The sequence below is a fragment of the Pongo pygmaeus genome, chromosome 4 (assembly GCF_028885625.2).
Source record: "Pongo pygmaeus isolate AG05252 chromosome 4, NHGRI_mPonPyg2-v2.0_pri, whole genome shotgun sequence".
Taxonomy (NCBI): domain Eukaryota; kingdom Metazoa; phylum Chordata; class Mammalia; order Primates; family Hominidae; genus Pongo; species Pongo pygmaeus.
Genome location: NC_072377.2, coordinates 124,812,849 through 125,101,206, shown reverse-complemented (window position 1 = coordinate 125,101,206; position 288,358 = coordinate 124,812,849). Strand labels below are relative to the sequence as shown.

Sequence of the window (288,358 nt, the reverse complement as noted above, 5' to 3'; positions counted from 1 at the left end):
TTTATTACCCAATCTGCTCCTGACATTAAATAAAACTCCAAAAATTAAATTCCAGCCCTCAAACCCCACAACAGGATTTAATTAACCTCACCTTCAAGGTGTACAATAATAGAAAAAAGTTGCAATTCCTTGCCTCCACTGTGAGACAAACCCCAGCCAAATCTCCAGCACACAAGAACTTCCAAACACCTGAACCACAGCAGCCAGGCATTCCTCCAGAACCTCCTCCTGCAGGAGCTTGCTACACATGCTGGAAATCTGGCCACTGGGCCAAGGAATGCCTGCAGCCCGGGATTCCTCCTAAGCTGCGTCCCATCTGTGTGGGACCCCACTGAAAATCGGACTGTTCAACTCACCTGGCAGCCACTCCCAGAGCCCCTGGAACTCTGGCCCAAGGCTCTCTAACTGACTCCTTTCCAGATCTTCTCGGCTTAGCAGCTGAAGGCTGACACTGCCCAATCACCTCAGAAGCCCCCTAGACCATCACAGATGCCGAGCTTCAGGTAATTCTCACAGAGGAAAGTAAGCCCGTCCCCTTCTTAATCAATATGGAGGCTACCCCCACATTACCTTCTTTTCAAGGACTTGTTTCCCTTGCCTCCATAACTGTTGTGGGTATTGATGGCCAGGCTTCTAAACCTCTTAAAACTCCCCAACTCTGGTGCCAACTTAGACAATACTCTTTTAAGCACTCCTTTTTAGTTATCCCCACCTGCCCAGTTCCCTTCTTAGGCTGAGACACTTTAACTAAATTATCTGCTTCCCTGACTATTCCTGGACTACAGCTATATCTCATTGCCGCCCTTCTTCCCAATCCAAAGCCTCCTTTGCTTCCTCCTCTTGTATCCCCCACCTTAACCCACAAGTATAAGATACCTCTACTCCCTCCTTGGCGACTGATCATGCACCCCTTACCATCTCATTAAAACCTAATCACCCTTATCCCACTCAATGCCAATATCCCATCCCGCAGCACGCTTTAAAAAGGTTAAAGCCTGTTATCACTTGCCTGCTACAGCATGGCCTTTTAAAGCCTATAAACTCTCCTTACCATTGCCCCATTTTACCTGTCCTAAAACCAGATAAGCCTTATAAGTTAGTTCAGGATCTGTGCCTTATCAACCAAATTGTTTGGCCTATCCACCCCTTGGTGCCAAACGCATATACTCTCCTATCCTCAATACCTGCCTCTGCAACCCATTATTCTGTTCTAGATCTCAAACATGCTTTCTTTACTATTCCTTTGCACCTTTAATCCCAGCCTCTCTTCGCTTTCACTTGGACTGACCCTGACACCAATCAAACTCAGCAAATTACCTAGGCTGTACTGCCGCAAAGCTTCACAGACAGCCCCCATTACTTCAATCAAGCCCAAATTTCTTCCTCATCTGTTACCTATCTCGGCATAATTCTCATAAAAACACACATGCTCTCCCTGCCAATCATGTCTGACTGATCTCTCAAACCTCAGCACCTTCTAAAAACAACAACTCCTTTCCTTCCTAGGCATGGTTAGCGTGGTCAGAATTCTTACAAAAGAGCCAGGACCACACCCTGTAGCCTTTCTGTGCAAACAACTTGACCTTACTGTTTTAGCCTAGCCCTCATGTCTGCGTGCAGCGGCGGCCACTGCTTTAATACTTTTAGAGGCCCTCAAAATCACAAACTATGCTCAACTCACTTTCTACAGTTCTCATAACTTCCAAAATCTATTTTCTTCCTCATATCTGATGCATACACTTTCTGCTTCCTGGCTCCTTCAGCTATACTCACTCTTTGTTGAGTCTCCCACAATTACTGTTGTTCTTGGCCCAGACTTCAATCCGGCCTCCCACATTATTCCTGATACCACACCTGACCCCCATGACTGTATCTCTCTGATCCACCTGACATTCACCCCATTTCCCAAAATTTCCTTCTTTCCTGTTCCTCACCCTGATCACGCTTGATTTATTGATAGTGGTTCCACCAGGCTTAATTGCCACACACCAGCAAAGGCAGCTTATGCTATAGTACAAACCACTAGCCCGCCTCTTAGAACCTCTCATTTCCTTTCCATCGTGGAAATCTATCCTCAAGGAAATAACTTCTCAGTGTTCCATCTGCTATTCTACTACTCCTCAGGGATTCTTCAGGCCCCCTCCCTTCCCTACACATCAAGCTCGAGGATTTGCCCCCACCCAGGACTGGCAAATTAGCTTTACTCAACATGTCCTGAGTCAGGAAACTAAAATACCTTAGTCTAAATAGACTGAATAAGTAAAGGCCTTTCCTACAGGGTCTGAGAAGGCCACCACAGTCATTTCTTCCCTTCTGTCAGACATAATTCCTCAGTTTAGCCTTCCTACCTCTATACAGTCTGATAACAGACCAGCCTTTATTAGTCAAATCAGCCAAGCAGTTTTTCAGGCTCTTAGTATTCAGTGAAACCTTTATATCCCTTACGGTCCTCCGTCTTCAGGAAAAGTAGAATGGACTAAAGGTCTTTTAAAAACACACCTCACCAAGCTCAGCCACCAACTTAAAAAGGACTGGACAATACTTTTACCACTTTCCCTTCTCAGAAGTCAGACCTGTCCTCAGAATGCTACAAGGTACAGCCCATTTAAGCTCCTGTATAGACGCTCCTTTTTATTAGGCCCCAGTCTCATTCGAGACACCAGACCAACTTAGACTGTGCCGCAAAAAAACTTGTCATCCCTACTATTTTCTGTCTAGTCATACTCCTATTCTCCATTCTCAACTACTCATACATGCCCTGCTCTTGTTTACACTGCCGGTTTACACTGTTTCTCCAAGCCATCACAGCCGATATCTCTTGGTGCTATCCCCAAACTGCCACTCTTAACTCTTGAAGTAAATAGATAATCTTTGCTGGCAGGACTATACTGAATCTCCTTAGGCACTCTCTAATCAGATGTCCTGGGTCCTCACAATTCTTAGACCTTCTATACCTGTTTTTCTCCTTCTCTTATTCCATTTAGTTTTTCCATTCATACAAAACTGTATCCAGGCCATCACCAATAATTCTACACAACAAATGTTTCTTCTAACAACCCCACAATATCACCCCTTACCACAAAATCTTCCTTCAGCTTAATCTCTCCCACTCTAGGTTCCCACGCTGCCCCTAACCCTGCTTGAAGTAGCCCTGAAAAACAGCGCCCATTCTCTCTCCATACCACCCCCCAAAATTTTTCCACCCCAACACTTCAACACTATTTTGTTTTATTTTTCTTATTAATATAAGAAGGCAGGAATGTCAGGCCTCCGAGCCCAAGCCATGCCATCGCATCCCCTGTGACTTGCACGTTTACGCCCAGGTGGCCTGAAGTAACTGAAGAATCACAAAAGAAGTAAAAAGCCCCTGCCCCGCCTTAACTGATGACATTCCACCACAAAAGAAGTGTAAATGGCCAGTCCTTGCCTTAAGTGATGACATTACCTTGTGAAAGTCCTTTTCCTGGCTCATCCTTGCTCAAAAATCACACCCACTGAGCACCTTGGGACCCCCCACTCCTGCCCGCCAGAGAACAAGCCCCCTTTGACTGTAATTTTCCTTTACCTACCCAAATCCTATAAAAACGGCCCCACCCTTATCTCCCTTCCCTGACTCTCTTTTCGGACTCAGCCCGCCTGCAGCCAGGTGAATTAAACAGCCATGTTGCTCACACAAAGCCTGTTTGGTGGTCTCTTCACACGGACGTGCATGAAAACCATCTTTTATATAAGCATCCTATTAAAGGATTGTTCTTGTTACATACTCACTCACAGAAACTGGTTTTTCAGTATCTTTCACTAATTTTTTTCTGTTAGAGAGGCCTCCCAAAATTATACCTGCCTCATTATTCCACTTGCTACTGCTTATCTCCATTTATTTAAATTTATATTTATGTTCCCTGAAGACATGAGTCATGTCTTATTAGTGTTTTTATTCTTTGTTAGTGCCTGAAGAGTGCTAAATGTAGTATGTAAATAATAGTTTTCTCTGCAGGAAATATTAATGTCATACAAAAATTCCAGGAAGCAGATCTCCTCTGCAAAATTAGTATTTGATCCAGCCAGTTCCTTTTCATTCATCTTGGTTTGTCTCAGTAGGTGTCCCTGTCTCTCTGCTCACTGCTATTTGCTAAATAGCTTCTTGCAGTATGGAGCTATCTGCTAAAAGCTATGATTACTGACACTGAGCACAAATCAGTCAGTCACTCTCTGATGAAGTCCAATCAAGTCGGTACACAAATGCACCTACCAAGATAATAGGCCAAATTTTGAACTCTGTGCTTAAGAAGAGAAATCTAAGATAAGCTGCGAACCTGTGAACTTTTAAAATGGTTTGGTTTTATATGTTCATAGGTTTTTACTAGTTTAAAAGGGCTTTGTAACACATGCAAAAATCATTCCCTCACTTTCAGCCATAATGATGATGTTATTAAAGTTATTAAATGAACAAAGTGGAAGGGGGTAGTCGTGTAAATATTAAAACTTGAAAAGTTAAAAGTGAATTTCAAATAATTAAGAAAAAAATGTGAAATAAAAATGTTAAATAAAAAATTTCTTTTTTTTTCATTAAGAATATCATATCTAGGTTGGAAACCCCAGATACTAGGCTGGCCAGGTTATTTTCATTTGTATACCCACCCTCCAACTTAATGAAATATTTAACTTTATTCAATAAAATCAAAGAGAAGATTAGCTTACAGCTATACCCACGAGCCCCCATGGATGTATTACTGATAGGAGCAATGCTTTACAAAAGACTGTCAAATAATTCCATATTCCATATTCTACTGATTAAATATATTATTTCCTATATGGACAGGCTTTTCATCTTTTTTTTCAGAAATGTCTTCTTCTCTTATGATTCTTTATACCAGTCTAATACCTAGTTCCTACACTTTTTACCCAAAAGGGCATTTTCTTAAGTTTTCTTTGTTTCATATATTTCCTGAATTGATCTCCAAAATTTGTCTTTTCTTTTTTTCTTTTTAAAGAACAAATTTCTCAACATCAGTATTGTGTTAGCATTCTAGGGACAAGTAATAGAATACTAAGAATTGTAAAATGCAAACAAAATAAATAACCTAGCATAAATGGATAAATTATTAGAAATACAACCTATCAAGACTGAATCATTTAGAAATTAAGAAATCTGAACAGAAATAAAACCAGTGAGGTGATTGAATCAGCAATCTAAAATATCCAAATAAACCAGCAAAACAAACAAAATAATCCCATACTAGATGGCTTTACTGAAGAATTCTACCAGAAACTGAAAACAGAATTAACACTAATCCTTTTCAAACTCTTCCAAAAAAAGAAAAGAAAAGAAAAGAAAAAACTAAGAAAGGGAGCAGTTCCAACAAGTTCTATGAGATTAGCATTATTCTGAAAAGCCAGGTAAAGCTATTACAAGAAAAGATGTGCAAAATACTGGCAAACTAAATTCAACAACACATTAAAAGGATTATACACTATGATCAAATAGTATCTATTCCTGGAATACAAGTATGGCTCACCATATAAAAATCAATCAAGGTAACACACCACATTAACAGAATAAAGGACAAAACTCACATAATTATCTCAATTGAAGCAAAAAAAATTGACAAAATTTGACACCCTTTCATAAAACAAAAACAAACAAACAAAAAAACACTCAACAAACTAGGAATAGGAGGAATCTACTTCAACCCAATAAAGCCATATATATAAAAGCCACAGCTAACACCATACTCAATGGTGAAAGACTGAAAGTTTCTTCCAATCAGTCAGGACTAAAGCAAGGATGTCCACTCTTACCACTTTTATTCAGCATAGTACTGGAAGTCTTAGCCAGAGCAGTTAGGCAAAGAAAAAAAAGTAAAAGGAATCCAAATTGTAAAGGAAGAAATAAAATCATTTATCTGCATAAATCATTTCTCTTCATAAATGACATGATCTTCTGTGTAGAACACTGTAAAGTTCTCTCTCACACACACACAAATACATTGTTAGAACTAATAACAGACTTTAGCAAAGTTATAGTATACAAAGTCAACACACAAAAATTAGTTGTTTCTCTTCACTGATAATAATCAACACCAAATGGAAATTAGGAAAGCAATACTATTTACAATAGAACAAAAAAAGGATAAAGTATGAATAAACTGAACTGAGACAAAAGACTTATGCACTAAAAACTATAAAACAGTGCTGAAGGAAATTAAAGAAGACACACATAAATGGAAAGACATCCAATGTTCATGAGATGATTGAAAGACTTAATATTGTTAAAATACATACTACTCAAAGTGATCTATACATTCAATGTAATCCATCAAAATCCCAATGACACTTTTTGCAGAAATAGAAAAAAATTCTAAAAATTCATATAAAATTTCCAGGGACCCCAAATAGTCAAAAACAAACAAACAAACAAACAAACAAACAAAAAACACCAAAACAAAAAAAAAAACCTTTACACTTTGGGAGGCCAAGGAGGGCGGGTCACTTGAGGTCAGGAGTTCGAGACCAGCGTGGCCAACATGGTGAAACTCTTTCTGTACTAAAGATACAAAAATTATCTGGGCATGGTGTTGCATGCCTGTAATTTCAGCTACTCGGGAGGCTGAGTCAGGAGAATCACTTGAACCCGGGAGACAGAGGTTTCAGTGAGCCGAGATTGCACCACTGCACTCCAACCTGGGTGACAGACTTTGTCTTATAAAAAAATTAAAAAGAAAAGAAAAGTTAGAGGTCTCATGCTTCCTTCTTTCTAAACATAGTACAAAATTTTAGTCGAGAAAACATTGTGGTACTGGTGTAAAGACAGGCATATATGCCAATGCAGTAGAATTGACAGCCCATAATTAAAACCTTGAGTGTGTGGTCAAATGATCTTTGACAAGGGTGTCAAGCCTATTCAATGAGGAAAGAATAGCCTCCTCAATAATTTGTCCTGAGAAAATTGAATATCCACATGCAAAAGAAAAAAAGTGGATCCTTACTTTCCATGGTGTACACAAATTAATTCACAATTGATTTAAAAAAATTTAAGGCCTAAAACTAGACAATTCCTAGAAGCAAACATAGGAGAAAAGCTTTATGACACTGTATTTGGCAATGATTTTTGAATAACACAAAAACACAGGCAATGAAGCAAAAATACACAAGTGGGACTATATCAAATTTAAAAGCTTCTGCATAGCAATAACAGTAAAAAAAATCAACCTACAGAATAGGAGGAAATTTTTGTAAATCATATGTCTGATAAGGGATATATAAAGAATATATAAAAATCCAGAATATATGAAGAACTATAACTCAACAATAACAACAACCACCAAAAAAAAAAAAAACAAAAAATATGAGTAAAAAACTGGGCAAAGGACTTGAATAGCAATTTCTCCAAAGACATGCAAATGGCCAACAAGCATGTGAAAAGATGCTCATGATCACTAATCATTAAAGAAAAGGAAATCAAAACCACATAAGCTCTCACTTATACCCACCAGGATGGCCACTATTTAAAAAATTCCAGAAAATAACAAATATGGGTAAGGATGTGAAGAAACTACACCACTTGTACACTGTTGATAGGATTGTAAAATAATGCAGCCACTGTTGATATATATATATATATATATATCTCCCCACTTTTGAATGTATATCCAAAAGTATTGAAAGCAGAATCTTGATGACATTTTTGCATACCCACAGCCTTTGCAGCATTACTCACAATAGCCAAGAGGTGGAAGCAACACACATGTCTGCCTACTGATCAATGGATAAGCAAACTCTGGTATATACATATAATGGGACAGCATTTTGCCTTTAAAAAAGAAGGAAATTCTTTCAAGTGGTACATCATGAATGAACTTTGAGGACCTCTTGCTAAGTGAAATAAGCCAATCACAAAAGACAAATATGTATGCTTCCATTTATGTGGTATTTAAGAAAGTTAAATTCATAGAAACAGAAAGTAGAATGGTGTTATCATAAGCTAGGGTGATGATGAAATGGGAACCTCGTATTCAATGGCCATAGTTTCAGCTTCCCAAAATGAAAAAGATTCTGGAGATCTGTTGCAAAACTGAAGTTTGAAAGAAAAATGTGTCTAAGTTTTATTCATTCATCCAACAAATACTTGTCAAGCTGAATGTAAACATTGTTTCACTTTTTATGTCCAACAAAGTATTCCTGATTTGTACAGATATTCAATATGCTATCTCAAACTAGTGAAAATCTCTGTAACATCGTTTTAAACTTGGGAAGATAAATATTTCATATTAATAGTAACAGGCACAAATACAAATAAAAGGACTACAGTTCTACTAGCAGAAATATGCTGGGTGCTGCAATATATACAACTTTGCCTTTTAATAAAGGAATAAAGTCAGAAAAAAATGTAAAAAGCAGTTTGTTTTCCAATCAGAGGACATCAACCAATGTTTACTAGGTACTGGTATAAGAATTTTCAAAAAAATCAAATCCCAGCCGGGTTAGCATTCTTACTATCTTTCATGTTTAGCAACAGCTGCTGCAAAATAAAAACTAAATAATATTTTTTGACTAAGTTCTAGATGTAATGACAATTATCAGGCTCAAGGGCTTTCCTTCCTAGTGAAAAGAACATATTATAAATGAGAAAAACTGTAACGAATAAACATGCACTTACACACACGCACACACATACACACACACAGAGGAGTGTGAAAAATGAGCCCCAGCCTCCTGCTCCCTCTTCCCTCCTCACTCCTGCTTTTGTTCTTCAGCTACTTGCCCTTATGTGGCTTTTCCCTGGGAAGCCCAAATGGTCACCAGTGCCAATACTCTGGCCAGGCAGGCCTATGCCAGGAGCCCTCCCGCTTCAGGCTCCAAGCAAGAGAGAAATGAACACATGTGCAATGAATCCCAGGGCCTACATCCCCTGTGTGCCACTCTTTTCAGTTGGAGATTATAGATGTAACACATTTAAAAATAAAGGCAAAAAAAAATCAGTCACACAGTTGTATTAATGAATAAGTTGATATTTTTTTCTGTCTACACAAATGTACACACATCACCGTAAGGGATAACACAGATTGAAATAAAATAAATGTAACTTTTAAGTATGTTTTAATGCATTGAAAGTATAGTAAAAACATTTTACTTGGTAAAGGTCTCCTTAATCTTTTTTGTTTGTTTGTTTTTTCAAACCAAGGGATACATTGTAAACACTCAAAATGAAAGAAAGAAAATAATTGATAAAAAATGACAAAAATTATTAGAAACTATTTTAATCAATTCATTAAAACTGTGGAAAGGCTAGGTAATCAGGCTGGATTCTAAAGGTTCTGTATTAATTACACTTTGAAAACTCTAGCTGCTTCCCAGTTGCATAACAACAGTGTTACCGAGAGAGTAGAGCATAGGTCTAATGCCGTTCATGATTATACAACTTCTTGAGCTACTGAATGAGTAATTTAAATAATTTTCAGCAATACAGGTAGAAATTTTGCACAAATAGGGATTTGGGGAGTTATACACTGGGAAATGGGGTCAAAAACCAAATATATATTTTATAATATTACAGTCTACCTTCTTTTTTAAAGCCAGATCCCTTACAGCAAAAGAATACACAATTTGAGATGTTAATGTGGGAGGATTTCTTGAGGCCAGGAGTTCAAGACCAGCCTGGGCACCATAGTAAGACCCCACCTCTTTAAAAAATTTTAAACTTAATGGGCATGATGGCACACTCCTGTAGGTCCAGCAACCCAGGAGGCTGAGTTGGGAGGATCACTTGAGCTTGAGCCCAGGAGTTCAAGCTGCAGTGAGCTATAATTGAGCCACTGCACTCCAGCCTGGGTGACAGAACGAGACTCTGTCTTGAAAAAAAAAGAAAAAAAAATGGATATACAACTCGAAAGATACCACCACATTACTAGAATACTAGAATACTTCAGTCATATTAATAAATAGTCCACTGCATCATCACATTGTATGTTGGGTGAGGCCACTCTGGTTTGCAGGCTTCCATTCCATTTTGTCAGGTTCCAACAGCCAAAGTTGTCTCAACAAACATATAGCTTTACCCTTTCAGGCATCTGGTATAATTGAGCGAAGAGACATGTCATCTCTTACTCTGAGCCTCTTTTGAGGTGTTTTTATAATATCTGATTTTCCCTAATTAAAACTCATCTATTCATTCCTTTTTCTTCCATTTATACCCACAATTTTCACCTTTGGAAGGGACATTAGAATCTGCCACTGCACTGGTCTAGATTGCAGACAGCAATACTAGTCTAACAGTACCTCCTCCTTGGTCCACTCCCTTTCATATGGGGTAAGGTTACATAGGTGCTGACCTAGTGGGCCATCTTTACTATCAGGCAGTATATATGCCTTCATTCTTAGCTCCAATTTTGCCAGATGGGATAAAGGCACAACCTATCCCCATCAGGCCCTTAGGAATTTTGGAATAAGGTTTAAAAACATAGTTACGGTTTCTGCTTAGGAATTATATATGCTTCCAACACTTGTAGTTGCTGCCTTGATCCTAGGATCACTGCATCAGGTATGGAAAAAAATCAAGTGACAGTGGGAAGAAAGAAAAAATAGTATAATCAATATATCAGGGTACTGCTCCCTTGGCAAGAATTATACAGCCACACCAGCATCCTTACCCACTCCCTCATCTTCAGATCAACCAAAAAAATGAAGGAAAAGTTCAGTGGGGACATTCCTTTACTCCTACTCATGTTAAGCATGAACATACTCATGAAGATGTGTAAGCCAGCCCTACATGTTTTAATTTTCTCCTCTTTTAGACAACTGATAAATTAATTGTTCATTATAATTCTTACCAAACTATTACTCTGAGGAGGATATCTCTATGTGCACTGCTGAACACTATGAGCTGTACAGTGTGTTTCTTGGTCTAAAGAAATGATGATTGGCCATCCAAATCTGTGCAATGTCTTCTGTTTTGGTTTCCCTATAGTACTCTGAGCACTTGCATCTCCTACTAGGAAAGCAAAGCCCAGTCCAGGGTCAGTGTCTATTCCCGTCAAGACCCATTTGTAGCCCCCTAGGGCTACCAGCACCAGTCTCTCTTGCCAGCTATGTTCAGGGCCTTTTCACCAGGGAATCTTCTACATAGCTATCACCAGTGTGTCTCTTTGGCTAGTAAACAGAGCACTTTTTATTGGCATTATTGATTATGAACCTGTTCATGTTAATTTGATGCAATATTCTAAATGAGTGAGCATTCAAACAGAATCAGTTCTATTTAGCGTATAAGGCACTGTCATTGCCAGCCTTGTCTTGCTGTGAAAATTAAGAGTGGATACAACACTTTATGCAATTGTATTTTAATGTTGTAGGGCACAAAAAAGAGTCCTACTAAAGAAGCAGATAAATGCCCCTTGCATTTTCTGTCTTTTCTGTCAGTGGTGCAAATCCAATGATGTGCTGGTAAATCTTAACAACCAGCTTTTCAGGGATGGAAACAAGCCTTCATCTGTAGTTTTTTTATGAGTTCCATGGTGTTAATATTTTCACCATGCCTGATTGCAATTACCAACATAATATCACTAAATGTGGACTTGAGAAAAGGTGTATACAATTGGTTTCTATGAGGTGGTACAAGCCAGATCCAGCACACCACTGTGACAACAGCAATCCCCAAGTTTTATTGGAATTGAAGCTCCCAATCATTATATGCAAGGCTTCTCCTACAGTTTAAAAGCATGTGAAGAACTATGAAGATTTCTAATTCCCATTCTTGTTCTCTCTATTCCAGAATTAAATATTTTAGTTTACTATAGATTTTTGAATACAAATACCTACTGCCCACATATACCTCTATTTTTTCCAGGGATATATTCTATCAGATTCATGCAAAGAACTTGTTAGATTCTGAGATCTGTTGACATATAAAGTATAACTTATACCTCAATTTTCTCACAAATGTTAAACCTAAATGCCACATTTTAAACATGTGATTAAAGGGCTCATATTTAAGACAATCCTGTTCTGGTATATAATTTATGCTTTAATCATACTCCTCAATATTCACAGATGACAAAACAACTAACTCTAATGTCCAAATGAACAGTTTTTAGACTAAGTAAAGATAAGTGAGTCCAGAGACAATAAAAACAGCAAAAGATTCTCAGCTGAGCATTGTGATAATTTAAACATAGATGATGTGGTAGTGCTAGAAAGATCATCTCAGGGTAAATAACAATTTTGTTTTCCATATGCATGAAGCATAATTTTGACTCTCTATTTGATCAATTCAATAGACATCTTATATTTCATACCTTCACTTATTCCTTTTAAACTCAACACGCTCATGGCTTCCAAACTATCCTATTACCTCAAGTTAGTTAATCAAACTATCTCAGTTTTCTTTTTTACACTGCTTACCATTGCTTCATCTCCTTGCTGGACTCCTTATCCAGCAATTGGGTCTCTGAAGAGCCAGTTATTCCTAAGAATCCATCTTTGGTCCACTGCTCCTCTTCATGAACCTTCACTGGTTAATTTTTATCAACTCTTATAAATTTGACCACTATGCAAATGACACCCAAATCTATGTATTCAGCTCAGAAATCTCCCCAATCATCATATTTATCTACCTAACTTTTAGTTGGACATCTATTTCTGGATCTTCCACAAGTTGTGCAATAACAGGAGGGACCTAAATTGATTGCACATCTTCACACTAAAATCCATGTGTGTCTGTTTTCCACCCTGGTTGTACCATGATTAACTCTTTTGCCTACCTTAAATGCCTGAGAATTCATCCTGTAGAGAACTGCTAAGATTATATATCTAAAGTATAAAAGCTTCATACCATTCTCCTACACCAAATACTCCATTGTCACTGCTATAAAGCTATTTTTCTATCTATCATATAGTAGTACAATGATTTCTAAAATGAAGCATACAGAAAAGCTCAAAAAGTAGTATTTAAATGCATAAAGAAAATAACATTTCTGGTTGACGTCTCATACTGGGATTAGGGGAGAGAAATGGGAGTTGTAGAATAAAGCCCTGTCTATATGGCTATCTCTCCATTTCCTTGGCATTTTTGAGGTACTGTGAGGAGCCTATCTGGATCCACATAGCAAAGATTGAAAGCCACTTGACCGCAGAAAAAGTTAACTTCTTGGCATGGCATGCAAAGCCCTCCATGATGCACAACTTTTCCCCACCTTAGCCTTCACAGCCCAGCAAGATCAAACCAATGGCAGTTTCCCCAGGAACCATGCTGTTTGTTATTCCCTGTCTTCAATCATGTTTTCACTTTGTGAGGAACTTTCTGAGACTCTCCGCTCAATATCATTTGGATATACTATCCAGTTTTAAGACTTACATGGGAGGATATTTCACTCATTCATTTATTTAGTCAAACATCCATGCGTAAACAAAATAAATAAAATTCTTGCTTTCATGGAGCTTATAATCCAGTGGAAGAGAAATAGACAATAAGCAAACAAATACTCAAACCCTAGTAAATGAAGGACTGCTCAATCATCATTTATTAGCGATATGTTGGCCTCATAATAGGCACCCAAAAATGTATTAGTGAGCATCTTTTAGTTGTCAATCACAAGGCTAGATGTTTTCATACAACTCTTCATTTTAACTCTCAAAATTATATTAAGAAATAAGCATTGTTCTGCCACTTTAGTAGATAAGAAGACATGGGCTCAGAGAGACACAAATTTACCTATGGCCACACAGCTGGAGAGCATGAATCTGAATACAAATCCAGAAATCTCCGATTTTAGAAACCATCCATGTTTATGATACTACTGGCTTTCTTTAGCTATAAAAAAAATATAGAGTCCTTCCTTAAGTCAATTCACATGTTCACATTTGTCCTGCCTAGATGGATTCTACTAAATTCTGTGAAGCTTAGAGGAAGTTTTACAATGTAACACTTTAGAATTCAAAGGATTTAATCATGAGCAGTGAATCTGCAAAAATATGCTATCAGAACCCCACTGGTTTCAGCAGAAGGAAGGAACAGTCTCCTGCAGCATCTGCTAGAATAAAATGGCTTAGGGAAGGTAGGGGAAAGCATAAATGATATACTGAACAAATGGTATTTAAGGCATTCTGTGCTATATAACCACCAAATTAAATCTTCATTTATTCACTTTGAAAATGCATATAGCCTTGCAGTAACATTCTCAAATAATAGATGCAGGCTTCAAACATAATCACCGACATATGATTCCAAAGTAATATGTGGCTGCTATAAGAATAAGCAGAGTAAACAATGCCAAAAATTAGGCACTTGAGTGCCTGGACTGCAGGTTACTCCTGCCCAGATGCAGAAAAGCACTCCATCCTGTTTGACAGACAGATAAAGCATTTCCCTGTAGAGTCTGAATAAATTCTCTTCTTGAAAATACCAACATAAATTCCCAAAAGAAAACAAAACTAGAAAGCTCAAGTTCATATTTGATTCCAAATCACCCCCTTACATTCATTGCTAAAATAAGGATACCATATGGGAATTTAGTATGATCTGGACAGGTATAATTGCCATCAATGGAGAAAATACCCTTAACATCACTTCATAATTATGTCATCAAAATTTAATAACTTTAAGAATTGTCTCCTTAATAGAAAACAGAGAAAAAATAATTTGTTGTCTTTGTGTCTCATGTTTAATATGAAACATCCTTCCAGGATCCTGTGTAAAAAAAAAAAGGTTATTTTTGAAAAAATAAACTTTTTACTGTTACTATATCAAACTATTGTAGTATGTCTTAATGCTTATAATTATTTGGGATTTTTTTGAGATCAGAAACTGTTGCTTCAGCAGTTTGATTTTGTTTTCTAAATTATAAAAACAAATTACAGTAAATACTATTTTAAAAATTAATCTCAGCTTCCACAGATACTTACAAGCTGTATCTTGAAATTTATTTTATGTATAATTTAATCAAACAATATACGTAATTGTATATAATAATTTTTTCATGTGATATTATATTACAAACACTGCCCCTATTTTCAATAGCTGCCTCATATATTGTTGAATAGATATTCTATAGATAACTTAATCTTATTTTTGAATATTTAGATTACATTCAGGGTTTCTTCTATTATTAACACATTTGTCTAATCTGTAAGAATGTTCAAGCATTTTATGTATTTAAAAGTTTTCTTAATGATTTAAAAAATGAACTTATAGGAAGCTCTACTAGTAAACTTCCTTATTTTCTGTATTTTCATATTTTAATATGAATATGTTAGATATTTAGATATCTAACATATCTATGTTAGAATATATCAAAATGTTAGATATTTAACATAAATATCTAAAGTCTTAATTTTATTTGTATACATTACACAGGCAACAATAAAGAGTTTCAAAACCACATTGTTAAATCCATTGCATATCTGCAAAGTAATTCTTCAAGACAAATATTATTCTCATTTCACAGATAAAGAAATTTTTCCAAGTGTTCAAACAATATTCTCCTGGCTTTCTAAAATGGGTGTCTGCTGGGTGATGTGGGTGAAAGGTTGAAAAGAAAAGAACAGCACAGGTTTGTGGGGAGGAGCCTGAATTCTGTCTTAGACACTTTGGGTTCACATTGCCTTCAGGATACCCAAAAGGAGTTATCTGAACATACAGATTAGGCAGGTGAACATACAGATTAGAAACTTGTAAGAGCAGATTCTTCGGAAGACACCAAGGAGACACCAAGGGAGTCCTCAGCTTGTAAGTGGACTTGAAGCCATAAAACCAGAAAGGATTATCCCAGAAAAGTACGCAACATGTAAGGCAAAGGGAGACAAGTACAGAATTTTGGAGCAGCAGATATACTTGGCATAAAGAAGAAATAAAACATGAGACACAAAAAAGAGAAAAAAGTAAAAGAAAATACCAGTGGGTGAAGTCTTAGAAATAAAGGAAGGAGAAAATTTCAGGACAGAAAGTTGATCATTCAGTGGATGATCAACTGGTGACTAACTGGATGCCATTGGCTTGAAAGAAAGCTTCAGTGATGTTCTGGGGCTGAAAGGGGATTTTGGTGGGTTGATGAGCAGCTGACCCATTTAATATGAATAACTAGTTTAGAAGACAAATGCAGAAAACAAGAAAAACATTTTGCTACTCTTTTCTAAACTATAGTAACAATGCTACTACATAGGCGGGTAGAAGAACAAGGCAGTTTGCCATGGAGATACTCAAACAGGCCTTCTAAGTATATACAGCCCTGAATTCAGCCCATTTCTATGAGAAGTTGACCCTGAATGTTTTCTCACCATCAAGAGTGGATATGTCAGTCAGAAGAGGCAATAGATATTACCTGTCAATTATCCTACATTCCAAATGAGTAAAACCAAAAGCAAGTACTCTTTGTTGTCTATTTTGTTCAAGGCATTATTAACTATCAAATCATATTAAACCATGAGCTATTAAACATACTAAACTAAGAAACATTAAAATTTGTAACAATCAAAATAGTAAGTTATGATGATGACAGCTGCCTTTTCCCATCTGCATGCCATTTCTGTTTGTCAGGAGCCAGAAGAGAACAGTTTGAATTTTGTTAATATATGATTCTTAAATACCTGTATTTTTAAAAAATCAAAATACTATGGGGTATTGAGGAAAGTTGTGCAGACATTACTGTCTCCATATTCCCTCCCTGGATGACCTTTAAACTGTCAGTCTTAATGTTTACCCCCAGCTGCACTGCCACAGAAGGCTTACAGAGGAAAAGGGCAATTGTGATTTCTTGACATCCACAGATAATTACTACTACTGTTTGAATCCAAAGGATATAATCTTTGCTCTGCCTTTCTTTTGTTTAGTAGAAAAGAACTATTTACATCCCAACTTTCCTTATATTTTCAATTTAAGGCATTATCAGCAACTACCAAAATCACATGCAGTCTATGGAATTCTCTTATTCACTATATTCAATACTGAACTGTGTAAAAAATACTTTTAATGGCATAAAATGAACAACCTTAGTGTCAAGTACAAGGCATGTGTTTAGCATAATAATCTCCCCTCTTTCCCAAGACCTTTCCAAAACATTGGCATGACTACATCACCCACAGCTCTGGAGTCTCAAAGAGGATGGATTAATAATATGCTGCAAGTGGAATCTATTAATTTCCTTCCTTAGATGGCAGGGGTTCTTCTGCCTTCTCACTACAGTATTCATTCACTCATTAATTCATTTAAGAAAAATTTATTGAAAATCAATTTTACCCAGTATTTTATTTTTTAGGACCCTAAGCACTCAGAAGAGTAAGATAATTTCTGCACTCAAGGCTATCACATTACAGTAGGGAAAGGTGTATAAACAGTTGAGAACTACAGGCTGAAAATTCCACAGTAAGAATATTTTTCCTCTGTCACTCAGGCTGGAATGCAATAGTATGATTATAGCTCACTTTAACTTAAAACTCCTGGGCTCAAGCAATCCTTCTGCCTCAGTTTCCCAAGCATCTAGGGTTAAAGGCACATGACACCATGCCTGACATATGTGTGTGTGTGTGTGTGTGTGTGTGTGTGTGTGTGTTTTATTTTTTGTGCGGAGATGGAGGTCTTACTATGTTGCCCAGCCTGGTCTCAAACTTCTGGCCTTAAGTGTTCCTCCTGCCTTGGACTCGCAAAGCACTAGGATTACAAACGTGAGCCACTACACCTGGCCTATTCAACTGAAGATGCACTGTGTGTCAGATTCTGGGTTAAGTCTTGAATATGGAAAAAAAAAAACATCAAATTTACAACTACAAGGAGTTCAGAGTCCTGAATATGAGACTTAAGTTAATCATATAGTCCTGATCTTGTCATGACACAACTCTTGTCTACTCCTAGTTCATCACTCTGCTTCAGCCCGCATAACTGGCCAAAAGGCCCAGTTGGCTCTCACTTCAGCACCTTTATACAATGCTGCCTTTGGTAGAAATACTCTTCCTCCAGATAGCACCATGTCTTGTTCTCTCATTTTATTCAGTTATCTTTTCAATTATCTTCTCTCTAATAATCTTTTTCAAGATAAAAGGATGACATGTTCACCTGCCATGTTTCAAATGTTTGTCTTCAAAATATTTATTGCTACTGAAATTATACTCTATATATATATATATTTTTTTTAATTTTCATGTCTCCCCCACCAGAATACAGATACCATGAAGGCTTGAACTCAGTTTATTAGTCATTAAAGCTTAGAAGAATGCCTGCTATGTGGTAGACTCTTCCTACATATTTGATGAAACAATAAATGAGTTACATGGAAATTTAATTATGCACTGAGATGTTGTGCTAGGAAAGTCCAGGATATTATAAGAGCATAATAGATGTGCGGGTAGGGGAGATATCTGAAAGGTCCCCTGAAGGAGTGACACTGTGACAGGGAAGTTTAGGTCTGAAGAATGTCGAAGAGTTAAACAGGCAAAACAACAAAATTATCATGATTCATGGAATCTATATGAAGATAAATGTAATGAGTGATTTAATCAGTCTCTGAAAATCATAATATAAAATAATGTAACAATAGTAGCTAATATTTATTGCGAATTCACAATGTTCCAGGCACTATTCTAAGTGTTTATCTGAATAAACACATTTAATTTTCTCAGCAACCCTTAGGAACAGACACAATCCTCATCCCCAGTTTACAGATGAGGAATCTAAAATAGAGAGAGGAGAAGCAACTTATTAATCATTATATGCACAGCAAGTGCTAGAGTTAGAATTTGAACGCTTGGTCTGTGGCTGCAGGTCCTGTATTCTTAATCACAATTCTGTGGGAAGACTAAATATAGTGAAAATAAGTCAATTCTTCCCAAATTAATTAATAAATTTCATGCAATTCCCAGTAGGGTTTTAGGAGAGTGTAAATTTGCAGGGAAGAGAACCTAAGAGTGTCTGAAGTTAATTTGCAATTAATAGCCAGTTGGAAAAGCTAATAAAAGTTTGAGAAAGCCATATGCTTAGGATGTCAACCCTGAAAAACATATTCAAAGACTCGAAGAAAATATTGCAAACAGAGGTCACCCACTTTTTAAGATTATGGGTAGTTTTGTGTTTTTTTAATGCCATAATTGTCTGTATTTCTTCATTTTCTTATTTGATAATCATAAAATTAAAAACCACTTCATATTAATGCAAAACCTTAAGAATAAAATAAAATTAATAGCCTGAAATAATTCCACTTTGGAAGATATTTTGAGTATTTACAAATAATAACATAATACCAAGAAAAAGTCCTAACTAAATAAATATGTAATGCATAGGGACAAAATAAATGAACAAGAAGTACGTGGCCTGGAATGTCAGGCAATTCAAAAGCACAGGAAATTTACTAGTCTGGAGTAATTGCAATAAATGCTTGAGTAATTTATAAACTGTGTGAAGTTCAGGCTTTATGAAAATCAACAGTCTTATTTCTGTCTGGCACAAATATTAATATAAATGACTTGTAATGTCAAATACAAGTACGAGCACATTTGCTTTACTGAATATATAAAATGTTATTTGACATCAGCACATTGCTTGTATGCTAATTATATGGTTAAAGTCATTAAATTTTTGTAATTATGCTTTTTTAAATTATTAATTTACTTAGGAAAACTATTTCTCATAGACAGCATAATAATTTTCTTTTTTCCGTGCTGAAATTACTGATAAGATGCATAGAAATGAATGTGGTTTTATGTTTTATAAAAGCACAATTGAAATTGCAATGAGGTTACCCAGAAAATAAACATATAAATTGAGTACCAAATACATACCAGGTATGAAGCATAATGCTAGCCACTATCATGTAATCAATTCTTCTTAGTCCTATGTAAAATCAACCATTTTATTAATAATTACAAATTACTTTAGATCACATATCCTTAGATATAATTCTATAAAATTTTTATAGAATGAACTACAATGATGGTATTGATGCAAAAGCAAATGTGACAATTCAAAATATGATTTATATAGAATATTAAATTGTATCCAATTTTTTACTTTGATATGACTGCACTAAACAATTTTAATATTTGTTAAAACATCAGTAAAACTTAGTAAAAGTTTATAGCTTATTATATATATAATTCTTAAAATATATGGAGAGTATAGACGTAAATATAGAGATACTTTAAGAATATACATATATATAATATATATATAATATGTTTGTCTGTATATCTACAGATCTGCAGAAAAAGAAAATTCCCACAACTCCAGGTGCTATTGCTACCCATAATTTACAGATAACAAAAGCTTAGAGAAAGAACGATTAAGTAACTTATTCAAGTTCTCACAGCATTACGTGGTAGAGACAACTATGATAATGAAACAGTCTGCTCTAGAGTTCATAATCTTCACCATCTTGATACACTGCTCAGGTTTGTGAAAATTTGAGCTTCCAAGGTAATTGAGATATCAGGACTGTTCATTAGTTCTTTTACCAGAATTTTAGTGATTTCATATTTTTTTACATTGGGATTTTCCATTGGCTTGAGATAGAAAAATACTAGAACCCTCGGATATTGTAAATGACTGAAAGATATAACATGTGTAAGAGCATTTTCTACAAAACCTGGACCTTACTATACATTCAATAAATGTGAACGACAGTTACTGTGGCTGTTGAGTCTATAAATCCTATAATTTATTACATTAAAGTTTAACATAATATATCTTGCCAGGAACTTACCCCATTTTTAGATTCCTGTATTGTTCTTAAAGAGAATGCTTAACCCTGAGATATACAGAATGATAGTATCAGAGTCTTTTCTTTTTCTCTCACAACCTAGGAAATCTTGGCTCTATAAGAATACTAACAGATGGAATACTATGCAGCCATAAAAGAGGATGAGTTCATATCCTTTGCAGGGACATGGATGAAGCCTGAAACCATCATTCTCAGCAAACTAACACAGGAACAGAAAACCAAACCACATTCTCTCACTCATAAGTGGGAGTCGAACAATGAGAACACATGGACACAGGGAGGGGAACATCACAAACCAGGGCCTGTTGTCAGGTAGGGGGCTAGGGTAAGGATAGCATTAGGAGAAATACCTAATGTAGATGACAGGTTAATGGGTGCGGCAAAGCACGTGTATACCTAGGAACAAACCTGCATGTTCTGCACATGTATCCCATATGTATCCAAGTATAATAATAATAAAAAAAGAATACTGTTAGTATTTTATAGATTTTATAACTTCCAATGGCGCTATCTGGTGCAAGCACCATTTTTTTTGTCTGAATTACTATAATAGCCACTTAACTGCTGTTCCATCTTGAACTCTTCCTCTTTATAGTATATTCTCAACATGGAAGCAAGAACAATAATTTTAAAATGTAAGTCAGTTCACATTAGTTTTCTTTATAAAACCCAGAAACTTTACAATGGCTTTGAAGGTCCCATATAACATGGCTTCCTTCCACTACTTGCTCACAACAATTGGGCACACCGACCTCCCTGTTCTTTCTCACTCAAGGATGTTGCCTCTTTAGGGATTCCACATTTCTTTTTCTCTCTGACTCCAAAGTTCATAATGCATATAATTGCATGGCTTAGTCTCTCATCTGCTGCCAAGTTCTAGCTTGAAAATACTATCTCCTCACTTAGGTCAAACATGATACCGCTATTTGAAATTGCAAATTATATGTCCCTTCTTCCTAACCTGTCATTCTAGATCATCTCACCTTGATCTATACATATTTTTCTATGGAATTTATCACCTTACAACATGCCCTATAATGTAATTATTTAATGTTTATTTTGTAATTGATTATGTTTCCCCCTAAGATAAGCTTCAACAAGAGCAGGAATCTCTGTTTTGTTCACTGATACATCTCTATGTTCTTAGAAAAATCTGTAGTAAATAATAGTCACTGAATAAAGTCTTATTTAATAAATGGATGAATGGATATGTGAATTCCATACATTTTATTCAACAACTATTTATGGAGCATACACTTACATGTGTAATTTGGACAAGAAATTATGATGTTTAAAAGTTTCCATATGATGATGGTCATCAATATAACCTTTTCCAGTAAATGGTGAGATGAATGATGAAATGATGGAATGAGATAATGTATTAACTACCATTGAAAGATTACCATAGTTCTCTGAGATATGAGAGAATCCTTTTTCATACTGACGAAATCTGAAGGATAGGGTATTTGAATATTCTATCTTTTTACCCCAAAAAGACACTTACAGTTCATTTAAGCAAAACTATGAAATGGGAAAAATATAAATCCATCATAAAACTGTTCAAGACACACTTTGAGAAAACATTTGCCTTAAATATAGAACACACATACAAATATAATAAAATTGTGCATAATGCAGAATTTTCTGCTATTTTGAATCAACTATTCAGGAAACATATTTATTTTCCAAATTTCAAGTTTTATAATCTCCTCATCAAAAAGTAGGAAAGAGAAACGAGAGTGGATTTCAACTATCCACCCAAAAATAATTATACTATAAATTGATAAAGCCGGAAAAAAATGGGCAGATATTGAGACCAGTTATGTGAATGTTAGAAGAATTCTGATGTGTCTTGGGGTGAGAACTAATATTCTCTGACATTTTGAGAATTAAAGCATGTGAGAGGGTTGGGAGGACTTCACTTTTTTATATGTAGAAGAAAGATGCATATATTTTCACTTGGAAAAGATGAAGAAGATGGTAATGGGTCAAAAGGAAATTTAATAAACCTTAATTTTGTTGGAAAAATGGCAGAAGAAAAATTCAAAAAGAAGAATGATGAAAATGAAAAAGGAAGGAAGAAAAGGTGAAATAAGTAGGGACATAAAGGTAGAGAACATGCTGAATCCTGAGTTTGGTGTGCCACATTCACAGAGACTGAGGTCCCATTTAGCAAGTCAGGAGAGAGGAGGCAAGACTATTATTCTTATGCCTATGAATAATTACTTCACTCTTGCCACCAGTTGACAAAATGAAATATCAATAAAATAATATAGACTATACAATAAATGTGTGCTCTACTTTGGGCCTATCTAAGTAACTGATAAAACCTTGCACTATGTGCAGGGGTTTATAGAAGGTTCTTTAATTTTGGGGCAGTATGTGCCATGACTTCTTCCAAATTAAGAACAAATTTGGTAAATATTTTATTTTAGATAAATGTTATACAATTTTCTGGGATTTCAAATCAATTAGATATAACATATGTCATTCTCGCCTAACATAAATTCATATGTGAGATCAAGATAAAATAATTTTTAAAAAATAAACTTAACTGAGTCTAAGATGTGCCAAAGACAAGGGTCATAATATCTGTGTCATTAATCTATTTTATTTGAACATTTCTACAAATAGAAAATTTAAACTAAAGTTTTTCTCTTAGAGCTGCCATGCTATTTTTCTAGTTTTACCTATAATTGGACATATGCATTTCATCAGACAATAGTCTTCTTTGGTTGTTATGCAATATGTCGCAAATCATAGTACTATTCAAAAATGGATTTAATGAGCATAAAAATCTTCCCATCAGCAACAAGTCCAGAATCTCATATCTATCTCTCTGTCCTTTTGCGATTATAACAGAAAAATTGAAAAAGACAACCTGTTTTCCGCTATTTATGTGACAGTATAATTGAAAATTACTTTGATGAAGTTAATTTATTGTGTAATACTTTAATGATGTTTAGTATACCAATACAAAACCTTAGAGTAAAATATTTTCTACAATTTATCTGACATTACACACAATCAAACCAAAAATGCCATCACATCTATCTGTAACACTATGATTATCTATCATTATTGTCATTATCACTCTGGTCAATCAAACTCACTAGGTCTGAAAAAATAAAGTCTAACAATATAATGAAGATTTATAGTTCATCTTACTTGTAAATATATATCCCAAGAAAAGTATATAACAATATTTTACTTGTAACTGAAGCAATAACAAAAATCTTTAAGATACCTTACACAATTTTGTCAAAACTTAATACACTGAAGAAAATTATGACATATTGCCCAAACTGCATTCATTTATAATCAGGTAGAAATAATATCTGTCCTCTAATCTTCTCCTCAGCTGTACTATCTCTGACTGCTCCCCTTAATCTAAAATTACATGCCCCTTCTTCAATGACAGCCCCAGTAGCTTTCCCTATACACTTCTATTAGTGGTATGCATTGTGGTAATCATTACAATCTTTTATTGTTTCATTAGTTCCCCATGCTACACTGTAAAATATTTTAGGGACAGAATCTAGTTTAATTGTTGAGGTAATACTTGCCTGCCTACCTAAAGCTGAATCCTCATAACTCATTGGTAGGAGAGTCCTGATTATATTCTAGATTCACCCCCATACACTATGTAATCCATGGATGAGTGATGGCTTTCCTGGACCAAGAGAAACCATGGATTGTAACTACGTATTGTAGTTCCCTTCTATTTGTAATGACTTTAGGTATAGGTTGTAGACACAATGTTGGCCAATGAGAATATAGGGGAAGCCTGCTGGGTGGCTTCTGAAAAATATTTAATAAGCCTTAAAAAACACACACAAGAAAGAATTGACTACTGCTCCTTTGGAGACTTTGGAGTCTGCATGAGATATCTATAACAAGGGCAATGACTTAGCAATTGTCAAGGGAGTTTGCCAGAGAAAATAAAGATTAAAAAAATAGGTTTCTTGCCTATATTATTTGCTCCTGAACCACCATTCCCAGAGTTGTGTGTCTTCTTGGTATGAAGGATAATTAATTTTGTCTATGTTTAAGCCAGTATATTGGTGTTTTCTGCCACATGAAGTCAGAGGTGTCCTATATGACATAGATTTTTTCCACTTAATTAAGTAGGACCACAGAAATGGTAAATGAATATTAAACTCTAGGTTACACTGCAGGATGTGAACATTAGATGGGAAAATTTTGTGGAAATATTATCTTATGCATTAGTGAGGCACATTATGGGATTTTTGAAACTCCTCCACTCTCAATATGAACTTCCAATAATGTTCTAACAAGTGTAGGGCATTATAAAGATGATGGGTTGAATCCACAAGGCATTTATCTTTTGTCTTATTAACAATAAATTTTTAGATTGAGGAGGGAAAAAAGCAGAATATTAAATTGCTGCTACTTTAAATTTTTAGTACTGAATGTAAGGCTCAGTTAAATGTATAAAGCAAACCTCACTAAGTATTTCTATTTAGATTCAGATATTAAAAGATACAACCTCAATAGTTGTTTATAAAGTTTTCGTTCTGACATTCAAATTTAATTAACAGTCTCTTCATGCTAGACTGTGTGGTTTATTTTCAAACACTGATTTATAAAGAGCACAGAGTCACAGACAGCCGCAGATGATGGAGGATATTACAGCAAATTCTTCACAAAGAAAATATAGCACAATGCTCAGATCAGGCCTTTTTCCTTTTAAGTCAAATGCCATCATCTTTCTAGATTATTACCAGGCAAGAAGAAAAGGACTGCATATGTGACAGACAGCATTGTCATTTTGTTTTCAGCCAGTGGATAAGCAGAAAATTGAAAATACACAGGTGTAAGAAGTAGCTTTGTGATTTCCATGCAAATATCTTCTGCATGAGATTATTAATCAAATCATCATTTTTATCAGGTTATTCAGGAGTTTCTTTAGAAGGTTTCAAAAATAAATAATCAAGGATAACTAGAAAAAATCAGAAACAATGACTAAATCAGAACTAAAATATATGCAACTATAAAATTTCCCTTCAGAATTATTTTTTTCCTCTGGCTAAAGACATATACAAGAATCTGCCACTAGTTAGAAATCCTTATTTTATTAATACATGAAAAGTGGAGGAGCTAGTAAATAGTTAAACCTTAAAGTGTTTGTACTTTTTCATCCATTAATCTATAACTGAAATGTATTCCAAATTGTTAGTGTAGAAAAACATTTTTTAGTAATATGTTCATCACAGCATTATAATAAAACAACTTAACATCAAAATACTTGTCAAACTATGGGTGACAAGGTCACAAAAAATTGTTAGATTGTAAATTCACTGAGTATATGGCCCACGTCCATCTTCCTCACCTGTATCAGCACATTGCCTGGTATAGACTAAATGCTAAGAAATAATGATTCATTCACTCACTCCTGCATTCTACTCATTCATTCAAGGACCATGATTTTTGTTTGTTTTGTTTTTTTGAGATGGAGTCTTGCTCTGTTGCCCAGGTTGGAGTGCAGTGATGCAATCTCAGCTCACTGCAATCTCCGCCTCCCAGACTTCAGCGATTCTCCTGCCTTAGCCTCCTGAGTAGCTGGGATTATAGGCGCCCGCCACCACACCCAGATTTTTGTATTTTTAGTAGAGATGGGGTTTCTCCATGTTGGCCAGGCTGGTCTCGAACTCCTGACCTCAGGTGATCTGCCGACTCGGCCTCCCAAAGTTCTGGGAATACAGGCATGAGCCACCATGCCCAGCCCCAAGGACCATGTGTTAAGCCTTGCATCCATTTCAGGAACTATGCCAGCCACTGGTGGTACCAGGCAGATTAAAACGCAATTTTGTCTTTAAAGGGCTAGGGCTGGTGATACAGTTGCTGAAACAGCTGGGGTAGGAAAGAAGAAAAGCATGTAAAAGGGTGATAAAGTGCTAATGCTCCTCAAATATTTGATGATGGTTTATGGAGTAGATAGTGGAAATATATGTATATTTCCTTGGCAAAATGAGAAGAGTTAAAAACAAAAGAGGTGGAATTCACTTGATTCAAAGAACAAGAGGAAATCAGGGCTGCTACCTGAGAAAATCAGTCACATAGGCAGGAAGACAGATCTCTGCTGGTCATAAAGTCAAGGAGGGTGGTGGATTTGGAAAAGGGTTTGACAAAGAAAGACCCCAATAAATACATGTTGAGTAACTGTAGCAAAGATGTGGGAGAAAATGATTTAGTGATGTACACTTCCTCATGTTGGAGAATTTCTGGAGATGCTTTTTTCTAGACTCTCCTGATTTGTTGTTGTTGTTGCTGCTGTTTAGATTTGTGATATGAATGCAGATGAGACATATTGGAGGCTGAAATAATCCTCGCCACTGCTAAAGCCTAAACCCTAGTTTGATGTTCAGAATTCCATAAAGGAGAGAGATTTTTTTTCTAATGCACAGCGAGCAAAAGGGGAGTGGCGCTTCAACGTCTACTCTATAGAGAGGCCTATGTGAGCAAAGCAGTAAGCCTTGATAAATGTCTCCCTGTATTCTTTCTATTTACTCTTCATCTGAGAAGATATTGGGAAGGAGAACAGCAACAAACTTCCAAATATAGTGTATCTCCTGAGATGTTCAAACAAAAAATAACAAAAGAAAAAATACCAAGCAGTTTAATTTATTTTGATTTTCATACATCCCACCACTGCTTTTACTTGCTTTATTTGTTTTAACATGATAATCAGACTATTATAGGGCAAAATAATTTGGTATTTGAATTACAAAATGAAATTCAGAAGTGAAATTGCAGATAGCATTGATAAGAAGTTTGTTAACACACAATAGTCCTCAATAGAGATCATAGTAATACATATGAAGAATTATCATTAAAAATATTTTCATTCAAGTTTGACTTTTGAATGCATCTGTGAAGCATTCAGTTATAGCTTACTTAATACCCAATTAAGCCATAAATACAATGTGTGTGTTTATATAGTTTTCATTGAGTAGTAAGGGCTACAAATGTGAAGCATTGAAATCATAAAAGCTTCCATGGACTTTTCCACAGTGCTTTGTGCCACTCATAATAAAGTCCAATAATTAATTTTAGACTCAGCATTCAGAGTTCAAAATTTATTTTTTTATACTGTCTGTAAATAAAGTTTTATTGAACACAGATCTAAGTGTAAAACAAAACTATGAACTCCTAACAGAGGAGGTGATAACAAAAGAGAAAATCTAGATGACCTTGGCTATAGCTATAACTTTTTTTTTTTTTTTTTAAAGTTCTCAGATACATGTGCAGAACATGCAGGTTTGTTACATAGATATACGTGTGCCGTGGTGGTTTGCTGCACCTATTGACCTGTCCTCTAAGTTCCCTCCCCTCACCCCCCACCACCAACAGGCCCTGGTGTGTGTTGTTCTCCTCCCTGTGTCCATGTGTTCTCATTTTTCAACTCCCACTTATGAGTGAGAACATGCAGTGTTTGGTTTTCTCTTCCTGTGTTAGTTTGCTGAGGATGATGGCTTCCAGCTCATCTATGTCCCTGCAAGGTACATGATCTTATTCCTTTTTGTGCTGCATAGTATTCCCTGGTGTATATGTGCCACATTTTCTTTATCCAGTCTATCATTGATGGGCATTTGAGTTGGTTCCATGTCTTTCCTATTGTAAATAGTGCTGCAGTAAACATATGTGGGCATGTGTCTTTATAGTAGAATGATTTATATTCCTTTGGGTATATACGCAGTAATGGAATTGCTGGATCAAATAGCATTTTCTGGTTCTAGATCCTTGAGGAATCACCATACTGTCTTCCACAATGGCTGAACTAATTAATATTCTCACCAACGGTGTAAAAGTGTCCCTATTTCTCCACAACCTCACCAGCATCTATTGTTCTTGACTTTTTAATAATCGCCATTCTGATTGGTGCAAGATGGTATCTCATTGTGGTTTTGATTTGCATTTCAGGGTTCAAAATTTAAACAGAGTTGTCACTTACGGGAGTCATACACAGGCAACCAATAAATTTCTATACCTCCCACTCCAAGTCAATTTTGGCAAAAGGTAATTTTGATCACAATACCTTCTTTCTCAGAATATTAAATTAGTTCAGATTATACATTTTATGTTATGTTCTTTTCTATTTGATTTTAATAAATATTTTAATAAATTGCTCAATATTAATTATCAGCTATAACAATCACACTTGCCATTTTGGCTATTTCTTTTAGTGAACTTAATATTGTGATTTAATATCATAAATATATCAAGCACAAAGAAGAAATTGTTTTCCTAAAAAAAAAAGACATTACATTACAGAATTTTTCCTTATAATTGTTTTCTGATTATAAAATATCAAGTATATAAATCTAGGAACACTAGGAATTTTCATGGGTCTCGAAAATGTATCAAAACTTTGAACAGGGAACAGTTTTCAAATATAAATCTGGATTTTGATACAGGAGAACCACTTGGAAAAAGATTGCTTATGAAAGTTAAAGTGCATTCACATGCTTTCATGGGACTCTAAATATATTCTTATTTATTAATTGTACTATTACATATTTAAATGCTCAAATTGTTATAGTAGTCATATACTATTAATCTTAACAATTATTAATCTTAAAATTATCATATAAAAAGATGTACTATGAAACAAACAGGAAAGGAGGGAAAACTACTGAGGAAAAGGCCCTGGTTCTAGCTCTGGGTCACTGTGGAACTATGGAAACTTGGGCAAGCTACTTACTGCCTTTTGGACTCAGATTCTTTGTCCACAATATGAATGGTTTAATCACACAAGTTTTAAAATCAAAACTTCACAAATTTTCTGATTTTCAATTTCTATTTCCCACATATAATATGGATTTTACTATTTTTTAAAATGGAGAACAATAAAGATCAAGAAAACAATGTTATCACTTTATATTTACTATTTCTTATTAAGAAAAAATAATTCTTCTGTGTACCTGAAAACATATCTGGATTAGTCAGGATGTTCTTTCCTAGCCCATGAAAGCAAAGTTAAGAGCCTTGAATATGCACAGATTATAGATATACTATGCTACATTTATGCATCTAGGTTACAAGAGTCTGAAAATAGATTTTACACGTAAGTGAAATTATGCAGTATTTTTATTTCTATGTCTGGTTTATTTTACTTAGAATTATGTCCTCCAAGTTCATCCATGTTGTCACAAATGGCAGTATTTTCTTCTTTTTTAAGGTTAAATAATATCTGTGCGTGTGTATGTGTGTGTTTTGTTGTGCCTCACAATTATTTAATCCATTCATCTGTCCATGAGCCCAGGTTGTTTTCACATTTTGGCTATTGTGAATAATGGTGCAATGAAGACAGGAGTGCAGGTATCTCTTCATGTTACTAATTTTATTTCCTTTGGTCATATACGTATATGCTAGGTCATATGGCTGTTCTATTTTTAACTTTTTTAGAAACCTCTATATTGTCTCCAATAATGGCTGTACCAATTTACATTCCTATCAACAGTGTGCAAAGGTTCCCTTTTCTCAACACTCTTGCCAACACTTATTATCAATTGACTTTTTGATAATAGCTAGTTAACAAGTATAAATGATAACTCATTGTGGTTTTGATTTATATTTCCCTAATTATTAGTGATGATTAGTGATGTTGAACACCTTTTCATATATCTGTTTGTCATTTGTATGTCTTCTTTGGAAAAATGTTAATTCAGATCCTTTTCCCATTTTAAAACTGGATTTTTTTTCTTTTACTATTGAATTGTGTTTGTTATATATTTTGAATATTAAACATATATTTATATACTCTTATCAGGTATATAGTTCACATATATTTTTCCCAATCTGTAGGGTTCCCTTTCATTTTGTTGATTATTTCCTTTGCTGTGCATAGTCTTACTTATATATGGAATCTAAAAAATAAAATGAAAGAAAGAAGAGAAAAAGCCAAATATGTAGAAACAGTACAACAGTGGGAAAGAAATGTATAGATGTAGGTCAAAGGGTACAAACTTGCATTTATGTAGAATAAATAAGTCTAGAGAGCTAATGTACAATAGGAAAACCATAGTTAATAGTATTACATTATTGCATATTGTGTATTGTATATTGAAAATTTGCTAAAGAGTAGATATTAAGTTCTCTTACCACGCACAAAGGAGGTAACTATAGAAGGTGATGGATATGTAAAATTGCTTACACGTAGTAAGCATTTCACTATGTATACATATACCAAAACATGTTGTATACCTCAAACTTATATGATAAAAAAAGTCTGAATTTAGACCAGCCATTAGTGATATGCAGAGCACTAACAACATACAGTCAGAAACTTGTCAATAAGAGGAAAAATATGACACACAGATGGTCAAATTAAGGCTAACATAATAACTTAGACACAGAATTTTCTGGGTGTGGAAATGGGAGAGGAAATTGCCTTTTCTCTCACTTCAAATGTCCATGGGAGGGGCTCCACAGAGTCACATTCCTGGCCTCTCTCTGTGAATCCCGTATCCCTCCCTGTAAAGAGAAGTGTATGTTATCTGATTGGTGAATTTGGAAGAAAAGAAGGTCATTCTTGGCTTAGCCCCCTCCCCTTTGCAGATCATAGACTATCTCACAGACTATCTCTTATGCACTACAAGGCTTGCCTCTATAATAAAAGCAGGACTTGGTACAGCACAGCTTCAAGCAGCTTCAGACCTGGTGGCCAAGTGGGTCCAATCCAAGAGAGATGTATCTATAGGACTATATGGCCCAGATCGCATATCTAAGTTTTATGAGTAATAAAGTGATATACTGATTAATATCCTTCTGCTGAACCTTTGGGTAAATCTCAAATAGTTCTTAACTTAATCAACATGGGGTAGTAGTATTAATTTGGCAAGCTAAAATCATGGCAAACAGCACATTAGATACCTCATATTGTTTTCATTCCTTTATTCAGTCTTCATCCAACCAATAGTTAATCACCAGAAAATGAAAGAGACAGACATGATTACTACTCTACACTGAGTCTATATTCTGGTGAGAGAAAACAGAAAAAATCAAGTAAAGTATAAGTTAAATAACTGTAGTTGTGTTAGGCACAATGATGGCTCTCCAAAGATGCCCACATTCTAATCCCCATATTCCATGAATATGCTGTTATATGGCAAAGGGGAATTAAAATTGCAGATGAAATAAAAGTTGCTAATCTACTAACCTTGAGATGGGAAAAAATTTTTCGCATTATCCAGTGAGACCAATATAACAAGAGAATTTTAAATGTTGAAGAGGAAGGCAGAAGACCCAGAGTCAGAGTGGTGCAATGTGAGAAACACTTAACCAGTCTTTTGCTGGCTTTGAAAATGGAGGAATGGACCACAGGCCAAGGAATGCAGGCTACCGTTAGAAGCTGATGGGGAAAAAAAAAGGAGTGGATTCTCCACAAAGGACCAGAGCCCTACCAACTCTTTGATTTTAGTCCAGTGAAACCCATTCTAGACTTCTGGGTATAAGAATTATAAGATAATACAAACTTCTCAAAGAGGCAGTATTAAACCCACTGAGGTTTATCCAAGGTATGATTCTTGCTAACTGAAAACTTTCCTCAATATCTCACCATGATGACTTGAAGTCTGATATTCGACTTTGGCAATTTTTAACAATCACTGTGGGACTGAATTTAAAAAAAAAATAATAGTACATTTGTGTCTTTTTAAGCCACTAATCTTGTCATACTTGTTACAGCAGCAATAGAAAACTAATACTGCAGCAGTAAGTTCTATAGAGACATCTGTAATACTAACAGACTAGAGTGTAACTTGCAGTGAGGTCAGTGAGCTACCATGCATGTGGTAGTTCAGATAAGCTGGCTAAAATTTTTAAAAAATATTTCTAATTTTAATCCTTTTAGAAGGTCTATAAACTTTCCTGCTGGTCACATGCCCCCATGATGAGTACGTTTTTTCCACTGGATACTTTGGGAAGAGTACCTAGAGCCTATGAGATTTTCAGTAACCAACAACAACTTTGAGATCCTCCCCTTTCCTCCCACTAAAATGATAATTTTTTTAAAAAGCCTTGTATGTACTGTGCACCAGCTAATTGTACCACTGGAACTATGATGCTAAACATCACTAATTATCAGAGAAATGCAAAGTCATCAGCGAAATTCACATGATAAAAATATATCATTTCATCCAAGTCAAAATGGCTTTTATCAAAAAGACAGAAAATAACAAATGCTGGCAAGGATATGGAAAAAGGGGAAAGCTCATACACTGTTGGTAGGAATGTAAATTAGTACAGCCACCATGAAAAATAGTATAGAGAAGCCTCAAAAAACTAAAAATAGAACTACCACATGATCTAGCAATCTCACTGGTGGTTATATATCCAAAAGATAGGAAATCAATATATTGAAGACATATCTACCCTCCTGTTTATTGCAGTTCACAATATCCAAGATATGGAATCAACCTAAGCGCCCATCATGGATAAATTGATAAAGAAAATGTGATATTTAAACACAATAGAATATTATTGAGCAATAAAAAGAATGAAATCCTGTCATTTACAGCAACATGAGTGAAACTGGAGATTATTATGTAAAGTGAAATAAATCACGCACAGAAAGACAACTATCCCGTGTTCTCACTCATATGTGAGCTGAAAAACACCTGATCCTGTGAAGGTAGAGAGTAAAATGGTGGTTACCAGAGGCTGGGAAGGGTAATAAAGAGCAGGGAGGAAGAGGGTTTGGTTAACAGGTACAAAAATATAGCTAGATAAAAAGAATAAGATCTAGTGTTTGGTAGCCTAAGAGGAGACTATAGTTAACAATAATTCAATGTATATTAGAATGGTCACAACATAAAGAAATGATAAATATTTGAGATGATGAGCATCACAATTACTTGATTTGATCATCTCATATTGTAAGCTTGTATCAAAATGTCACATGTACCCCATAAATATAAACAACTAATGTGTATCCATATAATCATTTTTAAAAAATAACAATGCAAAATAAAATTAAGAAGCTTAATTGAGGCCAGGTGTGGTGGCTCACACCTGTAATCCTAGCACTTTGGGAGGCCCAGGCAGGTGGATCACGAGGTCAGGAGATCGAGACCATCCTGGCTAACACGGTGAAACCCCGTGTCTACTAAAAATACAAAAAATTAGCCGAGCGTGGTGGCGGGCACCTGTAGTCCCAGCTACTCAGGAGGCTGAGGCAGGAAAACGGCATGAACCCAGGAGGTGGAGCTTGCAGTGAGCAGAGATTGTGCCACTGCACTCCAGCCTGGACCACAGAGCAAGACTGTCTCAAAAAAAAAAAAAAAAAAAAAATGTGCCAAAGAGTAAAGATAAATTCAGAGGATATTTTGAACAAACAATAAAGTTCTTTCCCGCAGAGACTTCCTGAAAGTTTTTGCATCATTTGTAGATGATCAATTAAGAATGGCCCAGGGATTCCACTATAACCAAGTGCTAATTTAAACTAAATGCATTTGATAATGCTCAGGAACCTCCTTTTACTCTGCTATTTCCACAAACTCTTAAAAAAATTTAAGTTGTGCATGTAAACTTAGTTTAATTCTGGTCTCCTTTGGTAGGATTGGGTTCTGAAACTGAAATGCTTAATCCACAAATAACTTTCTTTAATGTTTACAGAATTTGAAAATCGCTTTGTACACTTACTTCATAAAATTACAAGTGTCTCCTTTATACTTTCCCTTTTATTTCCTCAACATTAATAAAATTTTTAGCTTTTCCTGTCTGAGGTTTACTGGAACATTCACATATTCAAGTGAAGACGTTTTGAGAGAATTTCATGCAAGATATCCTAAGGAAATCATTTCCTGACAATTAAAATTCAACCAGGAGCTCATTACTGCTATTATAAAAAGAGGATAAAAGCAACTAATCACCACTCTATTGAAAAGTTGAGATAAATGACTGCTAGCCATAACTAGAACATTTGATTTAACTTTTAAAGTTTTTGATAAATTCATTACCACAAAGAGGAACTTTTTGTCTTTCATGTAACATAAGATAAAGAGCAAGGAGTAATGAACAACATTGACTACTTTATAGTAAATACATGACTGGGAATTCCCAAGGCAAATATACAACCCTGAAGACTACTAAATCTAGGAGATTGAACTGGGATGAGAATGGCGTTTTCGCTGTCATCAGAAATACTGACAAATTAGATGGTTATCATTTGTTACATTAAAAATCAAGACAAATTATTACAATGAAAATATTTATCTTTTCATGTACACTGATCCTGTACAGAGAAAATTATACTTTTTCATTCTTAGAAGCTAAAAACCAAACAGTAACTAATTGAGATGAAGACTTCTGTCTCACCAGGCCACTGGTTTATAGCCCACCACCTGGATCTGGCCCCAGGATGTTTTCCCAGCTGACAAGCCTCATTCTCACATGCAAGAGAATTGCCCCTTAAGAGCCCCTGGCAACTTTTTCATACGGTATTTCCCTTAAGGTTTTAATAAAAGAAATTATCTTTACTAACAATTGAAATAATTGTCTTTACTTGTTCTTTTCTTCTTCCCCTATCAAAAATAGTGTCTTAACTCTTGAGTAGTGCAGACCCAAATTTTCATTTAAGAGGGTAAATGGAAATTTCCTAGAGCTATGTCATAAATATCCTAGAGACTCATGTGCTGTCTGTAAGAAGCCGTTATTAAAAATACGGAACATAACAGTCAGGCAGATTATATGGCTCTTCCTGCCTTAAAATGTCATCTGTTTTTAAGTCGGTGAAATATTCCAGTTGTTGAAAGCCATAGAACATGTGGCTTACAATAGTTTTAAATGAACAGAACTTCTTTAGAGAGAAGTTTATTTTTCCAAAATTATCTAGAAGAGCTTTGGGACCCATTCTCTGACAATCCCTCCTATATGGGCCAGCATTCTCCTCCCATGGAGGACTTTTGTAAGCCTGAAGTCTATTGGTAAAATCACAAGCTTTGGAACATATCAGAATTATGGTCATGTCTCTACTCCATCATGTAATAGCTGGGAGACTAGAGCAAGCAAAAGTAACACCTCCAAGCCTCAGGCTCTTAGTAAGTAACTTTAATGGTAAGTAAGATGGCCTTCATAGTCCCCTAAGCCCTTCTAAATGTTAAATAAGACTGCAAGCCTCTGACATCCCTTTTCTTAGAGCATTTAGTTTAGAAACCCTTCAATTGTAGATTTCCCTTGCTCCTTTGAGATGTAAATTTTCTCCCAGCCTCTTTCCAGTTTTACAACCTAGGAAGATCTTCTCAATCTGGGAACCATTCCTTTGAAATGTAATCATAAAAAAAGATAGTGTCCCTATGTATAATGTCCCTATATCCCAGTGTCTATCAGAGGGTAAGAGCTTAACTTTGATAAGTGGTAATTAGCAAACATAGATGGCCTAACCACATTGACCAACCTCCTTCCCACAATAGCTTACAGCAGTGGCAAAAACGGCTTGCCTTTTGTCTCCACGAAGTTGAGTTCAATCTTTCTCCCTTATTGAACTAATCTTAACTTCTCTAGAAACCGTTTGAATAAAATCTTTCTTGTCTGTTTAACCTGTCCTATGCAATTTTTATTTGACAAGAGTTGTTATGAGAATTAAAGTAGCATATGTAAAATACCCAACATCGCATACAATGGTTGCTTAGTAAATGTTACTTTTTCTCAGACCCCTCTCTTTTGAACCACAGAATTCTTCTCTGAATGGAGATCCTTGAAAACCCAAAATGTCTCTTTTCAAAGATCAGGTATAGTGGTGTGATATGGCAGTTGAACAACTTAAAAAAATTCCTTGTGTGTTTGCTGTTTTGTTAAATGAAGAAACAGGCTGAAGGAACATATCAGTAAGAGCTATTTCTATCCACTGAACCAATAAGCAACCTGGCCAGAAAAAGCAAAAGGTCTTCAGCTCAAATATTAACATAAATTTCAAGTACAGAGTGAAAATATGTCCCCAAAGTCAAACTGCTAGTTTCTTCTTCAGGAACTGACAAAAATCAAGAGGTAAGTATATCTACATGTCATTACATTAGGAGGCCTGGTGATGACTTTCTTAGCAACTATCAAAGGTAAAATCGTGAAGTCCATTTTAATTTAAAGGTAATAGAGTTACACCAAAGAAACCCTTCTTTCAAGTAGCTCTCTGAGCACAAAAGAATAAAATTGTCATCTTCATTAATATGAAAATGGTCTTTTTCTCTTGTTATTATTTACTGGGATCATTTGAAAGGCCATTGGAAGACATTTTTGTACCCATTTAATTAGATTACATGTCTCCGAGCTTTGTTATATGACTGTTAAAGAACAATGATGAAAGATACAATGTGAATTTTTGAGTAAATATGTTTTTTCAAAGGGCTCTTTTCTGTTATGCAATAAGCAACCAGTGATATACCAAGCTCTTTGCTGTTAGAATACTTCATATTTTTTAGGCTCTCATGTGTTACAATTTTTTTTCTATCCACATCATCCTGTACCAGGCTCCAGTTCAAGTTTATTAACTGACAATACTGATTTCTACCGATAATTACTAGAGTCAGAGAAGAGCACTGTGAATTGTTTACACTTACTGCTATCATTCATATTAAATGGACATTCAAATATACATAGTGATCATAATGATTATAATGTTGTTGTTATTAACTTATATCCTGAATGTCAGAAAATGACTTTTACTGTCTTAGCTAAAGACCACAAAAACACAAGAATAAATAAAAATTTAAATTTTGTTAAAGCTAGTGTGGAAAATATAAGCTGATTATAAAGAAAAAACATAATGAACAGAAAACATCATTTGGATATTTGATATTGAAGAATATCATTTTCCTGAACACTGAAAATTGACTTGTATTTCCTTAGAATAAAAATTTAAAAGATGAACAGATAAACTTTTTTAAAAGCACATGTGGAAAATATGGATATATATGTTTACTATAATTGGTCAACGTGATATATAGAAAAACATTTGAGGGAGAACATGAAGAATAATGTTTCTGGCAATGTTGGGATATTTTATTGGATAGTTTAGCTTAACTGCACCATCAGAAAATCTGAATAAAAGCTATGAATGAATAATTTTCATATAATTAACATAACATTATATATACATAATCACTTTAGAATTACTAATACCTAAGCATATTACTGATACCTAAGCAATATGCTTTGAATGGAAACAATTAAAACTTTGCTCTTTTTAACAACTTATTGTTGAAATGTACGCTCCTTTTTTTTTACAATGGACATTGAGCCAGTGAATCACAGAAACTTTAAGTGTTAAAGTAATGCATGGAAGTCATATATTTCCCACTCTAAACTAATCTTAAATGGATCTCTAGCTCAGGAATTACTTTTTAATACTGCATTAAATTAAAAAAAGATTTTAATGCTCCACATAAACTTTTTGAAATGTAAATTTCTAAGTACATTCTTGTCTCTTACACATATGGTGAAAAAATGTGTAAATAGGCTTCATAAGTACTGACTATATGCTGTCTCAATTAGGATAAAATAACAGATGTGCCATTCTCTGTATTGTATTATTTAATTATTGTTAATTCTGCTGATATACTAGAATCACCTGGTTCATTTGAAGCCTACTGATGTCTGAGCGCACCGTAAAGAGATTCTGATTTAATTGGTCCAGGCTGGGGATCAGGGTGTGAAGCTTCCCAAGTGATTCTGATGTTTAGGGACGATTATGATTCATATTGGTATATAACGGAAAGCAAAGAAATAAGGCTCATGAGTTTTAAAATACTCTTGAGTACATTGGTGCTCTAGTTTCTATACCATAAAATGCTAAGAATTTTTAGAACATATATTCTTAGATTTGCTCATCTCTCCATCTGGAAAATAAAATCATGTTCTCTTTGGTGCAAATAGTACAAAACTTATATAGAAACCCTGCATTCTTTCAGGCTTGCAACACACCCTTAGGCCAGGAAAGGAGGGAAAAAAAGAAAATAGTCTCAAGCCAATGATGTCAGTTTCCCACACTCATAGGAACCAGGCCTCCCCTCCATCCATCCCTGCCCATTTCCAAGATTCCAGATTGGTTGGGAACTCAGCTTTCCATAGCACTATCTGCTCAGAATCTAGAAGTGTCTTTTGTCCTTCTCCACCACCAACAAAATGTTTGTTTCCCATACCCCTTTTTTAAAAAGCTGTTTTCTACAGAGTTTAGAAAGGAGCCTGCGTTCTCTTAAGAAAAAGCTTCTTTCTTCTGTTAACTTCTGTGTTTGAATTTTGACAATGGAAGACAAAGAAACAAAAGCCCCAAATTCTATTTGTCTACCTAAGTCCAGCTGTATCATCAGTATCTAAATCTTTATAGAAAAGCTCCCAAAATACCTAGAGACAGTACATACTGAGACATCCAATTTCATCTCTGTGTACAAAGAATTGGGGTATATTACATAATCGACAGCTATTTATGTGGGCCTTAAATTATAAGAAATCCAGAATAACTTTCCTCATTTCAGGGATTAGGAAATCTATGAGGACTAACCTTTAAAACTGCATGCCAAGTAAATGTCACACTTTTTAACTATCAATAAGAAAACTCTCACACAGAGAACCACAGACATAAAAATAGTATTTTCAAATCTCACTCCAATCTCTTCAAACATTGCAAGAAACAACACATTAAATAAAAGCAATAGACAAAGCCATGAGAATAGAAAAAGATAATCAATAAAGCACTTTACATCTGATTGTTCATTCTATGAATTCAGTAAACAAATACATATTGGGATGGCAGCTGTATCTTTACCAAAGTGATTTCATCAAACACAAAAGAAACAATGCTGTGTATTCAATGCACATGATAGCACTCCCCAGGAAATGAAACAACATGAGGCTTCAGTTCACTAGGCTTAGAAAATAAATTTGATGTATGTCAGGCCTCTGAGCCCAAGCCAAGCCATCATATCCCCTGTGACTTGCACATATATGCCCAGACGGACTGAAGTAACTGAAGAATCACAAAAGAAGTGAATATGCTTTGCCCCACCTTAAGTGATGACATTCCACCACAAAAGAAGGGTAAATGGCCGGTCCTTGCCTTAAGTGATGACATTACCTTGTGAAAGTCCTTTTCCTGGCTCATCCTGGCTCAAAAACACCCCCACTGAGCACCTTGGGACCCCCACTCCTGCCCGCCAGAGAACAAACCCCCTTTGACTGTAATTTTCCTTTACCTACCCAAATCCTATAAAAACGGCCCCACCCTTATCTCCCTTCGCTGACTCTCTTTTCGGACTCAGCCCGCCTGCACCCAGGTGAAATAAACAGCCATGTTGCTCACACAAAGCCTGTTTGGTGGTCTCTTCACACGGACACACATGAAATTTGGTGCCGTGACTCGGATCAGGGGACCTCCCTTGGGAGATCAATCCCCTGTCCTCCTGTTCTTTGCTCCATGAGAAAGATCCACCTACGACCTCAGGTCCTCAGACCGACCAGCCCAAGGAACATCTCACCAATTTTAAATCAGGTAAGCAGCCTCTTCTTACTCTCTTCTCCAACCTCTCTCACTGTCTCTCAACCACTTTCTCCTTTCCACTTTTCAATCTCTCCCTTCTCTTAATTTCAATTCCTTTCATTTTCTGGGAGAGACAAAGGAGTCACGTTTTATCTGTGGACCCAAAACTCTGGCGCCAGTCACGGACTGGGAAGGCAGCCTTCCCTTGGTGTTTTATCATTATGCAGACACATCTCCGATTATTCACCCACGTTTCAAAGGTGTCAGACCAGGCAGGGATGCCTGCCTTGGTCCTTCACCCTTAGCAGCAAGTCCCGCTTTTCTGGGGAAGAGGCAAGAACCCCAACCCCTTCTCTCCTTGTCTCTACCCCTTCTCTGCTTTTCTGGGTGAGGGGCAAGTACCCCTCAACCCCTTCTCCTTCACCCTTAGCGGCAAGTCCCGCATTTCTGGGAGAGGGGCAAGTACCCCTCAACCCCTTCTGCTTCACCCTTAGCAGCAAGTCCCGCTTTTCTGGGGAAGAGGCAAGTACCCCAACCCCTTCTCTCCTTGTCTCTACCCCTTCTCTGCTTTTCTGGGTGAGGGGCAAGTACCCCTCAACCCCTTCTCCTTCACCCTTAGCGGCAGGTCCCACTTTTCTAGAGGAGGGGCAAGTACCCCAACCTCGTATCTCTGCACCCAAATCCCTTATTTCCGCACCCCAACCTCTTATATCTCTGTGCCCCAATCCCTTATTTCCATGCCCCGACCTGTTATCTCTGCACCCCAACCCCTTATTTCCATGCCCCAACCCCTTATTTCCATGCCCCAACCCCTTATTTCTGCACCCCATCCCTTATTTCTGCACCCTGACCTCTTATCTCTGTGCCTCAACCCCTTTTCCCACTTTTCTGGAAGGTAAGAACCCCCGAACCCCTTCCCTCCATTTCTCTACTCTCTCTTTTCTCTAGGCTTACTTCCTTCACTATGGGCAACCTTCCACCCTCCATTCCTCCTTCTACTCCCTTGGCCTGTGTTCTCAAAAACTTAAAACCTCTTCAACTCACACCTGACCTCAAACCTAAATGCCTTATTTTCTTCTGCAATGCCGCTTGACCCCAATACAAACTCGACAGTAGTTCCAAATAGCCAGAAAACGGCACTTTGAATTTTTCCATCCTGCAAGATCTAAATAATTCTTGTTGTATAATAGGCAAATGGTCTGAGACACATCAGTCCCTTCCTAGTCTCTGTGCCCAGTGCAACTCATCCCAAATCTTCCTTCTTTCCCTCCCACCTGTCCCCTCAGTACCAACCCCGAGGGTCGCTGAGTCTTTCTAATCTTCCTTTTCTACAGACCCATCTGACCTCTCCCTTTCTCCCCAGGCTGCTCGTTGCCAGGCCAAGGTAGGTCCCAATTCTTCCTCAGCCTCTGCTCCTCCACCCTATAATCTTTTTATCACCTCCCCTCCTCACACCTGGTCCAGCTTACAGTTTCATTCCATGACTAGCCCTGCCCCTCCTGTCCAGAAATTTACTCTTAAAAAGGTGGCTGGAGCTAAAGGCATAGTCAAGTTTAATGCTCCTTTGTCTTTATCCCAAATCAGATAGTGTTTAGGCTCTTTTTCATCAAATATAAAAATCCAGCCCAGTTCATGACTTGTTTGGCAGCAACCCTGAGACACTTTACAGACCTAGACCCTAAAAGGTCAAAAGGCCGTCTTATTCTCAAAATACATTTTATTACCCAATCTGCTCCCAACATTAAATAAAACTCCAAAAATTAAATTCCAGCCCTCAAACCCCACAATAGGATTTAATTAACCTCACCTTCAAGGTGTACAATAATAGAAAAAAGTAGCAATTCCTTGCCTCCACCATGAGACAAACCCCAGCCACATCTCCAGCACACAAGAACTTCCAAATGCCTGAACCACAGTGGCCAGGCGTTCCTCCAGAACCTCCTCCCACAGGAGCTTGCTATACATGCCAGAAATCTGGCCACTGGGCCAAGGAATGCCTGCAGCCTGGGATTCCTCCTAAGCTGCGTCCCATCTGTGTGGGACCCCACTGAAAATTGGACTGTTCAACTCACCTGGCAGCCACTCCCAGAGTCCCTGGAACTCTAGCCCAAGGCTCTCTGACTGACTCCTTCCCAGATCTTCTTGGCTTAGCGGCTGAAGGCTGACACTGCCCAATCGCCTCAGAAGCCCCCTAGACCATCACAGACGCTGAGCTTCGGGTAACTCCCACAGAGGAAAGTAAGCCCGTCCCCTTCTTAATCAATACGGAGGCTACCCACTCCACATTACCTTCTTTTCAAGGACCTGTTTCCCTTGCCTCCGTAACTGTTGTGGGTATTGACGGCCAGGCTTCTAAACCTCTTAAAACTCCCCAACTCTGGTGCCAACTTAGACAATACTCTTTTAAGCACTCCTTTTTAGTTATCCCCACCTGCCCAGTTCCCTTCTTAGGCTGAGACACTTTAACTAAATTATCTGCTTCCCTGACTATTCCTGGACTACAGCTATATCTCATTGCCACCCTTCTTTCCAATCCAAAGCCTCCTTGGCATCCTCCTCTTGTATCCCCCCACCTTAACCCACAAGTATAAGATACCTCTACTCCCTCCTTGGTGACTGATCATGCACCCCTTACCATCTCATTAAAACCTAATCACCCTTACCCCACTCAACGCCAATATCCCATCCCACAGCACACTTTAAAAAGATTAAAGCCTGTTATCACTCGCCTGCTACAGCATGGCCTTTTAAAGCCTATAAACTCTCCTTACCATTCCCCCATTTTACCCGTCCTAAAACCAGACAAGCCTTACAAGTTAGTTCAGGATCTGCGCCTTATCAACCAAATTGTTTTGCCTATCCACCCCATGGTGCCAAACCCATATACTCTCCTATCCTCAATACCTGCCTCTGCAACCCATTATTCTGTTCTAGATCTCAAACATGCTTTCTTTACTATTCCTTTGCACCCTTAATCCCAGCCTCTCTTCGCTTTCACTTGGACTGATCCTGACACCAATCAAACTCAGCAAATTACCTAGGCTGTACTGCCGCAAAGCTTCACAGACAGCCCCCATTACTTCAATCAAGCCCAAATTTCTTCCTCATCTGTTACCTATCTCGGCATAATTCTCATAAAAACACACGTACTCTCCCTGCCAATCATGTCTGACTGATCTCTCAAACCCCAGCACCTTCTACAAAACAACAACTCCTTTCCTTCCTAGGCATGGTTAGCGCGGTCAGAATTCTTACAAAAGAGCCAGAACCACACCCTGTAGCCTTTCTGTGCAAACAACTTGACCTTACTGTTTTAGCCTAGCCCTCATGTCTGCGTGCAGCGGCGGCCACTGCTTTAATACTTTTAGAGGCCCTCAAAATCACAAACTATGCTCAACTCACTCTCTACAGTTCTCATAACTTCCAAAATCTATTTTCTTCCTCATATCTGATGCATACACTTTCTGCTTCCTGGCTCTTTCAGCTATACTCACTCTTTGTTGAGTCTCCCACAATTACTGTTGTTCTTGGCCCAGACTTCAATCCGCCCTCCCACATTATTCCTGATACCACACCTGACCCCCATGACTGTATCTCTCTGATCCACCTGACATTCACCCCATTTCCCAAAATTTCCTTCTTTCCTGTTCCTCACCCTGATCACGCTTGATTTATTGATGGCAGTTCCACCAGGCTTAATTGCCACACACCAGCAAAGGCAGCTTATGCTATAGTACAAGCCACTAGCCCGCCTCTTAGAACCTCTCATTTCCTTTCCATCGTGGAAATCTATCCTCAAGGAAATAACTTCTCAGTGTTCCATCTGCTATTCTACTACTCCTCAGGGATTCTTCAGGCCCCCTCCCTTCCCTACACATCAAGCTCGAGGATTTGCCCCCACCCAGGACTGGCAAATTAGCTTTACTCAACATGTCCTAAGTCAGGAAAGTAAAATACCTCTTAGTCTAAATAGACGTTTTCACTGAATAAGTAAAGGCCTTTCCTACAGGGTCTGAGAAGGCCACTACAGTCATTTCTTCCCTTCTGTCAGACATAATTCCTCAGTTTAGCCTTCCTACCTCTATACAGTCTGATAACAGACCAGCCTTTATTAGTCAAATCAGCCAAGCAGTTTTTCAGGCTCTTAGTATTCAGTGAAACCTTTATATCCCTTACGGTCCTCCATCTTCAGGAAAAGTAGAATGGACTGAAGGTCTTTTAAAAACACACCTCACCAAGCTCAGCCACCAACTTAAAAAGGACTGGACAATACTTTTACCACTTTCCCTTCTCAGAAGTCAGACCTGTCCTCAGAATGCTACAAGGTACAGCCCATTTAAGCTCCTGTATAGACGCTCCTTTTTATTAGGCCCCAGTCTCATTCGACACCAGACCAACTTAGACTGTGCCCCAAAAAACTTGTCATCCCTACTATTGTCTGTCTAGTCATACTCCTATTCACCATTCTCAACTTCTCATACATGACCTGCTCTTGTTTACACTGCCAGTTTAGACTGTTTCTCCAAGCCATCACAGCTGATATCTCCTGGTGCTATCCCCAAACCGCCACTCTAAACTCTTGAAGTAAATAAATAATCTTTGCTGGCAGGACTATGCTGAATCTCCTTAGTCACTCTCTAATCAGATGTCCTGGGTCCTCCCAATTCTTTGACCTTTTATACCTGTTTTCCTTCTTCTCTTATTCCATTCAATTTTTCAATTCATACAAAACTGTATCCAGGCCATCAACAATAATTCTACATGACAAATTTTCTTCTAACAACCCCACAATATCACCCCTTACCACAAAATCTTCCTTCAGCTTAATCTCTCCCACTCTAGGTTCCCACACCACCCCTAACCTCTCTCAAAGCGGCCCTGAGAAACATCGCCCATTCTCTCTCTCCATACCACCCCCCAAAAATTTTCACCGCCCCAACACTTCAACACTATTTTGTTTTATTTTTCTTATTAATATAAGAAGGCAGGAATGTCAGGCCTCTGCGCCCAAGCCAAGCCATCGCATCCCCTGTGACTTGCACATATATGCCCAGATGGCCTGAAGTAACTGAAGAATCACAAAAGAACTAAAAAGGCCCTGCCCCACCTTAACTGATGACATTCCACCACAAAAGAAGTGTAAATGGCCAGTCCTTGCCTTAAGTGATGACATTACCTTGTGAAAGTCCTTTTCCTGGCTCATCCTGGCTCAAAAAGCACCCCCACTGAGCACCTTGTGACCCCCACTCCTGCGGGCCAGAGAACAAACCCCCTTTGACTGTAATTTTCCTTTACCTACTCAAATCCTATAAAAATGGCCCCACCCTTATCTCCCTTCGCTGACTCTCTTTTTGGACTCAGCCCGCCTGCACCCAGGTGAAATAAACAGCCATGTTGCTCACACAAAGCCTGTTTGGTGGTCTCTTCACACGGACATGCATGAAAATGTAAATGCTGAACATAACCATACTAAAACTATTACAATTTTCTCACTGGGAAGAAAACTCATATAACTTTGTGTGTTTATTCCAGTAAGTGAACAAGTTTAGGATGGTTTAAGGAGAATGCCATCTGTACAATTCCAGTTGCAAATTGTATTTATCTCTTATATTTTTATCTTGGTGTCTGACACGGAGATCATTTGCCAGCAGGGAGTACTCATTCTTGTCCCATCTACATCACCATAGTGATTGGGTTGGAGTTTAGCATGAGATGGATCTTTAAATGTATTAAATTGAGTGACTGAATATAAACCTAACTAAAAGCCTCATCCTCAGAGGAACATTTATACAAGGGACCTGTCTCTCAGAAATCCCTCTTATCAGCTATATGCTTCCTGGGAGGAAAAAGCAAATTTTCTCCACATAAAGTCAGTCAAAGTAGAGAATGTCTTCAAATTTGTTTTCCTTTCAAACTTGTTTTAAAAAAGTAAACATAAATATTATAATCTAAGTGATAAAAGTGTAACTAAATATTCATACATTAATTTAAGGGCCTAACTTTTATTTTATTTTCTTGGTTCAGGTCAAATTTTAACTACAATATATTAATTGCTTATTTCTTTCATAAACTATTTATTTAAATAGACAAAACATTTATATGTATTTATCAAGTATAACATGTTTTCAAATATGTATACATTGTGGAATGGCTACATTGAGCTATTTAACATATGCATTATTTCACACACATAACATATTTTTCTGGTGACTGTATATTTCTTAATTTTATTTATTTTTCACTTCCTCTCCTTCTTTTTGTTGGTTACAGCATTTTACATCATTAGCTCAAATTTTCTTGCTTACCTCTTCTGAATCAAGATTCAGATACTAACACACCACTTTGTAGCAGTCCATCTTCTCTAGAGAATCACTTTGTTGGAAGAAATAGGAATGTATTTTATCTCAAATGAGGAAACTTACATTTCTGTGCATGCGTTTTCACAAGTTTATTCAGCCTACTAAGAGGTCAATAAAGTGAAGGAATTCAACTTAATCATTTTAAATTTCTTCAACTTGAATACACTATAGTTTCTTGTTAGTAAACGTAGGTATGGTAAGTGCTGCCTTTAATAATACTGCTAATTTAGGAAAAGATGCACACTACAAAAGCATGTTTATTTAATGACTAATTATTTTTTCTCTATATATTTTGTTTTGTTTGTGAATTTTTACCTGTGTTTTACTCATTATACCACTGTGGGTTTTTTCTTTTTGTTTTTTTAGATGGAGCCTCACTCTGTCACTCAGGCTGGAGTGCAGTGGCACGATCTCGGCTCACTGCAACCTCCACCTCCTGGGTTCATGCTATCCTCCTGCCTCAGCCTCCTGAGTAGTTGGGACTACAGGCGCCCGCCACTGCGTCCGGCTAATTTTTTTTATTTTTAGTAAAGACGCGGTTTCACCATCTTTGCCAGGCTGGTCTCGAGCTCCTGACCTCGTGATCCACCAACCTCGGCCTCCCAATGTGCTGGGATTACAGGCATGAGCCACCATGCCTGGCCGGTTTTATATATATATATATATACACACACACACACACACATATGTATGTGTATATATATACACACACACATATATATACACACACACATATATATAAGTTAGAATAAGTTTTTTTACAAGTTAGGATAAGATTCAGATAAATGGTGAAAATCTACAGAGCAAGGCTTACCAAACGAAGTTATTTCATGCTGGGCCACAAATCCATGAAAAGGTGCAGCAAGGCATGTCAGGGGAACAGTAATTAGACTACTCAGCTGGAGCAGCCTTGTCAGTATTGGGGTCTCTAGATTGGGAGATTATAAAGATAGACTTTGAAGTGTTTTTGTTAGGACTGCCAAGACCAGAGGTAAGAATTTTAGATAGCAGATAGTCCTAAACCATCAAAATTTTTGGACTGAGATGAAATGGTGAGAGGAAAGTTTCTCCATTGGGTATTGGCAGGATGGAGTAGAAACTAAGGCAAGAGGTCAAGTGAGCAGGCAGGTGGCAAATACAACTTTCAGAAGGGAGATAATAAAAGCCCATCTGAGGACAGTCATTGGGAATGACTTTACAAAGGAAGACATGGCAAAAAGTTAAAATTACTTAGATTTAAAAGAATGAGAGAGATTGAAAAGCTAACTATAGCTGAAATTTGGAGTTTAGGTAATCAGAAAAATTATTGAGAAGTCACATGGAGGAGCTAATTTTAATATTAATTCTCTAATAACTGATTGATAAGTCCACTTAGAAAAAAAATCTGTTTTATAAAACCCAGAACTTCAGTACTGTATTTTCAATATCACATAAGATACAGTCATTATTTGATACAACTATAAAGTTTTTAAAAGAAGATAAAATAAATCAATCCAAATACTCCTTTTTTGTCATAAATGGTGGTTTGAATGGGTAGAAAATAATAGTGCCAGATGATATTTTTGGACTTTTATTGGCAATATTCATATTGGTGAATGTGTGAAACCATAAATCACTGTAACCATAGGACTCCAGTTCTCAGTACTTTTGAAATGCACTTCACTGAAATATGTATTCAAATATATCACAGACTTTTATTAAAGCAAAGCAATAGTTAATGCTTTGTCAGAATTTTTAAAATATCACTGAAAAATTAAGTTTTAAACCACAAACCTAGACATTTTTTTAAACAAAAGATGGTTTATTCTTATATGAATATTTTTAGAAGATGTAAAAATATTAGACTTTAGTTTCACGAATTATACTCTAAATACATTTATTCATGTGCTATTACAAGTTATTGTAATTAAAACTAGACTACACTTGTCAAAACAGTTTAATAAACCATGCTTTTTGTTTCAGTTTTCTTAGAATTCTATCATGCTCATTTGCCGACTTTCTAATTCACAAAATGTAATCCATCAAAAATGAGACTTCTACAGATGAATTGGTAAGGTTCTAAGAGAATCATTAGGCTTACCTGATAATATAAACTACAAAAATATCTAAGTAAAATTATTACTTTATAAATAAGATGAAAACAATATCATTAGCATCAACTAAGGCAAATAAAAAACAATCCACCATATTAACAAAGAACACGAGTAATTTGGTAAGAAGTATCACAAATTAATAACAATGATTTGTATTTGTTCAAGGTTTTACTCTTAGTATTTTCACATTCATTAAGTAATTAGGACCTCATAACAACATGTTGGCAGGTGGTGTCCTTCAGAGGAGGAATGCAGGGGAAATTGTAACGGGGTGGTAATAGAAGATAGACAATTAATGTTACTAGAGAAATAAATATTTAGAAATAAAATGTGTGAACCCATGTAATTTGAGGAACGAGTACAGGACCACGACCTTGTGAAGGATTAGATAAAATTAAGCAGGGGTAATACATATCATTTCTATAAATGTTACTACAAGAAAGACATGAGTTGAGAAAGAATTGAAGTTTGAGTAAATAAAGGAAACAGAAGATACAACTGACCTTAACTATGTGTGTAACCCACTCTGTGTTAGCAAAAGAGCTTTTATCCCATGCAAATAATACAGTAAAATTTAAAGCAAAACATTGAGTAATTAGCAATTTGCTATGAGACCATACATAGTCTAGTTAGCACCAATCTAGAAGATATTATAAAAGCTTGGGAGATGTTTCTGACCTATGCAAAGAATGAAGTAGAATAATTTAGTGGCTCTGTCTATTCAATAACTCTGAAGACTGCAGACTTGTTCAATTCTGAAATTGCACAACTGTGTTGCCTCATCCATTTTGCATTTCAGCATTGCTGTCTAGGAAAGAACTGAAGCTTGTAGTCCCATTGCCTTAGAAGTTCATCTGGGGTTTGTGTAATTGTAGCATCCTTCTGTTGATATTATTACATTGTAATGGAGGAGTCCAGGTGATCTCAGGATACATACTTAATGACTCAACATCCCCATTAGGTGGAAAGAGTGGCACCTTTATCTACATTTTAAACCAAATCTCAAACCTGGTTGAGTAATTCTATCAGGAACACTTAAGATCTGGAAGGACTGAGACTCAAACACGGGCTTTCTTGTTTCGAGTTGATATTTTTATCCAAATATATTGTCCTCTAGATTAATATTATATATACATATATCATAATTTACATCACCACGGTCCTAAATTTCTGTAGTAAGTCATGATATTTATTTGGCTATTCTGGAGAGATAAGTATGTATCTTCAAATTAGGTTTATGTAATATTTGGGGGACAATTCATTTAGGAACCTAATTATAATTGAAAGATTATTTATTCAGAAACTTGCCAACTGAAAATTTAGTATGCAATTCTAAAGTGTTTAAATTAAAAATGCCTGTTGGTGACTATTCTCAGACAGAATTCAAATATGGTTGTTAAAAGTTGTAATAAAACTCAATCCTCATCATATTAGATGTTGTTAATTCCCCCCACTAAGCTTTTAGCAGGGTTATAGTAGATTCATTTCTATCTGTGTTTAAAATAAAATGACATCCTAGTTTATGGTGAGGTTAAGTGAACATTAGGTAATATAAAAAGAAAACAAAGTTTTCAAGAGTCTACAAAATATTCAAATTATTCAAACACTAAAAAATTACTCCTTTGAAACTGTGATGGGTATGACTTGGGCCCACACCCATATGCACACCTCCTTCCATTTCTGGGCATAAGGGGACTACAAACAAGGCCATGTGACTAGTTTTGGCCAATGACACATGCAAGGGCGTCAAAGCACCAATCTTTGGTGCATAAATCTTAACTGATGTAAAAGCACCAGTAAGATTCTCCAGTTGCCCCTTACTATGTTGTGATGATCCTCAATGAGAATGTTGGATTCCCAGAGTCAACACAGTGTTTACTTTTGAATGACTACTTGTGAGACTCCTGCTCTAAAGATTCTCCCAGGCTCAGGGTGAACTTTGACAGAGTTCATAACAGAGAACTCAGATGTTTTTGAGATACTGGGGTTATTTGTTACCGTAGCATACAGCCTAGTCTATCTTGGCTAACATAGAAATACGTTTATTTTTCTATCTTATATCTCCCAACAGCCTTCTAAGGCAAATTCCAGAAAACGATGATGTTCAGCTCTACAGATTACCTGTACACAATGCAGGATTGATGTTTTAGGTGGTGCTGAAAGATGGTGAAGAATATGGATTGTGGAGGCAGACTGCCTGACATAATTCCGCTTGACCATTTACTGGCCCTAAGATCATGGGCAGCCAGTTTCCAATACCACAGTTTTCTCATATGTAAAATGTGGATAATAATTGTGTCCAAGACATCTGGTCATTATGAAGGAAAAAATGATGTTATGAGGAAATGATGTTTTATATTCACGTAAAACCCTTAGAGGAGTGTTTAGAATAAAGTAAGCCCTTGATAAGGATTAGATAGCATGTGTCTTGCTGCCATGAACCCTGACCCACTTGAGACACACATTGTTTTATTTAGCTGGTCTAAAATCCCTTTGAGTGGTTAGGATAATTGACAATTACATTATGAAATAGAGGGAAATCATATCCATAGCCTAATAACAAAAGTATAGAAATGCTTTTATTAGAGAGAGTTTTAATGCACTCTTTAGAGGTTCCATGGAGTAGATCTATTGCTACTTTTGGCTTTAGGGGTCAATGTTAAATAGATGAAATTCACAAATGAAACACCAGTGTATGATAGTGACAAAGTCAGGGTCAATGGCATAATTCTGTGGAATCAGAACTTCTCAGGGAAAAGATCCAAAATAATAGTCTTTGAACTTAGAGAAAAAAAACTAAAAGGTGAAGCCACTGGTATAATACATGAGAAAATGAAGCTTGCATTATTCAGCAGCTGATTCCTTTTAGATGGTAGCTAAATTGCCTGAAATCCCTTTCATATTCTGCAAAGATCAAACACATTAAGAATGTCAAAACAACATTAGGTAACCCCTTTCAAGCGTCAAAATAACTGATCAGAATAAAGGAAAGATTTACAAAGTTCGGGGCTATGAAGAACACAATTAAGTGGCGATATTGTGGAGAGAAAAAGCATGGTGAGTCATGCTGGCAGCACAAAATGCCAGCCCAACACTTACCAACGGGCAAATTTTGGCAGAATATTGAAACTGAGGTCTGGAATTTCTACATTTGTAAATAAGTGTACTAATTCCTATGTTGTATATTAGTATTAGAGATATGTTAAGTTTGAGAAAGAATATATATACCTATATTTGATGAGTCTAGAAGTTATAAATTATAAGCAATATTTCCTTCTTATTTTCCCTTTGTCTTTACACAATTCCATACCCCATGTTGATTTAACCATATTTCAAAGAGAGAGTTATTTGTAAAGCTTCTTTATATTACACTTCAGGTTTTTTTTTTTCCCAATAGATCAGAATGATAAATCCAAGTGCTTCAAGTGAAATGACAGCCTACATAATTGATACTCCATCAAGATAAGGCTAACTGCAGTATTATGTTCAACACTGCTGTGTGCCCTAATCGTAGCATCACATCTGCCATTATTTCAGAATCATGTAACTTGAAGAATTTGAAGACCCCAAAATGTTTACTGTAAACATTTAAACTTGTCACAGTTACACATTGACCCAGAAAAGGTGATGTGATTTTGTGAAAATGTCTAGTAATTGTCTGATGCTGTGCACTTTATCTACTTCCGTGATATGGCTTTTTATAGAACTTTATTGCTCATAAATCATTTCCCCAGTTAGAAATCATCAATATTTTATCAAAGTACATTACAATGTAAACTTTTGCTACAACTTGGAACACAAGCTATAGCAAAATGTGCTGGGGACAGAGAATTAGAAGCAAGAAACAAAATCATCAGGATAATTACAAGACTCAGCATTACATTATCACATATAATCCATGGAAAAAAAATTCAGTCACGGCAGTGATTCATGACTTGATCACACCATTCCTTGTGCAATTATATGCAGAACTACACAGACTTTTCTTCACAGAGCACCCAAAAAGAGCTATAATTAGAGTCTGTAGATTCAAGGTCTTGTATAGTTTCAGAGACTGTGAGTAGCTGCTGCTCTAGTCATGCTGATCTGTCCACAGAAAGCCATATTGACTGTATCATACTCCTTTATTCATTTAATAATTAGGATGCAGTTATAATTCAAACACAGGATAATTTAGGTTAATTAAACCACTTATGCTGATAGTAGATTCATTTCTTCCAATATTATTCAATGAATGAGAGAAGAAACGTATATAATAACATCAAATCAGAAGAGTGAAAAATTTCTGTTTTTGTATGCCCTTGTATTTTTGTGAAGATATTTTTAGATTTGGCTTAAGCATGACCTTAAAAATGTGTTTCATTTCCCTTTATAACTGCTATAACTATTGGTAGGTGGAAGATAACTTTGGGCAATTTTTATTTTCTTTTCACCTTTCATCAGTAGAAATACAACAAACTCCAAAAATGGGAAAATTTTTGTCTAAAGTAAAAAAAAAAAAAAAAAAAAAACCCTGTGTATTCCAATTTAATTAATGATTACCATGCCTTTTGAAATATGTCCTATTTTTACAGTATGGATATTATCATATTATTTTATTTAAAATAAAATGTATTACCATTTTACATTTTGTGGAAACATCACCTTCAAAGGAGTATGAATGCTGGCTCTGTGATAAATGCTATGTGTAAATAAAAGCGTTCAAATGCACATTGTTAACAAAATGCAGTTTCAAGTGTTTGAGGAAAACATTTCTGTTTATGGTCTTTAGAAAGAGGAAATATGTACTACATTTTATGATGATTTAATGGATGATGTGTAGAGCTTGCACTTCAACATTTACATTTTGAAGCAATGTTGGCTGATTGCAAAAACTGTGCTGCCACTTATGACACTTTAATTACAAGTTTGCAGACAAATATTATGATGCTGTATGTTAATTGCTTTCTGTTTTACAAGTTTGTACATATGCAAAAATATAACTAAGTTCCAGTGAATGTGGCAATATTATCACTTGGGCAAGAAAACATATTGGCACAATATATTCCATGCATTAATAAAAAATGAAATAACATGGAGTAAATAAATTCAAAATAAGTCCTAAGAGTGCTGTAATCTAACATTAAATGTTGATTATAAATAAACTATCATAAAAGAGTAAGGTCTTTATTAGCAAGGTCAAAACTATAACATTTGGGGGATGGTATTTAACTCAGATTTCTAAGCCAGTAGTTAGTTATTTATGTGTTGAATAAAAACAAGTGTAGTTTTGGTATATGTCACCAATCACACAGGAAAATATGGTCTTTCATGGAGAAGCTTTGCCTGTACTTACAGAAAGAGAAACGGATTTGGAACTCTGAGATTGTCTCTAGGCGTCTGGCTCAATATCCTTACTCAACCAGCTTGAATGATTAAATTTATTCATCTTGCTTTATTGCAAGGAAATTATCTGTTCTGTGGGTGATGTGTGGTTGCTAGAAAGCTCTACCTTCGGATCAGGCTTGGATCCCAGACATCAAAAAGTGTCATAGTCTTAAACTATAGCGTGATTATTAGGTCACAGTAACTGGCAGAAGAGGAAAGATGAGTTGAAGAAAGAAAACTGCATGTCTTCTACAACTGTTTATAATATTGAACGGTCTAGCTCTTGATAAGACACGTGAAAGGAAGTAATTATTTAACCCTAGAAATATGATAAAACCCTGGCTTTATTTATATCAATACTAAATGCATGCATTAAAAAGTTAAGAACACATTATTTTGGTATTTAATAAGTCTATAATTTACCTGGTCATATCTATTAAACATATTAATAATACAGATAACAAATTTTAGATTATGATCTTTCTTGATTATGGATCTATGTTTTGTAACTTTCTGATTATTATAAGTTGGATTATTTTGCTTTCATTATCTTCATGTCCAACACCTATGAAACATAATGCATGCTGAGTAAATATTTAACATGACATTCTGTTTACTTATTTGATTGTTCCTTCAAAAAATAAGGCCTATTTTCTTTTTGTATTCCATCTAAAATATATAATCATTTTTAATAGGAAGCTGTCAAAAACACTATTCAAATTACCATGATCTAGCTTGAAAAAGGCAAGAAAGAAATATGATTGAAGGCTACCTGCCTGTGCAAAGATTACAGTTTTGAGATCAAAAGCCAAATATTCATAAAAAAGTCATTGGATTCTTTATCAAGTTGTGTAATAAATACATTTCCACAAAAGATGACTCCCTCTACTCTTACCACTAAATGAACCAATTTTGTTTTCAGGAACCTGTCATCATCATAATTCTAGGGGAGAGAAACTCATTTCCAGCTCCAGGACAAAATATCTCATCAGTTGAAATTAATGCAATTGGAAGTTAAATTTGGACCATGGGTGGGTAAAAAGTTTGTTAAGTTGGTAGACAAGACTGAAGAGGAGGATTTTTATTTGATGTTAGAAGGAAAGATTTCTTCTCTTTCTTTTAGAAGATAGCAACAGCCCATGGTATCTTTCAGCTCTGAGGGGGAAAAACTTACGCCCAATGCTGAATACATCCTGATACCAGAAGCATTCAGATATCCCCCTATAATTCTTCTATAAATGTGGGTCCACCTGGGGAGGCAGAGAGCTTGCTAATGCAGGAGGCAAAACACCCTACAGCCTCAATGTAATAGTTTAGGGTACATCCTAGAAGAATGCTGAGTATGAGGAGGGCTTGGCAACACAGGGAGAGTTCAACAGAAGGCTCTTGAAGTACCAAATGGAAGTATAAAATATGTGGTGTGTAAATTTTGATTTATGATGTGGAATATGATATTTCATTTAGAAAATTCTGATATACACTCACTGTAACTTCTCCAAACTCTGTCAGATTTGCTGCCCATTTTGAGGAATGTTAAGTGAGATTAAATGAACCACTACTTCATTTTAATTCTGAGGAACATTTGCTTTTGTCATTATTTACTATTGTTTATTGATTTAACAATATTTCCACAGACCAAAGTATTTTATTACATATATAGCTGAGCATGTAATTCATAATTGTATAATATAGAAAATAAACTTCTTGGTATTGGCCTCAGCATTTAATAATGAAAAACTAGTGACAAACATCTTTAGAAAAAAATAATAAAATAGTCCTTCAGTATTAAAATTTCCTAGTAAAAAGCATTAGATCAAAGTTAAGAATATGACATGTTAATGCATAGATGACTTAGGCATAAATAAAATGAATCAAATCCCAGCTCTTATAGTAAATCAAAATAGGTGAAATCTGCAGGTTCACAGTTTGTCATAGGTCAATTGCAAAAACAATGCATCATTCATATTCTTCATCATTCTGAGGTTTTTAATGATACAACATTTAAAATAATGCATACCCAGGATATAAGCAATGTGCTGCATACTTACCAGGTGATTTTTATGCCACTTTGCTGAATGCAGGATTAATATATTTGGGCTTTTTATTGCTTGAGTAGAAAGTGCTCATTACTTATTTTATGTTTATAATATAGAAAATTAAAAAAACAATTTTTTTAATGGCATACATCACACGGTTGTAGTGGTTGACTTCCTCAAGATCGTCTTCTGTGGTTTTGGTGCAGTGGGAGGAGGCACAGTTGCAGGTCTGATAGGAGGGAAGCTGTTACTGTGGCTTATTCCCATTCCCCCATTTTCTAGTGGGAAAGGAGGGAGATGGGGTGGAGGAGGGAGGGGAGGGCCTTGGTGAGGAATCTTTCCTGGTGGGTGGACAGGTTCACTGTGTAAGTGGACCTCCCTGTTTTTTATGTTATACCGGGTATCACAGTCAGGACAATAGCCATGGTACTGTACTTTTTCATTAAACCGAACTCGTTCTCGAGGCCCTGCCTGGGGACATCTGTCTTTTTCAGGTCTATGCATCAGAAGCTGGACTGGAGCCTTGTCCAAGTTACTGTTGGGTATGCAGCAGATATCTCCATTTGGAATTTTGTTAGGTCCACCTGGTAAGCCTCCATTTCGTAGAAGGGTGCCATTGGTTTTTACAGGATTGGCAGTTGGAACCACCCTTTTGGGGTCTTCACACTTCACAGGTGTCAACCTTGGAGGAGGTGGTGGAGGGTTTGGCTTTCTCAGGACCGTGAGGATAGCAGATGGGTGTGCTGGGGGTTTAATAAGCGGTGCATTAGCCTGCACTTTGATCTTCTCTAGGCTGGAGGCTGTTGTGCCACTTGAGCTACTATTCAGCGTGTCTGTTTTGGAGCTGTCAGTCATCTCATCCTCCAGTTGTAGGTCAGAGGTCAGGGTGTCAATCTGGTCAACCACCTAGTGGAAAGGACAAGGTAATTGTTTTGAAGAATGACTCAAACAAAGTATACTAGAAACAATTTCTTTTTGTCTAGGGGAAATCTGCTATGGAAGCTTTAACTGATATTGAACCGAGCATTCCATTGCTGCTTGATGTTTTCAGTCAATAAATTTACAGAATAGTGACCATCATACAGAGGACCAACTGTTTGATAATATAATTTCACATGCTTAGAACATAACATATGATTTATATATACATTCTATTTCTGACTCTGATATACCCACCCATAAAATATGAAACCTGATGCAGGAATATAATTGATTTTTAAAAATAATCAGAGGGCATTTCCCTTCTGTTTAACATGTAGAAAGCTGTAGGAGAACATTGCTTCCAATCTTGAAATTAAAAAAAAAAAGATAATCTGCAAAATCATAAATTTTCTTGAGACCAACAGAGACTTGACCTCACAAGGCAACCAAATGAACTCAACTGTCAAGAGTTTCAAGCCCTCTGAGGATATACAGAAAACATCAACTGTTCAACCTTTAGAAAATCACAGGAAAAAAGGCAGCAACCATCAGAGTGAATAAAGAAAACAACTAAAACTTTGATGACTAATTAAAGGTTGAATATGTGCTATTATGACAATTCAGAATCCTTGGGAGTCTCAGACACAGTATCATCTGTACTCACTCATGGCCTCCTTTTCACAGACCTCTCATGCTGAGAGAAGGAAAGAGATGGAAGAGAGCCCCTGTTGGGCACACAGGTACAAAACCCCATTTACTTCTCGGACTGTTCTCCCCTGTAAAGCAGAACCTTTACTGGTGCAGTAGCAAGAAACCCTCCATCCTGTAAGACACAAGCAAAGATCTTTTGCTTCTGAGAGAGGGTAGAAGCAAAAGCTGTCTCGCCTTGGAGAAAGGGAAAGAAAACTATTTGGGCCCAGGACCCTAAACTAATACAAAGCAGATGTTTACTATCACTGGTGGAATGACAGGAAGTCACAACAGTCAAGGGCTACTACAGGTACCAGGCAGAGGAGCCAGGGACTCAGATAAGGCTGGCAGAGGCATCAGAGCATAAGGCAGGTGGGAACCCACGTTAAGGAGAGAGGTTGTGAAAACAGGAACATTGAATGGAAGTATCTTAGACAATGCAGTTCTAAGGAGACTTTGGCAAGGATACTGGAGAGTCTGACATCTCCCATAACAGGGCTACCTTAGTGTCTCTGCCCTGTTCAGTCATTGGCTGGGAGCAGCAGTGTGGTCACTGCTCAAATGCTGACTTTCAGAGTACAGCATCAGGGTCCTCAGTCATTTACACTCTGCATTCAGAGGTCTTGGAGGCCATTCTCATAGCCACCATACATGTACTGTTATACATATATGAGAATGGAAAAGTTATGGGTTGTTTTAAAAATAGTTTATGTAAGGAGACAGTTCCTTCATTTCACACATTTCCATCACATTTATTCCATATGGAGATTTTTCTCTCCTCTCTTACTTAGGTCTAAGTTTAATCAACTGTGAAGTTGGCTCTTTGTCACATGGTGGCAGGATTGGGCTCAAAATGAAAACACCAAAAGCATCTAGACGTTGGACAAGATATGGACTTTACTTCCTCCTCATGAGGCTCTTAAGTGATTGATTCCACCAGGCAGGTAAAGGCCACCAGGGCTCAGTCTTTGGATGTCTCAAAGGCCTGCAAACTCAGCAGTTTCAAAACATTCAACAAATATAATAAATTCAACAAATTTCTTCTAGTATTTTTCTATTTTAGCAAATGACAGAACAAACCTCACATCTGAATAATCAGAAATCCAGAAACTCTATTTGATATCACCCTTTCACTTGCCTTCTGGTCAGGAGAACAAGTCCTTCTATTTTAGCTCCTAAATAATGAATCTTAAATCCATTCACTTTCCTCCATTTTCACTTCTGTCATCGTACTCTGAGCCTCTATGATTTTGGACTATCCAAAGCCACTTTGCTTTTTTTCATTTCAGTAGTCTCAATGACTTTTTCGGGTTTTTTTGAAGCAGAAATGTGCTTTTGTTAACTCCCTATTTAAATCCTTTCTATGTCTGCTCATCTCTCCTGTGATAAAGATCAATTCTGAAAACAGACTTCAGGATTCTGCATAGTCTCACTCAGTGGAATACTGGTGTTTATCAGCTGGCTCTTGGCAGTGTAAGGAAGTCTTCATTTGAAAGTTTTTGTGTAAAATCCCACTGTGGTTGATTTCAGGTTAGTCATGTGACGTTACGGAATCTGAGGTTGGGAATAAATGTACAGTAGCACACAATTAAAAAGTGTACTATACATAAATAAACTCAGGAGCACAAATAATAGTGAACTGCAGTAAAATAATTAAAAATAACAGGGAACAATTAGAAAACCTTTGTTTTTAATGTAATTAGTTTAAGTTTATACAGTTTCACTTTTTTTTTTTTTTGAGACGGAGTATCACACTGTCTGTCGCCCAGGCTGGAGTGCAGTGACGCGATCTCAGCTCACCGCAACCTCCATCTCCCAGGTTCAAGCAATTCTCCCACCTCAGCCTCCCAAGTAGCTGGGATTACAGGCACCCACCATCACAGCCAGCTAATTTTTTGTATTTTTACAAAATACAAAAAGAGACGGGATTTCAATATGTTGGCCTGCCTGGTCTCAAACGCCTGACCTCATGATCCACTCGCTTCAGCCCAGTTTCACTTTTAATAACTGTTGTGTTTAACAACCAACCAGCTCACAAAATTTTAAAAAATATGATTGGCTTTTTAGCTAGTATGAGTCAGTTCTAGTCACTGTCTCATGCTCCTAAATAACTCTCAATCCGCAACTCTGTATTTCTGTTCCCAATCTCTCTGGTCTTCTTTAGGCCCTCAAAATTGCCTGTCTGCTTCCTGCCACAGAATGTTTGCACAAACCATTATTTCTTCTTGAAATGCTCTTCCTTCTTCTCTTAGTCAGGTTAACTCTGACACATCCTTAAAATTTTTCCTATTGCATTCTAAAGGCCTAACATAACAACCGGTACTAATTAGGGGCTGAGCAAATATTTGTTAAGTAAATGCTCCGTGGGTTATTTCTTCAGTTTAAGTGTGAGCAAAAGCATTTTCTCTCCAATTTGATTTTTGGAAGTGGTTGTTACTTCAAAACTTGCTCGGTTACTCTAGAAGAGAATGGGAAGGAAAGAATTTATCCATAAATGACCACCGAGTTGGTTGCATATTCTCCAGCTCTATCTAGAATCTAAAGTGAAAGGCTATCTAAAGAATGTGAGAGTTAGAGAGACAGTCTTGGCTCATGGGTCATTGTCCTATTTCACCTGGAGGTTATCTACCCCACACATTTTATCATAGTAAATTCTGCAGCAAAGGAGAGAAAACAGGTCTTTTATGAGGGAAGTGAAGCTGATTTTCAGAGATGAATAAATGCCACCTCAGTTCCTGCTGGTTTTATGCTTCCTACCTGGTTTCAGTCTCTACGTTATTTCACGAGTGCCTATAAAATTCCAAGAGAATAAAAAACAAACAAAACACTGCTTTCATGGAGCAGACAATCCATGAAAGGGCCTCACTTTGACTAGATCCTCAAACAAGTAATTTTAAAAGTGCAACTAGCTCAAGCGCTCTGAAGAATATAAGATGTTTTAAGAGAAGAGGGAGACCCCATCAGAAAGGTCAGTGAAGCATTCTGTAAGGATGAATTGGAGCTTACTGGCAGAAGAGTGGTTCAAGCAGTCTGCTCAGGAAAGAGCCTGATAAAGGTCCTCTGACAGAAGAGATCACCTGAGTGTGAGTGATTTAAAGACTGTTGTGGCTCAAGGGCATTGTGAGAGATGAGGTTGGATAGTTAGGTAGCAGCTATCCTGTGAGAGCCTTTGAGATGATATGATAAAGTACCACATATTTTTCTTTTAAAGAGTTGCAGAAGTGAGAGATGTAGTATTCAAACAGACAATGAATTAGTACTTTCAGAACTGAAGTGTCCTCTAAAGTACACAGAGTTTCAAACAAGAAAATACAAACTCTCACTCAGACATACCATAGTGAAACTAGAAAACATTGTAAAGCAATGATAAAAGTTTTACAACCACAAAAAAAGGGAACACCAAATATTTATAGAGTAACAAAAATTAGGCTGACAGATCTTCACACAAGTAACAGTGGTCCCAAGATAATTTAGAAATAGGTTCATACTGAAAAATAATTGGGAATGTTAATATAGTTTAACTGACATAGAAGTGAGAGAAATAGACATTTTTAGACAACAAAGACTGAGAGAGTATTGCTCTTATAGCTCAGTATTGAAAGTATTGATAAGTGAAAATTCAGTGAAAGGTAAATAATCAGAAGGAAGAACTGGAATGCAAGAAGCATAGATAAACAAAGGCATTGGTAAACAAGTAAGTCAAGTTATGCATTGATTACAAAACATAATATATTAATGACTAATTCGGGACAGGGTAAGAAAAATGTGAAGCTAAATACTAGGAAAAAGAACATGTCTGTAGGACAATCAGAATTAAACTATTTAAGTTCATTGTCTTTGTTGTGCGTGTGAGGAAAATTATTATGTATCTGATACTGATTAACTTTATTAAGTCAAAAGTGCATGTGTAAATTTTACAGAAACTATTGAAATAACAGATATAAAATTATTACTTCCAAAATAAACAAGAAATAAAAAGTGAGCAAAGGAAACTCAATAAATCTAAAAAGGCAGAAAATAAGAAATCTTAAAAAATGACAACAAAAAGCATCATAAATGAAAGTTGCTCTATAATACAACAGAATAAATGATGCCAATATATTTGCAATCACAAGAGTGTAAATAGATTAAAATAATGTATAAAAGTAGTGATTGCTGTCAAAAAGAGACACAGAAAGACAATATAAAGTTATAGAAATAAGATATATCAGGCAAATATCCAAATGCAACCTGATGCAGCCATATTAATTCCAAGCACAGAACTTAGTCCAAATCTTTCTTAAGCAAAGCAACAGTATAGTATCTATACCAACTTAGGTGAATAAATAAATAAAACACAATTTAGAGTCCATGTTCATGTGTACACACACACATGAGTGGAAAAAAGATTATGAAGTAGCAATTCACATGAAGTGAACACAAATTTCCAAACACTAAAAACCACACACTCAGTCTTACTAGTAATTGAGGTCATGCAAACTTGAGAAAACAACATAACATTTCAAACTCAATGATTTGGTAAAAATGAAACAACCTGATAATCCCAATTGTTGGTGATGAGTCTATAATTGGAACTTATGCATTGTCAGTGCAAATGTAAATTCAGTCAGTTCAGATAACTTTTAAAGAATATCTTATAAATTGAATAAGGTACACACTTTGTGGCAATTCTACTAGGAACACAGCCTTGACTATGCCAGGAAAAGTCCAATAGAAGTTCACAGGGTTGGAAATGCACAAGGATATTCCTTTCAGGTTTTTCATTTTTGGTATACCAAGAAATTGGAAACAACCTAAATATCTATTAAGAAGTGATTGTGTTAGCAAATATAAAGTAGTTAAAATGAATTAACTAGTTCTATATGTATCAGCAGGGATAAATCTCAAAAACCTAATGTTGAATATTTTAAGAAATAATAAAAAGATATATTTAGTAGGTATATCTTGTTTGTGCATACAAGCACAGGTAGTTTAGTTAATACCTGGAAATAAATAATACACATCAAATTCAGAGAAGGAGACAGGAACGAATGAGGGAAGGCATCAGCTACATAACATCAATATTTTGTTTCTTTTAAAAGGATATAAAGTCATGCTGAGAAAATGTTAACATTTGTTAAATAAATTTTATTGTGGATATTTAAGGTACACATGAGGTTATAAAATGCATATACAGTGAAGTGGTTTCTACAGTGGAATGAATGAGCACATCCATCATCTCACATAGTTACCCATTTCTCCCCAACAAGAGCAGCTATGAACTACTCATTTAGCAAAAATCCTGAATACAATATTATTAACTATAGCCCTCATATCGTACATTAAAACTTTCAACGTGTTCATCCTACATATTTGCTATTTTGTATCCTTTGACCTACATTTCCCCATTCCCTGTCCCCCAACTCAGACCATGGTAACCACTGATTTTGTTGTTGTTGTTGTTTTAGATTCCACATATAAGTAAGATCATGCAATATTTTTCTTTCTGTATCTGGCTTATTTCATTTAGATTAATGTCTTTTAAGTCCATCCATGTTGTGGCAAAGGGCAGGGTTTCTTCCCCTTTCTCTTAAGGTTGAATAGCAAATATCTAACGTTAGCTAAATATATTTAGAAAGAAATAAAATAAGTAAATCTTACAGATGCCATGTGGAAAACATACTGAAGGGTGCTGCATTTTATTTACTTAACCAACTAGATTTTATTGCAGCCAAGTGAGAACTAAATAAATCACCTAGAAAAGAAATCCACTATATCCTTATAATTGCACATCTCTGTTTTGCTTAAGGTATTTCAAAGTATGAAATTGCACCTAAAGGAATAGTAACCACAGGCGTGACAGAAATTAAAGATAAAACAAAATGAAAGAAAGTAGGACTGAAGGGATAGACTTTTTGCAGACATTTGGAGGTGAGAAGATAGCATGGCATCAATCATAAATCTAGGAACATCCACCACTAAACATCAGGTATCTAGAAAAAAAATGTATCTCAAACTTGAAATTGAGTCATTTGTCCAAATAATTGTGGTTATTTGGGTCTGTGGAGGACTTTGTTAATCACAGTGAAACAAAGAGAGTTTTAAAACAAGGATAATGGCAGATGTTGTGTTTGACAATCCCAGGAGGTTTTTTAAACCATGTATACAAGGAAGCTATAGTAGACTGTGGAATAATTAAGAATAGTGACAAATATGAATTAGGAATCACAATATTTTCAATATTTCAATATTTCAATCTCAATATTTTCACATATGGATAAATATATCTAATTTCAAAACAGAAAAGCAGATTTAGAAGAAATTAAATAATTATATAATCTAAGTTATTTGTGGAAATCCAAATTCAGTTTATATTACTTCTATAAATCTTAAACTGCAGTGAATAAAGGTAATGGCACCATAGAGGTGTCATTAGAGTGGAATTCAGATGTCCTAGCTAGAGCAATTAGATAAGAGAAAGAAATAAAGGGAATCCAAATTGGAAAATAAGAAGTTAAATTATCTTTATTTACGGATGATATTATCTTATATTTAGAAAAGACTAGAAACTCCACCAAAACACTATTAGAATTGGTAAACAAATTCAGCAAAGTAGCAAGATAAAAAAACTATTAGTAGATCCTTTTCCTAAGCTCTCACTGTGCTTTGTCCTTTTATTACTACAATTGCCTTAATGTATTGGGACTGTCTATTTATGTATATTCCCCTCAGAACATATAAGCATGTGTTTCCATCTTTTATCCCTGGCAGAGAGCACAGTGACTGCACATAGTAAGAATTCACTAAGAATTTGCCTAGTGAGGAAATTGAATAAATGTAGACATTATGGAAAAACTCATTTGTTGCCTTTATTTCCATCCTACCCCAGCTTTCCATGGTCGGGTCTGATTTTCAACATCTTTAATCCCTCCAATCCCAGATGGCCCAGAAAGACATATAAAAATGGATTAGACAGAGAAAAATACAGAATTGGTGAGACATGGTGAGCTCTCTTCCTATTTTGCCTAACTCATAAAGCCTTGCTCCAAAGCTTGACATAAAAAGCAGTTTACAGCTTAATCTCAGCACTTTGGGAGGCTGAGGCAGGTGGATCACCAGGTCAGGAGATTGACACCATCCTGGCTAACACGGTGAAACCCCGTCTCTACTAAAAATACAAAAAATTAGCCGGGCGTGGTGGCCGGCGCCTGTATTCCTAGCTACTCGGGAGGCTGAGGCGGGAGAACGGCATGAACCCGGGAGGCGGAGCTTGCAGTGAGCCGAGATCGCGTCACTGCACTCCAGCCTGGGCAACAGAGCGAGACTCCGTCTCAAAAAAAAAAAAAAAAAAAAAAAGGAAAAAGTAAAAGAAAAAGCAGTTTAGTCCAACTCCAAAACAACTAAGAGAGTTTAAGTATATACTTTTCTTCAAATAAATTTCCATATAGCACTAAGTGCATTTAGAACATAAATCTTATTTTTTAATAAAAAAAATTCAATTGCCTTAAGAACAAAACAAAATGAAAACCTCTTTCAATTTGAGTGAATCTTTAGCTCCTCCTTGTCAGCAATTCTCAACCACAAGAATTTGCAATAACAAACTTAATGGAGAGAAAAAAGGAACTTAACCCTGACTGAAACCTTTCCAAGAACATTTATAGATTCCTGTAAGATCTTTAAGAGTGACTTACAAAAACAATCACATTTTAAATATGGTGGAATTATCAGCAAAGAACTGAAAAGAGAAATTAATGGGAGCTATAAGAATTTCTACCAAGAGAAGAAGACCGGTAAATACACTACCTTCCCATAACTATTTGACCTTTCTCAGTAGCTAAGTCTAAATGCTGGTGGGTAAAAGAACTGTGTCCAACACGGGCATAATATATAGGATAGCAACTGACATACCCTCCTCTGGAAGAGACCTCATATAAGCCTAACAGAGGCGAGGCAGGAACTAGTGGAGTCAACAGTGAAGATATTCCAGCAAGGACACAGTAGGGCCACTTTGCCCTGAGTTCATAGTCATCGCAAACACACTTCATATAAAATGTTAAAAATCTCTACCCACCTATCCTAATGATCTACTGACAGGATGAAAATAAGCACTTCATTATACAGCCTACAACTTTGTGTTCTGCTGCTAGATCACAGTATTTCTGATAGACTGTATATGAATTGATACGTGTGAATAAACACTGTGGTTATCTTCTGAAAGGTAAAATTATATTGAATTCTACTTGTGCTAGAAACAATGTAATAAATGGAAACATTTAAATCATATCACAGTTTGGTTAACTTCTCTTTGGTATTTATTTATTTAGAAGAATCTATAAAAACCTTAAAAATTAGGAGGGACTCGGTCCTCTTTTGACTTCTGAAAATGTCCAATGTCCATTACGAAAAAGTCACTCAGGGGATCTTCACTAAATGCTTGTTTCCAAAGGGAAGACTACAACTGCATTGGGTTCCTGGGCTTGTCTTTGGATTTCTAGAGGAATCATATTTCGTTAACAATATTATTGTTTCTTAGAGATGAGGCCAATCGGCTCCTGACATAGTTCCACATTGTTCCTAAGTTCTCCTTATCACCTAAAGCAATTAAGCATGTCTGTCTTTGCTGTCTGAAACATCTCAAGCACCATAATTGTATTATGTAACTCTTTCTTTTTTCCTTGATATATTTGAAAAAGCATATATATAAAACATAATCCAGAGTAAGTTAGACAATCTTGATGTTGTTAGAGACCCAAGGTCTGTCTAACTTTCTGCTCTGCTATACCAAGGGGGTGGGCAAATTCAGAACTGGGGCCCTGCCTTCACATATACATTTCAAAAAGTAGAATGAAAAAGGGTGGGGAAGTCATAACTACTCTTTTTTAAGGAGATGTTTTAGGAGCAATACATTTTATTTGCTTACATCTCACCAGTCAAAATAAAGTCATCTTGATAACATGGATACTGAGGAATGCAGACTTTTATCTGGGATATGGTTCTTCTACAAAATTAAGAAGAAAGGATATTCCAAAGCAACAAGCTTTCTCTGAAAGAGTTACTAAAACAAACAAACAGTGACAATAAAATACACACACCCACACAAAGGTACACTTCTAATCATACTGTCAGAAAGTAAATATGGAGGATATATACTTAAAAATTTTTACTAAATTTTTTTTTGCAAGTTTTTTTGGAAACAGAGTAAGGTGGATTTTTGGGAGGTGTTGTGTTGTTTCCTTTTATAATATGCATATAAGTGGCAACTTACATCCTGTTCTCTGGAAATAAACTAGATTTTAAAATAGACAACAATCATTATTCATAGTTGAGCCTGATAAATTAAGTATTTAATACCTAATAATATTTTTGGTCAAAAGCAAGTAAAACTATAATGCAATTTGTCTTATTTTTCTGTGTGTTCAATTGGATTCAATTATAATTTATTGTGCAAGTACTATTCATCTGGTAATATGTAAGACATTGAGGATAAAAAATAAGTTTCCAGTTTAAATGAGACTGACCATATGTACTTCATGTCTTCCTCCTCAGATCGTCTTTAAATGAGAGTAAAGAAGTAAGAATAGTAATAAACTCAGAAAACTTTCAGAGAAAAGCGAAATCTAACCAGAGATTTTTATAAATATACAGATGAGTTAATAAAAAGTTGGAAAAAGTACTGATGAAGTCCCAGAAGGATTTCAAATTTGAAAGTGGAATACAGAAAAAGTGGAAGTGAGAAGTAATACAAAAGTTAGAGTGGGGTATTGTTGAATCACTGTATTTCACAAGAACACATTGTGTCTAATGGCCCCACACTCTTTCACATACAACACGATTGTCAACATAGTAACAGCTAATAACCTTAAGAAAAAAACTGAAATCCTTGCTATAAAAATATGGAACAATGTCTCTGGATAAGAATGTTCTGAGTACGGTTAACAGCAGCTCTGAATAAAGCTCTCCATTTTTTCCATTGGGAAAGTCATGAAGATGGAGTCACAGTATCCAGCCATTTGCTCTTGCTCCATATGTGGGAAGATTCTAAAACATCTATATTATAAGAACATATGACTAAGTATCATGAGATTTTTGAAATAAGCAACAACACAAAACAGAAGGACCAAAATGAATGAATTGATCAGTGTTGAAGATGAAGCTGCCGTTATTAGTGGACTAAACAGAACTTTGTAGTAAGTCTAATCTATTTAGAGATGCTTGAAAAAGTACTGCAGTTATAAAACAATAACACATATGTAAAAAAAGCAATAAAATAAAAAAATTGGAATATAAAACAAATGTTAAATTTTAAAAATATTAATAGGCTTAAAGATAAAAATAAAATATTAGAAATATTATCAAATATAAAGCAAAAATATATTTTAAAAATACAAGAAAAAAGTTAAAAGACATGGAGCAAAAAGATCAATATTGGAGCTTCAAAAACTGATTAAGGAGTTCCAGAAACAGAAAAAGAGAAAATGTGAGATGGTAATAATGAAATGAATAATGGAAGAGTAAAAATTTCATGGTTGACAACAGAAATGCAGCTTCAAATGTAAAGGGCCAACTGAGTTTTGATGAGAATGAATGAAAAATAAAGAAAAGTCAATTTCAAGACACTCAGAAAAAAATACAAATCACATGATCAATACAGTTTCTTCAGGAGGAACAGACAGTGAAAGACATTTTACTAGTAACTTCAAAAGTTCCAGAACAAATTATTTCAACTCCAATTTTAATTCCTGGCTAAATTAATAATCTTTTGTAAAAGTAAATTAAAATATTTTTAGATATTAAGGACAAAGACACTTCCTTCCTTCACATCCATTCTTTAAAAGTTAATTAAGGAGATATTCTGGCACAATAAAAATGGAATCCAAGAAAGAAGAGATGCAAAGGATCCAAGAAACATTACATTTAACCCTGTCTTTTTTTGGGGGGAAAGGGGGGCAGAGGCAATAGCATATACAGTGGCATGCAGGTATGAAGGACAATTTTTTTCTATATTGGTAAAAAATAAAGTAGGTAGATGGCATATCAGTATGACACATGGCCGAAAAAGCAGTTAAGAGGTTGCAGGAGGCCCTGTAGTGTCGACATGTAAGAATTTAGATATCAGTTGAAACTTTAAAGCTCAATTTCCAAAACATGTGTATTTACAGCATTGATAAAAAAAATGCAGGAGGTATTTGTACATAGACTGTAGATGAATGCACATGTTTTAGTAAGTTTTTGTTTGTTTGTTTGTTTTTGAGAAAGGGTCTCACTCTGTCGCCCAGGCTGGAGTGCAGTGGTGCAATCTCGGCTCACTGCAGCCACCGCCTCATAGGTTCGTGTTTCTCCTGCCTCAACCTCCTGAGTAGTTGGGATTACAGGCATGTGCCACCATTCCTGGCTAATTTTTTTTTTTTTTTTTTTTTTTTTTTAGGTATGGGTTTTTGCTATGTTGCACAGGCTGGTCTCAAACACCTGAGCTCAAGCAATCCACCCACCTCGGCCTCCCAAAGTGCTGGGATTACCAGCATGAGCCATTGTGCCTGGCCTAGTATGTTCATGTTTTAAGTCTAATTATTTTATAGCCATAGCATAGAAAGCATATAGACAGCCCATATCTAAATATAAAATTCCACTCTAGATAAGATTTGTGTAAAAATGTTAACAGACACTTGTAGTCTTGAAAAATTACACAAGATTCAGCAGTTTATGTTAATTGAAACACTAAATGATGTAAAAACTTTAACTCTATAATTTGTAAAACAAGATGTTTATGTGCTTTTTAAAGACCCATAAAATAACAGCAAAGTACCTGGTTTCATTTAATTCATTTTGTCATACAACCATAAGCATTTGTGAGCTGCACTTGAAATACGTAGAAATGCCCCAAATCATCATGCACCACTTCTAACTCCTAATTGGCACGTGCTGAAATGCTATTTAGGAAAAAGAAACATAAAACAAGTACTAAGAGAGAAAGTGATATTAAAGCATCACATAGTTCCATATAGTTAAATGTATTACATGTTATAGTCACTACACATGTAATTCTCACATTTACTTGTCTATAAGTTTTAGTAAATGAGGTTTTTACTTTTCTTTCCTTTGTAACAAACATTATCCACAGATTATAATGGCTGAAATATCATTACTAACTTTAATTCCTGTTTTCATCAGCTGTCTTGTGATTTTAACAGATGCATGCCTCTACTGAGTCTTCCTGTAAAGTGTGGCAAAGGAAACATCCTTCATCACAATTGCTTTAGTAACCTAATAGATGTACAAGATGCAACTACTTGCATTTTGTGTGTATACACTTCAAAGTGATTCTATTATGTTAATCATGTTCAGAAAGAGACTGTAACTCAAGATAATAGAACTGTAAACTTTACCACAAGCTTATAGCTTTCAATATCTATAATCTCTTTTCGTATTTGTGAAGTATGAATTAAACAAATCCTCAAGTTGTCTATTTTAATTTTCCCTATAGATGTTAAACTAGCTCAATAAAAAATATTCTGCAAGCATCACAATAATGTAGTAAGAATAAGAGTATGCTGTATCCAATCCACTCTTTCTTCCATTCAATCCTTCTTTGCCTTGCAGTTAGAGAAGACTTTCTTTAAATATGTATCTATTACACACACACACACACAATATAAATTATTAAAAGCTTTTAATTAATTTGCAATTGCTTTTAAGATAAAGATGAAATACTTAACAAGGCTACAATACTCCCAGGATCCAGGTCCTGCCATCCACACCAGGATGCTGCTGTGCCACCCATCCTCACTCCACACTCTTTTCACTTCTCTTAGTGCTTAGAAGATGCTAAATTCCTGCCTGTGGGTTCTTATATAAGGTATTCTCTACTTAGAACTAGTTCCTCTGTTTCCTCCCACAACACACACACACACACACCCCTCACCTGCCCTTCAATAATTAGCCCCTGTATCTCCTCAAGGCATTCTTCCCGATTGCCTTCAAGTACTGTTATGCAGCCCTAGAGATCCTGTCCGTGTGCTTCACACCATGTGCCACATGATGATCCAGTGATTCATTGTGTAATCAGCCCCTTAAGGTTTATCTCCTTGGCAAGACTGTAACCTCCCAGAGGGCAGGAAATCCTGTACATTTATGTCTAAAATAAGAATATATGTTGAATGAAAGAACAATAAACATACAAGAATCAAAGGAAAAGTGTTACAACAAAGTGTTTTCATATTAGATTCTTATTGCTTACATTTTGTGCTTGATTATAAACTTTTGAAGTAGTAAATCTGGGTGGTAAATAAGTTATGTTCATGAGATTTCTAACTTCTCTCTTTTTCATATATATATATATACACACACACATATACACACACATACATTTAAAATGTATGGCACTTTCATAGAGAAGAGATATTCACGTGATATATTAAAACGTTTAAAATATACAGTATTATACTTATCAATATTTTTAAATAAATATTTACATTTACATTAAAATGACATTTTGACATGTTTTTACTTTTTACATCTCAGATATCGAGCAAAATGTTTAGTATACAATGCAAAGGAAGGCAAATTTTAGTAAATTATACTTTATTTGCTTAAATTATCTTAGTATCAACGCACAATATTAAATTACTTGTTAAAAAGATCAGAAAACTCTATCCTCTCCTTGATATCTCAAGCATATATTTTCACTGTAGAAATAATAGTATTTATCATGAATTCAAAGTAATATTACTAGAAATGTTGATACTGATAACACTACTGCATGTAAAGGTAAGATGGTTAGATGTATTCATGATTTGGACTCTCGCTAGTTTGAGATGATAAAACTGGGTCTTTTTTCTAGCATTAGTTCTGTACTTTGCAATTTTTTTAAAAGAAAGAAAAAAAGAAACTCTGATATCTGGTCTTTGAGAGAAGAGGTAGAAAAAAGTAGGCAACACATTAGGCACAATAAAATGCACAGTAAAAGGAAGAAGATTTGAAAAATTAAACGAGAGTTCTAGGAATACAAAATCATCCAATGTAGTACAGTGTAAGGGGTATGGTGTGTGTGTATATGTGCACATTTTAGGATTTTAGTAAATAAACGGGCAAGCTAGAGAAAGGAGGAAATGTGTAAAGACAGAAAGGGAAAGAGATGCAGGTAAAGGGGTTTGAGAACGCCTAAGGGTCTTCAACACCATGCTAATGAGTGGGGTTTTACCTGAAGGTAATAGGCAGTCACTCGCAGTTGAAACAGAAAAGTGCCATAAAGCAAGTCATAAAAAAAGGATTATTCCTGTCATAAGCAAACCTGGGGAAATTACAGAAAATGATACAAACTGGAAGATTACATTATATTATTTTTGCGTTAGTGAAAACATCTGAAAATCTCTAAACCCATCTTTGGCATATCCTCCACAACTTGAAAATACCAAGTTTGTTTCAACCATGAAGGGAGTGTGCTTAGCATGAATGCACATGGGGACATTATTCTTGGTTTAATAAAGGTATACAGGCATTATGATATTCGTTTCTGAGCTGGAGTTCTAGCATTCTTAATGGAGTAAGGGGGTTGCATTTTAAAATACAATACCTTCCTGACTGATTTAATCATCCAGAATATGTCACATGAAAGAGAGGGTTTAATATTTGAAATTCTTGTAGAATAGGCTTTCTAACCATTTGCTTTCACTGTCATGGGGCTGCAGAGATATTTTATAAAAATAAATTACATATAATTTGAAAACAATGAAAGTCTACATCACAAATATAACAGTCATTTAAATCTGCCAAGAGATTTTGAAAATTGATATTTTACAGCTCTCATTCTGTTGCCAAATCCCAAAAAGACTTCAACATTCACTTTTTTTCTTTATGAAAACAGAGAATTTAGTGGATCCATAGCAAAAGCCATTCATGTTGTTTAATTTTAACAAAACTGTGTTGGGAGATACTATAAATACACATGTTCTATATGTGGTACTGAGAAAGGCAAAACATAGAATTTTTTTCTAACTCCTAAAAATGTTACGGCAATGAACATATGAAAACTGTAAAACCAATCCCATTGTGAATCAGCATTATTTGTCACTTTTCACATGTCCAAATATAAAATTTGCCTACATCACCTACAGTGCATCAAAGGCATTACATATTTTGCTTATGGTCAGAATAAAAGTCCTGCTTATTTTATGCATTATAACATTTAAAACATTGTAATTATACCCTAAAACCTTTGGTAGTCATATAAATGCCATTGTTTATCTTCATAAATATACTCTCATTAGTTAAAAAAAAATCAAAGCCCCCAGTGTTCAAAACTGTATATTTCTATTGTACTTCATTAAATCTCTATGAATTATTACTTTAAAAAATCAACTAGTATATTTTACATTGTGAATGTAAAACCTAGAAACACTTTTTTCTTTCAAAACAAGACTTTCTCTTTTACTGAGTTCTAATTTAAAAGAAAAGGTGAAACAATTGTGACGTTTAAATTAATATCATTATTAAAAAAACACCTCTTAAAATATGCTGGGTAATTTAAAATTATAAGTTTGAACAACATGTTTTGAAATTTCAATTTTAGTATGTGGAGGATTAGATATATGGGCTGTAGGACACATGATTTTCATATGTAAAAACCAAAAACTAGAAGATAATATCTTAATATTCTGAGTAATTTGTAATATCTACCTGTTCTAATAACACATTTTTCCAGAAGGCTAATGTTGATCATTCACATAAGAGCTATATAAGGAATTTTTTAAAAAACAATAAGCCATTTTCAAATACATGACAAAGTAGAGTTGACAAACTAAATGGGGGAAGTGTATGAATACACCACCATCAAGCAGGGAACTATGGTAAAGAGGGGAGGGTGTGAGGGTCTTATATTACCCTTTTCAAAAGGTTTTCAGAGAAGCTTAAACAATTTTTATGTGAAATTTACAGATTTTCAAACACTGGTGTAATAATAATAATTTAAAAAACTGATTGAGCAAGTTGTGCCAAATGTGCTTGGCGGAGTTAATCAGCACACACACAGGTCAACATTTTGAGACCATTTGCTTAAAAGACTCAGTGTCATTACACGCAGTCACCACAGAGTTATCCTCTTATGGCACATTAGAAAAAAACACTTGGATAAATCTTCCTCAAAATTAAAATATCTGCATTAGTCTTTCCTAAACAATAAGCTATCATAGGGCATGTCCTTTGCAGAGGGTCACTTTATTCTCTTAAAACATTTTTTCTCAACTTTTCATTGCCTCATCGCATCTAACAAGATCTGCTCAGATGGCCATGCTTCCCAGGGTTGCAGCACGATGAGTACCTTCCCAGGACTGCAGCACGAGATAAGGATTTGTACATTTTGTTTTGTTTTGTTTTGTTTTGTTTTGTGACTGAGTTTCACTCTGTCTCCCAGGCTGGAGTGCAATGGTGTGATCTCAGCTCATAGCAACCTCCACCTCCCAGGTTCAAGCAATTCTCCTGCCTCAGCCTTCCAAGTAGCTGGGATTACAGGCATCTGCCACCACACCCAGCTAATTTTTGTATTTTTAGTAGAGACAGGGTTTCATCATGTTGGTAAGGCTGGTCTCGAACTCATGACCTCAGGTGATCCGCCTGCCTCAGCGTCCAAAAGTACTGAGATTACAGGCATGAGCCACCGTGCCTGGCCAGATTTGTCCAGTTTTTTACACATTCACTGTTTTAATCAACATACTAATGAATATAGTTGATTTTTTTAAAGTAAATTAATTCCACAACTTCAATATTTATTATCAGTAAACAACAGTTTCCTTTAGTCCACTTGAAAATGGGTTGTGACCCACCAGAGTCTCATTGCATGTCACTGAGGAACTTTCTATTACAAGTTGTTTTATTGCTTAGCAAAGTGTGCCAAGAGGTTGAGAGGTAGCTTAGACTCAACTGTCCAAAGGAACAAAGTAATAATAATCCAATTCCCAAAAATACATATACTCTACAGTGATATGAATGTGTATATCAGAGAAGCAAGAGCTTCTTAGATAGTAGAAAAGTTGTTTCTAACCTCATTTTCCTTAACTTCAAGTGTTTTAGCTTGAGCTAAAGTACAAAGTCTACTTAAGATGGCATGATGAAGAATGAAATCTCTAGGAAGTAATAACAAAGGAAAAGTTTCTGGGCAGTAAGAACAAATAATTAAAGTAGACGGTGTGCACTGAAGGAAAGTGGAAATAAAATGACTTATTTTTTTCTTTTACTTTTTGTATCCTGTTCAACTTTTTTAACCTTTTCAACAGCAAACATGCATGATTTTTACTTATAAAAAGTGAGGTCATAGTGAAAAGTTTAGAAAGGAGATGATGGAATAAAGTAGAATTCCCTTCGTCAGTAACCAATAAAATCACAAACAGCATAAATAGTTACTAGCGAAAACCAAAAAAACTAAGGAGGTATAATTCACTGTGCTAAGATTGAAATACTATCAGCTAAGGGAAAAAAAAAGGGGGTTTTATCTTGACTTGGTACAGACCCTAAAACTGGCCTTAAGCCTCACACTGGTACCAGTGAAATAACAAAAGCCCTCGCATTTTCACAAAGAATACCAAAGATGAAAAAAAAATGTGGACAGTGTATAGGGCAGACTGCAGGGTTGACAATGGTGAAACAAGAAAGGTGAACAGGGACTGAATTATTGAGGCAGAAGTGTGGGGTCACACTGGACAGTAGGAATAACACAACACAGAAAGACATTTCCCAAAAGCCTATGATAAACCCTGAATGTGGTGGTGGAATGAACTGGAACACATGTAGTTATTTTACAATAAGTACAAAGAGCAGAAATTCCTTGATTGTCCTCTACCCCTATTCCTGCCCCCAAGGCCCCCAGGCCTTCAAGCTATAGGACTGTGTCTAGAATGAAATAAGCTCACCTTCGTGCTGGGCCTTGCCTAGAAGGATCACCAATCTTAGACATGAGAGAAACATGTTAAGGAAAAGTTACCACGCTTTTCAGGTCCAGTGGAAGTTCTTAAGCAGAGCTTTTTAAATTAAACATAGCAAGATGAAAAGAACTGGCAAGGTGACTCTATAAACACTATTGTGATACGGTGTGCGGAAGGGGAGAAAAGAAAGAAAGGAATACATAGTGCAAAACGCAGATGAGGAGCTGTTTGGAAGAGAAGAAAAATTTCCCCGAGCGTTTTGTGCTACAAAAATACATAAGATATATACTTATTAAAAGGGAATAAAATAGAAGAGGAATTGAAGAGCTAAAGAAAAAAACTGAGTTCCAGAATAGTACTACTGACAAACTAATAAATAATATGCATGAAGTAAGATGGAGAATAGACATGACTGCAACTGAGTTATTGTCATAATCACTGTGACAACAGAAGGGAAAAAATCAGCCTCTTGAATACTCACACAGGCCTGCTCCTAACATTTCCAAAGCCTATGGTAAGAGTAAAATACAATATATCCAAATATTAAATAAAGATCATTTCAAGGTAAGAAACTATTTAAAAATGTTTACATATTCTATCCTGTTACCTTGAAAAATATACCTTAATAAAAGATCTGAAAGGCCAATTTTTTTAGACAGAATTTATGGATAACTCAGCATTCCATGTCAGGATGTAGCTGTGAAGAACCAACCCTAGCTGCCAAGGCCTGACCATAGCCCATTACACTTCATTTTCCACCCCAGCTGTGCCTATACCATAAGGAACCTCATATGTACATATGTGGATACCCCAGCCCATATTTCCAAGCTCTTTCCATAGTCCCTGCAAATAGTCAAATTGTTGAACCATTTCTTATGTCTAAGGATAAACATACTAGTGGTTTGGTCTGCCCTCAGACAGAAAATTTATGACAAGGAGCTACTATGAATCCTTGAAATGTGTTTTAAAACAATGGTTGGGGAATTCCAGGGTCCTGGGTACTGTAGCGTGATCCAGAGGGGAAATACAGACTTTGGAAATACAGACTTTAGGCAGACAGAGATGCTTGGCCCCATATAGCAGCTGGAGGAGGACAGAGTAGAGTGTTCTGGAGGACAGTACCCAAGGCAAAGATCTCTCTGTATTAAATTTAAATAAATTAAAAAGGAAACTGAAAAGGAAAGAATAGGTATGGAGGATATATAAAGTTGATATACATCATAAGGGATGCGACTTTTAGGATTAGTTCCATGTTGACTCCATTATTACGGAACAAAAAAAAAAAAGAGTATTCAAGAGGCTAATTTCTCAGAAAGGAATAAACCACTGAATTTGGCCACTTAAATTGTACAATGTGTTCCATTAAAATCTGTTGGAAAACAATTGTCACTAAGAAATTATCCAGCACTTCAATGGAACCAAGCAAAAGGAGCAATTCAAGCACAAGGGAGAAAAGTCAGGCTGGTCTCAGATTTTCCCAGAGCAACATCAAAAGACAGGAGATGGAATAGCAATGGGTACAAAGTTCTGAGGAAAGAAAGTGTGACCCAAGAAAGTCATATCTGGTTGCTGTGAAGTATAAAGACAACAGACATAACAGTTTCAAACCTCAAGTACCCAAGAAAGATATGAAGCTCAAAATGTACCTTCACAAAAGATGAAAGGACAAGCTATGATAAAGAGACTGTAGCAACATTCAATGTCGTGGTGTCTACACACTGTGAAGAAAATACGCTATCTTGGACTACTTTAAAATTGCCAAGTTATCCTTCAAGTATAGAGACAACTGACAGAAACTCTCAAAGATCTAAGAAAACACAGACTACAAGATCTCAAACAGTTCTTTAAAAACAAACACACAAATAAAAAAGCAAAATGACTTGACGATATACTTGACACCATAGGATCATATCAAACATAGAAAAGAATTTCAAATCCTTTTTTTGCTTTTTATATTCCATAATCACTAAATACTATCATAATTTAAAATAAATTCTGAAATTATACCATTTATGCAAATTCTACAAACACACACAAGACTGCATAATGTCATGAGTGGCTATGTAGCAAAAGTTCAAAAGCAACAGGAAACATAAGCTACAATGTCAAGGAGATGGAGGAGATTGGCCTGACAGCAAGAGAATCAGGGGTTTTGTTGTATCTGTGCCATTTAAATAAGAAAAAAAAAGCCCTAGGCACATATGTCAAACAAGAGCATGTCTTAAATCTGGATCATTACTACCTTGTATTATGATATTATTTTCTGTTGTAACATATGCTTAAAAGTGTTCATAATTTAAAATGTTAAAAAGTGAAAAAGTATTGGCTTGCTTTACCATGGAAAAGTTTTGAATACTTTAATTATACAATATGTGAGATTATTTAAATGTAGATTCTCTGTTAAGAAAGCAAATAAACATAAAGGGCACTGTGGCATGCTTCCTTTAAAGTGATGTCCGTCAATGACAAAATTTAGAATTATAAAATATGTTGCCACTAATATCATATTATTTAAAATGTGTTGACAAGAACAAAACTGTTCATAAGAAATACAATTTGAAATTATGTAATAACTATAACATATATGTTTGAGGACTAGAAGATAGAAAATTTCTAAGTGTACTATAAAATTCTTGGTTTGCCCAAAATTGTGTCTTATACTGTCCTTATTCTAGTTTCATAAACTTAGGATGAGTTTAGTAATGAAACACGCTTCTATGCCCTACACTCCACACTCAATCTGGACGGAGCAATCTAAGCCATGAGGAAGAGTGATCTGAACTACAGAATGCATGGCAGTGCCTGTGTAGTGAGAAGTGCTGGGGCTCTGGGTTGGAGGACATGCATATTATCTCAGGTACTTCAGCAACCCTCTCAGTAGGCAGAATGTGAAGGTGTTTCAGCTATAACATCTGTCACTCTTTTTAAGCATCAAGTGATCTGGCTCAATGGTACATTCTCAAACCACTGCAAGTTAAGCCAACCTTCCCTCAGATGACTGTCTCTTTTGATCCAAGAATGTCAACTTAGCCAAGCTGCCGTTCAAGTATAAATACAAGAGACAAGATAGTTTCAAACCTCAGGTACTCAAGGAATATAAAAAAGACCAAAATTTACCAACCCAGAAGATGAAAGAAAAAGCTATGTTGAAAGGATTAAATCAATATTAATCTACCGTATATTTCAAAATAGCTATAAATGCAATATTCCTAGCATAAAGAAAAGATAAATGTTTGAGATGACAGATATCCCAATTATCCTGCCTTGATCATTATATATCACATGAATGTATCAAAATATCACATGTACCCTGAAAATATGTACAAGTATTATATATCAATGAAAACATATTCAGTGGGTAGGTCTATACACTCTGAAGGAGAAAATATATTACATTTTATATTTGACATTTAAAAATTGCCAAATTATCCAATTACAGAGACAACAAACAGAAACTCTCAAGGAACCAAGAAAACACATTAAAGATTAAAGATATCTTGAATGCTTCTTTAAAAAATAATGTAATTGACAATGAAATCTAGCCAACAAAGAAATAGAAAAAAATAAAGGATGGTCTTTGAAAAACCCCAACTACTAGGTCCTGGAATCAAATTGGTTCACCTTTGAACTTTTATTTTGTGGGTCCAGTGCTTTTGATAATTGTGTGCATCCAATGAACTCTTCGAGCATTTTAAAGTATGGTTCATGAAAGACTTGGAATCAAACTAATATAACATCTGAGACCTTAAAAGAACTATGAGCGGGGGTGGCAGGGGAAAGAGAAAGAGAAAACCCACACTGAACTGCTGAAAGAACCCTGATTGTGACCAGAGGGAAGAATAAGAAGTTGGCAAGGGCTGGGGAGGATAGGAGGGAGAGAGAGAGGAAGAAATAAAAAAAGAAGGAAGTACTACTTCTTTAGACTTTTAGATGAACAAGGGCAAGATAATTTGATTTCAGACTGTATTTCTGGATTTCAGCTTTAAAAAGTATTAGTTTTTAAATATGATTTCACTCTCATATAATTAGAAAAATGGGAGCAGATTTATTTACGTAGGGACTCTTACTGCTGGCATTTTATTATTGGAGTTCTTCATGTAAATTTTATCTTTATGTCTTGGAGTTCCATATGCATATGTATTGTTGTAGTATCTTATTTTTGTCTTTCATCAAATTTCAAAGCTTCTACTAGACAGTGAGATTGGAAATAATACAGGATCAGAAAGAGATTAGCAAGTAAATTTTTAGAATTGAATACAGAGAGCCTTCAGAATTTATTTAATTATATTATTTGGAACAATTTCAGTGCTTTATGGGGAAAGTGAAATAGTGAACACAAGTATTTCCTATTTGCTTAATGTTTCCCTAGTGCTGTCTGGACATTGTACAAGTGTTGGTTCCATGAAGAACAAGAGAATTCAGAGCTTTTTATTTTTTATTTTTCCTCACTCATGGGAAACCGTTACAACAGCTGCAGAAATATCGAAAACCTATAAACCTAAGTGAGGCTGGAGTTGATATACTGGGCAGACATACATGTCACACTGGAGAGTTACCTGACTGCGAGCTTCTCAGTAAAATGTAAGGAACGCCTTCCATTGTGAAATCACATATTGTTGCAGAAAACAAAAGTGCAAGAAAATTCTGTAGTTGTATTTGCAGAGGGAAAATTGAATTTAAATCTACTAATATTTCATTTTCAAACATGGGTCCAATAGTTAGAGCTCTCTGGGAACAATAACAACAACAACAACATCGAAACCCACAAAACCTCATCACCAGTATTCCCAGGAAGGTACTCAAAGAAACAATGGTGGGTATTGGGATAGCAGGTTGGTGTTGGGATAGCATTAGAAAATGCCCTAAAGGAATGTCAATATCCTTCCCATATGGCAACAATCACACCCTTAGTAAAGTTCAGTTCTTAATGGTTAATTCCAAAAAATGAACAAAAAGCAGAAGGTGGGAGGCAACAGGTGGGGGAACATGCATTCACATTCCTAATGCTTTCTTCCAAGTTGTCACATCCTCACTTCTTCTGTCCTTGGGAAGGCAGAATAAACAGGAGAGTTTGGAAAGAGCATACATAATTAAAGGTCTTCCTTTTCCCTTCCTCTGATGAATAAGTTATGTGAAGAGAAGCCACTTGTTTAGCTCCAGGTGCAGGGAATATTCATCTTGTGGGACTGAATGGGTAACTCTGGGATTCAATATTTAGACTAAGATATCCTTGCAGAAAGTGGGTAGCATTCTGTTAAATGTCTAACAACCAGCTCTCCAGGGTAAAAAAAAATCCCCAATGTGTCATTTACCAATTTTCATAGTGCAAATACTCCCACACAATTTGATTTCAAGGCACAAACATGAGGTCACTGAACATGGAACTAGGGGAATGTGTAAATAATTAGCTTTCACAAGCCCCCTATGAGCTGGCTCAAGCACACCACTGCACATGAGTCATTCTTCAAGCTGCCATTTATCAGAAACTTAGGTGTTATCTCAGCTTCAATCTGCTTACTCTAAGTTTATTCTCAATTGGTTTAAAACCTGGGCTGGCAAGAGGCATGCTAATTGTTTTTCTCCCTTAAACACCAAAATATATGTAGATCATTTCTAATTTACCTTTAGAGCTCTATGAGCAAAACAGTAGCTGAACTATACTAAGAACTCAGCAAGTTAAAAGAAATAAATCAGTTTGATTTTGTGATGATTTTTCCATAAATAAAAAATAGCTGAGGTGCAATCTTCTTTCGAACAATCTAAGCTCTTTAATTTAAAAAATCACTTGGCTCCTATAAAGTTAAATGCAGACATTTCTCATTCCAAAGCCCCAAGGAATAAAAATTCTAAGTTCTTTTATTTTAACCTCAAATATTCCTACAAAAAGCATTTGGATATGTTTTCTTCTTAAAGAAGCCTTCAATAAAAGGAACCTTATTCTGTGCACAGATAGTTGGTAATTTCATAATAAACGTAAGTTGAATGAAATAAATTCCCAAACGGTTTACTACAGAAACATTAAGCAAAAATATATCACTTATGTATGATACTAAGTCAATAATTGGCTGATTACTTAAATTGCTTATATTTGTTTATAATAGACAAAAAATTATAGAAGTGGCTATTTTTAAAACTGGTAAAAAGCTACTTTGGCAAGGTGTATATAAATATGTTAACTGAAATGTGTGCTTTTCATAGCATATTTTTTGTCACAACTAATTACACTGGATTTTAGATATTGGCATTATAATGATTTTTCCCTTATTCCAGAGTGTCTGATAAGCAGTTTAGTAATTTTTTTTTTTTTTTTTTGGAGAGTGATTACTACTGTTAGAATGTCTTTCTATTTTCTTTGGAGCTTAATGTGACATGATACATTATGAAGGAAAATAACAGTTTTCACATGATAGCTACCACTTATCTTACATCCGTTAAGAAGAGAGGTGCTACAAGAAAAGAAGTAATTGAACCAAAGATAGGTAAAGATATTATAAGTTAGCTATACAAGCTAACTACTCAGTTGACTTCTTCTTCCATGATTGCGTGACGATAGTGTACTTGCAGAATTTCAGTCAGCAGAAATTAAAGTGCAGTAAAATCCTTTCATAATGTGGTAAGAAGGCTCAAAGACAGTCATTGGTGTAAAAGGCGGTGATGATATTTTGAGAATAACAAAATGAACCAGACAAGCCTAAGCAGTTAGGGGGTTTGGAATTCTGGGTCTGACTGTGTACTCCAAATCCAAGTCCCAGTTGGAATTTGGCACCACCTGGTGGCAACTGTATGCTCTGTCTAAAATATAAAATAGGTAAAAGGCTGGGTTCAGTAACCTGCTGGGATTCCTGCACAGTAATAGTGATTCAAGGGATCTTCTGGTGGCTGGAACCTGTCTTATCATCCCTATCCAAGGAATTGGGAATGATGGATACCAAGAATATAACGACCTTTCCTAAACCTACCTAGATCTTCAAGAGGGTGTCTCACTTCTTTTCACATTTAGCCTTCTCATTTGACCACCTTCATTTGAAAATGTGGGTTGCATTCAGAAAAAAAAAAATCGTCAATTGCTACCATCCAAATTCGCATTACCATGAGTCATGTGATTGCACGGTTTTATTTTATTGTGTTCCATACTAGGGTGTTTTAATGTACAATCCCACAGACCATATCCGTGAGTTTTCATAAGACAAATTGAGTAAAGAAATATTTTGGGGGCAAATGAAGCACTAAATTTTGTTATCAGATATTGTCAAACTACTACTTCTAACACTTCCTCTCCTTCTTTTTACTTGCTTGTACAAATGCTTCTATATATGTCTATAATAATAGGTCCATCTCTTTTTATGCTTTATTTTTATGCTAAACTATTAGGGACCATAAAAACCTCTTTTTTTTAAAAAAAAAAAGGTCAATTATTGATTTGAAGATATATCATCCATCGAAAATTCTTGCTAATATTATACATTTCTTTTTAATAATTTGTACAGGTAAATTTTATAGACTTAATGTCTATCAACTAATATACACAATCACCAAGAGAAAATAAGCAGTCATTATTAAGTATCATATTATTAAATATTTATCATTACCACAGGCCTGAGTTAACATAAAAAATAAGTGAGCAGAGTGATGGGTGGAGACTGGAAATCAGAAATATCATTTTATTTCTCTTTTTCTTTTCAGTAGCTAGTATATATTCTGGCAGGTAATATATGATTAGTAATTATGACTGGTGTACATGAGATAAAGAATGCATATATGCATACTTCAATAAATATATATTGAGCATCATTTGTTTTTGTTTTGAGATGTGTTTATATATTATGTTTTTGATCATTCTCTCTTCTCTAATCCTTCCCTCTCTCTTTCTGATAATTTCTAATAGCTGGGTAATGGATGTCCTGGGTTGATCCTGCAATGTTTTTATCTTTTTTTCCTCATTTTTTCTATTTCTGTCTTGTACTGTTTAGGGCTTTACCATTCAACTCTTTTACTGAAGTTTTAAACATGGTCATAATGTTTATATATGAGGACCCTTTCTTATTTTTATTACATATTTTCATAGACTCATATTCTTTTTAATGGATGTACTATATTCTCTCTCACTCTGAAATTATTCATAATATTTGAGGTTGACCTTTTCTCTCTGTTGTGTATCTTTCAAATTCCTTCTTCTTATTTTTCCCTTCCTGAACCAATGGAGATGGAAGATAATTCGAGATTTTTTTTAGCTTTTCAATGTATCTCTGAATTTAATTTTTGTTGGAGGTGATATTTATATTTAACCAAGTTAAAAAAAAAAGACACTTTTTGTGGCAACTTTTTTTTTCTTTTATTATTATTATTATTATTATTATTATTATTATACTTTAGGTTTTATGGTACATGTGCCCAATGTGTCAAGTAGTTTGTTACGTACTAGGGAAAAAAAGGCCACTAAATTTTGTCTTCTCCTAGTAAGTCCATTATCTAGTTTCCTATGCAAAGAAGCAAAGGTTGAATAGGGGTAGAAACAAAAAAATTAGGATTAGATTCAATACTCAAAATAAAAGGAGCTTGAATGAGTTAGAAGTCTCTTATTCTCATGTAAAGTAGGTAGTCCAGTGCATATTCAATTTGCGTCTTCTAACTTGTGGTCCAAGATGACTTCCAGCCATCATGTCTGCATTCCAAGCAGCAAAAAAGGGAGAAGGGGCAGCAAATCAAACACACCTCCTCAGAGGATATTTACTGAAAGTTGTTCACATCACTTAAACTCTATTGGCTGGGTCCAAATTATCTGTCACATCTACTAGTTACAAAAGAGTTTGAGAAATGTAGGTTTTTGGGAGAGGGTGGTCATTTGCCTAGTTACCATTTGGATATTACTTTATTGAAGAAGAATCAGTAATTTTTAAGGGACAATTAACAGTCTGTGCCATAGTCTTGTTTAGGAGTTTAGATTTTTATCCAGATAGTGAGGAGGGGTCATGAAAGAGGTTTAAGCTAAGGCATTACCCACTTTTAAAAGGTCATTTTGACGTGTGCAGGCAGGTCATCATGAGAGGCACATAAATATGAGGCGTATGGTACAAGAGGGCTGCCCATCAGGGACTGGAGAAATGCATCACTTCTAGTGAGAATAAATGACTGCATTAACTTTGTTCTATTTTTTTTAATGTGAAGCATTGTACAGTTGATTTATAATTATTTACAGACGTACACTCACCATAAACCTAGCCCTAAGTCAAATAAATGGTGATCAGTGCTTTTGACTGCAGATATCCCTTCCTAAATCTGATTAAGATTTATCTCTTTATTACTAGAATATCTTTGTTTTTCTAAGGATGTGTATTGTGATTTTTTTAAAAACAGACATGGTAAAAATTTAAATAATGCAAAAAAGATATACCAATATAACACTTATTATTATACTTATGGGTTAATACTATATTGTTTCTAAATTTTAAAAAATCATTTTACACAAAATGCATTTTGGTGTTTAATGCTTGATAACCCTTTATAATGTATATAATCCAAATGCCACTGAAAAAATACTCTTTTTTTTACTTTTATTGAATTATATATACAGACAAATATAAAAATCATAATTATAGTTCAACTGTTTTTTTTCCAAGGTGAACACATCCATGGGACCAACATAGAAACCAAGAATCTGAATACTGCAGGCCCTCCCAGAAAACACCTTGTGCTCCTTCCACAGTCACTTTCCTCTCCCAAGTGAAACCATTTTTCTTGATTTATAATAGCATGAGTTAATTTTGCCTATCCTTGAACTTTATCTAAATAGATTAATATCTCATACACACTCTTATGTCTAGATTACTTGGCTGCATTTTAGGTGAATGATGAAATATATCTGCATTGTTGTATACATGGTTTTATTTTAAATAATCTTTTTATTTTAGAACATTTTTAGATTTACTGAATTGTTGAGAAAATAGTCCAGAGAGTTAACATAGACCCTTCACTCAGTTTCCCCTATTTTTAGCATCTTACATTAGTATGGTACTTTTTTACAATTAATAAACCAATATAAATATATTAATATTATTATTATCTAATGCCCATACTTTACTGAGATGGCCTCAGTCTTCACCTAATGTCCCTTTTCTGTTGCATGATCCCATTGAAGATACTATATGTATCATGTCTCCTTAGGCTCTCTCAATTTCTCAGATATTCCTTGTTTTTCATGACCTTAGCAGTTTTGAGGATTATTAGTCATGCATTTTGTTGAATGTCATTCAGTTGGGGTTTGTCTATATTTTTCTTATGGTTAGACTAAGGAAATGTGTTTTTCAGAAGACCACAGAGGGAAAATGCCATTCTTAACACATCACATCAATAGTACTTACTAAAAATATGATTTATTACATTGATATTAAGCTGGTCCACTTGGCTTCAGGTAGTGTTTCTCAGTTTCTCCAATATAAAGTTCTCTTATTTTTCCTCTCTCTTTCCATACAGTACTTTTTGGAAGAAAGTAATACATACTAAAAGTAACAAGCTTATATGACTCCAAAGTATATCATGACTGCTATACTATATAGAAACCTACAGGAAATGAACATTTACCACAGGTCCAATTCATGATGTCCATGTAGAATATCAATAAACAAAAAAAAACATAGACACCATTGCAAATATTTCTTTTCCATAGAATCATCTAAATCGATGATCAAAACAGTTGACTTGATCTTTATATCAATGTACATCCATAGAAACAGTCATAAACGAAGTCTACACAAAACCAAGTGAAAGAACTTGAAAGTATAAAAATAATCCAGGTATAAAAATCATTTGACTTACAAGGGACATGAAAAAGCTCTTCAAGAACTACAAACCACTGCTCAATGAAATAAAAGAGGATACAAACAAATGGAAAAACATTCCATGCTCATGGGTAGGAAGAATCAATATTGTGAAAATGGCCATACTGCCCAAGGTAATTTATAGATTCAATGCCATCCCCATCAAGCTACCAATGACTTTCTTCACAGAATTGGAAAAAACTACTTTAAAGTTCATATGGAACCAAAAAAGAGCCCGCATTGCAAAGTCAATCCTAAGCCAAAAGAACAAAGCTGGAGGCATCACTCTATCTGACTTCAAACTACACTACAAAGCTACAGTAACCAAAACAGCATGGTACTGGTACCAAAACAGAGATATAGATCAATGGAACAGAACAGAGCCCTCAGAAATAATGCCACATATCTACAACCATCTGATCTTTGACAAACCTGACAAAAACAAGAAATGGGGAAACGATTCCCTGTTTAATAAATGGTGCTGGGAAAACTGGCTAGCCATATGTAGAAAGCTGAAACTGGATCCCTTCCTTACACCTTATACAAAAATTAATTCAAGATGGATTAAGGACTTAAATGTTAGACCTAAAACCATAAAAACCCTAGAAGAAAACCTAGGCATTCCCATTCAGGACATAGGCATGGGCAAGGACTTCATGTCTAAAACACCAAAAGCAATGACAACAAAAGCCAAAATGGACAAATGGGATCTAATTAAACTAAAGAGCTTCTGCACAGCAAAAGAAACTATGATCAGAGTGAACAGGCAACCTACAAAATGGGAGAAAATTTTTGCAATCTACTCATCTGACAAAGGGCTAATATCCAGAATCTACAATGAACTCAAACAAATTTACAAGAAAAAAACAAACAACCCCATCAAAAAGTGGGCGAAGCATATGAACAGACACTTCTCAAAAGAAGACATTTATGTAGCCAAAAGACACATGAAAAAAATGCTCATCATCACTGGCCATCAGAGAAATGCAAATCAAAACCCCAATGAGATATCATCTCACAACAGTTAGAATGGTGATCATTAAAAAGTCAGGAAACAACAGGTGCTGGAGAGGATGTGGAGAAATAGGAACACTTTTACACTGTTGGTGGGACTGTAAACTAGTTCAACTATTGTGGAAGTCAGTGTGGCGATTCCTCAGAGATCTAGAATTAGAAATACCATTTGACCCAGCAATCCCTTTACTGGGTATATACCCAAAGGATTATAAATCATGCTGCTATAAAGACACATGCACACGTATGTTTATTGCGGCACTATTCACAATAGCAAAGACTTGGAAGCAACCCAAATGTCCAACAATGATAGACTGGATTAAGAAAATGTGGCACATATACACCATGGAATACTATGCAGCCATAAAAAAGGATGAGTTCATGTCCTTCGTAGGGACGTGGATGAAGCTGGAAACCATCATTCTCAGCAAACTATCGCAAGGACAAAAAACCAAACACTGCATGTTCTCACTCATAGGTGGGAATTGAACAATGAGAACACATGAACACAGGAAGGGGAACATCACACACCGGGGCCTGTTGTGGGGTGGGGGGAGGGGGGAGGGATAGCATTGTGAGATATACCTAATGTGAAATGACGAGTTACTGGGTGCAACACACCAACATGGCACATGTATACATATGTAACAAACCTGCATGTTGTGCACATGTACCCTAAAACTTAAAGTATAATAAAAAAAAGAAAAAAGAAAAAAAATCATTTGAAAATCTGAACTAGTTGAAGTTTGAATGATTTATTTCTTATTCTTTCTTTTTGCATGTTTCAGATTTTCTTCTTTTTTTTTTTTTTTAGAAGGAGTCTCACTCTGTCACCAGGCTGGAGTGCAGTGGCACGATCTTGGCTCACTGCAACCTCCACTTCTGGGTTCAAGCAATTCTCCTGCCTCAGCCTCCTGAGTAGCTGGGACTACAGACGCGTGCCACCACACCCAGCTAATTTTTGCATTTTTTGTAGAGAGAGGGTTTCAGCGTGTTGACCAGGATGGTCTCGATCTCTTGACCTTGTGATCTGCCCCCCTAGGCCTCCCAATAGTTTCTGATTTTCTGGAGAAAATGTCCAAAAATATACACTGTATAATATTCAGAGTTAATATCACAAATACAGAATAATGATGAGAGAATTTATTCATAGAACATTAATATATGTTATATAATTTAATTTATTATGGGGTGCCTTATAAAAATATAATAAGCAAGATACTACCATCATTTTTATCTCCCAAGAAAATAAGTATTTAAAAGTCTAGTGGGAAATAAGACTGAAGAATATATTTTCACCATTTCTCTAGTTTAATATGTAAAATATTTTCTTAATCTAATAACCCAGAAAATAACATGGTAGATTTTTCCCATATTACATTGCAAATTATAAAATGTACTCCCCAGCTTTTTAATGTCATTCAGTAATCTAAACCACCTTCAAAATGGCCATAGGCTGGAGCTGCATCTGTTTACTTTATGCTTAAACCCAGTTATCATATTTCTTTTTGAATTGAAGTAAAAATAAGAAGCCAGATAACTCATAAATCCTGTATAGTCAATAGTAGTAGAAATGACAATGATCCTCAAAAATAGATTCTGCTATTTTCATTCATCCCTGGGGTAAAATTACTCTTGCTCTTCATCCTAACGGTGAATCATGTGGGCTTCCTTGACTGTCATACACTATAAATCTGAGTGATAAATGCAAATCAGCAAAAAATGCATTGTAACCTTCCTAGAGAAAAATACCACTGTTTCCATTACCTTAAAATTAATAACTCATACTAAACTTCAAAATAATAGGAGAAAAGAATATTAAAATAGACCTAAAATATTCCCTTAGATAATTTATTTCCTACATGACTTAAGTTATATCTTCTTCCAATCCACCTCAGTGGTGTGCTGGAGCCACCTTGCACTGACTTGCAAGAGCCATTTCTTAAATTTTCTGGAATTTGTGAGCCAATTGTTAAACCATTATTAAAAATTAAATTATATAAACTTACAATTAATCATATTAAAAACAAAAGCAATAACCATTCAAAATGTGTTACTTCCTAATGGTTTACTATTATCCATGTTCTTGAGGGCATTTATATCTATTGTGTAACCTAAAAATTCTATATAAAGGTGTGCTCTTGTCCATCTCTTTCCAATTCCACATTCAGTGACATCAGGTTTGTAGCTTGAAATAAGCTACCATGGGAGTACTGACACTGTAAGAATGGGCAAATACTACAAACCAGGGCTTTGCCTTCCCACCTCAAGAAGCCAGTTGTAAAACATTTGCCAGCACATCACTGACTAACCACAGATTTAACCCTCCCATCAATTCTCTCTCTGAAAGAAAATAAACTTTTAGTGTTGGTTCTCTTTAAAGATATTTGTTTTGGGGAAATATCCTGGTTGTTGCCACTTTCAGCTCTGTATGTAATAGTCATTCATTTAAAAATAATAGAGATATTTATTCTCTTGAAAGAAAAATAGAAGAATAATGTTACTCCGAACAGCCATCTCTCAGGCAGAAAGCTTCTATATTGAGCTTAACAAATTCTGAATGTAAGGGAAAGCAGGGAAGCATACTGGTGGCAGAACAAACAGTTTAACTCTGATTTTGCCATTTACTACACCAGGAACATAACTGATCTTTCAAAGCCTTGAATCCTTATTTATTAAAAAAAGCTAATACCCTACATTACAGAGTTATGAACAGTGAAATGAGATAAGAAAAGTGAAGCTACTAAACATGAAACTATTATAGACACTCAATAAATATTAGCTATTATTTATAGCATATAACTAGGTTCAGCAATGTATCACCACTTTGAAAATAGAAGCCATGATTTAAAAACACCTAGTGACTACAATGTATAACATCCTTTTCTAAACTCTGTATATTTACATTGGAAATTAGCATATTAAAGCTCAGAGAAGTTCTATATACAAGAAAGCTAAGTATACTTATCAGTAATATGTATTCCAAAAATTTCTCACATTTTTCTTAATCTTCTAATTTTAATTAATTGCTAACCCATTCCTTTCCAAAATGCTATATCTAATAGTGTAATAAGTCCTCTCTGCACAGCTAAATATGTATTTATTGTTGTATTATTTCTCTGCTAGCCCCTAAGCCAAGATCTCAATACCTCTTCCCTCCAAACCAACAAAATTATGTAAACTGGCAGTTTCCTCTTGCTACTTATAAACACGAGTTTTTTGTAAAGTGCTTTAGTAAATGGCACGAAGATGAGGCTTGACATGTGGATACTTATGAAAAGACCTGCAACATTTTCTAGGCTGTATAAAATGTAAAAGGATTATAAATTTTTAAGCAGGGTTCAGAGGTAAGCCAAAAGCAATTACAGGTTTTAAAAACTGAATTTATGAGTAACTCTTTTAGAGATTAGAATTAGTAATGAAATAATTTGAATAGTGATATTATAATGTACTTGAAATAAGTCAAATATTACCAAAAGCATTGGTCAAATACAGTCTATATAGAGTGACAAACTAAAAATGAATAAGCTTACTTTTTGTTATACGTGATTAACTCTAGTTGCAAGAATAATTTCTGGGTGGAGACAGATATTTGTGACCCAGTTATATACAGACTATTTATGAAATCTCTTTTTTTTAATCTCTTAAAAAATTAAGCAGGCTTTACGTACCTGAACAATTTTAATCGTTATCTCTTGAATGCAAAACAGAAGATTGGAAGACATCATAAAACCCTTTTCTGTTCTACTAATATATGGTTAAAGCCAAGACATATATTAGGCAACAACTGAATAATTGTTGGGAAAAATTTGTTAATGTATTCCAACATTTCCTTTTTAATTCCCATTCTATACTTTTCCTGCCATAACCTTATTCTAACCCCTTCCTTAATCACAGACTCCTTTTGAGATTTCTATAAATCATTAATAATTTACTTAATTTTCGAAGACATTTAATCTGACTTTTATGATTGTGTCATTCTTAAAAATTTCTAATATTAAACATTTTTTAATACAGATGACTCAGGAATCTGGACCCAAGTCATTCAACTAGAAGAACTATTGCCTTTTTTCATTACAACATGGTGTCTCTGCAACCCATGATTCCTGTAAAAAAACCCAACAAAACAATATAATGCTTGTTTCTGATATCTATTATTCTGTTGTTGTTTCTCTTAGTTATTTCATTGCTAATTTATTCCTTTCCTATTTATTTATAATTCCTCTGAATTCTCACCTGTAACATTGTTAGATATGTATTTATTGCATTTTTCCCATCTGTTAATCCCAAATCAGGATCTTAGCTCTTTCCAAATATTGATACAGCCTCTAGTCAGCAGTCTCATATCGACTCTCTTCCTCTTATAATATATCTAACATTTCATTGCCAAGATTTTCTTACTAAAACAGTGCCCTTACTCAATCACCATCCGACTCTGAAATATTAATTCTACTTAATGGAAGCTAAAAAATCATGCATTTCATTCTCTGAACTATAATCCCAGCATAGATTCTCACTCTTCTACTATACTTGCCTGGAGATTCAGGCAAGTGTCTGAGCTTTCCTGATTTATAACTTTGCTAATGATGGTCCCTGTACCTGGAATACTCTCTTCTTGGCTGCTAAAATTCTACAAAGTCTCCAAAACCATTCATTCACTCTTTGATTTATTTAACAAACAGGGCCATATTGATGAATAAGACTGTCACTATTCCTGTCCTTATGAAATTCCAGTATGGTGTCACAACAGAAAATAAATAATCTTCTAAATAAATGCCTGCAAATGTGAGAGGTGGTATGATAGATATGATAGAAGATGACAAAAATTCTATAAATAAGGTGACTGAAACTTTTTTGACACTTTCTTCATTTATCTAACAACCACAGAGATTATTATCATTTTCCCCTGCCTGTAAACCCCATGCCACTTTTACATTTCAATAACACTTCAATAATATTCCCATAATATTCATGAAACTATGATATATATATATATAATATGAATTTTTTTGCAATTTGAGCTTATCTTCATATTTAGAGGATTGTGGCTAACTCCGGAACGTTGATCAATTGATCAGCTCCAATCAATTATGATCCCCACATTAGGCAATAAGAGATAGAAGGGAAGACTCCTGGGCTATCTCCAGGGAAGGATTTCCTCTGTTTTACGAAAGATATCTACAAAATTACATGGTGTATATTTATTTTCTTCTAGTCATTGTTATTCGAGATGTAATGCCTGGAAGTGCTGCAGATAAACTGATCACTAGAGTGAGCATAACACCAAAACCAAGGATGACATGACGGAGCAACAAAAGAAACTTGGCTCTTGAGAAAATAATTGGGCTTTTGACTTAACCAAACATAAAGGACCCACAAACATATGTATCCTTAAACCACTTATTGAGCAACTTCAAACATTTTCTTTTTTGCTTAAACTAGTACTTTGCAGCAAATATCATACTTATGTATCACATTACCAGATTATAAATACTATGAAATAAGGAATATGTATTTTTCATCTTCATTATTTCCACAGGATCTAATAGGACTTTTGCCCCTAACAGCTGATCAAAAATGGTAGTTGGGAAAATTGAAGTTGCACTTCAACTAAAATAATTTATATTCTCTCACTCTCTTTCTGTGTGTGTGTGGGGGGGGGGGGGGGGATGGGTGGGTATTCATGTGTGTGTGTGTGTGCATGTCTGTGTGTGTGTGTATGCATGTGTGTGTGTGTGTAACCAGACTTTCATGTATTATACAGTACCAGCCTTAAAGTCTCAGCTCCATTAGAATATGTTTCCTGTGATATTGTAACACATACGTTGAAAATTTATGATGACATAGACAAAGAACAAAGTATTTACTCAATTTTTCTAATCTTTACTGGTTTAGTAAATAAAGGACTCATGTATTGTTTCCATAACAGACGCTAAATAGAGCCAAATAATCTGCATTTTAAAAGAGAATTAAAAAGGTATGGGTTTCAGAGAAGTTGCAAATAACTGACCTTCTCCAGAGATGACAAGAGATACAAATGTTGGCAAAGCATCTAGTCAGAAGAGAGGCACAGGAATAAATATTTGCTATCAGTCAACAGCTGGCTTTAGATGAATTAGTTGCAGAGATGGATCTTTCTATTGTAAATGATCAGGTAAGAAGGCTTTGTATCAAAATTGTCAAGTTATTTAAATGCCCATGTGGTTCATGAACTTACAAAATAAAGCAACTGAAGTACGTAAACCAGCAACACTGTTTCACTGTATGAAATACCTTCGATGGCAGTATTCTATCTGAGAAATACAGGCATTATCCGTTATTCGAAGAAGGGAACTCAAATGCCTTTCCAAATGCCATGTCAAATGAAGAATCATGACTATGCATCATAAAAAATGAGGTAATGCTGGACTTCATCTCAAAAAAGATTATGAAATATTTTGACCCAAAAGGCAAGATTAAGTGGAAATATAAATGTGATTCAGTTTTCTGTTGACTCAGGTGTAAAAGCAATGGCTAACTCTCAGATATTTTGCAAAGTCCTGTTTGCACTCCTTGTCTGTGTTAACCTGTACCATGTATCTTCCCAATATATCTCCAAATCCCATGAGGTTCTTTTAATAAGAATATGAACAAAATTCAACATCATTTGTTATAATATCAATGTTTGACATTTTCCAAGATTCTTAACATACTTGGGCATTTCCTTTTACCTTTTTTCTTGGCAGCCTTGCTATCGGGATTGAGCTTTTCAGAGGACAAATATTCTATATGTTAAAGTTAAATAATAAAAATAATAATCATTTACTGAATGCTTACCCTATGCCTAGAATTAAGCTGAAAACTTTACAGACATTACCTCAATTAATCTCATTATGAGATAGTCATTCCTGTTTACCTGAAGTAGAAACTAGTTATTAGAGAAGTAATTAGCCTGAATACTCACACAGCTAGTAAGAGAAGGAACAGTTTTAGGACCCAAGTCGTTGAGCTCTATCCAGGGAGTTCTACGACCTCATCTAAAGGCCGTTAGCCTTGTTTGTTTGTCTTTGTGTTTTGAGACAAAGTCTTGCTCTGTCACCCATGCTGGAGTACAGTGGCGCGATCTCAGCTCATTGCAACCTCCACCTCCTGGGTTCAAGCGATTTTCCTGTCTCAGATTCCTAAGTAGCTGGGACTACAGACACCCACCACCACGCCGGGCTAATTTTTATATTTTTAGAAGAGACAGGGTTTCACCATGTTGGCCAGGTTGGTCCTGAGCTCCTGACCTCAAATTATCTGCCCACCTTGGCCTCCCAAAGTGCGTGATTACAGGTGTGAGCCACCATGCCCAGCCTAAAGAGCATTAGCTTTAAGGTTATCTTCAACTCTCTAGTTCATCCAGGTTTACTGAGGTCCTACCTGGAACAGAGATGACCTGTTGCTTACATTGAAGACTAATTAATCAATGTTATACTTTTAGGACATATCCTGTAATATTCATCAGGTTTTAATAGTTTAAAAAAGATAAACTCTATACTTTAGAATTTACTTTTCTAAGGATTTGTAGCATTTTGACCAAAATAAAACGATGAGTGAATATTTTTTAAAAGATCATGTTCTCATTTTTCTATCACTTCTGAGTTTAAACATCCAGTTACTGGAATGTAAGCTAAACTTTACAGTTATATGTAGTAATACTGACTACCAGGGCTCAAAGTACAACAATGTAGAGATAAGAAACTTTGAATGGGCTAGAGATTAGGCATGCTATTTTCAAATGACTTAAGTTAACTCATAATAAAATAAAGAAGCTAAAAAGGAAATCTCACATCCAATATGTAGGTCTCAAACAATTTGAAAAGGACAATGATAGAGTTTTTTTTTTTTTTTTTTTTTAGAAAAACTGTATGTCTCTTCTTTGTTTCAAACATTTTATTATCAATAAACTTACATTTGAATTCTCATTTAATCTAAAAATGAAGGCCCATATCACTATATCAAATATTTTATGAGTATATTTATCTTTGAAAGGAATTTTATTCTAATTACAGTAATTTAAAGAGCAAGCTATGCATTTAATCCTGTCACAAATATTGATTAATGACTCACTATGGGCAGAAAGACTGTGTTAGGTACTCAGAAATCAAGAATGAAGACATGGAAATCAGCAATTGGCCTCACCAAGTATCTTAGAGAAACAGATGTCAAGACAGAGTTACAAAACAATATGCTATACAGGTGAGGGTAGGAAGGCAGTGGGAGCATATAGAGAAGGAGTGTTTTCGTGTGCCTATGGGTGGGCAATGGTAATGTGACATGGAACAGATGATGCTCACTGAGCTTCAGATGCTGAGTAGCCAGTTGTTTGAAGTTCTTGATAAGGGGACACATTCTGGAAAGAGGGACCAGTGTTCAGAAAGAGGTATGACAAATCTCAGTGCACATGTGAAATAGCAAAAGTTGTGGTTGCAGCATGAATCATAAACATGCAGAGTGTAGAAAATGAGCCTGAACATGTGAATAAGTAAGAGTTTACATAACAAGCAACAAGACAGTTTATACATTTTTTTTTCTACAGATCAGTGATTTTCAAGCTGTTTCTGTTCTTCCCTGCAGATGCACTGAGGTACCTTGTGTTATCCAGCAAGATATCCAGGGAGGTTATCATGAAAAAAACCTGAGACCACCACTCTCTTTACATCTCTGTACCACACATTAAACTTTACATCTAATCAATTCCATGTAATTGGAATAAAATATCATTTGAATGAGGTTTCTGCCCACTATAAACAACTTCAAAAACCACTGTTAGGGGGAAAAAAAACAGCTGTTGAAGAATTTTAAAAGGGAAATGACAGTATCAGATTTGCAAATAAAATATTAAAAAAGGTCTCTTTGGTGGCTGATGGAGCTGAGACTGATAAGTGAGAATGGTGTCTTCATCACCCAGATGAAAAATGGTGACAGCCTAAAAGAAGGAGCAAAGGAATGGATAAATAGAGAAGTGTGGGAGGTAGGACTGACAGGACTTGGTGATTGATTAGATGTAGAGGGTAAAGAGAAAAGGAAGGCTACAGAAGGCACCTGAATTTCCGGCTTGAGTAAACGGATGGACAATGTAAGTCATACCTAAAGAGCAGTAGGTTTGAGGTGCCTAGGGTAAGGACAGTGGAGAATCAGATGGAATCCATTCTTGACATACTGGATTTGAAGTCCTAAGGACATCCAGATAAATACCTATATGCAAAAGATGCCAACCTTGAGGTCAGGACCGAAAACTAATCTGCAGATTCCGGTTAACGCTCTCTGCAAATGGAGGGTGAAGCTGCATATGGATGATTTGTCCCTGGAACATTTTTTCAGAGAACAGTTGCATTTTCTTTTACTTGCTCTTTTGATCAGAAAGAATGAAAGCCAGCTAGAGCAGACTGAAGCCCAAAGTAGTCAACGGCAGTTAAGCGAGTGTCTCCCTGTAGGCATAGGTAGCATCCTTTTGCAGGAATCCTGCGTGGGGTTCATTTTTGCCACACCTCACTTCATGCAGGGCAGTGTGATGATGCAACCTGGAAGTAGGGTTTTCCTTCAATGTAGAAGGGCTGGATGACATAGTTAAAAGAAAAGGAGGAGAAAAGAAAATATTTTCTTCCCTTTCATGTGCTCTTGCAATTTCTTAGAAACTATATAGTACTTATATATTTCCATTGCTGCTTATGTTTATCTAACAGCATTATAATTATTGGTCTGTCTGCCTCTCTCATTAACGTCCTCAGTTAATCCATTAGCACCAACAGACCAGGTATCAAAACTTCTTAAATGTTGACTCTCCAGGCCTTTCACACTGATTGACACATAATCTTCAATAAGCATTTGCTGAATGAATAAAGTAAGAAAAATAATTTTTCTTGCATACAAAGAAGGCAAATCATAGTTGCTACTGCCTCAGCACAATTTTAAGCTAGACGAAAGTTGTGTTTAGCCTCTCATCCTCACCGTTTCCCTTTACTTGTTTGTTATTACCCTTTGGCTCCTCTCCTCTCCCCACCCATACTCTGCTCTTCTGGTTGCCAAGGCCTAGGCCTTACAATCGTCTCTTTTTAAAAATTTTGGGCGATGGATATTTCTCTCATTCACTGCCTCTAGGCTCTGCAGAAAGTCAGCCAAGTCACTGAGAGCCAATTCACAGACTGCCAAGTCACAGAACGGCAAAGTGAAAACTGCCTAGCCAATAAGCCAGTTCAATTTAAAGAGTTAATGCCTAATAGTAGCTCTGTAGGTGAGAGACTCAGACAGAGAAGCAAGGGAGGAGAATTGTGTTTTGTTTTGATTTGTTTATATTTTTTCTGAGTAGTGAAGTCATTTGACAGTACCATTCAGCTACTTTTTAATAAAGATGAAGGAGTTGGCCAAAAGTTACCCTGTGAACAAAACAGCAATTAAATTCATGTTCTATTCCATATGTAATGATCCACTGACAAGTACATGCAACCAGCCTAAATGTAATTCCAATTCCCCATCTGTGTATAAATAAAACACTATTTTTCCTCAGAATATACTGCCTTAAAAACTGCTATTTCACTGATGGTGAATTACAAGACTATTATGGGGGGCATTATATTAGAGTGACCACTTTCATGAAAACTTTATGTGTACGTGGCTCATGTTTCTGTTTCTACATGGCACCAAACATGTTAATGCCATGAATATAAAATTCATTGTAGTATTTATAGGTCACAGATTTAAATTCAGTGGCAATACTTTAAAATGACCGTGAGAATATTTTTTTCAACTTTTATTGTAGGTTCAGGGGTGCATGTGCAGGTTTGTTAAATGGGTAAATTGTGTGTTGCTGAGGTATGGGGTATGAATGATCCTGTCATCTGGGTATTGAACATAGTACCCAATAGGTCAACCATTGTTGACCTGCTACCTGCTACCCTACCCCCTCTGGTAGTTCCTAGCATCTATCATTTCCACCTTTATATCCATGTAAACATGCTTAGCTCCCACTTATAAATGAGATCATGTGGTATTTGGTTTTCTTTTCCTGTGTTAATTCATGTAAGATAATGGCCTCCAGGTGCATCTATGTTGCTGCAAAGGACATAATTACATTCTTTTTTAATGGTTGCATAGTATTCCATGGTGTATAGGGACCACATTTTCCTTATTCAGTGCAATGTTGATGGACATCTAGGTTGATTCCATGTCTTTGCTATTATGAATAATGCTGTGTTAAACATACAAGTGTGTGTGTGTTTTTGGTAAAATGATTTATTTTCTTTTGGGTATGTATCTAGTATTTGGATTGCTGGGTTGATTGTAGCTCTGTTTTAAGTTCTTTCAGAACTCTCCAAACTGCTTTCCACAGTGGCTGCACAGTGTATAATTCCCATCAAAAGTGTAAATGTGTTCCCTTTTTTCTGCAACCTAGCAAACACCTGTTATTTTCTGCAGTCAAATACTCTACCCCTGAGCTATACCCCCTCTAACACCTGTTATTTTCTGACCTCCTGATCACAGCCATTCTGACTGTATGAGATGGTATCTCACTGTGGTTCTGCATTTCTCCATAGATGCAGAAAAAGCTTTCAATAAAATCCAGCATCCCTTCATCATTAGAGTATTTTAAGGTAAAAAAGAATTAGAACAGCTACCATTCTTTTAGGTCTTTATATTTTGAGCAGGCAAAAATCATTTCTACAGACATTTTTCACTTAGTTTAGCCAGTCAAATGATAAAAGAAAATAGAATACGATTTACCTGGATATATCATTAAAGAAAACAAAATGCTCTTCCTATTCAGTTAGAGCATTATTTCCATTTTTATGATCTTCTTAAAATAAAGTTGACTATAATTTAGGTGTATTTTCAAACAATTATATGGTTTAAACAAATTATAATCACAAAAAGACAATATTAAACAACAATAAATTAAATCCAAAATAAGCATTAAATATCTAATATCTGTTAATAGGTAATCACTATACATAAGATGACTAGACAACAAAAATAAGTTATTGCTAGTAAAAAATGTCATTCGTTTGTTCTGAGTTAGAAGACAGTACAGATTCTATAAGTCACTACATACTAGTTTGAAATAAAATATATTGTTTGCCAATAGCTACAAAATCAGAGTTGTAATAATTTGAGAACTCCATGAAATTAATTGTACAGATAAGATATTGGCTTCAATCGTATAAAATACGTATCTCAACTCCTCTAAAATAACATCTTTCTATATTAGATTAGATGATTCATTATATTGGGGCCATTATTATAAATTGAAGAATGAGAAAATTTGTCCCTTTTCTTCCCAATCAGAAAAACAGAGAGATAAATCAAAGTAGAAACATTTCTAAGATAATCATCACGCCACAGGCTGTGTGTGAGTGTGTTGAGGTATATCTGTTGGTATGCATGTGTATTGTGTGTGTTTTCATGTGCGTGAATTTGTGTTTAAAAAAGAGAAAGTGCAGAGCAGTAGCTCACAGCTAGACTGTGGAGCCAGGCTGCAGATGGCCTGGTTGTAAATCCCAACATGTCTTTGACAAAGAGCTACCTCAGAGCACTTTGTCTTTAAATGGGATTATAATAGAATCTCATGACCTTGTTAGACTTAAATAAGTCAATAAATGGAACATTTCAAACAGTGCCTGGTTCACAGTGGTATTATCATATTGACTACCATTACTGAAATTCTTCTAGCCTCTATGTGTCATGAATTATTCTAAAAAATGGCTCAAATACACTGTTTAAGCAGCTTTTAGATATATTTGTTTGAAAATACCACATTACTAATAACCGAATGCATGACTTTGGTGAAATAACCTATCTGTGATGCCATTTCTATATAGGTTGGGCATCCTTAATCCAAAAATAAGAAATCTGAAATGCTCTAAAATCTAAAACTTTTTGAGCACTAACATGTTGCCCCAAGTGGAAAATTCTACACCTGACCTCCTATGACAGGTCACAGTGAAAATGCAGCCCAAGCTTTGTTTCATGAACAAAACAATTAAAATATTGTATAGCATTACCTCCAGGCTATTTGTATAAGATATATATAAAACATAAATGAATTTCATGTTTAGAATTGGGCCCCGTTCACCAGGTATTTCACTAAGTAAATACAAATATTCCAAAATCTGAAAAAATCTGAAGTCTGAAACATTTCTAGTCTCAAGCATTTCAGATAAGGGATACTCAACTTGTATTTTACAAAAGGTTACTATTATGTCTTCCAACACCTTTAAGGAATTCAAAAATTAATGAATCTGGCTAACATTTCTTTTTGTTGTTGCTGAGATGGGGTCTCTTGCTCTGTCACCCAGGCTGGAGTGTGGTGGCATGAATGCAGCTCACTGCAAGTGACCCTCCCACCTCAGTCTCTCCCAAGTGGGTGATTTCTGAGATTTTGGCATACCCATCACCCAAGCAGTGTGCCCTATACCCAATGTATAGTCTTTTATCTCTTGCCATCCCCCACCTTTCCCCCCAAATCCCCAAAGTCCAATGTATCATTCTTATGCCTTTGCATCCTCATAACTTAGCTCCCACAAGTGAGTGAGAACATATTTGATTTTCCATTCCTGAGTTACTTCACTTAGAATAATGGTCTCCAATTCCATTCAGGTTACTGTGAGTGCCATTATTTCATTCCTTTTTATGGCTGAGTAGTATTCCATGGTATATACATACCATATTTTCTTTATTCACTCATTGATTGATGGGAATTTGGGCTGGTTCCATATTTTTGAAATTGCAAATTGTGCTGCTATAAACATGTGTGTGCAAGTTTTTTTTTTTTTTTTTTTTTTTTTTTCGTATAATGGCTTATTTTCCTCCGGCTAGATACCTAGTAGCAGTATTGCTGAATCAAATGATAGATCTACCTTTTGTACTTTAAGGAATCTTCACACTGTTTTTCCATAGTTGTTATACTAGTTTATATTACCACCAACAGTTTAAAATGGTGCCCTTTTCACTGCATCCATGCCAACATCTATTATTTTTTGATTTTTTGATTATGGCCATTCTTGCAGGAGTGAGCTGGTATGGCATTGTGGTTTTGATTTCCACTTCCCTGATAATTAGTGATGTTGAGCATTTTTCCATATGCTTGTTGGCCATTTGTATATCTTCTTTTGAGAATTGTCTATACATGTGGTGTCTATAGAAAAAGTGTGTAGCCCACTTTTTGATTGGATTTTTTTTCTTGCAATTTGTTTGAGTTATTTGCAGATTCTGGATTTTAATTCTTTATTGGATGTATAGATTGTGAAGATTTTTCTCCCACTCTGTGGGTTGGCTGTTGACTCTGCTGATTATTATTATTATTATTTATTTTTGCTGTGCAGAAGCTTTTTAGTTTAATTAAGTCCCATCTATTTTTCTTTGTTTTTGTTGCATTTCCTTTTGGATTCTTGATAATGAAGTCTTTGCCGAAGTCAATGACTAGAAAGGTTTTCCCGATGTTATCTTCTAGAATCTTTATGGTTTCAGGTCTTAGTCTTAAGTCTTTGATCTATCGTGAGTTGATTTTTGTATAAGGTGAGAGATGAGAATTCAGTTTCATTCTTCTACATGTGGCTAGCCAGTTACCCCAGCACCATTTGTTGAATATTGTGTCCTTTCCACACTTTATGTTTTTGTTTGCTTTGTCAAAGATAAGTCAGCTCTAAGTATTAATATTTGGCTTTATTTCTGGGTTCTCTATTCTGTTCCATTAGTCTATGTGCCTATTTTTATACTGCTACTATGCTGTTTTGGTGACTATGGCCTCGTAGTATAGTTTGAAGTCAGGTAATGTGATGCCTCCAGATTGTTTTTTTTCTTAGTCTTGCTTTGGCTATGTGGGCTCTTTTGTGGTTCCATGCGAATTTTAGGATTTTTTTCTAGTTTTGTGAAGAATGATGGCCATATTTTGATGGGAATTGTATTGAGTTTGTAGATTGCTTTTGGCAGTATGGTCATTTTCACAATATTGATTCTACCCATTCAGGAGTATGGTATGTGTTTTCATTTGTTTGTGTCATCTATGATTTCTTTCTGCAGTGTTTTATAGTTTTCCTTGTAGAAGTCTTTCACATCCTAGGTTAGGTATATTCCTAAGTATTTATTTATTTATTTATTTATTTATTTGCAGCCATTGTGAAAGGGGTTGACTTGTTGATTTGATTCTCAGCCTGGTCACTGTTGGTGTATAGCAGAACTACCAATTTTTGTATATTAATTTTGTATCCTGAAACTTTGCTGAATTCACTTATCAGTTCTAGAAGCTTTTTGGATGAGTCTTTAGGGTTTTCTAGGTATACAGTCATACCATCAGCAAACAGCACCAGTTTGACTTCCTCTTTACCGATTCAAGTGCCCTTTATTTCTTCCTCTTGTCTGATTGCTCTGGCTAGGACTTTCAGTACTATGCTGAATAGAAGTGGTGAAAGTGAGCATCCTCGTCTTGTTCCAGTCCTCAGCGGAAATGCTGTTAACTTTTCTCCATTCAGTATTATGTTGGCTGTGGGTTTATCATAGATAGTTTTTACTACCTTAAGGTATGTCCCTTCTGTGCCGATTTTGCTAAGATTTTTAATCATAAAGGGATGCTGGATTTTGTCACATGCTTTTTATACATCTGTGGAGATGATCATGTGATTGTTGTTTTTAATTCTGTTTATGTGGTGTATCACATTTATTGACTTCATGTATGTTAAACCATCCCTGCATCCCTGGTTTGAAACCCACTTGATCATGGTGGATTATCTTTTTGATATGCTGTTGAATTCATTTAGCTAGTATTTTGTTGAGGATTTTTGCACTGATGTTCAGGGATATTAGTCAGTAGTTTTCCTTTTTCGTTATGTTCTTTCCTGGTTTTGGTATTAGGGTGATTTGGCTTCATAGAATTATTTAGGGAGGATTCTCTCATTCTCTATCTTTTGGAATAGTGTCAAACAAATTGGTACCAATTCTTCTTTGAATGCCTGATAGAATTCAGCCGTGAATTCATCTGGTCCTGGACTTTTATTTGTTGGCAAATTTTTAATTACCATTTCAACCTTACTGCTTGTTATTGGTCTGTTCTGAGAGACTATAACTTCCTGGTTTAATCTAGGAGGGCTGTATATTTCCAGGAATTCATTTGTCTCCTATAGGTTTTCTAGTTTATGTATGTAAAGATGTTCATAGTAGCCTTGCATATTTTTTTGTATTTATATACTACCTGCTGCAATATCTCCTGTTTTCATTTCTAATTGAGTTTACTTGGATCTTCTCTCTTCTTTTCTTGGTTAATCTTGCTAATGGTCTACCAATTTTATCTTTTCAAAGAACTAACTTTTTGTTTCATTGATCTGTTGTATTTTTGTTGTTGCTGTTGCTTCAATTTCATTTAGTTCTGCTCTGATCTTTGTTATTTCTTTTCTTCTGCTGGATTTGGGTTTGGATTTTTCTTGTTTCTCCAATTTCATGAATTCTGACCTTATACTATCTGTTATCTTTCAGACTTAATTTTTTAATTTTTTGAGACAGAGTCTCAGTCTGCTCCCCAGGCTGGAGTGCAGTGGCATGGTCTTGGCTCATTGCAACCTCCACCTCCTGGGTTCAAGTGATTCTCCTGCCTCAGCCTCCTGAGTAGCTGGGATTACAGGCACATGCCAGCATGTCCAGCTAATTTTTATATTTTAGTAGAGATGGGGTTTCACCATGTTGGCCAGGCTTGTCTTAAGCTCCTCACCTCAACTGATCCCCCCGCCTTGGCCTCCCAAAGTGCTGGGATTACCAGCATGAACCACCATGCCCAGCCCTCTTTCAGACTTGTTGATGTAGGCATTTAATGCTATACGTTTTCGTCTTAGCACTGCTTTTGCTGTATCTCAGAGGTTTTGTCACTATTATCATTCAGTTTGAAGTAGTGATAGGTTGTGTCACTATTATCGTTCAGTTCAAATAATTTTTTAATTTCCATCTTGATTTCATTGTGACCCAGTGATCACTCAGGAGCAGATTATTTAATTTCCATGTGTTAGCATGGTTTTGAGGACTCATTTTGGAGTTGATTTCCAGTTTTATTTCACTGTGATCTGAGAGAGTACTTGATATAATTTTAATTTTCTTAAATTTACTAAGACTTGTTTTGTGGCTTATCTTAGAGAATGTTCCATGTGCTAATGAATAGTATGTATATTCTGCAATTGTTGGGTAGAATGTTCTGTAAATATTTGTTAGTTCTATTTGTTGTAGGGTATAATTTAAGTCCATTGTTTGTTGACTTTCTGTCTTAATGACCTATCTAGTGCTGTCAGTGGAATATTAAAGTCCTCCACTATTATTGTGTTGCTGTCTATCTCATTTCTTAGGTCTAGTAGTAAGTCTTTTACAAATTTGGGACCTCCAGTTTTAGGTGCATATATATTTTGTATTGTGATATTTTCCTGTCAGGCTAGTCCTTGTATATAATGTCCCTCTTTGTCTTATCTAACTTCTGTTACTTTAAAGTTCGTTTTGTCTGATATAAGAAGAACTACTCCTATTCACTTTCAGTGTCCATTTGCATGGAATATCTTTTTTCCACCCCTTTACCTTAAGTTTATGTGAGTCCTTATGTGTTAGGTGAGTCTCCTGAAGACAGCAGAAACTTGGTTGGTGAGTTCTTATCCATTCTGCAATTCTATATCTTTTAAGTGGTGCATTTAGGCCATTTACATTCAACGTTAGTATTGAGATGTGAGGTACTATATTCTATTCATCATGCTGTTTGTTTCCTGAATACCTTGGTTCTTTTTCATTGTGTTATTGTTACATAGGTCCTGTGAGATTTATGCTTTAAGGAGATTCTATTTTGGTGTATTTCAGGATTTAGAGCTCCTTTTTGTAGTTTTTGTAGTGCTGGCTTGGTAGTGGAGAATTCTCTCAGCATTTGCTTGTCTGGAAAAAACTGTATCTTTCCTTTATTTATGAAGCTTAGTTTCCTTGGATAAAAAATTCTTGGCTGATAATTGTTACATTTAAGGAGAGTAAAGATAGGTCCTCAATCTCTTCTATCCTGAGGGTTTCTGCTGAAAAATCTGCTGTTAATCTGATAGGTTTTCCTTTATAAGTTACCTGATGCTTTTGCCTCCTAACTCTTAAGATTCTTTCCTTTGTCTTGACTTTAGATAACCTGATGACTATATGCCTAGGTGACAATCTTTTTACAATGAATTTCCCAGGTGTTATTTGAGCTTCTTGTATTTGCATGTCTAGATCTCTAGAAAAGCCAAGAAAGTTTTTCTCGATTATTCCTTCAAATATGTTTTCCAAACTTTTAGATTTCTCTTCTTACTCAGGAACACTGATTATTCTTAGGTTTGGAATTTTAACACAGTCCCAAACTTCTTGGAGGCTTTGTTCATTTTTAAAAATTCTATTTTCTTTGTCTTTGATGGATTGGGTTAATTCAAAAGCCTTGTCTTCAAGTTCTGAAGTTCTTTCTTCCGCTTCTTCGAGTCTATTGCTGAGACTTTCTGGTGCATTTTGCATTTTTCTAAGTGTGTCCTTGATTTCCAGACATTACGATTTTTTTTTTATTTATGCTTTCCATTTCACAGAATTTTCCTTTTATATCTTGTGTCATGTTTTTAATTTCTTTATATTTGACTTCACTTTTCTCTGGTGCCTCCTGGATTAGCTCAATAATTGACCTTCTGAATTCTTTTTCTGGAAATTCAGAGATTTTTATCTTAGCTTGGACATATTGCTGGTGAACTGGTACAAAATTTTGGGGGTGTTAAAGTACCTTGTTTTGCCATATTACCAGAATTGTTTTTCTGGTTCTTTCTCATTTGGGTAGATTATGTCAGATGGAAGATCTGGGCTGCTGTTCAGATTCTTTTGTTCACAGGGTGCTCCCTTGGTGTGGTGTTCTCTCTTCCCCTAGGAATGGGGCTTCTTAAGAGTCAAACTGTATTAATTGTTTTCGCTCTTCTGGGCCTAGCCACCCAGCAGAGCTACTGGGCTCCAGGCTGGTACTGGGGAGTATCTGCAAAGAGTCCTGTGATGTGATCCGTCTTCAGGTCTTGCAGCTGTGGATACCAGCACCTGCTCCAGTGGAGGTAGTAGGGGAGTGAGGTGGACTCTGTGAGGGTCTTTGGTTGTGTTTTCATTTAGTGTGCTGGTTTTGTGTTGGTTGGCCTCCAGCCAGGAGGTGATGCTTTCAAGAGTGCATCAGCTGAGGTCCTATGGGGGAAGGTAAACTTGCCCTAGGGACACCTGGTTAAGTATTCAGGATTCTCAGGCGGTGGGTGGGGCCATAGAGCTCCCAAAAGATTATGACCTTTGTCTTCGGCTACCAGGGTGGGTAGAGGCAGACCACCAGGTTGGGGCAGGGATAGGCCTGTCTCAGCTCAGCCTCTCCTTGGGCAGGGCTTGCTCTGGCTGTTGTGGGGAATAGGAGTGTAGTTCTCAGTCCAATGGAATTATATTCACAGGGAGATCATGGCTGCCTCTACTGAGTCATACAGGTCACCAGGGAAATGGGGAAATGCCAGCAGTCACCAGCCTCACCCCAATCCCATGTAGCTGGCAGTCCTAACATCCAGTCCCATTGTGCCCCCACAACAACACCAAATCTATTTCCAGGCCACCAGTGACCAGAGCTGAGAACTCATCCCAGACCATGAGCCTCCCGTTGAGAAAGCAAGCCGACTCACAGTTTTTCAGTGTCTCAGGGAGCCTGCAGTGGTGATCCAGTCCTTCAAAAGGTCTGTTGGTTCTCTTGGCTTTCCTGGTATGTTCCTGCAGTAGTTCTTGGCGCAAAAGTTCATGATGTAAGTCTCCACGAGCTGCTCTGTTCACCCAAGCTAGTTTTGCCTCTTATCTGCCATCTTAATCCTAATCCAGAATCATAAATTTTAAATCATCAACTCTTATTTTACTGTCATGATATATAATGATAAGGATGTCTCTATTTTAAATCCTTTAAATCCCCTTTGAAGTATTATGTTTTAAATAAATCTTCACTATCAATTTATTTTATTGTCACCTGCTTCTTTACGATGAGTTGATTACAAACACTAAAAATCAGTTTATTTATGGGTGATATTGGTCCTCAATATTTAGAGAAACCAGAGCTAAATAACTTAGTATTCTGGGAGACTTATATTTATCTCAATTTACTATAAAACATCTCTCAAAATGTGTATCTAGATTTACTTAAAAAGGAAAGGGACTTTCCAAGGGCAAGAAACAATAGTGTAAACCAATGAGCTGGTGTGGAAATAAACCTTTGTTGGGGAGGAAGTTGATCATTTGCTGGGTAACTAAACAATTTGGGGGTTGACACTGATGTAGACCACAGATAATGAGGAAGTTGAGATATCTCAATCAAAGAAGGAACCTAGAACAGCTGCACCATCTGTTAGCAGGTAGGCAGGAAAAATAAATATATCTGTTCAAAGTAGAAGACATGGATGTTTTCCTCATATTCTGGGTGCATGAAAAAAAAGGTGTTCTTTTTTGCAACATTTAAAAAACTTTACCTAGGTTTGGGGTTCAAATATATAGAACCTATACATCTTGGCAATCATGTCCAGCAGTGGACTGTAGCAATAGCACAGGAACATCTGCCAGAGTAAATGAAAGTCAGACCCTAGGTGATTTCAAAGCTTAGGATGACCTTACAAGCCAAAATGACAAAATGTATAAGAAAACAGTACACTGTGCCGGAAAGTCAGCCCAGAGAACAAGCAATAGGAGTGGAAACCCAAGAACTTAGGATAATAAAAAAAGACAATCTGTGAAGTAGTATGTTTAAATTGACTAAGGACATGAACAAGAAAATGAACAAGACAAAATGAAGTGGATAAATATAAATATATTAAAATTAGAAAAAGTGGTTAGGAGACGTAAATGATAAAATAAGAAAAAACAAAATTGATAGAAATTGAGAAAGAATAAAAGAAAGAAAAATGGAAATAAATTAGCATTTAAAGAATTATAGCTCAGAATTGGCAAAAATCATGAATCCTCAGATAGAAGAAAATCATCAGATATGGGTATAATTTTTTTTTAAATTACACATCTTGGGTCATCATAAAGGCCAATGACAAAAGAAAATAAAAGATCTTGAAAATGACCAGAGAGGAGATAGATAAATTGCCAATTAATGAAATTGTGCTGACAGCTGATTTTAGACTTCTTGAAAGCAACAGTGCAGCCCAGAAAATAATAGGTTAATATTTTTAAAACGCAGAGTGGAAATTACTGTTTGGCTAGAATCCTATGCCCAGTAGTAAGTCATAATCTAAAATGAAGGGTAAAGTAAATATAATTCAAAAAAACAAAGAGAGTCTTCTACTAACTGATCTTAACTGAAAGAACTAAAGGTTGTATTTTAAGAATATGAAAACTGAGACAGAAAGGTGTGTGAAGGCATAGTGAGCCAAGAAATTGGAAAGCATGCCAGTAAATCTAAAGAAGCAATGTTTTATAAAACAACTCTAGTAACGGCTAATTTATGAAACATAAAACAAATAATTCTAAAATATTAGACAGTAAGGTGGTGAGCAGAATTAAAACATTCTAAGATGCTTTCAATGTTCAAGAGGCATAATAGAAATACTTTATAGCACTTGAAAATTGCATTTTAGAAATAATGTTACAAAAATCATGTTTAGAAATAATGTTCAGAAATCACTTGCAGAAATCATGTCAAAATTACCATTTCACCCAGCAATCCCATTATTGAGTATATTATTGAGTATATACTCAAAAGAATATAAATCATTCTACCATGAATACACACGCACACATATATTCACGGCAGCACTTATTAACAAAAGCAAAGACATGGAATCAACCTAAGTGCCCATCAATGTTCAACTGGATAAATAAATGTGGTATATATACACCATGGAATAATATGCATTCATAAAAAAGAATAAAATCATGTCCTTTGCAAATCTCAAAGGATGGAGCTGGAGGCCATTATCCTAATCAAACTAACATAGAAATAGAAAACCAAATACAACATGTTCTTACTCATAAGTGGGAGCTAAACATTGAGTACATATGGACACAAAGAAGGGAACAACAGACACTGAGGCCTATTTGAGCATGGAGAGTGGGAGAAGAGTAAGGATTGAAAATCTGTCTTTTGGGTACTATGCTTATTACCTGGCTTATAAAATAATCTATACCCCAAATCCCTGTGACACACAATTTACCTATATAATGAAACTACACATGTACCTCTGAACTTAAAATAAAAGTTTAAAAAGTATCTCTTTAAGTGACATATTCAGGAGTTACATATGTGTTTATTTCAAACCAATTAAGGAAATTCAACAATTAAACTCATAGGCTTCTACCTTAAGATGCTTACTGTTAGATGGGAAAGACAGATAGATGATAGATAGATAGATAGATAGATAGATAGATAGATAGATAGATAGTAGAATGATAGATAGATAGATAGATAGATAGATAGATAGAAGGTAGAATGATAGATAGGTAGAAAATTTCATACAAAAAATAAAAGATACAAATCTGCTTTATCCTGGGGAAATCTAATATCTCTCTTACCTACAATTTTTTTTTATCCTTTTCACTTTACTGCCGTATGGGAGAAAAAGTTCCAATACATTTATATGCTTCCTAACCTTTAAAAACACAGTGCTAGGCTTCATGAGAAACACATAACAGAAACAGAATCCATTATCCCACATATGCTCAGAGAGCTCTAACAAGTGCCTGCAAACTGGTCAACACATGTGCTTTACATTAAGTCCAGCCCACTCAGTTTCACTTATATCTAAAAAACAACTGTCTTAAAAACAAAATAAATAAATATAACTAGAAAAGTGTTTCCATAGTTCCCAAGCATATTGCTTTATGAAAAAAGATACCCATCTTTGTTCCCTTACTGTCAGTGCATCAGGTTCTGAATACAGAAAACATGAAGTGAGACAAAACAACAGCAAATAAAAAACAAAATATGCAGGCTTGATGTCCAACCTTTCAGGTAACAATCCATCTTCACATGTAAGAAACATAAATTCACATGATAACCACAGCAATAGAAAAAGTGATTATAGGATACATATTTTTTGTTAAAAGAAGCAATACATTCACCAGAGTAAGGATAACAGAAAGGAAATATTATTAAGAAATATAATTATGCTAAGAATAGATCAAGAGATACTGTTTTAAAGAAATCATGAACTTCTTTTATTTCTTTAAGACAAACACTAAGAAAGAAGAGAGAAAATGGATTTGTAAGCTTTTGACAAGTCTTTAATAGTAAGTTGTTAAGTCCATAAGAAATGGACTGAGATTTAAGGCTTTTAAGCATCAGGAAATCGGCCATTCAGAATATTTTGGGGGAAGAATAACTTGGAGCTCCATCAGAGCCTAATTACACCTTTTGTAAAAAGCAGCAGGGTGGCTCTCTTCTTTTGCTGTGATGTATGGCCAGCCAGCACAATAGTTAAATAATCTATGATACTTTCCTAATTTTTTTCACAAAGCTTAAAGCCCAGTAGTGAAAAATGATGCATTCCGGAATATTATTTTCAGATGGATATGTTGTGTATGTGTAGGATCATTCTTTTCTCCATCTGTCTATTGGTAGATGCCTGAAGCACATCAAAGACTATCATAATTCATCAGTCCCAAGTCACATTTTAAACCCTTATAGCTTGCAGTTCCCATTTACTATATGCTGCCAGAAGAATCTTAAAATGTGATTGTAATATAACTGTTAAAGAATCCAGCTATGATATCTACCATGGCTGTACAGAATTAATCAGTACTTGTTAATTATCTACTAATTTGAGTGATGAGCGCAGCACAGCAGGATCATGTACAGATCATATAAGACTAGTGTTGAGGAAAACGGAGTGCTAGCCACATCTGGGCCATTTAATAGCTACATGATTTAGGCTTAATCCCTGTATGACTGTTGTCTAAACTGTGAAATGGGAGAAATAATAAATGAATGCCCTGCATATATCACAAAGTACAATTTAGTGAAAATCAAAGGACTGAACATAATAAAATTGGGTGATTGACTATAAGGAAGTGTATTAGTTACTTACCCAGGGTACAGGTAGTGGATTTCTTTTAAACTTTGCAGATCTTCCTTTATATATAAATATAATAACATGATAAAACTTCCAATTAAACATTTTCATTTGAAAAGACAAATTTTAAATGAAGGACAAAATCTAATTTATTTCCAAAGTGAGACATTCAGTTTATCATATCCAAGAGAAATAAGGTCAGTATCAAATTCTAAATGAATAAGACTCCTATTTTATTGCCAATTTATTTTTTATGCTAGATGTTAAAACAAATACTTTTTATCTTTTGTTCTACAAATTATGGAGGGAATACAGATAAGTTTAAAAATTACAATGAATTGTAAAATTTAAACTTTGAGTCTGCTTTATGCTTATCATTAAACTATGGTACTTCTGGGCCATGATCCAATTTATTTGTGTCTTTTTTAAACTTTACTGAGATATAATTTGCATATGATAAAATTCTTCCATTTAAGTGTACAATTCTTTTAGATAAATGATATTTAGTAAATCTACAGATTTGTGCAACCATTGTGACAATCCAGCTTTAGGACATTTTCATAGCCTGCAAAAGATCCCTCATGCTCATTTGCAGTCATCACTATTATAACTCGTAGTCCTAGGCCACCAATAATCTACTTTCTGACTCCATAGATTTGCCTTTTCTGGCATTTCCCTATAGTCTTTTATATCTGGTTTCTTTTACTTAACATACTGCTTCTGTGGGGCTTTATTGTGGTTCCTCCATGTTGGAGCATGTGTCAACAGTTGTTTGCTTTTCATTGCCAAACAGTATGCCATTGTATAGGTATATCGTATTTTTTTATCCAATCATCAGTTGATGAACATTTATTTTCATTTTTTGAATATTATAATGTATTTATGGACATCACAACCCAGTTTTATGGGTATACACATGTTTATAATGCTTACTGAGCCTTGGGGAAATTGTTACTAAGATATACAAAGCATAAATTTAGATGTTCCAGGTGCTTGATTGTTATTCTAAGGTTTCCAAGAGAGACTGAATTATAGAGTGGTTAATAGCGCAGATTCTGGAGTGGGATTCTTTGGGTTTCTAAACCAGTTCAATATTGTACTAGTTCTAAATTAAGCAAGACATCCCTTGGTTTCCTTTGCTGTAGAAGGGAAATAATGACAATAGATCCTTTATAAATAAGCTTGTCATGAGGGTTAGATGATGCTCATTTGATGTTAACTATTACAACAACTAAGTACCGGATCATCATGTAAATACATTACAAAAGTGGTAGTGCTAATAAAACAAGATGATTAGAAGATTTCTGACTCTATTGTCCTACTAAGAGACGCAAACCTCACTCTTGATTAACATGGTATACTATCAGGCACAAACCCACATATTTTTATATGGGGGATAGCAAAGAACTTATTTTCTGGTCACACACAGTGGCTCTTACCTGTAATCCCAGCACTTTGGGAGGCCAAGGCAAGAGGATAGCTTGAGTCAAGGAGTTTGAGACCAGTCTGAACAACATAGTGAGAACCTGTCTCTACCCAAAATTAAAAGATTAGCTGGGCATGGTAGATTGCATCGATAGTCCCAGCTACTCAGGAGGCTGAGGTGGGAAGATCACTTTAAATCTGGGATGTTGAGGTTGCAGTCTGCATTGAGTTGTGATTGTGTCACTGAACTCCAGCCTGGGCAACAGAGCAAGATCTTGTCTCAAAAAAATAAAACAAACTAAAAATTTATTTTCCCATCTTACCACTACCGCACAGTCATTGGTGGGGAAGAAACTCTCTAATGACCACTTGCTTCAAGATAGAACATCACTGAGTTCAGAGACAAAGTAGCAGAATTAGATTTCTACCAGTGAACACTCATTCTTCTTCCTGTTACCTCCTTGTGAATATGACAGTAGACACAGGACAAAAGAAAGGCAAAAAAATGTAAAAATTATGTAGCTGTATTAGTCCATTTTCATACTGCTGATGAAGACATATGCAAGCCTGGGCAATTTATAACGGAAAGAGGCTTATTGGACTTATAATTCCACGTGGCTAGGGAGGTCTCACAATCATGGTGGAAGGTGAAAGGCACATCTTACATGGTGGCAGACAAGAGAAGAGAGCTTGCGCAGGGAATCTCTCCTTTTTAAAACCATCAGATTTCATGAGACTTATTCACTATCACGAGAACAGTAAAGGAAAGATCCACCCCCATGATTCAATCATCTCCCACAGGGTCCCTCCCATAACATGTGGGAATTATGGAGGCTACAAGATGAGATTTGGTTGGGGACACAGAGCCATACCATATCAGTAGCCTTTCTACCTTATTTAACAAATAAGCAGTGCACATTATGATCAGGAGCAATTCTTAATACTTTAAAAGTAGTAACTCGTTTAAAATCTATAACACCCCTATGATTAGTATCTATTTATTATCTCCACTTTCAGATAAGATAACTGAGGCACAGAGATGTTGAGTAATTTGATCAGTGTCACACAGCTAGTAAGTGCAGAGCTGAGTTTCAAACCAGGCAAACTGGCTCCAGTGTTTACATTTGCACCACTATGCTATGCTATCTCTTTTAGAAGAAGTAGAAACATTTTACTGAAGTAAAATATATTATTGGAAAAGGCAAATGGAGGCTTGATCAGTTTTGTTCTACATACATACCATACCAATATTCTTTAATCACTCTATTTGGTTTACTTAAGCCACAGGAAAAAGTCTTTTTCAAATATGAGTGAAACAAGCCAGGTCTAAATTATATCTTACTTTCAGTTTCATCTTAAATCCTGTTATCCATTTTATATGAGTGTAATGCTGAAAAACTAAAGCTTTTCAAGTTCAAAGATGTGTTTCTTTAATACTGCAGGAAGGATCCCTAACCTGACCATAAGAATGTTTTCTTCCTAATCAGTCATTCTTTCGTTATCTGTGAATTAAGAGTAGCAGAGCCTCTGTGGAAAAATACCCCATTGTGAAAAATCTTGCACAATTTATGTCCCCTGGGAAGATAGTGATGCATATTAATATTTTTTAACTTTTTAATCACACAAACATTAAGTATACAATTGTAAAAAATTAAAAACCTACCGTTGTCATGTATCTCTACATTAATAGTTGCTATATACAAATAATACATATGTAGAATGATTAAATCAAGCTCATTAACATATTCACCCTTATTCACATTTTAAAGGCACTGAAAATTCCTGACTAAATGTATTTAACTCAGTAGTTATCAAATTTTAAAATAATGAAGTCTGCTTTTCCACGGTGTAACACCCATTTACCTACATTGGAAAACACTGCTGCTCTGGATGTCTAATGAATTCATGGCAAATTAATACAACTACTTTTTGTTCTAATATAACCTTTGAGGTCTATGACATGGTAAAGACAAGAGCTAATAATACATGATAACATGGGTAAGGGTAAAGATAATAATAAATAGAGTAATACTATATTAGCTAACATTTCCATATGTAATGCTCAAAACAATGTCATAAGGTAGGTATTTATTAATTAATCCTCATTTTACACAAGAAGAAACTGAGTAATGTGCCCAAGCCACATAACTAGTAAGTAGTGAAGCTGGGTTTCAAAGCCAGGTATTCTAAACCCAAAATCCATGTTCTAATAATTACACTGAAGTACCTCCCACTTTGTGCTAGGCAATCAGTTTATTTATACAGGTAGAATCCTGATTAGCAGGAATGAATTAGGACATAGGTAATTACATAAAATTACCAAGAAAAATCTAGGAGTGGTAGATATAATTTATTCATAATAATTTATGTTGCCTCTTGATACTGTTGCCATTATAAAATCTTTCCCCTTTTATATGTTTTTTTCTTTCCTCACTGAGGAATCTAATGACTATAACTTTTTTTTCTTCTCTTTCTATCCTAAAATAACTGTAGTAACAGTACATTTTCAAGTGGTGGTATATTCTGTAAATAGTTGAAAATAATAAAACGTGTCTGAAGTCAATACATTACTTCATATTACCTTTCGTTTTTGTGAAAAAAAATTCATAAATTAATCCCTAATTCCAAGACATAAAATGTGTTGTGTTTATAAGTAGAAAATTACACATTTTTATTGTTCTCTCTCCCTACTGCATTCTTTCAAAGTGCTAACATTTAGTTTCTGCAAATCAAATTCCTTTTTGACACATAGTCTTTTAAAGAACAAAAAAGAAATAATGTAAAAAGTACCGGATTTAAAGAGTGCAAGAAGTAGCTAAAATATGAAATGCCAACTTGTGGCCGGGCGCAGTGGCTCACCTCTGTAATCCCAGGACTTTGGGAGGCTGAGACGGGTGGATCATAAGGTCAGGAGATTGAGACCATCCTAGCCAACATGGTGAAACTCTGTCTCTACTAAAAATACAAAAATTAGCAGGGCATGGTGGCGCGTGCCTGTAGTCCCAGCTATTCGGGAGGCTAAGGCAGGAGAATCACTTAAACCCGGGAGGTGGAGGTTGCAGTGAGCCAAGATCATGACATTGCACTCCAGCCCGGCGACACAGCAAGACTCCATCTCAAAAAATAAATAAATAAATAAATATAAAATAAATAAATAAATAAAATATGGAATGCCAACTTGTGAAAAATAAACACTTGTCATGCTTTGCTCTCAGAAGACAATATCAGAGTAATGAGTAAGACATCACTTCAGCTCTGTGTATCTCTTAAAATATATATACTGGTAATCTTTCTAAAGTTTCTAAAGATAGAAAACAAGAACTAACTGTAGAATCTCTTTCCTTCACTCCATACACACTTATTGTGCCATTACTTTTCTAGATATTGAGGTCTCAGGAATAAAAAAGGGAGATGAGACTCATGCTCTTAAGGGGCTTACATTTGACAGGAGGAGGCAGTCAGCAAAGAAGAAAAGAAACACATAAACAAGAATTCCTAAAGTGATAAGTGCCATGGAAAAAACTACAGGTAGTATTGTGAGACATAGAATTGCACCAAGAGACTAAGTGTGTGAGTGGGAGAGATGCACATGAACAGCTAATGCTCAGGTCAAGTGGTCAGCAAAGACACCTCTGAAAAAGGTGACATGAAATGGAACTGAAATAATACAGTGAGCCAGTTTGTGCATGCTAAGTGGAAAAGGCCAAAGATGTTGTTATTAGTCTGTTTTCATACTGCTCTAAAAGAACTACCCAAGACTTGGTAATTTATAAAGGAAAGAGGTTCAATTGACTTACACTTCAGCATGGCTGGGGAGGCCTGAGGAAACTTACAATCATGGTGAAGGCCAGAGGGAAGCAAGGCACCTTCTTTACAAGGTGGAAGGAAGGAGATGGGCTGACCAAAGTAGGAAGAACCCCTTACAACACCATCAGATCTCATGAGAACTCACTCACTATCATGAGAACAGCATTGGGGAAACTGCCCCCATAATCCATTTACCTCCACCTGGTCTCTCCCTTGACACACGTGGATTACGGAGATTATGGGGATTAAAATTCATGAAGAGATTTAGGCTGGGATGCAAAGCCTAATTTTATCAAGTGGAAATGAGCTTGAGACCCAAAACATGGCTTGCGTAGTAGAGTACTGGACAGGGGGATCAGAGACTGAGATGAGATTAGCTCTGGCTGAGAAGAGATCACAGGGTTTGATTGCAAGGTAAACAGATCACAGGGGAACAATCACAAAGTAAACAGATTGATCACAAAATAGAGACCTCCAAGACAAGGAGCATGAAGGAGCCCAGGTGGCAATGGCAAGTGGCAAAGGTTTTCAATGTAGAATAGCATGAATCCCTTTATATTTCAAAAAAAGCCCCATTATTTTTGCTGCTCTGAGAAAAGTGAATTGTAAGAAAGCAAGAGAAGGAGTAGAGTTTGTTAAGGAATTCACATACGGGCAGTCTAATTAAAAGATGAGGACTGAAAAGTTCCAAGTCATGAATATAGCAAAAAGAAGGACTCAGGATATATTTTGGAGGCACATTTGACAAAACTTTCTAAAGGAGAACACCACCCAGAGTTTTGGCCCAAGCAATTTGTTTGATGAGGGAGTGATTTACTGACATAGAACAAACTAAAGGAGAAAGAGAATTATAGGCCTGGGTATTGATTCTGAAGTTCTGCTTTCTATGTGTTTATTTTAAGATGCTTATTAAACATCCAATGGAGACGATGGGGAGAAGCTAATGACACAAAGTTGGAATTCATTCATATATAGTTGGTATGTAAAGCTATGGGCTGGATTAGATCAGCAAAAACAGCTGGGATGGGGAGCAAAGAGAGAAACAGGTGGAGAGGGAGTAAACTAGGGAGAGACAAGGCTTGCTCTGAGTATTGGGACCCTGTAACATTTAGCGGCTGAGGAAGCAAGGACCCAGCAAAACACACTAATGAGAGGTGGCCAGAGAGGGAGAAGGGGAAATGTAAATTTATCTGTTCCATACATAGAACCTTGACAGATAACATTTTAACAACAATAACAAAATGTAGTACTCTCTGGCATTTTCACATACATCATTGCTATCACAGCAAGTTCACTGACATCCATCACAGAACTACTTATTTTCCGATTAAGGCCAGGTTAAAGAATGCTTTTCAGGAATAATATCTATAGTTGTTTCGATTTGACAACAAAATCAAGCAACTTCACCTCATAAGCACATTTTCCTGCAGGTTATTAATCACTGTACCCATTTGTGGATCATTACAACATAATCATGAAGCTCGTCTGCCTGTTTCACCATTACAACTTCTGCCTTTGGTGTCACAATGCTCCGTAATTCTCCACTGTTTTAATATTCATGGTCACTCTTCGTGATAAATAAATTAAAGATAAATTTTATGCACTATGTTATTACGGAATTCCACAATCTTGCAAATCTGCATTTTTTGTCTTCTTTCCATTTCACAAAAACACCAAACTTTACCATGACTTGCCAATTTATTGTGAATCTTTCTTTAGAAATTCAGACAACAAACAATACTTATTCCAGTTTTTGAGGCACATTAATTTTAGCTCCACTCTAATATCACTATACATCCTTATTTCATAAAACTCAATTTATTAACTTTCATATTCTCTCTGATCTACCTCCAACTCAGGCAGAAAACAATTATTTTTATGTAAACATCGATTTACTCTTGTATCACCTTGTTTTAGTCTTCTACTTGACTGTGAACCTATCATGGGTAGAACTGTGTCTTATTGATCTTTATATTTCTTTTTTCTAGCACAGTGCATGGTGCAAAGTGCATGTTCAATAACTATTGAGTAAAATAATTAATTGATTAGATTAGTTTAGACTGTTAATTTTTGGTTTGACAAAAATGATAAAGATATCAAACAACTGCTTTATTATATTTTAATATAGATTCTTAGGAGAAATTTTTGCATTCCTGAGATTCATCAGTCCCTCATGTTTTCTTACTTCCTCTTTATTTGGGTATGTAATTTTCATTAGTATGCTAGTATAACAACAAACCATTTTGAGTGACAACTGCTAGTCGATTAACCTATGATGTTTTCAATTCTCCAGAACTAGCTCTGTGATTGAAATCAATAGTAACATTAAATGGTTGATTCTCTCTTTTGCCAGTGCAACAAATACTTCTTGTATTTTAACAAAATGTATAGCCCCTATAATAAATATGGAAAGACATTGCACATTCCATACTATTATTTTTCCTAGTCAACTTTATAATTACTTCAACAGTCAATTCATCATTTTTATTCAACTGACTCAGATCAAACAGTTAAATATTTAGATCTGATTCTTTTTTCAAGAAAAATTAGAACTGAGTTTGAGAGGTGTGTCTGTCTGATAAGTGCAGCGGCAATCTAAAGGGTACAAAATACTTGACTTTAGGAAATGATGTGTGGGGCATCAGGTAATATGTACAGAGGATTGCTTCTGAATATATTGCCAATGTGGCAGACACTTTTCATCCCCAAACAACATGAGTTATCAATCTATGCCCATGTAATTTCTTCCAGATAAAGAAGGATACTGTCTGTTTATAGACCATCAAGACTTTATTCCAGTGGGAAAAGCTGGGCCTACAGCACTTTTTTTTCTGACTTTTTGCATAAAAGTCATGTCAAACAGAATATATGGACACTATGTCTTGAATTTTCTGGTCCTTTGGGTCAGCTGAACGTCTTATGAATTCAATTGAATAAGGTCTCAGGAATTCAAGTTGAATAAGTGACTTGGCACACTGCTAATTGGCAAGTTAATATCAGAGTTGTATAGCTTCGAGGTGAATTCACATAATTTATAAAAAAAAGGAAAGGAAATAAAAAAATAAGAATCCCAAGTATTTATCCATTGGTCTCTCTTAGCAATAACAGACACAGGCAGACTTTTAAATTTACTTTTTCCTCTTTATCCTGAGATAATCAACAATTTATTTTCTTTTCAGTATGTCTTTTTTGTCCATTTTATATGATGTGCTATAACTTCTTTTTTACTTACCTCTGAAGTAGAATTTGATTGAGAAGATAAATATAGCTAAATTCCAAATACCATTCCCTCTTGTTCTACAACAATTAGAACACATTAAAATGAAGACTTGATTCATGACACAGCACCTAACAAACTGTTAAAAAACAGTATAATTACTATAATCTCAAAACTAAAAATAGTTTACTTATTACATTCTTAAAATCACTATATGCTAATATAGAAATCTTATTTAATAGGTACTCAACAACAAAATCAATACTACTCATGGGAATTCATTCAAATAGAGTGTTGTCAAATGCGTGACAAAAGAATGCAACCGATTAAAGAAAAACAGTAATTGTAAACATGTTAATATATCTCTAATATTTGACATTATCCAGACATCTTTTATATTTGATTTTAGATATAATAGATTTATTCTTAAAATCCAATAGTTGACTAATCATGGCATCTTTCAGGTTTTATCTACAAGTGGAAAAATTTAGCATCCATATTTAACACAAACAATAACTAGAGTCTTACATAGATTAGGAGGTTGAAATGTTTGTCCCAGAAGCACCAGAGCATAATGAGCAATAAACCCAAGTTCTTTTATACACAGAAAAATACTGAGACCAAAGAAACCCGTACTGACAGACTTTGATGATGGGAAAATGGAAAATTGCAATAAAAAAATTATTGACCTTGACTATGCATGTTTTCACTTCATTAGGAATTCACAGCTGTTAAAGGTAATGATCCTTCTTATGGTCACATATGGCATAACCAAGATTATGTTATGAATATGCTTCTGATGTCATGAATGAATTCTGTGCACCATAAACCAATCTTTAAAAAAAGACTATTGTCTTAATATGTGATTTTAAATTATCATATCTTTTATAAAATTTTTGTTTTTTAATGATTAAAATTAATTTCCTACAATTGGCATATATAAAGATAACTTATCAAAATGTAAACTGATTTTGTTAATAAAAAGTGTGAATATTCTAACATGACCTCATTAATTCTCATATCTTGGAAGTTAAATCTTGCAGTTTTGAACAAACTACAAATATTTCTTAAAATATTTTTGGAGCCTTAAAAATAAAACATTGCTGAAATTTATGATACTATTATACTTATTTCCTTATGTGGAATTTAAACATAAAACACAGACTGAAAATATGACCATTTATATGATGATAAATAGTGTTGTGTTAATCACGTTATTCATGGTCATCACTTCATAACTTTAATATTCAAAGAGACCTAATTGTTAATTGCAACTCCTACATATATTTTGAATTACAAATGGTATATTGGTCTTGCATGTTTCTTAGAAATGTTGGTATGTGCTGTCCGAATTCCTGAAAACATCATGTTAAGGTGGGGCTGACTTTCTTGGGCATTTCCTGATGTCCTGTTGTCACTGTATGCCTGCAGCACTGTTTCCCTGTTTCATCATGTGGGAAGGTGGGAGTAGGTAATGGAGCTTCTGTTAAAAAGATTAGAAAACTTTAAAAAATAGTTCATTTACCTTAGACTTTCCAAAAAACACTGGACTGGACATGGTGCAGGAGGTTATGAATGGATGGGGAGGCATTCGTCATGAAGGAATAGGATATACTGATGGAAATTACACAGGGATGGAAGAGAAGAGTGAACATAAGAACATGTCTATGAAGGAAGTGCATGTGAAAGACCACGTATTGTGAGTGAAAACATAAGAAGTATGAGTATTGATCAGTCAATCAATCAAGTCTTCAAGAACGTTTACTGAGTACATATTCTTTCTGAGAACAGTATACCATAGCAAATCACTGGCTGCTTTGTAGGTTAACACTGACTCATCATTCAATATTGTTTTTGTCTTGCAGCCCAATGAGTTATTAATATAGACATATTAGGACCAGCTCTAAGGACAGTCATCAGGAAGAGACAGTCAAGCATATCACAGAAACAGATATAAACATCCAACTAATGTGGTAGTATAGAGTAGCCTCTGGAAATGAAGGCTATCCTCCAATATTTAAAGGGATACTTTGCATCGGGAAACCTAAGCTTGCTGAACAAAATGTGAATGGGCTGAGCCAACCTCAGGGAAACATACTCTGGGGTCATGGGAACTAAAGACTACACTAAATCTACATGACAAAGGAGGTATTAAAGAAGAGGCTAAGTGATCTCTTGATGTTGATGCTATAAGGATTGTAAGTTCCAGAGGGCAGTTGGAGCTTGGCCTGTGAGGCTGCACTCAATTCAGAAATGCAAGATTGCTGCCGCCGGAATGTGTGGCTCCTCATTCCCACCTTACACTTTGGTAACATGCTCCCAAAACACTACAGTTGCTGCATATGAGACTTGTTCAAACGAGGTATGAATAAAAGAGTAAGAACTTAGATCATCCAGCTTGCTCAATTACTGACTCATTCTTTTGTTAGCTACTTGTAGAGCACTATGCTGTGTCAGTACTAGGAATGCAGAAATGAGTGAAAAAGTACTCTTCCTCAAGGAGCTCAAAAGAATCAGTTTGGGGTGGGGGTTGAGAAAGGGCACGTTATTCTCAGCTTCTTGCTGCTTCTTATGTTATTGACTTTCTTCATCAACAATAACTTGAATATTTAGTAAAGAAAAGCAAAATTATACATTTGAATAAGCTCAAGGCATTTAACTTCATCATTTATCCACCCATGAATATAGTCAATAAATTCTCACTGAGCACTAAGTATGTGCTAGGAACCCTCCTGGTTACTGGGAACGTGACAATGAATAAAACGCCCAGAATTCTCACCCACATATTAATTATATACACATGGATGACAGAAAACACTTCCGTCAAATTATAACTAAATTATAACATTTGACTGCAAAATACTAATTAAAAATAATAATCTAACGAATAGAGTATGCAGGCATTATTTAATTATCATACAGTATTAATGTTATGGTTAAAACATTTAACAAGACCAACAATCAAAAACAAAAACTATCAAATATTCTAATCATATTTCACTTTAAATCTACAACGAATACTCCTGACATTATTAAAAAAATTAGACATTCATAAAATTATAATGCTGAAGTAGAAAAGCAAAAAATGACAAACACTATTTTCTCTATTTTAATACTTCAGAAGGAAATTACATATCTCTGTATCCACCTCCACTCTCCCAAAAAAAAACTTTATCAAAAAAAAAGAAAAGAAAGAAAAAGAAATACATAGAAAGTGGCCTAAGAGCCTATAGAAGAGAATATAGATTTTCTTCTTGAACTCTGCTCTTCATATCGAGACACTAAAGAATGATGGTAGGAGTGTGGTTTCTATAATCAGACTCATTAGCTATGTAATCCCAGGCAAGGTACTTGGGGGCTATTTCTCTGTACTTCTGTTTTCTTATCTTCAAAAAGAGGGCTAAAAAATGTACTAGCTTCACAGGGTTAATGTGAGAGTTAACTAAGTTAATATATGGAAAGAATTTCACACTTTTAAAAGCACATAATAAGTGCTTACAAATGTTTGCTACTTTTTTCTGTTATGCAGTCAACAGAATAGGGAAGTAACAATGCATGTCAGAATCTTTACTGACAGAGGTTCTCAGAGCACTTGAATGAAGAATTCTGAACCAAGAACTTGGGCTTTGTAATTAATCTTCAGTGTCAGATATTCTCCGGGCAATACAGCAGCAGAGCAAGCTGCTATAGCTGGTGCCTATATGTTCCTCCTCATGGCAAAGTGAAAGACCCAAATTCTGCATGTACTGCCAGAATCCCCCAGCTTCATAATTGCCACCACTTTTTCCATTTTGACAGTATAGATTCTGTTCTGCTGGTTGGCTGAGATTGTCTGGCTATGCACAGTGGAAAAACTATTACCAAATCATTCCAGCCATAACTTGTGAACTTATTCAGCAATAGAACATTCCTGCCAACTACAAGCTGAACAATTCCTTCTTTTGTTCCTCTCATGTATTTTAGACACAGTCTCAGACAAGGCTAATCAAACCAAAGTGAAAAAGGCTTGAAAATTATCTGGTGAATGTTTGAAGTAAATCATTAAAGTGTTTTCAAATATCCAAAGTATGATTATCCATACTACAAGGAAAATGTCTAAAGTTTAGGCTTGGCATTGGCCATTGGAAAATAACAGAAAATGATTTGAATTTGTTGGAGGGGAGTGTACCAAACCCGAATTCATGACAAATGTGCACTTACATTTTTGGCCTGTGCAGAATTAATCAACATCCCAAATCTGTTTTAAAAACTCCACCCTAAGCATTTGCTTATTCTTCCAATAAGAAGATACAAAAAAGCCCACAGTATGAGAACATAACTTGAATAGGTTTTTGAGGAATCATGATAGGTTTTACACTCAACTTGCCACATTTCCTTGTTTCCTTTATGCTCAATGACATATATTTTTAAAACATGTCTCACGTGCAGGGTCACAGTTTGATTACAGAAGAAAAACATGTATCTGTATTAAGCCATCAGGTTTATCTGGAGATCAAACAAACACCCATAAACTACAAGCTGCAAATACTCACCAATTGAATCTGTGTGTGTGAAAGTGCTTTACTAAGAAAAGCTCTGCTCAAATGCTAATCATTATCCAACTGACTACATTAAAAGTTCCTTCAGGGAATTGATAACCTCTTACTCATCTTTATAACACCATCCTCTGAGAGTCAAAGGAAATTCGTTTATTGGCTAAACACAACTAAAGTTCAGCTCTTAGGCTAAACAGCAGAGGGCTATTGGATTCTCAGTCCAGATTTCTTAAAGGAGCCATATATGCCTGGATATAAAAAATTGAAATGCAAGGTTCAGTCTCATTTTTAGTGGCCATCATCTAAACGATGTGTTAGTGCCTTAAAGGAAAAGTATTTTAAAAGTATTAGAATATAAGTATGCTGTTGAAATTGCATAGAAGATCCAAGAAAAGCCTACAATACAAATGCCTAAAACTGGATTTAATTATATAATAGATCATATATGTAAACCAATCATATGAATTAAATAAAATACTAAAAATTTTTATTATGTTTTATTTTTTCCCAAATGGAAGCCTACATATAAGTTATTTGATAATGTTTTTGTGGAGTTTAAGACATGAATCTTAGTAATATGCTTAAGTAATTATTGAAAAAATACAAAGCTTGACTTTCTATAACAATACATAATAAGATTTTTTAAAATGTAAACAGAAAAAAATAAATTATGAAGCTTTAAATTTTATTTCCACTGAAGTTACCAAAAAAATGATAAAATATGATATAAAATCTAGTATTTCTTTTTTATAAAATACCAATACTAGTTTGAATTATGTATTCCATGAATATTCAGAAAATCAGCAGTTAAATAACAAACACGACCCTTGTTTTAAAATTCACACTTAATTGCTAGGTTTCCTTCATTTTACTTAGACATTATAGCCATGTTCCATGTGTAAACTCATGGGCAAATATTTGCATTATAAGTTTTTTCAATTTCTGCTGAACTGCCAACTGTATGCTGTTGGCATACATATACCTCATAATCTTTAAAACATATACCTCATGCTTATTTGTCTTTGCCCAATAAGTGTTTGAGTTACAGAAAATAGCACAGAGTGACTTCTTTATTAATCCATCACATTAGCAAAATAAAAATGAGTTTTCAGGATTAAAATATGATCATCCCATTTGAGTGCCCAGTCTCAAGGGAATACATGCATTAATACTCAAATTAAGAACTTTTATGATTTGTGCTAGTAATATTATATACATATTTCACTAAACAATGTAATGAAAAAGAATTACATTTATTAGCATTTTAGAATACAAACTAGTATATCTTCAAAAAGAATCAAATCAAATAATATGTATGTGTATTAGTCTGTTTTCAGGCTGCTAGTAAAGACATACCTGAGACTGGAAAGAAAAAGAGGTTTAATTGGACTTATAGTTCTACATGGCTGGGGAGGCCTCAGAATCATGGCAGGACCCAAAAGACACTTCTTACATGGTGGAGGCCAGAGAAAATCAGGAAGCAGCAAAAGCAGAAGCGCCTGATAAACCCTTCAGATATCGCTATACTTATTCACTATCACGAGAATAGCATGGGAAAGATTGGCCCCCATGATTCAATTACCTTCCCCTGTCCCTCCCACAACACGGGGGAATTCTGGGAGATACAATTCAAGTTGAGATTTGGTGGGCAGAACACAGCCAAACCATATCATTCCACCCCTGGCCCCTCCAAATCTCATGTCCTCACATTTCAAAACCAATCATGCCTTCCCAACAGTCCACCAAAGTCTTAACTCATTTCAGCATTAACCCAAAAGTCCACAGTCACAAGTTTCATCTGAGACAAGGCAATTCTCTTCTACCTATGAGTCTGTAAAATCAAAAGCAAGCTAGAAACAATGTTTCTTCCTACAAACAGTGGAGGTACAGGTATTGGGTAAATACAGCCATTCTAATGGGAGAGACTGGCCAAAACAAAGGGGTTACAGGGCTGTGCAAGTTTGAAATCCAGCGGGGCAAATTTTAAAGCTCCAAAATGATCTTCTTTGAATCCAGATCTCACATTGAGGTTACGCTGATGCAAGAGGTGAGTTCCCATGGTCTTGGGCAGCTCCGCCCCCGTGGCTGTGCAGGGTACAGGCTCCCTCTTGGCTGCTCACACCAGCTGGTGTCGAGTGTCTGTGGCTTTTCCAGGTGCACAGTGCAAGCTGTCGGTAGAGCTACCATTCTGGGGTCTGGAGAATGGTGGCCCTCTTCTCACAGCTCCACTAGGCATTGCCCCAGTAGGGACTCTGTGTGGGGGGCTCCAACCCCACATTTTCCTTCTGCACTGCCCTAGCAGAGGTTCTCCATGTGGGCCCCACCCCTGCAGCAAACTTTTGCCTGGGCATCCAGACGTTTCCATACGTCTTCTGAAATCTAGGCAGAGGTTCCTAAACCCCAATTCTTGACTTCTGTGTACTCGCAGGCTCAACACCACATGGAAGCTGCCAAGGCTTGGGGTTTCCACCCTCTGAAGCCACAGTTTGAGCTTTACATTGGCCCCTTTCAACCAAGGCTGGCATGGCTGGTAAACAGGGCACCAAGTCCCTAGGCTGCACACAGCATGGGGACCCAGGGCCCGGCCTACAAAACCACTTTTTCCATCTGGGCCTCTGGGCCTGTGATGGGAGGGGCTGCAGTGAAGGTCTCTGACATAGCCTGGAGATGTTTTCCCCATGGTCTTGGGGATTAACATTAGGCTCCTTGTTACATATGCAGATTTCTGCAGCTGGCTTGAATTTCTGCCCAGAAAATGTGATTTTGTTTTCCATCACATAGTCAGGCTGCAAATTGTCCAAACTTTAACGCTCTGCTTCCCTTATAAAACTGAATGCTTTTAACAGCACCCAAGTCACCACTTGCACACTTTGCTTCTCAGAAATTTCTTCTGCCAGATACCCTAAATCATCTCTCTCAAGGTCAAAGTTCCGCAAATCTCTAGGGCAGGGGCAAAATGCCACCAGTCTTTTTGCTAAAACGTAACAAGAGCCACCTTAGTCCAGTTCTCAGCAAGTTTCTCATCTCCATCTGAGACCGCCTAGCCTGAATTTTGTTGTCCATATCGCTATCAGCATTTTGGGCAAAGTCATTCAACAAGTCTCTAGGAAGTTCCAAACTTTCCTACATTTTCCTGTCTTCTTCTGAGTCCTCCAAACTGTTCCAACCTCTCTGCCTATTACCTAGTTCCAAAGTCACTTCCACAATTTCAGGTATCTTTTCAGTAATGCCCCACTCTACTAGTACCAATTTACGGTGTTAGTCTGTTTTTATGCTACTGATAAAGACATAGCCAACACTGGGAAGAAAAAGAGGTATAATTGGACTTATAATTCCACATATCTGGGGAGGCCTCAGAATCATGGCGGGAGGCGAAGGGCACTTCTTACATGGCAGTGGCAAGAGAAAATGAGGAATAAGCAAAAGCAGAAAACCCTGATAAACCTATCAGATCTCATGAGACTTATTCACTATCATGAGAGTAGCATGGGAAAGACTGGCCTCCATGATTCAGTTACCTCCCCTGGGTACATCCTACAACACGGGAAAATTCTGAGACATGTAATTCAAGTTGAGATTTGGGTGGGGACATAGCCAAACCATATCAGTATGTATTGAAACTAATTTTAGCTTTAAGTTTTATTTAAATATTTTAAATAAATATTTATTATTTAATAAACACACTTTATTAAATTAATATAATTTAATAAATTATATTAAGTATAATTTAAATTAATATTGCCTGAAAACTAAAAACCCATGTTGTGACATTAGGCATTCAGAGTCTAAATAAAGAAAGAGTGCAGTATTGATAGAGAATATTTTCAGGCAGTATTTAATTTTGGACCAGTTATTTCTGTAGAGCAAGAGAATTTATTCAACTGGCACTAGCAAACAGATGAACAGCAATGGAGGATACTTCCCTCCACCGAAAAGGGAATGAAATGCTTTTGCACCTGCCTCTTCAGGATAATGGTGTAGGTGCTAAATGGGCCCGTGAAGGGTGCCACACATAACTGGGATTAGACTGTGGCAGGACTGCCTGGAGATAAACGTCCTTATTTATGAAATGTAGGCAGAGCAGGAAGACAAGTTTCAAAACCAAAGAGACTAGCACTTCAGTAGGTGCTTGAGAATTTGGAAAGCTAAGTGCGGTGCAAAAAGTAATTCTGGGACCATGGGAACGGAACTGACATTGTGGCTGCTTTCCTTGACGTTTAGACTATTATTATTCCAGAAACAGTCCAGAGAAATGGGAAAGAAAGTGGAGTAACAATTTCTAGACAGTAAAAATGACATGTTTTTTTTTCTTTTCTGTCTTTTCATTGCATGAGTAATGTAGGTTATATGCAAGTATCACTCACACATATCAAATTCTCAAAATAACATGTTTTAAAAATGTGTAAGTGTTTCAGATTTCACCTAAAGAAAGAAGAAAATAATTCAATAAGATATCCATTATTTTACTTTACTATTACTTAGAAACTCTTCATTGTCGAAAATCTTAGCTAAATGGCTCTTCGTCTTGGGAGCATTTCTGTTTCTATAATAATTTGGCAATGATCTCAAAACAATTTGAAAAGAAAAGCTAAGTAAACAACTCAATAAAGAATATTCTTTAAAAAAAATTTTTTTTTTTTTTAGAAAGTAGGTTAGAGGTAACCAGGGGCTCTAGGGAGAGAGAAGTGGGGAGTCTTTATTTATTGATTACGGAGTTTTTGTCTGGGGTGATGAAAATGGTTTGGAAATAGATAATGATGATGGTTGCACAGCACTGTAAATGTAAATGATGCCATTGAATAGTACATTTAAAAATGAATACAATGTCAAATTTTACTTATATATATCTAACCACAATTTTAAAAAATTAATAATGCAATATACCAAAAACAATTGAATTGTACAAATAAGTGAATTGCAGGGTATGTGGGGTATATCTGAATAAAGTTGTTGAAAAAAAAAAGAATATCTCTTCTTATGAAATAAAAGAAAATGTTTTTAGAAGATGTGATTGTTTTAGGATAAATAATCAGCTCTCTTTTGAATACGAACAGTTTCAAGGATTAATTTTCTTAACAGAATACCAAGACCGTCAGGAGAAACCCTCTTTGGGACACCTTTCTGATTCTGAAAGAAGTATAAAGGAAATGAAGACCGAAGTATAAAGGAAATGAAGATCTCAGTTTATATTCCAGAAATCCACCAGAAATAGGTTAATCCCAGCTTATTTTCGATAGGTCAAAATACAACTAGAACCTGGATCATGGCAGGAATTTAAAAAAGCAATGAGAGATGAAACACCGTCTATGGGATTAACCAGATCTAATGATTGCTGTAATACACTTTTTAAAAGAAAAATAATTCTATAATTAAAAATAAGTTAGAAAAAAATCTAGCCTAATAGAAAAATTCCTGTTATGAATAGATTTAAATCATTTATTTGGTATATTAAGTCACAAATAAGAACTCTAGCCTTTTTTTCTAACTACTAAAGTAGTTGCAAAATTTGGACTGTTAAGCAGTAAACAAGTAATCATCTTGTGAACATGTCTATATTTTTGTCTTTGTTTTATTTTTGCATTAGTTGGATAGTTTTGCATTATTCACTTCTGCCTCTTATGTGGAAAACTAATGTAATCAATTAAATTCTGAATACCAGTGCTGGTTTCAACATTCCTACATAGGAAGAGCTCAGTGGCATCAATCTGGTCAGGGACCTAGTCTAATAAATCTGTTTTGCATAAGTAGCACACTCTTTTTACTGCAAGCCTAGGCTCATTTTAAAAGGCCAAGAGCAACGAAAAAAACGGATATTATGCAGGGAAGGCAAAATTTTACTCCATTCTTGTGCTATCAGAAACCTCTGGATTTCACTTCTTATAAACCGAGATTCAAAACTAAGTGCTGGTTATATTATCAGGAAACAAAAGGGAAGGGCTTCCACCAAAATATGCTCCCCTCTTCCTGTGAGCTTAAGATGCTGAAGCTCAAGAACATGTAGCCAAATTATTTCCATTGCCTGCATGCCTGTGACTTCAGCATGGCGACTCCTAGATTTGATATCTACTGGATGGATAAATTGGAGAAAGTCGTGATTCAAAGATATAAAAGAGTAGAACTCTACATATAAGGTTTGCTATTACTGATTTATTTCTTTATTTATAAGGGGAGATAAAAAAAAGAAGGGTAAGAATGTCTTAGAATGTGTCAGGTATGTAAGATTCATCTTGTTTTATCAAAAATGAGTTTACCAGAATTGAAACACTCACACAAACACACACGGTTGTCACCTCTAGGAAAACAAAAGCACCACCACCACAAACAACCCTAATGATAAGATTTTTTTTTAAGTTAGTAAAAATCTTTCTTAGTATGCTTTGGGAATGGAGAAGCTCTGGTAGGAAATTGCTACCCTTGTGAAGCAGATGGTAGAAAAGATTTTGAAACCAAGATCAACCATGGAGATGATTACAAGACTCTAATGAAGCACAGATCACGGGTCCCTACTGCAGCATCCATATTTACAGTACAACTCTGGGACCCAACTCCATCTGCACCCATGAATCTCTGTAATTCTCAAATGAAATCTTCTTTATATAGTAAAATATCTTCAAAGAAACTATTTATCTCCAAAAGAAAAAAACATAAAAAGTTTGTTTTAGTTTCTTCCATTTACAGCTGACAAGATAAAAATGTTATCATATTTCACATCATATCATTGAATGTGAAACAGAGTATATAAAAAACAAACACTAAGATCTCTTCACTTTTCAGTAAAAAGTGAAAGAAGACAGCCTCTCTTTGAAAAAGAAATCTAAGATATATATTCTACATCTGCCTACATGAACAATGTTGTTTTAAATTATGGGTACATTTTACTGTCTCAAATAATTTATTGAAACAATTGAATTGGGAACCACTATTTACAGGTTTCAATGAGGCGATTACAAAAAAAATTCACTGATACTTAAAATTTCTACATGCAACGATCTAATAGAATAAAATGATCTTTTCCAAATGGATCCAAAAAGCACTGCCCATGTTTTGGAAATCATTTGGATCTTTGCATTGTTAAATGCCTATAGCCAATAATACATAATATTAGGTAAGGGAAACAGTATGGCATACCCCAATTTTTTTTTTTTTTTTTTTTTAAGACAGGGTCTTGCTCTGTCTCCCAGGCTGGAGTACAGTGGTGATCATAGCTTACTGTAGCCTTGTGTTTCCCGGCCCAAGCGATCCTACCACCTCAGCCTGCTGAGTAGCTGGTACCACAGGCATATTCTACCATGCTTGACTGATTTCTTTTTTCATTTTTTGTAGAGATGAGGTCTTACTATGTTGCCCAAGCTTGACTCTAACTCCTGGTCTCAAGTAATTCTCCCATCTTGGCCTCTCAACATGCTGGGATTATAGGCAAGAACCACTGCACTGAGCTGGTTTATCACATTTGTCCTAAGAGCATCAACTGATGACTAAAGTGACTTCAGGTGATTAATGAAAAAAAGAATTAATAATTAGGTATTTATTTTAATATTACTTTGAAAAACATAACTAGTTTACCAAACCAGTAATAGAAATTTTCATTTTCAAAGAAATATATTTAAAAGTCAATATAAAAAAGTATATAAAAATGCAGGTGATAAATCAATGTGATTAAAAAATACATATTTGAAATATAAATGACTAATTTGTGGGAAATTTATTTTATATAAGTCAAATAGTCAAAAAGCCATAACTGGATGCCTACTGCTCTGTCTCCTCAGCTCTGGGAGTCCTGAGGAGGCTCCATTACAGCCTCTGTTGCCCTGTTACCTGTAGGTACTGGGAGATGTGTAGAAAGGACGCTGGCACATCCTGGAAACCAGAAAATGGCATTATGTCAAGACTTAACAACTTTGAAGTTTCTTTGAAGTTCTACCCTGGCCAGCACACACGTGCCCATGGCTGTCCCACCATTATGCAGCATGCACATGCCCCACTGCCACGCCAACAAAAATGCACCCACAACTGCCCCACCACTGTTCACTCACCTTCATCCCCCCTGCCTCTGTTGGTGTGCACTTGCCCGCAGCCCCCTGACCACAACATACTGCCTGGCTGGAGTGCTTTTGCTGGCAGCCCCATTGGAGTGTTGTTGCCAATGGACTGTGAATGCATGGCCCCCTACTAAGTGCAGCAGGTGCTTGACCTCCAGGGACCAGAAAACAAAGCTACATTCCTGGTCCTAGCCTGCCAGGGTAAGAGCATGCAGCCCAGGAGTGCTGAGCTAAGCCTTGGCCCTGGAAAGCATACAGAAATGAAGCCAATAAACTAAACCCAACTGATATCACAATCAAACCCTAAATGTCATCAAAGAATATAAAAGCCAAAAGCCCCATCCAAAAAACTTCAAAGATTAAAGGTAGATCAGTCCACACAGATGAGAAGGAGTCAGCATAATGATTCAGACAACTCTAAAATCCAGAGTATCTTCCAACCTCCACGTGACCACATTAGCTGTGCAGCAATGATTCTTAACCAGATGGAAATGGCTGAAATGGCAACATAGAATTCACAATCTAGATGTCAAGGAAGCTCAACAAGATAAAGGACAAAGTTTAAACCCAATCAAAGGAAATCAGTAAAACAATTCAAGCATTGAAAGACAACAAAGACATTTTAAGAAAGAACCAAACTGAACTTGTGGAAATAAAAATTTCACTATAGGAATTTAATAATGCAATTTGAAGCATTAATACACTAAGCTGAGGAAAGAATCTCAAAGACTTCTCCTATGAATCAACTCAAGTAGAAAAAAATAAAAAATTTTTTAAATGAACAAACCTCCAAGAAATACAGGATTATCTGAAGAGACCACACCTATAACTCATTGGGATTCCTGAAAGAGATGGAGAAACAGCAAGCAAATTGGAAATCATATTTGAGAATACTGTCCACAAAACCACAAAAATTTCCCTAACCTTGTTAGACAGGCTGACGTGCAAATTCAGGAATTTCGGAGAATGCCTGTGAGATACTACACAAGACAACCATCCCAATGCATATAGTCATCAGATTGTCCAAGGTCAATGTGAACAACAACAACAAAAATCTTACAGGCAGTGACAGAGAAGGGACAGGTTATATACAAAGGGAACGTCATCAGTCTAACAGTGAATTTTTCAGGAGAAACCTTACTAGCTAGAAGAGATTGGGAGCCTATATTCAGCATCCTTAACAAAAAGCATTCCAACAAAGAATTTCATATCCACCCAAACTAAGCTACAAAAGTGAAAGGGAAATAAAATCCATTTCAGACAAGTAAATGCTAAGGTAATTGTTTATAACCAGATCTGCCTTACAAGAGGTCCTGAAGGGAGAGTTAAACACAGAAACTTCAGCCACAAAAACATATTTAAGTACATACCCCACTGACACTATAAAGCAACTATACAATCAAGGCTACATAATAACCAACTTACAACATGATGACAGGTTCAAATCCTCACATACCAATATTGAATGAACTTGAATGGAAATGGACTAAAAATTCCACTCAAAAGGCATCAAGTGGCAAGTTGAATAAAGAAGCAAGACCAAACTGTATACTGTCTTCAATAGACCCATATCATCTGCAGTGACCCTATAGGCTGAAAATAAAGGGATAGAGAAAGATCTATCAAGCAAATGGAAAACAAAAAGGACAGGGGTTGCTATTCCTGTTTCAGACAAAACAAACTACATCGTCAATGATAAAAAAGGACAAAAAGGATATTACATAATAATAAAGGGTTCAATTCAAAAAGAAGACTTACATATCCTAGAAATACATGCTCCCAACACAGGAGTACCTAGACTCATAAAACAAGTTCTTAGAGACCTACAGAGAATTAGATAACCACAAAATAACAGTGGGAGACTTCAAACTCCACTGACGGTGTTAGACAAATCATGGAAGCAAAAAATTAAAAAAAAAATGTTTGGGACCTAAACTCAACATTTGAACAAATGGCCCTAACAGACATCTACAGAATACTACACCCAACAACAACAGATTATACATTCTTCTCATCTTCACATGGCACATACCCTAAGATTGACCACACACTCAGCCACAAAGCAATTCTCAACACATTCAAAAAAACCAAAATCATCCCAAGAACACTCTTAGACTACAGCACAATAAAAACAGAAATCAGTAACAATAATATCTCTCAAAACAATATAATTATATTGAAATTAAACAACCTGCTCCTGACCTACTTTTGTGAAAAAATGAAATTAAGACAGAAATAAAAATTATTTGAAACTAATTAAAACAAAGATGCAACATACCAGAGTCTCTGGTACACAGCTAGAGCAGTGTTACGAGGAAAGTATATTGTACTAAATCCCTACATCAAGAAGTTAGAAAGTTATCAAGTTAACCTAACATCACACCTAGAGGAACTAGAAAAAGAAGAGCAAACCAACCCACAAGCAAACAGAAGTATAGAAATGACAAAAATCAGACCTGAAATGAATAAAATTGAGACAAGAAAAGCCACATAACAGATCAATGAAACCAAATGTTGGTTCTTCAAAAAGATTAAGCGAGATCAATAGACTGCTAGCTAGGATGATAAAGAAAGAGAGAAGATTCAAACAAACATAATCAGAAATGGCAAAGGTGACATTAACACTAATCCCTCAGAAACACAAAAAGCCATCAGAGACTAATATGAACACCTCAATGCAGACAAACTAGAAAATCTAGAATAAACGGATAAATTCCTATAAACATATAACCTTCCAAGATTAAAACAGGAACAAACTCATATCTTGAACAGACTAATTACGAGTTCCAAATTGCATGTGTAATACAAAACCTACCAACTAGGAAATGTCCTGGGCCAAACAAATTCACAGAAAATTCTACCACACAGGCAAGGAAGAGCTGGTACCAACTATATTGAAATTATTCCAAAAAATCAAAGAGAAGGAACTCCTCCCCACCTCATTCTATGAAGCCATTATCATTCTGATACTAAAACCTGGCAGAGACACAACAAAAAAGGAAACTACAGGCCAATATTCCTAATGAACAAATATGCAAATGTCCTCAACAAAGTACTAGCAAACTCACTGCAACAGCACATCAAAAAGCTAATCCACCATGATTAAGTAGGTTTTATCCCTGCAATGCGAGGATGGTTTGAAACATGAAAATCAGTAAATGTAATTCATTACATAAACAGAACTAAAAACATAAACCACATAATCAACTGAAAAGACTCAGATATGGCATTCATAAAATTTGACACCAATGCATGTTAAAAACCCTCAACAAACTAGGCATCAAAGGAACATACCTTTGATAATAATAAGAGTCATCTATGACAAACCCAAAGCCAACATCATAATCAATGGGCAAAAGCTGAAGCATTTCTCTTGAAAACCAGCACAAGAATGCCACTCTTATCACTCCTATTCAGCATAATACAGGAAGGCCTAGCCAGAGCCATCAGACAAGAGAAAGAAATAAATGGCTTTCAAGTAGGAAAAGAGGAAGTCAAACTATCTCTCTTTGCTAATGATATAATTCTATACCTAGAAGATCCTAAAGACTCTGCCAAAAGGCTACTGGAACTGATAAACAACTTCAGTAAAGATTCCTAATACAAAATCAATGTACAAAAAAACAGTAGTATTTCTATACACTAACAACATTCAAGCTGAGAGCCAAATCAAGAAGGCAATCCCATTTACAATAGCCATGAAAAGAATAAAATACTGAGGAATATAACTAACCAGGGAAGTGAAAGATCTCTACTACAAGAATTGCAAAACACTAGTAAAAGAATCAGAGATGATAACAAACAAATGGAAAAACATACCATGGTCATGAATAGAAAGAATCAATATTGTTAAAAGAAACATATTACTCAATGTAAATTTACAGATTCGATGTTATTCCTATCAAAATACCAACATCATTTTTCACAGAATTAGTAAAAACTATTAGAAAATTCATATTAAACTAAAAAAGAGCTCAGGGAAACCAAATCAATCCTAAGCAAAAAGTACAAGGCTGGGCCATCACACTACCTAACTTTGAACTATATTACAAGGCTACAGTAACTAAAACAGCATGGTACAGGTACAAAAACAAACACATAGATAAATGGACCAGGTTACAGAACACAGAAATAAAGCCACTCATCTATAACCATCTGACCTTTGACAAAGGTGACAACAACAAGCAATGAGGAATGAACTCCCTATTCAACAAATGGTGCTGGGGTAACTGGCTAGTCATATGTGGAAGATTGAAACTGGACCCCTTCCTCACACCATATACAAAAATCAACTTAAAATGGATTAAAAACTTAAATGTAAGGCCTCACACTATAAAAATTCTAGAAGAAAACCTAGGAAACACCATGGTAAACACAGGACTTGGCAAAGATTTCATGAGAAAGACTCCAAAAACATTTGCAACAGAAACAAAAATTAGTAAGTGGGACTTAATGAAACTACAGAGCCTCTACACAGCAAAGAAACTATCAACAGAGTAAACAGTCAACGCATATAATGGAAAAAATATTTTCAAACTATGCATCTGACAAAGGTCTAATAATCAACATCTATATGAAATTTCAACAAATTAAGCAAAACAAACACCATTAAGAAAACAGGCAAAGGATATGAAGAGACATTTCTCAAAAGAAGACATACACAAGGCCAACAAGCATATAAAAAAGTTCAGTATCACTGATCATCAGAGAAACGCAAATCAAAACCACAAGAAGGCATCATCTCCCCACCACTCAGAAGGGCTGTTATTAAAAAGTCAAAAAATAATAGATGCTGACATGGTTGTGAAGAAGAGGGAATGCTTATACACGTTGGCAGGAAAGTAAAATTAGTTCAGCCACTGTGGAAAGCAGTTTGGAGATTTCTCAAGGAACATAAAACAGAATTACCATTTGACCCAGCAATCCCATTATGGGGTATATATTGAAAGGAATATAAATAACTTTACCAAAAAGACACATGCAGTTGTATATTCATTGCAGCTCTATTCACAATAGAAAAGTCATGGAATCAACCTACATGCTCATTAATGGTGGGCTGGTTAAAGAAAATGTGGTACATATAAACTACACAATATAACACAGCCATAAAAAACAAAATCATGACCTCTGATGCAACATGCATGCAAGCTGGAGGCCATTATCCTAAGCAAATTAACACAGGAACAGAAAACCAAATACTTCGTGTTCTCACTTGTAAGTGCAAGCTAAACATTGGCCTTACATGGACATAAAGATGGGAACAGTAGATACTGAGACTACTTGCAAAGAGAGGGTAAGAATAGGATGTGGGCTGAAAAACTACCTATAGGGCACCATGCTCACTATCCGGGTGATGAAATAATTTGTACATCAAACCCCAAAAACACACAATTCTCCCTTATAAAAAACCTCCACATTTACCCCCTGAACCTACAATAAAAGTTGAAAGAGAAATTATAAAATGAAATAAAATCATTAGGAAAAAAAGAACCATATCATTAGACATTAGTCTTAGCCCTGCTACCTCTTACATGCTGCTCTTAGCAGGTCTCATATTCTCTATTCAGTTTGCAAATTTCTGAACTATTAAAATAATCCCAGTTATGATTATGAGTTGTTGGAGCAATAAATAAAGGACAAAACTAAAAACACCTTGAGAAAGTTTTTAAAATATGAGAAGGTATACATATTGTAACAGTTCAGTCTTTGGGGTTAAACAAAGAAAGATAAGTCAAAGGGGCTTAAACAAAAAAGGAGAAATTCTAGTCAAATTGGCATAGAATGGCATGTCTTAGTACATCCCATTCTCCTACAAACATAGTAGATAATATGATTGATAAAACATAAACAGAAAAAAAAATTAAACAAAAATGGAGCTGGGCTACAAAACGAAGAGCGTTTCCCTGAAATAGAATCATAACAGAAAAGATAATTGGTGAGCCGAACTTAATCAGGAGTATTATGCTTCAGAAGTGCACCTAGATGTACATAAAACTCTGGAACTTTTTAAACAGAAACTTAAAGGGCTTAAAACTATACAGAGGATTTGAGTCATTCACAGGTGAAGGCTGAAGAAAATCTGTTGCAAACTTTGACATGAATTTTATATGGTCCTGTGGGCATAGGGTTAGAGACTATCAGAAGCTCCTTACAAACCAGAAAAGAGGAAATTGACACATCTATCTAAGATCTGAGTCACTGGTTGGACTATGTCAGCAATAATACATGGGGAAAGACTTGGTTCTAAACTGAAAGATGCTGGGCTAGAGGCAAGGTCAAGGCAACCACTAACCACTAAATGGGGAAAAGTAAACAGTGAGTGAGAAAAACACAAGCAAAAATAAACTCAGAAAATGATAATACATGTTAAGAAACTGAATGCTAATCTAGGCAACAAAATCAGTAAGTGAAACAAAAAGTCACTCCAAGTAAAGATGTTTTAGAATACTGTGACAAAAACTTCAAAATAAGCATATTTATATGTTTAAAGAGATCTAGGAATACAAACTGTCTCAGAGGAGAGGTCAATAAATTTTTAAACAAATGAGGGGTTAAAAAATGTTAATGTTTTCTGTCTCCTCAAAAAAGGGGAATGAACCAGTGAGTAAATATAAACTTCATTGAAAGAATTAATATTTCAGTAACTATATTCAAAATTTAAAGAAATCCATCACAGTAATAGAAATTTTTTCTTTAGGGAGAATGCAAAATTTATAAGTTTAGACTCAAATATTTTACATGGTTACATTTTTATGTACAACTTATGCAATGGTTTTGAATTTAAAGCTGGGGTAGGAAGGAAGGAATCAGCCCACATGGCTTCCAAATTACAACAGGAAAAAGCATAGCATAGAAAGTTTTATCTGTCAACCAGAAGGCAAGAGAGAAAGAAAAAAATCAGAAAAAAAGCAGCAAAGCAAGACAATAATAGGAAGAATGCACAAAATATAATCATAGTAATGAGACTAAACATATTACAAGAACAGCAAGTTTGAACAAAAAATCCCATGAAATGTATTCTCAGACTTTCCAAAAAGCTATACTCTGATTTTAAAGGCAAACCTATAATATAAAGAAATTAAGAGATTAATGAAAAAGATGAACAAAAAATTCTAACAAAGTAAACTAACTTAATTACATTAATACCAAATTAAATTGATTTTAAAGCCAAAAGCATTAATAAACAATAAAGAAGACTGCTGGGTATTGGTTTAAAAAATGTGGCATATAAACACCGTAGAATACTACCCAGCCATAAAAAGATTGAAATCATGTCTTTTGCAGCAACATTGATGCTGCTGGATGCCATTATCCTAAGTCAGCTAACACAAATGGAAAACCAAATACTCCGTAAATATTCGCCCTCATAAATGGGAGTTAAACATTAAGTACACATGGACATAAAAATGGGAACAACAGGCACCAGGGACTACTAGAGGGGGCAGTGTTGGAGGGAGGCAGGGCTGAAAAACTACCTGTTGGGTTATATGCACACTAGCCAGTTGACAGGTTCAGTCATACCCTGAATCTCAGCATCACACAATATAGCTTTATAACAAATGTGTATATTACCCCCGATTCAAAAATAAAAGTTGAAAAAGAAAAAAAAAAGTACACATTCACATCCTCTTGCATAAGAAAAAGACAGGAGGGAGCCATACCAAAACATTTTCAATGGCTACAAGATAGACTATCTTGGAGACAATTCTTTTTAATTAATTAGTTTATTTTAAACTGACAAAAATTGCCTACATTTATGCTGTATAAAAAAGAGGATTGCTACATAAATGTAAAAGAAAAAATTAACAAGAAATGTATAAAAAATCTGCACGTATGCCCTCAATCCAGTAGTTCCAAATACATAGAAAGGCAGAAATTGACAGAATATGAAAAAAATTCTCACAAGGTAACCTATAGGTAAACTAACAAAAAAGTATTTTTTAATGATGAGGTAGATCTTCATGGACAATATTATGAAACTTCTTCAGGATGGTCCTGTATGTTTGTATACATAATCCATATTCATGACTGGGAGACCTCCATATTATAGCAACAGCCATTCACCCCAAATTATTCTACACATCCAAAGAGATTTCACTAAAATTCTAACGGAATATTTTACAAAAATTGACAAGTTGATCTTACATTTCAAACGAAAAGGCAAAGCGAGAAAAATATCCAAGAATATTTAGAAGATTTAGAAGAAGGAGATGGAGGAAGAGAAGTAGAAAGATAACTGAGCCTTACAGATTTGGAAGAATCATGCTCCTAAATATCCAGACACTATAGTTATAGAAATTAAGGAAATATAACATTGTTACATAGTCTATGATCACGTTACTCAGATCAAGCAAGAGAACAGAATCCTTGAAATACGCCCATACTGATAGGGACCTGATGTAATAAATCTGTAAGGGGAAAGACTACACGTTGTTTGAGAATATGCTATAAATATGGGATATTAGAATACCTTTATTCCTACTTCTATGACATTCCAAAATAAATCTGTATTAAACATTTAAATGTGAAAGTCAGAATTTTAGTATTTTAGAAATTATGGAGAAACATTAATACATAAAAAATTCTTAAAATACATAAAATTTTAGAAAAAACACAGGAAAATATAGTTTTATAACCTTGGAATACAAATGGACTTCTTAACAAGACTCACAAAGCTCAAAGCATAGCAATGGTGAAAATTTTTACTATAAATTATAAGATACAATATTAACAATATTAAAAACAACCAATAGAATGGAAGATATTTTTAAAGCATACATCTTATAAAGTACTAGTACTCAAATACAATAAATAAAGTCTTCTATAAATCAATGTAAAAAGAGAGATGATCCAGTAAAAATAAAAATGATGTAAGCAAAAAAATTACTGAATGGCAAATGAACATTTGTTATCAAGAAATAAACATTCATTAAATTAAAAATGTAAAATCCTTAATAACAAAAATTAGAAAACCATGATTGTGACTCAACAGGTGAGTAGATAAATAAATTTTTGTATATGTATACAATGTAATGCTCTTCATATTCTATAATGAAATAGCTTTTTGATGTGCTATTAGATTCGGTTTGTTGGTATTTTCTTGTGGATTTTCGCATCTATGTTCATCAAGGATATTGTCCTGAAGTTTTCTTCCTTTCGTTGTGTCTCTACCAGGTTTTGGTATCAGGATGGTGCTGGCCTCATGGAATGAATTGGAGAGAAGTACCTCCTCCTGAATTTTTTGGAATAGTTTCAGTAGGAATGGTATCAGCTCTTTTTTTGTACATCTGATAGAATTTAGGTGTGAATCCAACTGGTTCTGGGCTTTTTTTTTCTTGGTAGGGTATTTATTACTGATTCAGTTTTCGAGCTCATTACTGATCTGTTCAGGGAATCAATTTCCTTCTGGTTCAGCTTGGGAGGGTGTTAGGTGTCTAGGAATTTATCCACTTCTCCCAGATATTCTAATTTGTGTACAAAGAGGTATTCCTAGTAGTAGTCTCTAGTGATTACTTGTATTTCTTTGGGGTCAGCGGTAATGTTCCCTTTGTCATTTTTAATTGTGCTTATTTGGATTTTCTTTGTTTTCTTCTAGTTAGTAGTCTATCTTATTAGTTTTTTCAAAAAAAATCAATTCTAGATTTCTTGATCTTTTGTATGGTTTTTCCCATCTCAATCTCCTTCAGTTCAGCGCTTATTTTCATTATTTCTTGTCCTCTGATAGCTTTGGGGTTTCTTTGCTCTTGCTTCTCTAGTTCTTACAGTTGCGATGTTAAGTTGTTAACTTGAGATCTTTCTAACTTTTGGATGTGGGCATTTAGGACTATAAATTTCCCTCTTAACACTGCCTTAGCTGTGACCAAGATTCTGGTATGGGTAACAAAGTTATTTCTTAAGTTAGTAATTAAAAGAGAAATTGCAAATGAAGTAAATTATATCTTAGGTTCTTGTAATCTGTTAAAGAAGGTAGCTTCAATTATCTCATGCTTCTCTAAAAAAAGAGTAATATATTTTTAGAAGTTAGTAATTTAACATTGACATTTTGGAATATTACATGGGGGACAATAAAATGTGAATGATGTAACAAAATTCTTCTACATACCCTATAAATTAACAACTATTATTATGAAATCTAAAGTCATTTGTTAGCTAAGTTATGGAGACAAAAATCTCCATTTAAACAATAAGTTATGGTCTTCATAGGGATGGATTACATGCACATAGGGCAACAAAGACAAAGGAGAGATGAATAATGTGTAAAGCAGTTGTATTTGAGATTGCTTTGGAAATAAACCACCACAAAAGATTATGGCTCTGTCACTCACCAAAAGCCTATCTTCTTAAATTCATGATATAAAAAAATTCTTATTTACTATGAATTCACTTCATATGAATTTAATATATCGTTTGAAGCACTGTCAAATCAAAACAAAAACAAATTATGTTGTCCAGAATATACCATTTTGCAACTTAGTTGCATTTACTATCAGTTCAGTCAAGAACACTAGGCATCCACTTGCAGAATACAGCTTCTACTACTACAAGAGTTATTCTGCATTTTATTCTTCAGATTTACAAGTATATTTTTCATGTTAATAAGTTGAGTATTTTAATCTGAAATTTATGTTAAAAAGACAGTCTTTTGGAAGCAGCATGCAGACTTCAAACAAGTTAAGTTTGTTACCAAAATTTATGGAAGGGTAGCATGACATCTTTATCATTATGTATGGCAAAACTACAACACAGTATAATGCCTTGGTTATGCTAAGGCATCACTGTCTTTTCAGACATTTTGATGATGAAAGTGATAGATGTCCAAAATGCTACATAAAGATTCAAGCTGTTGTACTGCATAATAAATAAAGACTATAACAGCAATCCTGGGCTTTTTATCTTATACATATCAAATAGGAACATAAGCTACTCTTACAAAACTGTTTCAGCATGTCTCTTCAAGAAGATGCCATTGTAAAATTTGTATCTTTACTTGGTACTTTCGAAGTTTCAAGAGAAGAACTCCTCAGCCCTTCTGTGCATTTTTATTTATAACACAATTAATCTCTAAGTTTACTATTTAAAAATTATCCTTACCATGATATATCAATTGCTATAATTCTGAAAATTGAAATCAACGAAGGCTACTTACATGTCCAACACAGGCTATGAGGTTAGTTCTGAGATAACAGAAAGTAATTATACAAATAATTAAGAAAAAATAAAATAAACTAACAAAAGAATTACTTGTTTCTACTTAAAACCACAAAAGCAGTTATTGCATATATTAAAATAACTTAATAAAATCTATTTTGTATTTTACTTAATAATGTATAATTTATAATGTATAGAGTTCTAAGGACACCATGAAATGCAGATACACTGTACATCTTTCATAAACAAATAAGGATTATATCCATTTATAAAAAACATTTATGTAGTCTTTAATATAATGATTGTGACAAATGAACAGAGAGGGATATATGGAATATACATATATATTCTCTTAGAATTCTTTGAAAATTGAGGACTTGCTATAAAAGGATATATACACTACAATTATTTTTTACTTATTTATTTTTTATTTATTTTTTGAGACAGAGTCTCGCACTATCACCCAGGCTGGAGTGCAGTGGCATGATCTCAGCTCACTGCAACCTCCACCTCCCGGGTTCAAGGGATTCTCTTGCCTTAGCCACCCGAGTAGCTGGGATTACAGGCGCCCACCAGCACGCCTGGCTAATATTTTGTATTTTTAGTAGAGACAGGGTTTCACTATGTTGGCCAGGCTGGTCTCGAACTCCTGACCTCGTGATCTGCCCGCCTCAGCCTCCCAAAGTGCCGGCATTACAGGCGTGAGCCATCGCACCCGGCCTACAATAAAATTATTTAATTTGAATTAGAATAGTTTGGAATAGGAATACTATAAGATCAAATCTAAAGAATAAAAAATCAAAGAAGCTTTGTTTATTGTGCACTACTCTATACCAGAACTGTGGTGAACAATTATGAGTAACTGACATACACACTCATTTTATTCATATTTATAATAAAAGCTAATCCTTACTGAATGCATATCATGAGACAGGAGCTTGACTTTATAGTCAAGGTCTCATTCTATGTTCACCAATACCATTTTATAATTTTACTTCTCTATTTTATAATTATATAAGCTGGAACTTGGAGAGGTCACATATCAAGAAGCAGCCACATAGTGATATGAACCAGGATTTCTCGAACTTCTAAGTCTCCCAATAACTTCGTTCAAGTGTAAATCTTAGCTTCTAACAATTCTAGATAAATTAGCTACAATTTAAAAATCTCAAGGTTTTTAAAGAAAGAAAAATTCTCTAAAACTTCAACCTCCAACACTGAATCAGGCTTTATAGAATGAGTATCAAATATTACCAATCACAACAGAATAAGTATAAAGTAAAATATTTATTAAGAAGTTCCTACTGACAAAATACTTGTGGAGAACACAAAAATGCAGCAAACTTCCCCCAACTTTGCTCTCTATTTCTTAGCGAGATAAATCAAGTGCAAAAATAACTTTAGGACACAGAAGGACTGAATGGGTTCAGCAAGACAGGCAAAAATTATGATGGGCATTCAGAAGAAAGAGATGAATGAAAAGGGAGGATCAAGAATCTGAGCTGGATCCTGAAGGATCAAATTGGGGAGAGATTGGGGATGAGGCCTTGTTAAGGTAATAGAGCGTTTGATATTGTTACTTAGGTTTTGTTTATAATCTTTTGAGAGTAAAACTACTCTTACAGCTAAATGTTTTCTGAAAATCATGTCTTATAAATGAAACAAAAAACCTAGCTCTTCAGGTCCTAACAAGTACATCAAATAAATCAGGGAGGAAACATAGAAATCTTTTGAGTAGGGAAGGAAAGCTATCACCACACACTTAAGGGAAAACTACTCTCAGTTCTAAGCAATCTTCTTGGCAAGCAAATTCCAAATCCAATTTCTCTTTAGCTTGTGGCCTTTGATCAGTTGGTCAAAGGATTACTGCCTGATATGGTTTGGCCCTGTGTCCCCACCCAAATCTCATCTTGAATTGTATTCCCATAATTCCCACGTGTTGTGGGAGGGACCTGGTGGGAGATAATTAATTTGAATCATAAGGGCGGTTTCTGCAATACTGTTCTCATGGTAGTGGATAAGTCTCATGAGATCTGATGGTTTTATCAGGGATTTCCGCTTTCACATCTTCCTCATTTTCTCTTGCCACTGCCATGTAAGAAGTGCCTTTCACCCCCTGCCATGATTCTGAGGTGTCCCCAGCCATTTGGAACTGTAAGTTCAATTAAACCTCTTTTATCTTCCCAGTCTCAGTATGTCTTTATCAGCAGTGTGAAAACAGACTAATATACCACCCTAAATCTATAGCCTTTTACTAAGCCTGTGTGTGAAGTGGTAATAGAGTTTGTACTAAGTTGGACATTCCTATACCTTGAGAATTTGTGAGTATTATCCTAGGACTAAACTATGTTACAGCAAATGTTAATAGATTCTGACAATTGGAAAGTAGATAGAGGATATTTTATTTAAAGAGAGTGGCATCTGCAGAGGTGTGAAAGTTGGAGCCAATAAGAAACATTCAGAAATTAGGCATGTTTCAGCTTAACTGGAGTATGCATATTTTAAAAAAAGAACATACTTTGCAGAAAATGCCATTTAATTAGATAGTAAAAAACCTTGAAAATCAGGTTAATGAGCTTAATTTTATTACTTATTAGGATAAAAAGCTTACTCATTTAATCCCTATAATAATAACCTTATCCATTGGGTTTTAGTATCATCTCTACTTTATAGATTATAAAAATGAAGCACAGAGAGATTAAGTCACATTGCTAGAAAATGGTAGAGGCAAGATTCTAATCCAGAAAGTTTACTAGGACTTTTCTTCCTAGAAATTAAAGGTAGAACTGGGTTTTAATATAAAAAAAAATCTATTGGTTAGATAGAGAGAGATAACCTACTTGAGATTTAGAGAAATTAAACATTTGATTGTCCTAGTACTCTAAAAAAAGGAATTAGGAACAGAGAAAGGAAGTTTCATTCTGGGTTAAGAGCATGTTGTCAGAATTTGTGCTCTGCATTCAATGATGAATTACTTAAGGTCACAATAAAAATAAAAATAAAATAAAAATAAAAATAAAAATAAAACCAAGGCATATAATTTACAAATATAGGCATACCTTGGAGGTATCGTGAATTTAGTTCCAGAGCCATACTATTTTTTTTGTTTCCCACTGCATATAAAAGTTATCTTTATACTGTAGTCTATATGTATGTAATAGCATTATGTCTAAAAAAATGTGCATACCTTAATTAAAAATACTTTATTGCTAAAAATGTTAATGGTCATCTGAGCCTTCAACACGCTGAAATCTTTCTCATGGTAGAAGCTCTTGCCTTGTTAGCAATAGCTGCTGAATGATCAGGGTGGTGGTGGCTTAAGGTTGGGATGGCTGTGGCAAAGTCTTAAAATAAGACAGCATTAAAGTTTGCCACATCAATGGACTCTTCCTTTCACAAAAGATTTATGTGTAGCATGAGAGGCTGTTTGATAGCATTTTACACACAGTAGAATTTCTTTCAAAATTGGAGTCAATCCTTTCAAACCCTGCCATTGCTTTAACAACTAAGTTTATGCAATATTCCAAATCTGTTGTCATTTCATCAATGTTCATAGCATTTTCACCAGGAGTAGATATCATCTCAAGAAACCACTTTCTTTGCTCATGCATAAAAAGAAATCTCTCATCCATTAAAGTTTTATCATAAAATTGCGGCAATTCAGTTATATCTTCGGGCACTACTTCTAGTTCTCTTGCTATTTACACATAGGCAGTTACTTCCTCCACTGAAGTCTTTAACCTCTCAAAGTCATCCATGAGGGTTGGAATCAACTTCTTCCAAACTCCAGTTAATGTCAACATTTTGAATTCTTCCCATGAATCACAAATGTTCTTTATGGCATCTATAATGGTGAATCTTTTCCAGAATGTTTTTAATTTACTTTTCCCATATCCATCAGAAGAATTACTACGTATGGCAGCAATAACCTTATGAAATATTACTCTTAAATGATAAGACTTTAAAGTCAAAATTACTCCTTGATCTATGAGCTGCAGAATGGCTGTTGTGATAACAGGCATGAAAACAACATTAATTTATGTACATCTTCATCAGAGTTCTTAGTTGACCAGGTGCATTGCCAATGAGCAGTAATATTTTAGAAGAAATATTTTTTTCTGAGCAGTAGGTCTCAACAGTAGTCTTAATATATTCAGTTTATCATGCTGTAAACAGATGCGCTTTCATCCAGGCTTTGTTGTTCCATTTCTAGAGCAAGGGCAAAGTAGGTTTAGCATCATTCTTAAGGGCACCAGGATTTTCAGAATGACAGATAAGCACCAGCTTCAACTTAAAGTCATCAGGTGCATTAGCCCCTAAAAACAGTGTCAGAATGTCCTTTGAAACTCTGAATCCAGGCACTGACTTCTCTCCAGCTATGAAAGTCCTAGGTGGCATCTTCTTTCAATAGAAAGCTATTTCATCTTCATTGAAAATCTGTTATTTAGTGTAGCCACCTTAATAAATTATCTTAGATCTTCTGGATAACTTGCTACAGCTTCTCCATCATCATCTGCTTCTTTATATTGCACTTTTATGTTATAGAAACGGTTTATTTCCTTATCCCCATGATAAAACCATTGCTAGCTCCAAATTTTTCTCCTACATCTTCTTCATCTTTTAGCCTTTATGAAGTTTCTCAGCCTTCACAGAATTGAAGAAACTTAGGGATTTGCTCTGGACCAGGTTTTGGCTTAAGGGAATGTTTAATCTTCTATCCAGACCACTAAAACTTTCTCATCAGCAATAAGGCTGTTTTGCTTATCATTTGTGTGTTCACCAGAGAAGTACTTTTAATTTTCTTCAAGAACCTTTCCATTGAATTCACAACTTGGCTAACTGTTTGGTGCAAGAGGCCTAGCTTCTGGCCTGTCTTGGCTTTCGACATGCCCTCCTCACTAAGTTTGATCATTTCCAGCTTTTCACTGAAAGGAGAGATGTGGGACTCTTCTTTCACTTGAAGGCTTAGAGGTCATTGCAGGGTTACTAACTGGTCAAATTTCAATATTGTTGTGTCATAGGGAACAGAGAGGACTAAGGAGAGGAAGAAAGACAGGGAAATGGCCAATGAATGTAGTAGTCGGAACATACATAACATTTCTCAATTAGTTGGAAGTCTTGTATAGGCATTTTTGTGGCACCCCAAAGAATTACAATAGTAACATTGAAGACCACTGATCACAGATCACCATAACAGATGTAATAATAATGATAAATTTTGAAAACTTGTAGGGATTACCAAAATGTGACAGAGAAATACAAAGTAGGCACACACTGTTAGAAAAAATAAAGTGCTAACAAATTTGCTAGACACAGGGTTGCCACAAACCTTCAATTGGTGAAAAACACAATAACTGAAGCACAAAAAAGTGAATCATAATAAAATGAGGTATGCCTGTATTACTTTAGAAGATAATTTACTATTACAGTTGAAATAAAGATAAAATTATGCTCTCCTTCCTCTAAGTAGTTTGGTAAATTAGGTCTCTCTTTTTTTAAGACGTATAACCTAGTCAATTATTTTTTACAGTTGTTGCACATATTCCATTTAATGATTAAGATGTTGCTGTGTTCATCAATCAAAAACACTTTTTTTTTTTTTTTTTGAGATGGAGCCTCACTCTGTTGCTGGGCTGGAGTGCAGTGGCACAATCTCGGCTCACTGCAACCTCTGCCTCCCTGGTTCACATGATTCTCCTCTCTCAGTCTCCCAAGTAGCTGGGACTACAGGCACCCGCCACCAAGCCTGGCTAATTTTTGTATTTTTAGTAGAGGCAAGGCCCACCATGTTGGCCAGGATGGTCTCCATCACTTGACCTCGTGATCCACCCTCCTCGGCCTCCCAAAGTGCTGGGATTACAGGTGTGAGCCACCGCGCCCGGCCCAAAAATACATTTTTGTATTTTATTTCTCTATGTAGTGAATAAACCAAGATAACAGGGATCCTGGAAATGAAGGTAATATGTTTACATGTACCTGAAACACATACGTTCAGCTTGAAATGGTAACTTGAAGTGTTGAATAACACAGCTGAAGTTCTTCATGGGATGTAAATATTACGGGAGACAAACAAAAATTAACCTACATTATCTAGGGGAGATGGCAAAGGAGTAGGATAGTATGAAGAAGGAGCTTTTTTTTTTTTTAGACTGAGTCTTGCTCTGTCTGCCAGGCTGGAGTGCAATGACACAATCTCGGCTCACTGCAACCTCCACTTCCTGGGTTCAAGCGAGTCTCCTGTCTCAGCCTCCTGAGTAGCTGGATTACAGGCACTTGGCCCCTTGCCTGGCTAATTTTTATATTTTTAGTAGAAGCGGGGTTTCACCATGTTGGCCAGGCTGGTCTCGAACTCCTGACCTCAAGTGATCTGCCCATCTCAGCCTCGCAAAGTGCTGGGATTACAGGCATGGGCCACCGCGCCCAGCTGAGCTTTTTAATTCTAAACCAAAGAGAAAACCTTGTCCTTCATTCTTCAAATCAGCTCAGTTCTCTTACACTATTGTGTAGTTGTATGTGCTGTTAGTCCAACTGACTCAAAATTTAAACAATAAGCAGTATAGCCCTCAATAAAGAAACACATTTTCCTCAGGCATATAGTTGGAATTGACATATCTGTCTTATTCTTATTTAACATTTCAAAGTCCATTAATTTTAAAGCTGTTTTAACAATTGAGTCTTTCCCAAGGTGGAAGGGCAACTATTTTGTTGTTTAGTTGAAAGAATACTTTTGAGAGACTGAAGACAACAGCTAAGATGATCTAGTGAGGCAGAAAGACCAGGGGCTTGAAATCAGAGGAGAGGAGTTTCAGCCCCCTTCTGCTTTGACGAAGATTGAAATGATCCAGTGTCTACAAGTCTTGGTGTCTCTATAGCATCACCTATCTCATGGGATCATTGGGAAAGAAAATAAGATAACATATGAAAGTAGCATCCAGAGGACCTTCTACATAGAAGACTCTTAAACACAGAAGACTACTATTTTATAAGTATTGTGATCTTAAACATGATATTTGAAGTTAGAAATCAGAAGTATTACTCCTGGTTGAGGAAATTACTAAGGTTTGATCATGGGTTATTCACAATCCATACAAAATATCTGTTAATCCATTACAAAATGCAGATAATCTACTCTCTGTGCCTATCTAAAAAATGATTTAAGAACAAATTAGAAAATGCCTGGGGAACAGAATATCAATATAAATTTAGTATAATTAATTTCAAATAGCATTCATAAAATACTTTTTAAAATTCAAGAATAAGAGCAAGAAAAAATTTTAGCAATTAAATGTTCAGTCTATTAATCAACTGTGGTGTCTTTTCATTTTCATAGACCAATTTATTACCCTACATTTAGCTAGAATTATACAACTACGTGCTACATGCCCTCTAAGATTCTTTCCAACTCATAAGGTTTATAATTTTTGATGTCCTCTTTTAAAAACTCCTTACCAAGTCTCTAAGATAGGACTCAAGAAAACAAAGGCATTTTATATAGTCATTTCAGGTAAGTCTCTTCAATAATAAACTTCTCCTTTATGTCCTAGATACTACTTACCATGTAAGCCTCAACTCGTGTCACTTCCCACATTGTCCTGTAATATGTAATTAGTCCCTGGGACATCATTTCTCTATTCTTTTCAAGTGGCTTCCCTTCGCCTAGAAGACCTCCCTTGCTTTTACCTTTTATCATGGCATTTCCCATCCTGCAGCGAAATGGCCTATTTGCATGTCTCTGTCTTTTGTTAGATCTGTTACTGAATAAAGGAGACCTTGTTCATCTCTATTCTTTCATCACAACACACAGTGCTTGACCCATAACAGATACTTAGTAAGTGTTAAATTAAATCAATTTTTCGAAAAGTCATGTCAATCTTGAAAACTTCCTATGACTCCCTAGAGTACCAATGACAGCTTGGGTCAATTGCCTAAATGATTACAAATACAGTGCCAGTGGTCTGAGATCCCTTTGTAACATCAGGCAACTAGTGAATATCCTACAGTCTGAGTGCCCAGCACTTAAGAGGTAACTTCCACTCAAACAACAAACAATACCACCCTCAAGGATCCAGCAACCTCCAGAGATGTCCTTATGTCAGGCAACTAGGCTTAGCATTGACAGTTCAACATACCCAAATCTCAAGATTTGCAGTTTTAATGGCAGTCTTGACACAGTTCTTTCATTCTTAGATCTGTTTCCAGTCACGGTCCATAAAGAAAATTACCAGTTTCTCAGTACAAATAGCAATTTAAGAGACACAAAATAAAGCCTCCCCTTGTGAGTTGGCCTAACTCCGACCAAGTTTAACCAATTACCTTCAGAAGGAAAATGTGGCTCATTGCTTTCTACCTGGTTTTTTAGGCCTTCTCAGATGGAAGAGCAGGTTATATTCTCCAAGCATGGTGACATGCATTACGTGCACATACACACACACATTATTTTGTATTACCCATTAAAATGTGACACTGAAAATCCTCCAGTGAAATGTGAAATCTATGTTCCCTTCTTAAATCTGGCTGGACCTTTGTAACTGCCTCTACCAATACAATACAGTGGAAGAAATGTTACATGACTTCTGAGGCTAGCGTGCAAAGGACAAAATGACTTTAGCTTGGCTCACCCTTTAATTTGAGACAGTTGCTCTTGGAACACAGCCACTATGTTGTAAGGTAGCCCAGGCAACATGAAGATGCCCCCCATGGGCCTTCCAATTAAAAGCCAGAGCAGGGCCCGACCATCATATCTGTGAGAGAATGACAGTATAGATAATTTCAACCTTCAATATTTGAGACTTCCAGTTGAGACCCACACAAACTATTAGAGATAATAGGTGATTATTGCTGTTTCAAGCAACCTTGTTTTAGAATGATTTACTATGCAGCAATAAATAATTGCCAAGCCTTGGGAATATCAACTTATAGCTAGACTTCAGGTGGTCTGAGACCTCCCATACTCTGGGCAATTTCTTATTGACAGACTATTTGAAAATAACCACTCTGAACTTCACATTCCTACATTAAATATTACTGTTATGAAAGAAATTTTTAAAAAATCATTCAGAAAATACTATACCAAATTCCTGTTTGGTAAAAGCCTCCAGATTGTTTTTAAAGTCCTTAACGATATTTCTCTATCTATTTTTAACGAAATTTTCTCTAGCATAGGTCAAAGAGCATAGTTTATTGTTTTTGTTATTTGTTTTGCTTTGGTTCTTAAAATTTACTTCCTTATGCTTTTTTTTTTTAAATAAGAGTATATAAATTTTAATTTATTTCAGATTCAGGGGTACATGTCATGTTTGTTACACAGGTATATTGCATAATGGTTCGAATTAGGTTTCTAGTGTACCTTTCACCCAAATATTGAACATTATATTCAATAAATATTCTTACAACCCTCATTCCCCCCTTATGCCTTTTTTAGAGATTCCACTGTCTATATTTCCAACTTTATATCCATGTCTACCCATTGTTTACCTCCCACTTATAAGTAAGAACATGCAGTATTTCATTTTCTGCTTCTGAGTTAGTTCACTTAGGATAATGATCTCCAGCTCCAGGCATGTTGCTGAAAGAAGTTGATTTCATCGTTTTTATTGCTGCATAGTATCCTGTTTTATATATATCACATTTTCTCTATCCAGTCAACTGTTGATGGATACTTAGGTTGGTTACATGACTTCAATATTGTGAATTGTGCTGCTATAAACATACCATTGCAGGTGTCCTTTTTATATAATTTCTTCTGAATTGGGCAGAGGCCCAGTAGTGGGATTGCTGCGTCAAATGGTAACATGAATTTTAGTTCCTCCAGATATCTCCACACTGTTTTCCATAGAAGGTGAACCAATCTACCTTCCCCTAAACAGTGCGTTAAGTGTTCCCTTTTCTCCAAAATCCATGCCATAGCCATTCTGACTGATGTAAGATGGTATGTCAGTGTGATTTTAATTTGTGTTGCTTTGATGATTAGTGATGTTGATGCATTTTTTCCTATGTTTGTTGGTTGCTTGTATTTCTCCTTGTGACAAATGTCTGCTTGTGTCCTTTGTCCAGTTTTTAATGGAGTTGTTTGTTTTCTTCTTGTTCATCTGTTAGTTCCGTGCAGATTCTACATATTAGTCATTTGTCAAGGACATAATTTGTGAATATTTTCTCCCATTCTGGTGGTTGATTACCCCATTGATTATTTCTTTCTCTGAACAGAAGCTTTTTAGTTTAATTAAGTATCATTTGTCTATTTTTGTTTTTGTTGCATTTCTTTTTGGAGTCTTCATAAATTCTTTGCCTTAGCCAATGTCCAGAAGAGTTTTTCCTAGGTTTCTTCTAGGATTTTGTATAGTTTTAGGTCTTACATTTAGGTCTTTTATGCATCTTGAGTTAATTTTTGTATACAGCGAGAGGAAGAGGTAGAGTTTCATTCTTCTGTATATAGCTAGTTAATTTTCCCATTATCATTTATTGAATATGGTGTCCTTCACCCATTGTTTATTTTTGTAGATCATGTTAAAGATCAGTTCGTTGTAGGTATGTGGCTATATTTTGGGGTCCTCATTTTGTTCCACTGATCTATGTGTCTATTTCTATACCAGAACTATGCTATGTTAGTTACTGTAGTCTTGTAATATAATTGAAATTCAAGCAACGTGATTCTTCCAGATTTGTTCTTTTTGCTTAGGATTGTTTTAGCTATTCAGTTCAAAATGAAGGAAAAACTGTTAAGGGCAGACAGAGAGAAAGGCCAGGTCACCTACAAAGGGAAGCCCATCAGACTAACAGCAGACCTCTCAGTAGAAACTCTACAATCCAGAAGAGACTGGAGGCCAAAACTCAACATTCTTAAAGAAAAGAATTTTCAACCCAGAATTTCATAACCAGCCAAACTAAGATTTATAAGTGAAGGAGAAATAAAATCCATGCCACACAAGCAAATGCTGAGGGATTTTGTTACTACCAGGCCTGCCCTGCAAGAGCTACGGAAATAAGTACTAAATAAGGAAAGGAAAAACCAGTACCAGCCACTGCAAAAACACACCAAAATACAAAAACCAATGACACTATGAAGAAACTGCATCAACTAGTATGCAAAATCACCAAATAGAATCACGATGACAGGATCAAATTCACACATAACAATACTAACCTTAAATGTAAATGGGCAAAATGCCCCAGTTAAAAGACAAAGACTGATAAATTGGATAAGTTGTCAAGTCCCATTGGTGTGCTGTATTCAGAAGACCCATCTTATGTGCAAAGACACGTACGTATAGACTCAAAATAAAGGGACAGAGAAAAATTTACCAAGCAAATGGAAAGCAAAAAAAGAGAAGGGGTTACAATCCTAGCCTCTGACAAAACAGACTTTAAACCAACAAAGATCAAAAAAAGACAAAGACAGGCATTATATAATGGTAAAGGGAACAATTTAGTAAGAAGAGCTAACTATTCTGAATATATATACACCAAATACAGGAGCACCCAGATTCATAAAATAAGTTCTTAGAGACTTAGACTCCCACACAATAATAGTGAGGGCCTTTAACATCCCATTGTCAGTATTGGACAGATGAATGAGACAGAAAATTAACAATGATATTCAGGACTTGAACTCAGCTCTGGATATAGTGGACCTAGTAGACATCTACAGAACTCTCCACCCCAAAACAACAGAATATATATTTTTCTCAGTGCCACATGGCACTTACTCTAAAATTGGCCACATAACTGGAAGTAAAACACTCCTCAGCAAAAGCAAAAGAATGAAAATCATAACAAACAGTCTCTCAGACCACAGTGAAATCAAATTAGAACTCAGGATTAAGAAACCCACTCAAAACCACACAATATCATGGAAATTGAACAACATGCTCTTGAATGACTCCTGGGTAAATAATAAAATTAAGGCAGAAATCAAGTTTTTTGAAACCAAGGAGAACAAAGAGACAACATACCAGAATCTCTGGGACACAGCTAAAGCAGTGTTAAGAGGGAAATTTATAGCACTAAATGCCCATATCAAACAGCTAGAAAGATCTCAAATCGACATACTAGCATCACAATTAAAACAGCTAGAGAGGCAAGAGCAAACTAATCCAAAAGCTAGCAGAAGACAAGAAATAACTAAGATCAGAGAAGAATTGAAGGAGATAGAGACACAGAAAACCCTCCAAAAACTCAACGAATCCAGGAGCTGGTTTTTTGAAAAAAATTAACAAAATAGATAGACTGCTAGCTAGATTATTGAAGAAGAAGAGAGAAGAATCAGATAGGCACAATACAAAATGATAAAGGGGATATCACCACTGATCCCACAGAAATACAAACTACTATCAGAAAATACTGTAAACACATCTATGCAAATAAACCAGAAAATCTAGAAGAAATGGATAAATTCCTGGATGCATACATCCTACCAAGACTAAACAAGGAAGAAGTTGAATCCCTGAATAGAACAATAACAAGCTCTGAAATTGAGGCAGTAATTAATAGCCTACCAACCAAAAAAAAAAAGCCCCTGACCAGACGGATTTACAGGTGAATTCTACCAGAAATACAAAGAGGAGCTGGTACCATTCCTTCTGGAACTATTCCAAACAATTGAAAAGGAGGGACTCCTCTCTAACTCATTTTATAAAGCCAGCATCATCCTGATACTAGAACTAGGAAGAAACACACACACAAATTACTTCAGGCCAATATCCCTGATTAACGTTGATGTGAAAATCCTCAATAAAATACCGGCAAACCAAATCCAGCAGCACATCCAAAAACTTATCTACCAAGATTAAGTTGGCTTCATCCCTGGGATGCAAGGCCAGTTCAACATATGCAAATCAATAAACATAATCGATCACATAAACAGAACCAAAAACAAACCACATTATCTCAATAGATGCAGAAAAGGTCTTTGATAAAATTCAAAATCCCTTCATGTTAAAAACTCTCAATTAACTAAGTATTGATGGAATATATCTCAAAATAATAAGAGCTATTTATGACAAACCCACAGCCAATACCATATTGAATGGGCAAAAGCTGGAAGCATTCCCTTTGAAAACTGATACAAGACAAGGATGCCCTCTCTCACCACTCGTATTCAACATAGTATTGGAAGTTCTGGCCAGAGCAATCAGGCAAGAGAAAGAAATAAAGAGTATTCAAATAGGCAGAGAGGAAGTCAAGTTGTCTCTGTTTGCAGATGACATGATTTTATATTTAGAAAACCCCATCATCTCAGCCACAAAACTTCTTGAACAGATAAGAAACTTCAGCAAAGTCTCAGGATACAAAATCAATGTGCAAAAATCACAAGCATTCCTTTACAACAACAATAGGCAAGCACAGAGCCAAATCATGAATGAACTCTCATTCACAATTGCTACAAAGAGAATAAAATACCTAGGAATACACCTAACAAGGAAGTGAAGGACTTCTTCAAGGAGAACTACAAACCACTGCTCAAGGAAATAAGAGAGGACACAAACAAATGGAAAAGTATTCCATGCTTATGGATAGGAAGAATCAATACTGTGAAAATGGCCATACTGCCCTTGTAAATTCAATGCTATTCCCATCAAATTACCATTGACATTCTTCACAGAATTACAAAAAACTATTTTAAACTTCACATGGAAGTAAAGAAGGCCCCATATAGCTAAGAAAATCCTAAGCAAAAATAACAGAGCTGGAGGCATCATGCTACCTGACTTTAAACTATATTACAAGGCTACACCATGGTGCTGATACCAAAACAGATATATAGACCAATAGAGCAGAACAGAGAACTCAGAAATAATACCACATATCTACAACCAACTGATCTTCGACAAACTTGACAAATAGAAGCAAGCTGGAAAGGATCTCCTAATCAGTAAATGATGCTGGGAGAACTGGCTAGCCATATGCAGAAAACTGAAACTGGACCCCTCCCTTACACCTCATACAAAAATTAACTCAAGATGGATTAAAGACTTAAATGTAAAACCCAAAACTATAAAAACCCTAGAAGAAAACCTAGGCAATACCATTCAGGACATAGGCATGGGCAAAGTCTTCATGACAAAAACACCAAAAACAACTGCAACAAAAGTCAAAATTGACAAATGAGATCTAATTAAACTAAAGAGCTGCTGCACAGCAAAAGAAACTATCATCAGAGTGAACAAGGAACCTACAGAATGGGAGAAAATGTTTGCAATCTACCCATCTAACAAAGGTATAATATCCAGAATTTACAAGGAACTTAAACAATATTTACAAGAAAAAAACAAACACCCCATAAAAAGTGGGCAAAGGATATGAAAAGATACTTCTCAAAAGAAGACATTTACGCAGCCAACAAACATAAAAAAAGCTCAACATCAATGATCATCAGAGAACTGCAAGTCAAAACCACAATGAGATACCTTAATTCAACCCTTGTGGAAGACAGTATGGCAATTCCTCAAGAATCTAGAACCAGACATACCATTTGACCCAGCAATCTCATTACTGTCTATATACCCAAAGGAATATAAATCATTCTACTATAAAGACACATGCACACGTATGTTTATTGCAGCACTATTTACAGTAGCAAATACATGGAACCAACCCAAATGTCCATCAATGACAGACTGGATAAAGAAAATGTGGTACATATACATCACGGAATACTATGTAGCCATATAAAGGAATGAGATTATGTCCTTTGCAGGGACATGAATGAAGCTGGAAGCCATCATCCTCAGCATACTAACACAGGGACAGAAAAACAAACACCATATATTCTCACTTGTAAGTTGGAGTTGAACATTGAGAACACATGGAAATCGAGAGGGGAACAACACAAACCAGGGCCTTTTGGCAGGTGGAGGTTGAGGGGTGGGAACTTAGAGGACAGGTCAATAGGTGCAGCAAACAACCATGGCACAAATATGCCTATGTAACAAACCTGCACTGTCTACATATGTATCCTGTTTTTTTTTTGAAGAAATAAAAAAATTATAGTAACTCAGAAAATTAAGGTATAATTATTAGTGAGGAAATAAGATAGCAAGAGTATTTGTAGTAGTACAGTAAAACCACAATCAAGCAAATTTATGCACCGCATATTAACTGGGAAAAAATTGCTTTAAAAGGTTTCCTTAGATTTGGGGTATGTAACTGATCTGTTTCTTTTCTATTTTCTGTTATTTTTCCAAATGTTTTCTAATGCAAGGTATTTTTAAATTAATTCTTTTTCTCATCCTTGCTTTCTCTTTCTTTTCATTACATTTATTTTCTCCACTCATAAGTTAGCATACCACTTGAGTTTGATCTCTGGATTCTGAAAGCACTAGTTTAAACACATCCCAGCCAATTTTTATCAGTGTGAACTTATGTAAGTTAGTAACTTCATAGGATTTGAAATCTGTAAAAATTAATATACTAGTAGCATCTCCATCCCCGATTGCTGGGAAAATTAAATGAATAATAGAAAGAAAGCTTTTAGTATTGTCCCTGCTACAGAGTTCATCATTCAATAAATGAGATCTGTTACTATCTAACATTTTGCCTGTCATTTGTCTCATGTGTCCTCCTTTACCTAATTTCAGAGAAATTCAGTCTTGTTAATAGAAGAAGGCACATCAAACATTACCTAACCAAAGTAAACATTTGTGTTCTTTCCTATGGCATTGACTTGTGCAAAAAGATTTGCCAAACTCCCAGGAGGTAGTGTTTGTGAAATGGTGTTTCCTGAAAATATCAGGAAGGTGTCCATGTTACAAAAAAGAAGAAATCCACCCAACAAACATTCGTATTATTCCTTTGCCCCTATTTGGTTTCCTCAAAACTGAACTAGAATGCTGATCAAATTATTGTCTGTGGGCATGATGGGTGTGCCAAGATCATTCTCTTAACCTCAATAAAACAGTCTGTCTCTACTTTCTACATTTTTCTAAGTTTACAGCATTTGCCAAGTCATATGCAAGTGACTTCTCAATATAAATGTTGCAAGGCTTTAAACAAGGACATTTCAGATAAAATATAAAAACCTTGCTGTTAGGAATTTCTTGGTTAAAATTTCAGTGCACATCCTTAGAACACATATTGATTTTGTTTGGCTATATCATGATATATATGTGAGTCATATTAGTATAAACTCACAAGAATATGCAATTATTCACACATTTTTAACCATTTCCTGGAATTCACCCATGCTTTAAAAAAAAAGAATCTTTCAGCATTGGAAAACCAAATCATTTAAAAATGCTATTTGCATTAGGGTTTTCCAGAGAAACAGAACAAATGGACGTTATAAACATATATATGTGTATGTGTATATATACATATATTTATATGTAAGAGAGAGAAAGAGAGAGACAGCATGTAGGGAATTATTATAGGGAATTGGTTCACACAATTATAGAGGCAGAGAAGTCTCAAGATCTCTAGTTGGCAAGCTGGAGACTCAAGAGAGCCAATGGTAGAGTTCCCGTCAGAGTACTAAGGCCTGTAAGCCAGGAGAGCTGATGGTGTAAATTCCAGTGTGAAACCAAGAGGCTAGAAACTTAGGAAAATCTGATTATCAGTTTGGGTCTCAAACTGTCCCACTCAAGGAAAAGACCATTGTCCCAGCTCAAGCAGCCAGGCAAGAGTCCCTTCTGAGCCACATAGGGTTAGCCTTTTTGTTCTATTCAGGATTTCAACTAGCTATACTAATTTACATGTCCACCAGCAGAGTATAAGGGTTTCCTTTACTCCACATCCTCAACAACACCCGTTATCTTTAATTTTAGGATAATGGCCATTCTAACTGGATTGAAGTAATGTCTCATTGTACTTTTAATTTACATTTCCCTGATGATTAGTGATATTGAACATTTTTTCATATACCTGTTGGTCACTTACATATCTTCTTTTGAGAAATATCTACTCAGGAACTGCTGCCCAGTTTTTATTCAGGTTATTTGTTTCTGTTGTTATTGTTGTTGTTGTTGTTGTTACTGAGTTGTTTGAGTCTTTTATATATTTTGGATTATATCCCTTTACCAGATGTATAGTTTACAAACATATTCTCCCAGTCCATAGGTTATCTCTTCACTCCGATGATTGTTTTCTTTGTTGTGCAGAAGATTTTTAGTTTGTCTTCGCTTTTGTTGCCTGTGCTTTTGAGGTTTTATCGAAAATATATTTGCCTAGACCGATGTCACGGAGTCATGTCCTTTATGCTTATAGTTTGGTAGTATAGGGGTCTTCCATTTAAGTCTTTAATCCACTTTGAATTCATTTTTGTATACGGTGAGGGATTAAAAGTCTAATTGCCTTCTTCTGCATCATATCCAGTTATACCAGCACTATTTATTGCAAAGATTTTTCTTTCTCTATTGTGTGTACCTGGCATGTTTGCTTAAAATCTATTGGCTATAGATGTGTTTACAAACAGGAATAATTTGACTTCCTCCTTGCTAATTTGAATTTTTTTACATTTTGTTATCTTGCTTGATTGCTCTGACTAGAACTCCCAGTACTATGTTGAATAAAAGTGGTAAAAGTGGGGATACTTATCTTACTCTCAATCTTAGAGAGAAAGCTTTTTCAGCTTTTCCCCATTCCGTATGATGATAGCTCTGCGTTTGTCTATATGGCCTTTATTATGTTGAGGTGTTTCTTGTATAGTTTGTTGAGTTTTTATCATAAAAGAATGTTGATTTTTTCAAATACTTCATCAGCATCTATTGAGATAATTATGATGTTTTGGCCTTCATTTTGTTGATCTGACATATCAGGTTTATTGGTTTGAGTATGCTGAATAAATTTTGCATCCCTGGGATTGATCCCTTTGGTCATAATAAATAATCTTTTTGATGTGCTGTTGTATTCAGTTTGCTAGCTAGTATTTTGTTGAGGATTTTTTTCATCTATGTTCATCAGAGTTATTGGCTGGTAGTTTTCGCGTGTGTGTGTGTGTTTCCTTGTCTGGTTTTGTAATCAAGGTTACATCCAGTTTTTGATTATTTGAATAATCCTACTATAAACATTATTTTACATGTCTTCTGGTAAATACATCAGTCCTCATTTATCCATGTTCCAAGACCCCCAATGGGTGCCTGAAACCATGCGTAATATTGAATGTCATAAATTCTCTATCTTTGCCTACACATACATACCTTTTACAAAGATTAATGTATAAGGTATAGTCCGAGATTAACAATAATAAGTAATAATTAAAAGGCTATAACACTATAATAAAACTTATATGACTGTGATTTCTCTCTCTCAAAACATCTTACTGAAATGCACTCACCTATTTCTAGACCATGGATGACCATGGGTAACTGAAACTGTGTATAAGGGGAGACTGCTGTATATGAACAAGTTCCTTTGGTATGTACCTGCAAATGGAATTTCTAGGTTTTAATGTTTGCATTGTTTTCAGCTTTAGTACACTCTCAAACACAGTTATCAAAGTAGTTGTGTCAATTTACATTTTTACCAACAGTGTATGAGAGTTCTTGTTGCTGCAAGTCTTCACCAATATTCAATATCTATTTTTTAAATAATTTTAGTTTACAAATATTATAAAGTGGTTTTAATTTGCATTTCTCTTTGACTAATGAAATTGAGTACTGTTTCATATATTTATGGTTAATTTGGATATCCTTTTTTCGTTGTTGTTGTTTTTGTTTTTGAGACAGAGTCTTGATGTGTTGCCCAGGTTGGAGTGCAATGGCATGATCTCAATTCTGCAACCTCTGCCTCTCGGGTTCAATTGATTATCATGCCTCAGGCTCCCAAGTAGCTGGGATTACAGGTGCATGCCACCATGCCTGGCTAATTTTAGCAGAGACAGGGTTTTGCTATGTTGGCCAGGCTGGTCTCAAACTCCTGGCCTCAAGTAATCCACCTGCCTTGGCCTCCCAAAGTGCTGAGTTACAGGTAGGAGCCACTGTGCCCAGCCGATATCCTCTTTTATAAAGCGGCTATTCATATCTTTTGTACTTTTTTTGTATATGATTATCTTTTGTTGACTTGTTGAAATTATTATATTCTCAAAACAAGTCCTTTCTCAAGTATAAATATTACAAATTTCTTTCCCTTTCTGTTCCATGCATTTTAATTCACTTTATGATACTTTTGATTAAACATTAGCTTATTTTCATTTGGTCCAATTGATGTTTTTGAGGTTATTAGTGTTTTTCCATTACAGTTAGAGCTTCTGTATTTTTTTGAAATTGTATTTGTCTACTACAAAATCATGAAGATATTCTGTTTTTTTCTATACTCTCTAATGTTTTTCTGTTCACTTTTAGAACTATATCATTAATTTATACCATTTTTGCTATACTAAATGGTGTTTGATATATATATATATACACACACACATACACCATATAAATTATATATATACATATACCATATAAATTCACCTTTATACTATGTTTGTAATAGTATAAACTAAGGTTCAAAAACTAAGGTCAATTCTATATATTCAATTGACATGGCATTATTTATTGAAGGAAACATTCTTTCTCCATGGCTGCAGACATTTTGAGTACTAACTTTAGCTCAGTTATTACACAAATGCAAAATAGCAAGCATTGTTTTTATTTTTATCATGTATCATTTTATTTGTCATTGTTGTCATTTATGTTCCAGTTGAGTAACAGAGCCAGGTCTGTAACTCAGGTATCCTATATGCTGGTTCAATGTTCTCCAGGTTCACCGTGCTCTTTCTAAATCTTTACTAAATTAGTCCAAGAGAAAGCTGCAGCATTGCCACAATAAAATTAGCATCTGAAATGCAAAATGTCTTCAGAAACAAGGCAGGACATATTAATAAGACAAGAGATAATGGTGTGAACTATGGCCAGTTGAGAAGTACAAGTCCAAAGGCTTTTAAGTTCATTTGTTTTTCTCATAGGTTTAACATAGGAATTTATTCCTCTTGCCATTTTGAAATAAGAGTAAGAAAACATCTCAAAGAAAGAATTTGAATTCAAAGTCATGACGCTTTCTGGATATTTAACAGTGTGAGAAGGAGACAAACAGAAACATATACAACGGCCAAAAACAATTCTAGTAAACATTTTAAATTCACAGACTTAAAGTCACAGACATTAGTTTTAGCATTTGACATTAATCTGATGCAAATGCCCATGGCCCTACATTTGCCTCAGTTCAGAAATAAAGGGCAAAAATGAGAATATTGATGTTTCATTTTGGGAGACAAGAGGCATACTAAAAAAATGCATTATGGATTTTATCCATACTAGCTTTCTCCACTTGCTCTCCTCACATTTTGTCTTGAGATCACTCTGATTGGGCTTTTTGTTATCCCCTGGCTCAAACACAATATCTACTATAGAAGTCACCCATGAATTCCAGGTTCCAAAATGACATTCAATTTGCAGTCCTCATCTTATGCAATCAGCAGTGGATAGCCAATTTAACCATTCCCTACATCTTCAAATATTTTCACTAGGCTTCCTATATATCGTTTTCCCTTGGTGCTTCTACTTCATGACCTATTATTTCTTGATTTCTTCATTAGCTCCTTCTTGAATCTGTAATTACTAGCATTTGAATTTTCATTTGGCTCAGTAAGTAGATCTCTCCTCTCATCCACCTACTTTCCTCATTAAATGAAACTCATGTAGTCCCATTAATTTAAATACAATCTATACACAAATAGCTCTCTGCTCAAACCTCTTTCCTCATCTCCTGACTTATATATCTAACAGCCTACTTGCATGTCTACATTGGGAATGGAACAGGCAACTCAAACTTAATATGTACAAAATGAAATGTCTGATTTTCATTTCTACAATTTTCCCTATCCCAATAAATACTAGTTCCTCCAGTTGTTGAAATACAAAAATTAGTTCAACTCTGATTCTTCCTTTATTCTCAAATGCTAAATCTAATTCATTAGCCAAACTTAGAAGCTGTTCACTTAAAATTCAACTAGAATTTAACCACTTCTTACAACCTTGTACTATGGCCAGTTATATATGGCCACAAATTCTTTGAGAGTTCTCCCATCAGGAAATGAGGTTTCAATTCCCTGCCATGGAATTTGGGTGGGCTGTCTGACTGCTTTGTCCAATACAATATGAGAGACTGCTTTGACCAATACAGTATGAGACAAAGAATATGCCAGTTTCTAGATCTAGGTCTTAAGACACTGACAGCTATCACTTCTGGTCTTTCGGGATACTTGTTCTTGCAGTCACAAGCTGTCATGCAGACAGTTTGGATACCATGCTGGAAAGACCATGTTGGGAGGTCCTGAGACTATATGGATGGAGGGAGAGACTCACTTGAGTCTGACCTTCTAGATGTCCCTGTCAAGATACCAGGCATGTATGTGAAGCTGTCTTGGATCCTACAGACAAGCCATCAGCTGAGTATCTCCAAATGAACTCACTTAGGTCCTCATGAAGCAGAATTGCCCAGCTGAGGGACCAGCCCATGTCCTTCACCCATTAACATGTGATACATAATACAACAATTGTCATTATAAGCCACCAAGTTTTGGAGTAATCTTTTCCAAAGTAATAGATAACCAGATCATACTCTTCCAAGGTACCTGCATCCCTCTCTTAGATAACTTAAAGCCTTCTAACTAATCTCTGATCTCCTTCATTCTAAGCTTGATCTTTCCATTCTCTTTACAAATCATCCAGAGTAACCCTTTAAAAATATATTACTCTTTTGATCAAAAACCTCCAGTGGATTCCTGTCTCACTAAGGTTAATAGCCAGGTCTTCACAACAGCTTTGATAGCCCTACATGATCTGAACCTCCTCTAATGTTCTGACCTTATATCTTACCATTATTTCTCGTACTCACTCCACTTCAGAAATACCGGCTTCACTGAAGTTCCTGGAACACACCAAGCACACTCCCACTGCATTCACAATTGCACTTCCATTTACTATTCCCTCTGTGCAGAAGACTTCCTCTTGTCACCCACATGGCTCACTCATAAACACACTGCATCTGTGCAAAAACTAAAGCAATGCACATGCCTTAGCCTTTGCATATCAAGGACCTCTCTCCAGAGTATCAAACTGTATGCTCTGTTTGTATATTAGTTTTATAAGTTTTTACAGGAATAAAATTCACAAGCTTATAAAAGCACACATTTTTAAAACATGGCTTAATACTTCCCTCCATCCTCTGCTCAAATGCCGTCTTCTAAGAGAAGACTTCAATGACCACTGTATACAAAATAACATCGCAATAACCCCATTCCAGCTTGGCTTAACATCTTACATTATTCATTTTCTTTCCTGAACCATAAACATTGCCATCTATAATACCTATTCACTTGTTTATTTCCTGTCTCATACTTTTTTGTATAATTTTATTGTACTCATATTCTTCTTTAAGAAACTATACACATTTAAACCTTAGTTGTTTTTAAATTTACAAAAAGTCTATCACGTTTATAATCTTTGGGAATCAATTTTTCATATAATAATTTATTATTAAGATTTATCCATACATTTCATGTTTTTATACTTTGTTCATTTTGCCTGTGGTATTATTTTGTGAATATACATCAAAGTACTTATGCACTATTGTCTTATTGGGATTGAGATGGTTTTCAGATTTGCCATTATGAGTAGAGCTACAATAAATATTATTGTATATGTCTTCTACTGTATTATGCATGAGAATTTTACTTGGCCATACACCTAGCATTATCCTGGGTACTTGCATGTAATGCTTTATCTATTACTCTTCTTGCATTAGATCATGTTTCCACTGAAAACCATTTAAGCTTCCTAGGTCCCTACATTATACATCTGGCCTACGATTTCAACCTATGCAGGGCATTTGGTGGTTGTCTTTTCGCCATTTATCCCCTCTTTCCTCCATCAAGAGTACCCTACTCTTTTCTTGATAAATTCTCTTCATTCTCATTTTCAGCCATTTAGGATGGTGCCAGACCTGGGAATAGAACTGAGTGGCAGGGCCATTCAATGCACTGTATCCTCTCTATCCATAGGTATCACTGGTTCAGGGATAGCTAGGTCAGCCATTTAGAGATCTTTGCTGCAGCTTTTGGGAGGGAGGGCTTTATTTATCTTCTATGTAATTTATCAACAATATGCACTCATCCCTTCATTTGGTAGTGAACGATATGAGGCTCATAATCTGGGAATGAAGCAAATCCTGGGGACATGGTGTCAAGAAACAATAACAGAGGAACCAGGTCCTGGTCACATCTGTAGGATTACTATGGTCCAAATAAGCCAAATCTAAATAGAATTCTATCCTTGGAATTGCAAGCTTTTATGATCTAATAATCCCCATTTTCTTTTTCTTTAAGAAGAGTTTATGTTACTTGTTTCATTTTATCCCTAATTTTATCTCAATTATTTTCTGTATATTAACCCTTTACTCAGATGTTCCCAGCCAGGTCCCTTGTTTTCAAACACTTAACTGGCATGTATTATTTTCTACCTCTGACTGGCAAATTGTCACCCACTCTTCAAATCCCAGCTTTATTCTCATGCCTTTTATGAACCCTGCCTTCATCACTCTGGAACATGACAGGACGTCGTGGCATTTTTCTGCTGCTTCTTTGTGGGGTGATATTTTGTTCTTATCATCTCTTTTAGAGTCTTCTGTTTAATGGACATCTTCTCATGTGTTTGTCCTTTCATCCAACCTGTAAGCTTTTTGAGTTCAGGGACCATGAGTTTCATTTCATTATCTCTTCCAAGACAGTAAATCTTTATTAAATAAACACACTGCATCTGTGTGTATTACATGTGGTAGCCAAATTCTCACTCTGGTTTCTCCATTTCAAGGATACAGATTCTGTTTTGAGGGGAAAACCCTGTGACCCCATCACTGCAAAAACTAAAGCAATGCACGTGCCTTAACCTTTGCATATCAAGGACCTCTCTCCAGAGTATCAAACTGTATTCTCTATTTGTATATCAGTTTTATAAGGTTTTACAGGAATAAAATTCACAAACATGAAAGCACACATTTTTAAAACATGGCTTAATACTTACAGACGATATAGTAAACAATTGGTAAAAACTCTGTCATGAGTATACAGCAGAAAAACTTGGCACATCTGACAAAATGTTTAGAAGCATTTATAAACAAAAAGAAAAATAAATAACTCCTAAAAACAGGATACTGATTAAAGGCATGTATAGAATGTGAGTATCAAACTATGAGTGGAATCTATTGATCTAATGTGACCCTAGGGTGAGAAATAAAAAATTAAGAAGTTGGGGCATAAAAAAGAGGACCTATTCTCAAAGCTTTGAGAGATGGCTGGTGATGCCGTTGTGTTTGTCAGGAACCAGTGATGACAGCATTCCAAAAGTATTTCACTGTTTTTTCTAAATTTAGCTTAATTCATTTCACAAAAATTCTACTCAGAAGGTTCTGAGAAGTTAACATAGTGCACCAGACAATTAATGTCTAAATCCTGTTCACCAAAAAAGCATGTGAATCACTTAAAAAAATTTTGTGTTGGTGTATAAGTTATAAGTACCAAAGAATGTATAATTCTCATTTGTATCACCCTGTTCACTACAAAATTTTAAAATGCTATAGCATATCTGCTATGGTATATAATACAGACAATAAATCAACAAATATTAAACAGTATTTTCTATTTAGAATGGGTTTCCTTGATTAGGTGGTAGAGAAAGTGGTGAGATTGAGGGAAAGGAGATGGTTTTTTTTTTTTTTTATTTTTTTTTGCTTTTATATAGAACATCAAAAAGTCATTTTTTCCCAGACAACTTTATTTTGTTTTCTTTCAGGAAAGATCTTTCCCATGAATATCTCATATCCCTGATCATAAACAATGACAGAAAGTTCATCTCTTGCTCCATGGGGTAATAATTCCCCACTAGCTGCACGGACTTATTACCTCAGGAGCTTTTAACAGTACAGGTACTTCGGGCCCTATCCCAGCTCTATCGATCCAGAATCTCCCTGAGTGGGACTGGAGTCCTTTAATTTTCCAAAGCCAGCTTACTAGGGTTATGTATCTGCCTTTGCAATCACTGGTATTACTGCTCACTGCCTGGTCACATCTGTGTCAGTTTTTCTGGGTTCTCCAAACCTCTAAAATGATGATTAATATGCAAAGAAATGATTATATCATCACATATATCTTGTAATCATTTGTCCAGAAGGTACTACTAATGTGTTAAACATGTTAACAATCCAAGCAATGCAGTCATATCATATAGAAATGAATCTTGAAACTGCAGCCATATCCAATAGACATGTTAGGCCTGAGTGGGATGGGTGGAAAGTGGAGTGGACCTGGGTAAGAGAGAACCTGATCCAAAGTGATAAATCATGTGTGTATTAGTCTGTTCTCACACTGCTATAAAGAACTAATAGAGACTGTGTAATTTATAAATAAAAGAAGTTTAATTGACTCACAGTTCCACAGGCTGTACAGGAGGCATGGCTGGGGAGGCCTGAGGAAACTTACACTTATGGCAGAAGGGCAAAGGGGAAGCAAGCACATCTTTGCACGGCAGCAGGAGACAGAGAGTGAAGGGGGAAGTACTACACACTTTAAAACAACCAGATCTGATTACATGTCACTCACTATCATGAGAAGAGCAAGTGGGAAATCCGCCCCCGTGATCCAGTCACCTCCTAGCAGGCCCTTCCTCCAACACTGAAGATCACAATTCAACATGAGATTTGAGTGGGGACACACAGCCAAACCATATCAATGTGCTGCACAGGGCTGGCCCTCAGAAGATAGGAAGTTGTAATAATGATAACATCCTACCACCCTCTGTGTACTCTGACTATTTCGTGTGAATATTCTGATTAAAGAGGTCAAATGTGATAGGTAAAGCACAGTGGCAGGAAGGTGAACTTAAGAGCCAAGCCAACATCCAGTCTCTCAGATAAGAAGTCCTATCAGAGGTAGGCAGGTTGTCAGGACCCTAGGCAAGCAGATTGTGCTGCAGAAAAGAGAAACTAGGCCAAAACCCAGTGGCATAGACTGGGCATGCATTATCCAGTTATGGGCCAAAACTGGTCATTGGATGAATAAAAGAATGTCATTATAGGCTTAAATGGCATATGTGAGATGTTGGACATAGGACAATGGATTTATTTCTCTACACCAATTTATAAGGTATGATAAGTATGAAAGCATAGCACAAAATGATTTGATAAACATGAAGGGCCCAAGACAAACTGCTGAAAAACTGTTAGTTTGAAACTGTGCAGGAACTGAGTATGCCTTAGGAACAGGAAAAAAAATTAACAGAATTTCATGAGACATATAAGAAAACCACATTTTTATCAATTTAAAAATAATATATCAAAGACCAGAGTGAAATCTAAAAACAGAATAATGCTGGCTAAGTTAAGGAAAGAGTTCTTTCCTGACTGAATTCGTAGAGAATAGCTTCAAGAATATTTATGGAAAGCTATTCAAGAAATCATTAACTGTCATTGAAAGAGTGACAGGCATGGACATTGAGAGAGAAGAATCTTACTGTAAAGTACATGCCCTTTCACAGCATTTAAATTTTATAGTGTGTACAGCTATTCAAAAATTCATCACTTTTAAAACAAGAAGTGTTTCAGTTTCTCCCTTTTTTTTTTATACATGGATAAATTGATATTCTGAGATCAGTGATCTAAAATACTTCCATCAGCCAATAGCACCTCAGCAAACAACATAGTACTAAAGAGTTGTGAGACCAATAAATTCTACACTTTTGGTAAAAACAAACATCAAAATAATATACGTAAAGCTCAACAAGATTCAAAAGTATATAGCAGTCATGTTATTAGTTTGGTAACGTTCACTAGAATGGGCAGGAAGAGTCACACAACCTGGTCAACTGTCTTAGTTTATTTTCTGCTGCTGTAACAGAAAACCACAGACTAGGTTCTTCATAAAGGAAAGAGATGTATTTGGCTCACAGTTCTGGAGGCAAGGAAGTCCAAGATTCAGAGTCCACATCTGGTGAGGGCCTTGAGGAAGGGATCACACAGAGACAAGGGTGAGAGAGAGTGACAGCACACTGAACAGACAGAAAAAATGGGGCTGGGTTCCTTTTTATCAGGAACTCACTATGGAAATAACAGCATTAATCTATTCGTGAGAAAGGAGTCCTCAAGGCCTAGTGACCTTGTGAAGGCCCTGTCTCTAACTTAATACTGCTGCCATGGCAATTAAATTTCAACATAAGTTTTGGAAAGAACATTCAAACCATAGCATCAACCATGCCATAGTTATATACTTAACATAGAATATGTTGTGATCTGTGTGACAATAAGCTAAATCAAACTATCAAAATTCAGGGGAAAAATTATTTGAAATAAATTCAGATGTCAAATACCGCGACAGAAAGAATGCATGATGCAAATGTAAAGTGAATTGCAATTATAGTAAGCCCAATACTCAAAACAATAAAATAGAATGATATTTCAGTGGTATTCATTTTGAAGAAGATAATTACTAAGCTTTGTAATGCACTTTAGAATTAACAAAGCTATTTCACAGGAAAATCTCTTCTTACATCCTATAAGTCTTTTAGTAGCATGTATTATTCATTTTTATGTTATATGTGAGAGTAGAGATTTGCTAGAGATCTTGCAACCAGTGTTAGAGATAGGAGTTAAATTCAGGATTTATTTCAATTATGTATGATTTTTCCAGGTCACATTTTGATGAATTAGAAATTCAATCAAACATGGCAGAACCAGTTCTTTTTGAAAATTCTAGTGCTGAATGTCTTCTGCACATTTAGGCAACGTTAATCAGATTAATCTGAATGGGCTAGTTTCTATAGACGTAGAGACTAAAAATTTCATCTCATCTCAATGACATGTATAACTACACCAACTTACCACTTTATATATCTAGGTTATTCCTGGCCTCGATGTTTTTTAATTCTTTTTTATGCAGTTAACTGATAATATATCACACATAAAGAAACTGAAAAATTCAGCTAGGATTTTAGCTAGGAGTTTATCAAACACATGCATATAAGTGGATCATCAGAATACTAGCTCCCCACGAACTGTTACAATCCATTATGCCGCTGCATACATTGAATTGTGAATTACTAACACAAGCCACTGAAATATTTTATGTTAATCTGTACTCTAGGGTACTATAGTCCAAAAATAACCAAAACAAAAATATTACCAAATTATCAAATGAAGCCTGCATATTTTACTCTGATGTCATAATTCGGAATTCAAGATGTCCTATTCATATAAAGCAGGCAATAAAATTCCTTACAAAATTGGATATATAAGGACAATGGAAAGATATTGAATACTTAGTGTTACTGGTTAAAAGGATTTAGAAAAAGGTTTCAAAGACAACTACAATGACCTATTTACTTCCCAGGAGTATATGATTAATTTTTCCTTAAAATAAATAGTTATACAAAACCATATTTGAAGTTACATATGGAATTAGCAGTAGTGTCTACTGACAAGAGGTATATTTTGTTTCAAAAATTTTATGTATAAAACCTAAAAGTAGAGGGCTGATCCTATTTACAATTCGTCCCAATATTCTTTATCTTTCCACAGCTACATATTGTTTATACAAAGAAAGAATTCACCTCAGAGTCATTATTCTAATTTGCTTCTTAATAACTCTTTCAACCTTTAAAGGAAGAAAACCTCAGTGCCTTTACACTGCTTTGTTGAAAGAGTAGATTATTTTAGACAACAGTTCTTTACATTTTTTATTTCTAAACTTACCAACACCCCTCCCCAAAACATGAAAGTGCTTAAGTAATCTTAGGTTAAAAAAAAGCTCTGAGAAGGAGGGCAGAGCAAGACGGTGGAATAGAATCCTATACCATGTGTCCCCACTGCAAGAATACAAAATTTTAACAATTATATGTACACAGAAAAGCACCATCACAAGAACCAAAAATGAGGTGAGGAATCACAGTACCTCTATTTTTTTTTTTTTTTTTCTCGAAACAGAGTCTTGCTCTGTCGCCTAGGCTGGAGTGCAGTGGCACGATCTCGGCTCACTGCAAGGTCCACCTCCCCAGTTCAAGCCATTCTCCTGCCTCAGCCTCCCGAGTAGCTGGGACTAAAGGTGCCTGCCACCACGCCTGGCTGATTTTTTGTATTTTTAGTAGAGATGGGGTTTCACCGTGTTAGCCAGGATGGTCTTGATCTCCTGACCTCGTGATCCACCCAACTCAGCCTCCCAGAGGGCTGGGATTACAGGCATGAGCCACCGTGCCCAGCCAGTACCTGGTTTTAACTTCATGTCACTGAAAGAAGCACTGAGGAGGGCTTGAATCACTGACACCACCTTTCCACCCCCCAATAGTGGCTGTGCAGTGCGGAAAGTCTGTGTACTTGGGAAAGAGAGAGCACAGTGACTGGGGAACTTTCCATTGAACTCAGTGCTGCCTTGTTATAGTGGAGAGCAAAGACATGCTTGCCTCAGCCAGCGCCCTTGCATGTAGGGAGCATTTGGACTAGACCTAGCTAGAGGGAACATGCTCATCCCAGTGGTCGGAAGGTCGGAGTTTCACGGGAAGCCTCGCCACTACAGGCCAGAGTGTTCTGGGATGCTAGGTAAACTTGAAAGGCAGTCTAGGACACAAAGACTGGATTTCTTAGGCAAAGTCTAGTGTTGGGCTGGGCTCAGAGGCAGGGGACTAGGGTGGCATATGACTTAAGGAGACACCAGCCAGGAGCAGTTTTGGGAATGCCTGTACCATCCCTCTCCCAACCAAAGGCGTTGCAGCTCACAGCAACAAAAGTGACTCATTCCTTCTGCTTAAGAGGAGAGCAAAGAGTAAAGAGGACTTTGTCTTCCATCTTGGATAGCAGCTTAGCCACAGTAGGACAGGGCACTACACAGAGTCGTAGGGCTCCTATTCTATGCCCTAGCTCCTGGATGAGATTTCCAGACACACCCTTGGCCAAAAGGGACTCACTGCCCTGAAGAGAAGAGGACAGTCCCGGCAGGATTCATCACTGGCTGACTAAAGAGCCCTTAAACCTTGAATAACCAGCAGTAATACCCATTTAGTATGCCATGTGGTTTGGGCTCTGAGACATGCTGACTTCAGGGTTGAACCAGCACATTCCCAGCTATGGTGGCTATGGTGAAATAGTCCCTCTGTTTGAGAAAAGCAGAAGGAAAAGTAAAGGGGACATTGTCTTACACCAGATAGACAGATAAATATCAGATAGATACCAGCTCAGCCACAGTGGGGTGGAGCAACAGGCAGGCATTTGGATCTCCAAGTCCAAGCCTAGGCTCTTGGACAACACTTCTGGACCTGTCCAGGGCAGAGGTCATACTGGCCCATGGTGAGTCTTAAACATGGCAGCATTCACCACAAGCTGAATGAAGATCCCTTAGGCTTTAAATGAACATTAGCCTGTGGCCTGGAAGAACCCTCCATGGGCTGTTGGTGGTGATGGCCGCAGGGAGAAGCTCCTCTGCCTTTAAAAAGGGAAGGGAAGAGCAGGAAGGATCTTTGTATTGTGGTTTGATGCCAGCTTAGCTTTAGTAAAACAACATCAGGCTAATTTCTAAGGTTTTTGATCCCTGACTCCCAGAGAGCATCTCTAGACCCTCCTAGGACCTGGGGGATCTGGCCATCTTGAAGGGAAGTCCACAAATGTCACTGGCGTTGCCACTTGCTGATTGTAGATCCTTAGGGCCTTGAGTGAACATAAGTAGTAGCAGATAGTGGTTACAGCAGGCCTTGGTGAGACCCAGTGCTGTTCTGGCTTCAGATCTGACTCAGCATAAGAAAAGAAAACTTTACCATAGAATAATATAGCTGGCAAAAATATCCCTCAAGCATGAAGAAGAAATAAAGACCTTCCCAGACAAACAAAAGATAAGAGATTTCATCAACAATAGACCTGTCCTATAAGAAATGATAAAGGGAATTCTTCAATCTAAAAGAAAGGGATGTTAATACCAATAGAAAGTCATTTGAAGTTACAAAACTCATTGGTAATAGTAAGCATTCAGAAAAACACAGAATATTATAACACTGTAATTAGAATATACAAACTACTCTTAAATAGAAAGACTAATGAACCACCAATAAAAAATAATAACTACAAAAACTTTTCAAGACATAGACAATACAATAAGACATAAAAACAAAGTTAAAAAGCAGATGAACAGAGTTAAGGTGTAGAGTTTTTATTAGTTTTAATTCCATGTTTTTGTCTGTTTATGCCATCAGTGGAAAGTTGCCATGAGTTTAAAATAATGAGTTATAAGATAGTATTTGCAAAACTCACAGTAACCTCAAATCAAAAAACATGCAATGGATACACAAAAAAATAAAAAGTTAGAAATTAAAACATACCACCAGAGAAAATCACTTTCATTAAAGGGAAGTCAGGAAGGAAGTAAAGAAGGAAGAGAAGACTACAAAACAATCAGAACACAAATAACGAAATGTCAGGAGAAAGTCCCTACTCATCAATAATAACATTGAATGTGAATGGACTAAACTGTCCAATAAAAAAACAGAGTGACTGAATGTATATTTAAAAAAGTCACAGTAATCTGTTGCCTACAAGATATACACTTCTCCTATAAAAATACACATAGACTGAAAATAAAGGGATGATAAAAAATGTTCCATGACAATGGAAACCAAAAAAGGCCAGGAGTGGTTATACTTATATCAGAAAAAATAGATTTCAAGACAAAAATATTTAAAAAGACAAAGGAGGCCATTATATAATGATAAAGGGATTGATCCAGCAACAGAATACAATAATTATAAATATATATCCACCCAACACTGGAACACACAGATATATAAAACAACTATGATTAGAGCCAAAGAGAGAGATAGACTTCAATACAATAATACATGGAGACTTCAACATCCCACTTGCAGGATTGAACAGATCTCCCAGATAGAAACTCATCAAAGAAACATCAGACTTAATCTGCACTCTAGAAAAAAACAATAAACCTAATATATTGTATTAGTCTGTTCTCATGATGCTGATAAAGACAGATCTGAGGCTAGGAAGAAAAAGAGGTTTAATAGGCTTATGGTTCCACTTGGCTAGGGAGGCCTCACAATCATGGTGGAAGGCTAAAGGCACTTCTTACATGGCAGTGGCAAGAGAAAGAATGAGGGCAAAGAGAAACAGGTTTCTCCTTATCAAAGCATCAGATCTCATGAGACTTATTCAATACCATGAGAACAGTATGGGAGAAACCACCCCATGATTCAATTATCTCCCACTGGGTCCCTCCTACAACACCTGGGAATTATGGGGGTACAGGTCAAGATGAAATCTGGGTGGGGACACAGAGCCAAACCATATCATAGATATTTACATAACATTTTATCCAGAGGCTACAGAATACACATTCTTTTCTTCAGCATATGGGTCATTCTCAAGAATAGACCATATGTTAGGGAACAAAACAAGTTCTTAAAATATTCAAAAAATTGAAATAATATTGAGAATCTTCTCTGACCACAACGAAATGGGACTAGAAATCATTAACAAGAGTAATGTTGGCAACAATACAAAGACATAGAAATTAAACAATACACTCATGAATGACCAGTGAGTAAATAAAGAAATTAAGGAGAAAATTGAAAACTTTATTGAAACAAATGATAACGGAAACATAACATTCCAAAACCTATGGGATAAAGTCAAAGCATTCCTAAGAGAAAAATTTATAGCTATAAGGTCTACATCAAAAAAGAAGAAAAACTTCCAATAAACAACCTAATGATGCATCTTAAAGAACTAAAAAAGAAAGAGCAAACTGAACTCAAAATTAGTAGACAAAAAGGAATAATGAAGATCAGAGTATAAATAAATAAAATTAAAACAAAGAAAACAAAAAATCAACAAAGCAAAAAGTTTGTTTTTTGAAAAGATAAAATTTACAAACCTTTAGCCAGACTAACCAAGAATGAAGAGAGAAGACACAAACAGAATCAAAAATAAAAAAGGAGACATTGTAACTGATACTTCAGAAAATCAAAGGATCATTAGTGGCTACTATGTACAACTGTATGCCAATAAACTGGAAAATCTAGAGAAAATGGATAAATTCCTAGACACATACAACCTACCAAGATTGAACCAGTAAGAAATCCATAACCTGAACAGACCAATAACAAGTAATGAGATCAAAGCCATAATAAAAAGTCTCCCAGTAAAGAAAAGTGTGGGACCCAGTAGCTTCATTGCTGAATTCTGCCAAACATTTAAAGAAGAACTGTTACCAGTCCTACTTAAACTATTCTGAAAAATATAAAAGAGAATACTTACAATCTCATTCTATGAAGTCGGTATCACGCTGATACCAAAACCAGAAAAAGACACAACAAATTTAAAACTACTGGCCAATATAGCTGATGAATATTGATGTGAAAATCCTCAACAAAATACTAGCAAACCAAATTCAACAATACATTAAAAACATCAGTTATCATGACCAAGTGTGACTTACTCCAGGGACACAAAGATGGTTCAACGTGTGCAAATCAATCAGTGTGATACATCATATCAACAGAATGAAGTACAAAAAAAATGATCATTTTCAATTGATGCTGAAAAAAGCATTTTATAAAATTTAACATTCCTTCATGATAAAAACCCTTAAGAAACTGGGTATAGAGGTAATATATCTCAACATAATAAAAGCCACATATGGGAGACCCACAGCTAGTATCACACTGAATAAAGAAAAAACTGAAAGCCTTTCCTCTAAGATCTGGAGCATGACAAAGATGCACACATTCACCACCATTATGCAACATAGCAATGGAAGTACTAGCTAAAAAAATTAGACAAGAGAAAGAAATAAAGGGCATCCAAATTGGAATGAAAGATGTCAAATTATCCATGTTTGTAGATTATATGATTTTATATTTAGAAAAACCTAAAGACTCCACAAGAAAAATATTAGAACTGATCAACAAATTCAGTAAAGTTACAAGATACAAAATCAACATATAAAAATCAGCATTTCTATATGCCAATACCAAACATCTGAAAAATAAATAAAAAATTATCTATTTTACAATAGCCATACATAAAATTAAATTTCACCCAAGAAGTGAAATATCTCTACAAGGAAAACTATAAAATACTGATGAAAGAAATTGAACAGGACACAAAAAACTGGAAAGATATTCCATGCTCATGCATTGCAAGAATCAATATTGTTAAAATGTTCATACTACCCAAAGTAATCTACAGATTCAACAATGCCAATTCCTATCAAAATACTGACATTTTTCACAGACACAGAAAAATAATAATAATTCTAAAATGTATATGGAACCACAAAAGACCCAGAACAGCCAAAGCTACCCTGATCAGAAACAATTACCAAAAACATTACCTTATTTCTGATTATACTACAGAGTTATAGTGACCAAAACAGTATGGTACTAACAAAAAACCAGGCACATATAGCAAAGAAACAGAATAGAGACCCCAGAAACAAATCCACACATCTAGAGTGAATTCATTTTCAACAAAGGTACCAAGGACATACACTAGGTGAGACAGTATCTTCAATAAATCTTCAATTAGTGGTTCTGAGAAAACTGGATATCTATATGCTGAATGAATTAAACTAGACCCTTACTTCTCATCACATACAAAAATCCAATCAAAATGGATTAAAGACAAATCTAAGACTTCAAACTATGAAACTACTCAAAAAAAAATTCAGGGAACTCTCCTGGACATTGGCTTGAGCAAAAATTTCTTGAGTAATATCCTACAAGCATAGACAACCAAAAAAAAAGAAACAAACGGGATCACATCACGTTAAAAAGAAACAATCACTGCACTGCAAAAGAAACAATCAATAAAGTGAGGAGACAACCCATAGAATGGGAGAAAATATTTGCAAAGTACCCATCTGACAAATAATTGATAACCAGAACATAAAATTAGCTCAAACAACTCTATAGGAAAAATAATAATAATCCAATTAAAAATGGGCAAAATATTTAAATAGATATTTCTCAAAAGAAGCCTTATCAATGCCAAACAAGCATATGAAAAGGTGTTCAACATCACTAATCATCAGAGAAATGCAAATCAAAATTACAGTGGAATATAATTTCTCTCTAGTTGAAATGGTTTTACCCAAAAGCAAGCAATAACAATTGCTGGAAAGGATGTGGAGATAAGGTGACCCTGGTACACTGTTGGTGGGAATGTAAATTAGTACGACCACCATGGAGAACAGTTTGGCGGTTCCTCAACAAACTAAAAATAGAGCTACCACGTGATCAGCAATCCCATTCTAGGTATACACCAAGAGATAGGAAATCAGCAAATCAAAGAGATATCTGCACTCCTATATTTGTTGCATCACTGTTCACAATAGCCAAGACTTGGAAGCAAGCTAAGAATCGGTCAATAGATGAATGGATAAAGAAAAGGTGGTACTTATACACAATGGAGTACTATTTAACCACAAAAAATAATGACATCCTGTATTTTCTACAACATGGATGGAGCTGGAAGTCATTTTGCTAAATGAAATAAGCCAGGCACAGAAAGAAAAATATCACATGTTCTAATTTGTAGTAACTAAAAATCAAAACATGATGAGTTCATCACGGAGATAGAGTGTAGAAGGATGGTTACCAGAGGCTGAAAAGGGTAGTTGGGGAAGAGTAGTGGGTAAGTGTGGATGGTTAATTGGTACAAAAAATAATTAGAAAAATGAATAAGACCTAGAATTTGACTGCACAATAGGGTGACGATAGTCAAAATAATTTAAAATTGCACATTTAAAAGAACTAAAAGAGTATAATTGGATTATTTGTAAAACGCTTTAGGAGATGGCTACCCCATTTTCCATGATGGGATTATTATGCATTGCATGACTGTATCAAAACATCTAATGTACCCCATAAATATATACACCTACTATGTACCCACAAAAAAATTAAAAACCCTGAAGATGGCAATATGCCTAATTTCTAACAAGAACCGATACTTCGTGCTGTTAAATCTAAGACATACCCAACACCTTACATCCTCCCCCTCTCCAAATTTGAAATATTTTCTAAATATTATGAGGTTCCAAGTAACATGAGTTCCAAAATGATTTTTCAGAAGTATCTACATTAAAGCATGTTATTTCAAGAGATGCTAAATATTTTCAAATTGTCAATAATCTAATTATCAGATATGGTTCATATTTCTTTTTCTAAGTATTTAATGGATTGAAATGTAATGATATATTAAAATCCATAGTTAAGAATAAAAAGAGACCATAGGAAATGCAACTATATGTAATCAAACCCTTTGTTTTGCATGAGAAAATGAACAACCAGAACTACCAAAGAGTTGCCCAAAGTCACAAAAATAACTAATGACAGGGTGAATTATTTGAACCCAGATCTTCTGAAACCCAGTGCATGTATTTTTTCATCACATCAGTGCAAGTTTAATTAGTTGTATTAGTAATGATCATTTGAAGCAATTTGCAAAAAGAACACAGATACAATGAAATCAAATATCATGTAAGTACAACAAAATATAAAGAGGGAGAAAAAAGTACATATGTATTATATAGATATATGCAAGTATACATTTAGATTTAGAGCTATACAAACTCTGAGGAAAACTATATCAAACAAGCAAAAAACTGGAAATTACATCTAGAATTTCAATTTTACAATTACTTCCTACTTACTACTGAAAACTTCCTTTTATGAAAAAGATAATATATCAATACCTCAGAAAAGACAGATATTTCTTGGTTCTGAGAACTGAAAAATTTTTATGAGTGTTTAAGAAAATTTCCCCCTCTTCATAAACAACACGTGTCTTCAACAGATTTCAAGAAATTAAGAAATTTTATTGTTGTGTGTCATAGCAATCTTCAGTAAACACCCAGGGTCCAGTGTTACATCTGGTTCTATAAAGGCTATTCTATAATGTAGTAGAAACGAATAGTGGAGAATCTTCTAAAATAAACATACCCTAGATGACCTTTTTTTTTTTCATATAGCAGTTGGGTCTACTGATTATTTATGGGAACTCTCAGACAATTCAGAGCTGAAAAGAAAGTTGTTTAATACTGTTTGGGGAAAGGACCAGGCAAGTAAGCAAGGATTCCACATATGATTTTGTAGGTTCAGCCCTGAAGAGAGCTGGTTGAGGATTAGTGAGGGCAGAAATCCAGCCAGTTCTCCAGTTTCCAAGATGTGCAATAGGCTAGTCAACCCAGAGGAAGACGGTTTTTATAATTTATCTGCTCAGAGGGAGTTTCTTTTTACCTGAATTGAATAAAAACATACAAGCTGTGCCAGCAACACTCTTACATGCAAATGGCAAAGATGAAACTGTTGAGAAAATGAAAGATAGAGCCTTGGTCTCCTTTAATTGGTGGTAGTATAAATGAGTATCTACAGGCTATACCAGTATTCTTCTCAGGAAATAGCTTTGCATCTGTTTAATTCTTAAAGCAAATCAAGTCAGTCCCAGAGATGTATACTGGAAAGCAGAGAAATAATGGCCTTGAGCTGAAGGATTGTGATCACAGAAATTATCAACATAAAAGTCGACATGGGCTTCTGGTTAGTATGAGCAAGACTGCACCCCAAAAAGCCAACTGGATAAATTAAATTACAGATTATACAGACCTCCAGATAGTCAATGGTTTTGCAAATTGCTTAATGTTTTCATCTGGATAGCATGGTACAAAAAAACACAATGAAATTGACCCTGGTAGAAATGGCACTAAAAGCTCTTACTGGCAACTGGAGAATAGGCGAGTTGTTTACTGAAGTTTCTCTTTGGACTTTAAAACATGCTTTCTGTATGTTTTGGAGTAGAAAAAGAAAAGGAGAGTTGAGACAGTTCTATTGTACGCCATTTAAATTGCACAGTTTCCATTTCAGCATTCTCTGAATCTCAGTATGGTACAGGTGAAAAGTTTGATGTTTATATTCAAAGAATATGACTTAGCTGACATACAATTTCTGTCCACGGAAACTAAGTCTTTTTTAATCAATTTTTCAAGATGAAAACATACAGGTGACAATGGTTAGGATTGTCTTTCATCAACTAAAACAAAAACCTTACTGTGCCTTATGGGAAAATGTTTTTTTTTTTTTTTGAGAAACTCAAACATAAAAAAATAAAAAATAAAAAAAAAAACCTTTCTAGGTTATATAGAAGATTGTGTCTACAATTTGGAAAAACCAGGAACTTACCCATTTTATAGATAGGCCTTATTGTAGACTAAATGTTTGTGTCCTGCCAAAATTCATATGTTGAAGCCCTAACCCCAAAGTGATAGCATTTGGAAGTGGGATCTTTGGGAAGTAATTAGGTTTAGATGAAGTCATGTGATAGGGCCCCCTGCTTCCATGATGGGATGAGTGTTCTTGAAGAAGAGAGATCAGATTTCTCTCTCTCTCTCCCACACATCCCCCACCCCAACACCATGTGAGAATACAGCAAGAAGACTTTCCTCTGTAAGCCAGGAAGCAGATGCTCACTCAGAACCAAACTGGCCAGCACCTTGACTTGGAACTTTCTTGCTCCAGAGCAGAGAAATAAATTCCCATTGCTTAAGCCACACGGTTTATATTATTTTGTCGTGGCAGCCTAAGCTGACAGGTCCAAAACAATGTTATTCAAAACTGACTTATTTTTAACAGTGCTCGATTCTTTTCAAATAAATCTTATATGACACCTATGGGATGAAAGAGCTTGTTAGAATATGAAAAATTTGGAGCAGAGGAAATGTTCTGAATGAGAAAATCAACTCTGCCTTCCCATGAATAAGAATATAGCCTTGTGAATGCTGAATTTGCTCAGTAAATTAATAAATAAATAAACACTAGATATTTAAAAGTTTCTCTTGAAAGAATGTATAGAGATTATTAACATAAATCCTCTCAAATTGGCAATATAAATTTGCATAATAAAGGAGCAGTGACCTAGCAAGCATTTGGCTTCATCCTCAATGCTAGTACCATGCTCCCCAAATGGAGAGTGTCTCTCTCATGCCTTCCCCTTACTGGAACGTGGAGACAAAGAAAGATATACTGTAGCTGCTTTTGCTGTGTTTAGGTATCTTTCTTGTGTTCAAGAAAATTCTTAAGAAATTATGAGAGGTGTTTTTGGTATGTTCCTTCCTTCAAATCCCAACCTAACTTGCAATGCTTCAGATTATTGTCCTATTAAACTGGAGACAGTAGAGCTACTCTGGCTAATGGGAGCTGAGAAGCCTGGAATCTAGGCTGTTGTGAGACTTACATGAAACACTATATGCAAAATAACTAACATGAGATCTAAAACATAGTCCTTAGTCACAAATGCTAGTTCTCTTATTTACATCTGACCAGTCTTGTCCCCATTCAGGCAATAGAATTGCCTCTCAGATTGAATCCAAGTTGCAATTTCAATTTTATTATTACCTTTTCTTCCTATCCCTGAATTCCTGTATTACTATTCCACTGTCTCATACCCTCATTAAATATTAACAAAACAATCCTTAAAGTCCTTTAATACCTAGTTTTGTTTAAAAAATGTTTGCCCATTCTACAGTTACATAACTTAATTTTTAAAATATTAGTTTAGTATTTTAAATCCTCTGTTAAATGTATTCATGATTTCTGCCCACCATTTCAGATGGTAATCTTGTAAATGATCTTGTAAATGTGACAAGCAAATAAATACTACATATTTATGGACACCTCCGTAAAAGAAAGCACAGAGTATATTGGCAAATATCCTCCCAAGGTGAGTTTTCAAGGAGAACCTACAAAATCTTAGATGACAGTCCTGCCTACACATCTGGTTCTTTCCACACAAGCATTAAACAAACTTGATTTTAAAAATTTGATTCTAAATTTCAATATGTTTACTATTCTTTCTTGATTGTGTATTATCTGTGAATTTAGTTAGTATTCATTCTATGGATTTAACTAATTTTAAAAAATGTTAAAAAAAGGACAAAACAAAACAGAATTTACTGCAGCATGATTAGAGAAGGTGTTGGCAGTTAGACTTAAGTAGAACATTTACTGAATTCCTACCATATGACTTGCTAGAAAATTTCCTATATCCAATCTCATTCAATGACTACTATTAGTTGATATAATCTGAGTATATTTTTTTCCATTGGTAATTATATACCAAGTTGTAATGTCATTGAGGTTATTATTTCAAGCATGATAATTGTGGTGTAGAGAACTAGAAAAAATTCAACACACAATCAGAATTGCGGAATGAAAGATAGTTATTGTGTCTGTATGTGTTAGTAACATATTACATATTGCTTTGAAACATAATAAGAGATTACCAACTTTTGAAAATGATTCACTCGTTGCTGTGAGTTTGGCTTTAAAATCTCTCTACAGAAATGTGAAGAAAAAAAGATTATAATGCTCTAATAATCTTATAAATACCTTGTGAAGACAATGGAGTATAATTTACCTTGAAAATAAAGATATTCAGATTGAAAATTATTTTTTAAACAAGAGAAAGTACTTCCACAACAAAATCAAGAAGCTGCCAAAATTCAGGCCTGCATGCATCATTATTTGGAAAGATTATGTGTTTGATAAACTGTGAACAATAATCCAAAACAACCCTTCTTCCTGGGTTTGAGAACAGTCCTTCCTATGTAACAAAGACATCATGAGACCCTTTGTAAAATGCCTCACTAATATCAAGTTATGGCACAGAGTAGTCCTTAATTTATTTTTTAGTAGTCCTACCAAACATTAAATGAATGTGATAAGATTAGTTCTTAGGGAATCTACAATATACTCTGGTCATCACTGCTTTTTTTTATATCCTCAAACCATGGTTTAATAAATCCATGTAGAATTTTGCAAGAATACTAACCTTTATATACTTTTCATTATATTTTATTTTTCACTAAAGGGAAGACAATGATTTAAAGGGAAGTAGTCTGAGTTCGGAGTTATGTGGTCCATTTTCTGAACTATGTCATCCAGAGGGTTGAAAATATTTAGTTAAGATCATATAACTGATTAGTTGCAGAGGTAAGCTCAGACCGCAGGTCTCCCCATTTGAATTCTAATCTTTCTTTCACTATCAACATGCAGGGAATTACTTTCAAAATCAATAGGAAATGTGTGCCAAATAACTTCAGGTATGACACATTATTGAAACAAAAACGACAGTCATGATGTTCTCAAAGATTTCATCCGCAAAATTTTCATTACCGTGAGATACAATTTGTATAAGCTTAGAAAATTGCAGGAAAAAATGCATGTGGTTCATTTCCACAAGGATGCTCCACAACCAAAAAATATGGTTTAGTTTATACATGAAAAATACTAGTTTTTGATTGACAAGAATGTTCTAAAACTGTTTTTGGCTAAAAACAAACAACTACATCAGTTTTTTCAGAACAAGCTAGAAATAATCTATATACAATCAGAAAATATATTCTTATTTGCAAGTTTATCTTAAAATGATATAAATGGGACAAATTCTAAATAGTAAAAATGATAAATATTGTGTTTTAGTAACTGCCTTACAATTTCCATCTGACTTTGCCCGAAATAATATGTACGCCTTATTGTTTTGACTCCATTTATAGTTACTCTATTTTATAGGTCATATTTATGATAATCCCAGCAAACGTCAATAAGAATCAAGCACCTAGTTCTCAGTGCAATCACTGGAGGCAATATAATGAGCCTGAAAAAAGAAATACCTGCCAATGACAACAATATCTTTTTTAACCGTGTCAATAAAAAGAGCCATCGGAGGTTTTGAAAAACAAATTGAATCTTCAATCAATATAAACTTCAGAGGTTCACGTAGTCTTCTGAAAATGGTTCACTCATTGTATAGCCTGCCACTACTATGAAAGATACATGTCACTTTTATATGTCCTCAAATGTCATAGAGGATTGTGAATTGGGATCTGAGAGGATGTCTAACACTGACTTTTATTTATGGCTCCTTCAGCAAGGAAGTTGTTTTCTGGTCCTAAATGAGAAAGTAAGTCCATGAGATGCTCTGTATATCCTGAGCTGAATTCTTGGTGAAAATATTCATCCATAAACTCAAATAGTGGCTATTTATTAAATGTAGAAGACATGATGCTAGCATAGCAAGAGACCCTGTTCTACCAAGTCAGAGAACCTACTAGTATCTTCTCTCTGGTGAGCCAAGCAACCCTTCCAGTGCAACCGAGGTCTTTCTCCACACCCCTGCATTGACATTAGTTCCACATCAACAGCAATTTCTCTTCAGCATGTTCATCATATCCTACATTTACATACATGCACAGGTCTTAACCACTGATCAAAACAATCATCGGTAGTTGGTAGAAAACACTGCATTTAACACACAGTGATATTTGCTAAAGCTTAACTTTAACTTTGACTTATTTCCAGTATACAGAAGAAACTACCATGCATTCATCATACATTGATTATATGCCAGGCCCTATGCTAAGAGAACAACAACTTGATGAGGCAGTTCTTATTATCCATATTTAATAGACGATGAAGTGGCAAGTGAAATGATATAACTGGGTAACGGTCTCACAACCAGTTAGCGAAAGAGCCAGCATTTTAACTTAAGCTCATCTGACTATAAAAGTCAAATTTTCATTTGTCTTTTAAAAGAAGAAACATGGATGAACCTGGTAGATATTATGCTAAGAGAAATAAGCCAGACTCAGGAAGACAAATACAGTATGATCTTATTTATATACAGAATTTTATAAAGTCAAACTCACAGAAACATAGAGTAGAAGATTTCCAAGGATGACGGGGAAATGAAGACATGTTGTTCAAAGGGTGCATAAGTTCTGGAACCCTAATGCACAGCACAGTAACTATAGTTACAGATAATAACGTATTATACAGTTGAAATTTTTAAGAGAGTAGATTTTCCATATTCTCATCACACACACAAAAAGTTAACTATGTGAAGTTATACATAAGTTAATTAGCTTGATTATATGAATCACTTCACAATGTCTACATGTATCAGAACATCACATTGTATACTTTGAATATATACAATTTTTTGTCAGGTATACTTAGTAAACTTGAGTAAACAAAAAGGAGAAACAGTATTGAGAGCTGGTAAAGAGGAATGAAAATACTGAAATAATCAGGCATCTGCCAATTTCTATCCTTCCCTGCTTTAGGCACACTGAATTTTAAAATTCATGTTAACAATGAGAAAGGAAAGAATGAGGGTTAAGAAAAACACAAAATAATGGTGGAAATGGCTATGTTGAAGGTATTATGCTGAGCACTTACACAAATATTAATTAATCCTCTTAGTGTTGTTTCTATTTTCCAATGGGGAAGTCACTCCATAACAGCACCAGGATTCAAATTCAGGCCTGACTCAGAGATGATGCATTTTTCAAACACCCTTTTACTGCATGCGTTGAAGTCCACTCATTTCTGTCGGTCTTAATCAACACAAGAGGCAATGGAAATGTTCTTCCTCTCATCAGAGTGGAATAGGAGTGTAGCTGCTCTCTAAAACTTTATTTCATCTTCAGTTATTCACCACTGAACTCAAGAATGCCCTACACCCTGTGCATGTAAAGTTAACACAACCCACACTTTGTCACTTACTTCTTTGGGCTTTTCCATATTTGTTACAGTCAAGTAATTTCTATTCTACTCATTTTTTTTGAAAAACCAAGACAAGCTATTCAAACCCAACATGCAGATCCATTATTTCTCAAAAAATGTTAGGATGTCTTGAACTTCATATTTAGAGTGGTTATTAAGCAGGAATACAGGACTATTTGCTTGAAGATGCTTTTCTAGTAATAATGACAACTAAATGCTATGGGACATCTTGTGCAATATCTCATTTTTCTAATAACATTTCTATGAATCACATTTTCTCTGTCTAGCATATACTTATCTCCTCTTGTCATTTAGTTAATTTTGATCCATTCTCCAATTTCTTCTAGGAAAGTTTTGATCTGATTTTCCTGAGTAGGCCACATCCCCTTAGTCATCCTTTACCATGTTTATGAGAGTTACAACTGTACATTTCTGTGAGGAATTATAAAATTTTAGTACCTCAGGATAAAACGTAAACTCCAGAAAGTCAGAGACTTGACTACTTTTACTCTGCATTGTATCCCTAGGTGTCTGGCAATGTTTCTGTGGATAGTATGTGTTCCATAAGCATCTGTTAAATTAATTAATTTTCAAATTAATCACCTAAAGTCAAGGTAAAACAAATATGTACCCATAAAATATAATAAGCCTACGAGATTTGAATTTTACTTTAACTGTTAGTGTCCCACCCTATCTACTTTAGCCATGACATGTTTAGCTCCTAAATTATAAGATGCTCTGAAGGAAACAAAGGAGGCCTGCCTGAGTCCCGCAGACAATGAAAAAATAGTGGAAATGTTTCCGTAAATAGAAAGACCAGAGATAAAGAAGGGTCTTACAACCTAGTCTGAGATTTTAGTTGACGGAACAGACCACAGAGAGCCACTTCCAATTCTTAATAATGGAAGGACACATTGGAATTTGCGTTTTGAAAAGGTTATTCTAACAAATGCCTCTTTTAAAGAATAAAGGAGCCTGGGCCCTGAGTGTGGTGGCTCACAACAGTATTTTCAGCACTTTGAGAGGTCAAGGCGGGAATGCTTGTGCCCAGGAGTTTAAGACCATGGCGATATGCCATCTCTACAAAAAATAAAAACAAAAAAAGTAGCTGGGTGAAGTGACACACACACATACTCCCAGCTACTTGGGAGACTGAGGCAGGAGGATCACTTGAACCCAGGAAGTAGAGGCTGCAGTGAGCAGTATTCACCCCACTACACTACAGCCTGGAGGAGCCTCTCTCAATAAATCAATCAATAAAAGAGAAACATGCAAGTTTAGGCAACTTGGAGGTATGAGGAAAACAGTTCAATATGCTCTTTTAGAATGGCAACTTGGCTTTATAATAGGAAACGAAATCAAATGGATATATGACTGTGCGTGTGTGTGTGTGTGTGTGTGTGTGTGTGTGTACATGCATGAAAAGATAGTAAGGGGGGACAGTTTGTTTTTAGTATGTCTCAATGTTTTCAGCACTCAGGTATCAGTACGTTTAAATTCAGTTTGATGCATCAAAATCAAATTTGTGGAATCATACTAAAAACAGACAGGATGGCATTCACGCAGTGGTGTATATCACTGTCTGTTCCCTGATTCCTTAGTCACCTCTTGGCCAATGGCAAGTCAGATGCCTTCACAATGATACATTACAATCAATCCATGAAAAGAACATGTCAAGCCCTAATTTATTTCCAGTTCTACTGATAAAAGATAGTTCCAGGACAACAAAAGAACAAACACAAAACTTGAGGGCTAATAGTAACATCCGACCCTTAAAACTGAAGTTACTCTGTCATCCAGAAAGAACACAAACAGCCTAAAATAACTGAGTTGTTATTTTTCTAGACACATCCCAATTTATCTTTAAAACAACCCTGATTCAACTAAAGTGAAAAAGTTACGTTTAGCCAGTAGTGAATAGTGCACACTATTTTTCAATATTTTTCTTTTGATTATTGATTGTTCTAAAAATTTGCTTAAAGAACTGTAACTAAAGGCTAGCTGAGCTTTAAGGAGAGACTTGTATAAGTGTAGCAATAATGTAAAAAAAAATGAATAGAAAACATTGACATATCTACCTCCAAAAAATAATGTCTGCATGTGCTCAGGTAAACAAGCATTGCTGAGTATCAAGAAAGTGAATATATTTACAGTTGGTTAGTGAGAAGTAGGTACAGTTTAGGAAACAAAGTAAATGGTTATGTAAATCATATCTGATCTATCTACAGTATTTGAAAATAGGGCCATACATTTTTGGGTTTTTTTCTAAAATCAAGATTCTTTACTTGAAAAACACTTTCTACTGTCCTCAGTATCTCTTTAGACTTAGCACTGTTATTACCAGCAAACAGAGGCTGAGGAAACTCATCCTAAATCTATAATTTATCATAGTTATTCATCATAAAGTTTGGTATTTTTATTTTCATTATCTGGCTTTTTTTCATATTGCTAAAGTAAACTCCTATGAAAACTGAATAACATGTCTCATCTACTGCCTGTATGGGTGCATTCTTTTTATAAAAATTGGTAAATTCATTGGGCATTTTAATCAATTTCTGAAGAAATAAGTATATATTATAACCATATAGACTCAGAGATCTTCACATTCCTTTGAATGTTTACAAGTCTCACAGTATGAAAGGACTTAATACTTGCTGTAGAAATTTTTAAGTACTTTCAAATAAGTAAGTACTTTGCTCACTTCAGTGACTGACATTCTGTTCTTTTAACATCCTGTGGCAGATAACAAAACACAACCTTGTTGTTATCAATTATGTTCTTACAGATAATGCCAAAAGATAGTAGCTACTATTGTAAAAAAAAAAAAAAGAAAATGAAAATGCATCGAAATGAGGATAATTTGCCTTCCAAGGGAAGAAACACATGTAAAAGTAAACAGAGCCTCTAAGTTTAGAGAGACTCAGCCAACCTTCTTAAGTAGGCCATGAGTGGATGGAATTTGGTGAAGTATCCTTGTTTCCTGTCTCATTTGGAAACCAAGATTATATACCAAGAATTTACATATTGCCACCCACCCGTTTTTAAAGTACTTTCTCAGGAACAAAGGATTTAAGACTCTAGGAGTATTTTGCCAGCCTTGGAAATGGATAATGGTTTGGGCTCTTTAGAATTCATCAAGGCCTGGTTGAGGTAGGAGATAGGCCTCACTTTTTTTCTGCTTCTGAGCATGCTAATTGGAGTAGGATCTGGTCAATGAGGAAGCCAGGTGAAGCCTGGAGATGGTGACAAAAGGAATCTCTAGTTGCCCTAACTGCTCATTAACATGAAGACACTCCCACCTCCCTCCAGCACCATGACAATTTACAAATGCCATGGCAATGCACCACAGCAACATCTCAAAAGTTACCTTTTATAGTTCCAGCAACTCCCCATCTCTTTTCTAGAAAGTTCTAAATGACATTCTCTTAATTTGTACGTAACTAAGAGTGGGTATTAATATAACTAGCCGATAGCCCATATACTGCCACTCTGGAGACACGGCCTATGGGTTAGTGCTGCTATGCAAGGAGAAATACCTCTACTGAACACTTAATAACATTGCTTTCTTTTACCAGTAGGACACCCTTAAGGTCTTTTCTGGGTGAAGCCGAGAACCCTTCCAGGCTAAGTCCCAGTTTGGGGGCTTGACTGCCCTGCATCACTTCCATTGAGATGACTGAATTTCCATGTTCACTCTCAATTCTCCTAAGAACTGAACAAAAAATCTCTAGCTGAATCCTTGTTCATCTTCACACTGTGTGCTTTTACTTCAGCACATTAAGAAGTCTTAGTTGACAAATCATGATACCTGTCTCCTCAAGTTAAACACTGACATGCAGGGATGATTTCAAACTATATAGCAATCAATTGACCAAACCAGACATTCAGAAACAACCTGGGCCTGAGCACAAGGGCACGCTGTTGTTGGTTCCTGCTAATACCAGGCAACGAAGAATCTTCTAGTTTTTAATGATGGAAGACCTGTTGAGGTACTGGGGAGAGATTTTGAGTGGTAGGGAGGGAGCACTATGGAGCAACAACTAATTTTGATTTATAAAAATTTGCAGTATTTTCATAATCCACCAGGTACATCATTACCATTGTGTATTGAATGACTATTAACCATGCTTATGTATATAACCATTCCCACTGTATTCTAAGAAGTGTGGTGATGTAATTATCAGCAGATTGTGAGTAGATCTTTGTTACACTAAATATGGATATAGAGCAACATGATACTTAAGAACATGGGCTCTGCCACTAACGTTGCAACACTGTTATTAACTCCAGCTTCCTTACTAGTAAAATGAAAGTGATAAAAATACCCCTATGCCAGTGGTCTCAGAATTAATAATGTATGAAAATCACTTTTCATTGTGAGAACTCAACAAATGCTGGTCCATGTCGACCTTAATAGTGGAAGGCCATACCATCACATAACCATGCTATCAAAATCAATACAAAATAGAGCCTCTGGGTGTATTTTAAATTACTTAATAAGAAATTGGCAAGAACACATCCTACTTTTCAAGCTGTTGAGGAATGACATATTCCTTCAATTTAAGTTTGGGAATTAGGAATCAAATGTGTTTTAAAGAATGTCTTCTAACAAAAAGATCAAATCTAAGGCTACCCAAATTTTTAAAATTTTATTTGTAATGATACAAATGACTCATTAAGAGCAGTGTAATATGGTATTAATATTCAATAATTCATTAACAAAATATATGGTTTTAGGATATTTCTCCACAGATATCTATAAAATTATAAAATACACCATGCAACATTTTCAAAAGAATTTAATTCATAAAGCACTAAATACATTATTTAGTGCTTATTTTATATATGTTTAATAATTTTTATCAGTAAATGTAAGTCCTATTCACATGAAGAATAAAAAGTATAAGGTGAGCTTTTTCAGACTTCTTTGTGACATTATAAAAGCCACCACCATACATGAGTTTTCAACTTTAAAATTATAAAATATGAAAGCTGAAACTTTACTGATGAACTTCACATTATGTAGAGAACATTGATTTATTTCAAATAAATTGTCTAGCAATAATATAAATCAAATGGACAGAATCCAATCTGTAATGTCACGTATAATTATTATCTAACAAAATCTAATTTTATTTGCCAGAAAAACACTAAAACATTTGGAAGAGACAAGGATGCTTATGGACACAGCTCTGTGCATGTGAATAAGCATGAAAAAAAATGCCATCTGTAGGCAATTAAAAAGAAGAAAAAATGTAATGTTCAAATTTAGATTCTTAAATAGCATATCTCTGTCTCTTCTCTCCTACCTCTGTGCTCAGTCTTGTCTTCTTGGAGACACTACTATTTCCCAGTGTACTGATGACTTTGGCTACAAGGAAATCTCAAATCATCAGCAAACAATAAATATACAGTGGTTTTGGAATGTTTCTTAAGGTATCAAGCTGAGAAAATCACCTGTGAGATATTTCAGATTTCTGATCTGTAGGTGGGAAAATCATATTCAAGTATCAAGAATACTGCCATCTAAATTTTTCAAAAGAGTATTGAACAAGAAGTCAACCCTTGGCCAGGTGTGATGGCTGACATCTGTAATCCCAGTATTTTGGAAAGCTGAGCTTGAGGCCTCCTAGTCTCAAAACCAGCCTGGGAAACATAGTGAGACCCTATCTCTACAAAAATAAGTCAACCCATTGGTAAATCATGAATGACTTTATGAATGTGAGTGTGATTACTTTTTTCAAGAAATAAAATATAAATATACAGAACAGAATTTAAAAATGTCATATAGAATAAAATAGAAAACATAATTGTATTATATATATTATTGTATAAAGTTTTGGTTTTAGTGTCATATACATAAATAGATGTACATATATACACATGCATACACATACGTGTGTGCGTATACTAGGTTTTGATGAGAAACACATTGCTTAATGTTGGAATGAGCAAAAATCTTTGAAGTCTACTGAAATAGAACAGAAATTACAAACTAGCATACAAAGGATGGGTTCTGGCATACTGAATATTTAATTTAGTCCACAGAGTGAATTTCTTTAAATAAAATTATGTGCTAACATTTGAAGATTGTGAGAGTTCACATAAACAGCCTTTTATGTAGCATCCTTTGAAAGGTCAGAAGATCTGACATTCCTCTGGGCTACAGTCCCTAGCAGCTGAGTAATAACTGCACCATTAGAAAGAGCATGGATTCTCTGGATCATCAGGGCCCTGTGTTTTCCTTTTTCACTCAGTTCTGTACCTAGCAGATAACTTCAAGCATTTGTATTTGTCACCTTCGGTTTAGACCTCTGCTCCCATGATGATTGCACAGACCAAGGGGTTATTACAGAAATCCATGATTTAGCCTAGATTATCTCCACAGCCAGACAAACACTGAATAACAACTCTTCATGATTAAAAAAGAAAGAATTACCAAATCATCCATCTGTAAAGCCAACACACTCCTTAGAGGTTTTTAGTCTAAACTTTTCATTTCACAGATGAGGCAACTGAGACTCAAAGAGAACAAGTAAAATACCAGAGATCACTGAGTTAGTGTAATAGCTCCATGATTAGAAGTAAGTTCTCCTCACTCCCATCCTGATGTCATTTAAATTATGCATAACTGCCCTTAGTTACATAATTTTCAGAAATAAAAGGCAGTAAAATCATTGCTGAGGCATAACAAATCCAATGTAATGTGGTTATATGTAAATGATCTATCAGTAATATGGACATTGCTGATAGAAATAAAATATTAGCAATCATTATTCTATTCTTTCCGACATCATATTTTGTTCACATCAGTTTCCTTATTTAGCTACAATTTCCAAATGTATGTTCAATTGAAGGAGTATATACTGGTATAGATTAACTACTACATAATGTATATTCTTAAGTATGAACAATCCAGTTACACTGCAATATCTAGAAATAAGTGACTGATTTCTAAGTGACTAAAATGAGAAGTGTGTCCATAATATAATTTGACATAATGGTCCTCAGATAAAAGTCAACACCAGGCTCATACAATTCCTGCATCAGTTAAGGAAGAAAATAACCCCACAATATGCTCACCAACTGCCACACTCTTGCATCTACATATGCTTCTTAAACACCTATTAAGTACTTTTTAGCAAGTTTTCATCCATTTTTGACGTATTTTACAAAAATTTCCCAAGCAAGTATTTTACAATATAGGAAAAGGTAAACCATTTTCTTAAGAGTTTGATAATTACAAGTTGAATCTTTGCATCTGAAAGGTAAGGGGACTATACTTCAGCCTATGGATTTATAATAAAAACAAGTTATGCCATACATATTAGAATCAGATGAATTCTTATAAAAGGACAGAAATATAATAATCCTCAGTAAAGGCTCTATTCTTACCTATTCTAAAACTTAAAATCTTCAAAAGTCATCAAATAATTTCCTAATAGTTAAAAACACAGCAATAAAACCACACATTGAATAATCACATGTTAATGATTGTATTATTTCTATTCTTGATTCTTTAAAGAATGACTGCTAATAATATAAACACTATCTTAGGTGTCTTCACAAGAGAGACAAATAAATGTGAATAAGCAAAAACTTATCCACCTCCAAAGAACATTTTCAGTACCAGCTACACAATACTGCAAGGGGATGACACTGCCTTCAAAATATATACATATATAATTATAAGATATACCATCCTGTTCTTCTCATTACTGACATAGACCATGACACCTTGGATCCATCAATCTTTTGGTTAATCTCTATCTCATTTTTTGTCTGTTTTTGTTTTTATGTTGAAAAGATGGAGACTAAATGAGAGGTGATATCCTGGTTTGGGTCCTGAAATAGAAGAACATTAATGGAAAAACTGGTAAATTCCAAACAGAGTTTGGAGTTTTGTTAATATTAATTTATCCATGTTAATGTCTTAATTTCTGACAAGTGTATCATGTAATGAAAATGTTAATAGTGATAGGGGGTGAAGAGTATATAGGTACTCCCTGTACTATCTTTGCAACTTTTTTGTAAAACTAAAATCATTCCAAAATAAAAGGAATATTTAAAAAGTCTAAGAAACCATTAATAAAGATGAGAATGCCATATGAGTTAGAAGTAAAAACAGAAGTTATATATTTATCTTGAAGAAAATATTTATTTACTTTTACAAAAAGCTACTCCAGCCTAAGTATCACCACTCAAAACCTTGCAACAAGCTGACTCGAGGCACTAACAAGGCCCAAAAGTTACTGCAAAACTGAATTACAGTGCCCCTAAGAAATATAACACACACACAAAAATAGTTTTAGCTAATAAAGTGGTATCCCTTTCCGAGGTTCTTTGTAACACCTAGAGGAAAAGAAATGTCAATGATTTGGTTTCAACAAGGGAGTATCAAGAAGATATATTGCTTATTTTTAATCTGTGGCTAAAATGAGTGCTCAAAACTGTAATTAAAAAAAAAAGAGGAAAGGAAGGGGGAAAAATTCTGCCTGATAACTCAAAAATGATCAAGAGAATAGGAAGTGGCAAAGATGTCCTGGAGGAAATGTCTTTTTGGTTGATGAAAACATATATTCCACAAAGCCTATTTAAGCCCTGAAAGTTGTATGACCCCAGTTATACTGGCAGGAGCACTCCCATGTCTAGAGCCACAATTCTTTCCAAAGACTAACTTTCATTATAAAAAAAGAAGGCAGAAATGAAAGTATAAGACTCCAAATATTAGGAAACAGATATATTTTTAAATGCCCTTAGGCAATCATTTTAAAGCCTGAATCTGCCATAGCTGAATATATTATTTAATTGCTTGTCATTAGTTCTTGAAAGTAGAATGCACAGTTTAATGTCCATATTGGTCTAGACTTAACAAAATCACATCCTTGTGACTAGAAATGACGCAGAGTTGGGAAGCAAAAACATTCAGGCTTTTAAAAAACAATCATTGGCTGGGCAGGGTGGCTCACGCCTGTAATCCTAGCACTTTGAGGCTGAGGTGGGCGGATCAGCTGAGGTCAGGAGTTTGAGACCAGCCTGGCCAACATAGTGAAACCCCATCTCAACTAAAGATACAAAAAGTAGCTGGGCATGGTGGCATGTGCCTGTAATCCCAGCTACTCAGGAGGCTGAGGCAGGAGAATCACTTGAACCTGGAGGCAGAGGTTGCAGTGAGCCGAGATTGCGCCACTGCTCTCCAGCCTGGATGACAGACTGAGACTCCATCTCCAAAAAAAACAAGAAACAAAAATAAACAACAACAACGAAACAGTCATTTATTGTTATATATCTAGTCTGTATTACCTCTGTCCTGCCTCAAATACTAAAGCAATCAATTATAAGACCTCTAAAGAATCTCTTTATAAAATACATGTATGTGTGTATGTGTACGTCTAAATGCATTTGTTGCATATCCCCATGCTCATGGCACTGTTCCACGTGCCTCAACAGAGCTTACATTCTGTCAGGGTGGGCTGAAAATGAAGTTCCAATCACAAAATTAATAATTTAATTACAGTTGTGATATGACACATGTTAGAAAGTAGCAGTATATAATATTAAGAGCAAAAAGAGAGTGTTGATCTATTCTGTGGTCACTAGGAGGCTGAGTTCTTTAACCCATTTATGCCTGAGGTTGCAATTTTTGGAATTTTTGCAATCAGACCTTGGCGATGACCTTGAGCAATAGGATATAAATAACTCCCACATGCTTAGCGTTCCAATAATGGAACACCAGGCATAAATAGATTGTCTTGAAGGATAGGAAAGAGTTGGTCAGGACAGACCAAAGGAGAGAGGAAGGTGGAGGGCGATACCACCTATCTAAAGTCCAGGACAGGAAGGGACATCATATTTTCAAGGGAAAGTATACAGGGCTACATGACCAAAATACTAACTGCCTAGGGGCACATGGTGCAAAATAAATCTGGTAAGAGAGGCCCGGCCAGGGCACATAGGGCCTTATAAGGACTTGAGACAGAAATCTGGATGGTGTCCTAAAAACCTCAAATTTTCTGATTAAAGCAAGACCAAGCCCGAAAATCATGTTAAGGAGGAAAGAGACATTTTTAGATTTGAATTCAAAAACGTACAATCTAGCTGCTGTGTGCAAACAGATAAGAGGTTCCTCAGGGACCTCTGCAATTGCCCTGCTGAGAATTTGTGTCCTGGCCTGAAGGGAGGATCTCTAAGAACAAAAAAATAGAATGTGTAAGTAAATGTGCTTTGCTCAATTTAAAAAATAAATAAAATAAAACAAAACACTGTTACTGCTGTCTTTTCTGTCTAATGAACCATCGAAATAAGAAGCCCTGTTAGGTTCACCAAAAGTAAATTGGTTTCAAAATAAACTCAGAACGTGGCAAGCTCTACCCAGGTATGAGCCTCTGGAAAGGCAGCTGTACTCTCAGGCTTTAAAAGTGCCAGGCATGAATTTCAACCAAAAAGGGATTTTGAAACAGCAAGAACCTATAATATAAAACACAATAGGCTCTAAAAATGACTCAGTCATCTCTACCATTACACATGTTAACTACTCATCCAAAAAAAAAGAAAAAAAACTAATATTCATACAGTGCTTTTCACAACATCCAATTACATTATACACAACTGATAATTTAAATACTCATTAACCAATGAATAATACAAGAATCTCATGACTCAAAATGCTCTTCCTACACCCTTTTTTACTGACACGGATAGCATTTTTTTTTTTCTTTTCAAGTTCTATTTCAGGTTCAAGGGGCACATGTGCAGGTTTGTTACATGGGTAAATTGCATGTCTCAGGGGTTTGGTATACAGATGATTTTGTCACTTGGTAATCAGTATAATACCCGATAGGTTGTTTTCTATTATTCACCCTCTTCCCATCCACAGCAAAATTTTTCCTGAAGATAACATATAAATCCACTAAAGTATTAGATGGCTATTCAATAATTATTTAAGAGTAATTTAAATAAATTTCAGAATAAAATCTATATTAAAATCCTTTGGAATATCTGTGGGCATTACTTCTTGGCTTTGGTTTCTTTGTTGTTATTATTTTAAATATTTGATATTAATTTAAAATATTTTTAATCTTCCAGGAAAAATATTATTATAAAATAATATTTACTGTTTCTTTGTTTTGTCAATACCATGATTTTAAAAACCTAGCATTCTTCAAAAGAAAATATTCATGAGAACCTCCATCAGTTTTTCTCTTTATGGTGTAGAAATGGCCTCAAAGCTGCCTGTCAGAAATTTCACAAAATGCTAACAGCCATACTGAGCCACTCCTTTCTGTTTTCTCAGCAGCCCAAGTACCTTCTCTGTCCTTGGAGTGGTCTCGTCTGCTCCTAATTTAGCCATTTTCCTTCATACCAATTTTCTTTCTCTGTATTTTACTTCACCCATTTTTTCACAATCTTCCTCCAGGGAACAAACTCATGATGCAATTGCTAGTCAGCAGCCAACACTTTCTCCCAGCAGTAGCCCTAAGCAGGCTGCACATGCTCATCCTACTCCAGGCCCAACTATAACTACTGGGAAAGAGAGCAGTGAGGTAATTCAGATGACTGATACCTTAAAGAACAGGATTATTTGGAACCATTTAGGAGAGTGTGGGAAGCAAGGACAACCTTCTTTTTTCTGCAATTGCAACACATTAATGCAAATGCTGAAGATGCTTTCAGTTTATAAAAGCACCCTGTAGACCTGTACTTCTTTTATTTCTGAGAAATTCAAGCCACCAAGCAGTTATCAAAATGTTTTAACAGAAGAAACCTTTATTTGATCCCCTAAATCTCCACTAAAAGTGGCATTTTAATAGCATATATTAATGTTTGTAAGTTCGAAATTGCAGTATGTGTATCCAATAAATTGAATTACATGTATTTTAACAACAAAATTTTGCAGTTGAGGTTTATAGATGACTGCTGTTTCTATAGACAAATTACGTGTGGATTCCATTTTGGTTTCAAAGTAGTGACAAATCCTGACTCACAGATATACAACTGAAAATGCTATGTTTTCTCAAGAGCTTCTCTTAAAAATCTCAGAATACTTATCAATTAAACTAAACCAGTAGCTTGAAAGAGGATGGTAGAAATATCTTGTTCAAATTTAAAATGGAAACAATAATAACTTGCTTGTATTTTCTAAATATTAAGTATTCAACATAAATGAAATCAATGAATAGACAACTCAGTCTTAATCTCTTTATTTAGCAGAAAGTATGTTTCAAAATATCTTTTAATATTATGCTTATATTATAAATAACATTAAAAATTCCAAGTTATATGGGTCACCATCTCTGACTACAAAATTATTCGAAAGTTTAAAAACAATTTATTTTTTGCTGTCTCCAATTTCATTTCACTTCCACTAATAGCACTTTAACTTCAGTCATGGGCAAGTTAATTCTATAATCTTGCTTGGCCAAATACAGCTCATTTAGCTTAATAGCAATTGGTGTGGGGGTTGGGGGTGGGGGGAAGCTTCCAATATAATAATAACCACTAGTACAATGAATAAAATATTTTTATATTGGTATGGGTAACATTTGTGCAATACTTGCTGGAGATTCACTGAGTTTTGCCTGGTATGCAACATGTGTACTGTAGTAATTGAGGAATTTTATATGGTGGAAAATTAAGCAAATGTAACATTATACCCTAGTCTAGTTAATAACACCTCTTTCAAAAGTGCTAAATATATGCCCAGACATAATAGGGAAAGTTTTATTTTAAGAGTTAATTTAGTAAAACAAATATACTTGTAATTTTCCATGTATTCAAATTCAATTCATAAATGAATGTTTTTCTGGGATTTTTATATGGTTAACATTTTAACTTTTATTTTAGGTTCGGGGTACATGTGCGGGTTTGTTATATAGGTAAACTCATGTCTTGAGGGTTTGTTGTACAGATTATTCCATGACCCAGGTATTAAGCCTAGTACCCAATAGTTATTTTTTCTGCTCCTCTCCTTCCTCTCACCCTCCATCCTAAAGTAGATCCCAGTGTATTGTTCCCTCCTTTGTGTTCATGAGTTCTCGACATTTAGCTCCTGCTTATAAGTGAGAAAATGCAGTATTTGGTTTTCTGTTCCTGTGCTAATCTGCTAAGGATAGTAGCCTCCAGCTCTACACATGCTCCCACAAAAGACACGATCTTGTTCTTTTTTATGGTTGCATAGTATTCCATGATGTATATTTTTAAAATTATATTTGAATCAAATAATTATCAATCACATTACAGTGCTAATCGCTCAGATTAAAAACATTAATCTAAGTAAATCTTAAAGAAAAGGGGCCTATATTAGTGGATAAAAGGCAGACAGTAGGTAATCCTAGTATTCTGACTTAATTCATCAGTGCCCAATGAGGACAGAGGTAGATGTACTAAAATGTAAACATATATCACACCTTTTTCCACGTAACAAAACTGCCATCCTTTCTCATGAACATGTTTTCTCTTCATTCATTCATATACGTTTTGTGTAAACTATACAATGTATATGTGCACTTCATTTTTTTAAAAAAAAAGAGGAGACATTTTCGGACATTTCATCTGTACAAGTCTTTGAACTAGATAGTGTCAAATATTTAACTGGAAAAATAAAGTAACTTTATAAAGTTTATTGTAATAGAAAATATGTGCAATATTGTAGCACTAAAAAAGAGGTGACCACAACCAGCACAAATTTTTGCAGCTGAGGTTTATAGATGACTACTGCTTCCATAGATGAATTACTTGTGAATTCTATTGCTAGGTTCCCAGCATTATGGGAATCAGTGAGTGCATCACTAATATTTAAATCAATTGGTTACTAAGGAGATCCAAGCAGTAAGAACTCTCACTCTGCTGATCACAGAGAGGTTACACACACAATGTCATTTGCTAACTAACTATGCCAACTATCACAATTCTGTAACTAAACACCAGCACTAGTTGATGTGATATTTTATAAACAAGGTTGGTCACTAAATGAAAGTAAATGATGTGTGGTTAGTGACTAAACATGAGATAAATGGTGAAATTTGGCAAAGGTCTATAGACCACATAATAGTATTGTATAAATGTTCATTTCTTTTTTAATAATTTCTTTCTTTTATTAAAATAGAGATGGAATCTCACTATATTGCCCAGGCTGGTCTTGAACTCCTGGGCTCAAGACATCCTCTTGCCTCGGCCTCCCAAAGTGCTGGGATTAAAAGAGTGAGCCCTCGTGCCTGGCCAAGTTTTTTGTTTGTTTGTTTTTTGACAGGATCTCACTCTGTCACTCGGGCTGAGTATAGTGGCACAATCTTGGCTCATTGCAACCTCCGCCTCCCAGACTCAAGCAATTCCCATGCTTCAGCCTCCCAAATAGCTGGGATTACAGGAGTGAGCCACCACACCTGGATAATTTTTGTATTTTTAGTAGAGACGTGATTTCACCATGTTGGCCAGGCTGATTTTGAACTCTCGAGCTCAAGCGATCCTCCCGCTTTGGCCTCCCAAAGTGCTGGGATTGCAGGCATAAACCACTGCACCCAGGAAGTGTTAGTTTCTTAATCTTGGTAAGTGTGTTGTTGTTATATGTAAGTGAAAGTCCTTATTCTATGGAAACTGTACACAAACATAGTTAAGAGTTAAAGGGGCATCAGGTATACAAATTACTACCAATGTTTTGATAAAACAATTACAGAGTAAGAAAGACGGAATAAAGTAAATTGGTAAAATATTAACATTTGAGGAATTTGGGTACACAAGAATTCCAATTACTAATTGTACAAATTCTCTGTGATTAAAAACCTTTCAAAATAAAAAGTTTTTTAAAAATATCTTACAAAACATATTATTCTTCATCATGATAATACTCAGTAAATAAATTATTGCGAAAATCTGCAACGCTATTCATGACTTTGAGGACAGGAGCAAAGCAATAGACAACAGCATCCTCACAGAAGCTTTTACACACACACACGCACACACACGTGTAAAGTGAATTCAAATAATCATTTCAATTACATATCCCTTACAATCTGGTTCATTACATTATTTAGATGCATGTATGTTACTCATCACAATACATACTTTTAAAAATAATTATGCCCTGCAAAGTCCTGATAAAATATTTAGTTCAATATAATGTCATTTCTAAAACAATAAACACTTCAACTACCAATAAAATCAAAATCTTTCATGTAAATTTTTTTATATTACACATACTTACATGACTTAAGAAACTGTATTTCTCTCCTCTCTAACTTGGCCAGTTGAGGCTCACGTCTAAATACATAGAGGCAACAAACATGCAAAGATTTTACATTATAAAGATATGTTTTAAGACAATCTTTGGAAATTCACTGAATCTTTAGAAATATACTGAAAACAAAATGGTGGAGTTACTTACGTTGAGTGTGTAAGGAGAGAAGAAAAAGGTCAGAGATAGAAATAAGGTGACAGATAATACATTTTTAAGTACAGATAGATTCACAATTCCATCTATAAAATGATATACACAAAAAAGATACATTCCATCTATAAAATGATATATACAAAAAAGATACAATAGGATACTTTAAGTGCAGTAGAGTGTAAAACAGTTGTTAGACTTGAGTCTAACATGAGCATTTCTATTAGGTGCTGTGAATAGCACATTTATATCCCTTATATATACATATTATCAAAGAAGGAATATTGGAATGTAATAGATAAAGGAAAAATATAATATTTTATTTATATTATATATAATATAATATTTATAATATTATATATTATAATATATATTATAATATATATTACATATAATATTATATATTATATTATATATAATATATTATTTATAATATTATATATTATTTATAATATATTATATATAATACAATATTTTTTAAGATATTCAAAAACCAATAGATGTGTGTGGGGCAGGTACTCATTCTCCTAATGCTGAATGCCCCAGACTCAATCTGCTCTCTCTCTCTTAGTGATCTCATTAGTTTTATGGCTTTAAATAAAGAGTATCCATTTGCCAATGGCAACCAAATTTATATCTCTCTTTCAGATCTCTGCCACAAGCTCTTAAATTGTTTATACAATTGCTTATTCAAGATGTCTATGTGGATGTCTAATAAGCAATTCAATCTCTACCTGTTAAAACCTGAACTCCTGATTTATCTCCATACCTGTCCCACATGCAGCCTTCTCCATCTTAATGGAGGCACCTAAAAATGCTCAGGCCACAAAACTTGAATTCACCTTGGATTCCAATCTCTCAGGAAGCCTTGTTATACTTTCAACACATAACCAGCACCCAGCCACTTCTCACTACCTGCAGGCTGTTTTCAACACAAATATTAGAATGATCTTTAAAAATGTAATTCGGATCATGTGTTGTTCTACTTAACAGTCTGAAGTAGTCCCCTATTTCACTCCGAGAAAAGTTAAAAGTTTTGCAAGGACTGCAACAGCCAGTGGACAGACTCTTGCTGCCTTTTTGTTTTCATCTCCTAGTGAAAACATCTCCCTCTGTTTCAGCCACACAAGCTTCCTTGAATATACCAGGCATGCTCCTGCTTTGGAAACTTTTCCCTGGTGGTTTTACTGGATAGAATGTTTTTCCCAAAGATAGTCACATGGCCAACTCCCTGGCCTTAAAATCTTTGTTCAAGCACCACGTTTTCCACAATTATTCTACTGAAAATAGCACTTATCCCTACCCCTGCCTTAGCACTCAAATCCCCTTCATGCCAGTTCACCTTTCTTTTTTCACAGTACTTATCATTTTCTAAAATGCTATATAATTTACAGATGTATTATGGTTATTGTTTAATGTCCATCTCCCCTTTTAAATTTTAAGCCCCAACAGAGCTAGAATCGTTGTCTGCTTAATTTACTGATATATCTCCAAGTCCCTACAACAATGCCTAGCACATAATAGACACCCAATAAATATTTCATGTGGAAGATTAGGTTGATTTGTAATTACTAAATTTGATTCCTTGAAGATGTATTCAGTGGATGAAGAGAAAACACATGAAAATTTCTCTTCAGAACTCTAGATCACTCCAAAAGGGCAGGAACAATGAATTATAGAGTAAACTATCCTATTATCTTCTATCTGACACCTAGAGTGCAGTTGCCATAGCCCCCCAAGGTGGAAACAGCCAGAGATGAAGGGGGGATGAAAAAGCAAGGAAGAAATAATCTGCCTGTGGCTTCAGAGAAACTACTGCTCTGAGCTAGAATGACCCAGAAGCACTAAAAGGTAAAGTGACATTACCCAGGTCCACTCATTCTATTCATTTTATTAGTATAGAGAAAAGTTTCTGTAAGGACATTTACAGAAAGTTACTAATTACTTTTTGGGGTTAAATGGCTTTTGGGATAGGTTTTTGCTTCTTTGTCATTTCTCTAGTATGTGGATTTTTTCCTAAAAATTCTTATACAATTAAAAGTTGATTCTTAAAAAATAAAATTTCCAATAAAATCCTGTATGCTTCCTAATAAAAAATAAAGTTAATATTCTTGAAAGAGAAAACTGAATATTTCAAATTTCTTCTAAGATCCTTAAGTGCAATATTGTACATTATAAGACTTTTAACCACTTTAGTCCAAGGAACAATGGTTTGTATTAGGAAAATTCTCAAAACCAGAAAAATGAAATTATTAAGAATTCCTATAAAGTCTGATGTCATATAAGATTCAACAAATATTATTCTAATTAATTTAATTATATCTATAAAGGAGTGTAAATTTTGTTGTTTTTTTCTTATTTAACATCCATAGCACTCAGGGATAGTTATCCTACTAGTGCTTGATAAAAGCTAGCCCATAAACTTAAATAATTTTAAAGACTACTATGTAAATTCAAGGAGAAAAATTATCTTAATATCCTTCAAAGGAACTATAGGTAGTTTTCCTAAACAAACTATATATAAGTAATAAATACAGAAAATTTTCCAAACACTTGTATCATATCTTTACCTAAAATGGCATGGCCGGATAAGCATATTGCTGTGTAATCTTGCCTAAGAAAGGAATTGGGCAACATTAGTTTCCCTGGATCGCAACCCATAGGATTTTATGATTTTGAGAACATATTGTACAATCAGCATATAAATTTTATTTTCATTTTCTCTGTTGATAAAAAAATGCAATTCATGCTAACTTTTTCATAATATGAGAAGAGAGCCCAAACATAACCAAAAAGGGAATTTCTAATAGAGCTTCTTTATCATTAGCTCTCTAATTAACTATTAACAAGTTGGATATCATTGTCTTCAATGCATTACATGCTAATTAACAACACTTGTATCACTGTCTCATCAACTTACTATACAATAGCTCAGCAGTTATGTCAATAAGTTAATTATGCTTTGTAGCATATTTACGTATTTAAATATATGTGTACAGAGTAAATATTTATAATTTATCATTCTGCTTAGGAGATATTCCTTTTCTGTGATTTTTGCTTGTGTTCTTCTCTATCAAATGCATGCCAATCTAGGGAGTTGTGAAGTATCATTTAGATAGTGACAATGGCAAAATGTCAAAAACAAAGCCACCTAAATAAATGAAGATACAAACAGGAAGATGGAAATCAAAAGAGTCAACTAACTTCATACAGGAAAACACCACAAATGTAGCTTACCTGGAATGACCTGCTAGAGAATGAATGCATCAGTTGATTGGTTCCGTTTATTGGGGAGTGACTGGCATTATGGATGAAAAGCTGGATACCAGGCATGCTGTATCTCACTACAGCTCATCCTGCATTTAGGTCACAATGACCCCTGGCTGTCTGGGGCTTTACAGGGTGTGGAAGAAGCCAGCAAGCTCCCCCAAACTATCCTTTTATAGATCTGAGCTACTCCCCCTAAACAACCCTATCCATGGTAAAACAATAGGATAATTTAAGTCATTTGCCATCAAACTACCACCACTAAAAAGGAAAATATGGCAACCTATCATTTGCCATAAAACTACCATCACTAAAGAGGGAAAAAATGTTATATTCTACAAAGGTTCATGGTGGACAGTTTTACTTCCTATGCATGGGAACAGACAACTTGTAATCTGGGTTTTTAAACTACCTAGTTTTCCGAGCTAGTATAATTTGAATACAGAGAAAGTCAAGCTAAGCAATGAGAATGTTTGATCTGGCAGAAAGAAGAGGCTGCCAGTGCATATCTTTTATATTTCAATTATTTTTACCAACTGTATATCTATTTCTGTTTCTAACTTTTGTTGCACTAAGGTATGCACTTCATGAAATGACATAGGTAAAATTGTAAGATTCTATCTTACTCAAATAAAGCCTCATACTAAATCCTTCTACTATTTTGGTAGCAGGGATTGTCTTAAGCTTCCTGGCTTAGATGAGAAAACAGAAACTTCCACCCTGAGTGATGCCAGGCAGTCTCTTTCCTATCCCTCAAATAACCTTTACCTTTCTCCTTTGAACTAATTTCACCCTACTGTCCCTTTCTCTTACCCATCTTCCCAATGTCTCCTATACCTCACCTCATCCAGAATCAAATGCTGCTCAATTACACTGTTTTAACAATATGCTGCTTTATGACCATCAAGTTATCCTAGCACTAGTTTCATGCTAGTCTCTCACACTTAATCTAATTTTTTAATCAGTTAAGAAAAACAAAAGTATTTACAGGAAAACAATGAAACAAACAAAAAAGAAATTAAGAGGCAATATGGGGGACTACAAAACAAAAAGTACACAGAGATATAATGAAAGAAAGTGAATGATGGACAAACAAAAAGAGAGGAGAAGTCAGAAGGAAAAGGAGATTGGGCAAGTAGAGAATTACTGACATTCATGTATACTGAGGGCTTACTCTGGGAAAGAATTGTGCTAACTGTTTTACACGCAGTGTGTGTAGTAAAATATAAATATAAATATATATATATATTTACACACACTTCAGGTAAAACAGCACAATTCCTTGCTAATATATAATATTATATATTCTATATATATAAGCACTGCATATATACACACACACACATATATATGTCTGTAGCATATTTACAAGGTCAACATTTTTTACATGAGAAATGTGTGTACTTGATTCTTAAATAGGTCTTGTTAGCTTGCTATATGACAGAAAAATTGTTTTAAGAATATAAACTTCATAAAAAGTGAAACAAATATGTTACAACGCACTTTCTTTTTCTCATTTCCTCCCAGCACCCAAAACTCAATTTTATATTATTTTTGCGTAGTAAAAAAGTTAATGTTAAAAAAGAAAAAAAAAGCCTGTTGTATTGTGTTTAATATTTTCTGGTCTTATAAGAGGGACTTTACTTACATGCTCTTGAAATATGGTAAGTTACCATGGTAACTAGAACCTTTGACAATTATTCTATTTTAATACAAACCAACAAAAGGGGTTAAAAATACTCTATTCTTAAATCCTTAGACTCACAGTCACTACCAAAGTTTGTCCTTACCTTCCTTGCCACATTTTTCAAGTGGATGTTTAAGGATTTTTTCCCTGTCCTATTTCACCCCTCATCAAGCTGATTTGAACAGGAACAGTTCTCAAGCCATGAAAGCTGATGCACTCTGTGATAGTAAATGCCCAGCAGGAATTTTTGCACTTAATTCAAATAGATAAATATCACCAGAGTTTGTTATATAACCAAGAAGGTTATGTAGTGTTCTCGTTGTTTAACAGAGGAAAAATCAAATTTTTGTTTTAGAGACAGATACTTTTTAAAAATAAAGACACATCATACATCATTTTAGTACACTTATGGTCTAAAACATGATTTGAGTTGTCAATAAGCCATTGTTGAACACTATCAGAAAGAAAAAAATAGGTAGCTACTATCCCCCTGTGCCTCTGCACCAATTTTATGTATCTCTTCGCTAGTAGTGATCATAACATAATTAACAAAATTTCTAAAGCAATTTTATTCAGAAATCATGTCATATTTATCTTTATAACCCAAGCATATCACCTGGTATTTAGTGGGTTCTCAATTAATGCTATAAAGAGGAAAGCAAATATAGTAAAGATTGGTTGCCTTGTTCTTCATCAGTGGAAGTGTACTGTTTTAATACATATTAAGAACTAATGCTGCTAAGTTGAGATTAAGTTTGTTTTTCAGGGAGGAGACAAAAATTGAATCATAAAAAAATAATGATTTAATTAAATGGAAAAATATGATTTTCCACTCAAGATACAAAATACCAGCCAAGTAAATCTGTGGCAGGGTAAGCCAAACATTGCCTCTTTTCACAAGGGCTCATAGTTTTAGCTAGCTTATGAAGAACATCAAAACTATTCTAGATATTTGTGCAATCCATAATAATCTGTCTCCTGTACTCCTCATCAGTATGTCCATCCCCATTCAGCGTGTGGGTGTTAGGGACTGTCAACCGTCTCTAGACAGCTGCCTCAGCCTGCCTCTCAGGCTTCAGGAGTAAAACATGGTCTTGCATTGTGCTCAGACTGAACTTTCCATAAATCACCTCTGGATTTGGGCTCTCTACTATAGCTCCTTTGTACTCTTAAAATTGAGGTCCCCATCCTTCCCCATTCTGCACTGGATCCCTAAGGCTCAGCTGGAAACTTGGATGCCTTCAATGAGCTCAAATTCATAATTGATTTACAGATTATTTGTATTTCCTCTGAGATACCACATTTTTCCCCATTTTCTCCTTTTCCATAGCATCCCTGTTATGTCAGGTTCTTTTCTCTACCCCATCACCAGAATATGGCAAAGTTGCCAGAGCTGGTCAGTATCTTGAGTCCTACAAAAGAATGTGTCTGGCAATCACCATTCAATTGCACTGAAATGCAGGTCTTCGTAAGGTAACACCAAATCTACCACACTTCACCTGACTTTCCTCAACTATTGCTCTCTGTCTTCCTCCCTCTGACTCTCCATGGTGCTGACTTAGTTCAAAAAGCTAAGTATTTTTGTCTTGGTTGATGACATATTTGGATTCCATTTATTGACCTGATTTCTCCATTCTACCTACCTTTCAGAATGTGCCACAGCAGCAGGTAAATGACACTCTCTCTATCCATCCCAGGATCATAAGATGTTCATCACTGCATGACAGGAGGATATAAACATCCTATCACTATTAAGACTTCTGTACACCTCTCCATTCTAACTTTTACCTAAACTAGTATTTACCAAATACTCAATTTGGGATCTTTAAAAACTATAAGAAAGGAATCTGGGGAATATCTGTGGATTTCCCTTCACCTCTTCATATTGTTTTTACATTAGGCATATACATAAGGCAAAGTTAATTTCCATTCTTATTGTCAATTTCCCTTCCAGGCTAGCATGTACTTCTAGGGAGGAACTGAGATGAGCATCATTTGGCATTGCCTTTGATGTATTCTCTCCCTTCTGCTAAAACAGCCACAATATCTGGGAACACTCAAATAGGAAGGCATTTGTCAACCCTGTCTAGCCTCTTTGCAGAACGCTCATGCAAGTGTAAAAAGCGAAAGGAAATTCAGTTGTAGATCCAAAAACCTTCTTTTAGAAATCAGGAACCCATGCATATTCCCAAATTTTGTTTCCAATTGCACTCTACATCTAAATATGTCCAGACACTATTACAGCTATACTTCTCACTCCATAACTCAAAATTAGCCTGAGGCTACTTAAACTGTTACTTGCTGGCATGTTAATTTGATCAGAATGTCTCAGAGCTCTCCTGCTTTCTTAATCCTTTAAGACCAGGGTCAGCAAACCACAGCTGTGTGCCAAATCAGGCCTGCCACCTGGTTTTGTACAGCCCATAAGCTCTAAGAATAGCTTTTACAGTTGAACATTAGCAATCAATTTGATGATAGGGAACATTATGTTTGACCAATAATTAAGGAAAACATTAACCACACCAATAAAGAACTCAGTTACTCTCATCAGTAGACTTATGTACAAAAAGTTGGACTCAATTATTTTGAATTTCATCATTAAAATTTGTGGAAATTTGTTTGTTATACGAATATTGGTGATTTTGCCTCTCAGACACAAAGCCTAAAATAGTTCCTATCTGGCCCTTTACAAAAAAGGTTTGCTGATCCCTACTTGATTCCACTTATATGAGGTATCTAAGAGTCAAATTCATAGAATCTAAGAGTAGAATGATAAACAACAGGACCTGGGGGGAGGAGAATTGAATAGTTACTAATCACAGGGCATAAAGCTTCAGCTAAACAAGATGACTAAGTTCTACAGATCTGCTGTACAATATTGCCACTATAGTCAACAACAATATATTGTATACTTAAAACATTTATGGAAGGGCTGGGAGTGATGGCTCATACCTGTAATCCCAGCACTTTGGGAGGCCGAGCCAGGCAGGTCAGGAGATTGAGACCATCCTGGCCAACATGGTGAAATCCCGTAGACACAGTCTCAGAATGCTGGGAAACAACAAATAATTACTGTATATTCTTTCATCTTTTTACTTTGCTGTGATTTTTCAGAGATCAGGGCATTCAAAATTTTAAGAGTGTGATTTAACCAACTATTGCACTTCCAGACAATATTATTTTGTGATTTCCAATCTCTGGTAGAGAGCAGAGTTGATACATGTGGCAGTGGCTCTACTACCAATTATGTTCCCTACCCAGGGCTGGACACACAGTTGAGCTCAGTAATACACTATAACACGAGTAAGTGAAGGAGGGAACGGCAATAATTCATGTTATTGCCAGGATTTGTTGCCTGAGGGGAAAATATAAATGGCACAGAAATGTATTCCAAATTCAGAAAGAGAAAGAAATGGCATACAATTATATTTAAATAACATAAATGCTTATTTAAACACAGATCTGAAAGTCATGATATGAATAGATTTAGAAATGACAACAAGAGGCTAAGATGGCCTAATTCGTGTTCTTACTGGGAAGGAGAAGACAGGTGGAATGGAATCTGGTGTATGAAAAGGAAAAAGTCTGCAAAGCTTACATATTAATGACAAGGAGCTGACCACAGGATGAGATCTTTATTATCCAGACCCACAGTACCCGTGGGAGTTATTCAACTCTGCAGCTCATACAGTTGAATGACCTATAGTTACTTTGCAGCTCATACCATAGGTAAACTTCCACCTCAGAACAGAAAGACTAGATCTGAGATTGTGGATTTAACTGTTTCTCGGCCCCTTTCCTAGCCAAAAATGAATTAAATCGATTTTTTTCTTCAGATCTGGTTTAATCTGTTGTTATTGCTTGGGGAAACACCTGTCCAAAAATGTTGTTTCTTCTTTTTAATTGTTGAACCAGGGAGCAAAACTTATCATTGCCTAATAATCATAATCAATTTGTTGCCTCATTAAAAAATGGGGGAGGGGGGAGGGATACCATTGGGAGATATACCTAATGCTAGATGACGAGTTGGTGGGTGCAGCGCACCAGCATGGCACATGTATACATATGTAACTTACCTGCACGTTGCGCACATGTACCATAGAGCCTAAAGTATAATAATAATAATAATAATAATAATAATAAAAAGAAAAAAAAAATGTGCTCAACATCTATTGCACCAACTTGACCCTTTGAACTATCCTGGGTCCTCCTAAAGGCTTATGTTTTAAGGTCTACTAATGACCTTTAAGCACTGACATGTTCTTTACCTGTTTCATGTCTGTCCATTTTATCTACATTAATTACTTTCAAGTAAAAATTTCACAAGACAATGTCCCTGACAATACCTAGCAGAATTTCCTGCCTAAGAGTTACAAAAAAAAAAAAAAAGCAATATTGATGTTGCTACTAAAGGAAATATATGTGTTCTTAAATTAGGTCAATATTGTATATTCATAGTAGTATGTGGAACTGATCAGTATTATATAAAACTTCTATTTAATAAATATATTTATTTATAGTAAGCTATGTTCCAGATATGATTTAAATGGCTTGCACACATTCTTAAAATACAGCAAGATAGCATAAATTTAAAAGGGAAAGAAGAAAGAAACAACAATGAAGCTACAATTCATATTTAATTTATTAAGTTCAAGCCTGGATATGGAAGAACTGGCAGAAATAGGGAGCTATAATGTGTCCATGTAGCCTAGTCATTAAGAATGAAAGAATTTGAAAAGAGTCTGGTGAATTTGAAGACAACCCGATTTAACATATTAAAATATATAATGGGGCCCTCTCATATTTACATATCACTTTGAAGTTTACAAAGCATATTAAGTATATTTATTTCCTTATATCAGTAAGACTGCATTAGAAATAAGGAAACTCTCATAAGAAAGAGTGACTTGCCAGGACAAGTTGCCTTCTAGAGGTTATCATGCCAAATATTTTCAAGAAGACTTATAGACTGGCAAAAGAGGATTGAAGGACCTACTATAAGAAACCTCCATATGACCTTACTAACAAATAAGACATTTTTATATTATCATATTTTAAGATACTCTTCTAATATTAGGCTGAGCAATACAGTAAAAAATGGTTAACCTTTTTGCCAGGCATTTCAAATGTTCAACCTAATAGTTTATTTGGTTTTTTAATTTTAAAAATTTGTGGGTACATAGTAGGTGTATATATTTATAGGGTATATGAGATATTTTGATACAGGCATACAAGGCATAATGATCACATCAGTGTAAATGGGATATTCATCACCTCAAGCATTTATCCCTTCTTTGTGTTACAAACAACCCAACTATACTTTTAGCTATTTAAAATGTACCATAAATTCTTGTTAACTGAAGTTATCCTGTTGTGTTATCAAATACTAGATGATATTTATTGTATGTAACTCTATGTTGTACCCATTAACCATCCCCACTTCCTCCCCTGTTCCCCACCCTACCCTTCCCAGCCTATGGTAACCATTCTTCCACTCTGTATATTCATGAGTTGAATTGTCAACCTAATAGTTTGGATATCAATGAAAAAAATGTGTATCTGCATTTCCTAAACATCAAAATCCATTCAGTCATACTTAATTTTGTAGCTTGTACGTTAGATATGTTATATCTTTACTAAGGAAGAATTAAAAAGAAAGGCATGATTTCAATTAGCATTAAATACACTAAGGACGTTTTTCAGAATGGTAATTCGGCTACAACTCTAGACTTTGGTACTATATTTTCTGTAAGAATATTTTGGGAAGATATTAAAAACTATATCCTGCAGAAAGATTTTAGGAGTTTAGACACAGAAGTCAGCTTAGCAGTGTTGAAATCCTGGTTCCAGCTGCTATGTGCCACTGAGCAGTTTACATAAACTTCTGTGTCTTAGTTTCCTCATGTGTACATTGAAAATAATGCTATTACTCTAACAATGAATATTATATAACTGAGCAGTTTTCTCTTTCTAGTTTGGCTCCTGGAAAAGGCAGAGCCAAGTTCGAAGTTCATATTCAACTACCACATTGACTCTTGGGGTCTACATATGAACATTCTTCCCTCTCTGCTTTTCAAATATTAATTCTGTATATTTCCCTTGGGTTGAATTATCTATTTCTTCTTTGTCCCACTTTTATTAGAGTGTTTCTGACATGAGCTTAAATCTTTTATGGTATAAGTTGGTTTAAAAGTACTCAATATATCAGTACATATATACACACTCACTCTGAAAATTTTGACTTAGAGCGACTTTCACTAGAAAAGATGTATTAATTTAAATGTACATATAATTTTAAGCATAATAAGTCACTGACTATAGGTAGTAATGTTTACAGTTTAGTATAATGTTTATAGTTTAGTATAAAGAAAAAATTCAATTTGAAAATAAAAATTAAATCAGAATTTTAAATAATTTTTTCTTCAGTGAATGTTGCTATAACTTAAGGATAAAACAAACAGTATAAAAATAAACCATATTCATTGACATGGACATTAAATGCTGTTTATAATACTCAAAAATACAAATAAATGTATTATACTCTGCTATGGCAAAGTTCATATCTGCAACTCAAGACAGTACTTGCCTCATTAGTAAAAAATAATAATAATGATGATGTCAACTATTAAGTAACAGACTTAATACCATAGGCTATAACTAAATTATTCTAACAAAATATATCTAATCTAAGAGGCAATTATACCTTTAAAAAGTTTCAAGTATTTTCACAACACCAGTGTTGAGCTATTTATTAAAATTAGATCAGAACCACAAATAAATGTAATGATGAGATGGACTACTTTCCAAAAATGCACAAGCAGTGAAATCTGCCTCTATAAGATAGCAACAAATAAAGATTTAAAAGCAAATCATTCCAGTTAACTCTTTTGAAGTTAATTTAGAATCTTAGAGCCTGGGATACATGCTCTATGATTCCAAATTAAGTCAAAAAGCAGATAACAAACTCAAAGTTTTAATATAAAAATGACTGCTATGAATAAGTTCTATACAAAGTATGGTGACTACAGCAAATAACAATGTAGTATATATTTAAAGATAGAAGAGATTTTGGGCTGGGTGTGGTGGCTCACGCCTGTAATGCCAGCATTTTGGGAGGCCGAGGCAGGCGGATCACGAGGTCGGGAGATCGAGACCATCCTGTCTAACATGGTGAAACCCTGCCTCTACTAAAAATACAAAATATATATATATATAGCCAGGCGTGGTGGCGGGTGCCTGTAGTCCCAGCTACTCAGGAGGCTGAGGCAGGAGAATGGTGTGAATCCAGGAGGCAGAGCTTGCAGTGAGCCAAGATCGCACCACTGCACTCCAGCCTGGGCGACAGAATGAGACTCCTTCTCAACCTACAGAATGGGAGAAAATGTTTGCAATCTACCCATCTGACAAAGGGCTAATATCCAGAATCTACAAAGAACTTTAACAAATTTACAAGAAAAAATCAAACAACCTCACAAAAAGTGGGCAAAGGATATGAGCAGACACTTCTCAAAAGAAGACATTTATGCAGTCAACAGACACATGAAAAAATGCTCATCATCACTGGCCATCAGAGAAATGCAAATCAAAACCACAATGAGATACCATCTCACACCAGTTAGAATGGTGATCATTAAAAAGTCAGGAAACAACAGGTGCTGGAGACGATGTGGAGAAATAGGAACACTTTTACACTGTTGGTGAGACTGTAAACTAGTTCAACCATTGTAGAAGACAGTGTGGCTATTCCTCAGGGATCTAGAACTAGAAATACCATTTGACCCAGCCATCCCATTACTGGGTGTATACCCAAAGGATTATAAATCATGCTGCTATAAAGACACATGCACACGTATGTTTATTGTGGTACTATTCACAATAGCAAAGACTTGGAATCAACCCAAATGTCTATCAATGATAGACTAGATTAAGAAAATGTGGCACATATACACCATGGAATACCATGCAGCTATAAAAAAGGATGAGTTCATGTCCTTTGTAGGGATATGGATGAAGCTGGAAACCATCATTCTGAGCAAATTATTGCAAAGACAGAAAACCAAATACCACATGTTCTCACTCATAGGTGGGAATTGAACAATAAGAAAACTTGGACACAGGGTGGGGAACACCACACACAGGGGCCTGTGGTGGGGTGAGGGAAGTAGGGAGGGATAGCATTAGGAGACATACCTAATGTAAATACGAGTTAATGGGTGCAGCACACCAACATGGCACAGTATACATATGTAACAAACCTGCATGTTGTGCACACATACCCTAGAACTTAAAGTATAATAAAAAAAAAGAAGAGAAGAAGAGATTTTGAATGTTATTACCACAAAGAAGTGATAAATGTTTAAAGTGATACATATGATAATTACCCTGATTTGATCATTGCACAATGTATGCAAATATTGAAACATTACACTGTACCCCATAAATATGTACAATTATTAAGTGCCAATTATAAATAAAAAGTTAAGAAAAAAAATGAGTCCCATAAGATGACCAGACTGTAATTTGTAGTTCTAATCTTATACATATACAGGTCATATGGAAACAAAGTACACATATCCCATTAGAACAAAATAACAATAACAACCACAACAATTGTAATAAATCAAAAAATCTATAGGATTAAAAAATTGTGGTACTAAAGACCTGTTCTTTCTGATTATTCTAATCCATTTCATGAAACATTTTTGATAAGACCATAACATACATCAAAAAAAAAAAAATAGAGGACTCATCTTGTCCTGAGCCAAAGGCAACTAGCTCATCCAAAGTTATGCTCCTTTCATTGGAGAATCCTGTATCCTTGGTTTGGGTGATGCAGAAGAACAAAGATCTTTGTCTCAAATCAGACATTTCTAAAGGGCCATACCAATTTTAGAGATTCCACTAGAATTGACTGTATCTACCGTCGCAAATACAACACAGTTCAAATTATCCCTCTGCTTTACTTATTCCCTTATTGATGTTTCCTGTGGCACTTCTAATAAGCCTCTTGTGGACAAATTTCCATCTAATGCGGGAACATGACCTATGATGCTGTGAATAAAAAAAAAAAGGAATGTTTCCCAAATTCAACATAAAATAAATGAAAAGAAAATATATAATCAATACAGTATTTAAGAGTTTTTTTGGTAGAAAGAGACAGAACTCCAAGTGGAATAGATCCTCAAAGCTTTAAACAAAATACTACCATTTTAACTCACACATTTTATAATATTGGACTTTGTAATTTTCAGATGTAACACATACGTGACAACTCACGTAAGATGGTCAAATTGAGAACAATAAAATGCAACAGTGAAAACTTTACCCAAACCAAAAAAGACTCCTTCTTCATGTGCTACAAGTAGTAAAAGTACTAGAAACTTCAGACGTTAAAATACTGAACCATCATGAACCAAGATTTGAATAAAGAGTTTCTCTCAACCTGGGTTCTTTTAAAGTAAAGTTGTCATCTACCTAAATGTGCCTTTGTCTTGCTTCCTTCTTATTCTGATTTTACTATAATTTCAGGAATAGCAAACTATGCACAAAATTCTTTTTTATTTTTATTTTTTTCTTTTGGAGACAGAGTCTCACTCTGTCATCCAGGCTGGAGTGCAGTGCCATGATCTTGGCTCATTGCAACCTCCACCTCCCAGGTTCAAGCAATTCTCCTGCCTCAGCCTCCTGAGTAGCTGGGATTACAGGCGCCTGCCACCATGCCCAGCTAATTTTTGTATTTTTAGTGGATACAAGGTTTCACTATGTGGCCAGACTGGTCTCGAACGCCTGACATCAAGCGATCCACCCGCCTTGGCCTCCCAAAGTGCTGGGATTTGTGTGTAAAATTCTAATAAAATATTAGACATTACTGCTTCAAAATAGGAAATTTGATTCTACACTTTAATAAACCTATTGTGCTTTCATTCCTGCAATGTTTTTTAACAATGTTCAGGATTAATGGTATCTAAAGAAGATTCAGAATAAAACAACTGAAGAAATGAGTGTATGGATGTATCAAACTAAAAAAAAAAAAATTAGATTTCTTCAGTAAAGAAGGAGAAACCTGAAAAGTGGCATAATCAAGTGTTTTTTAAAAATGAGAAAAAAAACCCATAAAAATTATTCTTTTTCAGCTCTAGGAAGCTAGAGATTTTATTTATGTTATTTACCCAGAATCTTAAGGGCCCCCCAAAATATCTGGTGCATATTTTTTCTTCTTTTCTCTTAATTTCTGTTTTTTAAAAAATAAAAGCTACTCTTTCATTGTTGGCACAAGAGATGTTTAAGCTGAGACATACAATAGTTTCCTGAGAGTTTTGAGTTTATAAATGAAAATAATCATAATTAACATTTGCTAAAGTTAATTTCAGGAAAGAAAACTGGCCTTTTAACATCATACGATGTGGAATTTTCATTGAGTGAAGTAATACAGGATTACTCTTCAAAAGCTTCATATTTGAAGTAGAATGCTCATGATAGAAAAACAATTACTTATATTATAAAATTGCTACAGAAAAAATGGTTTATTTCATCACTCAATGCCCATCATATAAAGATTCCTAACACAAATTCTAATCAGTTAACGTCTAAGAAGCTAGCATTCTTCTTTTTATTACATAATTATCACTATACAGAATATCATTTTTTACATTTGCCATTAGCACATCCAAAGCTAACTTGTATACTCAGTTACAGTAACAAATTGTAACTGATACAATTTATTATTCATTACTAAATAATGAATAATACATTAATACTATATTGAATCAGCATGGATCTTTCTCCTGAGAAGCACATATCTGCTGTCTTTCATGTCCTAGGGTCTAGATTCTCTCTCCACGCCCTCCAAACTCAATGACCTATTGAGAAATAAGAAGGCATACTCCCTCCTTGCAGGTTATATTCAGTTAGGAATGGGAAGAATGGGGGAAGATTCAATCACAGGCTTATTTATCTCCAAACTATTAAGATTGTATTAGTTAAGACATAGGCTTAACGAATAAAATAAAATAACTACAGTATCTTAAACAAGTTAAGTTTATTACTGCCTTTTCTATCTTGTTCTCAAACATCCTTAAAAGGCGATTTCCATCTCACAGTTCAAGATGACTCCTCTAGCTCCAGCCATGACATTTATAATCTAGCCAGCAGGAAGCGGAAAAGAGGCAAGGGGAAGTCACATACATTCCCTTTGCATTCCACACAGGCATTTGAGAACAAAGTGTAGTAATTACACACATCACTTCTGTTCAGACCCGTTGTTCAAAATGTAGTCATCTTGCCACACTATACTACAAAGGGGGTTGGAAATGTGATGTTTATTGTAGAAGGCCACATGTCCAGGAAAAAATTTATTACTACACAAGGTGGGCTAAATACTGGAGACAACCAGCGGCCTCTAAAAAAAAAAAAAGATTTTAATGAGGAAAGCCTTTCAATTCACAAACACAATTTTCTTTCTCTGAAGGTAAACAAGCTTTGCAAAGATGACGGGGTCAAGATACACTTGGGTACCAGTTTCCATGCCACTCCTGGAACCCAAATTGAAGCCTCATCCCTAGTCTGCTTCTTATACAAAGAATTCCCTCTCAAGGACCCCACAGGTATCATAATTTGTCTCCTACAGAGTCAGTATATTCCTTTACAAATATATATATATACAATTAAAACAAATGACTGAAGATTAGGAAATTATTGCCCCAGGAAGTGAATAGATACTTGCAAAATTTAATGAGAATTAAGATGTATTAAAAACTTGCTTTTCTGAGTGTTCTTTATACATTACCTCATTTAACCCATAAGCTGCCTATGAGCGATATGTATTACTGTCACTCTCTTTCTAGATAAAAAAGATTGAGGTAAAAAGAGGGTAAGTCACATGTCTGGGTCATAGACATCTGAAAGCAGACAAGATAGTTTCAAGCCCAGACAATTTAACACCAGATCCTGTAACTCAAGAGCTATCTATCCATCACTATAGTGACACAAAACTTTTTCCCCACCCAAGATAATTTATACAGCTTGGAAAAATACTGATGCATTGTAGAGAATCCTAGAACTTTAGAGTACAGAAAGTCCTCGTAGATCTCATAGAGGTCAAAAGTAGAAAGATCACAAAGAGAGCAGTGGCAAACATGAAATTACAACCCAGGCCTTCTAGTACTGAAAACAATGTCCAGCCACCACTTCACACTGGCCCCTCCCTTTAGAAACAGAGTAAAGAATTATTGAGACAGATATAAAGCTAAGTTTTCCCTAGGAACACTTTTCTACTATCTACAAAGTATTAACCAGGATATTTTGGAGCTCTACTGTCGAAAAAGAACAATCAATAAAATTGTACCTAAGTTTTAAAAGAAACGAAATCCATGAAATTATTTTTTTAAACCCTGGAGATTTTGTAAGACTTTTTTATCAACATCAAATGTTTCTTTCCTTACGATTTATGTTCTTTAAAGAATAATAGAAAACTATATATTTTCTATGGGAACCCATTTCTATATGTGAAAAGGTTTTTTTAAAAAAACATATGTCTCAAGGAATACAAGCAAAAGTCTCAAGCATAGTTATTGAGGGTTTGTGGGAATGGGTAGGGGTGAGGGAGAGTAGGAAAATAAAGAATCACACTGTGGTGGATGGTCAGAGCAGAATTCTGCTTCAAGTGTAGTGTTCTAATTTATTTACAGAGAAATAAATTGAATTCATGCATTGATTGTATTACTCTAGTAAAGTAAATAAAACATTAAAATTAATATTTTAAAATGAAGAAAAGTAGCCTTCCCAAAGGGATTAAAATCAAGCAAATCACCCTCAGTATATTCTCTGTTGTAACATTTTCTCCCAGACTATTCCTGCACAGTGGGATAAAAGTATCTGCTGCCAAATATTTTTTTGCTAGAATTTTTTTACTCTGACTCAGGGAAATCCCAAAGCAGCCTTCTCTTTGGGCTGTATTTACCTCATGAGAATTTTTCACAAATTTGCTAACAATAGAAATTGTTCTTGGTTATGATACAAACCCAGCAGGATGTTCAAAATGCCACAGGTGACTCAGTGGCCCTGCCTGACAAAACCTGCTGGTAGGTACCATGTGAGCCATATGGAAATTGCTAAAACGGGAAATTAAGCAGCAGGTTCTGAAACCACCAGCATCCCTTGCTATGGTGAATTAACGTTAGTCTATGGTGCAAAATATCTCTGCCTTTGAAATGTCCAAGATCTATGAAATATCACCAATCCATGGCAACATACCAAGTAGTTTTTCAGTGTATTCTGCTAATTCCCTTTTCTACGTATTTGATTAGGGCCTGACATAACCACATTTTTAAAGAAAAAATATATAAAAGCATCCATGCACACCATACTTTTCTCTGCAGCCATACTTTTCTCTGGTTTCATATTCTTTAGAAACCAATGTAGTGACAGGATGACTTTAAAGCATAGTATAAACGCCTTCTAATTGCTAACGTGTATGTGTGTGTGTGTGTGTGTGTGTGTCCTTCCCTCCTGAGACATAATATCACAAGACCTCTTTCTTTTGCTTCTTCTTTTTTTTTTTTTTTTTTTTTGAGACATAGTCTCACTCTGTCGCCCAGGCTGGAATGCAGTGTGTGATTTTGGCTCATTGCAACCTCTGCCTCCTGGGTTCAAGTGATTCTTGTGCCTCAGCCTCCCAAGTAGCTGGGACTACAGGTACCTGCCACCACACCCAGCTAATTTTTGTATTTTGGGTAGAGATGGAGTTTCGCCATGTTGGCCAGGCTGGTCTCGAACTCCTGACCTCAAGTGATCCTCCCACCTCCACCTCCCAAAGTGCTGAGATTATAGTCACGAGCCACCACGACTAGCTTTTGTTTTGGTTTGGTTTGGTTTTGCTTTCTAGCAAAAAATTTTCAGTCTTGAACTGCATTGTGGAGACAATCTAGGGAAGTAGTTGTACTAAAAAGAGGAAACTTTCAGGAAAGTGAAATTGTTTACCCAAAATCGTCAATATAGAAAAAGAAAAACACTATAGATTTAAATTTGATAGATATTTTAGGTGAGGCTCTCTTAAACAAGAGATTCTTGAAGAAAGAAATTCTATCAATATAATATATACAAAAATAACTTCCAACTGAATAAAGCATAAAATTCTCATAATACATAAATGCTATAAAGGCAATTAATGCAGCATCTTTGCATAAACCTGGTTCCACAAAAGGCACACTGTACTTCTCCTATCACAACATACTCCTTCAAATTGACTGTGAGAAACATGCTGTATTTATCATTTGAATTAATATCCACATACATGTATAGATTATATCAAAGATTGGTAAAAATGCTATTAATCTGGGTTTTTTTTTCAGTGAGTAAGAGAATAAAGATTTTAAAAAGAAAGTAATCAGAATGTAGGGTATCCCTGAGGTTATTTAACACAAGCAGTTTCTAAGGAAAGGAGCCATGCTCAGTTACATTTTACAAAGTTCCCATCATCCCTGTCTTCACCAGTTTAAATCATGATTATTAATCACATATCAATTTTCAATGATTTATAAGAGATTATTTTAGAAAGGGACTTGTGCTGAAAATAGGATAAAATATATGACATTTTTGCTATGGTTTGAATGTGTCTCCCAAAGCTTATGTGTTGGAAACTTAATCCCCAGTGCAAATGTATTGAGAGGTGGGACCTTTAAGAGCAGATTGGGTTATGAGGCTTCTGCCCTCATAAATAGATTAATGTGATTATCATGGGGGTGGGTTTATCATGAAAGTGAGTTCGTTATAAATGCAAGTTTGGACTACCTCTTGCTCCCTTATGTGTTCTCTCTCACCCCTTTAATGCCTCTGGGATATTATGACACAGCAAGAAAGTTGTCACCAGATGCAGCACTTGATCTTGGTCTTCTCAACCTCCAGAACCATGAGCCGAATAAAATTCTGTTGTATATAAATTATCAAGTCCCAGGTATTGTTACAGGGGCACAAAACAGACTAAGAAAGAAAATTGGTACTGAGAAGCTAAGTGGGACTGTTGCTATAAGAAATATCTGAAAGTGTGGAAGCAGTCTTGGGAGTGGGTAACAGATACAAATTGGAAGAATTTCGAAGAGCAGGCTAGAAAAAGCCCAAATTGCCATAAATAGAGCATCAGTGGTAATTCAGGTGAGAGCTCAGAGGAAAGAAAGAAATGGAGAAAATGTCTGGAGCTTTTTTCTTAAATTATTGTGATCAGAATCTGGTAGAAATGTAGACAAAAAAGGACATTGTGATGAGGTCTTGGATAGAAATGTGGAATAAGGTATTGGAAACTAGAGTAAAGGCTATCCTGGTTACACTTGCAAATAAACTGGTGAAATTGTGTCTTTGTCTTATGATTTTGTGAAAGGTAGAACTTAAGACTTAAGAGCTAGGACATCTGACAGAAGAAATATCTAAGAAGCAAACTATTCAAGGTACTACATGTCTTGTTTTGTCTGCTTAGAATAAAATGGCAGAAAAGAGAAAATAATTTAAAGATGGGATTTATAATTAAAAGGGAAGCAGAATGTAAAGATCTAGAGAACTCTCAGCCAGGCTATGTAAAAAATAGAAAAGCATGCTGTTCAGGAGAGAATACTAAGGGGACCAAGCAACTCTTTGCTAAGGAGATTAATATGGATAGTAGGAAGTCACGTTCCATTCATCAAGACAATGGAAGAATGACACCAAAGGCATTTCAGAGAACTTCCAGGCAAGCTACCACCTTGAGAGCAAGGTTTCCAGAGTGCTGCCTGCTCCTTTTTACAATGGCATAGAGAATCAGTAAATCATTAGTCTAAAAATGGCATCTTAGATTCATACATTCATCATTACTTACTGGGCACCTAATATATGCGAAACACGATGCTAAATGCTACGCATGTGATAATGAATAAAACAGATGTGGCCAGGTGCGGTGGCTCACATCTGTAATCCCAGCACTTCGGGAGGCCGAGGTGGGTGGATCGCGAGGTCAGGAGTTCGAGACCAGCCTGACCAAAATGGTGAAACTCCGTCTCTACTAAAAATATAAAAAATTAGCCGGGCACCTGTAATCCCAGCTACTCAGGAGGCCGAGGCAAGAGAATTGTTTGAACCCAGGAGTCGGAGGTTGCAGTGAGCAGAGATCATGCTATTGCACTCCAGCCTGGGCAACAGGGCGAGACTCCATCTCAAAAAAAAAAAAAAAGAAAGAAAGAAAAGAAAAGAAAACAGATGTGATCTCTATGTTCTTAAGTCTGGCCATCAATTGAGAGAGATATTAAATAAAACTATATATAAATGTATGTAAGTCTAATTTGTAATAAGTTCTACGAAAAAAACACAGTGATATAATAGAGAATACTGTGATGAGGAGGGCCAGTAGGGGGAAAGGTGGGTAATGAATGTCTGAGGATCAGAAGCCAGGTAAAGAGAAGAAGCGACAAAATTCCAGGCAAAGGAAACATGTGAAGGCCTTGAGTCTTTAAAGTATAAAGTATTCAAGAACTGGAAGAGGGTCAGTGTGCTCACAGCACAATGAGCAAAGGAGAGTGAGGTTTGAGAAAAAGTTGGAAAAATAGACAGTAAGACATTACCATCAGGAGAAGTCCGTCTTCATCAGGAATTCAGTGAAAGGATATACACAGAGGAATTGAGGCAGGCAGTTAGCAAGGGAACAAACATGATTACTTGGGGGTAGCTAAATACAAATGGAGTCAACACAAGTACCAGTCCCCTAGTAGAAAGAAACTGTTATGAGAGGTTGCAACAATGAAGACAGATCGCAGACATCCTGCTTTAGGCACAGATAGGAATGCTGCAAAAAAGAAACCAGCCACAACTGGTTAAATCCAAGATGGCTGAAAGCTTGACTGATCCCCATCACTTGGCTGTATTACTCCCTTATTATCTTAAAATTTCCGAACGGAAGCCTCCCACTCCCTTTATGCACCTGATGCCATGACAGTTCTGGATTGACCATATTTAGTCTAGAAAAAGGTGGCACCCCGATTCAGGGAACTGCCTGTCCATTTATAGGAAATCCCCTCCCTTTATTATAGCATATTCTGCACCTTCATTATGCTTATCCATAGAGTATGTGAGTCCTGACCACATCATGCTGTCTTATTCTTTTGAACATGCCTGCGCTCCTCTCTTGAGCGTGTACTTGCTTTCCCTCCCCAATAAAGCTTCTATACTTTCACTTTGGTCTCCTTTTCAAAGTTTTTTGCGTGGTGAAGACAAGAACCCGAACCTCCCTACCAGCAACGGAATGGCTTCATTGTTACACAGGCTGTTTGGAGAGTGCCTGAAGGAAAGATAAACTGAATATCCTAGACAAGTAGAAAATATTCTAATATAATTAGATATCTTAGATCTTTATGAACATTCCCAATTCCATATTCTTGTCACAGGTAGGAAAAGATATGATTGTAGTCTCAGATTCTTTTTTCTATGCCGCCAGAAACCACCGACCCGTAAGATGCAATTCATCCCTTCCTGATGACTGGGGAATAATGGTCAGAAGCAGCCCTCTCAGAGCAAGAGATGTCACTCTGAGAAATTCTATCAGGGATTGCCCATGTTGGTTGGCAGTTCTCACCTCCTCTCCAAGATTGCTGACTTTTCTACCTAGGAGCAGAACTACAGCCAGGCAATTGTGATCTTTAAGGGATTTGGTCACCTGGAGCCCTCACAACCTCAAGCTCTCAAAGCTACCAGGAAAGTCATGTCTCACAGAAAAATTAAGAACAATAGGTGGGGGAGGGAAGGAGATGTGTCTCTTGAATGCTATCTCTGTATCTGGAGGGGAAACAAGGTCAATGGATGGGGATTCCAGGAACAGCAGGGGATTCTAGGTAAAGCTGGGAGCCTGCAAAGCTGATCAGCAGATGCCTGTATCTAGGGCACTGCTGAAATTCAGCAGCGCTGTGGTAGGGAAAGTTTGTGAAACTCCATTAATGCCTTTCCTCTCAGGGTTCCTTGACTACACTAATAAAATATTACCTAATTGCAAGGGTGAATGATAGAGCTGAATAATTTAACTGTGGAGCTTAGAGGCTTCAGACAAATTTCTCTTTCACCAAAACGTTTAAAAACAATAGCTCTTCATTTTCCTAGAAGACCCCTAGAAGGAGCAAGTTTTCTCACTTTTCTAAGGTAAACCAAATTGATGCTAAGCACACAACTGCAGCAGTTCTTCCAGATTTCTGTTTGTCTTGTTATTCGACACTAAACTGTGTCAAATAGATAATGCTATTTCTCCTCTGTTGCCTAGCTAGTGTGTCAAAGAAATTTTTTTTCTGTAGGATGAGACTAAAATCTGAAAAGTCTAATTGTCTCTTAAACACTAAGAACTCTCAAAATAAATACATTAATTGAGTAGAAAGCTGCCCTAGATCTGAGTTCTTTACATACTGAATTAATCTACCATAAGCAGTGACAGTAGGAGAGCGGAGGCAGCAAAAACTTCCATGAAGAACTTAGAAATAAGGGAGATAAGCTTTCCCTCTGAAAATTAAATTATAAAATCACCACATAATAGGTCAGAGATAACACAAGTCATTTTGTAAAGCCCAAAGTGGCTCTCAGACATGGAAAACTGGCCACAGCGTGACTAAAATAAATAATAATCAATGAGAAGGAGAGTCAGCAATGAAAGTTTGGAAAAATGTGGAAAATGAACATTCTCAGAGGCTCAGTCTAAGGGAGAGTCCATTTTGGCCCAAAAATATAGGGTTTTTGTCCCAGTGACAAACAACCTTATTTGCATGAATTAAGTTACCTTAGATTGATGTCATTCAACCTAAACTGATTCCTTGCAACCTGTACAGGCTTTTAATTATATGCTAGTTCCTCCAGCCTTTAGGGAGAAAATCAGATAGCTAAAAATGATAGCCCCTTTGGCAGTGCTATTTCTCATTACACATTAATACACTGACATTCTGCTTTGATTCATTAGTTTCTGGGTGCTTGTGTATGGAGCCCTAAGAGACAGATCCACATTCAGTATGCCAATAAGTCAGGTTTCTGAGATGGCAAAGCTGAAAACCAGACTATATCACATAATATTGTCCTGTACTCTCATCCACATCATGTTAGTTTTCCCAGACAAGTAGGGACGAGGCAAGCCACATATTTCTCAGATGAAAGAAACACAATCACATGTGACAGAACCAGGACCATAATCTGAGCCTCTAATTTTTTGTTTACCTTTCATTCCATTACAACCTTAGTGCATCAGAAATGTATATAACACTGTATTTATTGACTCTGTCTCAATTTCAAGATTTGAGGTAAGCATAAATCCTGTAGGCATTCCAATCTGGAGACCATGGTAAATAGAAGTCATTTATTTAATTAAATCATTTTTAAGTCCCCACCCATCACCCAGTGCATTCTATTTCCTTCATTTGCTATATATAGGCTGCTACTGATAGTTTGAAAAATTGTAGCATCACACAATGTCTAACATCTAATATGTGAATACAGATGCCATTTCATGGGACATAATCTTTTTCTACAAATGATAGGAAGTGCAAAATAATCTCTCACAGATAGCAGGCTCTGTTGCACAATGATAAGCAAGCCAGGCAGTAATTTTTCATTTTAGCAATTTCAACTAAGGAGCACTTTCAACTGTCAAGACATATCCATTCTCATATTTCCATTATGAACTGTAATCTCACATACATTAACAAGGTCCTATGTAACACGTTGAATGTTATTATTTGGTATTTAAATAGCTTTCTGAGAACACAAAGTGTTCTGCCAATCATAAATACTTTGCCCATAATGCCATTGCTTCAGAGACAGGTATAAATCATTCTCTTACTTCAACAGTTGAGAAATTAACACTAAGTCAGAGTAAGTTAATGACAAAAGACAGGGCATCTTTAAGTGATAAGCCCAGCTAAAGCAAAATGTGTATTTACCCAGTTTTGTGCATTCTAACCTAAGGACCTTTAACTCTTCATAAACTAGCTCTTTTTGAAAGCTTCTTTTGCTAGTAAAAGCCTCACTGATGCACTAGTCCAAACATGGCTGTGTAAAGAACAGTATACTGAATAGGGGATCAGTTATCCTGTCATACCAGAAGCTCAGTCTGTCCAATTGGGATCATGTCCCAGAAACAAAACTTGAAGACCTTCAAGGCCATTATGAATTAAATATTACTCAATGCTGACACAAAGTTCCAATTTAGAAGGTAATTAACTCCTTGTTAGTGAAAGTTTCTGACTGAACAGATTAAAAAAATGAATTGCCTTGATATTCACCTGATAACTTCAGGCCACATTAATTTCTTCCTGCTCTAATTCAAATACTATAGGGTAAAACTCTGATGTCTGTAACAGCAAAAGACAATTGAAAATTCGAAAGCAGTCAATAGCCTAAAATTTATAGCTCCTCTTCTCAAATTTAACCCCTTCCAACCACATAATGCCTAGATACTACTACATTTAACTATCAGAAATGAACAAAGGAACTGGCAATGGATAGATAAACTCTCAGTGGAGGAGCCCTTCTTAACCATTCTTATTTATGCCTCACTCTGAGAAAAACAGAGCCTCAGCAACCCAGCAGACGTTCTAGCATGTGACTATACCCAAGCGAACCATCTCAGTAGCCCCAAATGACTTGCCATCCTTTTTCTGGTGGCCTCAGTCAATCCTTTTATTCTCACTTGATACCAAAAGCATATGGTTGTAAACAGTCCTACAGACAGATGAAGAGAACTCAACAGAAACCAAGGAGAAAATCTGGCCTACAGATGTATGATTACACCATAGAGGGCCTGTGGTGCTTATAAACCATGTGAGCTAAAGTATTTACAAGATGAATACTAGAAACACAAAACACATGTGTACATAAAAGACAAAGATTTACTGCACTACTACATTTTGCCAGCTAATTAAAAATTCACTATCGAGATTCACAGGCAACATAAACATAAGACAGAGCTATATAATCTAAACAACCTATTTTACAGAAAGCTAGTCCCATCAGTGTATATTTTCAACTTTACAATTTTTATTTGACTAAGCAAATTATCTTTACTATCCCCCCTCCCACCCAACTAAAAGTTACAGGTTATATACAAAAAGGAACATACAGTAATAAATATTTATTTTCAGACAATGATAGCCGTAGACCTTCTCATGACATGATTTAGCCTACGCCAGGGCAGCATTTATATATTTAATATATTCAGTGGTTGATAAAGTACCTATAATTGTATGATAGCATTGTCCTTAAACTAATGCTTTAAAAGCTAAGATGATCCCTGTATATGGAGAAAACACTCAAAGCAAAAATGTAAAATATTTGCAGAATGACGTTATCCAAATAAGGCTCTGTTAACTAAAGACACAATTTATAAGGATATTCTGGATATACTGGGGAAGATTGAGCCCTACAAATACGGAAATCTAATGATATGGGGAGGGGCTAACACCATTGTTCTAAAGCCTTTCTTTTTTCTAATTTCTAAAGCAACTGAGGCTTCCTGGGTTGTTATCTGTCTGAAGAAAGCATCAAATACACTGTTTATATAATATTGCAGCAGACTGCTACAAAGAGATTAAATTGTCATCAGACTCCACACATTCTCCTTTAAGTTATTGTAACAGTTAAAAATTGTGTTCAATTGCATATAAAAGAAAACCCAAACAACACTGTTTTCAGCACACAGAGTCTGGCATAACAAGAAGTCAAATTTCAAGCAATCCAGGATGATGTAACAACCACAAGTGTATAGTAACTACTGCAGATGCCATTCATCTCAGCATATAGTTTTCATCCTCATCTTCTCAAGATGGAAGTTGTGCCTCCTTGCATTATATTCCTATTTTTATTCCAGGAAGGGGAAAGGGAAGAAAAAGAAGGAAAAAGAGGAAAGGTATGTGCAGCTGAGTCTGCTCCCTTTAAAAGCTTTCCCAGAAAACCCGCCAATGACATACTTAGGCACCACTGGTCTGATTGCACCACAATTTAGTAGGAGAGGTTGAGAAATATAGTTATTTAGTGGGCACATTAGTCTCTCAAACCAAAGTAAGATTCTGACATTAAGGAAGAAGAAGCGAATAAACAGTGGGTAGGCAAATAGCAGTATCTGCCCTTGTTATAAATGCAATGCTTTGTCATCTGGCTGTCATCTAACCCAACAGAATATGGTTTTGAAAGTCTCTGAAAAATAGAAAGTTTATATTGATTCTTGCACCCGATAGTAATGTTTTTTTAAAGACACCCAAGTTCAAACTGTCATATTTAACAATTCAGACCAACCTTAAAAAAAATGGTTAACTAGCAGGCCTTTTCCTTAGCAGTTGTTGGTAAGAAAATAAAAAAGCAACTTTTAATTAAAAAATATAAAACAAAGCAAAATGAAACCATAACAATGACAAAAACACTGAATATGAGTCTTCAGGCTTTATATATACAAACTATGTCTATGTCATGTCAGTCCAACATTTTTTCATGGTTCTCTCCTTACTATTAATCGTGAAGGAATCACACTTTTCTGTAAGATGATCAAAATAAATTGATGAGGTACTCCATCTGTTCTGCATGCAGTCACACATTTGCCACTTTTGCTAACTGTAAGGTTTTTCACACTGAGAAACACTGCTGATAAATCAGGAATGATGATCACTGAAACATTTGTTTTGCAATTTAAGTAAAATACTTCATGTACATATTTCATCAGAAATAGAAATAAGTTGTTCATGTCTGTTTTATTTTTCACAGCATAGGTATATATAACATAAAAATGCCTTAAAGGGTAGAAATCTTTAAATATTGTAGATGCAAGGTATTATATCTCATACAAACTGCATTTGTGGCATACTATGCAAGAGATAGTGCCCTTATGTTTCTAGTTTCTTTAGGGATTCTAGATATATTCTCAAAAATAAAAATAGGAGTGTCCTTTAAGACAAATCATTCACAGAAAAGATTTCTCCTATTGTATTTCTTTAGCCTGGTATTACCACTGGTAGAAAGTTGAAATGAATGGAGTAGCAGACATTGAATTTACTTCCGAAGGCCATTAACAGTTGCGTTGCCTTGCCTTCTTCTATTGAGGCTAGAAAGCTAAAATACTGACCCCCTTTAGCCTCCCTTCTGATCTTGGGACCCCACTATGCTCAAAGAGAAGATGGGAACAAATGGGAAACTTAAAAGTATAGGCTCAGCTGGCAAGCTCTTCTTAACATTTTTTTAGTCTTTTGCTCCTCTCCCTTTTTTTGGCCTGGAAACTGATGTGACACTTAGAGACGCAGCAGCCATCTTGCCACCATAAGAGAAAAGTCACACAACATGTCTAGGATAGAAAGGATGAATGGATAGAGAAATAGAAAGATAGAAGATGCCTGGGCCTTTGATAACACTGTGGACCTGTTGCTGTATCCCTGGACTGCCTGCCCCAGAGAAATGCAAATCAAAACTATGATACGGTATCATCTGGTAAAATGGCTTTTACCCAGAACTTCTTGTTATATAATAAAAATGGCCAGCATAACTTTAAGCCACCATTAATCATGTTTTCCATAATTTACGGCTGAATACAGTCCTAACTGATACAAATCAGTTCAGCTTACATTATATGTATTCATTGTACATCAGGCCATATCTCTGACAGATTTTTATTTATTTATCTTTAGAAATAGGTAATCAAAATACATTTCAATATATTTTAATATTGTTATGCAAGAATTTATTCTAAAATAAAATTGTATTTATCTTTTCCTTAAAAAAAGATATATGTGAAATAAGTTGTAAAGAATACCTAAAACCTACTTTTTATGAAAATTGCAAATTAAAACAAGCATACCCACATGGTAACTCAATGAGAACTCACGTGAAAGACCCTCCACAGCCTCTGTACAGAATATATGTTTGTCTACTTGTTTGTTTATTTGTAAAGCATCATTTCTAGGAAATCAATACTTTTAAGTTCTCAAGGCAAGAAAAGTTTCATTGCTTGTCATATGATACGGGCTTACAAGTGAACATGATGAAGTGAATGTGATGAAACTAGATGCACTCTATACAGAAAAAAATGTATATATATATATATATATACACACACACACATACATACACATATATATCATCCCTATGTATGTATATATATACATATTACTCATACACATATGTATACGCATGTGTGTATATACATACATATATACATACTTTCAGAAGAGAAGCAGTAAATTTAAAAAGTATATATCTATATCAGTTTAAAGTAGACATGCAAAATAATTCATGGAAATTTATTTGTTTTATAGCTTTTGAGAAATTAATCAAAGACAAAGGGACAACAGAAGGTTCTGAACTGTTTAAAACTTGACTCTGCAGCAATCTGTTATAAAATAAAAGTGTAAAATCCCAATTCACTTTTTTCATTGAAATAACTGACACTTGTACAGTCGCCAAATGCATTCAATCTTCATCCTCCAGTAATGGATAGCCTGATCTTTCTTATGATAAATAATCTCAAAGTAAATTTTGAGAAACAAATTCTGGAATTTCAGTTTCAACTACTCAAGTCCTCTCCAAGTATAAAGTCGGGTACAAAGGAGCCCATTTGGGAAGCCTATTTGTGACTGGACACCTGCCCAAGCAGGAGGCAACAGCCACATTCAATACCTTTTAAGCAACCTATTCCCTGCCTTGTAAGTGTTCTTATCCAGGACTTGAATTGTTTTAATGCATTTGCTCAGGAATGCTTTAATAACCAAATGCATTAGAAATTGTTTCTTTATTAAAGACCCCTTCAGTATTTCTTTAGACATTAGAGTTTTCAATTCAAATATTTATGAGAAGCTTCATTAAGTTTATATTATCCTGCAACTCATTTCCTCTAGTCAGAAAAGTGTTTGGAAAGGGAGAAAAAAGAAAGCAGGAGAAGGAAACGAGGGGAGGATTAAATTAATCACATGAAATTCTTTTTTAGTATTATTTTGAAATGATTGAAATGTAGCATGATTCTCCAGATTATATTCCAAATGTCCAGGAACAAATAACAGCCTGAAGAACCTGAGAGGTGCTACAATAAAAGTATTCTTGCCTTCTGTCATCAACCCCTCCTCCTGTTCCCATGAGTTACTGCAATCAAATCCTTGAAGATGCAAGGCATTTCTTTGCCTATAAATCTGTAACTACGGGCCTTGGGGGATTTATTGGAATGGCACAGGTAATCCCAGGGTATGCAACTCTTTGGCACTCAATATACCTAAGAAGCAATAGGAAATTCCTCAGTTTTTGTCATACCCTTAAGAGTCTTGGCTTCAAAGGGGATCCCTGTAGCTGAGTGACCTGCTTGTCTGGGAAGCAAGAAACTGGCTCAGTGCCCTTCTCTGAATTTTTGCTTGAGCTCCTCTCTTCTGACCACATCATTTTCTTCAAAAGACTGACCTTCTTACATCAATGATCACCGCCCATGTCAACCCCATGAAGGGTGACTCACTGCTCTTTTTAAATTGGAACTACTTCCCAAAGACATGTCATCCCAGTCGGTACGTGACAGATCACTTCAAAGCAGGCAGTCTCAAGAGAGTAGATGAAAAAGACTTTAGATATATCCCCACAATTTCTTCAGTAACTTATCAGCTCCATGTTTAAGAAACACTTGGCAGGAATTCAAAATAATTCCTGTCCCTTTTGTTTTGTCTCCACTAGAATCTGAATGTAAGACTTCAAAAGACTACTGATTCGAGTGTGTTGCCAATGCCATTTTTACAACTTGAGGTGATGCAACATGGTTGGCTGTTTACTTCTAGCAGAATCAGCACCAAGGCCAGGGCAGAGGGAAGAAGAGAGTGGGTGAAGAGCCTGAACCTCTGCCAAATATCACTGCCTCCAACAGCTAGATTATTGTGCAAACAGGTTTTTCCTAAAGAAGTGTAACTCCTACTTGAGTGATAACAAATGTTCTCAGCTCATAAGTTTTCTGAATCTCATTGCTGTCTTTTTTATCTTACCATACAACAGGTAAGAAAAATTCCATATTTACATAAGAAAACTTCCATGGTTTCCCTGCAATAACTCTGAGTCTATTATTATTTCTATCAGGGCATTCACACCACATCAGCAAACTAATTTTTCTTAGCTCTAAGTGAAAACATGGAAAATTAGGGTACTTTACAGAAATTATAAATGAATGAAATAATATTATTTAAAGTAACTTTAAATGTTTAGAATTTGCATCCCTGTTTAAGTAAATATTTTTCTACAATTTTGCTCCTTTTCCCTCACTCATCAAACATGAAATTTAGGCCCTAGAGTCTGAAAATTATGCAAAACTTAAGATTTTTAAATGATATTTACAAAAATGTTCAGTACTCATATTTACTAATTTATTCTTAAACTTTCTTTGATTTATTGAAGGGCTTTCAATGTCTTTAACCAAGATTAACTAAAATTGTAACAATTATCTTTTTTCACCTAGTGGCTTCTAATATTTTATATGCTTCAATGCATAACATGGAATTGTGAACAGAAAAAAATATTTTTTTAAGTGAAAGAATAGGTCCTAGGTTTGCTGAGCTATATGATATGAGAAGGTTTCTGAATGGCCAAAGGAGCTCATTTGCCTCCTAAAAGTAGACCATTTGAATAAGAAGAAACTAGTTACTATTATTTTTTGGGACACAACAGCATTAACTTCACAATAGACCCATAGTTTGTTGGAGTTATGAGACAGTCTATTACTCATTTTTATTAGGTTGAACAAGAAATTGCTGGTATGAAACCATTTTGACCGACAAAAATGGCAAGGTCACATGCTTTGACTAATAAAAAGAAAATTGTCTCCAATAGGGATTAAAAGATTTGCCCAAGGTTAGTAACAGGGCTAGAATCTAAACCAAGACCTCTGAATTCCCACAGTAGATGGCCTTGCATTTTAAGCACACAGAGCCTCTTCCTGCATCAGTTATCCTTCCATTATAGTTTCTGTTTTCTACCATTTAAAACATTCCTGTCACAAACACATAGAAGATATAAAAGAACTTTTTTTTGGCCTGAGAAGTAACAAAGACAGTAAGAAAAAAATTTAACCCTTGAGTGACTATTATATGTAGTTCAAATGGATTAGAATTCAATTTCTAACATATATATATATAATATATATGGAAATAATATTTATTGGGGTTCTTTACTAATTAGGAATTAATATTTTTGGTTGGCTAAAGTTGAAAAACAAGAATAGAATAATGAAAATTAAAGAACAAAGGGAAACATATAAAAGGAAACTGTTATGGATATTCTGATGTATACTCTTTTATTTAAAATTTTCTATGCTTCTCTGATTATTTCCTTAGGACAGATTTCCTTAAGTGAAATTACTGAAACAAAGGGCTTCCAAAGCCTCCAATAAATTTTGGCAAACTTCCCTCCAGAACTGTTGTTCCAATCCACACTTTTATTAACATACTTCATTTGAGGAGTACTTGAGTCCCCCTTCTCTTCTGCAGTATTTTTTTATACTAGCTATTTCTTTTTTTTTTTTTTTTGAGACGGAGTATCGCTCTGTCGCCCAGGCTGGAGTGCAGTGGCACGATCTCAGCTCACTGCAAGCTCCTCCTACCAGGTTCACGCCATTCTCCTGCCTCAGCCTCCCAAGTAGCTGGGACTACAGGCGCCCGCCACCACGCCTGGCTAATTTTTTGTATTTTTAGTTGAGACAGGGTTTCACCGTGTTAGCCAGGATGGTCTCAGTCTCCTGACCTTGTGATCCGCCCGCCTCGGCCTCCCAAAGTGCTGGTATACTGGCCATTTCTTTTACTTATTTTATGAGCAACTGGACTACATTATGTGTTCATTTTTCAATTTGGATAGTTCCACTCATTTCTATGAATGACATCTGCACCAAAATATGGAAATACCATCTTAATGTCAATATATTTTAAACCACAGGGAAAATGTTGTTTATAAAAGATGTTCCCTAAGATGACAAACAACTACGTTTTTAATATACTACAAAAAAACTAGACTTATTTTTACTTTTATCTTTATCAAGATTCAATTTATTTGAGTGTGTACGTGTATGTGTGTGTGTTTAATATCTCCAAGTCACATTTTGTTTCTTTCTAGACAAAAGAAATATCTGGCAACTTGTTAAGCTTTTGATGGATATACTCCCTCTTTTCCAATAATATTCCAATGTATATTTAAACCTATTTTCACATAAAAGTTAATGGTGGAATTCTCCAATTAATTTGTGTTATTAAATTAAATGTGACACCAACAAAGAGTAAGCCCAATTCTGAGGATTTTGTCATTAAATTAATTCTATGCATTTTTCTAAGCCTTTTCACATTTGCTTTATATATTCCTGCAAAACCTTTTGTATTATTTTAAATTAAAAAACTTTATGCTTCTGAAGTTGAATGTTTCCTCCCTGAATTCTTTAGGAGAAAATACTTGATCTGTCATTTTACATTTCTGTTGTATTTCATTTAATAGTCGCTTCCTTTTTTAAGTGTTCTGAGTTATTATATAGGAATAAGATCAGAAAAAAACACAAAAGGGAGTGTTATCCAATAATTAAATTCTATCTAATTTATAAGATAAAGAAAAAACATAAAATTTATAGGATTTAGCAAGAACTTAATAAATTATGATTATCTCCTCATGGATTTACTTTAATTGTCATGCTTAACAATTTGTTATTTTAATAACAGAAAATAAAACATGTTATGTCCTTTAGTATCATTTGAACATTTGGATTTTATTTAGTGATATTGACAGGATATCAAAATTTTATAAAAAAGAATAAGTTTTCCACGTGGTGCTTCCATTATCTAATTTGGAATAGGCAAGAAATCAAGAATAAATGCTTCTCTTTGGCACCTGCCATACTTTTGAGATTCATGACATAAAATTTAACATTTTAGGCAAAATTTTATTTTTTAGGACATTCGTGTCTTCATTATCAAATACAGAATAAGTTTAATGTTTTGGTCTTAAAATGGAAGGCATTAACAATTCTGCTTCCAGACAGATGCAATAAATGTAATTTTGTCTTTAACTTCCACAAAGTACAACTAAAAACCCTGGAAATTATATATAACACTAAGATAAGGTACTTCGAAGGGGTGATAGAAGAAGAAAGACAAGCTAGGGACTTCAAGAACTAATCCCCAGCCAAAAAAAGAGGTGGTGAGTTCCCTTGGGTTTTCTTTTTGCCTAATATATTCCAGACTTGTAGCTGAAGAAACCAGTAACCTGGAAATATCATAAGGCTTGAGAAAAGAAACAGTCTTGGAAGACAGAAAACTTTCAGACTATTGTTGTTCTAATCCCAGCAAACAGCACAGAAAAACTGGAGTCCCACCGCCATCTGCACCAGCAAAAGACTAGAGGGTAGGCTAGAGTCTAACCCTCAAGAAGCTGTAAAGAAGCACCTCCACTCCACATTGGTAAGGTATCAGAAAAAGCTGAGTAAGGAGAGAGACTGGATGTTAATACTCAAAAAACAGTAAAAAGTAGCTTTGCTCCTCCACTCTACTTTCCCTCTTTCCAGTGTTAACAGAAGAGTGTTGGGCTTCTATACGTTCCTGGGAGTAGTGACATGTTACACCACCTTCCGAGACTCTCATAATGTAATACCTAAAATGTCCAGGTTTTATTTTGAATCACTCATCACACCAAGAACTAGGAAGATCCCAAATGAAATGGAAAAAAAAAAAGATAATCAGAAGATGTCAACAGCTTGATGACAGAGGTGTCAAAGGTTTTAAAGCAGCTGTCACAGAAAATGCTTCAAAGAATAATTATAAACATGTTGAAACAAAATAATAGAAGTAGAAAAGAAAAAGAAAGCCTCAGCAAAGATATAAGATATAGAGAGGAGTCAAATGTAAGTTATAGTGGTGGAAAATACAAAAATCAAAATTAAAACCCCAGGGAATAGAATCAATAGCAGAACAGAAGAAACAGAAGAATCCATGAATTGAAGATATAACAATAGAAGTAGAAATCATCCAATGTGAACAATAGAGAGAAACTAGCCTGAAAACAACAACAAAAAGAGACTCGGGGATCCATGGACCATAATCAAAGAGCTAATATTCATGTCACTGGAGTTCTAGGAGAGTTGAGAAAGAGGGTAGGGCTTAAAAAGTGATTACCAACCTGAACAATGTGGAGAAACCCCGTCTCTACTAAAAATACAAAAAATTAGCCAGGTGTGGTGGTGCCTCCCTGTAATCCCAACTACTCAGGCAGCTGAGACAGGAGAGTCGCTTGAACCCGGGAGGCAGAGGGTATGGTGAGCCGAGATCATGCCATTGCACTCCAGCCTGGGCAACAAGAGTGGAACTCCGTCTTTAAAAAAAAAAAAAAGTGATTAAAAAAAAAGATGACTGAAAATGTCCCATATTTGGCAAAAGACTTACAAGCCTACAGATTGAAGAAACTGAGAAAACCCCAAATAGGATAAATCTGAAGAAATCCAAACTAAGATACCTCATAATCAACCTCAAAACTAAAGACAAAGAAAAATAATCTTTCAAGTAATAAGAGAAAAATAACATCTTATCTACAGGGAAAAATATAATTTAAAAGACAGCAGAAATTTTTATTTGAAACCATGGAGACAAGAAGAAAATGCCATACCATTTTTAAATGCTAAGAGAAAAGAACTAGTTACCTAGACTCCTATAACCAGTGAAAATATCCTTAAAGAAGAAAGAGTAATCAAGATGTTCTTGGATTAAAAACAAACAAATAAAAAATAAGAGAACTGGTCACTAGATGACCTTTCCTAAAAGAATGACTAAAGAAAGTTCTTTAAACAAAAAAGGAAACAATAAAAAAACAGCCTTAGAACATCTGGAAGAACATAGTAAACAAAAATACGGATAAATGCAATTCCTTTCCTCTTGAGCTTTCTCTCTTATGTTTAATGGTTGAAAAAGAAAGTATGGCACTGTCTGATGTGCTTCTACATATATGTAGAGAAATAGTTAAGGCAAATATAATATAAATGAAGGAAAGTAAAGGGAAGTAAAAGGAGTTTTAAGGTTTCCATACTTCATTTAAACTGGCAAAATGGCAACACAAGAAGACTGTGGTAAGTTATATATATGTATATGTATATATGTATGTGTATATATATAAAACATAATATAGGTATTTTTATATATATACACACACATATATCATATATATAATGTAATACCTAGAAAAACTGTTAGAAAAACTACCCAAAAAGACTCTATAAAAGGACAAACACAGAAAACAGATGTCAAAATAGATTTCTAAATAGTAAGTAAAAATAAAATTCTAAGAATTTTCAAGTAACACACAAGAAGTCAGGATGAAGAAAACAGAGAGAAGGAATGCCAAAAACAAAATAAACACAAAACAAAAATTAAAATGGCATGCATAAACCTTAACATATTAATAATTATATTAAATGTGAATAGCCTAAATACATCAATTAAAAGAGAGAGTAAAATGGATGACTATATACTGTCTATTAAAAACTCACATCAATATAATGATATAGACAGGAATTAAAGATGGGAGAAGATACGCCACGCAGACATTAATCAAAAAAGCAAGAGTGACTATATTAATATTAGAGCAGGTAAATTTCAAATAAAAAATATATATAATGTTATGTATATGATAATATTAAATAATATGATATATGTTATTTTTATATAATGTTGTTTATGTTATCATTATATAATGTTCATTTCTGAGGAGAGACAAATATTATGTAATAAAAGAATCAATTCGGCCGGGAGCTGTGGCTCACGCCTGTAATCCCAGCACCTTGGGAGGCTGAGGTGGGCAGATCACAGGGTCAGGAGTTCGAGACCAGTCTGGCCAACATAGTGAAACCTCATCTGTACTAAAAATACAAAAAATTAGCTGGGTGTGGTGGTGTGCACCTGTAATCCCAGCTACTTGGGAGGCTGAAGCAGGAGAATCGTGTGAACCAGGAGGCGGAGGTTGCAGTGAACCAAGATCACGCCATTGACTCCAGCTCAGGTGATAGCACAAGACTCCATCTCCAAAAAAAAAAAATTAGTTCATCAAAACAGGGGAAGCAAAAACTGATAGAACTAAAAGGAAAACGAGAAAAAAAAACACAATTATAGTTGAACAGTTTAACATTCCTTCCTCAAAACTGACGGGGTAACTAGAAACATATAGCAAGGATACAGAAGAAGTAAACAATACCATGAGCCAACAGAATCTAATCAATATCTGTGCAACACTCCTTGAAAGAGCAGAATGCACATTCTTTTCAAGTGTCCATGAAACATATACAAAAAGAGACCATATTCTGAGCCTTGAAACAAGCCTCAGCTACTTTATTAGAATTGAAATCATAACAGAGTCTGTTCTCTTACTTCAATAGAATCAAATTAGAAATTAATAACAAAAAGAGAACACTAAAATCTCCAAACTGGTGGAAACTATACAACACCCTTTCAAATAATTCACAGGTAAAAGAGTAAATCTCAAGGAAAAATAAAAAATACACTGAACTGTGTAAAAGTGAAAATACAACAAGTCAATATATGTGGAGAACAGCTAAAGCAGTGCTGAGTGGGAAATGTGTAGCACTGCACACTGAAATTAGTTAAGAGAAAAAGTCTAAAATCAATAATCTAAGCATCTACTTCAAGAGCCTAGGAAGAGAAAAATAAACCAAAGCAAGCAGAAGGAAGTTAGCAATAAATATAGGAGCAAAAACCAATAAAATCAAAAACAATATAGACAAAATCAAAATAAATCAGATATAGAGCCCTTTTTCTTAAAAAAATAAATTTACAAATCTCTAAAAAGATCGACAAAGAAAACAAGAGAGAAGATACAAATTACCAATACTATGAATGAAATTGGGAATATCACTACAAGTCTTGCAGATATCTAAACAATGAGAAGGGAATACTAAAAACAACTCTACAAATATAAATTTGGCAACTTACATGAAATATATCAGTTCCTTGAAAAACATAAACTACTTCACCATGTCCAATATGCAATAAATAATTTGAATAACTCTATAACCATTATGGAAATTGAATTAATAATTTTTAAATCCCCAAGAAAGAAAATCTGCAGTTCCAGAGGGTTTCACTGGAGAATTTCTACTAAACATTCATAGAAGAATTACTACAAATTCTATACAATATTTTCTAGAAAATAGAAGACGTGGGAAGACTTTCCAATTCATTTTGTAAAGTCACTATCACTCTGTTAACCCAAATCCATCGAGAACAATACAAAAAACCAACCAAAATTACATGCCAATGTCCACACCATATCTATAGATACAAAAATCCTTATCAATTGTTTTTACCAAATAGAATTGAGCTATATATAAAATTAATTATACAGCATGATCAAGTAGCATTTAATTAAGGGATATAATACTGGCTTAATCAACCATATTAAAAAGCTAAAGAAGAAAAATCACATAATCCTATCAATTGGTGAAAATATTTGTGAAAATTCCACATCCATTCACGATAAAAATTTTCAGAAAAGTAAAAATACTGAGAAACTTCTTTAAGTTGACACAGAGCATCTACAAAAAAAACTACAGCTAATAATTTAATTTTAATTTAATTTAAACAGTGAAAGAATAAATACATTCCCCCCAAAATTGGGCAAAGAAAAGGATATTCAATCTCACCACTCTTATTGAACATATTCTATTCAAGGGAATAATGCAAGAAAAGGATATAAAAGTCGTACAAATTAGAAAGGAAGCAATAAAACTGTATTTGGAAAGGGTATGATTGTCTACATAAAATATCCTAAATAATATAAAAGTCACAGAATACAAGGTAATCATATATATCTCTCTATACCAGCAATGCGCAGATAGATACCAAAATTAAAAATAACATACTACAGTCAGTCTTCTGTATTTGTGGATTCATCCAACTGTGAATGGAAAATATTTATGGAAAGAAATTCCACAAAGTCCAAAAACCTAAACTTGAATTTTCCATGTGCTGAGCACTATTTTGAATCCACATGAACGAAGTGATATTGTAGGCATTGTACTAAGTATTATAAGTAATCTACAGATGGGAGGCTGTGTGTAGGTTATATGCAAATACCATACCATTTTATATATGAAACTTCAGCATCAACAAATTTTGGTATTCTCAGGGGATGTGGAACCAATGCTCCATGGATACCAAGAGGCTAATGTATTTACAATCACTCAAAAAAATAGGTAGAAATCTAACAAAATATACACATGACTTGTACATTTAAAACTACAAAATGACAATGAAATAAATCTAACACGATCAAATAAATAGACAATCATGTTCATGGATAAGAAGATTTAACATTGTAAAGTTTTTAATTATGCTCGAAAGTACACAATTTCTCTAACTCCAGCAGTATAGTAGATATTGACACAATTAGCCTAAAGTTTTATTCTGAAATGAAAAAAAAACATAAATTATAATAGCAAAAGACATTTTGAAAAAGAATATAGTGTGAAGAATCAATCTATACAGTTTCAAGACTTACGTGGCTACAGTAATCAACACTTTGTGGTATCAGTAGAAGGACAGACACACAGAACAATGGAACAGAATACAGATCCATAAATAGTACAACAAAAAGGTGCAGAACTGATTTTTTTATAAAGGCCCAAAAGCAACTCAATGGAATAAAGCTAGTCTTTTCACCAAATGGTGGTGAGCAAATGGACATCCTTAAGCAAAACAACACACCTCAACCTATGTCTCACACTGTATACAAAAATTAACTCAAAATAGATTACAGAATTAAATGTAAAATATAAGGGAAAAGATAGAGGAAGTCCTTCAGAATTTAGGGCTAGGTTCTTATACTTAACACCAATAGCATGATTCATAAAATTTACAAATTGATAAATTGAACTTCATTAAATTTAAAACTTTTGCTCTAAGAAAGACCTCGTGAAGAGGGAGAAAAGACAAGATACAGTGTGAGAGAACATATTATCAAACCCTATATCTGACAAAGAACTAATATCAGATATATAAATAACCCTCAAAACTCAACAGCAAAAAGAAAAATCAAATTTTAAAATGGACAGAAGACATAACAGACAAGGCAAGAAGATCAATCAAGGCCAGGAGTTTGAGACCAGCCTGGGCAACATAGCAAGACCCCATCGCTACAAAAAAATAAAAGACATGAACAGACCCAGAGAGGCTATGTGTACAGCATACAAGTAAATGAAAAGATGCTAAAACATTATTGCCATCAGGGATATGCAAGTTAAAACCACAATGAGGTAGCACTACACTCAGAATAACTAGAAAAAAATAGTGACAATATCAAATGCTGGTGAGGAAGCAGAGAAGCCAGACAACTTATACATTGATGGTAGGGCTGAAAATAATATAGTCACTCTGCAAAACTATTTGACAGTCTCTTTTAAAACTAAACATGTAACTGGCATTTGATCCAGTAATTGTATGCTTAGACATTTATTGAAGAGAAATAAAAATTTACATTCACACAACAACATGTACATAAATGTTTATAGCGGCTTTGTTAATAATAGTGCAAAACCAGAAACAACCCAAATGTCCTTCAGTGGGTGAATGTTTAAAAAAACTATGGTACATCTATACCATGGAAAATGGGTTAGCAAAAAAAAAGAATAAACCATACATACACATCATAATCTGCATGAATCTCCAGAGTATTATGTTCAGTGAAAAAAGTCTAACCACAAAAGATTACATACCATTTTATTCTGCTTATATAGCAATCTTGAAAAGATAAATTATACAAATGGAGAACAGGTTAGTGATTTTCCGGGGTTAGGGAGTCTATGTCAACAGTAGAGAAGTGGGTATAGCTATAAAAGGGCAACTGGAGAGATCCTTGTGGCAATGATGCTGTTCTGTAACTTGACTATATCAATGTCAATATTCTGATCATAATCTTATTCTGTAGTTTTTCAAGACGTTACCACTGGAGGAAATTGGGTAAAGAGAAATGGGATCTCTCTGCATCATTTCTTATAACTGCATGAGAATCTACAATGATCTCAAAATAAAAAGCTTAAATTAAAAAAATAAACAGTATCAACGTATTAAAGACTGGTCAAATGAGAAGAAAAAAGTGTAAAAGCAATGCTGCAGTCTATAACACAATCACATTTCTCAAAAAAAGATTACAAATAGCCAACAACCATATGAAAAAATGTTCAACATCACTAATCATCAGGGAAATGCAAAATAAAACCACAATGACATACCACCTTATTTCTGCAAGAATGGCCATAATTAAAAAGTAAAAAAACAGTTGATGTTGGTGTAGATGTGGTGAAAAGAGAACCATTTTACACTGCTGGTGGGAATGTAAATTAGTGCTAACACTATGGAAAATAATATAGACATTCCTTAAAAAACTGAAAGTAGATCTACCATTCAACCCAGCAATTCTGCTACTCGGTATCTATCCAAAAGAAAAGAAGTCATTATTTGAAAAAGACACTTGCACACACATTTATAGCAGCACAATTAACAATTGCGAGGATGTGGAACCAAACTAAGTGTCCATTGGCCAACAAGTGGATTAAGAAAATGTGGTATATAAACACCATGGACTACTACTAAGCCATAAAAAGGAATGAAATAATGTCTTTTGCAGCAACTTGGATGGAACTGGAGGCCATTATTTTAAGTGAACTAACACAGGAATGGAAAACCAAATACCATATGTCCTCACTTATAACTGGGATCTAAGCTATGAGGACCCCAAAACATATAGAGTGATATAATGGATTGTGGGGACTCATGGGCGATGTCAAGGGGCAGGGATAAAAGACTACATTGGGTACGGTGTACACTGCTCAGGGGATGGGTGCACTAAAATCTCAGAATTCACTACGAAACAACTCATCCATGTAAGAAAAACCTCCTGCACTCCCAAAATTACTGCAATTTTAAAAAGTAAAACATATGGAAATAAAAATAAATTAAAAGAGTGGTCTATAACACAATCAATATGGCTTTTAAACTAAAAACCAAACAAATAAGCAAAAACCAATAATAGTTACAAAAATTATCCTTGGAAAACTGAACACTGTGTGTTTTCCACATATGAATTAAATGTAAAGATGGCTTGTAATACCAGCATTTTGGGAGGCCAAGGTGAGAGAATCACTGGAACTCAGGAACTAGAGACCAGCCTAGAAAAAATAAGGAGAGCTTGTGTCTCTCCACACACACACACACACACACACACACACACACACTCAAATTAGCGGGCATGGGGATGCATGCCTGCAGTCTCAGCTACTTAGAAGGCTGAGGTTGGCAGATCACTTGAGCCTAGGAGGCTGAGGCTGCAGTGGATCCTTATCATTCTACTGCACTCCAGCCTAGGTGACAGAACAAGGTTCTGTCTCAGAAAAAAAAAAAAGAAAACAAACAAATAAAAAACAGTAAAGGTGAACAAAGAGATTGAACACTATAATGTATAAACCCTATTTACATTTTTGTAATAATATTTATATTGGCAATTGTGTCATTCTAAATGCATTGATTCAATCAAACACTCCTCATGAATTTTGTTACCAAAGTTGTATGATTTGGGAAGTGACATAATTTCCTTAAAATAGGAGATAGTTTTAAAAAATGAAATCAATAAAAATAAAGAAAGAGTGTATGTCAGCTGGGCACAGTGGATCACGGCTGTAATCCCAGCACTTTGGGAGGCCAAGGCGAGCGGACTGCCTGAGGTCAGGAGTTCAAGACTGCCCTGGATAACATGGTGAAACCCTGTCTCTAATAAAAATACAAAAACTAGATGGGTGTGGTGGTGGGTGGCTGTAATCCCAGCTACTCAGGAGTATGAGGCAGGAGAATCGCTTGAACCTGGGAGGCAGAGGTTGCAGTGAGCCAAGATTGCACCACTGCACTCCAGCTTGGGCCACAGGGCAAGACTCTGTCAAGAAAGGAAGAGAAAAAGAGAGAAAGAGGAGAAAGAAAGAAAAAGAGAAAGAGAAAAGAAGGAAGGAAGGAAGGAAGGAAAGAAAGAAAGAAAGAAAGAAACAAAGAAAGAAAGAAAGAAAGAAAGAAAGAAAGGGAAAGAAAGAAAAAGAAGAAAAGAAAAGAAAAGGAAAGGAAAGGAAAGAAAAGAAAAGAAGAGAGTATATGCCTTTAGGTCTTGTACCTAAGTTAATATAGAATGTACAAGAAGGGAAAATGATTAAGAAATATTATAAATAGTATTTATAATGCACTTTCAATGTCAGGCTTACAGATTTCCCAGAAAATTAATCTCAAGGCCGAGTTATTTTCCATTCTTTTCCAGTGACTTCTCATGCTATACTCAGTGCGACACCAGGGAAACATTAAAAACTAAATCTAGAAATGTCCCTGTCTGACAGCTTTGAAGAGAGTAGTGGTTCTCCCAGCACGCAGCTGGAGATCTGAGAATTGACAGACTGCCTCATCAAGTGGGTCCCTGACCCCCGAGTAGCCTAACTGGGAGGCATCCCCCAGTAGGGGCAGACTGATACCTCACACGGCTGCTGAGACAAAACTTCCAGAGGAACTATCAGGCAGCAACATTTGCTGTTCACCAATATCCGCTGTTGTGCAGCCTCCACTGCTGATACCCAGGCAAACAGGGTCTGGAGTGGACCTCCAGCAAACTCCAACAGACCTGCAGCTGAGGGTCCTGACTGTTAGAAGGAAAACTAACAAACAGAAAGGATATCCACACCAAAACCCCATCTGTACGTTACCATCATCAAAGACCAAAAGTAGGTAAAAGCACAAAGATGGGGAAAAAACAGAGCAGAAAAACTGAAAATTCTAAAAATCAGAGTGCCTCTCCTCCTCCAAAGGAACGCAGCTCCTCACCAGCAATGGAACAAAGCTGGACAGAGAATGACTTTGACAGGTTGAGAGAAGAAGGCTTCAGACGATCAAACTACTCCGAGCTAAAGGAGGAAGTTCAAACCCATGACAAAGAAGTTAAAAACCTTGAAAAAAGATTAGACGAATGGCTAACTAGAATAACCAATGCAGAGAAGTACTTAAAGGACCTGATGGAGCTGAAAACCACAGCACGAGAACTACATGACGAATACACAAGCCTCAGTAGCTGATTCGATCAACTGGAAGAAAGGGTGTCAGTGATGGAAGACAAAATGAATGAAATGAAGCGAGAAGAGAATTTTAGAGAAAAAAGAATAAAAAGAAACGAACAAAGCCTCCAAGAAATATGGGACTATGTGAAAAGACCAAATCTACATCTGATTGGGGTACATGAAAGTGATGGGGAGAATGGAACCAAGTTGGAAAACACTCTGCAGGATATTATCCAGGAGAACTTCCCCAATCTAGCAAGGCAGGCCAACATTCAGATTCAGGAAATACAGAGAACGCCACAAAGATACTCCTCCAGAAGAGCAACTCCAAGACACATAATTGTCAGATTCACCAAAGTTGAAATGAAGGAAAAAATGTTAAGGGCAGCCAGAGAGAAAGGTTGGGTTACCCACAAAGGGAAGCCCATCAGACTAACAGCTGATCTCTCGGCAGAAAATCTACAAGCCAGAAGAGAGTGGGGGCCAATATTCAACATTCTTAAAGGAAAGAATTTTCAACCCAGAATTTCATATCCAGCCAAACTAAGCTTCATAAGTGAAGGAGAAATAAAATCCTTTACAGACAAGCAAATGCTGAGAGATTTTGTCACCACCAGGCCTGCCCTACAAAAGCTCCTGAAGGAAGCACTAAACATGGAAAGGAACAACCGGTACCAGCCACTGCAAAAACATGCCAAATTGTAAAGACCATCAAGGGTAGGAAGAAACTGCATCAACTAACGAGCAAAATAACCAGCTAACATCATAATGACAGGATCAAATCCACACATAATAATATTAACCTTAAATGTAAATGTAAACCTTAAATTGGCTAAATGCTCCAGTTAAAAGACACAGAATGGCAAACTGGATAAAGAGTCAAGACCCATCAGTGTGCTGTATTCAGGAAACCCATCTAACATGCAGAGACACACATAGGCTCAAAATAAAGGGAGGGAGGAAGATCTACCAAGCAAATGGAAAACAAAAAAAGGCAGGGGTTGCAATACGAGTCTCTGATAAAACAGACTTTAAACCAACAAAGATCAAAAGAGACAAAGAAGGCCATTACATAATGGTAAAGGGATCAATTCAACAAGAAGAGCTAACTATCCTAAATATATATGCACCCAATACAGGAGCACCCAGATTCATAAGGCAAGTCCTTAGAGACCTACAAAGAGACTTAGACTCCCACACAATAATAATGGGAGACTTTAACACCCCACTGTCAACATTAGATCAACGAGACAGAAAGTTAACAAGGATATCCAGGAAATGAACTCAGCTCTGCACCAAGCAGACCTAACAGACATCTACAGAACTCTCCACCCCAAATCAACAGAATATACATTCTTTTCAGCACCACACCACACATATTGCAAAACTGACCACATAGTTGGAAGTAAAGCACTCCTCAGCAAATGTAAAAGAACAGAAATTATAACAAACTGTCTCTCAGAGCACAGTGCAATCAAACTAGAACTCAGGATTAAGAAACTCACTCAAAACCACTCAACTACATCAAAACTGAACAACCTGCTCCCGAATGACTACTGGGTACATAACAAAATGAAGGCAGAAATAAAGATGTTCTTTGAAATCAATCAGAACAAAGACACAACACACCAGAATCTCTGGGAGACACATTCAAAGCAGTGTGTAGAGGGAAATTTATAGCACTAAATGCCCACAAGAGAAAGCAGGAAAGATCTAAAAATGACACCCTAACAACACAATTAAAAGAACTAGAGAAGCAAGAGCAAACACATTCAAAAGCTAGCAGAAGGCAAGAAATAACTAAGATCAGAGCAGAACTGAAGGAAATAGAGACACAAAAAACCCTTCAAAAAATCAATGAATCCAGGAGCTGGTTTTTTGAAACGATCAACAAAATTGATACACTGCTAGCAAGACTAATAAAGAAGAAGAGAGAGAAGAATCAAATAGACACAATAAAAAATGATAAAGGGGATATCACCACCAATCACACAGAAATACAAACTACCATCAGAGAATACTATAAACATCTCTACACAAATAAACTAGAAAATCTAGAAGAAATAGATAAATTCCTCGACACATACACCCTTCCAAGACTAAGCCAGGAAGACGTTGAATCTCTGAATAGACCAATAGCAAGCTCTGAAATTGAGGTAATAATTAATAGCTTACCAACCAAAAAAAGTCCAGGACCAGATGGATTCACAGCCGAATTCTACCAGAGGTACAAGGAGGAGCTGGTACCATTCCTTCTGAAACTATTCCAATCAATAGAAAAAGAGGGAATCCTCCCTAACTCATTTTATGAGGCCAGCATCATCCTGATACCAAAGCCTGGCAGAGATATAACAAAAAAAGAGAATTTCAGACCAATATCCCTGATGAACATCAATGCAAAAATCCTCAATAAAATACTGGCAAAACGAATCCAGCAGCACATCAAAAAGCTTTTCCACCATGATCAAGTGGGCTTCATCCCTGGGATGCAAGGCTGGTGCAACACACACAAATCAATAAACGTAATCCAGCATATAAACAGAACCAACGACAAAAACCACATGATTATCTCAATAGATGCAGAAAAGGCCTTTGACAAAATTCGACAACTCTTCATGCTAAAAACGCTCAATAAATTAGGTATGGATGGGACATATCTCAAAATAATAGAGCTATCTATGACAAACCCACAGCCAATATCATACTGAATGGGCAAAAACTGGAAGCATTCCCTTTGAAAACTGGCACAAGACAGGGATGCCCTCTCTCACCACTCCTATTCAACATAGTGTTGGAAGTTCTGGCCAGGGCAATCAGGCAGGAGAAGGAAATAAAGGGTATTCAATTAGGAAAAGAGGAAGTCAAATTGTCCCTGTTTGCAGATGACATGATTTTATATCTAGAAAACCCCACTGTCTCAGCCCAAAATCTCCTTAAGCAGATAAGCAACTTCAGCAAAGTCTCAGGACACAAAATCAATGTGCAAAAATCACAAGCATTCTTATACACCAATAACAGACAAACAGAGAGCCAAATCATGAGTGAACTCCCATTCACAACTGCTTCAAAGAGAATAAAATACTTAGGAATCCAACTTACAAGGGATGTGAAGGACCTCTTCAAGGAGAACTACAAACCACTGCTCAATGAAATAAAACAGGATGCAAACAAATGGAAGAACATTCCATGTTCATGGGTAGGAAGAATCAATATCATGAAAATGGTCATACTGCCCACGGTAATTTATAGATTCAATGCCATCCCCATCAAGCTACCAATGACTTTCTTCACAGAATTGGAAAAAACTACTGTAAAGTTCATATGGAACCAAAAAAGAGCCCGCATCGCCAAGTCAATCCTCAGCCAAAAGAACAAAGCTAGAGACATCACATTACCTGACTTCAAACTATACTACAAGGCTACAGTAACCAAAACAACAAGGTACTGGTACCAAAACAGAGATATAAACCAATGGAACAGAAAAGAGCTCTCAGAAATAATGCCACACATCTACAACTATCTGATCGTTGACAAACCTGAGAAAAACAGGAAATAGGGAAAGAATTCCCTATTTAATAAATGGTGCTGGGAAAACTGGCTAGCCATATGTAGAAAGCTGAAACTGGATCCCTTCCTTACACCTTATACAAAAATTAATTCGAGATGGATTAAAGACTTACATGTTAGACATAAAACCATAAAAACCCTAGAAGAAAACCTAGACAATACCATTCAGGACATAGACATGGGCAAGGACTTCATGTCTAAAACACCAAAAGCAATGGCAACAAAAGCCAAAATAGACAAATGGGATCCAATTAAACTAAAGAGCTTCTGCACAGCAAAAGAAACTACCATCAGAATGAACAGGCAACCTACGGAATGGGAGAAAATTTTTGCAATCTACTCATCTGACAAAGGGCTAACATCCAGAATCTACAATGAACTCAAACAAATTTACAAGAAAAAAACAAACAACCCCATCACGAAGGATATGAACAGACACTTCTCAAAAGAAGACATTTATGCAGCCAAAAAACACATGGAAAAATGCTCATCATCACTGGCCATCAGAGAAATGCAAATCAAAACCACAATGAGATACCATCTCACACCAGTTAGAATGGCGATCATTAAAAAGTCAGGAAACAACAGGTGCTGGAGAGGATGTGGAGAAATAGGAACACTTTTACACTGTTGGTGGGACTGTAAACTAGTTCAACCATTGTGGAAGTCAGTGTGGCGATTCCTCAGGGATCTAGAACTAAAATACCATTTGACCCAGCCATCCCATTACTGGGTATATACCCAAAGGATTATAAATCATGCTGCTATAAAGACACATGCACACATATGTTTATTGTGGCACTATTCATAATAGCAAAGACTTGGAACCAAGCCAAATGTCCAACAATGATAGACTGGATTAAGAAAATGTGGCATATATACACCATGGAATACTATGCAGCCATAAGAAATGATGAGTTCATGTCCTTTGTAGGGACATGGATTAAGCTGGAAACCATCAGCAAACTATCGCAAGGACAAAAAACCAAATGTTGCATGTTCTCCCTCATAGGTGGGAATTGAACAATGAGAACACATGGACACAGGAAGGGGAACATCACACTCCGGGGACTGTTGTGGGGTGGGGGGAGGCGGGAGGGATAGCATTTGGAGATATACCTAATGTTAGATGACGGGTTGATGGGTGTAGCACACCAACATGGCACAAGTATACGTATGTAAGTAACCTGCACGTTGTGCACATGTACCCTAAAACTTAAAGTATATAATAAAAAAATTAAAAAAAACTAAATCTAGGCATAATTTACACCAACATCTGCAAGTCGTACTAGTAACTCATTATGAACAGTTCACTGTGTTTTACTCTATTCTGTGCACAATATGTCATTGCTTCCATTTAAGAGAACTTCAGCAAATCCATTGCAAGAACAAACAGCAGATGTTGTAAACATGTAGATAATCATGTCAATGTCTGCTTAATGTTGGCATTTGCATTAACCAAAATGCGTCTAAGAAACGTGCTGAAAAGTATACCTAATTACATATATGGTCTTTTTATAATATTTCATTAATAAAATGTCTGAAACAGGATGATCAATATTTATCCTAATAGTTTTTCTGGAATCATGCAAAACATTTTAAAGAAAAGCATGTCACAATTATTTACAAAAGCTCAATTATTATATAAAATATAGGGAAATACTTTTAAATCCACTCTTCTAACTGGACTAAGACATAAAATATAAATGTTTAGCAAGTTAATTAATATTTCATTATAACTGTAAATTAGGAGTGCTTAACTGCTCATTTAAAATGCTAACAAAATTGTATATGTGAAATAATTATACTAAAATCAAACAATCAGCTATACTATTTAAATCAGAGTAAAGATTATTTTCCAGAAGTTCAAGAAAGAAAAACCTTATCTATTCCTTCTCCCATGGAATCATATGTATTTTTATCGACAAAAATAAATACAATGTTTTAAATCACAGAATTATATTTAAATGATATAAGAAATTAAATTACATGAAAATATATGTATGTATACTATTTAAAACAGCTCCTTACAAGAATAGACATCAACTTCCTAATTATTCCATCATCTTACTAGGAAAGAAAATAAGAAAAAAATCTATATGACACATTTTATTTTACAAATTCAAGACAGCATTATGACATTGTGTTGCAATTTAACATTGATGGAAAAAATGATATACTCTGAAAATCCCATGTTTCTGAAGGTTCCAGTTTTTAGGAATAAAATATATATATAAAAATGTGTATATATATTATATATAAGTGTATATATGTATAATATGTTATATATAAGTGTATATATATAATATATTATATATTATATACTATATATAAATGAATATATTTCATATATACAATATATAATTATATATGATATATTGTACATACTTTATATATACAATATATAATTATATATTATATATCATATATAATTATATAAGCGTGTATTAGATATAAAATATATCTAACACATAAGGTATATATTATATATGAGAATTGGTATATATTCTTATATATTATATATGATATACATAATATTCATATATTATATAATATATTTTATATATAATACAAAGTATATATATTTTATATATAAGATAAATTATATATTATATATTATATATAAGACACATATTTATTTTCTTTTTTAACTTTCAGTACTAGAATCGGTAATCATTTCGAATGTTTTATACATTTGCCTCACATTTTAAAAGTGAGTATGCTAATGGTAATTAAACTTTGCTCAGATAACTTGAGTAGTTAAGAAGCAGGAATATTTTCTTCTATTAAACAATATTGTTAGTTATACGCTTGCTTTTTAAAAAGGTCATCCTGGGTTTTTCCTTTGTTGAGTTGTATGCTGTTTCATATCTCTGACAGTATGCAAATTTTTAGAAGGAAAGAAAACTTGTAACCCCTTCTAATTTGGTATCTACAATCTACTATAGACTGAAAATTAAGATTGTTAATGTTCTGTACCAATTAAGGCCAAGTTGGAACTGATTGAAATAAAGTAAGTTTGTTTGAGTGCATGATCTTCATGCAAATTTGTTAAGAATCACTTACATCAACTGTAGGCATTTCTTTTCCCACTTAATTCCAGGTTCTTGGCCAGATTTGCTATCTGAGATATTCAGAAATTTATATTCATGATAAACTAAACAATATTTTATTTTTTAATTTAAAATTTTACTGACAAGCACAATAAAAGATGATATATTTGTGAATTTACTATAGGCTAAAGACTCCATTAAAATGAGTTTCTTCTGTTTATGACACATTCTGACATTTATTCAATCGACATGATCAAGAACTGTGTTTCCTAAAACTGCTTCATAGAACACTAGCTCTGACATATGGTCTCCGAAAATCAGAATCTTTAGCCCAATAAATTTGAGAAATAATGTCAAACGTATTGAGTTTAGCAAATCTTCTGTGAGAAGCTGTGTATGTATCTATGTATGTTAAACCTATCTGATAAAATAAATATTCCATAAACCTTATTTTGAAAAGGAAGAATCCAAAAATAGTGAAGTTGTGGCCAAGACAATACAGGGCTCTTCAAGTCCAAACTGATTTTTTTTTCATCATAGATTTATATGAAGGCTTTATTTCTCTTGCATTTCACTTGGGGATACAGTTCTCTGTGCACAGGTAATCTGTGTCATTTACAAACTAAAACATACAGGTGTGGGTATGAATTCTTGCATTCCTTTTTCCCTGGAAACCACATGTTGAAATAGAGTATCACAAGTGGCTGGATTCCTGAGTGACTCTTTGGAGTAGAGCTCCTCGCCAACTTGCATTGGAGAATATACTCCGTTAGACAAATGAACGTTTGTTGATTTAAACCACTGAAATGTCAGGGTTGATTAATTACTGCAGCATTCCCTAACCTACCTAACCAACCATAACCAATAATATAGTTGAATTCTAAAATAATGAAAGTGACACAAAGGGAGCTAACATAAAACTAAAATTACAGTTGTTCAGACACTGAAAATTCCTTATTCATCCTATGTCATCTAAATATACTTGCCAAGAAAAAATTTAAAATGTTATGTTCGCAGATCTTCATTAAATATACTTTGCTATGTTGCTACATGATCAGCACTGTGGTAAGCTAACAGGGTAAAATAACATAAAAGGCATACAAGGTTCTTACTCTCATGGAGCTATAAATTAGTTCAGTGACTGTGGAAAGCAGTTAGACATTTCTCAAAGAACTTAAAATAAAAATACCATTAAACCCAGCAATCCCATTGCCAGGTATATATCCACAAGAAAATAAATCATTCTACCAAAAAAACACACATACTCATATGTTCATCACATCAATGTTCATAATAGCAAAGACATGGAATCAATCCAGGTGCCCATCAATGGTGGACTGGATAAAGAAAATATGGTACATATACACCATGGAATACTATGCAGTCATAACAAAGAATGAAATCATGTTCTTTGCAGCGACATGGATGCAGCTGGAGGCCATAATCTTTAGCAAATTAACACAGGAACAGAAAAGCAAATACTATATGTTCTGACTTATAAGCAGGAGCTAAACACTGGGCACTCAAGAACAGTAGTGATAAACACCGGGGACTAATGGCAGGAGAGAAGAAGGGGGAAAACTGTTGAAAAATTGTTGGGTAGTATGCTCACTACCTGAGTGAAGGGATCAACTGTACTCCAAACCTCAGCATCACACAATATACCCATGTTAAAAACCTGCACATATACCCCTGAATCTAAAATAAAAGCTGAAATTATTTTTTTTAAATTTTTTTTAAAAAAAGAAAGAAAATGTCCAGTGGGCAATAGCTCATTTTTTAAAAAGGTGACAAATTTTTCATTCTTTGTATTAGATAACATACTAAGTTGGATAATAATTTAGCATGGGAGTAATTTCTGCTTCCATGCTAAATTTCATTTAAAGACACATTAAAATTATGGCACTCATAACAACAATAAAAAAGAACCATTAGTCAATTTTCTGTTAGAGTGACAGACTGTGACCAAATCTAATTAGATACTTCTTGGTTCTCTCGTGTAATGGAGACCTATTTGAATATAACCATTAAACAATTTCAAAATTTGTTTTGAAACAGAAAATTATTCTAGGCAAATTGAAATAAATTTCACAAAAATGCTACAATTCAAAATTTTATCACTAACCAAATTCTGTTTTTATGACACAGTACATGAAGCACCACTTTTATTAGAAAACTTCTCTTAAATGTGCAGAAACATCTTATTTTTAAATTATATTTCTAGCCATGTTAATCTAACATATTCCACTGTATTGATTAATGTAATCTGCTTTCTACAATAAAAAGGAACGTTATTAAAATAATACAGTATTATTTTTCAAAAAACAGAAGCTCTTCCAAAGACTTCCATAATTTTATAATGCATACAATACATGTATGCTAAATTCCTTTCCTATACTAATCATGGAAACAACATCGGCAATGATATATTTTAAAACGGGCCAGGCGTGGTGGCTCACGCCTGTAATCCCAGCACTTTGGGAGGCTAAGGCAGGCAGATTACCTGAGCCCAAGAGTTCAAGACCAGCCTGGGCAACACAGTGAAACCCCATCTCTGCTAAAAATACAAAACTTAGCCAGGCGTAGTGGCGCACTGAGGCAGGCTGAGGCAGGAGAATAGCTTGAATCTGGGAGGCAGAGGTTGCAGTGAGCCCAGATTTTGTCATTGCACTCTAGCCTGGGCGACAGAGTAGGACTTCATCTCCAAAACAAATAAAATAAGATATATTTTAAAACGTTGGTAAAGTAGCTGTGTTTAATTTGAAAATTCACAAATATCAAAGGGAATTAGATGGGCCAAAGTATTGCCTGCCATGTACTCTATATTGAAAAATACTTCAGGTCAATGCTAATTTGATTAGTGTGGTTTAAAGGAAGACTTCTGAAGACATAAAGTGAATCGGACCTCATCTATTTACTGTTAGCACAGAGTGAAAAAAGAATATTTAATATTATAATTGCATAGGAAATCAAAGTTTCTTAATAAAAAATACTTAACTGGTTTACTTTTCTCACAATTTAAGACAATCATTGTCTTGTTTCAGCTTAGTAAATAATGGTCTATCTGTAGGTTCACTAAATATTTTAACAATAGTATCTTGTTTATACAAAACAAGACTTAAATGTACTCTTCATTCCCTGTTTTTCCTTGCTCTCTGCATCTCTGTTCAGGTGCCAGTGTTTTTTCATTAACTCTCTTTCTTCATTAGTTTGCAGACACATTATCAGAAGCCAAAAATAACATAATATGGTTAGAAACATTTCATATCTAAGCAACAGCTAATCTGTATACTACAGGAGTTAACTCCATTAGGTAATACTACATTGTCAGTATACTAAGTATGAGTTCACTTTTTCTGTGGGATCACAAAAAGAAAAACATTATGAGCAAAAATTGTCTTGGATGGTTTCTTGGTAACTATCCCCCTCCCTGCAAAAAATAAAATCGTATAAATATTATTGGCTAACACAGTACTCACACAAAGTAAATCTTAGGTTACTTGAGCTACAGAACTAAGAGGTTATTGGTGAGTATTGGAATTCATTGGACATTATGAATATTAGTAACTTCAGGAAGCAGATGTTAAACTCTTGAACATTTTGGTGCATACTCTATGATTAATGAAACAATCACAAACACTGGGCTCACTGCAACCTCTGCCTCCCAGGTTCAAGCGATTCTCCTGTCTCAGCCTCCTGAGTAGCTGGGATTACAGGTGCATACTGCTGTGCCATATTATTCTGTATTTTAACAAATGCTAGTTTCCCCAAGGGCATATAATGCAGCCTGTTATGAATAAGGTTTCAGTATCGAATATAAATCTCCCGAAAAAATGTTACAGGGTATATGTCTAGTTTTGAATTTTATTTTAAAATGAATTAATCATTATAGCATAAAGTACTTCCACAAGTGAATACAGCTTACAAAACAATGTCTCAGAAAGTTATTGAAAGTAATTTATTCTATTTTTTTTTTTACTTCATCTAATGATGACTAACTGAACTAGTAGGTATCAAAGTTACTTAAAAATTATGGGGCATCAAACAAATTTGAATACTATTAGATGTCAATTTAGAATAACTTAATTCAAACACTAGTCTCTGATTTTAAAAAATCAGTAAACTGCAATGTTATTTTTACAATGTAAAGTTACCTTCTTCTTTACAAGTTCTAGCAACTATTAATATTCTATATTAAATGCCAATAGTATATATTTTTTCTTTGACTCATTCGTTATTCCTAGGGATTTCTTGGTGATTTGTTAAAGCAGTTAGAAATCAGTATATTTAAATAACATTTTAATATATTAAAGCAAAATGATCTCATTAGCTTATTTAATTTCTCTGTTCAAAATAATCCAGTAGTGGTTATTCTGGTATATAGTATTTCTTACTTTGCATAAATATAGCATGCTGGAAGGTTTATGTTCATATTCAAACTGCACAACTAAAACCTGGACTTCAGTTATAAAAACTGAGGAAGAGTTTGCAACATAGCATGGTCTTTAAAGACAGAGGTCCAATAGTCTCCCTGATTGAAGTGGACAGATTGAAAACGCATAAGAAAAGGCCTCGCATGACTCAATCCCCACAAGCAATGAAAGACAGCATGTGTTCTTAGACAATATACTGAAAGTTCAGTAACTTGACAGTATAATCACCAAACAATATTAGGTTAGGAAAGCCCTATTTCTACCTTAACGACTGTAGTACTTTAGTATCTGAATAGGCTGATTATAAGTACCCATATTTTTGAACACTAGAGGGAGTATATAAAAGAGAAGAAAAAGAAGCCAAAGTGATATTACCTAACTTCTCGGTGTTTTAAATTGCATTAGGTCTTACCAATCTGCTTGCTTGTTTCTGAAGCACGTAAGTAGAGTGCTTAAAACTTATTTAAACTATATCCAATATCCATTTTTAAATGTCATTTTCCAGTTAATTTAAAATTTGTAATGGCTAAAGGCAAGAAAAATGCACGATATTCCAGAAGCAGAAAAACAGAGAAGGTTGTAAAAAGTAGACATGCTTTCTCCCCATTTTAGTTTATATATTCTATTAGAAGAAAATAGAATTGCATCTGATTTAGAATATATAATTCTAAGTGCTTCAAAGAGTTTAAAATTACATTCTTAGGCAAAAAGGAAAAATGGGCACTCCTAAATCAGAGTCAGACTTTTGCCTAAAGATGAAATCCTGAGATTACAGGCCACATTTAGGGTTTACATAGACAAAATGTCTCCAAAATTTCTACATAGGTGGGACAACGTGGGAGCCACTGGTTGGGAGGTGAGAAGGGTAAGGACTTCATGAGTTAATATTTTTAAAAAACTCAGAACTGTGACACACAATAAGCATTCAGGGTACTAGCTATTGCTGAGAGATCCTTTGTCTATTCCAAAAAATAAGAACATGGGTTGAGTTGAATGGGAATGGGATGAGTTTAATGAAACGAGTAGATTATGGAATCAAAGTAGGAGAAACAAGAGCTCCCTCCAGCCAATCCAAAAACCACCACCATATATATTAGACAAGAAGATAAATAATTCATATGAAATATTTAATAAGTATCTATTTCTTGTTCCTTCTCTGCAAATATTGGATTGCAGTAGAAACTAAAAGGTAATAGCTTTGATCCTTGAGAACTTTGGAAGGACGAGTTTAGAGCTGAAAGAGATCCAGTAATTTATTAATTCATTTAATGAGCATGTACTACATGCCAGCCACTGCTCTAGAAACTTGAAATACAAAAAGACAACAAAAATAGGTCACTGACCTTCAGAAGCTGGAGGCAGGAAACAATAATAAATATGAGAAATAAATTGTTCAGTATACAAATAACTGATAATTATTAAGAAAAAAGGAAAGAAGAACAGGAAATGCTGCAGCATTCAACAACATGTGGAGTTGCCTGAACAGGCTGTGGTGTGGTGCCACGGGAGCAAAGTTTGAGTGAGGTAAGCGTTTGCTCAGGTGGGGATTTAGGTGTGAAAATGTACGTAGCACCTTTGTTGCTGTAACAGCCGACTACTGCGACTGAGCCTGAAGTAAGGACAGCCATAGAGAAAGCAGTAAATAGGGGAGGACATTAGAACCATAACAAGGAAAAGTGGACAATGGTGAAAGGCCTCATAGCTACAGTAAGTGCTCTGACTTTGAGTAAAACGAGAAACTGCTACAGGGATCTGAAAAGAGTAATGTGGTCTAACTTTACACTTACTGATAATGCTGAGAAAGGTTTAAGAGAGCAAAGGAAGAGAATAGTCAGGAGGCTATTGTAGCAATCAAAGTGAGAAATAATGTGTGGCTTGGACCAGGATGGTAACAGTGAAAGAGATAAAGATTGGTCAGATTTTGGAAATATTTTGAAGATGGGGCTAACTAGGCTTTCTAGTGAATTGAACATAACGCATGAGAGAAAGAGGAATTAATAAAGACTCCCAGGTCTAAAAGGATGGAGATGCCATTAACTGACAAGGGAGGGGAAGAACTGCATGGGATTAGGTTTTGCAGGAGGGAGGAGATCTGGGTTCAGTTTGCTATATGGTAAAATTAAGATGTCTCTTAGCCAAGTACAGATAGGGAGTAGACTGTTGGCTACACAAGTTCAGAAAAAAGGTTTGGGCTGGAGATACAAATTTGGGAGTCATGGACATATAAATGGAATTTATCCACAAGGCTGAATAAAATACTAAGAAGAGTACCTTTTTTTAAAGAAGAAAAATTTCAGTTTAGACATCCTAGAGGAGGAATAAGTGAAGGCAACAAAAAGAAAAATCAATGAAGTGAAATGGTAATCCTTCAAGCTAAGTGAAGAAAGATTATTAAAGAGACTGCCAACTGCTGCTAGATTAGGCCTGAGGGTTGACTATTAGATTAAATAACATGGAGTCACTGACAACCTTGATAGAGGCAGTTTTGGTATGGTAGTGAGAGTACAGATATGACTGGATTTTGGAAAGAACAGGAAAAAATAGGTGACAGCAAATACAGAGAGCTCTTTCAAGTTTTTTTTATTTTTTATTTTTTATTTTTTTTTTTGTAAAGAAGAACTAAGAAATCAGATAGTAATTTTTAGGGGAAGAGGGCTTAAGAAAGGGTTTTAATACTATTTCATTTGTATGCTGACAGGAGTCATTTAGGGGAGAGAGAAAACAATGATGGTATATGAGAGGTAGGGGAGGATTTTTCATGATGTTCTTGAGTAAATGGGAAATAACAAGCTCTCACACACAAGTAGAACGATTGGCTTTTGGTCCCTAACAAGTATTACATGGAATTGAATTTTCAAGTTCAACTTCCTGATCAGATAATAGCAGTGAGACTTTCAAAATGTTTTCTTGAAGGTTATATAGTTAGTAATCAACACAGAAAGATTACTAGATCTTAAAATAATGCACAACCAGGGAATAACTGTGAAGTGACATAAGCAAATCCAACATAGTAGGGTAATGATTATAAACATAAGGAGCACAGATGTCAAGTTGGGTAAAATATTGTGATAATGTCAAGATTGTCTGGGATGGTCTCTGTGTTACTCACTGAAGGAAAGACAGAGATAAGGCCAAATTGGAAAGACGGGACCACTGGATGTCAGGCTGGAAGGCTGGGTTTGGTCATTTGACATTTTAAGTAATAGGAGATAATGTGTGATCTTTTAAGCAGGGGACTGGCCCAAAGAAAGTAGTACATTAGATTAATCTGGCAGTGTTTAGAGAATGAACTGGCAGAGGAGAACCAAAGGCAGATAAATTAGCTCTAGGGCTATTAAAACACCATCCATGAAATTAACAGCATAGGGATTAGAGAGGTGGCAGTGGGAAAGAAAGCAGCTAATCAAAATCCTCTTCTCAGCAAGAATCAACAAGACTTATCAATGATTTTACGCTCTTGTTGCATCATGTACTTTTCTTTTATAACCCTTAATACTCTTCCATAAATATTATTTATATTATTATTTGAATAATGTCTCTACTAAAATATAAGTTCCAAGATGGCAGGGGCTACATATGTTTTGCTGAGTATTTTATCTATATGGACTAGCCCAGTACCCCGCATATAGTAGGCAATAAAAGAAATATTTTTCTGGGTTTATTTTTATTTTTTGAGGCAGAGTCTTTCTCTGTCACCCAGGCTTGAATGCAATAGCATGGTCACAGTTCATTGGAACCTTGAACTCCTGGGCTCAAGTGATCCTCTCAGCTCAGGCTCCAGAGTAGCTGGGACTATAGGCACATACCACAGCACCCAGCTTATTTTTCATTTCTTATAGAAACAGGGTCTTGCTCTGTTGCCCAAGCTGGTCTTGAACTCCTGGCCTCAAGCAATCCTCCTGCCTCTGCCTCTCAAAGTGTCAAAAAAAATTTTTAATGAGTAAATAAGATACGGATTTCAAAGAAGAGGATAAGGAAGCAAAAGGCAGAAAAACAGAAGAAAAAAAAGTAAGACAGAAAGTAGAGGAGAAAAGAGAAAAACAAGAAAGGAAAAAGAGACATGATTTAAAGAAGGTGGAGGATGAAAAAGAGTAAAAAGAAATTATGTTGAAGTTAGAAGACTGAAAAATAGCAGAGCAACTGTGTGGCTGCCAGGAATTGGGAAGCAGGTCATGGACTTCGGCTTAAAGGGGGAAATATCAGGAGTTCAACTCCAACACTTGCTCTCAGTTAACCTCTCTGTCTGTGCTTCTTCATCTATAGAATAATTATAGGTACCTCAAAGGGTGGCTATGAGGATTAAGTGAGTTAACTCACAATAGTCCCTGGTACATAGTGAGAATTTAACAGTCATCTGTATCATCATCATCATCATCATCATCATCATCATCATCATCATCATCATCTATAATTTGTCTCCTACTAGACAGCAGTGAAACCATTCTAAATTTTCTTCTGTCTACAGAAATGAAAATGGCAGAAGCAGCATAAGACTAATTGATGGATGAGACAAAAATCCTTCCACTAGTCAAGGTTGCCTCTGATCTCACTCACAAACTAACTGGCAAGAAGACAAGCAGCTCAGCCTCGACTGCTCCCTTCATTCCTTCTGAGTTTCTCCTTTTTTTCTCCTAAATCCTAAAACACACATATTTACCCAAATCCCTTAAAAATTATCAATTTAACTTTTATTTCATTGTGAAAAGAAAATGGAAAGCAAGAAAATGGAAGTGGTGGATGGAAATTGGAAGGCATATTTTTAAAGTAGGTTGAATTAAGGAAAAAAGAATGAGGCAAATGTAAAGAAAAATACAGATAATGGTATTTTTTTTTAAAAAAGATAGCAAATACAAGACATAAAAGAGACATGAAATCTCAATGCTTGATGGATAAGCATAAAGAAAGAAAAAGGTAGGTAGCAAAAACAATATTAAGTAATATGGAATAAGTTGGAAGAGCAAGAGCACTAGTTCTCAAAGTAGTCCTTTGGGTTCCCAGTTCTACTATTGCAAAGCAGAAAGAGGACATTTGGCATCATCTAGAAACATTTTCCAATGTCACATTAACATTTTTGGTTGCTACTGGCATCAGTTGTAGATGCTGCCAACCATCCTACAATGCACAGAACAATCCCCCCAACAAAGAATTATCCACTCAGTATGTCAATAGTACAGAGTTTGAGAAACCCTGAGCCAGTGATTAAAGGTAAAAAGGTGGAAGTATAGCAGATTTAGTCACCTCTCTGCTCAAAAGTCCCATTTTACTCTAAAGAAGAATCAAAATCCTTAGACATGTCCCCCATAGCTATCTGACCTTATCACTGCTACTCTTGCCCTGCTCCTCCACTCCTGCCACCCTGGGCCCTTGTTCTGGGGCAAATGTGTGGGAAACTTGCCCACTATAAGGCCCTTGGGCTGCTATTCCCTACTTGGGAAAATGCTCCCCTAGATTTCCTTACTGCTTGCTCCTTCACCTTCAAGCATTTCCCCCAATGCCACCATGCCACTTTCTCAGTGAGGCTTATTCTGAACAATCCTATTTAAAATTGCACTTCCTCCTCATCACTATTCATCCCATTATAATCTTCTGTTACTTCATAACATCAATCACCTTCTAATATTTGATGTAAACTGGTGTTTATTTTACTGAGCTATCTTCCCCCTACCCTTCCCATCCACTATGTGAACTCCATGAAGGAATTTTGTCTGTTTTGTTCCCCACTATATCCCTAGAAACTAGAACAGTGCCTGGTGTACAGTAGGTGTAAAACACTAATTGTTGAATAAATGAATAAAGGGGCTCAGACAAATTCAAATAATAACAATAACGACAGACACACATCCAATGCTTGCTTTATGCATGGGAACCATTCTAAACATTCTACAAAGAACTCATTTAATCTTTATAACCAGCCTATACTGCACGTAACATTGTCACTATCGCCACGCTATGGAGAAAATGAAAACAGAGAGAAATTAAATAATCTGCTCAATATTGCACAGCAGAGCAATTTGAAAAAAAGCAGACTGGCTTCAGAGTTTGTGCTCTCACCCTTCTGTACTATGTCACCTTACTCAGCAACACAGACTAAAAATTCTCCTATTCTTTAAAACAAAAGATAACCCCAAACATTTATCAAAAACATTGAGCTACGCAATAAAGAGACAATCAAATTTATACTTTATTCTATATATAATTGAATAAACATAGATATATCTCTGATATTTGGGCTTTAAAATTACAAAGTTATGTCAATACATAATAGCCTACAGTGCTGTCACTGTCATCAAAAGTAAACAGAAAATAGTTACTTCAAGGGCAGATCACTAAGCTTATTCATATATGCATCTTTTACTTTCTTCAGCATAGTGACTTACACATATCAAGAATTCAATATGTCTTTCATAATTCATGTTAATGTGACACAAGAAGATAATAAAACAAAGAAAAATGCTGTTCTGGAATCAGTTTTAAGAAGAGAATATGCTTAATTTACAATGAGTTCTGAAAACTTTTTGTCCATCTATTTACTGATATACTACGGCACACATCATAAGAAACAACAAAATGAAAGAGTTAACCTTTAGACACACAAGCGTTCTACAGCTTTTGCAAAGTAGTGAATTATAAATATACCACCTATTTTCACACTGACATCACATTCTAAGAGAAATAAACTGTTGATATGCCACTCATTTTTTCCCCTACATAAAAAGCATCAAACCACAGCCATCAGTATTTCTTTTTTTTCTTTTTGTAGAGCCAGGACTTTTAATTCTAAAAATTATGGGGCCAAACCTCAAACAATTAGCTAAAATTTCTAAAAAATAAAATGGCAATCAACCACTTGTTTTGTCTCTTCACCTGAGTCATTCCCATCCACCCAAGATTCTCTGAACATGTACAGGAACCACATTTGTGTGAGCTTTTGTTCCAGAATAAATAATCCCAACTTTTTTCCTTCTTTCAAAGGGGTTTGTGATATGGGCGGAGGGGGAATATTAAGAACCACTGATGCTAGAAGGCAATTGATTTGACTGATATTGTTTAACCCAGTATTTTTCTCTCATATAAACATACAGTTTGAAATGTTGAGATAAGGTGATATTATGAAAGGGGAAAATGCACACCAATATATCTGTTACCATTTGTGTGGTACTAGAGAAAGAACCTGTCAGAAATCATCAAATTTGCTTTTTCCAGACAAGGATAACATATGTTATCTGCAGTTGAAAATCTATTTATAGTGTCCCAAACATCATGATAACTGTCTCATTGAGCATAAGTATGTAATTTGCCTAACTTCAATTATTCTACAAGTAAACATTTATCTCAAACACCAATCTGAAGTAGCATTTGCAAAGTAGAAAAAGAGAAAACAAAGATGATGAATATAAATTTAGTCCTAACAATGTTAATATTTCTTGCCTGAAAGTGGGGTCTGGGAGGTTAAATCCTTTGGAATCCTCATGTCTTTCCATTCTAAATAAATAAATAGCTTATCCCATATAAGTAAGACAACATTTGTCCTGAGTTGACAGACCACTGTGTGCGCCTACTTTGATTTGGATATTAGATATGTCTATTTTCTCATTTCAGTTAATGCCACTTTCTGGTTCTTGATTAAAGATAAATTACTGCAGACTTTGGGTTCCCAGTTCCTATGGGAAATTTAATTCAGAGTAATTATCCTAATGAACTAACTTTTAATACAATAAAAACATTTCTATTCATAATATACTGGAAAAGAAAACAAACAATTTTAGAATAAGGCCATTTCTTATACCCCTTATATGTGGGAGAGAGAAGGTAGTTTATAATTGATAGCATTAAAGTTAATACAAGAAATCAAATTATAATATATACATATGACATCATTAGCCAATTCAATAATGTTATTCCTAGTAAAGAATTCAACAAGATTCTCTAATTCATCAGTCATAGCAGAAAGCAAGAGAACTGTCAAACCTCAAACATCTCAGAAAACTTAAGGATAGTGCCTCTCTCCTAAGGTAATTTGATAGCAACAAAAGAGAATAATATATTCCAACTTATTTGTATTCATTTGAAACAATGATATACAATGCTAGGTATCAACAAGATTCCATATTAGTTGTTCCTTTATTTTCTCAGCCAGAATATTAAAAAGCTATGTAATATTCTTATCAACATTTTTGTTGAATAAGTTAAAGGTAATTAATCACAGCACCTCTTTATTTGCAAATTTTAAATTGCAAGGTCTAATTTACTATTAATTTTGTCTCAATACTGTTTTCTGCAACCTACAAAAACAATGACTGTTACCACGAAGATAATAAACTACACAGCAAGCCTTAATGAAATAATGAAATGGTTTATTAGCTTCACTCCCAATTTAAGAAATAGCGTCCACACATATACTGCTGCTGCAAGCAAAAATTTGTGAAAACTCCCTGGAAGACAGTTTGACAACATGAATTGAGAATTTTAAAGCTTTTAGATCCTTGACTTCTAAGAAAATGTTAAAAAAAAATTAGGAAACATGAAAGAGCTTGGTGGTTAATGCTATTCTCTGACACCAAGCTATCTGGCAATGAAGCTTCACTTCTCCACTTACAAGTCAAGTGAGTTGGGCAAATGACTTAATATCTCAGACCTCAGATTTCTTATCTGTAAAATGAGCAATATCAGTAACTTCCTCATCTACCTGTTTTGAGAATTAGATAATTTAATATAAATAAATGCACTGAGAAGAGTACCTAGCAGAGAGTAAGACCTCTGTTAGCTATTCATATTGCCAGAACTGCTATTTCTAGTGATGTTTAATAACCGTGAAAAGCTGGAAATAAATAGAATACACAACATTAAGGGAAGTATGAAGTAACTTATAGCAAATCTGTGTAATAGTTATGATCTATATTATTGAAGAAAGTAGAAAATGTCATTGCTTATAATTTATAACTTTGTATAACTTCATCTATGTTAAAATATGCACACAAAAAGACTAAAAGAAAATATAACAAAATGTTTAGTGTATTTATTTTTATGTGGTACTAAAGATAATTTTTGTTTTCTCCTTTATATTTCTTTAGATTTTTGCAAACTTCCTATAATATTCATGTACTGCTCCTAACATCAGAAAAAATAAATTTGATTTTTTTAATAGTGCCCTTTGTTAACTTTGTATTTGAAGCTTGATGTCAGTTATGTATATTTCAGTCAGAGTTGAATCAGAGACCTACTGGAATTTCATTACTCTAATTCTCAAAAATTCCCCCTGAAATTTTTCATGAACTATCTCTAGAGAAGAAAAGTTCTATAGTTTAGGAAAATACATTTTGCTCAAACTTGCATTTCTATCTTTTTTCCTACATTTAGATTTAAGTACCTGAGATCCTCAGAGAAGCAAGGATGAAAATGACATAATCCAGGTAATAATGAAACCTATTACACTGGCTTTATTATCTATTACTTCACTATTGCCTGAAACACACTATCTAGTACTTTAAGGCTGCTTGAATTTCTTATCAGCTAATTCTCTAAGTGTTGAATGTTTTAATTCATTGGAAATAGACAGTGATGGATGATTATTGGCTACCTCTATGTTCTCAAAATTATTTTTGGTAACATGCTAGGCCATCATGCCTAAGTAAAGAAAAATTTTAGAGCATTTTAGCATTTGGTAAATATACCACAGTTTGGGGAGGTAGACTGTGGTATAAAGTAGTAAAATTATGACAATTGCTACAATTAAAAGAACTACTAAATTCTATTTATACACAACTTTAGAACTTGGAAAACACTTCGAGCCATTCATGGTGGCTCATACCTATAATCCTAGCAATTTGGGAGGCCTAAGCAGGAGGATGACTTGAAGACAGGTGTTCAAGACCAGCCTGGGGAATATGGCAAGATACCATCTCTACCAAAAAAAATAAAATAAATAATTAAAAATTAGCCAGGCATGCTGTCACATGCCTCTAGTCCCAGCTACTCAGAAGGCTGAGGTGATAAGACTCCTTCAACCTAAGAGATGGAGGCTGCAGTGAGCCAAGATCTCTATCACTGCACTACAACCTAAGTGACAGGGCAAGACACTGTCTCAAACAAAAAGAAAATAGTTCCAAGATTATTCTCTATAATTTTTTCTTGTAATGAATTTTTTATGCATGAGCTCACTAACCAAAAAATACTCGGTAGGACTTTCCAGAACAATAAACTATAGAACATCAAGTGGTTAACACATTAAGAGGGAACATTTAAAACTGAAAATATTTTTCAGATAATTGTTAATTCTGTTTTCCTCAGTTCAAATCAGACTGTTTCCTATGGGTTTCAAATTTTTCAAAATTCAACTTAAATTTATTTCAGTTTATGCCATTATAAGACAAATTATGGGTGCTTTCCAGTCCATGGCAACAATGCTGACATACTTCTCACCAATGGAGATCCAGTCACTGAGTGATTCTAAGGCAACAACAAATCAACTTTATTTTAATTTGTTTCTCTGTTAGAGTCATGTCTATTCAGAAAGCCTCTCAAGAAATTATTTACATAAATGTTTTTCAACTCATATAGTAGCCTTGTTACTTGAAATCATAAAAATAAACACTACAAGAAAAGCTCAAGGTTATAACAAGTCTAAACTAAAAGAGAATCCAGCTAAAGCTGCAATTAATTTTGTTTCCAGATAAAAGGCTGATTATTAGAGATTCCAGTGTCACTCTGACCAATAACATATGTGATCCCATATTAATACCAGCATTTAATGCAAAATAGTTCACCAGTGGGATCTTCATAAAGGAACAGGCATATTGCTACTCAAAGGCATTAGATTATTTGAGAACTATTTTAAAAAGCAATTGCTTTGTTTCTACATTTCTTAGTGAAAAAGTATCACTCACACCTACTCTACCAGTTATGGTTAATTTTATCCCTAAAACTCTAGAGTTTCACCACTATTTTCTTTTTATTTTTTTCAATCTGTAGAAAAATGCAACAGGATTACTTTCATAGTCCAAACCTATTTCCTTTTACCTCCTGACTACCTCTTAAAACCCTATTTTCATTAAGAAAAAGAAGAATTCAAAATCTTCCTTTTTAACTCTCCATTTCTCCAAAAGACTTACCTTTCATGGAAATCTTCAGTATTTAGTTACAACATTTGACTATGTAATCTCCTGTATATGGTATTGATCCATTTATGTTAATCATGACAATCTAAATCAACTGTAAATTCCTTAAAATTCATATATTTTCATCTTTTTAAGCTTCTTTCTTCATCAAAGACTTGCCATACTACTAACTATGCAGCACGTATCATTTTATAAATCAACGTATTCTTATTCTCAATTCTCGATTTCCCCAAGCCTGCAGTGAGAGTGGCCACTAAAGGCCACTATGCCTTTTTATACAGCTGATGCTGAAAGACAGGATAAATATATCCCTAACTAACCTTTGGAGCTCACTGAGACCAGAAACTATGCCTTATGCATCTTGGTAGCAATTTAAAAGGTGGTATAGTACTTTGAACATGGTAGGTGCTCAATAAGTATACAGAATTATATTTAAGGCTTTTCCAATATATTAATAGCATAGAAAACCAAAGGACCTATATTATTTCTGAAAAGTCAAATTATTTGAGATTTTACTAAATTCTGAGAGTAGAATAAGGCTGCTCTTTGACTTTCTAGAAAGGCTGTTCCTCTGCTTTATATATATATAATCCAATCATATATATAATATATAATCCAATTATATAATATATATAATCCAATCATATATATAATCCAATTATATATTATATATAATCCAATTATATATAATATATAATCCAATTATATAATATATAATCCAATTATATATAATCCAATTATATAATATATAATCCAATTATATATAATATATAATCCAATTATATATAATATATAATCCAATTATATACATAGTATATAATCTAATCATATATGTAATATACATAATCCAATTATATAATATATAATCCAATTACATATAATATATGATCCAATCATATATAATATATAATCCAATCATATACAATATACAATCCAATCATATATACTATATAATCCAATCATATATAATATATAATGCAATCATATATAATATATAATCCAATTATATATATAATATAGATTATCCAATTATATAATATATAATCCAATTATATATAATATATAATCCAATTATATATAATATATATAATCCAATTATAACTGATTAAGTAATTATAACTAAATAATCATAAAACAGATACCCAAAATAACAACTCTTCTTGCTGAGCAGACTAGAGTTTTGTCACTGCTAATTAAAGGGTTTAAAGCAATTACTATTATGTTTGATTCTATCCTACTACCTGAGTTTTCAGATGACTTAAGCCCAGAAAACTTCTACGAAGAAAAGCAATTTCAGAGTAACCTCAAACCAAAGTTTAATGTTGTTGGTGCAGAAATTATGCAAAAACAAAGAACAGAATTAAAGAAGATTGCATTTTAACTAGATATTTTTTAAAAGCGGAAAGAAAAAATAAATACTATATGATGACTGACATAGTGATATAGTCATAACTACTTTTTTATTTTTAATTTCTGTTCCAAGTTAAGAAGAGCTCGCCGATAATTTATATTAAAATATATTATGGTCTAAAAGCATAGCATTGCCAATAAAGGAATTAGAATTCTAAATATAGCAGTTTATATTTAACACGTACTAATTTTAAACTGCCAGAATATTGAATATGATGAATAGCAACATTCATGTACAGGAACCAACAAGCTTTGTAATGTACAAAGTTTTGTTATTTCTTTATCCAAAACTACACCAAAGGCATGTTTACTCACATATGCAGGATTATCCTAAAAAGATACATGCTGGACAACTGCAAGATGTCATAGGTTAAACATGCCCTATAAATACTTTGTTCTCAAAATATTTTCATTCATATTATATGAATAGCCGATGTTTTGGGATTTGGCCATTGTAGGTACATTTTCTTGTGCAAATCTAGGATGATGATACCCACACAAAAGTAATTAACAATCACATCACATTATTTATGTCATAAATTTCAGTTTCATGGTGAGATTTTTACTCAAACAGATCCTTAAGACAAACAAATCTTCCAAAATGTTGAGTCAAAATTGTATCTCTAGATTTTTCAGATAGTTTCATCTACTGGGTTGTACATTATCTCTGCTTTTTATTCCTCTTATAAACAACCTTTTTTTTCAACCTTAAAAAATCGTCAGTATGAAGACACAGAAAGTGGTATCAACAGATTTCCTGATTTACATTTTTGTAATTCTAACCAATACCACAGGGAAGTTGAAGATTTCACTACTTAATCTCTAAATGTCCATAAATAATGATGCAAAGCAAAACCAGGACCATGTGTAGTTTCTTGTCATTTATTCTGTGCAAAAAAAGTGAGTGGACTGACATTAAAACATAAGGAAGTATGGCTCACAGATGCAGAATTCTGTTTAACTACCTTTCTTTTAGTCTCAGCCTCATGAAAACAGTAAATATGTTTCTGTGCCGCTGTAGGTTTTCCACATCGCCCATAGAAACCTCACCAGCTATTAAGCACAATTCTGCCGAAAGGAACATGCCCAATTTCATTTTTTAAAACGCCATGTTTCAGATGAAAACACAGTCTGCCAAAGATGTCATATAAAAGAATAACAAAGAAAGGGACAGCATTTTTAGAATTGAATTTCAGTGCATAACCCCACCATCTGTCAACCAGTTGTGAAGCAATAATCCCAGAGAAACCCTGAAAACACGAACAAGTTTTATCCCTGAATCTATCTACACTAACAACCACTCTCAGGACCTCAGTACTAATTATGTTCTGTCTGTGGAGTAACCTACAGGAACGACATTTGCCATTGGCAAACTTAACCCTGGTGACGAATGGCCCATTTTAACAGACTTGTATTAGGTAACAAATGCAGAGTTCAGTTCATAGAGGTAATGGGGGAAGGGAAGGAAGACGAGGGGGCTCTTGAAATTTGGTTTGGAAATTGAATACAGGAGGTTAATCTCTAGAAGCCAGTCATCCAAACAACCCTCAGTCTCCTCCCCCTTGGCTTCAGAAACAGGATTACAATTTTGGACCTAGACTACGCCCCACCCCTTCTTTTCCCGCTGCAGCCACCACCACCTTCGAAGTTCCCGTCTTAGCTCTCACGCAAGCGGAGCTGCGGACTCCCTCACCGAGAACCGCACCAGGACCCCCATTCAGTAGCGAGCGGCGCGCTGGGACTCTGCCACCAGCTCCGCGATGCAGCCGGCAGCCAGCCTGGCTCCGGAGACCCCACCCCTCCCAGCCCGGCCCCCGCCCCCGCCCGGAGCCGCCGCCTGAGTTACGCAGCCTCAGCCCTGATACCTTCTCTGCTTCTTTCCATCTGGATCACCTGGGGCTAGGGGCGGGCGGGAGTAGGGCTGAACAGAAGTGGGATAGGAAAAGCCGGGAAGAACCGAAGCAGTCCCAGCTGCAGAGAGCCAGGACGCCAATGGCAAGACCCCGGCCACACACACACTCTCCTGCGCGTCCTGCTCCTCGGGTTTCAATGCCAAGTGGCGACAGGGTGGAAGGAAGGAAGGAAGGAAGGAGAGGTAGGGTGGCGGGAAGGCCCAGAGTTACTGGGAACGACGTTCGGAGGAGAGCAGGGGATGCTTCAGAAACTGAGAAAGTGAGAAAGTCCCAGACCCCCTCCTTAGCAAGGCTGCCAGCAGCCCGGGTCGCCTTCCCTGCAGCGAGGCTCGGGAGACAGGGAGGGGAGTCTGAGCCAAGCTTCCCCCAGGCTGCCCTCCCTGATCTGGCCCAGGGCCCAGAACCTGGCCCCTCTTCAGCCCTGACTTGGGGAGGCTGCCATGGCAGCGGACTTGCCAAAGGACTCTGGGGAAGCAAGAGGGCAGGAGAGGAGCATCTTGCACGCTCCGGCCGGGCTGCTCACGACTTCCTCTGCCGACACACCCCCAGCTAACCCTCTCCCCCGTCGTCACACACACAGATTCAGAGACACGCGTGCGTTCATCCCTCCCACCAACCCAGGTCCATCGATTAAAACACTAGTTGATTTCTTCCTGATTAAAAAAAAAATTAAAAAGTGCAACAACAACTCCTCTCAGGACTCCAGGAGCAAAGAAAGTCCGTCTGCAGGCGCCTTTTCTGTAGTTTCCCAGGAGTTTGGAAATCTGGCTGTCCCTGCTGAAAATCGGAAAGGGGACCCCGGAGGGGTCGAAGGGTACCGAACTCCCTTCCCACCCCTGCGCCTCTCACCTCCTTAAGTTCCTTGGCCACGTCCTTCAGGTCGCCCAGGACTAATTCCAGATCCTCCACGATGATCTTGATCTGTTCCTTCACCTTGGTTTTGGAGGCTGCCGGCGGTCCCTCGGCTGGACAGGACGAGGAGGGGTTCCCCTTGGACTTGGCTGACATTCTTTGGGGGCAAGCGAGGCTCAGGTCAGGACAGGCGGACGAGCGGAGGCTGCTGCGTGCCCCCGTCCCTGGCGCTGCTACGGCCGCTGCCGCCCCGGTCCCCCCACATCTTGGGCGCTCCCTGGGCAGCGGCGTGTGGCTGCGCTCCGCGCTCGGCCGGGCGGCCGCACAGTGGTGCTGCCATCAACTCCCGAGACGCGGCGCTCGGCTCGGGGCTGCAGACGGGCGAGCAGCGCGCCTGCGCCTCGTCCCGCCGCCGCCCGCCGCTCTCGCGCACACGCGCTCTCTCCCCGCCCGCGGAGAGGGGCGCCGTGCCGCCGCACCCGGGTTGACGCTTGCAGTCCCCTCGACGTTGCCCTTCGAGATATCTCCCAGATGCCACCTTGGCATCAAGGTGGGGGAGACAAGTCCGTGTCCTGCCCGCCCCCTCCTCTTGGTTCTAAAATGCCCCCATCATCTCAGCCTGCTTGCTGTATGTCATCTCACAACTAGCCTGGATTCTTTCTGCTTCACTTGCTAGTAGGGACCTGGATCAATTCAGAAAGAACCACAGTGGGATCGGGAGTTGGAGACAGTCTGTAAAGTGGCCCTACAGATTTATCCAAACCTAAATGATGTCCAGAGGCCTTTAATCAATCTCTTGGTGACCTGCGAGTTAAACAGACTTCTTAACTTCTGCAAGAAAAAAAGGCGGGGGTGGTGCATATAACAGCTAATAGTCATCTATTGAAACCGTGAAATTCAACCAGTGTTCTTGAAAGAGGTACCCTAATCCTGCTAATCCCACAAAGCTAATATCGGATTTATTAATTTGAAGTCCCCACACCCCAAATCCTCGCTGATTGTCTCAGTCATCTTGGCTGTATGTCTTATCTGGCCCAACTCTTTTTTTTTTTTTTTAACTGTCCTTCCTCTTTTTTGTGACCTATGCTGATTTACATTTTGAGTGGAGTGGGGGAGACATCCTATTTGGACCTCGTGAAGGAGCTGAGTAAGAGATTGCCTCCAACTTCTCTTTCATCATTTTTTAAACCTCCATTTCAACTCTTTTGCTACTAAACAAATAGGAAACAACTTTCTGACTGTTCTGTCAAAAAGACCCAAGAAGGGAAGTTAATAGGAAGCCTTCGGTTCACTCTCAGTAGGTGTCTACAATTCTCATTAGCTAGAATTTTAATTTCCTTAGTTGCAAACCCATGGGCTATTAGCTACTGACCCGGCAGGCTGGCTCTACTTTATTTTCTTCACTGCACACTCCTCCAGATCATTCTTTTAATAGGCTTCCCCTTTTCGTCATGCCTTAGCAAGGCTCTGTTTCTTGCTTCTCACACTCTGGGTAGCTCCACTGTGCTTCTACACATGAAGAAAAGCTTGGCAGCTCTCCTCTTCCCAGTTCTGTAGGCTCTTAATCAATCACTCTCTTAATCCTGGACAATTCATCTTTACAAAACCTTTGGAAGTCATATGTGGAATATAGAGGAAGAGAAAGAACAGAAGAAAAAAATTGAAATTTGAAAGCGGTGTCAAAAGAAAACCATTCAAAACTGCATTGAAAAATCAGGGGAAGAAATGAGGAAAGGTGAAAAGCAGATGCTGCTGGAAAGACTTAAGAAGAGATTATAAGAACAAGTCTGCAGCATGCAAACTGGAGAAAAGAAAAAAAGAAGAAATGATTAGAAGTGTGAAATAAGTAATATGCTTGAGTTCTTTGAGGTAGGGAGATTAGATTTTTAAAACATCCTTTATCTCCTCAAATTCTTTATTTTATTTTTTAAATTTTTTAATTTTTTATTTTTTTTATTATACTTTAAGTTTTAGGGTACATGTGCACAATGTGCAGGTTAGTTACATACGTATACATGTACCATGCTGGTGTGCTGCACCCATTAACTCATCATTTAGCATTAGGTATATCTCACAATGCTATCCCTCCCCCCTCCCCCCACCCCACAACTGTCCCCAGAGTGTGATGTTCCCCTTCCTGTGTCCATGTGTTCTTATTGTTCAATTCCCACCTATCAGTGAGAACATGCGGTGTTTGGTTTTTTGTTCTTGCGATAGTTTACTGAGAATGATGATTTCCAATTTCATCCATGTCCCCACAAAGGACATGAACTCATCATTTTTTGTGGCTGCATAGTATTTGATGGTGTATATGTGCCACATTTTCTTAATCCAGTCTATCATTGTTGGACATTTGGGTTGGTTACAAGTCTTTACTATTGTGAATACTGCCACAATAAACATACGTGTGCATGTGTCTTTATAGCAGCATGATTTATAGTCCTTTGGGTATATACCCAGTAATGGGATTGCTGGGTCAAATGGTATTTCTAGTTCTAGATCCCTGAGGAATCGCCACACTGACTTCCACAATGGTTGAACTAGTTTACAGTCCCACCAACAGTGTAAAAGTGTTCCTATTTCTCCACATCCTCTCCAGCACCTGTTGTTTCCTGACTTTTTAATGATTCCCATTTTAACCGGTGTAAGATGGTATCTCGTTGTGGTTTTGATTTGCATTTCTCTGATGGCCAGTGATGATGAGCATTTTTTCATGTGTCTTTTGGCTGCATAAATGTCTTCTTTTGAGAAGTGTCTGTTCATATCCTTCGCCTACTTTTTGATGGGGTTGTTTGTTTTTTTCTTGTAAATTTGTTTGAGTTCATTGTAGATTCTGGATATTAGCCCTTTGTCAGATGAGTAGGTTGCGAAAATTTTCTCCCATTTTGTAGGTTGCCTGTTCACTCTGATGGTAGTTTCTTTTGCTGTGAAATTCTTTATTTTATAAAAAATATAACATTAAAATAATTATATCAGGTTTACAAACTCCCCAAAATTGTCCAAAATAGCAAAAGCTAATGGTAGGGGAAAAGAGAAAGTACTGTTCTTCTAGATTGGAATTATTTTTGACTCTTAATAGTAGGCAAGTGTGTAAGAAAGCCGCCAAACTCAAAGTTAAGTGACTTTAGACAAGGATATTGGAGAGGAGGAAAGGAAATTGTGTTTTCCTTCACAGTGACAAAATAATCCTCTCACAATATAAGATGTCCATGCTACTCTGAATCTCATTCACTAAAGATTAAAAAAAAAAAAAAAAAAACAGACTAGGCGCAGTGGCTCATGCCTGTAATCCCAGCACTCTGGGAGGCCAAGATGGGTGGATCACAAGGTCAGGAGTTCAAGACCACCCTGGCCAAGATGGCAAAACCCCATCTCTATTAAAAATACAAAAATTAGCTGGGCATGGTGGCGGGCGTCTGTAATCCCAGCTACTCAGGAGGCTGAGGTGGAGAATTGCTTGAACCGGGGAGGTGGAGCTTACAGTGAACCGAGATCGTGCCACTGCACTCCAGTCTGGGCGACAGAGCGAGATTCTGTCTCAAAAAAACAAACAAACAAACAAACAAAAAAAACTGTTCTCTTCTGATACTCTGACATCCACTGCTGCTACTGAAACAAATAATTCTGGCTTAAAATCAAATCGTAATTATTGCTTAGAAACACACCACCCACACCCGTATCACAATTCACTCTGAAATAATGACTATCATCTATCTATCTATGTCTTTATACAATATGGAGTTAACTGAACAGGGAAAAGTTAAAATTGGCTTCCAGGCCCAAACTGAGAAAGCTGGTAGGATTGCAGCAGTGGTGTCTGTCCCTATCTTCTAGTCATTAAGGATCACTTAAAGCAAATCTCCATAAAATATGTCTGAAGAAGAAACTTTTATAAAGGGAATTAAAAATATTGAGGAGAAGAAGACAGAATAAAAAGGGCCCATGAATATAAATCAAGTGTATTTAGTTCCTATTTTTCTATTACCCTATGGAAAAATCTTTCATTCCTTTGGGTAATCCTAGACTCTCTCAGAGATCAGTATATAGGATGTTTTAGCCTCCAGTTATAGAGACCAAACAGCAAAAGTGACACCTAATAAAATTTCTGGTAAATCTTTCTGTAAGTTCGTTAATGTACTAGTGCTAGCTGCAAATGTACACACCCAATAAGTACACACATTACTTATAAACTTAGACAGGATAATACATTTCTATATAAAGGAGGGTCTTACTCATTTATAGGTGATTGTAAACCCAGGATTTTGTTCTCCCTGCCTCTCTATTCATCATTTTCTGAGTTTTGTAACAGGAAGAATTTGATAATTACAGGAGATCATCTAGTTTTTGTTTCTTCAGTTACAAGCCTTTATCAGTATTCTCATGTGTATGCATGTGTGTGTATGTGGGTGTGTGTGTATGTTTAATCCACTGCAGTTGATCCCTAGTAATTAACCCACAGGAAAAAACTCTGTGACACTTACATAATTTTAAATTCACAAAAAGCATAAGAATATTCCCAAAGTATTTTGTCTCACGGTTCAGCATAGCTGGGGAGGCCTTAGGAATCTTACAATCATGGGGGAAGGTGAAGGGGAAGCAAGGCACCTTCTTCACAAGGTGGCAGGAAGGAGAAGTGCAGAGTGAAGAGGGAAAAGCTCCTTGTAAAACCATTAGATCTCATGAGAACTCACTCACTGTCATGAGAACAGCATGGGGGAAACTGCCCCCATGATTCAGTTACCTCCACCTGGTCTCTTCTTTGACGCGTGGGGATTATGGGGATTACAAATCAAGATGAGATTTGGGTGGGGACACTAAGCCTAACCATATCAGTGATATAGCTATGAAAAATTAGAAACGTTTTCCATACATATATTTACTATTAAATATATTTTGTATGTCCAGGCAGTGGTTGAGAAAGCCTAGTACCCATCAGAACTTCTTAAAAAACAAGATTGCTATACTCCCTGCCCCAGGGTTTGTAGTTCAGTGTGTCTAGGGTGAGGTCTAAAATATGTATTTTAACAAATTTCTAGGATGCTGGTAGGGGACCACACTTTGAAAACCACCAATTTGAGAGATTAAAATAAAAACTTTCAGTTTCTTTTTACCTGGAATAAGCCTTGAAAATAATCTAGTTAAATTTCTGTTTGTTATAAGTTTTAAAGAGCATCTAGATAAATCTTAAATAAGTATAACTCTAAAGAGCATCTATTTAAATGTTAAGGCCTTAGTAGGCTCAATGGCATATCCAATATATCACATCTAGAGAACAATAAATTGAGAGCTGGAACTCCTTGTTCACTCATACATTTTGTTGAATTGTCTCTATTGTTCTGGAGAATGTCTCCTTTTAATGTATCAACTGCTTTTGGCATGATGGCTATGTACTGTTGATGTATATAGGTTTAAAAAAATGAGATCTGGAAGTTTAAATGCAAGTACTCAACACAATATCCTGAGTAATTAGAACTGTGTCTGTTGCAAAAAGGCTGATCAATAAATACTTAAGAAAATGAATGAATGAGTAAACTGTTGTCTCTGTGTGTTTTGAAATTAATTCAATTCAACAAATATTTTTAAATGCTTGAGCAAGAATCAATGCTAAGAGTAGATGTGCCACTAGGTTTAATTAGACATAATCCCAGCAGGAACCATTAGATAATTCTCTGCATGACTCTAATACAAAGTGGGATTACTCGGAGTATCTCTTCCTGCCCTCATTCTTAACTATAGTGAGTTCATTTTATTTGACCTCTGCTATTGTCCGACTATCCCTCCAAAATTAATTTGAAATCCTATCTCCCAAGATAATGGTATTAGAAGATGGGGCCTTTGGGATTTATTAATTCACGAGGACAAAGCCCACATGAAGAGGATTAGTGTCCTCATAAAGGTGGTGCCAGAGAGATTCCTCCCCATTTCCGTCATGTGAGGCTATAGTGAGACCTGTCTCTAAGAGGAGGCAGAACCTCACCAGACATGAAATCTGTTAGTGCTTTGACCTTGGGCTTCACAGGCCCCAGAATTGTGAGATATGAATTTGTATTGTTTATAAGCCATCCAGTCTGTGGTACTTTATTATAGCAGCCCAAATGGACTAAGAGACCATCCAGTTTATGTTAATTGGAAGACTTTTTAACCATGTGACAAAATCTGAACTTTTGCACAACTCAACAGAAAAAATTGTCTCATAGTTGAACCATAGAAAAATGAGGATAAAAATATCCTCAGGTAGAATTGGAGCCAGAAATTCTAGAATCATTGGGACTATTTCTTTCTGACTCTATTTCCCACTCCCCTTTTGTGGATTGGCTTCTTGCCTGTATACTATTTTCTCCACAAAGTTGAACCTTGATCACTGGTAAGTTCAGGCTCACATTTTCACAACTTTACAACTAGAAAAGGATGGTCATCACAGCAAGCTCCCAGGAGAAAATTTTTATAGAGCTAGCTAAGATCATGGACACACACTACAGCCAATCACTGTGATTTGGATAGGGTTGTAGAGTACAAAGCTAATATTACACTTGTACCATTCTTATAGAAAAGTCATAGGTGTGTATATTTATTACTATGATTTTCCAGCAGATGTCCGTAAAATGAGTTATTCTCTCAAAATATGTATATTATGATAATTTTCTGATAGTTGGAAATTACGTATTTTTAGAAAGTGATTCTATTTTCAAAATTAATGCAAAGAAAGACAACATATGAATTAGCAGTCATCCTTCATGGGTCAGTAACTGGTAGTGAAGAAGTATAATGATTCACTCAACTTGGATAAAATTGCCTACCCTGTGGCCTATTTCTTCCCCCTCAAAAGGTGACATACCTCTGGAAAAGTAAAAACTATATACATATATATATATATATATATATTCCACCATATAGTATTTATATTGGATTATTGTGGGCAGCAAGCCACCCCAGGTGCCAAGGTAAGAGACCGAGGGCACAAGCTGTTCCAGTATCATAAAGAAAATATATAGAATAAGAATAGTTATACTAGAAATAGAATATAGATATGATTACATATGAATATTATTAATCATTAGTTTGTAGCATTACTCTTTATTCCAATATTATAATAACCTCTGTTCTACAATTATAACCTAGGAAAAACCAGACCATACAGAGATAGGAGCTGAAGGGACACGGTGAGAAGTGACCAGAAGGCAAGAGTATGAGCCCTCTGTCACGCCCAGACAGGGCCACTAGAGGGCTCCTTGGTCTAGCGGTAACGCCAGTGCCTGGGAAGGTGCCCGTTGCCTAGAGGACCTTGGTCCAGCGGTAGCGCCAGTGCCTGGGAAGGCACCCCTTATTTAGCAGATGGGGGGAAGGGAGTCTCCCTTTCCCCGGGGGAGTTAGAGAAGACTCTGCTCCACCACCTCTTGTGGAAGGCCTGACATCAGTCAAGCCTGCCTGCACCCATCTGGAGGCCTAAATGTCTCCCTGTGATGCTGTGCTTCAGCGGTCACACTCCTGTTTCACTTTCATGTTCCTCTCTATACACCTGGCTTTGCCTTCTAGATAGCAGTGGCAGAATTAGTGAAAGTATTAAAGCCTTTGATCTTTCTGAGAAGAGCGTAGAAGAAATAATTACGTAAGCTGTCCTCTCTCTCCCCACCTCAGCTACCTAAAAGGGAAAGGCCCCCTGTCCGGTGGACACGTGACTCACATGACCTTATCAATCATTGGAGATGACTCACACTCCTTACCCTGCCCCTTTTGCCTTGTATGCATAAATAGCAGTGCGGTAAGGCATTCGGGGCCACTACTGGTCTCCGCGCCTTGGTGGTAGTGGTCCCTCAGACCCAGCTGTCTTTTCTTCTATCTCTTTGTCTTGTGTCTTTATTTCTATGATCTCTTGTCTCCGCACATGAAGAGAAAAACCCACAGGCCTTGTAGGGCTAGACCCTACAAATTGTATACTTTACTTTTATCTCACAGATGGACATTTTTTAGTTGTTTTTGCTTCCCCAAATTAGCATCTATCAAGTCCTAGATTTGGCATTCAGTTTACCCATGCCAAGAGCCACCAACCCCCTCATTCTTTCCAATCTCAGGCTCAGGTCCCGTCTATAAAGATCTCACCTCAAGCATCCCAGTGCTCTGTTGAACAGCCTACCAAATGAGCAAGCAATGCTCAAACGATTACTCCATTTCACTCAAGTTTTTAGGAATTACCACTTGTCCCGAAACTCTGAGGCCAGTGCCTAACAGGGTAGTCCCAAACTCATTCTACCTCACAGCTTCAAATTGCTGGATTAAGTTGTAAGAGAACCTAGGACTTTACATACTCCAGGACACTCACAGCCGTGGCCAAGGAGGTGTTCCTAAACTTTGACCAATTGCCATTCTACACAGCTTAACAGCCCGTTTCCTTGGAAGGGGATTCAGCTAGAACAGAGGACACCTTAATCACTTAGCAGAACTCAATACACACATGCATCAAGATAATTGAAAGCCCTATTCAATCATTCAGATACCCAGATAATTTTGAAGGTACTTGGAGATTTCTGTCCTTATTAAGTTTCAAGGTCCTTTCTCCACTCCAAGGAAATGAGTAACTGTGATCAAGGACAAAATCACAGAGGACAAATAAGTTGTCAAAAGCTATACCCCTTGACCTTCAGATATAAAACCATACTCCGTTAGGTGTTAGGTGGTCACCAATACTGTGTGTGACCACATAGAGTATGCAGTTTTAGTTCTTCATCCAGGAACTGGAATGGAATGACTGACATAGATCTGCAGCCTGGCAAGTATGTAAGGGCATTCTGTGTAAGGCTAAAGTGTAAGGCTTTAGACAGCATGACAATCTGAACTGGTAGACCTTGATAAAATCATTTCGATCTACAATGATGCCACTAATCTATTTAATTGGCATGCTACTTCCACTTTCTACCCCTCCTCTTACCACAAGTCCATGAGCTATGATTTATGCCTCAAGCCTGTCTTCAACTGCATAAAATGATATTGTTATAGATTTGATGTTTGTGTCTCCTCACCAAAATTCCTATGTTGAAGCTCTAACCTCCGATGTGATAATATTTGGAGATAAAGCCATTGGGAAGTAATGAAGGTTGTATGAAGTCGTGAGGGTGGGGACTTTAAGCTAGGACTAGTAACCTTATAAGAAGAATAAGAGCTCTTCCTTTTTTCAACAGTAAAGCAGCAGGTTATAATGGAAACGCGATGGATTGGACATTTTACATTTGAGACTAATGTTCTGCCAACAGCTTTGTGATTTTAGACACTAAAACTCCAATAGCATTTCCTTCTTTAGCTGCACATGTGGATATAATACTTATTTATCAAAAATGGGTGGAGAATCAGAAGAGATAATTATGTGAGAATGTTTTATTATCTGTGAATTACTGAACATGGTTAGCCATGGTTATTCTTTTTGGTGTTTACTTTGATTGATCTTCCGTGTGCATCAAGGAACTTGCTAACTTCACTGTTTAGGATTTGGCTGCTTTCCAGAATTACTTGATTAAGCAAATCCCTCTATAACAGCATTTTTCAAAGTATATTCCAGCAGTTTCAACTGACATAAAATTTTGGAAACTCTGCCTTCTCTATACCCCACTTTATGTGATGATGAGGTTAAATATCAGGATATTAAAGTTTGAAAAATCTTACCAGTTTAAATTTAGTCTCCAAATTTATTTTATTTGACAATGGAATCTCCCTTTTTTTGTCTCTCCCTCTCACCCTCCTTCCTTCCTCTCTTCCTTTCTTTAACCTAACACTTATAAATAGCCTGTTAAAAGAATTTCCATGAAATACATTTCGGTAAATATGGTAATAAAAGTTTATATTAATTACTTTGATCATATTTTGCCTTCACAAATGATTGATTCCGTAAGCCTTGATTATTCTGTACAGAAAGGCTTTATTGGGAATCGTGTGTGTGTGTGTGTGTGTGTGTGTGGGTGTGTGTGTGTGTGTGTGTGTGTGAATAGTATTTTTATGTCCATGTACATTTTCATATAACAATTTATTTCTGCTATTTTTATTTATGTTGTATTTGTACAGAACTTTACTATTTCTGTAGCATTTTCTAATGTCATAATACAATCTCCCTTGATTCTCAGTATAATCCAATAAACTAGAGCAGGGAACTGCTATTATCCTCAATTTTCAGATAAGGTTTCCAAAGCTAAAAGATTTAGTTGGCATTGTGGGACAGAATTAAGAGCAGAACCCAGGTGTCTGTATTCTTACTCATTGAGCTTTCTCCTACGACATATGGCTTCTTAGACTCATTGCCTCATATTCCCACCTCCAATCTCTTTTCTGTGCTTGAGTGCCAAAAAGTAGTGTATTTTCTTCTTCAGTACAGAAATGTGAGGGTAGAATTTGACTAAGTATGGTGGCTCACACGTGTAACACCAGCACCTTGGGATGTTGAGGCAGGGGGTTCACTTGAGGTCAGGAGTTTGACCAGCCTGACCAATATGGCAAGACCCTGTCTCCATTAAAAATGCAAAAATTAGCCAGGTGTGGTGGCTTATGTCTGTAGTCCCAGCTACTGGGGAGGCTGAGGTGGGGGAATCACTTGAACCTGGTAAGTGGAGGTTGCAGTGAGCAGAGATTGTGCCACTGCACTCCAACCTGGGCAACAGAAAGACTGTCTCAAAAAAATAGAAAAGGGTAGAATTTGCATGCTTAGTTTTAGCTGCCTGATTATTGAACTCCTATCTTTATTTGCTTCTGGATATTTAGAAATAGGGAAAGGAGGTTGGCCGGTAGATACTTGGTTTGAATTACTAAAGGAAAAGTCTCCTATTCTCAACTTCAGACTGAGAATTAGTCAAGAAATTTCAAAGCCTGTGGCTATTTCCGATTTTTGAAACACAAGACTGAATCCTCAAGGGCTTGGGTTAATAATATTGTAGTAACACAGAATGTACTACAACAATGGATATTTCCCTGTCATAATGGCATGGCAATATTTTATAAAAAGAAAAGCACTTGTTCAAGTGGTGCCCATCTGGAGCCATAAAGAAGCTCAGAATACACTAATGTAATCAAGAAAACAAAAGGGAAAGCTTTCCACCATGTACTTTCTACCATGCATTTGACATATTGGCAGCTCAGTAACATTCCTGACGTTTCTGAGCTGTTCTGTGGAGCAGCACATGAATAGAAAGTGTGACTTAGACTACATTGGCAAATAACCATGCTGCAGCACATGGTAAGATTCAGTCAGCTTTTCTTTAAAAGGCTGAATGCCTGGTAATTTACAGCCAAGTGAATTAATGGTTGAAATTCTGTGAAAAAACATACTGTGTACCAAATTCTGCAATAATGTGACCATTGGATTCAATTTCCTCCTGACCCAGGAGTTTTTTTGATCTAGTAATTGCAGCATAAAAATCAGTGACTTATGCAATATTGTTTCTAATGGGGTACATACTGTTCCTTATCTAACTGGCATCATATATGTTTCCAAGTTTAAAAATCATTGAAAGGTATAGTGTTTCACTAAATCTAGTGATAAATTGCATATTAGAAAATTAATTTTATTATTTGTATTTTGACATAGTATATACATTAAGAATTTTCATTCAATTTTGTAAGGATAACCCTAATAAAGTTATAAAAATAAAATGGGAGTCATATGTCAGTTTCTACTGAAATTATTCTACTGTTATAAAATATTAACTGGAGGGCAAGTGGAGGGTAATAATGTGATGTATGGAGCCTGACGGGGGAGTTACCAGAGTGAGGATTTGAATTAATAAACCAGATGCACTGTCTACTATTCTTTGCAATGATCTGTGCACAGCTGACTTATCCGTATAGACTACATCCGTGTGTTCTTTTGTTCTCTGTCTTCCAGATTGGATCAGGTAGTGGGGACTAGAGAAGGAATATTGATTTATCTTGCATATTTTCTGTAAGGCTGGCTGTACCGCTGAGTCACATACCTTGACAAGGACGTTTCTGGATTCTGGTTACCTTTATTCCCTTCAGACCTGATCCTCTTCTGAGTTTCTGCATCACTGCTTGGTTTTACTACACCCTATGCAGACTTTTGTCAGCTGTCCCTTATTAAGCTCTTTTGAAATTACTCACTAGGAAAGTGCCATCTTTTACCTGACCATGCCTAATATAGACATGTCTGCACATATCTGGCCACCCAACCAGTTCGGTCCCTATTTACAAAAATATGAAAGAAATCCAAAGTCATTCAGTCTATGAGAAGAGAGACCTGGAGTCCCCAATCTTGGTCCAAAGGTCATCCTCCCGTCAACATTTTAGCTTATCCTAAAATGTGATGGCATTTGTAATCAGTTTATTTAATAAGCCAGTTATATATTTAATAAACCAGTTATATAAACATAATACTGATGAGTTTATATGGTGCATACAAACATGTTTTTACAGGTGCACAAAATTTCATATTTTTCTTGTGATTTTTTCTTCAGTTTTCATAAATTGTGCAAATAACTCTACCATCATAGACATCTAGTACAGATTATATTCCTAAGCAATTAGATATATTCAGAAACCATTACTGTGTAGAAGTAGTGTCAATTGTTTCTTCCATAAGCAACATAAGGCAAATAAAATATATTGGACAACCTAATCATAGATGAAAAGAAATATTTTAAAGTGCACTTGGATTATTTTTAACTTCTGTGCTTATATGTTTTCATAGAAGAATAGTCAGTTAGACTGCTGATGAACTTGAAAAGAACATATTAAAATTTATTTATTTGTTAATTAGTTTAGAAAGTCTATTAGAGGTTCAAGTTTCTTTTCGTGCTGTGCAGGCAAATCTTCTCATTTGAGTGTTCTAACCTAGATACTTTATAATGATACATGTATCTCTATACTGTATGGTTTCTCACATCATTCTAATTTTTAGAACAGTGTTTGGCATGCTTTTGTATAGAGTTTTGTACCACTGGACCCCTCCAATCTCCAACATATATCTATATAATAGAAGACTGGAGAAGACATGTTGAACAGATTCTCACTGGGGCATGAGGAGAGTGGAAATGTTGCTGGCCATATCCCTAAGGAATGTTCTCAGGGCATGTAGTGAGTGTGAATTTGTCTTTATCCTTTGGGAAAATGTAGCTAAAGTTAACACTATATTGAAAAATATCAAAATGCAATTGATTGGTTATAATTTTAAAAAGTTTCTTGCTAGTATTGTTTGATTCTGCCCTCCCCCCAATTTTCTTTTCAAATTTCTATAAAGACAAAGAAAAAAAGAAATTAGGTACCTGGCTACTAAAATGATATTAGGCAAAACCAGTCTCTATCTATTTGGGGGTACTTCTTTTAGTGTGATCAGAATACTTCTAATGTACACTTCTACAGCTCCACATTCATGCAGACATTGTGGCTGACAGATAGATAACAATGGACCTGCTCTGTGAAGAGGACATGTAGATTAAAATGCTGGTGGGAGGGTAAAGTCCTTGAGAACAAAATGAGCTAAAAAATGAAAGGACCATGAGGTGCCCCTGGATACTGGAAATTGTACTTATTAAAGTTGGAAATACAAGAAGACAGGCAGAGGATAAAATAAGACCATCTCTTAAAGCAGAAATCCACCAAAGAGGTACCACTTATGCACCAAGAATTAGCCTGAAATCACTTATCCCAACCTGCCTTATTGGTTACGTACTAAAGTTTTCAACAGTACCCAAGAAGAATGTGCAAAGAACAAGGAAACTGACATAGCATGATTGTTGGCAAATTCTTAGGTAGAATCCATAGAGAGGAGAACCAAAGAACACTGGGACTATGATTAAATACTGAAAAAAATAAGTAAAGAAAACTATTAAATTATGAAAAAACAGGAAGAAAATGACTGAAGAAATAATTTAATAAAGAAACCAGCCAAACAGTATTTTAAAAGACACCTCTTTAGTAATTTCGATGAGTAGCAATATGGCATCTATGTGATGGCAGTGGTGGCCCCGGACGCGGCTGCTGCCATGATGCCAGCAGCAGTAGGGGAGGTGCAGCTTGGGCTTCATGTGTACCCAGCTGGTGGGAGCCAGGAACAGGAGGAAGCCCTACTCCCTTCCTAGCTGGCAGGGTGGAGCCTCTCGATCCCTAGGCGCAGTTGCAGGCACCTAGTTGCCCCTGCAGACCCATGCACCCCTCTGCTCTTGCGGGCAGACAGCAGGCAAGAGACCTGCCCTCCTGGGTGCAGCAGCAGCCGCCCAAGCTGTGGCTGCGGACCCAGGCACGTCTGCACTGTCGGTGGCCCTGGAAGTCAACAGAGTAGAAACACACCCCTTGCTTGCCACATGATCGGTGACAAGAAGAAGAGAAGAGCTGCAGCCCTTCGGGAAGCCCAGACCTAGGAGTTCTCCAGGCCAGGGCTGTGACACCCTCTTTGGGGTTCTTTGGCTCCTGGCATCTCCAAGCTTCTGGGCGACAACGTGTTTCTCCGGTGCCAGCCATGGAAGCTGCTAGCGGTATGCTTGGTCCAGCCACAGCCTTGCAGGGAGCCAGTGCCCATACCAGTGCCTGGAGCTGCCCACCCCACCATAGCCCCCAAGGTACCTGGCTGTGTGCAGTGGCTGGACCCCATGCTTGCTCACATACCCCTCAGCACTCCACTCACCCTTGGCAGGCGTGGGATCCAGGCCAGTAGCGCAAACCAAGCACAGTCCACCAGGTTGAGTGGGCCCAGTGGGCCTGAAGAAAACTCAGGCAAAGGCACCACTGTCCACAGTGGCTCCTGGCTGGTGAAGCAACACCCCAAGGATCCCAAAATATATGGAACAAGACTGGAAAAGTATAGTAAAAACCAGGTTGAGGAGTCAGGTAATATACTTTCTCTTTGAATATTTCTAGAATACATATGAAATGTTTTAAGCTCCTAATATATTTTTCCTAAAGCAGATATTATATGACATATTCTATGATCAGATTACCATAAATTCAGAAGCTAATGTCAGAATAATTATGACATTAGCAAAGGTATTTTTACAAACTACTATCATTTTTTATTAATAAAATACCTAGTAAGTAACACTAGTGAGACCACAAGCCTCTGAGCTCTGTGAAACTGGGTAAAATGTTTGTCTTGTTTGCCACTGCATGTTCAGTGTAGGCATGTCTGGCACTTGACACATACTCACTAAATAAGCGATAAACATCATTACTATCCTAAGTTGGGTTTTGTAGGAGCAGATCCTGAGATGGGAACTCTTGATTGAGAGAGTGCTCTCAGGAGAAGCCTGTAAGGATGAGAAGAAAGCAGGACGGAATATGAAGAAACCATGCAAATGTGTTGTATTAGCTTGGGCTGCCATTACAAGATATCATAGACTGTGTGGCTTAAATAATAGAAATTTATTTATCACAGTTCTGGAGGCTAGAAGTTCAAGATCAAGTTTCCACCAAAGTAGGTTTTATTCTGAAGCCTGTTTGTTCTCTTCACTTGTAGGCAGCCAACATT

The 288,358-nt window shown here is 35.6% G+C and overlaps 1 protein-coding gene and 1 non-coding gene across 3 annotated transcripts; one reads left to right on the top strand and one right to left on the bottom strand.

The window, feature by feature from the left end:
* The first annotated feature begins 32,185 nt into the window (after window positions 1-32,185).
* LOC129037776 (U4 spliceosomal RNA) lies at window positions 32,186-32,326 on the top strand. The gene has a single exon (XR_008502988.1). It is a non-coding gene; the product is annotated as a U4 spliceosomal RNA (small nuclear RNA).
* Window positions 32,327-55,584: 23,258 nt separating this feature from the next.
* Window positions 55,585-273,569, bottom strand: PRR16 (proline rich 16). Of its 2 annotated transcripts, XM_054489499.2 has the most exons (4): window positions 272,905-273,037; window positions 210,436-210,534; window positions 209,127-209,199; window positions 55,585-56,940 (listed from the first exon to the last, which is right to left on the bottom strand). In XM_054489499.2, exon 4 carries the CDS (start codon window positions 56,887-56,889, stop codon window positions 56,185-56,187), a length of 705 nt encoding a protein of 234 aa, XP_054345474.1. In that variant the 5' UTR covers window positions 56,890-56,940; window positions 209,127-209,199; window positions 210,436-210,534; window positions 272,905-273,037; the 3' UTR covers window positions 55,585-56,184. The 2 variants fall into 2 exon arrangements, with proteins under 2 accessions (XP_054345474.1, XP_054345473.1); XM_054489498.2 differs by lacking the exons at window positions 209,127-209,199; window positions 210,436-210,534 and having other exon boundaries at window positions 272,905-273,569.
* Between the last annotated feature and the right edge of the window lie 14,789 nt (window positions 273,570-288,358).

Excerpts from the sequence above, each read along its gene's own strand:
- PRR16 (XM_054489498.2), bottom strand. The coding sequence starts at position 273,063 with ATGTCAGCCAAGTCCAAGGGGAACCCCTCCTCGTCCTGTCCAGCCGAG. Across the intron at positions 56,941-272,904 it reads TGGCCAAGGAACTTAAGGAG|GTGGTTGACCAGATTGACAC; the intron begins GTGAGAGGCGCA and ends CCTTTCCACTAG.